This window comes from Trematomus bernacchii, unplaced genomic scaffold (genome assembly GCF_902827165.1).
Source record: "Trematomus bernacchii unplaced genomic scaffold, fTreBer1.1, whole genome shotgun sequence".
NCBI lineage: Eukaryota > Metazoa > Chordata > Actinopteri > Perciformes > Nototheniidae > Trematomus > Trematomus bernacchii.
In genome coordinates this window covers 6,076,995-6,321,016 of record NW_022988097.1, presented here as the reverse complement: position 1 = coordinate 6,321,016, position 244,022 = coordinate 6,076,995, and the positions used below count along the sequence as shown (strand labels likewise).

The 244,022-nt window shown below is 40.5% G+C and overlaps 7 protein-coding genes across 8 annotated transcripts; 4 read left to right on the top strand and 3 right to left on the bottom strand.

Annotated features, from left to right (window-relative positions):
- Nucleotides 1-7,032: 7,032 nt before the first annotated feature.
- gria1a (glutamate receptor, ionotropic, AMPA 1a) lies at nt 7,033-79,020 on the top strand. Its single transcript, XM_034121429.1, is given in 20 exon segments — nt 7,033-7,295; nt 7,405-7,539; nt 27,721-27,960; nt 31,615-31,799; nt 36,150-36,203; nt 38,977-39,135; nt 39,662-39,829; nt 40,783-40,887; nt 41,823-41,933; nt 46,646-46,852; nt 47,896-48,338; nt 62,802-63,000; nt 63,878-64,125; nt 67,235-67,349; nt 72,824-72,958; nt 75,328-75,384; nt 75,386-75,419; nt 75,422-75,489; nt 75,491-75,561; nt 75,563-79,020. Coding segments are annotated over 20 exon segments (3,072 nt in total). The 5' UTR covers nt 7,033-7,207; the 3' UTR covers nt 75,813-79,020.
- Nucleotides 79,021-106,103: 27,083 nt separating this feature from the next.
- On the bottom strand, nt 106,104-120,710 carry lonrf1 (LON peptidase N-terminal domain and ring finger 1). Its single transcript, XM_034121293.1, has 12 exons — nt 120,056-120,710; nt 118,404-118,522; nt 117,740-117,862; nt 116,255-116,437; nt 115,435-115,561; nt 115,148-115,223; nt 114,832-114,946; nt 113,801-113,922; nt 113,484-113,642; nt 110,786-110,948; nt 110,526-110,675; nt 106,104-108,530 (listed from the first exon to the last, which is right to left on the bottom strand). The coding sequence occupies exons 1-12, from the start codon at nt 120,351-120,353 to the stop codon at nt 108,381-108,383; spliced, it is 1,785 nt and encodes a 594-aa protein (XP_033977184.1). The 5' UTR covers nt 120,354-120,710; the 3' UTR covers nt 106,104-108,380.
- A 1,148-nt stretch (nt 120,711-121,858) lies between these two features.
- On the bottom strand, nt 121,859-124,252 carry med7 (mediator complex subunit 7). 2 transcript variants are annotated; one of them, XM_034121453.1, is made up of 2 exons: nt 124,125-124,252; nt 121,859-123,107 (listed from the first exon to the last, which is right to left on the bottom strand). In XM_034121453.1, exons 1-2 carry the CDS (start codon nt 124,191-124,193, stop codon nt 122,334-122,336), a joined length of 843 nt encoding a protein of 280 aa, XP_033977344.1. In that variant the 5' UTR covers nt 124,194-124,252; the 3' UTR covers nt 121,859-122,333. The 2 variants fall into 2 exon arrangements, with proteins under 2 accessions (XP_033977344.1, XP_033977345.1); XM_034121454.1 differs by having other exon boundaries at nt 124,031-124,178.
- Nucleotides 124,253-125,709: 1,457 nt separating this feature from the next.
- Nucleotides 125,710-132,434, top strand: itk (IL2 inducible T cell kinase). The gene is made up of 17 exons (XM_034121161.1): nt 125,710-125,974; nt 126,117-126,221; nt 126,343-126,424; nt 126,732-126,857; nt 127,033-127,070; nt 127,543-127,694; nt 127,815-127,880; nt 127,994-128,048; nt 128,498-128,577; nt 128,817-128,959; nt 129,104-129,178; nt 129,943-130,111; nt 130,610-130,826; nt 130,915-130,979; nt 131,099-131,217; nt 131,821-131,978; nt 132,085-132,434. Exons 1-17 carry the CDS (start codon nt 125,837-125,839, stop codon nt 132,139-132,141), a joined length of 1,845 nt encoding a protein of 614 aa, XP_033977052.1. The 5' UTR covers nt 125,710-125,836; the 3' UTR covers nt 132,142-132,434.
- Nucleotides 132,435-132,540: 106 nt separating this feature from the next.
- cyfip2 (cytoplasmic FMR1 interacting protein 2) lies at nt 132,541-159,267 on the top strand. The gene is made up of 30 exons (XM_034121160.1): nt 132,541-133,775; nt 141,927-142,079; nt 142,180-142,269; nt 143,229-143,306; nt 144,104-144,205; nt 144,406-144,587; nt 144,679-144,775; nt 145,472-145,600; nt 145,716-145,820; nt 145,913-146,001; nt 146,387-146,624; nt 146,975-147,127; nt 147,602-147,741; nt 147,842-147,989; nt 148,402-148,555; nt 149,110-149,266; nt 149,357-149,453; nt 149,536-149,612; nt 149,696-149,804; nt 149,891-150,010; nt 151,169-151,368; nt 151,448-151,535; nt 151,646-151,789; nt 151,914-152,004; nt 153,340-153,470; nt 155,639-155,711; nt 155,831-155,925; nt 156,063-156,301; nt 156,891-157,038; nt 157,415-159,267. Exons 2-30 carry the CDS (start codon nt 141,963-141,965, stop codon nt 157,580-157,582), a joined length of 3,759 nt encoding a protein of 1,252 aa, XP_033977051.1. The 5' UTR covers nt 132,541-133,775; nt 141,927-141,962; the 3' UTR covers nt 157,583-159,267.
- Nucleotides 159,268-169,223: 9,956 nt separating this feature from the next.
- Nucleotides 169,224-178,146, top strand: hmmr (hyaluronan-mediated motility receptor (RHAMM)). Its single transcript, XM_034121442.1, has 20 exons — nt 169,224-169,347; nt 169,623-169,721; nt 169,832-169,911; nt 170,036-170,113; nt 170,289-170,477; nt 170,619-170,705; nt 170,822-170,933; nt 171,029-171,094; nt 171,523-171,596; nt 171,683-171,747; nt 171,826-172,193; nt 172,273-172,421; nt 172,504-172,739; nt 175,193-175,300; nt 175,393-175,590; nt 175,674-176,378; nt 176,482-176,554; nt 177,160-177,336; nt 177,443-177,593; nt 177,720-178,146. Exons 1-20 carry the CDS (start codon nt 169,302-169,304, stop codon nt 177,734-177,736), a joined length of 3,078 nt encoding a protein of 1,025 aa, XP_033977333.1. The 5' UTR covers nt 169,224-169,301; the 3' UTR covers nt 177,737-178,146.
- A 306-nt stretch (nt 178,147-178,452) lies between these two features.
- insb (preproinsulin b) lies at nt 178,453-180,517 on the bottom strand. Its single transcript, XM_034121396.1, has 2 exons — nt 180,328-180,517; nt 178,453-178,589 (listed from the first exon to the last, which is right to left on the bottom strand). The coding sequence occupies exons 1-2, from the start codon at nt 180,515-180,517 to the stop codon at nt 178,453-178,455; spliced, it is 327 nt and encodes a 108-aa protein (XP_033977287.1).
- Nucleotides 180,518-244,022: the final 63,505 nt, after the last annotated feature.

The window sequence follows — 244,022 nt, the reverse complement described above, 5'->3', positions numbered from 1 at the left end:
GAATGCAGTTTCTAGTGAATGGGTTGTGAAGTGCAAGGCACATTGATGTTTCACAGGTTTCTAATGGGTCTTCCTCACAGAGGACATTGACATGTCACGGTAGCAAAAAGAACACGTGTTAATATAATACGTGAGCTGTTTTGGGGTCCTATTGTGCATGCATTTCCATGGTCATGGCTCACTGGGACATTTAAACAGAATGAAGACAGTATCCATGTTTTAAGTAATGCCTGGGCCTTTACTATATGACAAGTTAAAATGTATGTGGAAAATGTCATTGATGCAGTTTCATAAGGGCTTATTTAGTGTCTATTTATCAGTCTCAGTTTAATGTGTATGTCTCTGTATGTATGACATAAGCAAATTAGCTAACCAGTGAGAACAATAACTTACAGATTTTTATTTTACAACTGTAGTTAATGATATTATTTCTCAAATGAGCTAAAGAAAAATAGCTGTAATGCTTATTAAAAAAAAAAACAAGAACCATGAAAGCAGTTATTACATAAAAAATGCTTACAAGTATGAATTCATAATGTATCACTTTGGACCTGGCAGTCATTGCAGTGAAATATTAACTACAGAAATGTATATCGTGGCATTGTAACGTAAATTAGCGGCATTAACCTTGTATTAACAATAGCCAACACCAATAGCACATGATCTTGTGATCATATGTCTTCATATGATTCCTTACATTTATAAAATGGCCCGTTAACAAAAAGTCACACATCAGTAATCCTTAGAAAAAACTGTTTTATCCATACAAGTTTTCTATAGTTAGATTTATTTATTTATTTATTACAATATGTTATTTTTGTATGACTTCTTATAATGATAAACATCAGCGCAGTGAGCCTTAGTAACAGTAACGTATTAGGTTTGAACTGACAGGAGACAGATACTTTGGTTTTAACATTGAGACACTGAATTACCACTTCCTCAGTGGCTTCCTATGAATCAGGAAGTGAGCAGTTAAAACACTTTTAAGGATTCTACCACTGTTTGATGAATTCTCAATCCTGTCACACAAAACAATCTACTTTCGAAAGTTGGCTGATTTATCTTTTAATTCCCTTTCACGCATTGTTAGGCAGCCCTAGCTATGCATTTCCTCTCCGTCATCCTTCTCTTGTATGTGTGCAGCTAGACAATGGATACAAAAGCCCCCTGAATGTGGTCGTATTGTACAACTCCGTGTCCTCTATGAGTTCACAGGTATTCACAATATTTCCATTTCCCTAGAGGGAATTAATCAGGCCATTATAATTTGTTCCCAGAAATGTGTCATGTCTGTGTGCGCCGATGCTCGATGTTCTGGAACTGCACAAGTATCGACTCCATCAATCAGTATTACCACGGTAACGTTGTGAGAGCTCCACTTCCCCCGCGGCCAGTGGAGGGGAAAGGCAAGGTAGCATATGAGGGAGAGGGAGGTAGAGACAGAGACAGAAAAAGAGAGCGAGAGAGCACCTGAATGGCAACAAAAAGGATGAAGGAAGCATGTTAATTCACCACACCACACTAATGTTTTATGTTCGTACAATGCATGTTGGATAATTGGAATTATCTGATTGAGTAAGTTCACCCTGCGTTAACAGCCTGCTTGGGTGTACGCAGCTGAATGATAGAAATTTAAACGTGACCAGCTGCAATGCTTTAACAGAATCTGGTAACTGCCAATGGTTGTTTCCATGGTGTAGTTTACTGACAACCATACAATAGTGCTGTAGCTTTTTGAGGCTTTCCTCATACCAGGGGCGGTTCTAGGGGGGGGGGGGCTAACACTGACTTTGGCCTGTGTTAGGCCCCCTGAAAATGAAAGGTTTATGATTAAACGATTTCTTGGCTGACGGAATAGGCGGAACTAACGTTATTTGTCATTCTATCTGACCCATTAGAGCGTAAAACAGTAACTATAAGTATATGAAATAAATATGTGTACCAATAACTGTATTGCATTGTTTTCTTATGCGCAATTACTTCATACTGTCTTTTTCGTCCTGCATTTATTGTGCCCCTCTTAGAAAATAACTGGCCCCAGCCTGGCCCCCCCAGTCAAATTGGTCTAGAACCGCCACTGTCTCATACACATTTATTTCAATACAGTTTCAATATAAAAACTAGAAGGAAAATCAAACACACTCTCCATTTTCCTTTGATTTATTTACAATTATTTCTACCCTTTATTAAAGGTGTGTCTGATGATGATTGAGGAGATTCAAAGCAGGGCGAAGTGTTTCCTTATAGGACTAAGAATACCTTCTCTTCTTCTTCTAAATACAATGTAAAATCTAACAAATCGTTATCATCATTTTAAAATAATCAATTTTCAACTATTTTTAAAAGGCACGCCTCTTCTCTGGCAGACCTGCTAAACCAATTATTTGGGAAAATAATTAGGCCACATGTCAATACCTCATCCCAATTAAGGTAGAGCAGGAATCAGACATGCACCGAGTCCGGACTGCGGTGCTTCCTATTGATTCTCCACTAATGCCAGGCATTTGTCTGAGGCTGGTGTACTTCCACTGTCTGTCACTCCGTCAACAAGTGCTGTAATCAAGTGTGCAGATAGAGCCAGAAACAAGCCAAGAACATCACAAACAATTACTTTTTTCTGTGTGTGACATGAAGATTGATCACTTCTGCACAAGAAAGATTGCATGGAGGGAGATGGGAGGACCATTTTCATATCCAGCAATTTAGGAATTGTGTTCTTATTTTCTTTGTCGCTGAAGAATAGGACATAAGCATGCCCAATTGGTCTGGTGTGTTTTTTTCTTTTTATAGTTAAGTGTTTCACAAAGGCTAATGGACTGAAAAATCCCATTGGGGAAATGTTTAATACAAATCAGAGAGGGTCTTACTTTCCCTACATAGTTTTAAGAGGACAGACTAGCCAAACAGAAAATAGAATTCACTCCTGTTATATTGTCAATTACCCAAAAATATGATTACTCTTGTCTAACTTGTCTAGTTGAGCTGTAACTACTATTAACACACAGAGGCCATATCCTTTTATTTATTTTAAAGGCTAACACCAATATAAAACATATCTGCTTTTAGCTTTACTTCTTGATTTGTAACTATTAAACTAATATATAACTATTTTCAGGCAAAAAAAACACAAGAAATGCTTATGCTAAAATATTAAATCCGGCTGACTTGCCAAATTAATATAAACATAGTGTTACACTTTTTTTTTAAAGTAATTAACTATTGAAATACATTTTCTTTCTTATATACAATGAATTCAACTTTTTGTTATCATAATAAACTGACAATACAAAACAAACTCCACAAAGCTACCTTACATGTATGAGTTTGATGCAGCTAATTTCCCATCTAGCAGACATGAGCAACATTTGAAGTACCATTTGTATAAAAAACTATAAGCCTAATATGTATTGACCGTTTAGATATACAATTGTCATTGTTTGAAATATCTGGCTCTTTTTGTGGATTTGTGCACATATGTGGTCAAGGACTTGAACCATAGGGTTGCCGGTTCAAGTCCCCGAACAGACCTAATTATGGAGTACTGCTATTAGTAGTATTATACTGCTACTTGGAGAGGTCCCCCCACACACACACGCACGCACACGCACGCACACACACCACACACACACACACACACACACTTCTCCCTGGACGCTGTGCAATAGCTGCCCTGCTCCTAGTACTATGGGTTATTGCTGTGCTGTGTGCATCTACATGTGTATGATAAATAAAGAGGGTTTCTAATTCTATATCCAACAACATCCTCTAGTTACGTTTTTACTGTCAATCACGTTTTCCCTAGAGAGCTATCTAAGGCAGGTTGACAATACCCTGCTTTTCCACAGTTTGACATATTTTGTTTCTTTGTCACCTCGGAAACAACGTGGTTTTTGTAGTTTTGCCTCCAGCAGAATGAAGTACACAACAACACACTACTTGACAACCTAGTGACTCAAATATAGGAGTAACACACTGGGGAGCTTTACAGTTTCTTCTATCTCCTCACTCAAACTTGAGTGGAACCAACAGATATTGATGTTATAGCCTCATTATACTCTTAACATTGACTTCTATTAAAAACCCACAGACAGAAACATCACGTTATGACCTATGATTATTATGACATATTTAAGAACAGAAAGCAAGGAAAAAGCATATTTCCTTCTTTCTGTTATATGGCGTCCGTCTGATGATTAGGATATTTTAAAACTCAAACAACAAGCTTTGTGATTGTTATTCCTCTTCTAAGTAGCATAGACTACTTAGCCATTGTTACTAAAGCTATTCTGAGATCCATTTGCATTAATCAGGAGTTTAAAAAAGATTGCATGGCACTCATTACACATGGGGCACTGCAGGCAAACACTCACAAAGCACACACAAACACTGAATACTCTATAAGCTGGTAAAATATGCAAATATCTAACGCGGTCTTGCACACAGAGAATGCAAATCCAAAAAGATGGTTAAAAACTGAAGTGTAATGAAAGCCTGACCAACCATTTATTTTTTATCTAACCCTTATCATTTTCAACAAAGCTGAGGAACATTTACCATTCTGCATGCATTTAGACATCCATCATTCATGGGTTGTACTGCATAACCTTTTACTTCCTACAGTTCTATAGTGTGTTGAGTGCTTCAGCCAGAGTCGTCTTTTTGTCTCAGAAATGTTTCTGCTCAATTGGAATCACCGGAAATGTAATTTACCATAAACTCGTAATCTTCAAAAATTCATTTTAAGTCAGAAATGTGTTACAGGCTCCCTTCATGTGGTGGAATCAATAAGTAGGGAAAGAGATTTTCACTAAAGAAATAACCTTACCTTGGTAAATGAGCTTAACCCTAATCCTAATTGTGTCAATGGCAGGATTTACCACTTAGTTTCTAAACAAGCACTTGGACAACACTCCGTGTTTGGTTTGCAATGAATCTTCTGTAAATATCACCAGTGCTGATTAATTCCTCAGTGTGTACAAAAGCATAGGGGCTTGTACCTTTTCTTCAGGAAATAATTGGCTGTAGCTGTCTGTAAATACATGGTTTAAATCATAACCCTCCTTATCAGCTGCTTGCCAGTCCCGCACTGTGTGAGAGGAAGGGGGAGCATGCAAAGCTACTGTAAAGCCTTTTTTCACATTGAAAATTATACATTTCATAACAAACCTAGACACTTTAAAGAGTAAATCCTGGTAATAATTTCTTCGCCCATTATCTAGAGTGTACACCCGTTCTAAAACTCAAAAAATGTTGCTTGAGATACAAATGGCCATTAGCTTCCAGCTCCCAGGGATATCACAGCGCTGTAATCCTCGGTGTGAGATGTGTCCATCTGTTAATTGTTTTTATTTTACTATCCTGTGTTACTGAATAAGCAAAGGCAACCCGTAATCATCTAATCAGTCTTTAAACCAAGATAAAACAATAGGAATTGGAAGCAAAAAGCCGATTTTTCAACACAGGAAAAATTATATTTGTTTTTTTCTTTAGTACTCACTCATCTGATCTAATGTACTACAATAAATATGTATTAGTGCCTCTCAATCCCCACAAGCTTTTGGGCAAGTCCATTTGGATATAATAAGGATGTAAATAATTGTACAACAGTAAGCCTCCCTTGATGCTGGAATTGCCATAGACATGTTTTTCAAAATTAAGCAGACAGACATGTGGTTTTATTGAATTAAATCACCTCACTTCTGAGATTAGAGCTGGTTCTTTTTGCATATAGATAACATTGAGGTTTCACCGTTTGCTATTTGATTTTTCAGTCATATCAAACGGCTTCATCATCAGTTTGAGATGACCCCCTTGTCAGTCGTGGAATTGCCCATGTCAAATGTCCTTTTTGTCATGTTATATATGCTTATAAAGGTTTGAAAGTTAGTCTAAGGAGGCGTGTGGTGCAGTGGTTGATCGTTGTGTTCGGATCAAGTAGTCACAGGTTCCAAACCCCACTGCAGTCAGCATGTCGTTGTGTCCCTGGGCAAGACACTTCACCCCAAATTGCTCCTGGGGGATTGTCCACAGTATTGAGTATGTAAGTCCGCTTTGCATAAAAGCGGCTAACAGTGTCATGTCATGTAATGTCTATGACCTTCCTTGGGAAGTTTGGTATTTCGATTGGAAAATGAATTGGGTTTCAGATCATAAGGAAATGTTGGAATGGTGAGGGCTAACTTTGCACCGCTGCTGTGTCCAATGGTTGGTCATCATTTATTTTAGCCACATGGTTTAAACTGGTTTGATTTTCACTATACATGCAGACATTTAAAAAAAACGTTCATTTTCATGTTCCCTATAATGCTTAAAATCGCATCTGGGTATTAAGTCCCTTTAACAATAAATGCAAGATGAAGAATAGACCTATACGCAAAACGTTGACATTTTATTTTATCTTCCAGTGTTTGGAAAAATATTGTACAGAATAAAGAGAGATTATAAATGGTTGTTTTTAGTAATATGGACACTTTTGCAGTGCAGGAAAGTGAATGGATATCCATGAAATCCGTGCGTCTCTAGGGACCTGTGGGGTGCGCTCTGAGGGTGTACACTGCAAAAAAATGTTCACCCTTGCAAGGCAATTAATGCAGTATTGAGTGTGAAAAGTGTTGTATGTTGAATTATTAAGAAGTGAAGACATCCTTCATTAGGTTACACAACTGTCACTTCTCTTCTGTGCAAAAATACTAAGACGTTTGTCATTGTTGTCGATGTGTCATTTCCTTTCAAAGGAATCTGCTCAGGTGTAATGAATACATGTAGGTATAACCTGATTCTTAAAGACGTGTTTATTTAAGAACCAAATGTACCTGCAACAGTGAATAAGTGAAATATATTGCCGCATTGTGGAAGAAAAAATACGCTGTTTTGAGATAACAAAAAATAAATAGACTTTGAGACTCAACAGTTTTGAAACACGATCATATTTTTTGCAGTGTGGCTACTGCTGAAGTCATTCTCCGTCTGATACAACAGCAGCCAAGGACAAGGAGCATCAGCAGAGAGAGGAAACAGAGGAGAGAGAAAGGTGCCTCCTCTTGCCATTGCGATCACTGTCTCGGTGTTGAATCAATGTCGGTGTGCATGCTGCTCTAACAGGAGGCTTTAGGAGTGGCGGGGAAGCGTTGGATTTAACTTCACACACGGACAAATCTATGCTTGGATTTCGGCTCTTTTTCCCTTCGCCAATGCAAAAGGAAATATGCAGCGAAGCTTCACCATTCTCTACACCAGTTTACTGGGGCTGTGCTTTGCATCAAGCTCAAGTTTTCCAAGTAACATCAATATAGGTGAGAATGGCGCACACGTCTCAGCTCTGAAACCTCTGTTTCAAGTTTACCCCGTGTCTCTTGTTGTATTGTGTCCACAATTAACTCCTGCTTCTTTGCTGCTCAACAGGAGGATTGTTCCCAACCGAATCACACGAATATGAGGTTTTTCGGTTCGCCCTCTCTCACCACCAGGACATCCCCAAACTGGTGCCGCAGGTGGATATGGTCTTGTTGGGGAATAGCTTCTCCATGACATATGCCTGTAAGTATTAAGGCTCCCTCACGTGAAGAAGATTACATTTGTTGGCATTTTCAATATGCTGTGTGTTCAGCCTGTTGTTCCGTCCCCTCAATCTGTTTATCGAGTTCGTAAAGAGCGCTTGGAACTCCATGGTTTAAAACCATGCGCATAATATAAACGCATACATTATAGATCTGCACAGATTTGCGTGTGTTATGAGGTTATCATCTTAGTAACTGTTGCGTGGGACCGCTAAATGACTTATTTTCACTGCTTTCCTTTGCATGGTTATAGCGTGATTTTGAGCTCTTGAGAATCCAAGGGGATTTAAAACCAACCTCTGCAGCATCAGCATAGATCCTGTCATATAACATCAGGTTTTATATGAATAAAACAAAAAAGGTTGCAAGTGATCCCTGTGCGCATTTCCTTCTAACCCCCGAGGTAGAGAACACAGAGCCTGAGCGCAGATCAGGGCTCTCAGGCGATGTGAACAAAGAGGGAAAAAAAGACTTAAGTGCATTTTTAATTAGCCACGGATCACAATCTCTTTTTTCTGGCTAAACATGCAATATGAAACCCTGCCTCCCTTAACAAAGATATTCGCACAGGCTTGCACATATTTCAACTTTTAGAAAGGCTTTATCTGCCTTATCTTTCTGATCTTTTATAATGTATGAATCAGCTCATGACAGACAGATCTGAGTGACCTTAATAAATAATTATGAGGCATTTCAAATTAAATGTATGCCATTCTTGCAGTTGGATGCAATATTACGCTCAACAAGGAAGAAAAACAAAATCATTGCTCTGAGTCCTTGGTCAGAGAGTACACTGTTCTCCTGTGGTTGATAATGTGTGCCATTATGCCAGCCAAACAAAAAGCTTGACAAAAGAAATGCCAGTCGTAATTGTTTCTTCTTTGTTAACCCTGCACTTATCCTTCCTTTGTATTCTGACAAGATTTTGTCGCCCTTGAGGCTTTTCAGCTCATTTTTCTCAATCCATATACTCAACTCCTTTGAAATTGCCTGTGGCTCATTCACACTCACTAGTGAAGAAGCACACTTTCAAGAGATACCCTTTGACAACCGCGCTGTCCTGACTCTGCCAGGTGTGCGCCTCAGTTATTTGATTACTCTTTCAGACATTGATTTTTAGCAGTACTTCTTTCGAGTTTTCCTGGATTTAAAAACAGGTCTTTATTCCATTTCCACTGGCTTGAATGCAGCTGCAAATATGAATAGCTCAAAGAACACGCGCAGTTATCTAGACACAAAATGCAGATAAAAGGACATTCTGACTCTGAGGTAAGAAAAGTCTTAGAAATGGACTCTGTAACCTTTCTTATTTGTCTGGTTTGGTATCTTGAATAATCTAACGCATCTGGTTAGGGAACATAATTAAACATTCTTAAAGGTTATTGAATACAGTCACCACAGCAGTCAATGCACTCGACGAGTGCACCTTTTTCAAATATTTTAGCCTTAATAGTAAGCAAATACCTAATGTGTATCTACATAATGGCTAAATAAACACAATCATCAGCATATTCATAACATTTGGAACCTAAAGCCACAGGGTAGGTTGTATGGCTTGCTGATTATAGGCACTGCAGATGGCTCCCCGATAAATTTGGGTCTATTTGGCCACCAACTTGTAATTGACACCTCGACAAGTCTCCTCCCTTAGTGCTGTCATCCGCGGGGTTGATATTTGTATCTATGTGTTCCAAGTCCTCATGATTTGTCAGTTGCTGGATTTTGCCCACGTTGATGCCAACAAAACACCTTATTAGTCAGACTATGAAGCCAAGTAAAGATCAGAGCTGTCTTCATTACCTGAGCTAACTGGATGTGAGTAAAAGCAGCACATAGATATAGATGTGGGATTGACTGGTGCTTTTTTGTGCAACCCTGGGTCTTCCTGCAAGGACTTTAATCCGTCCATCATGGTGCTCTGTGACCAGATAAAACTGAGGAGTACAAACCCTCTGCTGCAATGTAAAAGACACTAAAGTCTATTGTTCTCGACGTGTCAATGTTTAGGTGAAACAGCATTGTGGCAGAAAACTCTGCTTCACGGTCTATTGTGCATGTAGTAGGTTTTCAGGAAGCCTTAGATCATCCCACAGGCATTGAATCAAGATCGTATCTTGGGTGGTAAAGGGGACAATGTACTCTCCAGGGTAAGAAGAACTAGTTAAAACATTGCAAATACTCTGTATGGGGATCACGGTGTAATCAGTGCGGCAGTGCTGTTTAAGATAACATATACCGGTATATAATATACATAATACAAGGTGAGTGAAAATGCATAGATATCTGTTTGCCAATGATTGATCTAAAGGTCAATCAAGCGCAGGTAGTTCTGGCATCTGCAGGAGGAAGGTTAGTTACAGATGGGTTATTGCTCAGCCACAGCTGTAGTTAGGAGATTGTGAAGCCTTAGCACAAGGGATTGGGCCTCCTCTTCTAAACCAAAGTTCTAGAGATAGTTCTCCACATAAAAGTCATTAACGTCTTCTCCTGATTGGCTGTGATCACAAATATGCTTCAGTTGCACATCATCGGCTGCAAGTGGTCCAAAATAGATCCTTTATTAGATTCATTGTAACTGTCTGCAATATACCTAGTACGGGTATTTGGTCTTGGACCGTGATCACATCTTCATACCCATCTCGATTATGCTGATTACTAGGAAAAACCTTACTGACTCTACAACTTCTGAATTTCCTGGTACCATATCTTCAAAACTCAATAGGACTTTCATTGAATCAAGTCAACCCAACAGCACCAGCATAACAGATAATCAAAGCCATTCGAATATTTAATCTAATGAACCATACGCACAACAGCAACAACTGAGAGTTCCAAAAATGCTCCAAAAACGGTACAAAACGAAAGGTTTTGCTCTTATCTCTTTGAGTAGACAGATATCCATATACTTTACACAAATTGCACCTCACTTAATATTACTCTCCTACCTGTTAATAAAAAACACATTCAAGAAGTTCAACCTGTCCATATCTGGCTTCATAGCGTGCGTCTTTTTTGCGGAGATGCATTTAAAAGCCACCAAGAGCTGCAGTAAAACATTTGGAAACCCTGACAGTCCCCCAGGCAACCCTACCACCAGCCCCCATCCCCTCCCTTCCCTTCCCATCCCTTCCCTTCCCTTCCCTTCCCTTCCCTTCCCCCCAGCCATTTAGGTGCGGGTAGCCAGGCAGAGCTGTGTAATGAAATGTAAACACACCCAAGATGCCCTCATTAATGAGATGGTCCTTTGCTCAGAAGGGAATGTGATGCGAATTTGAGGGTGAGGCTGCGGCTTACGTTTCCAGGGAGGTTGCCGGCGGAAAAAACATGGTGCAAATAAGCAGGAAGGGATGGGGGGGGAGGAAGGTGGTACATAATAATGTCACTGTCATGCACCTAATGGAGGGACAGAAGCATTCATACAACTGGAACAATATGGTGATGTTGACTCAATTGGCTTAAAAGCACCATCCGTTAACTGCTTTTTGTCTTTTATTCAGTATATTGGTATGGTTGCTTCTAAAACAACTATTTTAATTACCCACAAAGATATAATACCCATATTTCTGGAAACGTGAGATTGATTGTTTTATCAAGGGTCAATGCCGATATTCTTGTTTTACTAGAGCTTAACTGGATCTATCCGCTGTCAGCACTACAGAATACCAAAGGCTTTTCCCTACACCCAGTCACCCCTCTCAGTGTTCTGCACGATGCCATCAAATATGACATATTTTCATCAATGTGTCATGCATATCCCTGCCATCCATGGGTATGACGGTGGGCTGTTGGAACAAGCATGTCAGAAAGATTCACAGCTGAGGGAGACGGCAAAAATGAAAGTGACACCTCTTCCTGCTCTGTGTCACTCGATCTGAAAGACTATTTTGGATTTGTTTCTAAGGGAAAAAAGGGCTCCAGGGCATGCTTATAATGAATCAGATGAGAAAAACAGCCTATTCCTGAGTATCTATTTAGTATGCCTGTGCGGAGGAGTGTGTATGTGTGTGTGTGTTTGCATCTGGGTGCCTTTACTTGCAGTTGTGTAGGATGTCTTGAGTGAGTGACAGCTCACCCCCGTAAGCGTGCAGCAGTGTGGGAACGTGCCCGGGGCTCTCGGAGTCCACAAGTGTGAAAAGCAGCGGGTGAATGGGCCCTTGTGCACGGGGTGAATGGAGCTCCGGATGAGGGTGATACTCATCAGCTGGCTCTTATGACTAGCAACTTCCTCCAAAAGCAAGCCCTCCCACACACACACACACACACACACACACACACACACACACACACACACACACACACACACACACACACACACACACACACACACACACACACACACACACACACCACACCACACCACACCACACACACACACACACACACACACACACACACACACACACACACACACACACACACACATTTGCTGGCACCTGTCTAAAGAGCAGGATAAAAGGGGCAAGAGGTTGAGGGGGTTGATGGACTAGGGCAAAAGTGAAACAGAAAAACAGAGAGGCGAGAGAAAGGAAAACATAATGGAAAGAGACATTGAATGTTAATGATTCATTTTATTTCCCGCCTGCGGAGTCATTGGGGAAGTAATGACGATGGCAGCACTGTCGGCATAATGTGAGACAGGATACTGGAGCTAATTTGCATTTCTCTGTCTTCTTTCTTCCCTTCACATACACAAACCAAGCAATAAACACCTGTATTTTTAGCATTCATCAACATGGATCGTGGCATTTTTTCTATAAGTGTCTTTGTTTTCACATTATCACAGAAAGGCTTGCTGGACTGGCTCCTTTTAAGTGTTTCCAGTGGTTAAAAATAACTGCCAGTGTGGAGAATTGTATTCACTGTTCCCCTCAGTTAGATATCCCATTACCATAATCTGGTATTGACTTGGTTTGTAATAAGGACGTCACTGAATCGCTAGCTTCATGTCAAATCCCCCGCAGGCTCACGCCTATATTATCTACTTCTCTCTTTGATATTATACTTGTGTGTGGCAAGATTTAGGCTAAGCTTTAGCTATTTTGGGATAGAAATGTGTATTCAGGAAAGTGCACCCAGCAACGAAATATAACATTTCAAACTGGAATTTTAGTACAAGTCAGAATGTACAGTATATATACACAAGTACAAAACTGGCATTTGGCTTTGTATCCAGTTCAGCTATGGTGATAATAAACCTTTCATTATAAACAATTAGTGTAACAATTTTGAATGTCACTGCAGTGTAGGCACAAGTGTTTTCCCGCGTCATGGAGGGTCAGTTAAATAAGATTGGAAGACAATCTATGAGGCAGCCATGATCAATTAACTGAGCAGTGAAAATATGCCTGCTGAGCCAATCAATACAACACAGATGGGAGGAAGGGGGGGCGGCTGGCTTCCCTTTGGCAGACATACGGGACAGATATGAATCACTGTTAAGTGACGGAAAGAATGATCGGTGTCCGCAGCACAGAAAGTGTACAGGTGAAGGTGAAGTACAGGGGACTATTATATAATAAACTCACTGTCAATAATGAGTGTAAACATAACAGCTATAACTATATAAGTATGGCATTGTTGTTATATGATGTAGCCAGGAATATATGCTGATCAAAGTAGTGCTACAGTTCGGTCTGATAGTTTAATCATTTAAATAAATTATTGAGAGTCGTAGAATAAATCCCTGATCAAAACAACATTGGGACCAAAAGATGGGTGTTTGTAAAGGAAATAGGTGTTAAATATTTTTACTTAGTTTCATTTAGTATTGCAAATCTCAGGTGAAGGCTTCAAGGCATAGGACTGAGACAGACATTGAATATTCAAAGACTGGTGCAGTGGTTTCTCAACATAATTCCAGGGTATTACAATTGAATTTTTGTAGTTTGGTTTTTCAGCAAATTAATTGCTAGTGGAATCTTGGAACGCTTATTCATCCCTAAAGGCAGTCCAACAGATTTAAAAACATGATTAACGAAACCATTTTGATTGTGGGAATGAAGGAATATTGTAAAATGATTACTCAAACTGACTCAAATTTGCATAGCATATTTCAGTGTTTTACTTAAAACGTTTTTTTTAGATCAATAGCTCCACACCTCTTTGGCTAGTTACCCTTTAAAAATAAAGCAGTCCGTACTTGTGACCCAGTTTCAAAGATTCCATATTTTGTTGGGTTATGACCAGTGGAATATTTTTGCCTGCAATAATTTTGAAAGCCTCGTAATTCAAACCAAAGATTAAAGTATTATAGATGGAGTCCGTCTACTGCAAAACCACCTGACTTAAGTTTTCTCATCAGGGTAGATTCTTGCTCTGAATACTAAATAGAAATGTGTGTGAGCTAGCGAGACTGCTTTGTAAAGTTCTGCGGTCACACACTTGCACACATACAATAGCTAACAAGAAACAGAGCTCGAGCAGATGCATTTAATGTATTATTCAATGCAGCACATCTAATGCTATCACTTCACACAGTAATGAGCAGAAATATGCAATAAAGCTTCGCAGGGGAAAATAAGAAGACAATTGAACTGTCTGTGTTTAGCATCGCAATGCTTAAAAATACCCAGCCCTCTTTAGGATCTGCCAGAAGAAACCAACAAATAAATATCAGTCCCCTGGAGACTTTATTTTTTTATTACTTATAGTCACCTTTTTTCTTCAAATCATTTACCCCTTCAGGGGCAAACAACACCCGAGAAAGGTGACTCAGCTGGGATGGATGTGTTAAGAAGAAGGTGGTCGGGGGGGTGTAGGTTAAGCTGTAATTTCAGACCCGATGGCTGGTGTCACTGAGGCTCAGGGGTGTTGTATTTTATTGTGTAGCTACCGTGTCAGTTATTGAGGTACAGCAGTGGTGACTGGCTTCCTCAGTGCACGTGTGTTCAGAGGGATTACCGAGTGTCAATGTGTTATTGGAAAAGGCGGACAAATAGCAGATCAGCGCTCCCTCCTGAATCTTCTGGACATGACAGTTATTTGTCGAGGAGGAAACAAAGAGAATGGTGGCCGGAGAAACAAAAAAGACATGAAACTGACGGTTGTTCTCTAGAGCTACAGGCTGGCAGGTGCTAGTTTGATGAATGAGAAGGCTTGGATTCTTTTTTCTTCTCCGGAGCGCCAAGGCTAGAGAATGGCCCATAGCAATCAATGTAGATCAGCCAAAACTGCTCCCCAAGCAGCAGGGTGAAAGCGTGTGGGGCAGAAGGGGGATGGACATTGTTTCTGTTTTTTGTGTGCCTTTGTTGCTCTGCAAAAGAAAGGAAGAGGGAATGTGGCAAGGAGTGTAAAAGAAGGAATAGCTTATGAAGGAGAAAATATGCAACCTGTCATTTAATCTCCTCTACCTCTATAGCTATTCATTTGTTACCCCAATGGTGATTTAGTGCCTAGAGGTTTGAATTATTTAGTGTTGACAAGATACCAGTCTTTATCACACTTACACTTCTTGCCACATAAACACTACACTTTCCTGGTGACAGTGTCCACTCTGTTTCAGCTTGCTCTCCTCATTGTCTTTCTAAGCCTGCTCCAGATCCTTCTCTGTATTCATACAAGTTTACCAAGTATTTAAAACAAATCTGTCGTCGCTGGGTTTAATGGCAGCTGGGACGTGGAGGTCTGAGCTGAGACATGTGGGGCTGGCAATTAGAAAACAATGTGTTTGGGGATGAGGACCAGGATTTGTGCTGCGGGGTGGAGGGACGAGCGTCGGATGATGGCAGCTGTCATGTTTTTGCAGAAAAGACAGAAGCTAGTCTCGCTTTTTTTTTCAGAGTCTATCTCAGGAGCCTCTGTTTACTTTAATGAGGAACAAAGCCTACAAGCATATTTAACACAGAGACAAAGTGTAACTGCCATTACAGTGACAACACACAAACGCTGTTGTGCGTAAATGTTTGTTCTACTAAGTGACTGCCATGACATGAGGCCTGCAACAGTTGGCATCATTGGTAGACAATAAGAGATTGAAAACCATTGGACGTTTAAAGACATTTCGACCACTCATTTCATCATACAGTTCATACTATTGTATCCCTTTATATGTAAGATATTCTTGCTTAACTACGGTCCAAAGGTGGGCAGTAGTAGGCTTTTCATTTATAGATTGTGACTAACCTTTTTCCTTCCTGAGTGCAAGCATATTTTCTTGTCTAGCTGCTCTTTAGTTTAAATCTGTAATTGACTGGATTGTTTTTCAAGGAGAAACCATCTGAAATTCTACTTTGCTTAGAAAAGCCCACTACATTCGGTCACTTGCTAAATTGCGTTCGTGTTTTGTGTTTTGGAGAGGCTTAAAAGCGAGACACATAGATTTTGCTCCTAAACCCCATGGTTTTTATTTCAACATGAGACAAAATTAAGAATTAAGTTTAAGAATAAACGTTTATATCAATATGAGGAAATATAATTACATTAGTTAAATGTTTAAAGGTCCCATGTCATGCTTTTCCGGTTATTACCCGTCCCCTTGTGTGTTATGCAGCTTTTTATGCATGTACAGTAAATGGTCTGCAAAATCACAAACCCTCAAAGTACACCCTGTAGCGAGTACAACTCTAACACAGCGTAGTAATCAGCAGCGAACCGCTTCAACACGTGTATTTCGGTGTATTCAGGGCATTCATTTTGTTATTCTACTGTATTGTTGTTTTATAGCTATTTGTTAATGTAAATAACCCAATTTGTGTTCTTTGAAATTGAAAAGGATATTGCATTGTGTTTGTTACTTTCGTTGCAGTTGTATATATGTCTTAAGTGTAATTTGGCTTGGCTTCCTATTTTGTATGGACATGCTTTTATTTTGAAGGAGAGTTAGCGCTGTTGACAGGAAGTTGTTGTTGCTATGGAAACAACGTGACGGAGATTAACGGAGAAAAGTAATATCTACATATAAAGACGGAGAAAGTAAACAATAACGTTTATGGTTAAGTGTTAGCACCCCCCGAAGAGGCACAAGCTCTTACAGTACGTTGATATTGGAGATTTCAATAAATTCAATTTGAAAAAAAAATGAAAGATATTTGGTTACAGCCCTAGAGTGTTGCGGGTGTGTGTGTGTGCTCCGGCCGAGCTCGGGCCGGGCCTCGCCGTGTCCCGCCATCCCGCAGACCCCACGCAGCAACCAGGAAACAACACCAGCAAGCCAGCTCACACTGTCCGCTCCTCATAGCAGCGAGCCCCGCAACGTCCCGCCAACACGGCACCCAGACCCCACGCAGCATTCTCATCTGTTTGCCATTACTGGTGTCATTTTCTGGTTGCTAATGCCATTCGTAACACATAATCACTGATGTTCCGCTGTAACGGTGGTGGACTCATCAGAACAGAGTGGGCGAGCTGACCAATCAGAGCACAGTGGGCTCACAGGGAGGGGGGGGGGCAGGAGCTCCAACAAGCCGTTTAGGACAGAGAGTGAATACACATACTATACAGAGATGCTGTATGAGAAACCAATGTGAGTTTGGAAAATTGCACAATTTAAATCTATTCTAGTAGACCTCAACAATGGAATTATGATCAGTAGAAATGGCCATGACATGGGACCTTTAATGTTGAAATAGTAATCATTATTTTCATTTGTAACAAAAAGTGCCAAGTTAAGGATTTTCAAATGAACGGATGTGCTGCTTTTATTTAAAGATGTCACCATTGAGAATTTTCTGGAGAAGAATAAACATCTTATCAGCATTAACATTACTTGTCACTTGCAGCTGTAGTTAGTTGCTGTAAGATAAATAATGCAACATATCTGGTTGTACTCATAGATTCTGCTCAGGTATTGTTATGAACGCTTCATTTCCCACTGGCTCGGCAGCAATGTGTTAAAGCCAATTGTTAATTTATTCATCAGTATATCTAATGAATTAGCATGCAGGCTGTGTGTTTGCCTCTTCGTGCTCCTCTTATCCACCTCCATCACTTTTACTGTCAGAGAATAAATGTGTGAGAGCGACCGTCCCTCTGCACCTGTCGACACTGATACGCAGATGGGCAGGTAATTGCGAAGGGATGATTGTTAAGGAGATAATTGGAGTTTCCATACCCCCTGACAGGAGTTGGTCTGGGCTGGGTTTCTGACCCACTGCCCAGGTAAGCATTTATTCAGCAGGCGGCGGGGCAACGTATCAAACCAGATTGGAAATGTGGCGAGGAACAGCGAGGAGGAGAGACAATGGCCTAGTGTGAAAGGGTAAGAGAGTGAGAAGAGAGAAATGTGCTCGGCGCTGAGGGGAGTGCTCTCACACCCTCGATTACCCATTTAATGAGGCGATGCCGTGCCATTGTTTTATTACTTAGAGGAAATAGGAGGAATCTAGATTTCGCCGTGTGGTCTCACTGTTTCCCACTGATAGGCTGGCATCTGTTCCCTTTGTTCTCAGCAGTCCCCCTATCATCTCCTCTTACAGACACTAATGCTTCTGTTTCTTCTCCTCTCCAGAAACAAGCTTTGCCTTCTGTCTGCCCTCACCTACATGTTCAAGACACGCTTGCTTTTTGGCTCATCCTTATTAACCTCCCATTACCCCCGTTTCCACTAATGTAATCTCTCATGAGTATCCAATGCTTCCCGACATTAATCTAAAATCTGTTTGGCTGGTCAACTGCTCTGATCGCTGCTATTCCCAGCGGTGGGAGCTTAAGAGTTTAGAGCCTTCCTGTCTGCCATCTAACTCTTTTTGCTAGTTTTCTTCTTCTTCTTTTCTTCACCTCCCTGTCTGTCTTTTCCCTCCCTTTGCTGTGTTATTGTCTCTGTTTTTTGACACGCACACACAGTGACATAAACACAATTGTATTGCTCCTGCACAGGCAGTAAATCTCCCTTAAGCTTGAGGAGCTAAAGCTGTTTATACCAGGGAATAGCGAGTGCACCTCTCTGGAGAGCAACACTCCATGGAGCATACGGATACTCTAGAGAGGCAGTGAAGCAAGGCTCACCTCCTCCTACAAACCTCTCAAACCTGTTTTGCATTGCTTCACTCGGTAGACTACCCCAGAGGAAAGAATGTCTTTGCAGTAGATTGACACATTATCATGGAATGAATGCTTTTCAGATCAGATTTAGTTTGTAGGAGACCCCAGATAAACGTGTCCTCACACTAAAACCCTCCTACTCAATTTGGGGAACAGCTCAGTGTGTGGTCGAGCGCGAAATTAGCAGTAAAGTTGTCAAGTGGGAGTTAATGTACAGTGTAGGTTTCAGTTTGTCTATGAATAAATGCTGCAGCTCCTCAAGGCCCAGACGTAATCGTTTTAAATGTAACGATGACATATGACGTGACATATTAAATGTTGATATCATGTTGAAAATACACATATGATAATAGCTTACTAATATGTATACTATTACTGCTTCTTCTTCAAAAACGTCTCAATTGTAATATATAAACCATAAAAAATAACATTTGAGATTCACCTTTTTCTTTCAACTTGTGACGGGTGTATAACATGATGACCAGGCTTAAACTTGATTTATTTTAACTGCAAACTATTTTGCATTTGCAATACAGGTTTAAATAGTGTTTTCTCTTGTAAGGATGTTACTAGAATCAATACATTGTCACAAAGTGGATGCTAAAAGTCCCAAAACAAGAGATACTCGTATGTCAGTCTGGCCGATGCATGTATAAAATGTGTTTGTTTAAAGGAGATGGTTCCCTCAGCAATAGAAACTAGAAAAACAGAAATAATGACGACGTGTTTATCTTCATAACAATAATCCTGCATAAGTGGTTATATGGGAGTGCATGAGATGTATTGTTTTGTTTTTGTAGTTCGTAGAATTTCCCTGGTATTGTTAGCGACTTTTTCATTGTTGGTGTCCTGACATCCCTTATCTCCTGTCAGCCAGACAGTTTTTGTTTGTCTCAATGGATGCAAATGTGCCAGGGTGTGACTCGGATATCGACTTCTTTTGCTCAGCCTCTCATTAACGAAGCTGATTAGCTCTCTGGAAGATGGATGGGACCAGAGGGACCACAACATGCTCTCTGTTTTTATTACACACATCATCTGACAGTTATTAGCCATGGGTGGCTGGGTGGAGGATGGTTGTGTGCGTCTTCTAGTGTCTGGTGTCAGATGTGTTTATCTCCCCTCAAAGTGCTCTGTGGTTGATTGAGTGACCCTTCACCCTTGTGGAGGTGGTGTATATTACCGCCTGATGTGACAGCACCCTCCCTGCTCCTCTCAGCCCTCCCATCTTTCAACGGGAAACCTTATAACTAAATATTGAAAAGATATAGCCTCTGTTAAGCCTTTATTTGAAGGCTGACAGTACACAGATGACAGGAAATGAGGGTAGAGGGAGATGGGGGGGTGACTCACAACGAAGGTGCCAAACCAGACACATCGAGGGACTCTACAGTTTCACAGACAGCTCCATAACCATGAGACATGCTAACTGACCACAAGACAGGCAGTTAGTATAAAGTATTTATAGTATTTGTCATGTTGAGCTTTATTCTGAAATCCTCTACTGGTGTAATAACAAAACATCTTTAACATTAAATATTCATCAATAGAATATTCTATTTTCCTCAATAAAACATGGCTGAAACAACTGATTCATTTTTTAAGAATGTGTTCAATCGATTTTTTTTTCGGATTTATAATTAGTCAATTATAAAGCATCAAGATTAAATGTCCACAGCCATGCTAGGAGCTCTCTTAGGCTGTACTGCAAGAAAAATGCTAACATGTTGTTATTAACGGGTTCAGTTTATAGTCTTCTATTTACAAGTACATCACAAGTACAGCTAAGGCTGATGGGGAAGTCATTCGTTTTCACATATTTGACGAGGATGAGTGGACATTTTAAACTGCTGACGGTAGGAGTTGGCGATTTAGCCAAAATGTTCTATCATGGTATATGTAAATTGTGAAAGCGATGCCTCTCCCTGCTTCACTTCACTGTCTTCTCCTCCATGTCTGCCTACATCACATCACCTTTTGGGGCAGCCAGATTTGCAAAAGTGTGAAATCACACAAGATGATTTACTGTCTCGTGATGATGAGGTCTTTCTGCTTTGCAATGGTGTTTATTAAAGTACCTCTTTTTCATACATTTTTCATTTGATTTGATTGATTCAGTTTTTACTTGAGTTTAAAGAAAATGGATATACTGATGATTTAAAATAATTGATAGTTTCAGAACAGTTGTATTGTGTTCTTTTTTGCTACCAGTTTTGACTGAAAAGAAAAAACAAATTTGACCTCCTCAGGCATTCACGTCTGAAATCTGCGGTCTGGTGGTTTAGAGGTGACATTGGATGGACAACATAAACCCCGGTGTAGTAGAGGGATTGAGTCTCACCGAATGAAGGTGGTGTGTGACTTTGGGAGTCAATCCGGCAGGGTTATGCTTAGGTGGGAAAATATCAGAGCTGCATTCAGCTGCTTACCCTTTCTTTACCCAGCCTTGTTCTTCGCTGCCTGAGGGGAAAAAACTACATTTTTGCTTTGTAGTGTCACAGTAACTATACAGAATAGTAAATAGATGAGCTACTTAATTGAATGTTCTTTTTGTGTGGAATCCGTTGATTCCTCAGTAGTTATTCCCTTTAAAAAAAAGACTACATTGACTATATTAAAATGTATTATGTTTGTATCTGTTTGATCCTGTAAAGCAGGGGTTCTCAAACTTTTTGTTTATGCGGACCACTATTTATTATCAAGGATTTTTGCGGACCACCTCATATGCAAACCGTACAAATAAGTACATATATAAACGTAGTGTTAAAACGCCGATATCTTTTTATAGTTAATTATAGACAATCAAATGTAAATTGAAGCCTATCTCATACTTTTGTCGCACGTGTGACCGGTGTCTGTCTGCGTTGTGTATGTTTCTCAAAGAGGACGGCGGACAACTTCTTTCTTTCTTTTGGTCCTTGACCATATATTCAAATCTGTAGCATACAATCATAGAACACAACATCTGCATCAGCGAACATGAACTGCAGCTCCAGCTCCAGTATTGCAGGAAAGGGACGCATAACACAACGTTTACAATAAATAAAATAGTTTTTCGGGGTTCGGGTGTTTGGTTAGATTTTAAATAAACAAAGTCTTGGCTTTCAGAATATGAAACTTTTATTTCCAAAATTACACGATAAATACATTTTTGAAGCTTGTAAAGGGAAGATGACAGGCACCCCTCACTCGCACTCTGCTCTGCTCTTCCGCAGCGCCGCTCCCCCTCCCTCCCGCTGACATTATGAATGTAAGGCATATAGTAATCATAGGCAGGGGCGCCGCCAGGGATTTTGGGCCCCATGTGAAGACCCCCCCCCCCCCCGCGCGGTGGTTTTGAAATGCTCCCGATTTCTGAGGTCTCAAGGTTGGCAAGTATGGACCCGCATGTGGCATGGACCACACCCACCTTTTCTTTTGAAAAACTGGGTGACATACTGTCGCCCTTTTGTCCCTCTCTCTTGTCTTTCTCTCCTTTCTTTTCTCTTTTGAAAGCCTGACTTTGTTAGTCATTGAGACATCGTACACACGTAAGTACTAGCATCCCTGCTCCTCACATGCTCTCACTCTCTGCTAGAAAGTGCCGGTGCAGCACCGCGGTTGGAGGCAGGACCAAACCATTACATGTAAATAGAAGGGGGTGTACAGAGGCTTTGGATAATTAACTGTTGGAAGAAAATAAGTTAAATGAATCATACGTTTAGTGAGTACATTATCAATATAACGTTCTATTAATGTTAATTATTGATGAATGATGAAAGGTTACTTAAACATTTTTTTCTTAATGTTCTAAAATTGTTTTGGGCCCCTGTCAGTCACGGGCCCTTAGAATCGTCCTAACTTTTCACTCCCTTACGGCAACTCTGCATATTTTGCTTAAAGGTAGGGTTTGAGAAACCGGCTCGAGATCGCTAGAATTTGAAAATACACCACCGGAGAAAATCTGCCACTTCCTTACAGAGCCCCTCCTCCAACACACACGAACGCGCACATGACCAATGAGGGCACGAGATAAGTTTGTGCACAGATGGAAGGCTGACAGGCAGGTAGGCCATCCAATCATTTTAGCCGGCCCGGCTAAAATGATTGGTCGTGCTTTTTACAGTACTACGGCTTCCACAGATGACATTTTTTTATGGATTTCTTGTCAAAGCACTTAAGATATTCATTGCTATCGGGATGTTAAGAGCATTCCATGGAATATAACAAAAAGTGTATCTCGAGCCGGTTTCTCAAACTTACCTACCCCACCTTTAATATTTGGAGTACAAAAACAATCCTGATATCATTAGAAAGCTAGGAATCTCCTCTTTCCAACAGTGTATACAACTCAAAATGTGTCTCCGGGTCAATGCGACTGATTTCGATAGAGCAGGTCACATATGAGCGGGTCCCCGAAAATCCTTGATAATAAAAAGTGGATTATATTTAGCTTTTTTCCACGGACCACCTGCGCGGACCACAGTTTGAGAACCGCTGCTGTAAAGCACTTTGAATTGCATCACTGTATGAATTGTGCTATACAAATAGATTGCCTTGCCTTGTCTACATGGTTGAACATGAACCCTCCAATCAGTGCATTCTCTCCAGCTGAACCCATCTTCCTGCTGCTTTGAAATTCCTTCTGTACCACTGACCTTAATGTTGCACAGGATAATAGCATGCAATTCCCATGGGAAGAACATAGTAGAAGCCTTGTGTTGCTTCTGTGTGTGTTTGTGGAGGCGTATGATGTATATCACATCCTTATTGGAATTGGTGGTTTGCATGCGGTCACAGTAAACCCATGAGTCCGGGTCACATGTGCTTACTGAGCCAACATGCTTTCCTCATATTGATTCTGGTTGTTGCTTCCCCCAAAAATACATTTGAGAAATTGTTTTGCGTCCACCCGGTACATTTCAATTCGACAGTATTGATTTTTTGTGACATAGAAAGCAATGCAGAGCTATTTAAAAATAATCACACACATCCACCCAAAGGAGCTGCTCTAATACCACAGGCACAGGTTAGTGTGTGAAGCTCTGGTGGAGCAGCTGGGAGGCAGGTACCATGCACACAAGGGCACCTTGAAACATTTTACTGATTATTTTTCCATTAAAAATAAACCTGGTTTTACATAGTTAAGGTGCCCATTCCAATTTTAAATCAGGATAATTGCACTGTCAACAACTCAAGACATCTGTGTGTGCTTGTTTAAACGTTTTTAGATTCCATCATTGTTAAAAACAACAAATACATTTTTTACAGATTCATTATTAATGTTGTCATAAAATCAAAGTCCCTTAAAGAGTGAGCCAGTAATGGTTCAGTGGTATCAGGTGATCTTTTGCCCAGATAGAGAATGAAGGATGCAGTATTAGCTTCGCCCCCCTTCCCTCCATCCACAACTTCAGATGCAGGAACAACTGTCATTAACACGCCCTCTTTGTGCAGCCGGCACAGACACGTCTGTCATTCGATATTTGGCTCATGCTAAGCAGAGGAACAGCTGCGGGGCGCAGGAAACAGCGAACAGGGAAAACAGTAGCCGCGTGAGTTGTTTCTGACAGCTCCTCCTGTTGTGCGAGTAAGTGTCCCTTTAGGATTTGGGCTTTTTCCCTGCGGTCCAAAACTATTTGACTAGTCCAAATGCTCAAATCAACTCATAGGAAAAATTTAAACAGGGTGAAAATGTGACGTTTAAAGGTCCCCTATTATACTGTTTTGCATCAATATATAATAGGTCTCAGATATATACAAAACATGTCTCTGAAGGGTTTGGCTGAAACACCAAACAGATCATTGCAGCATCCCATAATCCCCTCTGTTTCAGCCCTGTTTCAAAAGTGCTGATTCTCTGTCTGTTACTTCAGATGAAAATAAGGAGCCCCTCCCCACGCCCCTCTGAGAGATATTTGGTTAAAAAGAACACAATGGTGCTCTAGGAGGAGATTCAGGTGATAAGGTGGGGGGGGGGGGGTACCTTGGTTGGTTATTGGCTAATGGTTACACAAGACAAAACATCGTTATGACATCATAAAGTGGCCAAAATCTGATCAGCTCATTTTCAGACAGGTTTTTATATAAATGGATCAGGACAAAAAAAGAGAATCTTTTTTCCTGAAACTTTCAGAATCTCTTTACACAGAGGGGACACATGTTTATGTATAAAAGACATGAAAAAGTGGATTTTGCATAATAGGTGACCTTTAAAAGACACTTCTTTCATCATCTGTATGCTAAAGAGTTTTGTTGACTGTTGGAAATAATGATGTTTGTTTTGAGTTCAAATTCAAATGTGACGGCGTGGAAATGTGCCCCAAATCTTCCATTATTTAAGAAATTATCTGAGGATTTTGCAAAGCAATGTCAGTTTTCAAATTTGCTAAATCCTCGAGGGGCAACCTAATTATGACAAAATGTCCAAACACTCACATTTCTCACTTCATCTTCCGAAAGTCCTTTAGCAGCTCTGAGCTACTGTTATCCCTGCCAGGGAAACAGACCGTTGCCCAGGCAACCTCAGTTCTGCCGCCATGGCAGCTGTAACTGTGGCGAAGGGGACGCGGAGTGCCAGGGTGGACAGGTGTTACCGGGGTCTTCGGGATCACCAAGGGTCTCCTAGGCCATCCTCCTACGTCGTTACACATGTGGAGCAGCGCTAACAAGCCCCTCGCACACCAACACACTCCTCCTCTGCACTGCCATCAGAACTAGACCCGAGACCGCTGAGTTACACTAATATTCTGTGTCATGCTCTTGTCGAATTAGACGTGCACATGGTTCTCTTGCCAGCTCGGAGCAGGAGGTCCGTGCCACATGGCTGCGTGTTTCTTTTTTTGCTTTTTTTGTCGGATACACATACTGTAGGTATGAGAAATGACTCATGTTCAGTGAGACATGGTAACCTGCTGCAAGGCAGAGTAATGGGACACTGCACAAAAAGTCAAACAAGCTCTCATTACCTTTCATCCAGGCAGAACATGGAGGCCAGCGCCCAGAACTGGTCCTAGAAAATTGTAAGGGGAAATAAAACGTGTGCTAGTGGAAAGCAATAGCTGAGAGTGTGTCGATTTAATAGCAACAGCGTGTGCAGACCATGAAGGAAAGATAGTTCTGTTACTGAGTCAGTGTGGCGAGGCTCGAAAATGTCTATTTTCAGGGCTTGCTTTAAGTAGGGTGAGTCACCAGGCTTTTGGAGCACTAGAGACTGCATGTGTGTGTGTGTGTGCGCATGCTTGTATGCACATGTATTTTTATGTGATACCGCTCCCTCTCCCTCTATCTCCGTCACACACACACAAACAGACACACACATGTGCCTGCCCGCCGGGTGCAGGTCTGTGACGGGTTAGGCGTTTTGGGTGAGGGCCATCCTTCTCTCTGTCTTTCCCTCGGCTCTTAGCAGTGAGCTGGCCCTCGCGCAGGGACAGGCAGCAGCTTCAATCTGTTCGGTAAATACTGAGATAAGTAAGGCCCACCCATTGCCGTGGCAGAAAATAACTCACGCCAGACCTGCAAGGGCAAAGATAGCCCGCTCTGTAGAAAGTGTGGAGAGGGCATACCTTCTGAAGAGAAAACTGTGTACATAAATTAGCTATTTTGAGATATTTGGGGGTGGGAAGGAAGGCAGAGTGACAAACAGACAATGAGAGAAAGGGAAATGGGAAGAAAAGCAAATGAGAGATGCAAACCTCCTCCTGCTGCCAGTGAAATGTCAATGGAACCCTGGGGATGCATTGATTAACCTCTCTACTCCTAATCTGCCTGCAGCCTCTGCTCCAATCACTGAAGGCAAACACACAGACTGGTGCTCAACAGATGGACAATAGGGCCAGATCGGCATAAACAGGCCTGGTTTAAAAGAGGCAAGGCTACCAGAGCTATTTTTGAACTGAAAATTCAAAAGCACTTTGGGATGACTAACCCTAACCCATGTTTTAATTGAAAGAGTTAACAAAGTCTGACCAATGACAGTTCCTCATTTTAGTCTCCCTTTTTTAGATGTATTTTCCCTTTTAACATCAGAGACAGCTTATTCTCTTAGATTTAGGATAGAAGACAATGAAACAAAAGCACGATGAAAACGATTGCAGAGTCGTTTGGTCTAAAAACGATTAAAAAAGTAAAATATTACTTACAAGAGGCGAAGGGGATGACTTCAAAAAGCTTTTATGTTTGATTAAAAGTCCCAAACTTAAAAATGTTTGCACTGACTGTAATTCAATACCATAAAAAGCAGAACATCTTCAACTCGGAAAACGCCGGAATCGACCATCTAACAGATTATTAGACGAATCAATACAGCCTTAAAGGTAGGGTAGGTAATTCACTTCAGAAACACTTTTTGTTATATTCCATGGAATGCTCTTAACATCCCGATAGCAATGAATATATTAAATGCTTTGACAATAAATATATACAAATATTTCATCTGTGGAAGCCGTAGCGCTGTAAAAAGCAAGTCCAATTATCTGCCTCGGCCCGCGCCAGATAACTGGATGGCCTACCTGCCTGTCAGCATTCCATCTCTTGCACAAACTTATCTCGTACCTTCATTGGTCATGTGCGCGTGCGTGTGTGTTGGAGGAGGAGCTCTGTAAGGAAGTCTGAAGGAAGGGGCAGATTTTTTTCGGTTGTGTACTTTAAAATTCTAGTTTACTTGAGCTGGTTTCTCCATTCTTACCTACCCTACCTTTAATCCAATGTGCTTTTGTCTCTCCCACAAGAGGCAATCTTTAGAGCATAATTAACTCCTTAAATGATCTTTTCAGATTGGTTTATGTGTCTGTTTGTTTGTCAGCAGCTTTCTGAAAAACAAAAAAAATAATGGCGAGAATTTCTTGAAACTTGGCTTCATGAAGCACCACCTCTTACATTTTGGAGCGTATGCAAAACATGGGTCAACTGCACTGATTATTCTTCACTTTCAACAATAGAGCATTGACTTGGCAGAGGTTAGCACCCTGAAAGTCCCCTTTTAGTTATAAGTATAATCATTAAAAGCCAACATAGAATATATATTACATGCATTTAAATCAGCTGTATGAAGCTCTGTATGAATACTTAGATTATTATAACATTTGTTGTGTACTAAAGTAGCAATAGTATTTATTCAATTGTGTTGAACAGGAGTTGATACTTATATTTCATAGTCCTCTCCAGAGACTAACTTCCCCCTGTATTTTCTTTTCTCCGGCAGTTTGCTCCCAGTTCTCCAAAGGTGTGTACGCCATCATCGGCCTGTATGACAGGAAGACGGTCAACATGCTCATGTCCTTCTGCGGAGCGCTGCACGTCTGCTTCGTCACGCCGTCCTTCCCCATCGAGACGGCCAACCAGTTTGTCATCCAGCTGAGACCCGAGCTCCAGGACGCTCTGGTGGGAGTGATCGACCACTACGGGTGGAACAAGTTTGTCTACATGTACAGTTCAGACTCAGGTAGGAAATCATTTTATTTTAATTTTAAACGAGACATTTTAATAGAAACCTTTATGTTTTTGGGATTTTCAGGTGAGACAATACAAAAAACATTAGGGACAACACAACAACACATAATAAAACCCACAAAACAATAACAACTATCAATGACAAAAACAGGCAAACAGCAACAGTAGCAACCTAGTACTCATGTGTGCGCACTTATCATGTTATATTTACTCCCACAATTATAACACTTGACCATTCTTCCTTCATGTACGGTGTAATTGGGGACCAGTTTCTAACTAACTCATCCAGAGTTCCTCGCAGCATGTGTGACAGCCGCTCCAAGGGCAGGATTGACATCAGTTTTTGAAACCATAACAAAAGAACAATATGAAAAGGAAATGACCCTGATGTGGGCAACTTGTACTGTCAAATATTTCATATGAAGGTTTTCAATTGTACGATGATCCTCAATCATGTCTGAATATCGACAGTTTTCCTTCCGGCATGTCGTCCTTTGAAAGTAATTCCAAGCACACGCACAAGAACACGGTCACAGGCGAAACCGGTCATTATACCATCCACCATTAGCCGTCTTCATATTGCCATGGCGACAGCAATGGGGTCAATCGTAGCCATTGTGCAGCAATGAGCGGCCATCAGAACATGTAATTCAGACCACCATCTCTGTGCAGGCGGAGAACACAGAAAAGAAACATTGACCCGCACTGACTGGCAGATAAATCACACAATGGAACAAAAGACTGAGCTCCTCGTGGAGAAGTCCTCGGCTCTGTTGCTACGGTCACAAAAAAGTGCTGTAGCGTACAATCCTTCTCAGAAATAAACCAGCACACATGTCAGCCTCCTCCTCGCCTTCCCCTCTCGAGCCAATCAGCCATACCCTTCCCATAATGCCTTGCCATCTGTCCCAGGTGTTGTGGGTTTCAGAGCATGACTGTGAAAGGTGTTTTGTGCACCCTAAAGCATTCTGCTGTCTGAACACTTTGCTCAACTTTTATCCACTCCCACGATTTTGACTTGGGAGACATAAGCAGGCTTTCGTCAGCTTTAAAAGACAGAATCCATCGTGTCACTCTGCAGAGATCAAGCAGTGACAGGGGAGATTTCACAGTGGTCTCGTCCTATTGATTCATGACGGCCGGAGCATAACACATGTCCCGCCGATTTCTTTTATCTTCTGTGATCCCTTCATTACCCACTCACTTACTGTTTGGTAGCATGTGTGTATGTGTGTGTGTGTGAAGGGTCACCCCTGTGTGATTGAGTGGTGGGATGGAGCCAATGGAATCCATATCAGTAGTCCTCTGTTGCCTGGATACTACGCTGTAGTCACCCTTCATACAGGGTTATTTTAAGCCGTTAAGAAAAATCATGTTTGTCTGTTATATACAGTATGTATGTTTCTGCTTCTTCCAAATATTTTCTAACTATTGTAGTATAAAATGTCCAGCCCTTTCTAGTATCTGGTCTAATACAGTTTTATTAGATATGTTCTATAAATATCCCATATGCAGGGTCACTTTCCTAATACTTGCCAATGTTTAATATTTCCTGCTATCTTACCGCTCAGCATCCGCTAATAAAAGTTCTCCTTATTTTTATTTTCAAAAGCCAAGAACAGGAAAACAAATTTGATATCCCATTAAACATACCATAAACAATATTCAGGAAATGGTTTCCTGAAAGTGTTATGTTATCTACTTTCATTTGCCTCGTGCCCAGGTCTCTGTGTATTGCCTCCGGCCAGAAAGGGTTCTTGTGACAGGCAGATTCCATTATATTATTTCCTTCCAGGATTCCTTCAGAGGACCCTTTCTACCTGGGCCAGTCTCACGAGCCACACTGTCAGGTTGCCTCTGATTCATAGGAGGGCATCTGCAGATAGATACATTGGAAAAGAGGATTATTCAATGCAAACACAGTGAGACTGAAACTGTGAAAATGCAAGCAAGGCATGGAGAATAGATGCAAGATAAGCAAAGATAAGAAATGTAATAGTCCAGCCACACTGATAACATTGTGCTGAACATTTTTAGCTGGAAGCATTAATGAGATTCAAGAATTAATTTGAGATTGTCTTGCTCACAGGCCGGAACATTATGTACATAATGCAGATTAACAAATAAATACCCACACAAAGACTTTAGGAAAGAAGCAAGATAATTACAAAAGTGAGAAGAGATAAGGAAGTGAATTGCTTTGTGGCAAATAGTTTTCTTTCCAAACTGTTGGCTCCGATTTTACAGCAAGGTGCTGTCCATGGTCCTGAAGCCTATACTCACGCTCCATTTGAAGACAGTTGTCTATTCTCCTCAGGACACACTGGCCTTATTCAGGGCCATGTTAAACTGCCCCCTGTCTTCCCATGCCTGTCATCAGTTGCACAGCTCCTACTGAATCAGTCAGCTCCAAGGTCTACAATTATTCACTCTTATGCAGCAGTGATTGGATAGACACCATGAAAGGGGCTATTCGTCTCTATTCCCATTTTTATACATCATTCTTTGCGGTTGTCTAATGTATTTACATGTACCGTATAGCTGTCATATGTGGAGGTGAAACAACTCCCATTTTTTATATCTCTTAATGACCTGGTGTCAAATAGGCAGCACGAATTGCCTGGAGAGCAGCTGGTGTGCATTTTAATAAGGCCAGGCAATCATCTTTCAGGAGCTGACTGCCTGTCTCATTCTTCTTTTGACAGGCTCTGTGTCACTGTGGATAAGCCATATTTACATTTACTCAATGTGCATCAAATGCCTGTATGAACTGCCTGTATGAACATGAACAAACAAGCATGGAGGATGTACAAAACACATTTTGTGTAGGCCCACGATGGCTTTTACAGCATTTGCCAGATTAGTGGTGGAAAAACAAATTCAGCTACATCATGTGTTAGTTTTTGTAATTGCTGTAATTCATTTGGGTAACGTGTGCCAGTCTGCTGCGGGTGGCATTACTTTATTTACTCTGTGGAAACACTTCCGCTGCCAGCTTGAGAGGAATCTGATTGGTCCACCGCCAGCAGCAAAGGAGTACAACACTGAGTCAGATTGTAAATCAGAGCTCAAGATCAATGTGTTCCCTAATCGCCTTTTATTTCCTGTCTTAACATAAGCCTATAGCTCATTGGCTGCTCTACATCAGCCTCTATGATGTTAGAGTGTCTCCGCAACGGCATTACTGAGTAACACCACCTGTAATTGGTGCTTGGAGGATGTGAAGATGGCTGTGAGTGTGTTTTCTGCAATGATGCACGGGCTGATTATTGGTTAGTGTGAAAAGGGTGATTATTAAGCCGGGCACTGTAAGAACTGGAAAATCACACCTGCACGTGTCAGCGTGCTTAATGGACTGTCCCGCTCGTTATACTTTATCACCGAGGCTACAGGGGAGGTTCTGATGGATACGCTTATTGGAAGCAGTTCTTCACAACTCCTGTTTTGTTCCAACATTTTTTTAATTCATCATTCAACTCATAATGCAATCTGCACACTGTATAAGATTAACCTGCACATAATTGATGATACTTATGGATCCCTCTCGGTAGAATACAAACTATTCATTCATCACTTTTCAGCCGTTATTTGCAGAACTTTTGCTAATAAAGCACTCACAATTCAGCTTTCTCTCCTCTTCTTATAGGACTGTCTGTGCTGCAGAAGGTTCTGGACACAGCAGCGGAGAGGAACTGGCTTGTGACCTCGGTCAATGTGGAGACCATGACAGAGGCCTCCTTTTTGAAAGTTTTCCAGGATTTGGACAAGAGGAAGGAGGGCCAGATTATCATCGATTGTGAAACCGAGAGGCTCACTGGCATCCTCAAAGAGGTAAAAAGCTTTTTTCTGTTTTGCAATCAGAGCGGATTATGTAATTGTATCCAATACGTAATGCAATTCTAGCTGAAATGCTGCAACCTCATAAAATAATAAAATCATACTGCATGCAAGCATTAGACACAACTAGACATTTTAAACTGTCCGTGAATTTTCGTTTTTGCACACATATCAAGCTTCTTATAAATTGAGTAATGACCTTGAATGTTGAATGGCAACAACTTTTTATGCACATTTAAAATATACACTTCAGAGGGTTGCATGTTTCAATCAGATGAACAAAGGAGGGAGGCAGAAAGGGAAAGAAGGGTATATAAATGGAAAGTGGGGTTCGGTTGGTGGTCTGCCGTGGTGTTTAGTCTCCTGGAGCTTCAAGGACAGGATACATAAATAACATAGCTTTGGCCTTTAGAGTCGGCAGTTCCTCTGTGATAGGATCATCACTTACTCAACTCTGAACTGAACTGAAAGGAAATGGATCTTGGCATCACAACTGACTATTCGCTAAACCTCGCCCTCAATCAGAGATTACCCAATCACAGTTTAGCAACCGTAACTGTGCATAGCAGGTGTGTCAGGCTTTAGATGATCCTACACATTGAAGCAATGTAGCTCTCATAACAATAATAATCAGCATGTAAATATTTGGGATGACATTGTATTTTTGTAGCCTTTCCAAAACCAAAAGTTATCATTTATGAATTGATTAAACAATGTCTGTCTGCTCTGATGTGTGCTGAAATCGTTAGCATGTCTGGCAACCAGCTTAGTTCCCACGATACTACCTTCGTAATCATGTTTTCTTAGAAGGCAAATCCATAACTCCATAGTCTAATAGTCTATACAAATCCACAATGTGTGGAAGCGGGCCTGGAAACTATTAAAGTTAAGAGCAAAGTTAGCAATCCCACCCAGACTTACATATACATATATAGTAGTTAGCATACAGTAACTGTACTGAAGTCGTCAACCTAAAATAATATTGTTCACGTGAAATTAGAACCTGTTGTTTGAAAATACAACAAATATGCTAGCTACAAAGCCAAATGGGGCACAACAAAATAACAGTTTTCATATGGTGAGGCTGACTGTTTTTGCCAGAGATAGGCTACGTAGCTTTAGCCTTAGTCTTTATACACAATATCTTGCATGTAGTCAACCAGCTAACCAACCTCTCTTAGGTGCAGTCGTTGGAACGAGTCAACTGAAGTATTAAAAGTCAACCTTACACCTTAATAAGCTAGCTAGCTCAAAAAATGTAAACTGCTGGGGACACTTGACTTTCCAGCTATATGGGAAACCTGTATTTACCCTCCTTCTATCTGAAATCAGTTGTTTCAGAAATATTCAGCGTAAATGTTCTATTGGGATTATAGATCTTTTCCTGGCATGCTATGGCTGGAAACTCACAGATGTAATTAATAAAGCATACATTTTGGTGCTTGTTTCAGGCCTCTTTTGCATGTTGGCTCACTGCCTTTGCTTACTAGGACAATCAATTATCAAGAAACAGGTCAAAATGTCTGCTGCTGTGTGCATACAGGCAATTGTATCCCCAGAAATATCTTCACATTTGTCATATTTGTATTGGTGTCACTTGTATAATATACGACTGATCAGTGAGATTTTTCTTCCGTTTCACTACATTGTTTTTCACAAGTAAAGAAACACAAACACATACTCTTTAATGATGCTCATAGCACACACACAAACACACACACAGTCCCCATCTGTACAGTATGTGTAGGCTGTGTGTGAATGTTATTGATGGCCCGGTGTCTACAGTTAAGGTTATTGCATCAGTTCTCACCAGTTTACAGGTGCTGAGCCTGAGAAGCTCTCCATTCAGACGTCCACCATCAATCACCCACATCTGCTCTCTGCCTCCACACTGCCCTGCCTGTGCATCCTTATATTGAGGAACACACACACAGCACCTCTGCCTCTTGTGCTGCCCTTTATACTCCCATCTGTGTTCATCTCATTCATCTCATACAGTACACAGATTCTCCTACGATAATGTCACTGACAGTTTCCCTCAGGGCGGCCCCTCACATAAACTGAATGTTGATGTAGCCTCCTTAGAGAACATTCATCGTGACAGAAGAGCTACCTCAAAAACGTTTAGAGTGTGTTTTCCAACACAGAGAAAAAGAAAATTGACCCATTCTCTTGGGGCTGAACTCTAAATGACTCTTCAAATCTGCATGGATAATTAAAAAGCTCCTTCCTTCCAAAACATTTCAGTTTGGCGGTCCACTGTGGCAGTAATGTGTGTTCTCCCCCAGGTGTCGAGTGTATTGGTGTCACCGCGGGTGTGTGTCTCTTCCCCTTCCCTTCAGTTTTATTTCCTTGCCCGGGGCTCGTCCGCAGGGCCCACCTTGTGCTGGGGTCACCATTAATAACAAATGCCACCTTCTGTCGTGACCTACAGCATCATTAGACACACACATAACACACAAACAAATCAGTACACTTCCCCCAAGTGTAGGCGAGGGGAAAATGCTCACAGAGAAGGAGAGGAGTGAAAAATGTGTGAGGTCAAGCATGATGCCTGAACAGAGACGGTGGAATGAGCTCCTTATCCACTGTCCCAAGGCTATTAGTTGGATGGTGCGTGGCTTTGAATAAGTGCTGCTCACTCTGCCTTGTTTCCTGTGGCTGCCCTGTATGCTGTGATGACACATACACACACACCGGCATGTGTCTCACAGTACAGCCAGCTCTTTATTTAGGCACAGGCCAGCTACACAGTTGCACCAGCAGATTTCTTTTCTTCAAATCTTACGCCACATGTTTGTACCCATTTTGTGTACTATAAATCCATAAGTCCATAGTCTAATAGTCTATACAAATCCACAATGTGTGGAAGCGGGCCTGGAAACTATTAAAGTTAAGAGCAAAGTTAGCAATCCCACCCAAATCTTACTAAAGTACACACCTATCACTGTGATCTTCAAAGTGCCCTGACCTCCAGAGCTGACCTGTGACGCCTGCAGTCAGAGAATGACAGCAGCATGGGCAGAGGAGAGACGTAGGCACAGTTCAGCAATGACAGACTTAAACATTTATAGGTATTATTGTATGGTGGAGTTCCAGGACACTTGCATATTGTACGTTATTTAGATATTAGATCCAAGATGAAATGAGAGCATTCAGGGGGAAATATTCAAAACAGATGGAGGAGGAGGGAAGCTAATATGGTACATAATAGAGCATTATACATCATACTACTATGTCACGTATAGCCCTAGAGGATGTGAAGTGTAATGTGCACTTTACATTCATTAACGGGTTGAATATTCATGAATTTATTCATTGCTTTAAACTCAGTCATTTGAACTGTATTTTCTTGCTTTTCAAATTGTCAGCGCAGTTTTGTTTTGCTGTGCAAATCGCCTTTATTTGTGATCACACATAATACTGTAATATTTTAAATGGCAAAATGGCTTCCTCTTCTTTGCCTCCCATTTGCCTGGTAATGTTTCCACCGTTAACATGTCTCAAGTTGTTCTGCTACCTGGGGATTTCTACAGTAAGCTATTTGTCGAGTAGCCTCTTAGCTGGATGCTTTTTGCTAAGGAACGATGGAGTGTATGTCTAGGGCTTTTATTGTGAAAGGTAAGAACAGAAGGAGTCTAATGCGCTGCTATAGTGGGAGCAATACAGAGTTTGTCCTTATGGATCAATCTACAAAGTGTTATTATTGTATTACCTTCATTTGTATAGTTACTGAAGAGAGGAACGAGGGGGGAATTAAGAGCAGAGAGGAGGAGACAAGGGACCATAAAAGAGAAGGGAATGGGGGGAGAGAAAGGAGTCAAACTAAAAAGGAGAAAAAGGAAATGAGGGGAGGGGAGGGGAGAGACGAGAAGAGGGGAGAGGGAAAGAGAAAAAAGCAGGAAATAAAAAAGAGTAGGGGAGAAGGAAAAGAGGAATGGAAGAATTAAGAGAAGAGTTGACAGGAAGGAGGAGAGGAAAGGGCATTACTTTTGTTTCATTGTTGTTTTATATAACAAACTTCAGAAGCTACCTCTATGACTTTTATTATATGGAGTATGTTGTGTGAACTTTTTGACTCATAGATTGAAGCTGATCTTTAATAAATTGCTCACCTTTTATTCTTTCCAAGGTGAAGCGCTTTAGTCTCTTTTCCATGATGTATTGTGAACTTATACTTTCTGTCCGTCCTTGACAAAGTTAAAGACTGCACTCAAACAGGTATTCTTTTGAGACACTGTCAAAGCCCCTCTCTCTTAGTTATACACACATACCAACAGTGGGTTTTTTTTTGTGTGTGACAGGCATTTTATTGTCTGTGTCTCCTCTGACCTTGCCTTTCAGATCGTCGAACAAGGCAAGAATGCAAAGAGCTACCACTACATCCTGGCTAACCTGGTAAGAAATCATCAGTACATCATCACATTTCTTTTTTAAATGTTTGAAAATGTTCCACTTACTTGTCTACCTTCTTTCATGCCTCAATGAATAAACTTGCATTGCTATTAAATGTGGCCTTTAAAAGTTCTTTATCACCGCTTTAATATACTTGCATATGCCCAATAACTTTGCCTAAAACGATGTGGTTTTATGTCGTTTTTCTTATCCCATTTTCCTCCTTCAGCTACTTCATATATTCTTTTCATTGGACCGTCAATCCTTGCAGACATAACTGCAGCAGAGTAGAAGACTAGCGTAAAGCACAAAGGTGTGACAGTCAGGAATCTATGCGTCCTCACACTGACAGACAAAGGTCAGGCAGTGAATGTATGCAAGCTTATATCCATTAGCTCTTTTTGTCTGCTGCCATTTTCTCAGGGCAAATGGTGCGTAGACCCAGTCGGCTCAGGCTCACTAAATGCAACCAAATGAAGCGAAAATTGACATCACCCGAAGCTGTAGAATGATCAGCATTAATATGCAGCTGCTGTCTTGAACAATTTCTCACTGCGGGAATTTTAGATTGGCTCAATCTCTCTTGTCTGGCCAGTTTGCCAGATTTAATTTTGAGCGATAAGGCTCTGACGGTGATAACAGCTGATACGCAAAGTGGCCACAGTCTTTTCTAATGGGCCCATTCAAATGTTTGTCCTTACACTTTTTCGGGAATTCTTCCTAATATACTTCCTTGTGTCTGCAGCTGCGTTTCTCTGAAAAAACAAGAATGATAGAGCAATACAGAAAGGAAAATGCTGATAAAATATTTGTCAGAAATACCCCTACGCAATATCCAGTGTTGGCAAAAGCTAGTTTCTATAGTAACCTCTTCAGCTCGCTACACTGCATTAGCTCATACATGGAGCAGAAAAAAGACACTAGTCTGTCTGCTCAGCTGAGAAAATATCGACGTGTGGCAACACACAGGTAGATTAGGTTTGGTGAGTAGATGGGGGGGGGATGGGACTGCCCCTCGTCATTGCTTGCGTTTGTCTCCTGTAGCCTGAGACCATGTCAAAAACCAAAAGGGCATGAAACACGATGATCTTTATGCTTCAGTCGACCACTTCTCTTAGACTTGATGTGTTTGTGTGGATGTGAAGATCAGAGAAAGTAAACAAGCTACAGTTTGAGAGAGACATATGGCCAAGAGAGCGGCGAAGCTCTAAGTGACATGAAAAGGAGAACAAAGTAGAAAAAGAAACAATGGTAAGCTATGTTTTGTCAGACAGAAGCCTGGTGAGCAGGAGGAACACCTGAGAGACACCTTCTCCTTTCATCAGTCAAAAACTTTGCTGTAAAATCACCGACAAATCTTCTCTCCCCCTCCGCTGCTCTGTTCTCTCCTCCCACCCGCTCCCTCTCGCCTGCCTCGTCTTCTCCCCACGCTGACAGGCAGCCTGCTGAGAGACCGATGCTGCCTTTCTCCCGCTCTGAAAAACAGCTTTCTCCACATAATAGTCAGGGGGGAAATACATGGAGGAGATACCATTACAGCAAATCGCTTCTTTCTCCTTCGTGCTCTGCCCCCGGCACTGCCCTACATTGTTCCCATAGCATATAAGGCTTTTTGATTGTGCCATTTCCATCAGCAGCATATGAAGACTCAGTCTTTCAAAGATTAGCTCCGGACTGAACACAGCCATGAAATTAGGTTCTCTATTTTCTGTCTCCTGCCCCTCAGGAAAGACAGGGTGGAGGTATACTCGATTGGATAACCTCTCTAAGTGGAAAAGAATAATTTGCCGTTTTCATTATGCCATTAACCATTGATGGTAGACTGAATATCACGAACTACGATGTTTATGCATTCTGCAGAGTTACCCACTTATGCCAGGTGCACCTAGACCACTGGTTCTCAACCTCTTCCTGCTCGTGAAATGAAGCATCACCATAGGATTGCACATTTTCTTTCAATTTGAAAATGATTGTGCGGTTAAAGTCAACCACAGTTTCACAAAACATAACATGTCAAAGTGAGGTCTGCAAAAAGAAAGCAGCATAAATATGTTTTTTTCCTAAGATCCCATCCGTTCTCCATTGGTTCATTAGGAAATGTCGGTAACGGTTTGCAAACACAATATTCAAACCTTGCCCCTCCTCCTCGACTCAATTCAATCCCAGACTCATTCTCCTCTTATGGACAAGCTTTGTCCGCTTGCCGTTTCTTCAGCACTGTGGCTGCCATTTTCAAACCTTTGTCTTAGAAACATGTTTACGCTGTGACACCTGATCAATATGTTTTTTAGAGAGGTTGATGCCCAGAATTGTTGCATACAGCATAATAATAAGGCTGTATTGGTTTCAGTGAATTCAGACCCACCACATACTTCTAGTTGAGCTTTACATTGGTTTTAAGGTACACTTAATGTGCCTTTGAATACATAGGAAGAAGATAAAACAGGTTTCTGACACACAAATGGTGAGGTATTTGTACACGGCGGCAAGAAGCTGCAATCATTTCATTTCAAACCTTTATTTAACCAGATTGGTCCCTTGAGGTCATAGATTACTTTTTCAAGGGAGACCTTAATTGACAGCTTAGGTCTAAAAAAGGTTTGGAACTACTGACTTAGTGACATATTTGGTAATGTTCAATGTCCACTGCTTTAGTTAGATCCTCTAAATATGTGTTTGCCAACTAAAAAGCTAATTTTCTTAACATATACCTTAATCTCTTTTACCACCTGTTTGTTCATATTCAACCTTCTATCCTGTGCACTTCCTGTCTCAGGGTTTCCTGGACATCGACCTGACTGACCTGAGGAAAGGCGGGGCGAACATCACGGGCTTCCAGCTGGTCAACAACTCCGAGCCCACCATCAGCCGTGTGGTCCAGCAGTGGCAGGAGTTTGACAACAAAGACTCCAAAATGCGCAAGAGTGGACTCAAAGTACTACTGCTCTCTTATCTGTCCTTGATTTATTTACCTTTGTTTGTCTTAGAAGCTTTTGTGTAAGAAGTGGTAATGCAGCACAAGATGTCAGGTTGAAGGAAAAATAAATCATGATGGTCTTTTATTAAGAGCTGAATGATTACGTTTTCTCTGTGAAGTTATGGTTACCTTGGACAATTACTTGTTATTTCCCCTGTCAGTTAGTTTGTTTGTGACTCTCAGCAGTATATTGCAAAAGCTGTGAAAGTGTTTCTATTACATTTGGTGGACAGATAATCCTGTCTGAGTAAGGCTGCTAAATGATTATTGATTTTCAACCATAACAACTGTCCAACGAGCTGAGATAGAGGATTGATTCCAACTGTCTGTGTGTGTTTTTTTTAAATATAAAAAGACAGGAAAAAATAGCAATTAAGTCCTTTGGTGTACAAGCATAGCTTGGGGAAACTCAATTTGTGAAATAATTTTCTTCAGCGAGTCTTTATAAATGCTTCCGTTTCATTCGCCTGCTCTCTCTTTACAGTACACGGGCGCTCTAACATATGACGGCGTGAAAGTCATGTCCACGGCCTTCCAGAACCTGCGGAGACAGAGGATAGACATCTCTCGCCGGGGCAACGCTGGAGAGTGTCTTGCCAACCCGCCAGCTCCCTGGGGACAGGGCATAGACATCCAGAGAGCCTTGCAGCAGGTCTGTGCGCATACATAGACATAAACTCACACACACTTGTGCAAATTCCTGAGTGGCACATTGGCTAACGGCTCCTGAGTTGGGGCTGGCTGAACAAATTAGGTCTCATTCTGTCGTGTAAAGTTCACATTAAGTCATAGCAGAGCTCTGCAGTATCAAATGTGACATCATGGCTAGTAAACAAAACCTGCAGGCAATAACACTCAGCCGTGATCATCATGGAATATGACACCAGAAATTGAGTTTAGAAATGTAATTTTTGGCGACGGAAATAGAAATGTTGGGCTGGCCTTGAGACTTTGTGTTGTCTCATTGAGACACTCATGCATGTAATTGTATGCATATCGAGGAACAAGGACCGTTATTATTTTATTATATTTTAAATAGCATTTTTTAAAAGCCTATGCAGGAATGAAGTTGCCAATTAAAAACACAATGGAGTATGTTGTTTACGTACTCCAGAAGACCATTTACGTTAAGTATGGATGTATAATAAATGCATGTTTGTGAGGGCATATGTGTTAGTGTGCTGTAAGCGTGTGTGCAGCCCGAGGCTCAGTCTGCAGAGTGGCTGCGCGGTGGCCTCCTCAGTGTCAATCTAGCCATCTGCCTGCGGACGGACTGGAGATTGAAGCCGTGTTCGCTCAATTAACTCCATCACACAGCCAAGACAAACACACTGCACTGTAAACATACACGCACACCGTCTGTCATTCACTTCCCCTGGGAGTGGGAGCTGTAGACTTTCACAAATGAATACTATACAAACACAGGAGAGCTATGCTTAACATGCATCGCGTGTACAGTAAGCGTGACATGCAAAGTCTTGCTGCCTGCGTGGACAAGGAGAAAATGAATGGAACGAATATCATGCTTCACGGCAGCCATTATTCACCCATCTGCCGGGAAAGCCTGTGTTTGTAACTTATTCAATATTTGTAATTGTATTGCAGGTGCGTATAGATGGATTGACCGGTCACATTCAGTTCAATGAGAAAGGCCGCAGAACCAACTACACTGTTAGCGTCATGGAACTGGCCCCCTCTGGACCAAAGAAGGTAAGTCTGTAGCAAAATGTCAATTAAGCATTATTATTGCTGCTCAAGGACTCTGTTAGAACCTGCAAGTGTATTAGTGGAATACTCTGTGGTTCATTTAAGGTCCTTACAGAAGTATTCAATAGCCTTTTTCTGAAAGACAATTTATGAGTAAAAAGTTCTTTAGTGGCAGATATTTAGGCATTTATTAGGGGACTTACTCCTATACACATTGAAGTGAAATTGTACCTTTTTTGTACTAAAAAAGTGCACGCAGTCACACTCAATTGTCCCTCCACAACTCCTTTACAGTCAAGATGGCGTCAAAGATAACAAAAAGCAGGGATTTTGTTCAATTCTATTGGTGTTACTCAAGGAGATCATTACATATAGGGTATGGAATTGATCTGCAGATGCTTCTGTTCAAAATGAGACCAACGTTTTCTGTGGTTGTCAGTTTTTTAGACATAACAAAGCCCAACATGTAATGGTTGTTTTTAGCCTTTTTGCTGTGAATGCCTTTTTCTACTGTAGCAGTTGGTTAACACTTACAGTCCGTACCGGCTGGTTAAAAGCAGTGAGGAGTCAGCAGTAAATGACTGTATCAAAATTCCGTTCGTTTTTTAATAGCTGTTAGACAGATCGACAGACAGATAACACACATAACAGAACAGATGATCCCCCTAGGCTTAAGTCTGGCGGTGATAATGATCATATCATTAATCCTATTTATGCTTTAAGCTGAAAACAGAGACATGAATTTATGCTACTTCCCTTCAAATATATTTAGATACACTTTCATGTCTTAGAAGGTTTGTTCTAAGTGTGTCAAATATCTTAAGAAATTATACTAAAAGCTTTTTTACGTACATTTTTGATTAGGAGCCATATTGAATAACTTTTATTTTCCTCCTATTGGTCAATCTCTGACATTTTGACATCATCCTTTGTCTCAGGTTGGCTACTGGAATGAAGATGAGAAGTATGTGACTACTGCCAGCTTTGTGAGAGGCAGCAACGAAACGTACGGCCTGCAGAACAGGACTTACATAGTCACCACGATCCTGGTAAGCAAAATAGAGACTTTGAGGGATTATGGGGAGGATGGGGGCTGGTAAAATGGCTCAGTCCCAGACGGAGAAAGGCATGGTAACATTTTTTCATTTTCTTTAATGATAGAGTTCCTAAAGGTTCATGCCCCTGAGAGAATTGGGCTGACATCCGTGATTGTATCTTCCTCCCTTCCTTCCCTTGCCAACTTGTGCCTGCACAGAATCACAATTACATCCATTTCCAAGTACAACACAATAATCTTATCTTGAGGACACTGGCTTACAGACTTGCAGCGTTTGCCTGTACATATTTAAGATGTGTTTAAATGTGCCATATCATGCTTATGTTGTGCATTTAGAGGCAAGGCAAGGCAAGTTTATTTATATAGCACTTTTCAACACAAGGCAATTCAAAGTGCTTAACAAAAATGAAAGACATTAAGAGCATAAAGCACACTAGAAACATTCAAAAGCAATGATAATAAAACATGATTTCTGGTTTGTTCCAGATATCTGACAATATCCCGAACCGAATTCTCACATTCCTCTTCCCCTAGTCTTCCTGTGAAATTATAGTTCTTTTGACAGTTTTCTAACTTTTATATATTCCTTTCATCCTTCTCTTTCATCCATGTTGCATCCCCAGACAACACATGTTCCCCTGTTTTACTGTTACATCTTTGACCTTTAAACCACTTTTCTTTTCAATTCCCAGAATTAGGATATTTAAACCTGTTTTAAGACTTCCCTCATGAGTCTTTGGACTTTAAACCACTTTTTAGAATAACAACATCTGATTATGACATCTGAAAATGAGCATAATAGAGCCCCCTTTAAATGTGTTCAGTGTCCACTCAACATTGTGATAGTACTTAAACAATACTAATTATCAACTAGGAACACTTATTTCTGAGGCGATGAAGTGTCAACATGCCCATCATCTTTTAGCCCCCCGTGTTATTATGTTATTTTAATTTAATTTGGCTCAGCTTTTCCCATTGGCAGGTTATGTTTACTGTCCTCACCTACATTGCAGACATAGAGCCTCAGGGGTCTGTGAATAAGGTAGGATTTGAGAATAGGGCAGCAACGATTCAATCAGACCAGCTCCTATAGCAGCTAGGTGAACATGACATTTTCTCAAAAGATAGGAACATACCTGGCAATACCTTCCTCGTATGCAATAGGGGATAATACAGATTGTATGCAGGTACAGGATGTTCATATTGTTGGAAATGTAATATCAGAGAATACTCCATGTGTGTGAAGCCTGGAGCTCAGCCCTACGCTTTTTTTGTGCTCCCGGTATTTTTTCAAGTGGAAATGTCTTTTATCTCTTCGGATCACTGCCACCATGTTATTTTGTGGGACTTGAGGCAGATGTGGAATGCATGAATGAAATGTGTAAAAAGAATTGGAATTCTGCAGCAGACTCCAGGTCTAGGAGGCTGATCTCCACTGTGGGGGTTAATGGGCTAAACCATTTCAACTATGTGCTTCCCTTTAAGAACAAAGCTCACAGCTCTCCGGATGAAGGTCTGTGGGAGGTGATGGAATGTGCATATCAACAATATATTGTGACAAAGAGAATCATCTGGCAACGCTGCGTTCATGTCATACCAAACACACTGTTAATACAAGCACCCAAGTGGATCAAAATATATAACCCTCATTTTATTTCAGACATAGGGGAAAAAGAATGCACAAGTGTGAACGAATTGGAGCTAAAATGGCTGCAGTAGTAATTAAGCACTATTATTTTTGAATTTGGGCTAATTAAAGATGAGCTACATAGTTTCCACTCGTTCGATAATACCTGATTTAACAACATTTTAAAAGTCTAAAAGTGCGTTTAGGAAATCATTTGTATAATAATACTCGCAAGACAAACCATTTTGCCAGGATGAATAAGTTCTTATGCAAATAGTACTTCAAAAGGCCACCACACCATAGGGGTATTTTTAGAAAGGTTAAGTTATTCATAAATAATCATAAATAATCCACATATACAGTATGTACTAGCTATTGCATAAAAAATGGTTTGCTGACCAGGAGAGAGGTTAAAACAAATAATAATAAGTAATTGAATTAAACGGTTCTAATGAAGACCAGTTTAACATGATTTTAAATACAGACTAACACCTGGGGAACAACAGCTGGTGTTGATGAAGGAGTACTCCAGGAATACAGATGTAAAGAGCAGATGTAGAGCATTGGGTGTACTTTGCAAAACTTGACATGTAGTCTTTTGGCATCTCATTAAAACAAATGTGAACATCCTCATTTACAACCCGAAGATTGCGGTCTTCATAAAGAACGGACCTAAAATAACTCTGACATAATCTCCTATCAGTGTCCCCTTCTCAAGGAAGATACATTGGTTCCCAGTCTTGGAAGCTAAGAGAAGAGATAAGGTGTGAACAGTTATTTGGCAGCAGGGTAGCAGAAGAGTTTTTACACCGTATAACTTTTGTGCTCGCTGATTCGTTGCTTCAGAGACCGTGTTGTTGTGCCAATTCGAAGGTCTCACTTTGTGCTTTCCCAGAATCCTTGCTGTCCCAGCCTGTGCACACAGTCCAGGCCGGTGTTACCAGGAGATCTGGAGGAGTGAAGCAGAGCATGTTTAATGGAGCACTGGAGCTTAGTGTCTCCACCATCATGGCTTTACACTAAAACCAGGCCATGGCTGGAATTTCAAGATTTAGTGTTAGCATGCAAGTAGTTGGTTATTATTGGCATACTCGCCGTGTGCAGATACTACAAATAAGTGCAGGTATTGTAAAATGCTTTCAGCAAGGAGTAGTAGCATTTATAAGCACATTACGTAATTTTTGCGTTCTCGTACTGTATGTTGTGTTTAAAATGGGTCTCAGAGGAATGATATAGGTTTACATTTTACATTTTTCCAACGGCAAAAAATCATAATTTGTTGGTCTGTTTGGCTATCAGCATGATCACGGAAAAACTACAAGCACGATATTCATGAATCTTGGCGGCATGGTGTTGCATGGGCCAGTGAAGGACCCATTACATGTTGATGTGTATCCAAACAACGGGACAGATATGTGTATCATGTTTCACTTTCGTTATTATTTAGAAACAGGATTTGTGCTGCGTTTATGTGGTGACGAAATAATTGGAAAAGGTTATCCTGAATATGAATATTCACCTGGACATCCCCATGTCAGAAAAACAACTTTAAACAGACATCCAACATTTGGTAAGCCTCTCTAACCAATACAATAATACTTAATGAATTTGTAACATCAAAGTTGTTGCCGCATTACCATTTAAAGCTCCTAAAAACGAAATAACAACCTTCCAACTCGGGAAATTGGACCATCCGAGGTGTAGGTGAATGCACCATTTGCTTTGGCAGTGGTCTGATTGTTTTATAATTTTGTGTATATTTAGATTTTGTAATGTGTGTCTGAAAGGTGTTCTTGTGTCTGTTTTATATCCACCATGGTCGAGTAACAGCAGATCTCAGCGGTTCTGTGCGGACCAATGAGAATGAGTCCTGGAGGACCTTCTATGCCATGTCAGGCATCTATGTGTGTGTGTTCAAGCGCGTGTTTTTGAGAGCGTGCATACGTGTGTATGTGTATCTGACTTAGTCTGTGGCTGCCAGTGCAAGTGCATACCCTGTCAAAAGCGCTGCACACCAGCCTTTCCCACCACCGTCTCCCTGGGGTGCCGTTTCCCTGCCAATGGGCCTCAGGTTTCCATGTGTAACAATGATTACCTTCCCCTCAACCATAAAGAGCAGGAGAACCCAGATAACTGTAACACACAGAGGAACCCCCGACCCACCCCCACATCTCTAGACCCTGATAAAATCTGACGGCAGGATTTGCTCGGCTCAGCACAGCCTTAGTTAAGAGCAGGCACACATAACAACTTGTTGGAATTGAGGCCTATCAGAGTGCTTGTAGATTGAGTTGACAGGTATTCTATATGAAATAGATCTTTCTTCAAATAAAGCGGGGCCCCAGGTGTTATGTCAGCAGGAAGACACCCAATCAGTGTGAGATGTACAGATGAAGGATGTGACAGGAAGAACAGCCTGGCCCTGGAGCAGAGGGCCAAAAAAATGTCTTCTTCACCATATACATTGCTCAAACACACACACACACACACACACTTCTTGTTCTCAGATGCTTTGTCTTTTCAGCTTTAATAACACCGTACAATTCCCCCGTATCCTCACAACCTGCTTCATATTATCAACCCTCCTTTCAATGAGGCAATGACGCCGTAATCATACTTACCACCTTTTGTATTTCAATTATACACCATACCTTTATGAACAAAGACACACATAATACCTTGTGATTCCATGTAATTATCTTTGAACCTTTCACAGAGAGATTTATTATCCAAAGCCTCCATTATGAGTAAGGGGTAAGAGATAAGTGATGCATTGAATTCATCCATAAACCTTCCCGCATTTTTAAATATTCATATAAAACTTAACTACATGCTGAAGCTTTATTATCAGCCATAAAACTGTCTCTGTTTTAATTAGCTTAACAAACTGCCCTGCTGTAAGTTATGATACAGGCTTATGTCAAGAAATGATGCATATCAGTGTTCATTTTGTTTTAACATCAGCGAAAATTGCAATTATTTCAGTAACCGTTCATTGATTTCATGTATGTTATTTCTGACACCTGGTGTAATTGAGTTACATTTAATGATTGCATGGTTGCCCTTTCATCCAACAGGAGTCTCCGTATGTGATGATGAAGAAGAACCATGAGCAGCTTGTGGGGAATGACAAATATGAGGGCTACATTGTGGAGCTGGCTGCAGAGATAGCCAAACATGTCGGCTACCAGTACAAACTGAAGGTGGTTTCAGATGGAAAATATGGAGCCAGAGACCCAGAGAATAAGATGTGGAACGGCATGGTGGGAGAACTGGTGTATGGGGTGAGTGGACTGTTTTGTGTTGGATATTATTCACGGTTTAAAGGTGAAAAAAATATATAAACTACTAAAAGTCAAATGTGAATGCTGTTTAGCCAATCAATTAACGTGCAGCTCAATTCTAACTTTATTTGAGCAGTCTGCCTTGATCGTTTTAAACCTTGTGCCTCACTCGGGACATTTTCCATTTTCCTGTCAATTTGGCTGTGTTAATGCATTTGTCGTACATTCTGGCAAGGGTATGAGGTTAGGAACGTTTGAACTCTTATGAAAAGTTAACAATTATCTATGAAGGCCACCAGACACTCCCTTAAGGACCAAAATGTTTCCATTTAAAACCGGTAAAACCACAGTTAAAAAAAAAAGCCACTACTACTACTACTACAGCCATTACAGCATGAACTCATGCTTTCTATTAGATCAAACGTTTAATAAAAAAATTTATAAAAATTGAACTTTTTTATACCAGATTAAGCCATGTTGTTATCTTCCATATTACGTGCTATTTGAAGGTTTACTTTCACACAAAAAAAAGCTTTTAAATATATGTTGTTGGTAATCTTTCACATATCCCAGACTGTGACTACGCCCCAGCATTTAATATGAAAATAACGTTATGTTTGTGTTGTTTTTCCTTAAATATGAAACAACAACTAAAAAAGTTAAGAGTTAAAAATAACAGATATCTGATACTGAAGATCAGGTTTGAATTTGGTTAGTAGACTTGACAGAGGAGAGAGGAAAACAATATTAAAAAAGGACATTGTGGCAGGTCTTTGACATTGGCAAAACAGTGCACAAACACACAATATAGATGATACCCCCTGATTAAATGACATTGGTGACATTTTTAGAGCATAGTTTGTAGAGATGCTTAAACATTTATCATCGTGGATATACTACTGTACAGTATTTGACGTGGGTCTTCTGATAAAGAAACTCTTGTGCTTTTCCCATTAACAAACACATATTTTAGAACATGAAAAGACATATTCTTGCCACTGTGTGCGTCTGGTCACATGCCTGTCTCTTTTCGACTCCCTCAGAAAGCAGATGTGGCTGTGGCCCCTCTGACCATCACCCTGGTGCGTGAAGAAGTGATCGACTTCTCTAAGCCCTTCATGTCCCTTGGCATCTCCATCATGATCAAGAAACCCACCAAATCCAAACCTGGCGTGTTTTCCTTCCTGGACCCGCTGGCTTACGAGATCTGGATGTGCATTGTGTTTGCCTACATCGGCGTGAGCGTGGTCCTGTTCCTTGTCAGTCGGTTCAGCCCGTACGAGTGGCACGCTGAGGACTACGAGGAGGGCGCTGAGCCGCAGTCGCCCACCCAAGCTTCAGCCAACGGGGTGCAGCAGGGCCAGGCCCCCCAGCAACAGAACAACAACCAGCAGAGTCTAGAGCAGACCAATGAGTTTGGCATTTTCAACTCCCTTTGGTTCTCACTGGGGGCCTTCATGCAGCAGGGCTGCGATATCTCACCACGGTAAGGCCTACATTTTTTTAGTGTTTTGAGTCCACTGTGCTTTGAGTCTCTGCTTTTGTTTGCTGGTACAAAAAGAGACACTCAGTGCCTCCTACGAACAAAATATTTCGGTCTTCCACACCGACTCTCCAACAGGCAGTGTGGCTTTCTAGTTTGAGAGATTTTGTTCTTTGTCACTTGTCATACGAAGCAAAGATCAAAGTTTGATCAAGAGCAGCAGAGGGAGTTTAAGCTGTGGTCATGTTGCAGAGTGTTGTGTTTCACAGAAACTTACTACTGTACACATGGCAGAAACTTCTTGGACTATACATTCTTGTGGAGCTCCTTCCAATGATATAACATATTTAATTGTATCTACAAGTGTGTTGGTCAAACCATAGGCAAAAGTAAATATTGGACCCTTCAGAGATTGTTAAGCAGGATCCTGGCGTGAGTGCTACGTGTTGGCTTCCCCTCGAGGGCTCTCATGAGCTTTGGTGTGAAACCATTCTCAAAAGGTCACCAATTAAAAATCTCATTAAGGGTCTGAAATTAGAGACACTGAGGTCGACTTTCTGAGCTTTCCAGAGGGACCAGCAGGAGGAGATGAGAAGATAACGTCAGTATTATCACCGATAGCTGTGAACCAGCAGAGACAGGGTAGGTCATGGATCGACACAGAGCTCCGTGTCTCTTTAAACATTAAAATACATACATTATGTATACATGTAGTGTGGTGCTGCACCTATACATAATACATCTATACTGCAGATTCTGGATGGAGAGGTCGATGCTGTTGCTTCAAATAAATATTGTAAGGGTTCGTGGTTGATGCTATTCTTGCCCAGGCTTTGAGGTATCCACCTCAAGGACTACGCCTTCAACCCACACAATGGAGGTGAATGCCATATGGTTTGTTGTTGACTGAAAATCATTTTTTATAAAGATGTATAAGCTAATGTTTCCAGAAACAATGCCCGACTGAGCACAACTTTTTCACAAGGTGCATAACTATTATAGAGGAATAGTCATTCCAATGGAAACTGCTAACAGTAAAATTCGACACATATCCTAATTGTTTTTGACATCATATGGCTGTTGAATTGAATTTTTTTTTTAAATCATTCAATGTAACGAGCACCACAAATGACATGTATTTCACCACCATTGTATGAGGGAATATATCAAAGCTGTTATCTTGAAGCTCGAGCAAATAAAAACAAAACGATCTGCATGGCTAGATACAATTCCAGGTAGGTAAGAACACATTGCTTGTGTTACTAAGAAACAGCAGCATTGCTCAGTCAGCTCAGTCAGCCTTCCATGATTGAGTGGCTGAAGGTTAAAGGAATTACAGCATGTGTAACGGTCCATTTTTATCTTGGCTTCCATCTTGTGACATTTAGAAAATGTATTTTCACTTTGCTCTTACCTTGCATTAATATCAGAAGGGAGAAATCTCTGCACCTTGCATGCTGCAGGTGCTCAGCTGTACATGATGTAGATACTGAATCCCTCCTCCCACGGGCCCCTAACCTGACATTTACCATGTTCTGCCTGGAGCCTCGGCTGCGCCTCTTGCAGGATGAAGCCTATTGTCCGAGCGTTCTTCTCTTACAGCCAGAAAATGCATCTTCAATAACTATTGATTTCCTCGTACGCCTCACAGAGAAAGAGAATGTCACCACGCATCCGCAAATTGTCCGTTCCCTGTGGTCTGTCTTTGTGTATGCACACACATTTATTTCTGTGTGTTTGTGTGCATTGGTGTGTATGTCTCTGTGTGTGTGCTTGACCCACACATGGGTTCAAACATATTTGCACAGTATTTGCATTTGTTTTGCTTTGGGAGATAGCGAGCTCTGCTGATGCAAGACGTTTCAAAGACTGTTTAAAAAAAGGACCAAACAGATTGTTTCTTCACTTGGAGCCATTTTGCTGATGACACCTCTGAATGCAAATTAACCAGATGTAAAATATGCGTAAACAAGACTGTTGGCCTCAAGTTTCATTTAAGTATTCAAAGATTCAAGGATTATGACATCATGCAACACAGGGTAGCACAACAAGAGGCAGTTATAACTTAGTCTTTTATACGACACAAGAAAAACAGGTCATAACAAAACAGTAGTGCATTCCTGTGATTCATTTTTTTAATTTGCATCAGAAGGTATGTAAAAGCAGCAAGAAAACAATGGTGTATCCTCTTGGGAGATCCATAATATACCAAATCGGACATCAGGGAAATATTGTCTATCAACTTTGAGCACCAAGCATCATTAACGTAGACATAGAGCATGCCCTTCCTGTCCTTCTGGAGTCCTGCTTTCTGTCCTGCAGTTCTCCCGTCAGTAGCATGATGCTGGATGCCTCTAAGGAGCATGGTGTCTGAAAATATCTGGCCACACCGCAGCATGCTCTGATCTCCCGTTGCTGGGTTAGCCTGAGTCTAATTTCATGTATGTTATTTTCCTGCAACATCGGCCAGGAGCAGGCTGGGTATAGTGGAATAGCCTTGGGTGCTAGATGTGTTAGCTTAGCTGCCATTTTGGCTCTACTCCTGGGGACGTCTTCCTGTGTTTAACGGTGTATCGCTCGCTGGCTTGTGGTTAGATAGATGCCATGGGTTCAAATGTCTCAAGGTCCACTGCTCTATAGCCACGTTTCTTTTACCGACATTGATGAGTATCTTTGACACATGCCACAAATGTTCCAGCAAAAAAAATGTTCTCATTTAAATAGGTTTCAGGTACAAGAGAAGATTTCCTTGGTGTGATCAGTGAGGGTGAGAGCTTTAGGGCTTGTATCCTCCAAGGACTTGAGTCAAATGTCTTTCTTACAATGTCCTTCCAAGGTGACCCACTGTCTTGTTTCAGAAAAAACTGTATGCAGCATTTAAAAATAAAAAAGAACACAAGTTGTTTAGCATATGCAGCAGTCCACGCTGTAGTAATCAGCATGGTGGAGTCTGATGGTATCTTAAAAACCAACACAGTGAATGTTTCACCCCGCTGAATACTGCCCTGAAGGAAACATCTTCTCCTTGAATATTTGGGTGACCTAGTTGCTCTAGCACAGCCCGTTCTCACACACGGAGGAGCGTGTGGAAGGATCTCCTGAAGCATTATGAGCTCCTGCTAAGGGACATGTTATGTTACTGCTCGTGTTTTGCCAGATAGAAGTAATAATACTTGTAACCTCACACATTCTGTTTCACATGAACACTGTGTACCAATGCATTTGGTCCATTGGGAATTGAGAGAATTATTTTTTCATACAGCAAGGCTTTTATGGGAACATTTTTGTTCCTGTATGCTTGGGAGAGTGTGCATTTTTCTTTAGATTTGTTTGCCTAAAGCCCATTTTCAACATGCATTTAAGCACTTTCTTTTAATCCATTTCCAAGTATGTAATTAGTCTTATATAATTATAGTATCAAGTGTGTTTTTGTAGAATCTAGTTCTATTTATTTTGTCTTACATTCATTCTTAATTAACTTATGTGATTTTATTTCATTTTACAGTGACAAAATAATCTGATAAAATCTTAGTATTTAGAATATTAAGTGAAACTAATGTCACTTGCCCTATTTTTGCTTTTGGGGGTTTTCCCATACCTGTAGTGTTATATCGTTTTTCATGCATGTAAATGCAAAGGCTTAAATTATTTGATTATTTCTTTAACATCACTCACAGTTGCGCTTCTATTGGATAGCGCTTCAACACATTGTACGTGATAGGCTTAGAGTTGGTACATCGATAAGAAGTTGACCAATCAAAACAGAGCCGGCCAGCTAACCAATCAGATCAGAAATGTACTACCCTCTGTCTGGTTTCAGACAGAGGGTGAAAAGAGGTGCTGCAGCACAGGCAGTATGAGAACAATAAAGACCTTTCTAAAATCGAGGATATCTCATTTTATATTTTCTTTTTGTATTGAAACCTTTGAGGCGTCATACTTTGAGCCACTTATATGCATTACTGTCTAATTATTATAAAAGAACAAAACATATAAAAAAACATTCTGTCTCTGATTTGTCTGACATTTCTGAGCAAGGTGCTTGTAAACCTCTCGTCACTGTGCCTTTGTCACTAATGGGTGAGAACAGAATGTTCTGGAGGTGCATTCAGCCTGGAGGTAGGCAGCTCAAAGCACCTCACTCTTTATGCTTCTCCATTTAATCAGAGACAAAAGGCCAAGGAACAACGCTGACGATCCACTCTGTCCTGGATTAATCAGTAGGCGTGTTTAATTTCCCTGTCTGCCTGTGGCTCTGTGTGTGTGTGTGTGTGTGTGTGTGTGTGTGTGTGTGTGTGTGTGTGTGTGTGTGTGTGTGTGTGTGTGTGTGTGTGTGTGTGTGTGCGTGTGCGTGTGCGTGTGCGTGTGCGTGTGCGTGTGTGTATAGTCCGGTTCTATTAAAAGCAAGCCCTTATTGCCATCCTCTTTGTCTGCTGCCTAACACTATCTGATTGGACCCGTCTGAAGGTATCTCAAGGTGTCTCTGTGTGAGTGCGTGCATGTGCTTTTTTTGTGTGTGTTTACATGCTCGTAGGCATGCATTCATACATCGATGTGATGCATTAATGTGTACAGTACTTAAGTGTGTGTGTGTATTAGTCCCCCTGTTCCCACTGCTATTTATTCAGTGTGAGACCTTGTTTACCGTGCTCTTTCCAAATGTCAGCACTGTCAGTCAGGGCCTCCATTAAGCCCCAGTCCGTGCTGTTGGGCCCTCCCTGTGTTTATCTCTGCAGACAGGTGGACTCTGAGAGTGATCCCCCCCCCCCCCCCGCCACAACACTCCATCTATCCGTCCGTCCACCCCATTTACTTCCTCTCCTATCGCCTCTTTTCAGTCTTCAGAATCAGAATCAGAAACAGGTTTATTGCCCTGTAGGTTCACACATACGAGGAATTTGACTTGATGTCATGGTGCATACTGTACATAAAATATAAAACAAAGAATCTCCATATAAAACAAAAAAATCTTGTATAATAAAATATAGTTAAATAGCAATAAAATAAAGCAGTAATTTACAGCGAAATGGAATGCAATGAGTTATAGAATATAACATATGAAATATGAAATAAGAATATGTGCAGTAAGCAGTATTTGAACATTGTGTGCATTAATGTAATGCATATAGTCTACCTCTCATCTGCTCTTTTCCCGTCCTTTAGTGCCTCTTCCAGTGATTGGTTAAGAGTTCATCTTGTGTGGCCTTTTCCCTCTCACATCATATTCTACAGCTGCTTCCTGTTTCACCCTCACACCTCCAATCTGATTTGAATTTTGAACAGTAATAACAGCATGTGTTTTCTATTTAACTTTGCTAAGTTGTCATTGTTTGATGTAGCTTCTGGGATCACATCCGTACAGATTTGAACATGCCTTATTGGAGGTTGGCTCAAAAGGTCATGAGCTCCTACGAAATAATGTATTTTTTCCCATGTGGCTGACATTGTAAATCGAAACAAAGCAGAATTTGTTTTCAACAAAACAACTTTAATGGGACACAAACAGTGGTCCTCTATGTAAGATAAGAAGCTTTGGTTTTTTTAGACTCCAAAATCTGGTAGGACCTCTGTTGGTGAAAGCACCAATGTTACACTTACACTGTGAAGCAGCAGCAGGACAGAAATGGTGTAATCCAGGTGTTTTAAACATTGCTAGTGAGGCATTTACTCCCACACAGCACCAACGAATAATGGCAAAGGGTAGAATATCAGAAAACTGACTTATTTACTGTACGTTAGCTGAAGGTGAGACAGAATAACGTTATAATAATAGAGGCAGCATATACGTTCAGCAGAACCTGTGTTTTCTAACCTTGTGGATTTAAACATGGCTTGGCTTTCTGTGTAAAGCTTGTCGACTGGGAGCTATTTAAGGAGAACTTGTACAGAAGGGCGCAGGTTCATGATGTTCCTCCGGCGAATATGTTTTGAAAAGTTTTTGTCTGTGTATGATTTCTGTTTGTGTGTGAGTGCTCCTAGGTGTGTATCTATGTTACCTACGGCCGTGTGGAGTTGTCTGCTCTCCTCAGCGCCTGTGTGCTCTCATTGCACGATTGTAGACTGAAATAAATCAGCTCTGTCACTCACAGCCCTGCCTGCCACAGCAGCAATTTCTCAGCCGGGCGGTCAGCATCATTCAATAGTGGATCGAGCCCGTGGTGCATTATGGTAACCCTGGGGGGTGTCAGTATTTCTCTAACTGAGTTGTTTTCCCCAGTGATGTTTGTTGCTTTTTAGTCAATATTTGCTTGTTGTAATCCTATTCTGAACATATGTTGTTTTAAAAATAATATTTTTCATAGTGTAAAATGGTCCCTGTGTTCAGCTAGCAAGCTATTAGCGTTAGTGATGTGTAAAAGTAGAGCTGACAAAATAAGAAAGACATCAAAATGCTCACTGTGGGGCAGTATCTGTCACAACATTTTTCCAATTCTCTTCAACTTGATATTCATTGTGCACTCAAGGGGAAGGAAAAACCATGAGCTGTCTGAATAGTGGCAAATGTACAAAATTGTCAGTCGAGCATGAAAGATTTTATTGGGATAAAATGAGCAAAATCATGCATGTTGTCCCATAATTTGGCACTACTGTTTCTATATTAATATATGTTTGCATATTTGTCTTATTGATCGTGTTCTTTACATACTGTATATCTGGAAAACGTTCTCATACATTGATAATTCAGCTTTGCAAAGCTGATGTAAAGTTATGCATTTGATGTTGTCTTGTATCTTGTATGGTCTAATGCAAGAGGCTAAAAAGTCCTAAGGGACGACCCAAGAGATTTTATTTTGTTTGTTGATGAAGGGAATAATTGATTCCATAGTATTATTTATCAATTTGCGTAATTGTTGATATTTTTATCATTAACAAAAAAGAAATTAGATGATGTTGCGAGCCACTGAGTTACATAATTGTGTTGTTAGTTAGTTGCTGTCAAAGCAGTTGGGGAAGACGTGGTAGGAGGAAATGATTTATTCATGAGGAGACGGTTCAGTTTAGTTCATGGCATCGCTTATGTTTTATTAATCTGGACTGGAGATTGCATGAAGGCAACTTTTGATCATACATGCATGCCTGCTCACTCGCAAAAAAAGTAGAGGACACTCACACGCGTTCACCCCTAGAGAATCTCACTGGGGTACCACACTTTGTACACTGACAGAGACACCATCTCCTCAGAGGCACACACACTTTCAAATCTGCATTTAAAAACAGTCCCCCACATATGTTTCCTACAGCAGAGAGGGGAAGGGGCGGGGGTTGCCGTTATCAAGCTGTGCAACAGTGTATGTCTTTCCTGCAGCCATAAATTATACACAAGGCTCGAGGCCACTTGGGAAATCTACCTGGACTAAAGTAAACATTGTGGATAGTTTGACAGGCCAGATGTGTGCGGTGATGCTTAGAGGCTTATCAGTCAAACCCTGTGTTTGCTACACTGTATATTGCATGGAGCCCTAATGAGAGCTTTAACAGCAGATCTATCCTACTATAGGGGTGGTTGCCCTTATGGAGAGAAATGCAGGGAGAGGGAGGGTATGCTCATATGGTATGAGCAGCGGGATGACTAAAGTCTGTTTGGAGTGCAGAGTGTGCTGCCATGGCAACCGTAAAGAGACACAGATTTTTCTGTCAGAGCGGCGCAGCTTCAAGTTCCGCTCCATGGAACTGCACATCAGTGCACATGCATGTCACCTCTTTGTGTTTTCACGCTTCACATTACAGCACCATAGGTCAGTTTGTTTACGGCATTGATTTTCAGCTGCGATGTATCCGTGTTTTGATTCCTGTTCTTTCTGGTCCGAGTGACTAAGAGGCTGTGCGTATGTGTGTGGGCGAGTATAGTAAGCGCTCTCACAGCTCGCCAGCACTGACTTATCTCAGGTTACACGCCGCTAAGACACAATCCATGATATCACTAAGCGACCCGTGAGCAGCCGCGGATACAATGATTACAGTCATATCTCAATCACATCGATCCCTCTGCACCATCGCCTGGGAAACGGCTCGGAGCTCAATTGTTTTGTTTCCATGCGCCATCACTCAAACGAGACATAGGCTACTGCATGTTGCCAAGTGGCATTTAACTCCGCTGCTTCTTAATGACACAAACATGCATTTAACACTTACACAGCATTCTGAATCATAATGCTGTTTGTCAAATATTCCATTGCATACAGAAATGAGTGTAATTATAGGCTAGGGTGAGGATGCTGCAGGCTTGTAACAAAATTAACATAATATTCAGGCATGGTAATATTGACCTTTAGTGGGAGAATGGGGGGGGGAGATAATTTGTTTAATACATCTTTTTTTTTGCCTCCTGGTTAAAGCTGGCATGTTAGTTTAGCCTTGAAGTTAAAAGCGCTCTGAAATATTTAACAATCATGCGGCTATGAAACCAAAAGCAAACAAAAATCTGATAAAAACGCACCACTCGGTTACAATATTCGCCATAGCACACCCCCCAGAGCCTCATCGAGCAAAAGCGAGACGGAGAGAGACAGAATAAGGACACTGAGTGTGAGTTACTGTAAGTGCATTTCAAAAAGTGTCTTAGGGTCCAGGTGACCACAAAAGCATTGTGTGTTGCACATCAAACCAATATGGCGTGTGTGCTCAGAGATACATTTTGAAGCCCCATAGCAGAGGAACACATTGTGGCTTTTACTTGTGTTTTCAGTAGGCACTGGGACCTATATGGTTGCAGAGTTTCATAAAAAGGTAATCACGTTTATAAATACTTTATTCCGGTTAATTATCCAGACATGCCCACATTACTATGCATGTTTTTAACAGTCTGTTTTTCATTGAGGAGGCTATGGGGAATCGAGAGCTTAATAAAACTTTTATCAACTCGTAACATTTACAAGCAGCTAAGGCTCAGTTAAGGAAACGCTAATTACCAAAAGCCCTGTGATATAAGTCAGCGGATTGAAAGGGCTGTTAGACCAGAAGAATGCAGCTAAGATGTATGGGCCATACAACGATTAATGTGTTGTTGCTATACACAAATGATCAGAGAGCAAAATGTATGTCTGCTGTATTTGTTTCCTTAATGATCATAGCCCTTAGATATAGGATAGAATATAGACACTGTGTAAACACAACTAAGGAAAACATAGCTTTGTATTATATATCCCTATCCGACATTTTCACTTTTCATCTCAGCAGCTCCATTTGCAACAACAACACAGACAAAATAAAAAGGTATTAAAATCCCAAAACAAGGATACATACATTTGTTAACTTTACAAAAGAGAATTTATTCAAGATCCTTCAACCTACATTTGATCTTCAATTAAATTGCATATTTAATTGTAGGGCTGACAGGTCCATGACTAGAATGTTTCATTCTTACCTTTTAAGATTGTTAAACCCACTAATCTACAATATGATGGTAACAATTTGTATTCACTGTTCAGGACATGTTTGGGGTCAGAAACAATGCTGTTGGGCCTGTATTTATTTATGTGAGAAGATCTTCATTGGTGAAACAGGTTTAACTCTAAAGTGGTGAATAGACATGTGTGCCTTGTAGTGTTATAGTACTTGTTGTGTTGGTTTGTGTGCATGTAAATGGTCTGTAAAGGCTAAAATCCCCCCCGGCCAGCTAACCAATCAGAGCAGACTGGGCTCTGGTTTCAGAGGGTGAACAGATGTGTTGCAGCACAGGCAGTATGAGAAAAATAAAGACATTTTTTAACAATAAAGCACGGAAACAATGTGTAGAGACACAAAATAGAAATACACCCAATTCCTATGGTGGAAAAATAAAATACAAATGTTGTCCTTTTGGAAACAAATTCAATGGGGTCTATCATTTCATGTCATTATATATGTATATGTAAATACCTGCAGTGTATTTAGCCGATGTAACTAAGCCCTTGACTTGAATGTATTTTTCTAATCATCTAGTTCATTTTCTCAGCTGTGATCTTGTTGTGTTCATTAGTGGAAGATGATCACTGATGTAGTTTTGATATAAACAATGTTCTTAAATTATGGGTCTTTTTTTCATCTAGTGTGGTTGATAAGACATGTCCTGCATCTCACCACAGCGTTGGCCAATTAGTCAGCACAAATGTACTAAATGTACTAATATAGACTCCGTGTCTATATATGTATGTTAACAGCTCTGTCTGCTGCATTTGGAGGTTTTTCTACAGCTTGCTTTTTATTTGTAGGCTCCACTTCACCAGTCTGACACTCTCATTCTGTCTCTTGCACAAGTCTCGTCCATCAATACACGATATCGGGAGTGGCCAGGCCTAGTAAAAAAAAAAAAAAACGTATAGCTGTCTCGCTAATTCTTTTAAGAAGCAAAAAAAGCAGTGTAGCAGTAAACTCCTTTTCCATCCTTGATTTGTCTTAGAATCACATCATAATTAGAGACCATTTTCTTTCTCATTTAAACCTCTGTAATTCCTAATCCATTGTAATGTGGCCATTAATGGCTCATTTTTTACACTTGCTAAAGTCATTAGTCATTGCTAATTACCATATCAAATAGAGGAGGCCAGCCGGGGGGAATTCTAATGAGAGTTTAGTACAGCAAATTCTCGGGGAGCTGTGGGTGGAGATCATATAGCGAAGGATGAAGATCAGGATCTGACATACTGTAAAGAGATGGTCCAATTTGTTCTGCTGTCCATCATAACAGACACACATGAAGAGTTGAGTCTCTCTTATGTGTGAACACATTAGCATTCACTTCTTATAATGGCTACAATTTGGAGAAACACGCACACACGCAGGAGGAAAACCTATCTGGATTCATATCTACTGTGTGACTATGTGTGTAGAAAGCAGTCACACTGTGTCAGAGCCCCATCATCTGGAATATGGTTTTTCTTTCGGCTCCCAACTTCAATGTTTATTTATTTAGTCTCACCAGTCAAGTTAACCCCAGTTCCAGACTTAACATGGGCTGTTTTCTTTTTACATTACACATTTTGATGTTTAACTATTGGTAAAAACCCTTATAGTGAAACGTCTCACTCTTGCAACTGTAAGCACTTGAGTTACATAAGTAACCTAAATGTTCGGCAGAAAAACAACCCCCCCCCCAATCATAAATTATCAGCTGACGGCACATTTTATAGCATTACATGTATATAAGAACATGTTTGCTACCACATAATGACACGATGATATGTATGTATTGCATGTTGCACTTGCTCAATATGGCCCAAACAATACTTAGCTTTGTTCCGAAGTCGTGATCTCTCATAGTCACTCCACATGTTAAATATGCGGTTATTTCTAACTGTACTGTATTTAAGTGTAAGGACATACTATCAGGTCTGAACTAGATTGAAAATCAACACAAATATTTTTGATTAATCATTATAGCATTTTTTTTTCTTAGAGCCTATAATGATGTTTTGAAATGTTATTCTGAACGAAATAAAAAACACAGGCCTATGTTCTAGTTAAAGTTCCTTATTAAATGACACTATCAATTATTAAATTCCAAAAACTTCAGCTCTATTGAGACTCAGTTGTACTGCATTCCTCCATCGCTATACTGCGAGTGCATTTGCTGCTCTCATTTCTATTCATTTTTATTCCTTTTGCAATAAAATGGGCAGACTGAATAATTAATTAATCATTGCCTTAACAAGACTATGAAATGAAAGTCCTACTTGGCAAGATTTCGCGTGCTGTAGTAAGGCGGCTTAGTTAACGTTTTACTGATGCACCAAAGTCTGCGGCTGTGCAATAATGTATGAGGAGCGGGAAGGAGGCTCAGAAGGAAGCGACAGTTCAAAAAGAGACAAACAGAGACAAACAGGTCTGTGTTTGCCAGTCGCTCTGCTCGACTAGGGAGGACTGCTGCAGGAGAATCAAGACACACACACGCTCACACACATGTACGCACACATTTCCCTTTCTCTCAGTCAGTAAATGGTGACCTGGTTGTTCTTTTGCTCAGACAAACTCTCACATTGCCTTCAGGAAGGAATAGTATGAGTGTGTATGTGTGTGTGCTTTTTTTGCTTGTGCTCGTGCATAGCTGAATGCGTCAGTGTCAGTGCCAAGGTGTAGGCCATTGTTGTCTGGCCCAAAACAAGCGCCTGTCAGCCCCCCCAGCATGAATAGACAGGCAGGGAGCACAGCCGAGACATAGGGCGGATGGAGGGGAAAGGAGAAAAGAAAGGAGAGGAAGAGAGAGCAATAGAAAGGGAAAAAAGGACGATTGAAGGAGAAGGATTAGACAGCTGTTTACTGCCATCTCCGGAGGCCAGCAGCAGTCAAAGCTAAGGAGTTTGTCAGCCTCTGGTGGTACTACCCAGTTTACTTTTCATCTACGCCATTCACCCCTCTCCCTCCATCTCACTTGAATTGCTGGATCAGCCTAACAAACTTTGTCTCCACCCTCCCTTATGTTAGAGCAGATCTTAGTTTGTTAAAGTTTCCCTCCTCATACTTTCTTGCAGTACCTGTGATTTTCTAGATAAATAACACTATAAGCCCAAAGGTCTCATTAGCACTTCTCATTCAGTGTGATGCTGTGATATTGTGTCAAACGATACGGATAATGTTTTTTTTAAATTTAAATTAATTTTATTTCCGGGGGAAAATGCACTTTCAGTGAAAAAGGTTTTGCAGATGTCACCCTGGACTTTTTTTGTTGTTATCTTTTTACAACTTGATCTTAAGATAATATTGACCTGTATTTATTCCATACTAATAGTGCGGATTTTCATGACCGTATAATACTTTTGCCACTTATGATCTTTATGAAATACTACGATGTTGAAATCCTTGATTAACCCTTTTACATTTAAAAGGGTTATTTCCACTTAATTTGGTCATCTTGTGACCCTGTATTTTCTTTGTGATTCCTCCCTCTTTATGGAAGTAGTTGATATTATTTGTACATGTAGACATTTGTTGATTCACAATTTGAAAGATAAATGATCATAACACGTTTTGATGCTGAGGGGAATTGTTTTGCAGCAGTTGCAGGTAAATGCAGGGAAGAGTGGCAACATACATGTGTGATGAAGAGCTCAGCATGGGGTTCTGTTTACAATTATCAGAGCTCATTGACCTTCATTTACTTGGATGCTGATACAGTAGGTGCTGCTGGCGCCTATGGATTGATGGGTTCTTCTTAAACTATGTTTACATGAATATGTATACATTTAATCTGTCAAAAAACGTCTGGGGACTGAGATGTTGTAAAGTGTTGAGTATAAGTATTTCACAGTGTGTGGAATGTTTCACTTCTATAACTATGCAGAGCTGAAACGGAGAGTTATGACGCAAGAAAATTGTGAATTATTTACTGCAACACTAAATATGCACAAAGGTATCTGAAAGAGCATGTTGCTTTTCTCACTGCGCAGCAAAGCTTAACCGTACCCACTCCCTTTTGAACAGTGATCAGTGAACAAGTCAGAAACCACACACACACACACACACACACACACACACACACACACACACACACACACACACACACCCACACACGCACACACACACACACACACACACACACACACACACACACACACACACACACACACACACACACACACACACACACACACACACTGCAGACAGCTCTGCATTCTCCCAACTGATTTTCAAAGGCTCTGCATCCATTCTGTGTTTGCTCTGCGCTCGCTCCCTGACTGCTCTTTCATCATCCACCCGTCATCTGAAAAGCATCTTAAATGATTATGTTTTAGCTTCTCCCTTCCCTTTTTTTTTTCATACTTAATCTCGCCTTCATGTTCACGCTCCATTTGGCTTGACGGCACAAAGGTGAATCATGAAAGCCTTTTTTGTTTCAGATTTGTGACATTTTCATTGCTTAAGCTCCCCTGCTCTGTGCCTCGGCTCTGTTGACGGGGACCCGGTGTGCTACGCAACATGATTTCTGCTGTCGCTGTTGTTCGAGCTGGCTCCTCCTGGGGTGAAGATACACGCACAAAGAGAGAGAGAGAGAGAGAGAGAGAGAGAGAGAAGACACCGCAATTTTACTCATGGGATTTTGCTCCTAAATCACCCAGTTGTTGTTTTTTCATTGTTTTTTTAAATAAATGCAATTAGAGAATTGGTTAAGTGTTCCCCTCGGCCTATTAATTTCCAACAATTAAAGTGCGTGGTTCAACAAAACATATTGGCAACTTTCTTAAAGTGAGATTAATTTGGCAGGCAGGAAGCTGAGTGGGCCTTTGTGGATCTGGTTATCTTTCCTTAGCACATGGGTCTAAGCTCTCCAAGCCTGGTGGAACGAAGATGTGTGAGTGCAGACCGAGTGTGAGGCTATGTAGGTCATTTGGATGGTGTCTACATCACAAGGTATTTAGATTGCTTTTCTTGATTGCCTGCAAAACTGACAGTGTTGCTATTTGTCTTCCATGGCACTGCTTTAACATGTAACTGACTCCTGATTGTCTTCTATCTATTTGTGACTAACCAAAGATCCTGTCCTTCTTATTTTAGCTCTCTGTCGGGCCGCATTGTTGGAGGCGTCTGGTGGTTCTTCACCCTCATCATCATCTCCTCCTATACTGCCAACTTGGCTGCCTTTCTGACAGTGGAGAGGATGGTGTCTCCTATAGAGAGCGCTGAGGATTTGGCCAAGCAGACGGAGATCGCCTATGGAACGCTGGATGCCGGCTCCACCAAAGAATTCTTCAGGGTGAGGAACCGAGATTCAAACATTCATTCAGACCATCAATGTCTACCTGTGTGACAGATACACAGCATTCCTGCTACTGCTTCACAATGAAATCAACCCTGTGGTTAGCAGCCAGTTGGACGCTTTCAATGTGAAGAAGCATCAGAAGTTATTTTAGGAGTTACAGCAAACAGTAAGGCTCACATCCACACGATAAAATTACACACGGTAATACTGGATATCATGCATCCTTCATTTCCCGTTGAATCCAGCATAGGAATGGCCTGCTATGCCGCTAAAATAAAAATTACTATATAGTTAGCTAACTACAAAATGTACATGCATTAAATTGCTATTGAAAACAAATGCCAACCATAGAAAGTATATCAAAATGATAACATGGAACATTTGAAGTATTATAACAATAACACTCGAGATGCCCGATGGCAATTTTCTTCTTCAAATTTCAAAATCTGATTGGCCAATTCAGATTTTTGCTAAATCCATTTATTTTCTCTCTGAGAACTAAAATTGACAGTGTTCAGTAACCTTTCAATTACAAATGTTTAAAGAATTGTTTAAATTGAGTTGAAAGTTCATAATAAAACATTGACTTATCCAAAATGGCAACAGGTTGGCCGGCATTCTTGTTGTCAAACCCTTGTTAGGTTTTACAATCTTGATTTCTTCTTCATTCTTCACGGAAATGTAAAACTGATAGGCCGGTCACCAGTCGAGGCAGGTTCAAATTAATATTATTCAAATCTAATTATTTGATGAAAATGTAAATAATTATAGCTTCAAAACAGCATCATGTATCCTTAACTTAGAGTATTCGCACTGACATTGTCTCTTTCTCTATCTTCCCATCTCTTTCTTCAACAATTCTGGCCTTCAGAGGTCGAAGATCGCCGTGTTTGAGAAGATGTGGTCGTACATGAAGTCGGCCGACCCGCCTGTGTTTGTCAAGACGACAGACGAGGGCGTGATGAGAGTCAGGAAGTCTAAGGGCAAGTATGCCTACCTGTTGGAGTCCACAATGAACGAGTACATAGAGCAGAGGAAACCGTGCGACACTATGAAGGTGGGAGGAAACCTTGACTCTAAAGGTTATGGCATCGCCACACCAAAGGGCTCCCCTCTCAGGTAAGCCCCTGCCACTGCAGCATGGCTAGATAAAAGAGCTCCATAAGAGCTTTTAGTGGAGCTTGTGCATGAGCCTCATCCGTAACCTGTTGATTTGTCCATTGACCTTAGTTATTGAAGCCTTCATGCATACTTTTCATCACAATACAACAACATGTCAGTATTAGTATCCTGTGTTGTGCTCAGAAATAGAACGCATGGCATCCATTTTTACAGCTTCATTTAACTTAGCTTTTGTTTTGCACACTGTCACATTTACATCTTCATTATTCCAATGTTCAACACTACCAGCCATCTTTAATTGTGCCTGCATATGAATGTATGCAGATAGCCTATTCATAGCTGACTTGTGAGCAGTAGCAGAAGTGTAAAGTAGGACTATGAGATGCACCATCCTGTTTAAGCAGCACTTGTTTTCCTGCTGCCATATAATTACATTCTAAACCTTGATGAGCATGTGTTGTGGCTAGTGACTGCTTTGAACCCGAAGTGTCCCCTTCAACACAAAGAAACTCGTACAAAATGTAAATGCACCTCTCACGAACCAACGAGGCCTTTAAAAGCAGGATAACCATTTATGGAGGGCTTCAATCCATATGGCTACTTTTCCACTTACGCCGAGGCTCACACTTCAAATGATGTCAGCGGAGATGAATTTATATTTGCCACATTCAATGTGATAATGAATGTAATGAACAATAATTCATACTCGATGTGCTACCTTTTCATATTACATTAACACCCTAAACCAAGTTCCCATTCATATGTTTCTTGGAACTACAGAGAGAGCGCAGGAGCTGGTGGCATCTGAAGCTTTAACCTCTCTTTATTAGGCCTCATTCAATGAAAACAGCCATATGGGGAGATTTTATTCAAACTTACTTAAGATACATTCAGGCTTTCCACCTTGTTTGACAGCCCCAAGAAAGAGCCCGCTGTCTAGAGATGTCGTTAACGTCTTATTCGAGGCTCCATTTCAATTTTCATTACAAATACAGTTCAAGCAGCAACTAAGTGTTGTATTAGTGACAATCTAACTGGTGAGAGTAATCTGCTCACAGGTCATTTCAGATTGCTCCAAACCTATAATGTAGCAATGTGCTGCTGTGTTGATCAGCTGAGGATGTCCCCATTATCTCTTTCTCTCTCTGTTAATGTGATATTTTATATTCTGTGGACATTCGCATATGTCTGATACTGAGTTTTGGCCACATATGACAAACATTCATGACTGAGTATGTTCCTAATAATTCATACATATTAATGGTTAAAGGAGAACTTGACTACTTGTCACCTGGGGTCAGACATCAGGGGATGTTCACTGAATTCAAAGAGTTGGGTTCAATGATACCTGCAATGCATTGTTAATGCAACGATTTGCAATTGATTTGACTTTTTCTCTCTTTAAAACCTTTAACTCAGAGTCTGGGTTATTATTTTAAATGCATACCGTACAGTAACATACACAGTTTACGATATTTGATTACTGGTGATGTGTATGAATAGAGGACTTACAAACAGCACAAATATTAGTCTGTCCATCCAACTTTTCAAGCTAATTTCCGGGACAAAGTGCAGAAAATATACTTTAAGAAAACTTCTGTGCATCCACTTTTGGTTATAAAGCTAAGTCATAATGATACTGTCAATATATTAAAAGCTTACGAATGTTTTCACAAGTGTAGAGTAACAGTAGTACCTTAACACATCAAAGTAAGCTCACTGCAGCACATAAACAAAGCAGAAAAGAAAATATTTAATATGATACTCAATCTGCTTATTAAGGTCAGTATTGGGGCTGTTCTGACCTGACAGATCTGAGCCACTGGATATATGACAATACATATGCATTCTAACATGCGTATTGCAGTGCAGGTCTAATTGAAAGTAGCACTTTGAAAATAAAGATACTAAAATGACCTAACTCTTCATTTTACAGGATGTACTGACGACCTGTCTTCAAACTACACGTCTGTGAAATGTTCTGTATATATTCCCCCTGCTTCATTTTTACACGTATGATTTCCAGCCACCACCATGCCTGCCTGACTGTTAAACTCATCCCACCTTACATGCAGTACAGTAGCCTGACTGACATATCTGCTCACTTCAAACGTAACAAGTGACCTGCAGGTCTCCATGTTCACTCACTTTGACTTCTTTTATCTTGCCTGCTTACTCTGGGCTGAGAAAGAATTCAGAGGTTTTACCAGCTCCGAGGACACCTGTGTTCCCTACAGCTGTGTTGTTTATTAGGGTTAGGTGGGAAAGACTCTTCTGCGTCTGTTGGGGAGAAAGGCACAATACCAAACTCAAATTTTACTCCACAGAAGAATTGACACTGATTTGAGAGAAAAAACAATCTGGCAAAGGCTGTAATCTTCACTTCTTTTATGCAAATTCTGATTGCAGAGTGTGCCTTTCTGTGATTTGTGGATGGAGAGAGTCTTTGTCCGTGGCCCGTCAGTCAGCTATAGGAAATACACACACACACACGCTCACCAGAGACAGAGAGCAAGCCTTGGGGAGATGCTTTGGATGAGCTGCTTCATATAGATTCACGATCAGGACTCCGTCTACAGTTGGCCACACAGTTTCCTTTCAGCCTGATTAGGAAACAGCTTGATGTGGAATTGAACCTGGCAGTTAAAACATTGAAAACCTCAGTCTGCATTTGTATCTTCTTACAGTTCAAAATGAATCAAGACAGGCTTCTATTCACTGAGAAGCACTTGTGGTTTGAATATTGATGGGTTAGTTACCATAGCAATCTGTATGCTGGTGCCACTGAAAGGAAATTACCATCTGTAGACCGACTTCCGCATCCAAGGCATCTCCATTCACAGTCTGTGCTCTGCCTCCTTCTGAGGCCCCTGATGGTAAAACCTGACTCTGCTACTGTATGGGCACTCAGCACTCTTCAGCCCATTGCAGATACACAACTAACATGCATCTAAAGACAACACTCCTGCTCCATATCAGTAGTCACATGCAGGAGTTTCTAATAATAAGTCAATGTTTTCATAATCACCACCACCATGCGACCAATCTCTTTATATCTGTCCCATAGAGTGTCTCCTAATGGTTATCGTTTTATCATATTTTCAAGAAACCCAGTAAACCTGGCAGTGTTAAAACTGAACGAGCAGGGCCTCTTGGACAAATTGAAAAACAAGTGGTGGTACGACAAGGGAGAGTGCGGCAGCGGGGGCGGGGACTCCAAGGTCAGAGCCAGTTTGATAAACCCTGCGGGTAACCCACCACCACTGGGAGTGGGAGGTTGTGGGGAGGGGGGCAACCGGCAGGCCCACACTGCACTGCCACTCTAGCAACACTTAATCTCTCTGTGGTGTAGCGAAAGGGCAAAGAAAACGTGCGAAGGGGGGTGATTATTTGGCCAGCGGTGGCTATATTTGCAAACCACAGAGAGGGATATTTTGTATCATGTCCCCTGCTTCAACTAAACCAGCATTGATTATTTAAAAGTGATCAGTGTTTATTAATTAAACCATCTGCATCCCTGGTGCTCAATCGTGTTTTAAGAGCCCATGCTTCTATTTAATTCAAATTAGATGTTAACTTTAGCAAATTACGCCTTTCACAAAAGATGCAATTGGGACCTCCGTGTTGCTTAAGTGACGTTCGCAGTGTGCCGGTTACCCCGAAGTGATATAGTAATACACATCTAGTGTCTCAGGGAGCCACCAACCAAGCTAGATGGAGTATTAATGCATATCACTTTAACTCTGATGTTTATAATGATGTTTCTGCTTTATATACATGTGTGTGTGGTGTGTGTGAAAAGGTGTTGTTTTTTACATTTTAAGCAAGCATTAACGTGTGTATGTAATTGCTGCTCTGTGTCTCTGAATCAATAACATAAAATAACATGGTATAATATGTTATTTATGTTATTTTCTTATGGTTGGAAGAATCCCAGTAAACCTAGCGGTGTTGAAATTCAATGAGCAGGCCGTCTTAGACAAACTGAAAAACAAATGGTGGTACGATAAAGGGGAGTGTGGCAGCAAGGACTCCGGAAGAAAGGTTAGTCTCCGACCCAAAACCTGTCCCCTCACACCACCTCCAAGCACTACCCCTGATCCTAGACCAGCCCCCAAGTCCAGCCCTCAGCCTCTATTACACTGAGCAGTACCCCCCATGTGGTTCTAGCAGTACTGCTGTATTGGCCCGAACATAAGCCAAACTCCCATGTACCAGTTTTAGGATAGACTTAAACATGGGCTGAACACTATACAGAACAATATACAGTAGGCAGATACACTGTGCTTAACATATATTTAATTTGTTTGAATTGCAATTATTTTTACGAAAGGTTTTATGTATATTTATGAAAATACAGTTTGGGATTATTGACTATTATAGAGAATCAATATTTAAATCTGCTAAAGGAAATTACTGAATTAAATCCTCTTGATTTAATTAAAAAAATTGTTTTAGTTTGAAAGTCCTACTGTTGAGAATAAATGATACATACGTGTAATGCCGTGATCAGCAAGCACTTTTAAACGTGGGAATTTGTTTAATTGGGTTTGACATTTTTCTAGAATGACAGTCCAGTCCATTTTTGCTGTAACATTCACATGTGGCAGCAGAACCGTTCCATAAGTTAAACAGAGTCTGCCTGATTTGTAACTGGCCAATGCCAATAAAAAGACCATAGTTAATGCCAAAGCAAAGTTTAACAGTAGTAGAAATAGAGCGGGTTCATAAAGTCAGCAGACTGACTCAGTTATGTCAGTTGAACCACAATATCTTTCTGGGGTAGGCACACATTAGCCATCAAAAGTTAAAATCATTGTCTTATATTCGGGCCATTACTCCGGTGTTTCTCTTGTGTCTTTTTTCCCTGCTGAGTTTGTTTTTTTCAGATATTTAATGTTCATTGACAGTGTGTAAATAGATATTGTGTGGTAGATTAGTTAGGATTGTAAGAAAATCCTTATTAATCCACCACAACATGTTTTACTAAAAAAATATTTGTTTTAAATATATAACCTCTGCAGTCACCTGCAAGTAAAAAGTGGTATGAGTAATTTGTATTCCACTTCCAGTCCCCTGAAAAAATTTCCAACCTCTCCAACATACAGATCAAGTGTGATGATAACCTTGAGTTTGTACTGTAGATTGAATATGAATCAGTTTAAACGCAATCTGCAATTCCTTCCCAAGGAAAAAGACTAAGAAAAGCAACAGAGAAGGACGTGAGGGGGACAGATGATGACATTAGGCATTTGACTTTGCTTAACCTTTCAAACATGTTGAGCTGTAACCTTTTGCGTTCTGGTCCTTATAATAATCCTGCCCCTAGCACTCTGCACTGTGTCCATGTGTGGATGCAAACCCTGGCAATCTGCTAGAACGACCCTGAGTCACACCAAGTCTGCCACTGTGCTCATACATTATCAGTTAAAGCTGTCTTTTGTTTCAAACAGTAGTTTTCCCTGACAGAAAAGCTTTTTCTCTTTAGCTTGGGTACATCTGAATGTGTTTGTCAGCTGGCCTTCTGAACCTGTCAACACAGTACTAGTGCCAACCTTTTTTTCATCCTTTTCCTTACATTTGGATACTCAAGGACAGGGGTGTGAAATGATGTGCCATGACGGGCTGAAGAAATTGAGATTATTTTATCCAAGGATGTATCATAGAGTTCCATTTAAGGAGAGATTTTGTAGGATAAACAAAATAGAGTTTTGCTAGTCTACAGTCACATCTATATTTAAATCTACTCCGCAATGACATTTGAAATCCCTTATAGTAAAGATTTATTAATTTTGCAACATACATTGACTTGTAAGTTATCATTTGACAGTTTGGGAAATGGTCTTGTTGCTTTGGAGCAGAAAGTTATATAATACGATTAATACCACTGAATACCGCTAACTACCTGAATGTAGCTAACAACAGCCAACAGCTAAAGTTAGCTTAGGCTAGCAGAAGGATAATCATGGGGAAAGCTATGCTATCTCTGTCCCAATGGGACCAATTCTGCCTACCAGCACCTCTAACACTAACTGATTAGCCAGTTAAACCTCATATATAAAAACAAACAAGTCCAAATGTCCCTAGCTGTTTACACATGTCGAAGTCTTAATGCTAACATAAGCTTTCTTAACTGCCAGTGCTGTTGATCTTTTTATCTATCACTCTGCAAGAAGGGAAAAAGCTATTCTTTAAATATTTGGTCAGCATTCACAACCTGAATATGTGATAGATTTGAAATTACGCAAATAGCTGTATGAAGGGCTTAGAGTCTTAATAAGTAGCTTTTTACTTTGGGTGGTATAATTTTTTTGTTTTTGTTTGGACACACATTGTATTTGAAAACATTTTTAAGGAATTGGTGCATAGCTAGGACCGACTCCAGGAAGATTAGCAATTATAGCTCCCAGTCCCAGGGATAAACAAAAATGTAGCAGAAGAGAATTAAATGGTCTTTCAAATGAACCAGTGTAGTCCATGTTTGATGCAAACAGCTGCAATCTCTCAGTCCTCCATAGCACATCGTTTGACACATATTCCCTGGTATAAAATGTATTTTCATCATTCTACTGACTCACAGGGTATCCACTTTATCGTTGGTCAAAATTCAGAATGAATGTAATTGAAATGCTAATTTTCCCATAGGCTTAAAAACATTTGGTATAAGTGAATAGAACAAATACAAGCCCAAATGTAGAGGTAGAGTTCAGAGGCATAATAAAATGTTTTCATGTTCTATTAATCTCCTCAAGTGACACAAATATATTCCAAAAATGGATTTACATAAAACAACATCCTCATTAGACCCCATTGTTTCACGAGAGCCCTTTAGGTTGACTCATTTAAGTCTTAATGGTTCCCTTTCATAACAGACTATAAATAGGCATAAATGTGAGTTAAGTGCCACTGCAATAGAGAATAATGACCTATAAAATGGAGCAATGTCAAACCAAGATTTGTTTGTGCTGTTGTTGCATGAATGCATGTGTTGTGGAGTGCATTTTACTTTACCCCTTAAAAAAATATATATTTTTGAAAAAAACCCATGTGTTTCAGTATTTGACTTTAAATGTTAATATAGGTTTTGTTTAAAAAGCTTAGTATTGTATAAATAAGTAATAGAAATTCTAGATCAGTATTTATTGTCATCTTCTGGGGCCTGTCTCACAAAGCGAGTGCATTACAGTCAGCTTTTAAGATATGCCTCAATAATATGGCTCCCACGTGAATATGCTAGGTAGCCTGAAACAGGGAATACATGTCTTCTTTATCAATTGAAAGGTTTCAATACATTTGCTTGTGATCAGGAGTTTGATTTCCCGAATTAAAACAAATACTAAATTTAATTTAATTTAATAAATGCCTTTGACTAAAATGTACATTGAATAAATCACTGGGAGATAATTTTGGGTGTCCTTTTTTAAATCAATAAAGTTGATGTCTACAATGCATACGATATGCAGAAGTGGATTTCACTATTTGCTTTTTTGAACAATGTTTTCACTGTTTCTTAAGAAGCCATTGAGAGCAGCATTGACTACACTACACAACTGAAATATATTTAACAATTACACTCATTGTACCAGTTGGTGTAGAGCAGGGCTATTCAATTAGTTTGGAATGGGGGCCGGTTGATGAAAATGATCCAAAGCAAGGGGCCGGGAAAAAGATGGCTTGAAATATGAGCAATCATATTTAAGAGCTTCAGATACAGTAAATACTACAACAGCATAGTGGAGTGCATATATTGTGTTTAATTCAATCAAACAACATAGCCCCAAGGCCTTTATAGATCTAAATGGCAAGTTCAGAACTCAGTAGGCCTACATGTTTCATTTGATTTCATTTAGGTGAAATTATCTAATCATTCACGCAGAGATGCAATCAATGACAGGAGTTGTCACTACAGTATAGTAGGTGGGTTCGAAACCCGAGCCCGTCGAAGTTTTCAGGCATTGTCTACCCCTCTATCTCTCAATGTAACACCCTCTCTGGAATAAAGGCACTATGGCACAAAAAAAAGAAAAAAAAAAATCTTAAAAAAAAAAAAGATTACTTTTTAACATTATACTCAAAGGGCCAGTAAATATCACCCCGGGGCCGGATTTGAATAGCCCTGGTGTAGAGTTATGTTGAGATGTTAAAACCTCTACTTTAAATGTTACTTTGTGAGACAAGCCTCCAAAATATGGTTCCGTTAAAGATGTTTTGTGTGTGGTGTGTTTGTGTGTGTGTGTGTGTGTGTGTGTGTGTGTGTGTGTGTGTGTGTGTGTGTGTGTGTGTGTGTGTGTGTGTGTGTGTGTGTGTGTGTGTGTGTGTGTGTGTGTGTGTGTGTGTGTGTGTGTGTGTGTGTGTGTGTGTGTGTGTGTGTGTGTGTGTGTGTGTGTGTTGTCCTCTGGTCTTTTACTATACGTGTTATTTGTATATTATATGTGCTGTATTTTGTCTCTATGTGGGCCTAGTTCGTCTTCAGGGTCATCTGTATAAAATGTGTGTACTCTTAAGTGTGTATGGGTTGGAGTTTGTGTATATGTATGTGTTCCTATGCTGTAATGTTTTTAAGTTAAACAAATGTTTGTCTATAATTAAGTGTGTGTGAATCAGTGTTTGAGTCCCGTGTGTTTAAAGCTGTTTTGTTGCCACTATCTTTCCTCACCCCTTGGCTCTGCCCTCTTCCCTCCTTCCCTCCCTCCAGGACAAGACGAGCGCTCTGAGCCTCAGCAATGTGGCGGGGGTCTTCTACATCCTGATCGGCGGCCTGGGCCTGGCCATGCTGGTGGCGCTGGTGGAGTTCTGCTACAAGTCCAGGACCGAGTCGCGCCGAATGAAGGTGTCCACCGCGCGAGCCGCTGCCGCCTCAGCCGCTCAGGCCTTTCACTGCTCAGCCTTAGACAGTGGTGCTAGCGCCCCCTACACAGAGCTGCAGAGCTACGGCCTGTACGCCAACAACACTGTTAAGATATAAGGGCAGAGCACAGCCATGGGGTAGGAAACGCTGTGATTCAAACCATGATGATGATGATGATGATGATGATGATGATGATGATGATGATGATGACATCCGCCTCCTCACCCTTCCGCCCATCTAACCGTGATCACAGTAGGGCCTCTGTTGGCTTCCACCGCAGTGCAAACGCTGTCCTGTACCTCTCTCTAACTCTGCCGCTACCTCGCTCAGTCTTTACGTCCCTGATCTACTGCAATGTTGTTGAATCACTTAATTCTAAAATTGCCATTATGCCTGTTTTTTTAATAAAGTTTACATTTGTAGCACTTTAGCTGATATTACAGAACTACAGAGCCAAGAGAGAAACATTACTGTAAAGATCATCGTTAAAAAAAATATATGGGGTAATCTTTCTGAAATTCACAATTATTTCTGTTCATCCACAACAGGAAGGGAAACGATATTTGCTAGGTTAAAACATGTCATTGTTGTTGTAATACAAATGTTTGCCACTACAGACTAAAAGTGCACCACTACATTACGTTTTCCCTTAAGATGTAATATTTCTGTGCACTTCAAACACATATACTGTACTTACATTGTGTTAAGTACTTTTTACTGCTAATTTGCCGTAAGGTAAAAGTCAAGTTCTTTAAGTCTTCTTATTTAAAGGGGTAGTGGTGCACTTCAGCCTCTTGTGGCAGACATGAGTATTACAACAAACTGAATAAAATTAATATATTTAAATCTAACTTAGAAAACGTTTTTTCTTTTTCTAACATGCCTCTCAGGGCAGTTAGTTTTGCAGGGTTGAACTCATCTTGAGAAAAGGTTGTCTTTAAATGTACCTTTTGCTCTCATCCCCTTTACACTATTATATTGACAATGTGTTGATATAAAGATTTGATTTATATGAGTTACTCACTGACTTTGATTATATGAAATCCAACTAATTACATGCACATAAAAAACGCAAATTCTAGTTAAATCCCATTACTCTACTCATTTATATAATCTCACAAATGAATATGTTTTACTACTTTTACAGCACAGGTATAAAGGCAATTTGAATTACAGTGGTACATCTACCTACCTCTGTCGCTCTGAGCAAATCTCTCCTTTGCTCCTTCTTCTCTTTTTGCTGACTGTCTCGCAAACGCAGGGCCCATTGTGGTGAACATCCTTTATATGTATACCATAAGGCAGGCCTGGTACATGTGTGTTATCACTGCTTTGACCTCGAACAGTCTAACTCAAATTGTTGTCTGTCCAGAAACTAAAAGGAAGGACTTGTTGCTTGTTATATTCTATCGGGAGATGTGAGATTCCACCTGACAGCAGTGATATTGTAGCTTTTAGTCATCTGCTTCATGGATCAATTTGCAACAAACAACCTTTGATTCGTTCTTTCAACATCAAAGGCCCTCGCTGATATACTCTCCGTGTAAACAGCGAAAAAGACAAGACGGGGCCAAGACAAGGACTGATTTTCAACATGAGTCTCTTACGTTTTAATCAGCCCACGAAGAGGCTCCTGATCAGTATGCTGATGAGATTTGCGAGCAGCCTATTAGTGCAGAAGTGCCTTTATGCTGTTTGGCTTGAAAGAAACAACAACGGCGTTCCAATTAGAGGCTGGTGTGAATCTCCAAACCCCATGCAGCACTCACCAGTTCCTCTAGATCTCACTCGCTTTGCCCAATTTAATCCGCTATAGAATAGGGGGTGCAGGCAAACACTAAAGACACACACACATTAGGTTGGCTTTCAGGCTCAGTGGCTTTTATGACGCTACAATGGGGAATGAAGCTATTAAACCAATGAGTGAAGCCTCAACCCCCTTCTTACTGCCCACACATTGCTCTGCTCCTCCTGTTGCAGAGTGGGACATTGATCGGCCGGCACCACGGTTTACCACCCGCGAATATCACTCAGACCCACATTAAGAGGGTGGAAACCGGCACCCGGTGACTCCTAACAGCTAAATCTGCTCCTGAATTTCTTGGCGGGCCAGCAACACATTTAGATAGAGACATAGAAAGCTGCTTAAATTCATCTTATAAAGAAAGAGAAACTGCATAACCTATCTTTATTGTCCTATATTTTAAAGTCCTTTTATAGTAATTGTCTGCGCTGCTACCTCTAACTGTTGCATTAACTCTGCTCTGATTAGGATATAATGCATGCATGTGTGTAAGAGTGAGATCTTGCATGTGGACTAACTATAATCCCTTTTATGTTTCTGTCTCCAGCAATCCATCAACGACGCCATGCGCTGCTCCACCCTGACCCGAATGAGTGGCAACGGAAGCGGCGGAGAGAACGGACGAATCCTCACCCACGACTTCCCCAAGACCGTTCAGACGCTGCCCTGTATGAGCCACACCGCCAGCATGGGACTGGGTGCCTCCGGCATGTGATCCTCACATGACTGTGCTGGCGGCGAGGAATAGGCAGGGTGAGGCAGAAAAAGAGCACAAGACTCTAAATCTCAAAAATCATGGCTGTTTGGTTTGACCCATCTTTCCTCCTGGCTGTCAACGTGCCCGACTTGAACAAGACTTTACCTACTGCCAAAATGCACTCTCGAACCGCTCATTACAAAACTGAGACTCGCAACATTTTTTTTAATAAGTGGATGTTTGAAAAAACAGATACTGAGAAAAAAAAAAGGGATTTGTGCTGCAATAAAGAAGCCGTCAACGGGGCGTGTTTTTGGAATTTTTTACAGTGTTAATTTTTGTGGGAAAAAAAGAACTTTATTGTTTAGTGTGACGCCTGCGCTGTGCCATTTCGATGGAGCTGTTGACGTAAGTCTGCGTGTGCAATATCTTCACTTCCACTGCTGACCTTGTACTACCTAGATGCTTTCTGATGGCTGATGGAACATGTCTTTGCACAGATGTGGCAGGGGTGGACAAACACTTGTGACTGCTACAATGATTTCATATTGTTTTGGGACACTCCTGCTCTCTTTCCCTCTCACATTTACACGCCATTTTGGGAGGACAAAGTGCTCTGCGGAGCAAAGACAGATTTTAAGATAAAGTATATGGTTTTACAAAACTGTAATAGCGCAAAGATATTTGTCACAAGGTTGATTTCGATTTATCCGCAACTGAAGGTGAACACTGTTTAGATCAGCAGTTGACCAGGCCACAACAAACATGCATTGCTGCTACACCTCATTTAACACAACATGCCTTGTCTTTGTGCCATATGACCATTCTCACACATACACACAGATAAACACAGATACACATTGATACCCACTTGTTTCTCCTGGGACAGAGTTCATATTTAGTCAGAGATTCAGAAATCACTTGACCTAAGAAAGGCTATAAAACAGGAAAAAAACAAAACACTGACACATTACTCCGTGGCTTTGTACAGTACTGAGTGACCTTACACTGTATTCTACTGTTGTGACATTCATAGCATATCCATTGATATACTGGGGAGTCTATTTGCAGCAAACATTGAAGAACAATGATTGACAGATTCAGATATAATCTGCAGAAAATGTTCTTCAAACTATTGTTGGAGCTGCATAATTCCCTCCCTCCTGTGATGTATTTTCAGCTGTATTCAGTTTTTATTGATATGGGCAGTGAAGCCACTCAATTCATCCCCTGCAGATCGTGCGCAACCTATAAAGGGGAAATTGGCCTCCTCTAGCTAGCTTAGAATTGAAACATGCGATGTGACTGGCAGACTCACCTTCACATTTGTCCGTGTTTATTAACAGTCAAGGTTTCCGTTTGTCCCATACTGCCTGGCTGTAGAGTTCTTCCTTTTTCAGATGTCATGTAAACAGAATTAGAGCGGCGGGTCCTGAACAGCAGAGGGCAGAGATGACAAAGGGCAGACTGCCTCGGTTTGGCATGTTAAACCAAAATTCCACCATTTCAATACTTCTAACACAAAATGACTATTGGTGATGTGCTTTGCATTTCTAGGGTCGTTATGTCCGTTAGTGGTACACACAGCCGAAAACGGACTTGGGGTCATAAAAGGCAATTTAAATGAAAGAAAACAATAAGGCTGGCATAATTATATATTTTCTTTTTGTCAACAAATATTGTGAAAAAACACAACAACAGGATGTCATCTATTTGGAGGATTTAGCAATATATGACAGAAGGCGTACATATTAAAAACATCTCACAAATGTAATGTGTTAAATTTAAAGAATGCTTGTTGGTATTTTTGCTAAAACAACTGACATGGTTATGTAGTTTTGTGAAAATGTTACTTAAACAGAAATACATAGAGCATTTGTTGGGAACTATAATTCAGCGACAGATTAATACACAATTGATGCACTGGTATATATACTATATGAAGTATATATAACAGCCGGGAAGTGTGGTACTAAACTACAGTGCCCTTATTTATAAGTTAATTAAAGAATATTTCAGCCAGAAGCTGTGGCTCATTCATATGTTTTTAAACAAAATACAATAGCAAATAATTAAGTACACAGGCGAAACTTGATTGTAAGATTACTTTATTGTCAGTTGTAGTCTTTTCATAGGAAATGTTGACAACAAGAAGAATATTGAATGTGGACAGCCTCATCCTTTAAACTTTAAATCTTGTAGGTGAAAACTGCCATAGCTGGAATAAAACGTGTAATAATGCTTCACAGCCCGAGGTTATATAAAGGGTACATTCTGTGCCTTCTTCCAAAACAAGCATCTGCTCCTCTTATCTTTCCACCTACACACATCTTCCACTCTCATTTCGGGTAGATGAAAGATGAGGAATAATGTATAAGAAATCATAAAACTGCAGTAATTCATCACAACATATAGGCCTGAAATGCACTGAACATCATCATCTCCACTCCCGGTCGACATCTGAGAGTCAGACAGTGTCCAAAGGTGCGGTTTTTACTTTAAGGTGACATGAAGGTTGTTGCTTGAAATGGGATTTTTGCTGCTGCTGGATGCCAGAGGTCAGCTGTAGATTATGTACGGCACAGTCTTGCTGACCTCTAACTTCACAGCAGAGGCCAAGCGCCTGTACAAAGGCGGCACCCCCTGCTCCCACTGCTGCCCGCATATTATTTTTCTTCTCCTCTGAGTTTCTGCTTTAAAAAATATAGTACCAAATCCAATGTATGACCTCTCTCTTTGTCTAGATTGTCATACAAGCAAGAAAATAGGCAGTCAGAGTTTACTGAAATCATACATATCTCCACCTATTATGTATATAAAAGGCTTTTCTCTCCCCCCAGTGAAATGTTTGTTCTGCTCCCATCATGCCTCAGCGTACCTGAATTAGTTACCTACCGCGTGAGTACTTTTCCTTTACTTCCCCCATCTATGCGTCTTCTTTTGCTGATGTTGTATTAATTAGAACACGGCACAGCTCTCTCCAACGGAGGCTTTACCTTCAGACAGATGTTTTATATGCCATAAAAGATTTGTAAAAAAAACAAATAATAATAAAAAAGACACTCAATGTTTGTATTATAAAGGAGAGTTGGGTGCCGGGAAAGTGTTATACACTTTAACGAGTGTAAAAAATAAACACACTGATGTTGAGTAATCTGTAGACGCTAATGTTGTTTTAAGCCAGTTTTGAGTTCATTTCATCTTATTTTGTTGCAATTTCAAAAAGAATTTCCTGTTGGTGTTTTGTGCTTGAAATTTAACACCATTTGAATATTCTTTGTCGTTTTCCTTTTTCACAGTATTTTACTACTGGAATCTAATCACCAGAAACATAGTTGTTTTTTTAACTTTGGAAAGGGTTGTAAGGTTTTAATATCAAAACGTTGATCAATAAATGGTTTCACAGTTTAAAAGAAAAAGAAAAGTAAAATAATTCAACTATTAGCAATCAGACTTTTGAGAAATAACTTTTTTTTTCTAGCCAAAGTGTCCTGGAAGGAAGTCATCATGCTTTTGTAACTGAATAAAGGAATAAACTATGAATATTTGTTCAGTTTTATTTCAACGGGATTTGTATAAATCACTCCTTGCCTCGGGCAAATGGCATGATATGACTTTAGATATTACACGCAGAGAAAAAGAAAGTGCTGCCTGGGTCAGGGAAGAGTGCAGTGATCCAAAAAAAGGATGTGTGAATAACAAAAGGAAATAGCCTCTGTTACATGATCTGCAAGGTAATTCGAAATAAACTATTTCTGTCGTCTTGATAGTCCTAATTTTTGATAGAGAATATAGACTATATTCACCTTAATATGCATTGCAATCCAACAACAACCAAACATATGTAAACATAATTTACATGTTAATTACTAAGTAAATAGAATCAATATGACAAAAAGAAGAAAACTGTATTTAGTATATTATTTCGGAATATTTGTTTTCCATTTTTCCATTATTGAATGGCAGAGTGAGACAGAGATAATACATGTGGGGGGACTGAGCGAGGGAGGGAGGCTTATGACATGCAACAAAGACTCATGGACGGGTTCAATTTGGGGGCATTGATGCTAAGGTAACAAAAGGCCATCACATAGACTGTATAAAAGCAGTGGATATATTCACACAACCCAGTCTCACGGCATTTCGTGTTATAGTCACGAAATTAATTTAACCTATTGATTCGTGTTCACCAACACAATTTTCACATTTTTTTCGTGTCACACAGAATGTAAGTATGTTTCGTGCCTGCACCACGTCTTTTTGTCCAGTCGGGTCTTGGAAGACCGGAAGCTGTGTGGTTCATAAAAACATTTTCTTACTCAATATCTTACCCTAAGCCTAACCCTAACCCTTTTATTTTAAATAGTATAATGTCTGAGTTTTTTTGCCGTCCGCGAGGAAAATAAATGGGGCAATGTTTTTCCTTCTAATTTGTTATTATTTACATTACTTTTAAAATCGTTCGTTGGGCATGTTTGGTGTGTGCACCAGTTACCAAATATGGTTCCTCGCCCGATAAAGGGATAAGGGATAATTCAATCCTGTCATTCATTTGAGATAGATTATTATGTAAATCTTGAATATTTACAGCATTCATTTTTGGGAACTAGACTCTGTCCTCATCACACCCAGCAAGGAACAGCAAGCTGAGCCCAGCAGGGAGTGGGGGGGGATGATGATAATCACTTCCCCCCTGGGTGTATGTAAAACTCAGAGCCTACAGCTAGATGCTGGTGGAGGTGAGGCGGAGACATTTTAGAATATAGATGTTAAAGACTTGAAGAACGATTACCTTGTCAAATGTAGCCAGTTATATCGACAGTCATTTGGAGTTTGACAACCCGCGTCTCTGCAAAGCTTTTTCCCAATCTTTATCCTGTTCATTATGAAACATCTGTGACATTACTTTTTTAAATGAATTCAACGGAACGTTATGAACATAAACATACTGTGACATGTCAATTACTATCTGGTGTTTGTTGACAGATTCTCAGCGTACCTATATGTGCAAGATGATACATCTCTGCATGATGAATATTTAATAAGTTTAGTTGTTGTTCTCACTTTGAGTGCATACATTTAGCTATGTTGTATGCTATAATTATGGCTATTATGATGGAGATACAAATATAGAATGTGTCATTGTTTGATGAAATGCTTTTTGTGTACATTTATATTTGTGTGCGTTACAAATACTGTAGATAGCAGGGTGGCATGCTGTGTCACAGCCTATGATTAGTGACATCAGCTCCTTCTCACTCTGACAGCCGAAGGCCTGCTGTATAATTAACATCTCTCTTTCTCTGTCCTCAGCTAGGTGTTTCAACCGGGGATTTGCATTTGTCTTTTCTCTCTCAACTACAGATATTCCTGTTTATAACTTTTTTTTTAAGTTGTTGGAAGAGACTTGTCATACACTGTGATTTCCAGCACCCACTTAGTTGAATGACAACAGACACTGTACTAACTTCCTGTCCTTGCTATAGGATTGGTATATGATTTTCCAGGGTCTACCCACTTCATCACAAAACATGGTAGCTCTGAGCTAACACCTCAGATTACATTTTATCTTGGGAGAATTAAATCATGTCCCCAGGTTTTAATGAATCAGTCCTTATCTCAAATTAAATCTGGATGTGTCACCTGCCCTGGATCATTTGAGGACCAGTAAATCATCTTTAATTACGATGTCCTTCAAAACTGTAATGTCTTCAGGAGTACAATAAAAAAAGTTGATATAATGAAAAGTCTCAAAAACACCCAGAGGTGTAGCTTGCACTGATGATGGTGAAGGCAGTACATGTAGGAGTGAAGAATACATCTTGTAAAAAACCTACAAGCATAAAAACAAAGAGGTGTGAAGTACAGGGCCAGTCATTGAAAGTGTATGCAGGTTCATTTGGTCCAGGTGCAGATGTCTCACACTTTCTGTCTCTCATTAGAGGATCTTTGATGATAAGTGGACACACACACATATACTAATAATCAGATCTGCTGAATGGGAGAGTTTATTAGCACCTGGGATAGTCTCCAAGAGACCTCGACATACACAGGTGTTGACTCACTCACCTGTTCACTTGTGGATCTGCTACAGTTTATTCACACAAAATAAAATATATACTTTACCCAAAATGTAACATTTATTAATTGCCTATTAGTTACTATGGCTACACTTGTCAAAATCTAATTATAAAAAAAAGACTTCAAACAGATAGATAAAAGGAAACTTCTTTCTTACACTCTCAAAAGATGTCAACCAGCAGATTCCAGTCGCTATCTAACCCTTTAATAAACTTCAAATACAAACTTAATGGCTACATGCAATAATGATTCAAATATAAGACATGAAAATAAAGAAATTATAATTCAGTGTAGACTACCTCTGATTCATCCAAGTCCCACCATTCTCTCAGTTTTGTTCCTCCTGTTAATATCAAATTATCTACTCATAATATGGAACATGTGCAGTATGTCATCTTAACTTTAAATAACTTTGTGTGGTGGGGTGGTGTGTATACATATTTATATTGAATCTTCAAAAGGGGATAAAGGACCGACAACGCCACCTGGGGGCTTGCACCCCAGGAAAAAGACACAAAAAGGAAATCCAAGTAATCAGGACACTAGGTTCGTAAACTGAGGCGCAGAGACGCGTTTCAAAATAATTTAATAATTTACATGTAATAAAAAACAGAAACTCAGGAAATGTTGCTGCAAGATACAATCATTGGTTAACAAACAATATTCAGTTACATGTATCTTTATTACACAAGTTTTTTTTAAATATGTACTTAACATTTTACATTAACTACTAATATATATGCTACTAAATCTAGACCTGACACAGGCTTCAGAACACGGACAAATATCCAGAGCTTGGCAGGTCTGCTGTGCCTACGCTATCTAAGCTATGCTCGGACCATTGCTGCTGCAGGGGACGATCAACACACCACTACCCTTGCATTTATTTTTTGCAAAAAGTATTTGCTTACTTCTTTATGATAAAAAAGCATAATATAGATTTTTGCTTTGGGTGTTTTGTTTTGTAAATTAGGTATTTTCCCAAACTCTCTTCTTTGTTTCCTTTGCATTTTAATTATGCAGTTATGAAGAGAGTTTGTCTAACTTGGTTTCAGTTTCTCCTCCTGGCACGTGAGCCATGTTTTTCCAAATAGAGGAGGAAAGGAAATCAATAGTGGTGAAGATGCTGCTGCCCGCTCGTGTTGGGGAGACAAGGTTAAGTCCTGCCGCCATCAGGGAGGAAATGCTTGCTCTGCTCTTGAACAGCTTGAGTAAATGGCCTCAGTCTATAGCAAAAGGGCAGAGTCACACATATCTTCATAGATGTTGACTCGTCTGCATTACCTTTATCTTGGCAGTCACTTGTAATCCAACGGTCTCTTTCTGTCCTCTGTTGTCCCTGCCCCATGTTCCCTCCATTTCTGCTGCATACACCCACAAGCAGCTGCAGGCAGTGGCTGCACATTTCTGTGTGGGAGTTTTTTTATCCCGCAAGTAAACACGAGCAACGACATAGACACAGTCATGGACATGGGTGCACATAAGCCCAAGCACACACTCTCCGCCCACGGAGATGCTGCAAGACTGAGTTCAATGGTATGCAGCACCCCTCTTCTCTCATCCATCCAGCCCCGAGGCCGTATCTCTACAGTACGTCTGACAGGCTGGCACTCACAGCAGGATGAGATCTGAAGACTATCTAACGGCACATTGGCAATACACAGAAATCGCCTCAGGACAGTCTTAGTTCTTGCTTGATTCACAAGAACACTGGTATATGCATGTGCATGCCTCTTTCATCGCACACACACACACACACACACACACACACACACACACACACACACACACACACACACACACACACACACACACACACACACACACACACACACACACACACACACACTTGACGTATCAATCGTAAACAAAAACAAAAATCTGAAATTTACATAATTCATAATCTTGAAATGTGAAATCCTTACCCTTATTACGGAAAAGATTAGTTCAAAGGTTAGCGCCAAAAGACAAAACGATCATATTTGAATTGTGCCATGAATGGTAAGGCAGTTTGTTGTTAAACTGTCGACCTAAACATTTGAAAGACTATAAACACCCAACAGTCTGGAAAGTGATTTCATAACTTTCTCTCTTTCTGAGTGTTTCATCCTTGGATGTACTCATGCGGGCAAGGGTCAACTCTTGCTAATTTTCTGCTTTATGTCAAATGTAAAGTCCACCAGATCTCGATAAAATGCGTCAGATAAGATAACACTATTGTACATGGAACGTAGCTAAGTTACCTAGCTAGCTAGTGTCGTTGACGTATATTGCGCGACACGACATTATGTAGTTCATTGAGTGGTTTACCATAAACTATGACCATCTGCAATTTGTTGACTTGCCAAATAAGGTCCCAATAGGCACTCTGAAATGGAGCGACTTTGCCTCTCTATGCTGGATTTAAGTTGTGTTAATAGACTAACTATTTTCTGTCTAGGGTATGAGTAAAACGAGCCACACTGTTAATCTGATGTGGATGTGAAAAGCTTAAAATTCAAGCTATAAATCAGAGTTATAAATTAATTTTAATTATTTCAATGAATATTCCTTGTGCTGTAGTACATAGCAAACACAATAAAAAAAATAGGAACTTTCTGACTAAAATAAAGAGGTGGGTGAACAAAGATACTACACTGGCCGAGGCAGGACACTGAATGTTAAATATTGCTTTAACACTTCAGTGGTCAGTACACACATCAAGGTTTGCAGTTTCAAGCTTCACGTATCCCATTAGCAGCTGATTTATAACTCATAATACGAGCAAGTTATATTGCTCTCTGTATTAAAACGTCTGAGGTTATGATGAGTTATTATCCAGTAGAAGCCTTATTGGTCCTCCCGCGTCTCTGTGGTGCTGAGGGTCACCCCGGGACCGCCTGAAAGGGACACCAAACAGAGCCTGTTAGTGCCATGCGCTCAAGATTAACTGTCCCTGTTTGAGATATGTGCTTCCTCGTTGTTGGGCGAACAGAAAAGTTGCTCTGCTGCCAGACCTCCTGAAGTTGAAGGAAAGCTGGCACACTGAACCCAACTTCTCTTCCTCCGTTTCCCATCTGTCTATCTCGGCCGACGGAGGCAGACGACGGCCTTGAGGGGAAGATGGATGGCGGTAGTAAACGGACGCTGGGTACAAAAAGAACAGGAAAGGGAGTGAGGGAGAGATGTATAGCAGCCCACATCGCCTCAGACAGAATGACAGATGAGGGGATTATGGAGCAGGGCTGCTTTCCACAGTGATCAAAGTTAGGGAGGCTCCCCGCACAACACAGGTAGACTCCGAGCCAATCACTCTGGTGGATAGGGTCGAAATCCAAGCAACAGGAAATACCCTCCATTGCAATGTAATATTTCACTGAATAGGCCAGAAATCCCTACTTAAATCTCCTCAACACAAAGCCATGTTTCAATTGTATTTTCCATTTGTTGAAAAGGAACAGTTTTTGGAAAATAGGAGACATTTCTCATTCTACCAGTCAGTGCATGGTGGTGTATGAGCTGTGAGTGGGATATCTGATTGAGTTTAAGCGGACATTTTTTCTGTTCTCAAAGCCAGAGTTCACTTGAAAGAAACTCACATCTCTATCGAAACATTCTCAACTCAAAAACTTAAAGGGGACCTATCATGCAAAATGCACTTTTGTACGTCTTTTATACATGAATATGTGTCCCCGGTGTTCCAGGGAACTCACCAAGTGTCAGAAAACACAACCCTCTCTATTTTCCTCCATACCCAAATCTCTAAAAAAGGGGCTTCAACGGATCTGATAAAAACTGATCCAGATTTGAACACTTCAATGACGTCACAGAAGTGGCGCTACGGCTATTGGGCCAACTCTCCACCTATCAGGGGAATGTGGGGTTGGGCCACGGCCGGCCATTGCCGCTCGAAAGCGCTGGAGACGCTATAGTACATATGCCAGGCCTGTAAGTGGCGCTGTAGTCTGCCACAAAAGCAGCAAAGAAGACTTCCCGCACATAGTTACCATGGTTACCCTTCTGTTTATTCTCCGCTGTGGCTTTTTTTCTCCCTCCCCGAGGCAAGCGTTTGCTCCCGCTGCTTTAATTCAATGCAATCCCTCCCCGTCGAGGCATTATCTATCTGTAATTCTCTCCGGTTAGTCCACCAGCAGATGACAAACACCCACCTCTCCGCCTCTTCCAAGGAACGAGGGGACCGTGCGGCAGAGTTTCAGTTTCAGTTTCTTTCGCCGGTCAAGATGTCCGTTAAAGTTTAAATCTTCCGGACAAAATTTGAAAAGTGCCGGTCAAAGGTCTTCTTTGTTATTTATTGAGCTTTAAAACAAATGAATAACGACTCTATAGGCCTATAATAATATTATAAAACACGGAGGACGGAGATCTTTTTTTCTCCCCCTCTTGACTTGATCAGAGCACGGCTACCCTCTCCTGCAGGGGGGCGTGGTCAGCTGCAGCTCACAGAATCAGCCCGTAGACAGCAAACAGCACATAGAGCGAAATGAGGCATGGCTAAAATGCATGATCTGTTTGGTATTTTGAAAACAGAAATGTATAAATATACCTTATATAGGTATGGCCCTACAATATATCATTTAAATATAGCATGATAGGTCCACTTTAACTTAAACTTAAATTCCAGCTTTCTCCTTCGATAACCAATGTATATTTAGTAGGTGCACAATTCAAATTGGCCAGGACAGTCACATTGCCTAAAATGCATTCCAAGTAATGCATTTACCTGTGTCTGTATTTGAGCGCCCGTCTGGAGGGAGCGTGCATATATGCATATGCGTAGTTGAATGCATGTGCATGTGTATATGCATCGGTTTGTGAAGCGTGCAGGTGTGATTGTTATTTTCGGTAAACAAACGGTGTGAAGTACATCCCATTTAATGGATTCAGCCTCAGTAAGAGTAATCAGTGAACCCTGAGCTCAGCCTATTGAAGTTTAATAACATTCTGAATGTCAGAACACATGACAGCAGATAAACATAATCCCCTCTCCCTGTAGAGACAGACCGCAAACTAACTCTACCCTTCTCTTTACATCCCTCTCTCTCTCGCTCTCTGTCACAAACTGTGCACACGCACATCAACACTGGTAAAGCCTTTCAGATTAACTGGTGTGATTTAAACAGAATTTAATGAGCGGTAAATAAGGGAGGGTTCCAGTTGAGCAGAGTTCACATATCCCTATCCCCTGCAGGGCATGGAGATATGTTTGTTAGGATAAAAGTAACAATGCTCTCTGCAGCATCTTTGTGTTTGGGCTCTGTGGCTTGTATCAATGTTAATCTGCAGAATCACGACTTGTTTATAACCAAAACCTCAAAGTAACTGTCATGTTTCTGCTCACATCTACAAGTCGATGCTAAGCTAATATGGGAGAATTATATTAATGACAGATCATAATTCCTACGAAGTGAGGTGAAATTAGTAAAAAGGACTCAGGCATGGTGATGGAGATGTTACTATATATACCAGCAGAAGCTCTCAGACACCTCTTGAACTTTCCCTCCCTCACACACACGGCAATCACATCATAATACTCACACACTTCATCCCACACAAGCTCTTCACATGAAGTGGTGAGGTGGGTTTTTTGAGGATCTAGAGAACGGGATTTTTGTTTATTTTTGATTTTGGACTGTCATTGGAGAACTTCGGCCAACCCTTTTTTCCAAGAGTACAACGAGATGATTGCTGGAAAACTCTGTGACTATATCAACATGAAATATGGATGCGAAAAAAAGGCAAAAATGTGGTTAAAAAAGGAGATAAATTATCAACCATTGTTTCTGCAATTGAAACTTAAGTTAAAAACAGTATGTCAGAAACAAGGTAATTTGTACTATATTGACTGAAATATTTGATATAATAAAGTGTGCAGCCAAGTGTATGAACAACGCTGTTGCATCACAGTCAGTTCTCTTTTTTTGTATCACAGGTCTTATAAATGTCACATTAGCATGTGACATTTATAGGTAACCTAAATAAAAAGCACTCTGATATTTATACCACTCACTCTGGTGATTTCCATAATGCAACGCCAGTAGCTGATTGTTGACATTAAATAGGGAACGTGTAAGTAAGTGTGCACGGAAAGTCAGGAATACTGAAATCAGGGTGGCTAATGATGCTGCTTGTATTTGAATGCCTCATTATCATGAGTTTGCATTAATTCAGTACTTGAATGCCTCTTTATCTCTCTCCATCTCTCCCTCTGTCTCTCTGTCCGTACCCCCTCTCTCATCTTCTCTCCACACTACCCCCCAACTTCACGTTTTCTCACTGCCCCCCCCCCCCCCCTCCCCCCCTCCTCTAATCTGTAAAACCGCACATTTGGCTCGGTACAGAGAGTGAGGTCACATTCCTACACAGGCAGCAGACCATCACACTGGAATGTCAATTGACTGACTGGTGTCAGGGTGGAGGGATGGAGAGACGAGGGGATGAATGGGCGGAGGAGTGGAGGATGACAGGAGTGGCCCTGTTCCATTGTGTGTTTTTTAAAGACATGGCGGTTTTTGATGATTATACTAATCCCACGAGGTCCTCTCAGCCTGAACGGGGTGCCTTATCTCCCCTCCGCAGTCATTCTCTCATTAAAACACAATCACAGGCCACCAACTCTAATAAACCTTCAACTTCCTCTTTGAAAAAAGGATGGAGGAGGGTTGTGGTGAAAATGCAGATTACAGTAGGTCCTTCTGCCCGTCCCTCTGTACGTGACCTCTGGAACAGGAATGCTGTTTCTAATCACTTCTGGTGCAAAAAGTCGATTTAAAAATCATTGGATTCTGTGACTTTTTTTGGTGTTAAATCCTCGTTGAGAAAGGTCAATCTTTAATAAAAGCTATGGGGATTATAAAACGCCCAGTGGGATTTAGTGATGGGTGTACCTTGTTTTTGGTTCCCTGGGAGAAGTGACTTGGAACACACTTCTGAAGTCATTGCATTTGATGGAAGTTGTCCAAAGTTAGCAATCAAGCCAAACACTGGAAGGCGTTGATGCTGCAGCATGCAATCCTTTATGACTACCGTGCCCAACCTTCTTGTCCTGACACACACACACACACACACACACACACACACACACACACACACACACACACACACACACACACACACACACACACACACACACACACACCACACACACACACACACACACACACACACACACACACACACACACACAGGATTTTAAACCGTCTTAAATCATGAGCTCAAATGAATATTTCACCCCCTGCAGCATGGCTTAAATTGCAAACTTGGTGCAGTGGAGTGGGACAGTTTTTCGCCTCCCTCCTAGCTTTTGTGTGTATTTATGTGTGTTTGTACATTTTTTTTATTTTCAAAAGACTCTCAAATAAACTTTCAATTAATAGTTAATGTATTTCTATATAATTAACCACACAATAGTTCAACTAATGATATATCCTCGGACATTGAGTCCCAAACCAGTCAGGTCAAGTAGTTTAGAATCTGTCTCTATTGAAATGAATCAAGATAAGCAAACATTAACCGGTATGCATATCCTTTGCTCAAATAAAGTTAATAAAACATATCTAATGTAATAAAAAGCACAATACTGTCCTCAGAAATGTATTGGTGTGGAAATGGATAGAAAAGTTTATTTTAAAGGTCAATATATTATAGGTCTCAGATATATACAAAACATGTCTCTGAAGTGTTTGGCTTGAAATACCAAACAGATCATAGCAGCATCCCATAATCCCCTCTGTTTCAGCCCTGTTTCAAAAGTGCTGATTCTCTGTCTGTTACTTTAGATGAAAATAAGGAGCCACTCCCCACGCCCCTCTGAGAGATATTTGGTTAAAAAGAACACTATAGCCGCGTTCACACCGGAGTACTTTCACCGTACTTTTCGCGTTTTAGTTCCGTGAGTCGCGTTCACACCAAAAATCGTACTTAATCTCGGGTACTTTTACCCCCATTTTTAGAGCCAACTCAGAGAGCGTACTTTTCTGTGGGTGAAAAGTTCTCCAAAAGTGCCCCAGTGCTGATTGGCTGGGCGAATTGCAAACCACGCCCGTACAACTCTGAAAATGTTGTGTAGAGCCGCCATTGTTTTTCCTCGCTACAAAAACACAACGCTCCGTGCGTTGTGTTTGTTTTTGAAAGCAGTTATGGCAAGCATCAAGAAATGATGAGGAGGTGTCGGCGCTTCTGGAGATCTACGCAGAGGACGCGACCCAGGGAATGCACTGAAGCCAGTTCAGTAGCTTTCACTCGACCTGGGAATGTGCACAGCCCCACGGCACACCGGCTAAAAATAAAGAAACTCGGGCAGGACTACAAACGGCGGATTCAGTGGCCAACGATGACGACGAAGGTAAAATCAACTACATGCACTGGGGTTTTAATCTGCACAATAATGGTCTCAGATGTACTTTTATTTGCTCAGTAGATCAAGCTAGCCATGCTAGCCATAATAGGCTAACACCGGCCCCGAGCACACAGTACACACACACTGTAACTTTGTCTTGAAAGAACGTTGCGCATCGAACTGATGTTCACAATCATGTTTATTTCATAATATTCATCATATTTTATGTTTAACTTGCCTCAACAACATTAAACAAAGTTCAAGCATACATGAAGCACTCTTCAAAAAGGAACAATCCTCCGTGTTTGAACCTCTTAAATCGCTGCATAGCCGATTTATTTGGACTGGATTATCCCAGAGGGTCTAAACATTCTTTATAACACAGTTTCAGATTTGTGAAACCTTAATTCTATTTGTGAAAATACAAAAAAACACATTCCTAGTATGTTGTAAAACTACATGGCGACTAAACTTGTATATTGTATATTGCTTATTTTCCCCTCTTAGGAAAGCGGACACGGGATGCGAATTTCTTTGACACCGCCCAGGCGTTGGAGGACCGGCGTGCCGTGGTGAATGAGTCGCTGCGTGGAGATCAGATGGTGCTGTTCACCAAGGCCCAGGAAACGGAGGACAAGATGCTCACCTCGATGGAGCGCCAGGCAGAAGTGTTCAAGCAGCAGATGAAGTGTGGGCGCTGCGCCATGAGGAAGCGTCGGCGCAGCGGCAGGATGAGCGACAAACTGCATTTAATAACAGTTTATTTGGTATAGTTTTTGTAAATACTGACACACGACACACAACGTTGCACTAAGGTGTGCATGCTGCTGAGAATATCCCTACACCTGGGACAGTTTATTTTATATTGTTATTACTGTTATGACTTTATTTTATATATAATGTTTACTGACATGTACAACTGACACTTTATTTACATTTAAAATTGTTCTATTTAATGTTATGTCTTGAGAGTGCAATAAAGAAAACCGACATGGCGATTAAGCTTATTTCTCCTGACACTTTATCTTTTGTGACCTGTGTAGCATCCTATACATCACATGTAAGTGATTATTCTGATACCATCATGTTTCATCGGTTATAAACTGGCAAAGCTTTATTTGTCATTTATTTATCATCAATGTTGCAACCTTGTGGGGGAATGGCAGGGGCACATACACAAATATGACAATTTATATCATTTTAAATATTATTTGACCTAAACTTTTAATTCCCCCCCATTTCACACAACACAACATGGAGTCCACTATGGGCCAAAACTAACATGTATGTTTGCATAGTGTTTATGGCAGACGGATGCAGTGGGTCTCAGGAAGATATATAATAAAGGTGGGTTTGCTGCTGAGACTCCCTACAGCTGGGAGTTTATTTTATATTGTTATTACTGTTATTATATAGTACAACTGACACTTTATTTTATATTGACAATGTTTACTGACATGTACAACTGACACTTTAGTTACATTTAAAATATTTCTATTTAATGTTATGTCTTGAGAGTGCAATAAAGAAAACCGACATGGCGATTAAACAGATCCTGTATCAGTTTTTCTTCTTCTCTTGTTTTGTAGCGGGTTGCAAACAACTTTAAGGTGCTTACCGCCACCTACTGTACTTGTAATCTTCCCTCAGGGAAAAGTACTCCGGTGTGAACGCGATCTGTACTAAGTACCCTGGGGTTAAAAGCGCCAGGGCTCTTAGTGCCGGAACTAAGTACAGGAAAGTACTTGGTGTGAACGCGGCTAATGGTGCTCTAGGAGGAGATTCAGGTGATAAGGTGGGGGGGGTGTTACCTTGGTTGGTGATTGGCTAATGGTTACACAAGACAAAACATCGTTATGACATCATAAAGTGGCCAAAATCTGATCAGCTCATTTTCAGACAGGTTTTTATATAAATGGATCAGGACAAAAAGTGAGCGAATCTTTTTTCCTGAAACTTTCAGAATCTCTTTACACAGAGGGGACGCATGTTTATGTATAAAATACATGAAAAAGTGGATTTTGCATATTAGGTGACATAATAGCGCCATTTAATCCAACTTAATCATTATCAATTAAAGTACAATTACTTCAAAAAACCGCATGGGTTGTAATTACAACTGAACCTGGAAGTGATCACAGGAAATATAAGGCACATTACCTTAGCTGGCCAAAAAATGCCGTGATGATCATACAAACATAAATAATGACTCGGCACAACTGTAGTAAAAGCTTTATTTTTAATCAGGTGACAATGATGGGGTAACAATGATAAGGCTTAATCAGTAAAACATCTGGAGTTCAGACAGCATCTGCTTCTTTAAAAGTTTAATTAAGCACAGCTCTGATTTATAGCTTGTTTTTGAAAAACACTGGACCTCTGCAGCAGCCGTTTTAAAGCACTTTCCTCCAGTTTTTTTTTCCTTCTCCCCTGTAGACATTTTCTCCTCCTCTTCTGAAATCAACAAGTCTACTAATCACCATCCCCCAATTATCTCTGACAGGACATTGCAAATCAATAAAGCATGTCTGCTACCATTTAAAAAAGGCTCATGATCTAACTCTGATCCTCTACAGTAACTTTGTGATGGTAATCATTTCCGGTCTAGGTCATCCACGAATCCTTTTTTGGCCATGGAGTTTAGCCACTTTGCGTTACCCTTCAGGTCATACCCCTTCCTCGTGTGTTAGACATCCTCAACTTTTCTCTTTGCGTCTGGACAGAGCTCAGACATGTAAGGAGAGGAATTTATGGAAATAATATGCATTAAAAAAAGATGAGAGAGGAGGCAAAGTCAGAGCAGGCAGCTGCCATTGGTAGTGATTCAGAGGTCTATGAGGCCTCTCACTTTGTTCCTAAATTATTCATGCAATCTGTCAATGCTGCTGTCTAGGCAGGCTCTTCTCCCCATGTGTTCAATGATGACAGAAATCCTGCGCTATGTTCACCGCTATCTCCTGCAAATCCCCCACAGGAGACACACACCGCACTGGCAAAGCTACAGCACATGTTTCTGTGTGTGAGAGTGCATGTGAAAGTGTATACTTCCATTCATATATGATATGATATATATATAAATATATATGGCTACATATATGCTCTAATGTGTCACCCTGTGTTTTTCAATAGCTTTAGAGTCATTATGCATCTTTGTCATGCGCTTTAAAGTCTCTGTAAGTGCTCCCTCATGCAGATACAAAACACTCAGCTGCATATGAATATTCAGACACTAATGTGCACACACACACAAACAAACACACACACGCACGCTTACAACCATACAGCGTTTGCTTCCTCTTTCTCTCACATCCCAGTGAGAAGTAGCTTTGCTGCAGTTCTACTTCTCTTTGTGGGGGACCATAAAAGACAAATATTCCTCAGATGTTGGAAAGCATGTATAATTGAAAATCTGGCTCAGAATAGCCTCATACAGTTCCCTCCACCACCTAATAAAACTCTCAATATCAAAGAAAAAAGAGAAATACTATGAGATAAACTTCCTCTAATGAACATTAGCGCTTAGTGCACTGTGGCGTCTTGTTGGGTCGTGTTGATCTAATGAAGTGTTTCTAGCCAGCTAACTTTGTGCCTGCTGTGTTTTTGAGTGCAACCACACTACTTACGTAAAATGGGACAGATGTGACTGTTCGTCATGGTGATGTCACTCAGCATTAGGGCGAATTGGGTCTCATTTAACAAGGATGACCACATTTAGCTTTTTACGGCCCTAGCACACAATTCTGCTATTTGGAATTGAGTGTGTTTTATGGCATATCTTTGGCAATTTTCAGGCTTCATACTTCAATAAACTCCTCCGATCGACTTCAAATTGACTATCATCTTTAGACCATAAGGATCAAAAGTCCTCAAAAGCTTTTTAGGTAAGGGGGGACCCTTATCTAAAAAGTTTCATGTTTATATAAGGGGGGATCCTCATCTAAAAAAAAAATTTTTCTATAAGGGGGACTTTTATCTGTAACGTTACATTTTTATATAAAAAAGTTGTCACGGCCATAACGTGGGACCCTTATCTAAAAAGTTACATTTTTATATAAGGGGGGGACCCTTATCTAAATGATTAGTTCCGGACATAAGAAGGGTCCCTTCTTTAAATAATTAGTTCCGGACATAATGGAGGACCCTTATTTAAAAAGTTACATTTCTATATAAGGGGGGGACCCTTATCTAAAATATAAAAAAATGTTGTTCCGGGCATAAAGGACCCTTTGTTCTTTTTGGCCAAGAGTGATAAACTTAGTATACTGATTTAGTTGTTTTGTTGTGGCAGCACTTAGTGCCGATTTAAGAAATGAGAGCACTGTTTGTTTTTCTCAAGATGCTGACGTCAAGTGTTTGTACAGCAGCCTCAGGCAGGCTCAGGGAGGATGTACGCTGAATACTCGCATGCACATCGCTGAGTGGAGATATGCAGATGTAATGATAGACCTTAATGTATTTGCATGCAAACACAGCTTTAAATATTTGTATCTGAGAACACATGGTATCTGCATCCAGAGCTAAATTAAGAAATGCCCAGTGAGCAGATTATCAATCCAACATTAACCAAGAATGACAACCAGAAATCCAAATCTGAGAAAGTCCCTGCGCTCATTGATGCCGAGAAGCTTCAAATCAAAGCAGTAAATCAGTGTGTTGGTGGTGTTATATTTCATGTTTCAGGGGGGGGAAAACATGCTTAATTTATTTTGGTCTTTATTTTATCCACATCACATCTGTCTCTTTACTTCTTTGTGTTGCTGTGGGCTATATTGTTCAATTGTTACAGGAATATAGTGATGAGAACCAAAGGCTGCACAGTAAATGATATCATCCACAGCTTTGGCTCCTGCTGTTTATATTCACATGGGGCCTTATCTTCCAGACACACCTTTGCTTTGCAACAAACTTAAATCCCAAACTCGCCCGAGGTGAGGCTTGGCACTCTCTCCTGTGAAAAAGCTGTGATGACTTGCCGCTGGGGAAATTATGACCCTAGGTGATGAGATGAAATAGACTGATATCACTGTATTTACTGATGTGTTCATATTTGTCAGATTGAGCTGGCTTCTAAATCGCTGTTTTCTCTTATCTTGTTTTTCTCCCTGAATGCCTTCATTGCACTTCTTCTGCATCCTCTCACTTTACCTCATACAACTTATTTCCTTCTTTCATAATTGTTATAGTGATCATTATCCTCTCTAATGGGGGGGGGGGGGGGGGTACGACACGTTCTAAGCACATGGTGTAGTCCCATAGCTGAGGATTCTGGGTAGTGTAGTGTCTTCTGCCATCCACACACTACGAACAAATATTTGTTTCTCCGAATCGAAAGGGGAAAATACAAAAGCATTGCACACAATTTAAACCAATCAATGTTGTGTAATTAACAAGGATAATCTGGTGTTTTTGAGTTGATGAGTAGTGCAGATATCACTGTAAATAAAATCAATCGACAGTAAGGAGAATATTTACTTCCGGGTGTAAAATCCTCCGTTATCCAATGGGAATGGACGCTCACATTGCTCTTTGCGTCCGTAATACAATAAAGGGGACTTGATCAAATAGGAATATAATTATCTTTTAAATAACGTTAACTAAAGGGAACAATCTATTTGACACAGCTGAAGCTCTGGCCTTCCTTAAAAACTAACTCATTTAATAAAAATCACAGTTGTATTACACACAATGCACTGTTTTTTGAGAACAAAAATTGGTGAATAATGCACCATAATACATTCTGACGAAAAATAAAAAATATTATGAATACAAATAAAATAAAAGAAGCCTCCCGTGAGTTACAAGCTATAAAGTAGATTTTAAAAACGTTTTATAGAATAAAAGCTCAATGTTGGACGTTGTAGAAATGCGTGTGTGCACCACGACAAAGGAGCCTCATTCACTTTACATTGGGGTTGTTTGCGTGGTGCAGACACGTAAATGTAGCAAAGTTCGTGACTCCACCACGCACTGGTGTTAAGGAGTCGTGGTGGAGTCACGCATTCTGGTGAGACCAGGTTGCATTTAAGACTACCCTTATAAAGGATTAATAAAGGGTTTATAATTAGGTTATTAATTAGGTTGTAAACACTTTATTAATCATTAAGAACCATTTATAAACCAGTTCTAACATAGTTTGCATACATCAACATTGGCTCACTATTTGGCAAGATGACTAGGCCTTATATTGGCACTAGCTTACTTCATCTTCTTCATCAGCCAGCATCCTTGGTATCTGTTGTTCACTGAGTTGATTCTCCCCCCATCCATCTTGATGTTTCTTGGCATCTCTTTATGACCATTAATTTATGAGTTACTAACATTTATAACTGCCAAAAGGGAGCCATGTAAAGTGTTAAACTTTTTAGAAAGTCTTCCTGCTTTCTTACAGTGCAGACGCTTTTCTGCTTGCTCTTGCCTCTGCTTAACTTCGAGCAGCGGCTCCTGGACATTAACTTATCACTGGGAAAGTTATTCTTCGTAAATAGATGGAGGGTTTCAGCCATATTTCAATATTTTTACGACGACCTCAGTCTTATAGTAGCGTGGCCTAGCAACAGCTAAAGCCTGGTACTGCATGCTATTTAGCTTAAGCTAGTTAGCAGCAAAATGCCTCCGTTCTCTACAGATGACTTCCACAAACTTCTACAGAAGATGGCCGTGTTGGAAATGAAAATGCAACGGTTGGAAGTTAACGTGGAAGTGAATGGACTAGGGTGGAATGACACCACTTTACCAGTGTTGCAAAACAATGGACAAAGGCATGCTAACTCACAGCTAGTTAGCAGCTACAAGGATTCCAAGGAACAGGAGGGCTGTGTACCGGGTAATAAATCTACAAGTGGTAGTCCTCCCTGGAACTCTCTGGGTGCAAAGCCTAAGAGTAAATCATTTCCATGGGATTTGGGAGGACGAATAACAGGCAGAGCCCAGCGCTCTGAAATCTGTTATGCGACCGGCTGGCCTGCATTGTTATCACCCAGGAAGAGCGCCTCTTCAACCCCTATTCATACTAGGAAACAGCCGTGGACAGCTGCTAAAGGGAGAACTACAAACAATCCTCCTAAACCACCAAGTGTGCCAATCCAGAACAGATACGCTCCGCTGACCCAGAACCGGAGATCTCTTTCTGATGACCTGGATAACCTGTCCTCTTCACACAGCAGGGTAAGGACCAATAGCTACTCCAAAATTAAAAGGCTAGAGGGAAAGCTAATGGCTGGGCCTGAAACTCTGATTGTGGGTGATTCTGCTGTAAGAGATGTAAAAAGTCTGTGTAGTAAGAACAACACCAAAGTGTTTTCCCAAGGATATGGTCTCTGACTTGGCTGAGAGGATCCTGCATATTGGGGCTGAACATCCGACTGTGAAAAATGTGGTACTGCACATTGGAACAAATGATGTTGTGAAACAACAGTCAGAAGCGCTGAAAGAATACTTTAAATGTCTGTTGGAAACTGTCAGCTCTATAAATGCGGAGGTGTTCATCAGTGGCCCTCTACCGCAAGTCAGAAGAGGAGTGGAGAGATTCAGCAGATTGTTTGCACTGAACACGTGGCTTTCAACTGCCTGTACTGACCATTCTGTCAATTTTATTGACAATTTTAACTTTTTCTGGGACCGCAGACATATTTTTAAGGCAGATGGAGTTTGCCTGAACAAGTCAGGAGTGAAATTGTTCATCTCTAACATATTCAACTGCCTGCGTCATCAATCTGTTCCCTCTGCCAAGGACAAGCAACAAGAGGAATCAAAACAAGAGAAAGACACAACACATCGTGCAGAAAACCTTGAAGAAGTATCACTGCACCCGCCTGAGGAATGTCTTGATTATGGGAGACCTATGACACAAATGGAGGAGTCTCCACCGCCCTTCACCCCCCCTATCACCTTTGAGGATACTCTTCCTTCACCCCCTAGCTCTCTCTACTCTCCGTTAACCCTTTCACCCTCGCCCACCCTCCAGGAGTTCGACCACATGAAGGAGATACAGAGTGTTGGCACCAAGTCCTTCCTGGAGATCAATGACCGCATGAAGGTGATACGCAGGGTTGGCAGCATGTCCTTTACCCCCGCCCCTCAACGACGCCCACCACAATCACCGAAAAATCTGAAAAAAAAAAAAATTATTTTTAAAACAACACCTTTCAGAGGTCGCAGGTAAAACTCAAAGCCCCCCTCTCTGTGCTCATAGGATCAGCAAGGGTGGGAGGGGGATGGGGGGGGGGGTGTGTGTGAGGGGTGTGTGTGTGAGGGTTAGGGCTCTGACGTAGGTGCAGTAGGGTGGGAAGGACATTATGGATGGAGGAAGAAAAAAAAGAAGGGGGAGAAGGGACATTTTTTTTTTTTTTAAATAAACTTGCAAAGATTACCCTTTTAACCCCATATTAACACCAAAGGGCCAAAGTATTATTACCTACCTATACAACTTCAAAAGACATACTTAAATGTCATATAACCTTATATTACCACAAAAGAGTCAATAAGTAATATTAACCCACTATTAAAGAACATTACCTTATAGAGGGCATTACACCCACAACAGGTGACCGAAACAAGTCATACTATCCTCATTGACTATAATAGCTTACTAGGGGGACACTCAGAGGTGGGAGTAAGTCCTACATGTGCAAATCATGAGCAAGTCTCAAGTCTTGACCTACAAGTATCAAGCAAGTCCCAAGTCACTGTGCTGAGAGTCAAGCAAGTCAAGTCAAGTCATTGCTCAGGTCAAGCAAGTCAAGTCAAGTCATGCGAAATTCTGATGAATAAGCCCAGTTTCCGCATTTAAATCAGTTAAAAGACAGTGGTTATGAAAATGGATTTAACCCACACTATGATCTTCATTACATACACAGTTAATCATTTTAAATCTAATTTAGACCGATGACAATCATATTAGATTAATATTAACCCTAGAACTGCAGACAATATAGCTAGGACTCAATCAAAAAGTCTGTTCAAAAAGGCAGAAATCCAGGTAAGAAAATCATATATGGCATTTGCCATTACACATATTTAATTTAAATGTCTGTTAACACTAGAACCGCCAACAGCGTCAGCACCTACATAGATATCATTTTCAAATCATTTAATTTGTTCCTCTTCATAATTTCCTTATAAACTAAGTAGGACGATTTAAAACTCAGTTAATTGGGTTAATTTAGAAATGGCTTCAGTTTATCATCATAACAGATCAAAAAGTTCAGATTCATTTTACAATAAATCAAGGAATGATGCACTTCTACAAACAAAAACAACATAATTAAAACATTTAAACAAACTACTAAAAGTAGATGAACCACATTATTCAACAGTTTACAGTAACTTCTGATAATAACACAGGGGAAATAAACGAGGCATCTCTTTTCCTCTCTCTCTCTCTCCCTCTCCTGACAGCCCGTCAGTATCAGGGTTAGTACAAATGAATCCCTTGGAGGTTCTAGTGTTAATTCACCGTTTTGTCTTCTCTTTGCAATGCTTAATCGATTTGAAACCAAGTCTAACGTAGCTTAAACTTAACGTTAGCTTTCTAGCTAACACAACACATCCACGCACCTTTCTCTGTGGGTTTTTTTGTAGTGACGAATGAAGTTGGATGTATTGGTGGTTGTGTCACTGATCTTTATGCTTCAGACCCTGCATACCGCTGTTCTCTTCTTATTAGCGTCATCGACAACATAATCCTTGAATCCAAACTTCACTATTTTTGGAGTAACGCTAGCCGCTGCCATGTTAACTGACGCTCCTACCGTCTAGTGGGTTGGGTTGCCAGGTTTGCGCGCACGGCGCTATAATCACCCAATCACGTTTTTCGAAAAAACTAAACGTAATATCTCACTACAAAAACAAACGCAAATATTTAATTTTAAACAGTCAAGTCCTTTCAAGTCATCTGTCTCAAGCTTAAGTCAAGTCTCAAGTCATGAATACCAAGTCAAAGTCAAGTCAAGTCTTTTATCAATGTTAGTCAAGCAAGTCTCAAGTCAAAAAATATGCGACTCGAGTCTGACTCGAGTCAAGTCATGTGACTCGAGTCCCCACCTCTGGGGACACTACAGCAGGTTTCACATCATACGGGCAATAAAGTCTTATCAGCCCACTATTGAGCAACATCCTTTATGAGGGGGCAATAAAACAATAAACAAACAAGTCATAAAAGATAAGAGGGTCAAAGGTCACATCAAAGGGATTTGGAGGCAGGACTAAGGTTTATGAGGGTCATAAATCACTTATGAGGGTCTTAAATCACTCTCTTATCAGGTACTTAATCTCATTTTGACACATAGTGGGGTCTTATAACTACTACAGTCATATCTGAAGAACGAACCCAAACCTTGATCTTTTTATTAATTGTATTACCAAATTGGTATCAAATAAATAGTAAGCATTGGTAATACCAATGCTGATAAAGTAAACTATTTTATTTGAGTATTTGTGTCTGGGAGAAGGTACTGTACTGTACCCAGTGCCTATGTTCGGCAGTTATAGACTGGGCTTTCTTGTACAAGAGAATACAAAAAGAAATCAATATGGACCATTACTGTATAATTATCCTTAAATTATGTTATACAATGCACCTAATAAACAAGTATGGCATTTTGAAACATGATGTGCAACAATTTTTACTGTAATTTGTGTGCATTTTGTTGTTAACTAAGATGATGTTATGATTCCGTAGACTGAGAGGAAACCGTACAGAGAGTTTGTTGGAGGAACACCTCAAGGTTCTTGAATGGTCATCTTGGCTTGGCTCTGGTCACCCTGATGGACTGCTTGGACGCTTGTTCAAGGATACAAAGCCTTTCCAGTCTGAGTACCATTATGTCTTACCAAGTCTTTCATTTATGTCTGAGAAAAGCTTTTATGTTTAAATATGTGTATCAGTCATACTAAATAGTAATTATTTTGAGTCCTGATTTTCTTCATGTGTGAATAAAATGTTTTGCTTGGTTCTGTTGCATCTTACTTTGCATTTCATGTGGAAAATGTGTATTAGGTAAGCGTGAATGTTATAACTCATTCATAATTTGACATGTGTATTAAACTTAAAAACAACGCACCCTTTCAGTAGTTATAAATGTTAGTGACTCATCAATAGATGGTGATGTGTTTCACACTTTAAAATAAGGCTCCCTTTTACCAGTTATAAATGGTAGTAACTCATTAATAAATGGGAATGTGTTTTACACTTTAAAATAAGGCTCCCTTTTATCAATTATAAATGGTAGTAACTCATTAATAAATGGTGATGTGTGTCACACTTTACAATAAGGCTCCCTTTTGGCAGTTATAAATGTTAGTAACTCATTAATAAATGGTGATTTGTTTTACACTTTACAATAAGGCTCCTTTTTGGCAGTTATAAATGTTAGTAACTCATTCATAAATGGTCATAAGAGATGCCAAGAAACATCAAGATGGAAGGGGGGGAATCAACTCAGTGAACAACAGATACCAAGGATGCTGGCTGATGAAGAAGTTGAAGTAAGCTAAGTAGCCAATATAAGGCTTAGCAGTACAGATAAATGTGGGCTCACTATTTGGCAAGCAACCGGTCACAGTTGCCCTGTTTATCTCATGTCTCATAAAAGTTTATTAATGATTTATAAAGTGTTCACAACCTAATTAATAAATGAATTACAAACTATTCGTAGACCCTTTATAAGGGTAGTCTTATTGTAAAGTGGTACCCAGAGCACTATCAGCAATCATTTGAAGTCGTTTTTCTTACTACTTGATAATTGTAAATCAATTATTAACTGGCTTAATTAACACTGGCTGTTCAGATGCTGCTACAATAAGCTAGTCGCTAACGTTTTGCCTCTGCCATTCGGTGCTGAGCAGGTAGCGTACAGACTGTTTGACATTACAAAAGGTTGTCAGCTAAATCAGGAAACATGGTTAAGGTTCATTTGGTTGGACTGAACTAAAACAGTAAAGTTTGTAAATTGTAAAACTAAAGCACTTCGGGAAAGTTCCTAAATGTGTTAGCTCGCTAGCTAAAGGGCAGGTAAAGTTGGCTGACAATTCTTTAGCTTCAATGTTATAGAATAATAATCTCATCATCTGACAGTCTCATATATATTCTGTAACATCTTGTTTTAGATATATTTTTGCATAATTGTATAGACATTTATGTTCCCAAAAGTCAGCCTGAAAGAATATTTGTCACCTATTGAAGAAATGTAAGGTTGAACAATATTTAGCTGGAGAACATTTATTTGCAATGACTCATCCATAAGTGGGTCAGTGAGGTTTCATTCTTAGGAAATAATCGAAATAGATACATCACAAATCAATAAAACAACAAAACAAAGACAAATCAGGTGACATGTTGTTTTTGTGACCACAAATAGCAACCAATTTGTCTTTGTGCACAACAGTGAGTGCAAGCCAAATTGGGTGCTATTTGTGGTCACAAAACTTTTGTCTTTGCAAACACATTGAATTTAGCTTGGAGTATGCAGCTGACATCCAACACACATAAACACAAAACCTTCAAACATATATCGTTTGAACAATACACCATCCCGACGGTGAGTCAAGAATGCAGACAAGCTCACATGACTTGTTTAAAACTGGCTCTCGGAAGGACTGCTGAATATTATATTTATGTCAGTCTTTCTGTGTCCTTGCACACACAGTCCGCTTTACACAACTGTGAAGAAAGCAGCTCACAGCCAGGTGTGTGTCTCAGCAGGCAGTAACTATATGTATCAGTGAGCAAGTTGTGTGTGACATCGTATCTCCTGCAGCGTCACCCCGCTTCCTGTTTCTCCTGTCCTTCATCTCCCAGCAGGCGATCCCTATCTGCTTCATTTGTTTTGAGTATTTTTTGTTATGCAATCACCAGAATATAAAAGGATTGCCAGGTTTTTTATTCCTCCTCAAACCCCATCTGTGCCAGTGCTGCCTTCTTTGTAGAGTGGCAAAGAGATTTCTCATCCATTTTTTTTGAGGTGGTAAACTGTCAATCATAAAATGTGGAAGGTCAAATTCTTTCATCCGCCTCACAAATCAAAAGTTTAAGGCTTGAACCAACAAGTTTCATCTTTGTAAGGAAAGACTTCCTGGGCTTTTATTTATTTGGATGACTGTGTGTTTTATAGCAAAGCATTTATATTTAAGTGTCCCATGGTGCTAACAGAAGTAGGTGGCCAATATGTTTACCTTGGCTCTCAGAGGCACTGTCACACAAGAGCGTATGGGTTTATCATCTTGTTGACAGTCAAGGGGATTATACAAAGACAGAAACAAGCAAGGTTTATCAGCCTCACATCCACAGGAGAACACACACACATGAAAAACTGCAACCCTCCAAAGAAGAGGGCCATGGAGCACTACAAAAAACACACACACGAATACACACGTATATTTGGCAACCTGAGCTCTTTCCCACTATCTCCCTCTCCCTTTCACTTCAATACTTCCTATTTTAATTCACCTTTCCTCATATCTGCGGGAATTAGCTCCCTGCATGTTGTCTTACAGGATTTGTAAGGTAAACAAAATGCTTTTCACTTCAAAGACAAAGTTTCTCCATTTCATAATTGATACTTCTGCTCTTCACATCAAGCTTTGACAGGCTGGGTTTTGTCCCTATGACAACAGAGCTGCATTCATCCTCTGATGTTCTCCATGGCTCTCCCACTGTTATACAAGTCTATTTTAGTGGAGAGACCCCAGTGAGTTCTTCCATTATTATGAGGGATCATTACAAAAGATTCCCATACACTTGTTTGTATTCAGATGCTTTTCAGGACTGAATCCATTGTCTTCTCTTGCATGACTCCTTGACCTTTACATAAACATACATTTCAACTTTAGTCCTAAACCTTAATTCGAAACCAGAAACATATATCCATCCTGCAGAAGATTTTCTATCCATGTGGGGGAATTTGGTCCTCTTAACAGTACAAGTACAAGTGCACGCACACACAGCCACAGCCGGTTCCCCCTTTGCGATAACTCCTACAAAACGCCTGTCATCCTTACTCAGTCATACACAAGCAGGGAGTCAGCGCAAGCCGATGGATCAATTTAGTACAGAAAAGCTGTGGCATTCTTCAAATGTAATGGGCTTTGATGTAGACGCTGAGCTGCATTACAGAGCCCTGCTGAAGCCACTGAAACCTCTTTTCATCTGCCTGCTTCCTATGCAGAGGACGCTGGCAGGAAACGTGCCTCACTTCTGCTATGCTGTGTTTTATTATTATTATTCTTCTTCTTGTGCTTAGAGCCATGCGGTTCACAGCGTGCACACCTACACTCACACATCCTCATTTTACTTGCATTAATTTATGTTTTTCTTTCAGATGCATGTGAAATAACTACTTTCCTCTATCTTGTTTCATACGATTGGTTCTGCCTGCCAGCCAAACTTGTGACCCTATTTGTGACACTCACATGATCATATTGAGCCTTTATGATTATAAAACAAGGCCTTACTCTTATGAGATGTCTCCTTGTTTATAAAGTATGATTCCATCTGTGTAGCACTCCTTCCACAGCTTCAGACTGCCCCCTGGTGGAAGCTAACTTTGTAGCATGTGTCTGCATTGTTTTTTATATGTGAGGAAGGTTTTTCAAATGTGTTATTTTGTTGGAGTGAGGATGACTCTCTGAATTGGCTCCCTTTAGAATATATTCATTGGTATAAATCTCAACAATTACACATCTAAAAGACTATATTTGAAATCTGTCGCAAATGAAGGAAAATACAAAACATTATGATCATATCCATAACCAACTTCTCGGTTGCAATACAGTCAAAGTGACATTGACTCTTCCAATTGGACATACACTGAAAATACTGAGTCTATCTTTTATAGCTTTCATTTCTGGCTGCAAGTGTAAACCCAAGGCTTCTTTGACCCGGCTGCAGCACTTCACAGTTCTCTGTAATGTTCTGTTTAAATTCAAGTGTCTTTCTATCAGTATGTGAGACACGTTTCACTGCCATCACCCCTCCTTTATACCGAATTCTGTCATGCTGGGAATTGCAATATATCTAACCCCTTCCACGTGGCTTGTAATGCCACCTTAATGACCACAGAATTGGCCGCCTAACATTCAAATCACTCTGTCAGGCACATTAAATAAAGATAATGCAGAATTTGCTTTGAAAAGCTTTATTTATAATAACACTTAAAAAGTCATCCAGGGGGCAAGCAAATAAACAGTAATACCATTAAGAATATTTACTGCTCTTGACTTGGAGGCAGAGGACTGAATACTGATGAATGAGACATAAATTGCTTTGTTTCAGTGGGTCGTTTGTTATCGGACTAATGGGGAGGTATTTGAGCACAGAGCGCACACATGTATCTCTAATTAATACTGCTCAGTGTCCATTGTGCAGTATTATGGCATATTAAACAATGTTTTTTTAAATTATATTTTTTAAATTATATGTTTTCATATATATATGTTTTTTACTGTGGGGTTTTCTCTGGAAGTTTTTCCTTGTACGAAGTGAGGGTCTAAGGACAGAGGGTGTCATATTGTCATACTGAATGATATTCTGTACAAACTGTGAAGTCCACTGAGACAAATGTAACATTTGTGATATTGGGCTATATAAATAAACATTGATTGATTGATTGATTGATTGATTGATTGATGGCAAAATATACCATTACATTTGTAATGTAATTTTATGCCATACTTTACTGTGACTTTGTTAACCTTTTTTTCACATTGATTTGTTAAATACATCTGTATTATATATTTTTTAAGAAATAACATATTATGACTGAATTTTTTTTTTTTTAATGCCCTCTTTGAGTGATTTACTATGACGTACTTTAAGTCATTCTATATTATACTATAAATTCATGATGTACTACATTACTATTGACTCTTTCATCAAATGTTGTACAGTATTTGTATTGTATTTCATTTTAGCCATTGACTTTCATAAGTCATTTGATCAATTTTCCACATTTTCTTTATAACTAATTTAGCTCCAAAACTATTTAGGCAGTACAGCCCATAATAAGAACACATCTCTGAAACTTTTCACAGCCTTTCCCAGATACGTTTGAACGTTTTAATAAAGAAGGAGTCGCTGTGGAGAAAGGGTCACTTGTTGTCCTAAGTTTACAGCATTAGAAGTTATTTATTTTCAAATGTAATTGCCATTTTATCATGAAGTAACATGCACACAGAGAGATAAAGTGCTCCTTTAAACAGAGGAAAACAAGACGGATTACTGTGATCACCATTTTATTCATTGAAAGTTGGCATCTACAAGTAATAAAAGAGACACGCAAAATATGAACGATTTGAAAAAGAGAGAAAAAGTGACAAACTGCAGCTGTGCACCAGAAAATAAAACAAAACAATAAATGTTCTGATAAGTGATAGGGCAGAGGAATTCGCCTCAATGTCTGTGGGCTTGTAGTCATGCAGTTACCACAAGGGTTTACAAGGCAATTCATTCAAATATTATATAAGAATCTCAATCCCTTTTTATCTGTGAGAGAACATTGAATGTTCTGGTAGCAGCAAGATGTATTTTTCAGTGAAATCAACAATTATAGCTTAAAAACGTGTTGTGATATCTGGCACCATAAAATCTTTCACTTCAATTTCATTCTTGGATGGCTTTAAAAACGTCAGCTTATTAACAAAGGTCGATTCATCCATCTTCAGAGACAGTGTTCCTTGATCTTAAGTAGTGTAAGTGTCCAGGAGTGCAATAGTCAGTCTGTGTATTGGGTGGGTAATGCTGCTCCACTATCCAACAGTCTTTCCATTGGCTGGCCCAAGTGGAATATTTCTGAGCATATCTCACGATTACCCATTTTATTCTACTATATATCTTTACCACACTAGCAGGGCTGATTTACCGTGTCACACAAACTGTATCTATGAGTGTGTTTTCAAATCAGACTGTTTAACGTGATATGTTGGCCATGAAGAGTATCCACCATACAGAAGGCATGAGGGTTGATGAAGACTAACCTCAGAGTTCATGGTGAAGAAAACATAAACACTTTTTAGTTAACTATTCCTTTAAAAACACATAACATGGATATATCTATGGCACATTTATCAAGGTAAAAAAAAGCTCAAGGCTTCACTCAGTTAAAGGAATACTTCACCCCCAAAATGACCATTTGTATGTCAATTACTTTCTCTGAATTCTTGAAGAAAACTGCCTACAAAGAATAAAAAACCGGAAAACATTCTTGATGAATTGTGGGAAAAACCATCTACTAACATTGCCCTTTAGTGGGGGAAGTATTCCTTAAAAGCTCTTATTTGTTTGTAAACTATACGCCACATTGCTGCTTCAACATTCCATGGAATGTATAGCACTATGTTAAATAAAAATCACCAAATAAAACACAAAAGCACAGTCTATCATAGAACGTGTGTAAGACTTGTAGCCTCCTGCTGAGTTAGCCCAGGCACTCAAAGGCACCATGTCTGGTGGTAGAGGGGCCACACAGATGGGGAGATGCAGCTGGGGCCAGGCACCTGGTCAAACACTCACTACATTATGTTACAGCTATCTCTGCACAAGACACTCTGTCCTGGCTTCACGCCAGACCACTGACAGTAGCCATGTTCAATGCTGACACCGCACCATATGACATTTAAAAAAACGGATAATGAAAATCAGGAAAATGGCTCCAGAGAAAAATTACTTATTACATACATACATACAGTGCTGCATCATCACACAGGTTTATACTGTAAAACAAAGCTGGTACAGCACGCCTACCATTCACTGATCTCCTCAATGTCATCATTTCACAGACTTTTCCCAGCACTTGATGACAAATCCTGAAAGTCACCCAGCAGCAGTTCTCATTATTAAAAAAAGATCCTCCAGTCATTGCCTTTTCATGTGAAATTACAAATTAGTATTGCAATGTCTAATACTAAATAGGGATCTCTTAAGGTTATTAAATCGTATAAAATGAGCCATAGTCAATGGTTGCCAAGGCCAATAGATGCAACTAAAGAATCAGAATTACAAGCAGTGCCCTATGGCTAATAACCAAATCACTTTGATAATGATGTGCATAGTCCTGAAATAATTGTCTATAAATCTCTACAAAGTGTGTGTGCTATTAATGTTAATTCCCAAACCACGCTATTTTAATGCAAGGAGTCTGATTTGAATAGGCAACACATAACAGCTCAGCATACTGTCCTAGCTTGGCTGACGCTGTATGTTCCTCATGTTTACAATTGAGAGAAAAAACAGTGACACATAGTGCTTAGTCTTTCAAACTGATTTAGTTGATCAAGAAATAATAATTCACCACCTTCGATCGACCTAAGTAAGAAGCATCTTTGGTCAGCCATGTACAACGTGTGTTCAGGAAATACTCTGAACCCATGGGGAAGAAGACGGTGTAAGAAATAGAACACATGCAAACTTCAAAACAGCCAAATGTACAACTGTAATCTCTGTGTGGATGGATTCATTGGTTTATCATTGTCACAATACCAGTGAGCTAAGGGGGGTCTAGCTCTGAGAAAAGTACTCCAGGACGAGGCGGAGGTGTCCCAAGCGGTCTTTGAGGGAGGCCAGGGACAGGACGGTGGTTTGATAGGCAGGGTCCAGCTGGAGGACGGACAGCAGCCACCAGCACCAGGCCGGCCCGTTGGAAGAGGCCTGGAGGAGAGTGACACAGGTTTAGCATAGATAAATGCATAAAGTATAATGCAAGTCAAAAACTCACAAAAAAAATACCTTTTAGAAAAATACTCAGAATTAAGGTCACACATTTAAAAAATTGGGAAAAAAGGAACCAATTTTGCTCAGTAAAGCAATGTGGTTCCTTGACAAAACGCTTGATAAAAAAAGAAAGAAATTCACACAAAATTGTGTAGTTTTTTCTTTTTTTATTCTGAGAGAGCATTCTTTTTTTTCTTTTCTTAAATGTGATGTTTTCTTCTCTAAATTATATAACTAATCCTTGAAATTGTATTTCTAAAAATTATTTTCAATCATGGTTTCACAACTGTGAAGGAATGTATGTTGTGTGCCTTGGCATTTTGAGAGGCCTTATGGCGCGTTTCCACTACAGCGCGGAGCCCCGTTTAAGAGAGCTGTGACGTCAGCGGCCCGTCTTTGGTTGCGTTTCCACTTGGCCTAGTACCGGCTAGTGGGTCCTAATTCACAGTTTTTCTGGCCCCATAAAATCGTGGTTCTAGGGCCAGGAACAACCAGGCTGAGTCGGGCTGAGTATGCTAAACTAGAGAGAGAATCGCTGGCAAGGGGGCTACAACTACAACAAGATGAACATATTTGACCGTGATTTAATTGTAATACACGTTTCAAAATGATGCCGAAGTAACAACATACTGATACCGGTTAGTAAAAACCATGAATTAATGCTTTGACAAGTCTGCAGACAGACGGCAGGCGAAAAACCTTTTAAAATGCGTGTTTTCTAAATGGAGATTGGCTAAGCTAACGCAGTATATGCTCCGACCGTCCACACTCACAACAACGGCCTATACAGACATAAATAAAGCAGCGACTGTATTCGCCATGACACAGACAGTCTGTGGTGTGTACTTGTTTAACTTTTTGTCTAGTTTCTGAACAGATATGAGGAGCTGTGAGCTTGAGTGCTAACAGCTAACGGCTGTGTTGTTTTTCTGGGGTTCTCATTGAAGATGACGTCACGGGTCCGCCTACACTGCGTTACTATAGATACTACCCCAGTTCCTAAACTGTAATGGAAATGCGCCATAAAGTGAGCCAGTCCTAACGAGGCCTAGCCATACCGAGCGAGGCCAAGCAAGGCCGTGTAGTGGAAATGCGCCATTAGAGTACCTTACACTTGGCATGCTTTATATGTGGAGGCTCTGAATATCACGGTGAATGGTCTCCACATTGTTTAGTCTCCTCCCTGGTGGGGGATTTATACGTGATAATATGTGATGTGATTGTTTAAGTTTTGGAAAGTCTGGGTCCAGTTAAACATGCTATGCTAAAGGGTTCTCTGATCAGATGTGTATTGTAATAAACATACTGTTGTCAGTTAAAGATAACTAGAGCTCATCAAGTTATTCTTCTTCCAGATCACAATCTTATCATGCATGCTGTAATGTTTTTTCATTCAACTGGAACTATATCCCGATGAACATAGAGTCTGTTTTATTGCGTTTTGTTACCACTGTCAGTAAGGGAGCTCTGAATGCAGGAAAGGTATGTACTGTATAAACATAAAACAATAACTAATAGCTTTGACAATAAAAGCAGTTATTATTTTCCCGGTGATCAATTTACTTATTAGAAGCGTGTTTGAAATATAATTTCATCACTAATTAATTCATGGACCATGGATAAAACATAATAACATTTTTAAAAGAAGGTAAGTAGACATGCTAGATAGCGACTGCATGTGTTTGATGAATTTGGAAAGTTATCGATGCATTAACCTTAGCTAAGTTAATAATGACTTACAAAGACATAAATAGGTAGAAAAGTCCTACAACAAAAATATTCTCCACATTGTAATGTTACTCTGGTCTGTAATGAAATGTAATTCTAGCCGTGGGCAACATGACAAAACAGAAGTAAATATTGCTCTGTGGTTCCTGGATGCTGCTAGAAAATAAGATGTTAATCTACAGTAAGAACCACATGTGTGCTGACCTGAATGTTCTCGTCCTTCTCTGGCATGGTGCCGTACTGCCTGCTGATCTGATCGCGGATGCGGACGGCCAGGCGCTGGTACCAGTCCTGAGCCTGCTGGTACACACTGTCATGGAGACCCTCCAGAACCTCCAACTCACTGCCTTCAACCTGCGAGAAGGAGGACACAGACAGGAGGAAAAGTGAGAAGAGGTTCAAGTTGTAATATTTTCAGAGGGAATATTCTTTACGTGTTGCTTTAAGTAATTCATCTCTGGGACCTTCAGGTCCTCCAGGTACTCGATATCAGCGGTGCTGTATCCATCTCGCTGACCTCTCCTCAGCACCTTGAACCTGCTGACTCCCACTGCGTCCACAAAGGAGCGTCCATCAGGCAGCACCTCCAGACTGAGGATCTCCAACATGCAGCCAAAGTCTGAAAACCTGAGGCACAGCAGGAACAACCACAAAGTCTCAAATTAATTCACTGGTATTTATTCCTTAATTTGAAGTATCAAAACAAAAATAGGTCAGAATAGGTAACACTTTCTTTGAAGACCACATCTGTAGTTCATTATGAAGACATTTATAGTGAATTATGATGCTGTCAAAATAATGCTTTCTGATTCATCATAAAAATGTCAAGTCAAAGCCATTGTTTACGATTGAAAATGTATTAAAACAATTAAAAGTGTTGTAAGTCCTATAAAAAGCTTTAGTAGTAATGGCATTTAAACTGTCAAAGTCATATCCTATTTTATAATTACAGTGTAGTATGTTGAAAAAAAGGTTAAGAAATGTAACATTAAAATCATAGGCTAGTACGTTGTAAAAAATCTTAAGCAATAAATTAAGTACTTAAAAAGTCATAGTACAGTATGTCATACAAATGTCATAGAAAATCAAGTATAGTGTGCCACCAGTAAGTGATTAATAATACATAGTATATTATGTCATAAAAATGTTCCTCTCCAGGCAGGGTCATGTACATAAAAAGGTTCAGAATTACTGAAGAAGAATTTCTATATATATATTTTTTGGTATAATCTCAGCAAAGTAGCTTGTCATTGACGTTTAGATTAAAATCTGAAAAATGTCATAAATGTAACTGCATTTTCTTTTTTAAAGGGGGGTCCACTAACATGTTATTAATGAGGCATACAGGAGTCAGTATTGGGTCCACTCCTGTTTATTATCTACCTACTCCCCCTTGGCACTATCCTCCATCATCATAATGTCCATTTCCACTGTTACGCCGATGATACCCAGGACTACATTTCCAGCAAACCAACACTGCCCTCCCCCCAACCTCTCTCACCAACTGCCTCCAGGACATCAGGAGCTGGATGAGCAGGAACTTCCTAAAACTCAACGGCAGCAAAACCGAAGCCCTGCTGGTTGGCACCAAAACCACCCTCTCCAAAACCTCACCCTCCCCTGCCTCCAACCTCATCATTGATGGCTACCCCATCCCCTTCTCTGGCCAAGTTAAGAGCCTTGGTGTCATCCTGGACAGCTCCCTCTCATTTTCACCTCACGTAAATAACATCACCCGGACTGCCTTCTTCCACATACGCAACATCTCCAGACTCCGCCCATCCCTTTCTCGATCAAACACTGAAGTCCTGGTCAATGCATTTGTCACGTCCCGCATCGACTACTGTAACGCCATCCTCTCAGGCATTCCCACCAAACTCATCAATGGGAGGCGTGTGGCGCAGTGGATAGAGCCTTGGTGTTGGGATCAGGGGGTCACAGGTTCAAACCCCACTGCAGTCAGCATGTCGTTGTGTCCCTGGGCAAGACACTTCACCCCAAATTGCTCCTGTGGGGATTGTCCACAGTGTTGAGTATGTAAGTCGCTTTGGATAAAAGCGTCTAACAAGTAACTTGTAATGTAATGTAATCAATAAACTTAAAATCATACAGAACTCTGCAGCCCGGATCATCACCGGCACCAAGGCCTCAGAACACATCACCCGCATCCTCATCCAACTCCACTGGCTCCCCGTTCAATCCCGCATCAACTTCAAAAACCTACTGCTCACTTACAAAGCCCTACATAACCTGCCCCCCCCCCCCTATCTGGCTGACCTTCTTCAGGAGTACGCTCCCTCCGCTCCTCCTCTGCTGGTCTGCTAACCGTCCCCACCCCACGCCTCGTCACCATGGGTGCTCGGGCTTTTAGCTGCACTGCTCCCAGACTCTGGAACTCCCTCCACCCGCACATCCGACAGTCAGACACAATCACCATATTCAAATCCCAATTAAAAACCCACCTGTTCAAATCTGCCTACTCACTGTGCTCCCCATTATATGTTTTCATTTGTGTCCACTTGACTGTCTCCTCCATGATTTCCTGTTTGTGTTTTTATCATGTTCTGTTGCCTATTAGCGTTTTCTTTCTTTTTAACAAATTGTACGGTGTCCTTGGGTGTCATGAAAGGCGCCTAAAAATCAAATGTATTATTATTACTTACACAAAAAAGTTTAATAAAGTTGCATAATCAATATAATGAGTTAAAGGAGTGTTTACAAACATTATTTTGCCCATTAGTTGCGATTGGATATTTATTCATAACAGCTGGGAAAATGCAATGGCATGATCAAATACAGTGACAGAACAAGCAAATGTCTGATGGAGGGCAAACATTTCCAGCACCAGATTGGTGACCATGCTGCTTTTTCCCACCCACTCAGGGTCACTTATGACTGATCTAAACTTTGCCCACTGTGCTTCCTGCACGGTGGACAATCCTATCAGGCTCCACCTCGCCTGCTGCGAGTTCCACAGTGAGGTACATTTCAAAAATAGTCTCCCCATACCCATACTCTAAATAACTGAACACACCTGTGGAAATGTAAATGCGTTTACCTCACTTGCGTCTAAACTGGCAATATTTCGATGCTGCTTAAGTTAACACACAAGTATTTACCCAAATCAACAACAAAAAGAATACACAAAAAAAACTTGCATACCCCTTGCCATGCTCATAGCTGCACATGCCAAACTTTTTGGTGCCAGTCTCCATGCAGCGACGCATCATCAGCCGGTATCGAGGCTCGAAGATGTGCAGGGGGCAGGGCACGCCGGGGTACGCCACCGTGCACACAAATATAGGGATGTCCTTAGTTAGACTACAGAGGAGGAGACAGAAGAGAAAAGAGAAGAGAAGTTGGAAGCAGGGAGAAAAAAATAAAGAATAAGGGAGAGATTTGTGTGACCAAGGCGAGATGGTTGCTAGCGAGTTGCTAGAATGAATCACGGGTGTAAATTGTGTGTGGTGGACGCCTACTTGGACAGTTCAGCCATCTCCGTTTCATGGACCTGTTTCCTCTCTGCCAGCTGCGAAGGGAAAAGACTGGTCATGATGTCCTGAAGCAGAACCGTGGGGTTGTACTTCCTGTTTTTAAAGTACTGGGAAGAGAAAAGTGAACATAATCAGCCATAATTACAATTTGATGACGCTCATAACCAATTATACATAATAGTATAGTAAAAAATGGTTATCTTTGTACTGCAACAAAGAACAAACCCAAGCATTTAAATATATAGTTTGGTGCAATGATGTCCTGCAAAGCAATTTAAAATATGGATATAAGATTTTGTTCTCAGCTTTGTATGCAAGTGGATACATGTATTCAAATGGTGATTAACACAGTGTTATTTATCATGTCTAAAAATAGATTTATTGAAGGCAACAACACAGATACATGTATCGCAGGGCGTTTTTTTTTAGTTTTTTTGTAGTCGGACAAGTACTGATTAATCCAGTTGAGCAGGAAATACAGGCATGCAGGTTCACAGTCTTAATGGAGAGCAGAAGAGGCATTGGACAAAGGTTTTTATTAGCTTGATCAGAATCAGAATCTTTACTTAAACCGGAGGCAAATTGTTTTTTTTAACAGTTGCTCAACAAAATTCAATTTAGTAAAATAAAATAAAAAACTGTATATACAAATAAGAAGGTAGATTCAAAATGTGTAGTAAAAGATAAAATAGAATGAAATGAAAATAGTTGTAAACAATCATTTCTAATGAAGTTGAATTACAAATGTGCACATTTTACAATATACAACAACCATAAATGTTGTGAAAAAAATGAAAAAATAAACTGTGGTGTATTAATGAAAGTATTAATGCTGATGCTGATTATTTTTTAGTATATCTATTTGTAGAGATTAGCAGTATAACTACAACTCAATTCCTGTGTTTCAAGTTGCTAATCGGACTTAAAACAATTGTGTGGACAAAGGAAGAGGAATTGCAAGGATGATGGCCAAGAAGGGTCTGAGATAGTCGTAGTTGTGATGAATTGATAGTCACCTCTTGTAGGGGCTGTTTGCAGAGGGGACAGCGCAGGTTGTGGTCCAGACTCCTCTCTATGCAGTTTTTGCAGAAGGTGTGGCCACAGGGAGTGGAGACCGGCTCATAAAACAACCTTCAGAGGAGAAAAACTGAATTTGAATCAACCAGGATGAGGATGGATGTTTGTGCTGCTGGTAAAGTGTCTAGTGAGTGATTGTGAGCATACTGTATGTGTGATTAACATTAACCAGAGAGAGAGGAGAATAGGATTAACCTGATTTATGACACTAAGACAGCAATGCATTATTGATTAGAGGGAATAGAGAACACCGACCTGATGCAGAGAGGGCACTCAAAGTCTGACACGGTGAGAACACTCAGAGTTTTCTCCCTGCTGTGACCACTTTCACCTGAAACACAAAGAGAGCTTTATGATGCCCAGCTGAGGAAGAACTAATGGTTATTATGCAATTTCAAAGCATCTGGTGGGTGTTACCGCAAAGCTGCTTGTAGCAACAGTGACAAAGAGGATTCATGATGAGGACAATGAAGATGAAGATGACAGACAATTTATCATAATGGTGTGTCTGTGTGTACACTGCTGTGTGTGTGTGCGTGTACCCTGGCCATGCCCATCTTCCCTCCTCATCATCATCTCCTCGTCCTCTTCAGCAGCAGGGAGGAAGGAGACAGCTTGGCACAGGCTGAGGCAGCACTCTGTACCCGTATCATACTTCACCTTGGAACCCTAAACACACATAGTTAGTAGTTAAAATATCAGAATCAAAAAGAAAATTCCTAGGTAATTGGGTTTTGTTGCACTTAAATAAAAGATACAAAAAGAAGTAAAAGAAGAAAATACAAATGTTTAAAAACAGAAGGATTTAAAGTAAGAATGTGCAATAAAATAATAAACACAGATAATAATTAGTTAGGATATGATAATCCTATGATATGGTGAGATATGATCAGAATACCTTTTTATTTTGAAAGAAATTAGGTTTTATGTGACTAAAATAAAAGGTGAAAAGAAGAATAAAAAATATATATTTAACTAAATTAATATATAAAAGAAAGTAAGAATGTGCATAAAAAAAAGATAAAATATAATAGAATTAAGACTTATATATATATATATATATATATATATATAATCATTAGCAGTTAACGTAGAAATGCCCAACAAATGATCAAATCAAATGAAGTACATTTTAATTTAAAATGTTATCTAAACATGTATATCACAAAATATACAGTGGTGTATTAGTATCAGGAAAAAATGAATGCTGAATTGCACAGTTTAAAAGGGTTTGCTGATGGCAAAGTAAGTCCTTGTGCCAATGTATTGACTCATTTTTATATGTATGTATTTGCATTCACACCTTCCATGCTTATAAGTTAAAGTGCACATAAGAGCTGTTAATATTCTCTCTTAGCTTACCTCGTGTGCCTCTCTCCTCCCTTTTCCCTCTCCATCGTCCCCACATGCCTGTTTGTCAGGGTGAGTTGGCCCCTGGGAGCCACTGAGGCTGGTAATGGGGCAGGTCCCTTTCAGGTACTCGGACAACACTTGCAAGATGCAGGACCCCTCCTCCGGCACTGCCTGTCCCTCTGCCTCCAGAATCTGCCATATGAAAGATGTCATGATAAAAAATGAGTCACAAAATAGGTATGAATATAAAAGTGTTATTTGTTTTACCCAGTGTTAAACACCAAATCAAATAAAACAAAAATGTAAAAAAACATATTTGCAAACATTTGATGCACCCTGCATGTAAAATGAATGTCAATTAAATAGTATTAAATGTATACTGTTTGAATTCAAAAGTTGTGAAAGTAATGTAACTTCTTACATTTGATTATTTCACTAACAGGTATTTTTGAACTGGGCTATAAAACTGAATAGTCCTAAAACACAAGTTTAAACCTTAAAGGAGCTCTATTAAGCAACAGCTAAAACCACCAGACTCAGAGACCGTTTTATCCCACAGGCCATAAGACTACTTAATGCCTGAGCTTGCACTATTTTTATTGTTGTTGTTGTTTTTTTAATGTGTTTTATGTCTTGAATTTCCATTGTTGAGGAACCTGTGACCCAAGTTTCTCATTCATTACATGCTACACCGTAGTTGTGTATACGATATGACAATAAACCTTTGAATTTAAAAAATTGAATTGAATATTATGCTTTATGGGTTTCCCTTTCTTGTAGTGTGTTATATAGACGTGTGTGCATGCAAACGCTCTGCAAAGGCTAAATTCCCTAAGCTCCCTCCAGAGGGAGTTTCTCTCCCACACACTCCCCCCCCCCCCTGCCTGAAACGGCTCGATTTGACTCCCTTGTTTACTTTCGTAACATAATTACACTATGTAACACAGGCAGTATGAGAAAACATTTTGAACATTAAAGCAACAACACATGTCACAGTAGAGGCACAAAATACAACTTTGAACCCGAACATTTGCATAATAGGGCCCCTTTAAAACGGTGAAGGATATATTTAGGATATACATATTTCTTCATCAGTAAGTGATGAAATGGCATGTGTTTCATTTTAAATGTGCCACTAGTTACTCCCAAACACTGATTAATAGTAATGATAATAATAGCAGCATATTGAACCATGATGTGGCCAAATAAAAACATTGAAACGCTAATCTCCTTTAGGTTTATCAATTCTTACAACAACAACTTATGGAAGGTAACTGATCACCTAATAGGCATGCATGAGGTGTGCATGTGTCAGTCTGAATCTGGCACTGCTGCTATTCTCACAGAAAGAACAAATAAAACAACACACTTTATCACTATATACAAATGCTACCTAAGCTCTTTGGAATATTAGATCCAATATATTCCAATTTAAGTCTTGGTGTTACTTTCCATTAAGGACCCTTTGATGAGCGGTTACTAAAATCAACACACCTTCTTGATCTGGCTCTTCGCAGGGGCAAAGTCAGCTTGGAGTTTTAGGCAACGGTGGAACTGGATGAGGGCGTCTGTCTGCTGACCCATTTCCAGCAGAACATTCCCTTTACGAAGAAAGCCCTGCACAAACAGAAAAGGGACATCAGCACACCACTTCCTGTATGAGTGAAAGAAGTCATCAATAACCCAATGTCATTTATAATCCCCTATTTTTGCTAGAGATAAATGTTTTGACATTTGAAATGGGATGAGAAATGTGTTGCACACTTCTCAAAAAAACAATATAAATGAATATCCTACAGAGATCATTGTTGCATATGCAGCGAGCCACCCAGTGGCTGAATGACATAATGACATAAGAATCTGTTTGCATAACTTTGTTAATGACATAACATCAATACAAGCAGAGAAAACCGCTTAGCACGCTTAGATTAAACTCTAAAAATACAAGGGCCCACACCTCTTTCTTTGTGGTTATGTGTGTGTTGTTACATGCATGTTACAAAACCAACAGTGCATTTCTGGTGAGATTCAGCATTGAGTTGCACAGGGGGCTGAACTGAAGTAAAGCCCTTAAATTGGTGTTGTTAATGGGTAACTTCAAAAACAGATTATACAAGTGGAACTAGTGTATCTGTTGAACACTGTCAAAGTCACTCACCTCAGTCCAGTTAGGACGAAGGCAGCAGAGGTAGTCGAGGTCTGTCAGAGCATCAGAGAAGCGCATCAGGCCCCAGTTAGCTTCAGCTCGGTACACTTTCAAACTCTGATCATGTGGGACTGAGGATGAAAAACAAACAAAAGAGAGAGTAAAATAAAGAGATTATATAGGCTCATTTGAACAGGGTTTTAAGAGCTGTGGCTTATAGACTATATTTACATGCCTTTCTACATACAAACATTCAACATTTGTATTCCTTTTACAGAATCAGGATCAGGTTTATTGCCAAGTAGGTTTGCACATAGTTATTATTTAGACTTTAAACAAAAAAAGAGACATATTTACACAGAATATAAATATACAAGAAATGTAAGATAAGTACAGTGAAAATATGACAAAAAATACAGTACAACATATTTTAAAGTGGCACATTTTGAATAAGGAGGAAGTGTTATACTGAAATGTGCAAAATTCAAAAGAATGAAAAGATTTGCTCACATGATTGTAATGCATATGTTTAGGACACTTTCAAATCTCAAATATGTTGTATATGCACAATCACTTAATGGTTATGTTTAATTGTGCTTGTGTCTTAAGGAAGAAAACATTTGTGCATGAGTGTGCATTCAAGGTTTATGGAGTTACTATTATATAAAGTTGTTGTGTCAAGCCTTTATGCATTGACTGTGCATAGGCCTTAATTACAGACAGCCTTTTAACAATGCCCACTTTATGCAATAATAAATCAGAAAGTGAAGGCACAACCTCAAAAATCCAATGGCGAGAGAATAACATGATGTCAACATCGAATCATCCCGGCGGGGATTATTACACAAGTTTAAAGAGGGATGGAGCGAGGGAAGCAGCAGCATTTAATTGGGTTTGCCAAGATGGCAAACAGGTAGGTCATCCAACAGAAGGCCGATTCACCGAAGCACAAACACTCCCATGATCCCGAGGACAAGATACACTCATATAGGGCAGAAGATGTCTTTTACCTTTTGCTGCTGCTGCATGGAGAAAATAGGGTCAAAACAGACGGAGGATAAGTAACTGTGAAGATAATGTCCTCTGTTTGCAGGGGTGTTTCTATAAATCTAATAACAATACTACATCACGTCCTCCTAATCGTTTCCTTATTTTCCAACCATGATATGACCACAGAAATGTGACAGCTGACACACACAGGCGACAAGTTAGACCAGACTGATGCTGACTAACTTTCTCCAGTGCATCCTTCTTATGCAGCACATCAAATTTGTGTATCTTCTGGAAAGGGGGGCATTTGGATACTTGTTTACTGACCCAGTTATATATTTAGGTCATCAATAGCTTTATATTGTGAATACAAGGCATCAGGATCTGTGTTTGACCCACCAAGTTTTCTGTTTTCTGTCATAACACCTCCTGTGTCTCACTGCTGTGCAAATTAAGACTGGAGTCACTGGACAGCAGAATGGGATGCATCTGTCACCAGCACTGGGCACAAGCCAAACCTGTGAGCAGTGCGTAAAAGTAAGACTCTGAACTGTCTGCCTCCTTACTTAATCCTGGGAAATTGTTAATACAAGCAGTGCCGCAGGCTTAGGTTGACACCAAAAAGCAACAAACGCACTGTATTGTTGCTATGGTGTTGTGCATGTGTCCCTTACCTAAGTTTAACCCCTCGTTGGCGATGCGTAAAGCTTCCGTGAAGTCGTTGGATTTTAGCTTCTCCTGTACTTGGCACTTGGTCTTTGTCTCGTCGGGGCAGCACTTCTCGATAACGCTGATGAGCATGATGTTGTTCTTCATGCTTTTCACGTCTCTTTGTTTTAACCTTTCTTTGCACACCGGGCATTTGGACGGCAGGTAGCCCCCCACGCACCTCCGGCAGAACGTGTGGCCGCACGCCATGGTCACCGGCTCGCACATCAGGAAAAGGCAGAGCGGACACTCCAATATATCCATGGTGGCTGGGTTATGTCACCGGAAAAAAAACGTCCCACGGGAAAATAGGTTGCTTTTTTGGCAAAGCGACGAGGGCTGGTAGTCTTGTCTGTGAAATAGTATTGCATGCACCACTTAAATAACAGACTGACAGCTAACGATCCAGTTAATGTGTCCCTTAATTCTTCGATCACATCTGCTCGAACCCGACTCAGCTTGCAGGTCAATGCGCCGCTTTCCTCGCCACTCCGAACTCCACAAACGCAACGCGAACCACATCAGAATATTTTCATATTAGTAGTCTTTCTTTTTAGTAGTCCGTGTGCACGTTTAACCCCTGTAGCGACGTATCCACGGCCACAAAACTGGGTTACTGTTACACCATTACTTACATAAATAAAGACCACGTGACGCAGCAGCGCGCCATCCGATTGGATGAAAGGAGGGCTCTCTGCCCTGTTGTGAAACCAAGGATGCCGAGTTTCATAACATAATACCTGCGACAAAAGTTATTGGATTTCTTTCGGTAGAATTAACACATCTGGGAGGTATGTTGTAAACTGATATTGTCGTGAATGTAATCACGGTAGTTTTTATAATTCAAGTCAAGAGTGCAGTAGGCCTATATGGAAAATACCCTGTCGCGGTGTAGGGAATCCCAGCAGAGGATAATCGCAGGGGGGGGGGGGGGGTTATGTCACTGGTTTCATGACATAAACCCAGTGGTGTTCATCCCCAGATTCTGCTTATATACCCGAAAAATTAGGCCACGTGGTGTAGAATGGCTAGAAAGAGCTGACAGAGCCTAGAGGTGCAAACAATATGCTCTGAGTTACTGTTTCTTGCAGTTTTACTCATGATATAGATAAACTTCTGCAAATCTGTTATGCAAGTCATTGCATGTCAGGTGGTGGGACCTTTATGTAGTATGTACATAGAGAAACACATAACATATTTACCTCACGTGGAACACAACATTGGAGCACATCTATCCAGTCAATGAATCATTTCTGTATGTAAAAGGATAGATTTTCATTTTTTTTTAAATCAGTTACTTGTCTTTGAAGTAGTAAATGGTCTTGGGCCTAAATACATGTCCTATTTACCTGTAAATAATGTAGCATCCATATCCCTCGGGTCATCTCAAAGGTCTAATGAATGTTTCCAGGATCAAAACCAAGTGAGGTGAAGCAACTTTTGTCTTCCATGCTCCCCACCTGTGGAAAAAGCACACTGAATACCATAGGTCTTGTCATATAATTCAGGGCTTAAACACTTATTACAGCGACTTACTAATAAATGATTTACTTAACTTTTGTTTAAATGTGTTACTATTATTGCTTTTGCATTTTTTTTAAATGTTTCTCTAACTACATATTTGCTTGCTCTTGTTATTATTTTATATTCAATGATGTCTTCTTATGATTCTTTATTAAATATTTCACTTTGCCACTTTAAGTTTGAATTAGCTTTAGTGTGCAAGCTTTTTTTTCCCATAAATCATTTCTTACAGGAGTCAAAGAAGGAGGTATTTTTTAATATTTTAATGTACCCGGGAAGGATTTGGCTTTGTGTTGAAATGAAAACAGTTCCATGAAGAAAGCAACATAACACTGTTCACATTATAAAAGTGCTTTAACAAAATGCAAAAAGGGGAGGGCTTTAGGAGGACTGACTATATAACCATCTTCTCTTAAAACATTGAGTTTAAATGAAAACAGCATGTCACTCCCACTGCAATTGTCTTTATTGATTTTATTACAAAAACTGAAAGTTCTCACCCAAGTTGGTCTGCTTTATATTTACAATGCTCAATATCCACACAGAAACTGTTAATAATATCTACATAATGGCTTTTAAATAAAACACCATTCACTTCCAGTTAGGATTGCAGTCCAAGTGAAAACACACCAAACGTTTTCATATACTTGCTCAAAGTACAGCATACAAAAAAAACACAGTTTTGGTGTCGAAAAAAAGCACGACTACTCGACGGAACACTTAAGCGATTTCATCAATAATACTGCACATGGCAGCATCCTTGTCCCACATTTTGTCCCTCTTTGCAGCAGGGACGCTCTTGTCCTGGTGACTTGCTGCCATACAGCTAGCCCCTGCTTCCTCTACATCCATCGGTTCTGTTTTCAGCCTGGGGGCCTGTCCAGAGGAACAAACCACACTAGGGGCTGCAGACACACTCCTTGTCCCATCACTAGCACCATCCAGGCCCTCTATCTGTGGTAAGTCGTCAGGCAGAGAGGCGAGGCACCCCTGGATCATCTCCACCACCCTCTCCAGATGTTTCTGGAACCTCTCAGCTGTCTCCAGTCTCTGTCTCTTCTGCACCTCCATCATCACCCTCAGCGTCTCCCTGGCTTGATGTGGCCTGTACTCATTTATCAGGTGGTGCATATGAACAAACAGAAGCTTCAAGTCCTCCAGCTTCTCCTCACGCTTTATACTGCCAGGGCTTTTAATGAGGATGTCCAGCAGGTCCAGAAAGTTCACAAGAATAGACATGTTGAGCTTTTTAAGCTCCCGTTTGTGGTCAAACTGCATAGGATGGAGCCTTTCAATTCCTTGGCTTTCAAGTGGCCGGATGATGAGGTCGTCACACTGGAACTGGTTGCCAAACATCATGTAGTTGTCTCTGATGGGTGGAGGTGGCTTAGGAGCCAGACCATTGCGAATGTTTTCATCCGTGTACTCTTTGATGTACTGCATAGGTGGAGGAGGCAGGGCACTAACCTGCTGTGGTTCACCCATGATGCTGGCCTGAAACGTCAACGAAAAGAATGTCAAAAAGGCTGTTTTCCAAGTTACATGCAAATAAATGTTCATAAGTGCATATATCCTGTGCAACAGTCGAGTGCTTATTGTCTACTACAACATTATGTGAGTAGCAAGAACACAACATAATTACAGACAATTGCGATATTCAATTCTCAGAGTATTGATATCAGTATTTTATTTGATAGTTATTGCTGTGGCCAGTCCAGTGGTTTATACAACGTTCATTTTGGGTCTTTTAATTAACAGTGATGCGATGCGTTTCATGGGCTTCTCCTGTTTTGTATGTGAATTATAATCATTTCTAAACCAACCGGTAATTGCAGCTGTAAAAAACAAAGAATAACCCAAACTACCCTACATGGTGTGGAGTAAAATAATGATATTGTTTAATTGTAACGTTACCAGTAAACGCATCTTAACAATATAGCCTTTTCATAATTATGTTCAACCACTAGTTTCCAACCCTCGATAAAGCTTCTCTGTACACGTTTTTGTCATCAATCAGTGCAACATATGGCTGCTTCCACTCGCAGCAGCGTCGAGATCTTCTTTCCATATAATGTAATGTGATAATGCTAAAAGCAAGTTGTTAGTGGTTGGTAACGTGACAAGCGAACAGCGCAAGTAACGTTCGCGACTAACTGTCTCAACAATTGGTGAGCAGATATTATCATTCACTAGCTAAACATGTGTTAACATTGTAAGTGTGTTGCTCATAAATTAGCAACCAGACGTAATCTTTAGCTGAACCATTTCTATCTAGAGAAAAATCGTAGCTAGCTAACTAGCTATGCAGGCTAGCAGTGGACAGTACTTGTGCTAACCTCTGCTCACTAGCTTAATGACTGCGGTATCACACTCTAACAAATGAAGGAAATGAAAACATCGATAACACTTGTACAAACCCTTTAAATGGCTGCTCAGTTGCTGGAAGTAGACTTTACGTATTAAATGTCACCAAGTTATCAAATTGAACATGTAGCTTTTAGCTAGCCTTACGTTCACTGACATGGAGGTTCTGTCATTGGCTGAACGTCTTCTTCTTCTTAGTTCTTCCCATGGTTTCATGGCGGGCGGCCACCTATCGTATGAGGCTCATTACCGCCACCTACTGAGCTGGAGTGTGGATAACCAAAAGCTTAATGTGTGATGTATCACATAAACTCTGATAGTAATAGTAACAGTTATAATAATAGTGACGTTTTTATATATTTTACACAAGAAAACATCATCAGACATATATAAAATAATATTTCTTCACAATAAGTGTAGAAAACAGTCAGGAGACCATTCATTTTTTATGTGATTTTGGTCGCACCACACTGTAATAGTAAGGTAATTAAACATTTTACAAAACATATATTTACCAAAATATACAAATATTTGTACCCCTTCTAATGACATATATCTCAATTTCATCAAAAAAAATGTGATTTAGGCTAGACTACTCTCCTGGCGCCGCCGTAAGCTTCAACCTGTTTTAGAAGATCTCGTTTTTTTCTACCTTTTCTTGTCTTTTCCCAATTTTTGTCACTACTCTTACCTTATATTGTACTTAGTTTTAATTGAAAGTGTTGGGACACTGATTTCCAACTTGTATATAATTGGTAGGATTTTTTTTATATATATAAGGCCATTTAATTCATTTCTTGTTTTAACAGTTACTTCCAATCTGTACTGTCCTGCTTTTCACTCTCAATCTCACTCTGTTGCTGCTTTAAACTCCTGAATTTCCCCAAAGGGATTAATAAACATCAATTTTATCTTATTTTAAATGCCCTTATGGTGGTGCTATTGCATCGATCAAATCTTCCATGATTTATGAGGATAAACTGTGAAGGTTTTGACGGAGGTGAGGGGACCGTAAAAGTGTCACTAAATAAAGCGGGACTTTCAAAAAGTTTTCTTCACAGCGTAAAAATCCATTGTTGTTTGAAGTGATAATCAACAATTTTCCTTACATAACCAAACAATCACCTATATTATGTCTCAATGTATGTCGCTTTACAAAAGCAGCGATAGACAGTGGGGGTTAATCAAATTATATTAAGGCAAAACAACAGGATTTACTACTAAACACCTATTCAAAATCCTTATTATTGATGCAGAAATGCAATAATTACCTTGTATTGCCTGGATTCTAATATTCAGTTTAAATGCCCAAGTCATTTTGTTTTCTAGTATATTTGAATTGATCAATAAATTATGTTTTTTTTAGGGAAATCTAGCGTAAATATTTTGTTGACTTAACACCCCTGTTAGATTTTCACATTTTGTTTAAACATTGTCCCAGCATCAGAATTCAAATGTTGGTGGAAAAGGTTCAAAAGTGCTGAGAACAAAAATGAATTCTTGTATTGCAAACACACTGACTTGTTGCAACATCTAAAGTGAAAGTTCATGTGAGCACTTGTATGGTTTGTGTGTGCGTGTAATGTGTGTGTGTAATGTGTGTGTGTGTGTGTGTGTGTGTGTGTGTGTGTGTGTGTGTGTGTGTGTGTGTGTGTGTGTGTGTGTGTGTGTGTGTGTATACAAAAGCACAACCCATTTCATGCCGTAAGGATGTGGTTCACCTAGTGCAACAACTTTATTCCGGAAACTCCACGGCAAGTGTTAATCCACACTTTTTTTTTTCACTGCTAGGCACTAAATCACTCTCCGCACGGCAAAAACCAGCACAGTTTCTCACAGTGTTTTTCATAGCTGTTACCATGTTCCCCAGGGTGATTTTGAATGGAACTATGATTAAAAAGTCTCAACAAAAGAAGAGAACTTCACCATGCAACTACAAGGAGAGGTATTTTGTTTTGGACACCCAAGAGCTGAAGTATTCTGAATGCCGCCATGGCGTAAGTATGCATTTAACCCATGAGTAATCTGGATTTAAATGTGGAATTTACAATCTGGAGGCTGAGTCTGTAAATTGTGCTTCAGGGAAATCAGCTATTATTTGCACACATAAAGTTAAGATGATGTTTTTATTCTTTTCAGAAAAAGCCCTTGCAGAAAGGTTGCATTGAGTTGTCCAGAATTAAGTGTGTGGAGATTGTGTGTAGTGATTCCCCAATACCTTGCAATTACAAGTACCCTTTTCAGGTGAGGTTATACAGAATATTTCAAGTGTTATATATAGCAAGTATGATGTATAACTAAGCATGTAGTAGTACAAAACACAAGAACAAAAATACTATTTTCTCAAATTCAAATGTTTCCTCAGGTTTTTCACAACAACCACTACTTATACGTTTTTGCCCCAGACAATGATTGCCGTCAGAGATGGGTCAAAGCTCTCAAAGAGGGTAAACAAAATCCTGTTTCAGACAACAACACTGAAGAAACTGAAAAATTGACTCCAATTAAGTGTATTATGTCAAGGCATTTCACATTAGGATAGTTGAAAGCAATAATATTAAGTTTAAAAAGCTTCAACTTAATATTATTGCTTTGAACTAACCTCATACAGTTATGTGAAATTTGTTGACATAATACAAAGTAAACGTTTCAGTTTTTTCAGTAAATGACGGTGCAACCCATTATGGTGAACACTTGATTAAAATTCATAAGATGTAAACTTAAACCGTATTTCTTTAATTGTCTCTGATATAGAGACAAAGCATAACAGTTTGGTTGAAAAATACCACCCAAACTTCTGGATGGAGGGAAAATGGAAATGTTGCCAACAAACAGAAAAACTGGCGACAGGTTGTCATGTGTATGACCCATGGGGTTTTGGTTTGTATTATATCTTCCCTTCTCTTGTTTTGCATATGCGTATTTGAAGCTCAACATGGCCCTTATATAGACCACCTTGATCTACATTTAGAAGTGTTACATACTTAGCATTCTACAATTTATTTGTGTTAGGATGTACTAAATACATTCAAATGTCCTTTTTCTAATTCAACAGCTTCTAAAAAGCCTCTTCCTCAACTCCCAGATCCAGAGGTACCATTTTGAATCATGAAGACCATGTGCTGCCAATGATTTATTCTTGTTTTAGTTTGTTCTCTTCAAATGACATGGGATAGGCAAAGTAATGTCTTTGATTTTCATTGGGTTTACTTTACCAATTGCATATTGGTTTGTTTTTCTGTATTTCTAAATTGCTTGACCTCCTGTATAATAAATGTGTGTTGTAAAACACAACATGGTAATTATTACATTCAACAAACCCAAGTAGCATTGTGAGGATTTTTGTTTCGTTTCTGAGAGTCTGTTTCTTTTGTCTGTTGACATGCATTTTTTTTTTAAGAAAAAGATAAACAGCTAAAGCATTTTGTGTTAATTTTAAATACTCATCCTCAAAATATATGTTGCTTAAACTAAATAATTGATTACTTTGAAATTCATTAAGCTCAGTCTTTCAATCAGTTTCTTTTGGACACTTGGATACATTTCCTTTTATTATTACTGCCAGATGGGACTGCATGACGCAGATCAGAGAATGGTCTTTGCCCTGCAAGACTACACTCCGGTCAGAAACGATGAGTTGTTCCTTCAGAAGGACCAGGCGTACACCCTGATTAACAGCTCCACCTCGAAGTGGTGGGCCGTGCAGGATGGAAGGGGGTAAGCCACATAAAAATGCCCCTCTTGAGCTTAGTTACAAATCAGAATAATTCCCCTTTTTATAGTTAGAATGATAATGAGTGTATGATTAACGAATCATTTTTCCTTACACCTTTTCAGCAACACTGGCTTTGTACCCAGTAATTACCTAGCTGAAAAAACTGGCAACAACTTCCAGAGATTTGAGTGAGTTTGATTTATTTCTCTGCTCGTTGCTTCAATTTAAAATGTGGGCATCTGCAAAGCCATTATGCCGTTTATAAGATCAATTTATTTCTGGTTCATTTGTTTTCTCGCAGATGGTACAATAAAAACATGACCAGAGGGGAAGCAGAGACTTTATTAGTGAAACAGGTAAAACAAATTGTCAGTGTTTAAGAATCAAATAATTATTCCATTTTCATTTGTTTATGCTTGCGGCCATGTTTTGACAGAAGAAACATGCTCCAAGTTATAATGGTAATTAGCACCATGTTGCATCCCGTGACGCAGTGCACTTTAGCTGTGACTGTGCCACCCACGGCATTATTGCATTTTGCAAAGAATAATGCAAACGCACCTGCACATCAAGAATGTGAGAAGACATGGGAAGTAAAAAGATGTCTCGCAACAACCACAGTCTTTCCTCCAATTTCCTGCCTTGTTGTGCTTTGCTCATTTTGCAAGCTGGAGTTAAAACAGCAATTCTTCATCTATTCATAAAAATGACTGCTGGTATTAGCTGCAGATTAAACAAACAACCAATTCATATGTCTAACAATTTACATTTGTTGTTTCATTTCTATTATTTTTCTACTTTTAAGGGAAAAGAAGGTGCATTTATGGTGCGTGACTCAAGTCATGTGGGAGTCTACACTGTTTCAGTCTTCACCAAAGCCCCTGGGTAATCCTCCTTAATGCATATTTAACTATAAATAATGTCATTTGATCTATTGATAATAATGATGCTCAATATACTGATATATTTGATGACATGAATCTTTGCATAAATAATTACATGTTCTAGCATATCTAATAATATCTCGCCACGCCTTGTGCTGTTTGTCGTAAGTTGTTGTGAACATTTCCCACTTTGGGAAATTGGGTGTGACAAAAAAAAAAACATCTCTTTATTTCCTCAAGGTCTAATGGTGAGAAGACTCCGAGAGTTATACATTACCATATTAGACAAACAGAAAGGGGAGAGGCTGCATTTTACCTGGCAGAGAAGTACCTGTTCACCACCATTCCTGAGCTCATCCACTACCACCAACACAATGCTGCTGGTAAGTTTGCTGGCTTTCTGCATTCAACAGTTATAAAAACAAGATACATTTCCAAAAGGAAGTTTCATACACATAATAACAACTGTCAAAATAATGTGTTTCCCTTAGTTGTTTTGTAAAAAGATTTTATAATCTGTGTGGCAGGCCTGATAACACGTTTGAGACACCCTGTCTCTCAGGATGGAAGCTGCTCTCCGGACATTGCTGATCCCTCCAAAGGTAGGAGGATGTTCTGTTGTGAAAACTGCTGGGTAAACTACAGCTCAAAACAATTATGACTTAAATGCTGAGGTTCTTGTTTTTGCCGACCTCTTGTGGTAATCACAGAAGAATACTCAGGGTGTGTTCAGTTCTCCCTTTGACTCTTTGGTGTTCTGCAACAACTCAGAATTATTTGATCATAACACAAAAAGCTAATCATTGTGTACTTTTTATTTCCTATAAGTGTATTGTTATTATTTTAACAACAAACTAGAAAAAAAGAAAAAAAAGAAACAGACACAGCACAGCCTGCTATAGTACCCATCCTAATTATTTCATTAAATACAAAGCAGGTTTTCTTTATTTTTCTTAATACTTATTACCAAAGATAATGAGCTTGTAGCTCCATTAATGGTTCAGGTTCCATACAATTCCTTAAAGCTTTAGAGAAACAGTGAAAACGTATTTGTAAAAACATGTCAAATTATTGCAATTAGCCATGAGAGGCCGTAGAATAATGATTTTACAACAGCTATTTTGACATGTGTTACAATATCAATCACACATAAGCTGTTAAATCGGCTCAATTTCCTTTTGACATTTAATATTTCAAAATAACAGTGTTGCACGCTAAAAGCCAGCAGCTAATGGATTAGCTCAGGAATGGTCATCGTAATGCAGCGTAACTTTTGTACTTTTTTAAGAATAAAAGTCTATCTAACCTGTTTGTTGATTTTAGGATTATAAGTGTTGTTGTTTTCCGCCTGTTTGCTTCTCAACAGACCAATGGGAAATCCACCCTGCAGAGCTGACCCTGGGTCAGGAGATAGGCAGCGGACAGTTTGGGCTTGTGCTGGAAGGGAGATGGAGGGAGAATAAGGTGGCAGTGAAGATGATAAGAGAAGAGTGCATGTCAGACGAGGATTTTAAAGAGGAGGCAAGGGTCATGATGTAAGTGCACTCCATAACGTTTATTAGCACAAAGTAAGTGATTTTACAGAAGTTTATAACAACAAACACAGCATGTATTGTGCAGAGAGGTAAGAACCCCTAAAGGGAGTAGAGTAACACTTTCCCGCTAGGATTTAAAATTGATCATAATACTATGGATATGTGTAAAATTAATACAATAAGATAAAAGGGAAATAAGGAGTAATAGTAATACAAATACAAAATGAAACACATGACATGTCAACACACGTACACAGCACATGAACTTTAACACAGTTATTTTTTTCATATGAAACTCCAACCCACATTTGTTTGGATCCACCCACAAACTTATTATGTTTTTGTATTGACTATTACACCTAAAGATGTTTCAGTATGACATGTAGATTTAGTTTGCATAGTTCCATTTGGATTACATTTTCTATTCCCCAAAAATTGCAACAAAAAAATAATAATTTACATTTTAGATTTCAGCTGCTGTTTCTGTGTTTTTCGCAGGAGATTGTCCCACAGTAAGCTGGTCCAGCTCTATGGTGTGCGCACACAGTGTTCCCCCATGTGTCTGGTGTTTGAGTTCATGGAGAACGGCTGTCTGTCAGACTACCTGCGAGCCAGGAAAGGACAACTGTCTAAGGAAACAATGCTGGGGATGAGTCTGGATGTCAGTGAGGGGATGGCATACCTGGAGAGCTCCAACTTTATCCACAGAGATCTGGTAACCTGACAGATAAACACTTCTTATGTTACACTTTTGTATTTACATAACATTAAAATAATCCTCCTGGCTTCTTTTTCATCTGCAGGCTGCCAGGAACTGTCTAGTTTCAAAGAACAATGAGGTGAAGGTATCTGACTTTGGCATGACCAGGTATGCTTTTCACTAAATCTGTCTTAAATGTCTAGATCACAGTATTAGTTTTACTATATTTTAATGTTGTCTTACATCCACTGCTGTATAAACGTGTTTGTCCCCGCTCCATTTTGTAGATTTGTGTTTGATGATCAGTACACAAGCTCACAGGGCTCCAAGTTCCCCATCAAGTGGTCGGCCCCCGAGGTGATAAAGTACTGCAAGTTCAGCAGCAAATCCGACGTCTGGTCATTCGGTGTGTTCATAACTACATATCTTTGCACAGACTTTCAAGTATAGTAAAATAACATCCTTCCTTTGTCCATTTTTAAACATTTATATTTTTTGAGATTGCATGAATAGCTTTTACCGGAGGTCTTGGTGAGGAGTTTAGGTGGCTGATGCCCTACACCTTGATTTCCCTGATAGCATGGTGTTGCATAGTGCACTAAAGCTAGACAAAACAAGTCTATGATTTGAAACCACAGTCAGAAGGAAACTGATTTTTTAGGACATAGATGTGATTGTGATATCTGATTTAATTTTAAAAACAGAAAACAGAGCTTACGGTGACACCTACCCCTAAATAGAATAAATACATAGATATAATACATTGGTGAGCGTGTCTGATGACAAAACAAATTGAAAAAGGTAAACTGTCAAATGTGGACGAGCAGTTATGATAAAATAAAGTTACATAAGTCCTTGGAAGCACGCAAAATAATGTATGCAAAACAGCTTGCATGGAGCAACCATGCAAATAACTGACCAGGCACACATGAACTGATTTTAGTTTTTACCGCATCACTTTAAACTGTTTACATCTGATCTAACAGTTTCTCTGTTGACCCCTGCTCAGGTGTGTTCATGTGGGAGGTGTACAACGAGGGCCGACTCCCTTATGACAACCGCAGCAATGTTGAAGTGGTGGAGTCGCTGAACATGGGCCTGAGGCTCCTCAAGCCCCGTCTGGCCCCAGACGCCGTCCACCTGCTCATGGAGTGGTGCTGGAAGGAGGTGGGCACACATTTTAACATTTTTCCTAGAAGAACTGCTGAGGTACACAACATTCATGCAACAAAAGTCTTTATAATTATGTTTTTTTTCATGTTCTCATTCTCAGAAACCAGAAGACCGCCCATCCTTTGCTCTCCTCGTGCATGAGCTGGCCTCAGTCTAAGACCAGTGAAGATAGGATCTGAGTTTGAAACCTATGAAAATAGCTATATTTATTTAATTTATTAATTAATCACCAATCACTTGTCAAATATCTGTGATTTTGTTTTCATTCAGATGATTATATAACACAAGCCATTTTCAAATTGCTGGATATTGCACTTTATCTCTTTCTTTGTATACAGTATTTTCCTAAGAAGGCTCACACACTCCATACACACTGCAGGTTTATATAAAAGTTTCACTTTTTAACACTGTTTAACGCACTGTCAATTAAACAGTTTCTTTTTTATTAAACATGTTTTTCTCCTCCCTCATTATAGTTTTCAGCATATTTAACGCAATAAACAGCTAAATACACCACAATTTCCATCAGAAGTCACTACAAAAATGCAGTTTGGATATGATCACACATTATTGGGATTGCTAAAAATGCTACTAACTAATAATCATTACTGGGACAAGAGTAGTGTGTATGTGGTACCACAATAACAGATTAATAATCAGCTTCAGTCTGTCCTTCCACTGAACCAGGCGTTCTGCTCATTTGGTGTAGAGGCCAAATATGGAACTACAGGCCTTGCAATGCTGAAAAAAGCCTAGAAACATACACACTCACAAAATCCCTACCAATTCAAATGTAGATCTGAATATTTATTACACGAGAACAAATGTTAAAGAATTAATCTAGCATCACACACAATTTACCTACTATTTCCTCCAAATTTTTTTTAATGTGGGCAAGGAAAGAGTCAACGAAAAAGACAACACCATGGATTATAGAAACATATAGTAGGATGCATTGCATGAGCACCTTCATATTGTACTACAGTGTAGTACAATAGGGCACCCATACACCCATACAGCCAACAAGGGAGTTGCCTAATAAAACAGCCAGACATCTTGCCAGCTACTGAATCAATAATTACATCATTTTCATTATTATAATACTCGAATATCTGTGTAGCCCAGAGTCTTACAGTGCAGTATCATCCTGCAATACTGGATAAAAGGACAAGTGGGTCAGTATTTTTGTTTATTTAAAACTTCATTGTACCTAACATATATCTTTGAAGGTCAGCTAACAAACACTTTCACCATCAGGCGTTAGTTACACCTTAATCCAAATGGCAGTATATATAAATAATGTGTTTAGATTTAACTTCCCTTAAGAGGAAAATACCCTCAGGCCTATTTCACAACATATCTCAAAGTTCCCTTGATCCCAGGCTACTTCCCCACACAAACATACATAGGCCCACAACTTTTAACATAAGTAAAACTGTTAAGGCAGGATACATTCTCTAAAAGTACAAACATCAAATCAACAATTAATCAAAATTGTAGGCTGCCAACACAAAGCTAAAAAATAATGTAATCAACATGTCGGGGGGCCTGGCCCCTCATCATCAGCCCTCACTCTGTGTGACTGTCTCTTTAAGAAAATGCACTTGCAGCCATTTTCTGCTCTTTGTGTGGGGTGGATTAGCAGCGCTGGGTAGGTACGGGGCGAAACTAGAGCATCAATCGGCACAGAAGACGAGCAAAAAAAATATCAGCAAACATTAGATCGCCGTCGCACACCGCGACACCGTCCGCCCGTCTCTGGATCTCGCCGGACGGACATGCAATTTACAGGTATGTGTGTAAAATGTAGCGATGGATGGAGCCGCTGCAGCGCTGAACGGGGGCTGGTGATGTGCGCTGGGTAGTGATGATGGCTGGAGACTGGAGGGCTGTTTTTTCTCCCTTCTTCTTCCTTATTGCACCGTGCATCAATCCCGTTCATTATATATCCCGGGCACAAATAAGATAATATGTTTGATCGTGGAGAAATCGCCCTCCGTGAGCCGGAATGAGCGTCCCGGTTTTTCGCGGATTATTCTGAATGGGATCCCCGTTAGCTTGCATTGGCATCGTAGCTCACACTGAGATGGGTGGGGTGAGGAGAGAGGGTTCCTGTGTAGCAAGTGCAGTGATGAAAGATGGATCACGGTAAAGCTAGACGATTTTCTGACCTGATAACAGCGTTTTCGTCGTACAGAGGAAGGAGATGTCCGCTATGATAAGGAGGGGAGTGAATTTGATGCTTCAGACGGCTCGATTTCGCCCCGCCGCTTTTCACTCTATTTCATCATTTTCTGCATTTTGTTCCTCTCCTCGATCGCCCCCCTGACCCACCCGGCTAGTAGGGCACACCATGTTAATGAATTACAGCCGTTTTCACAGCCATCATGGCAGGCAGGCCTGTTACTGATGCACAAATGACAGTCGGGTTTCACCTACTTCCGTTTCACACAAATGTCTAAGCACAGCTCTTTTGATCTAATGCCAAAACTCTCCACCATCGATCCTGTGATTATTATCTAACCATCCACCCAGTAACCTGGAGTAGGAACATGGTGGTGATACTGTTGCAGACTCACCGAGTTGTAAATCTGTATGCCAGCCCCTCACCAGCAAAGCAGTGATGTAATGACAGGCTGTTGATGCTCTGTGCTGCTGATCTGATCCATAGTAAATGAAAAATCATTATGCTATTGGGATAAATGCAGGTCAATATACTTTAAAATCATAGTAATATTCCACAATCTGTATAACATATGATGCCCTCATTCCTTAGAACCATGGTTTGGATTTTTAATGTAAGGGAAACATAATTTCCCCAAAGAACAGGACAGGCATGCAGTATGTAAGAAACTGTAGAAGTCTAGATTACTGATTTGATATGACACTTAATCTTGAGGTTCATTTCCTCAGTCATATTGCTGTAATGTCTGGCTGTTAAAGATACATGGATTCATTGATTATCAGAAGGTAATCATGAATCATAAATCAAGCATATTTGCAAAAGATTCCAGGTTCCCAAATGCATTTCATTTTTATTTTTGTATTTCTCTGATACCATTGTAAATAAAACGTCTTTGAATTTTAGACTGTCAGTTCGACACAACAAGCGTCATCAAAGCTCTGAGACATCATGACAGACATTTTGTGACAGTTTATAAAGATATTCAAAGACGTAATTGACAGTTAGCCATAACCCTACGAAGATAGCCATAACCCTACGAAGATAACCATTACCTATATCGAAAGAAATATCCCCATAGTATGGCTTATGGGATCAGTTGTGTTGTTATGTATAGTAATCTTAAATATGCTATCAAAATATGATACATACAGCACTGGAAGAAAATAAGAGACCACTCAACATTTCTCTTAAATCCCAATCTCTACATGTATGGCAGCCATTCCATTCCAGTGTCTGTTGAATTCCAACACAGAGAACTGTTGTCAGTAGTTTATAGAATGCAATTAAAACATGTTCATTTTACACAAACACATACCTATAAATAGTAGAACCAGAGAAACTGATAATCTTGCAGTGGTCTCTTAATTATTTTCAGAGCTACTGTATATATATTTATATATTTATTATTACAAGTATTATTATAGCTATCACCTGAAAACATGATCATGAGCAGTCATGGTACTTTTTCTGTTTTAAAGGTCCCATGTCATGGCCATTTCTACTGATCATATTTCCATTGTTGAGGTCTACTAGAATAGATTTAAATTGTGCAATTTTCCAAAATCACATTGGTTTCTCATACATCATCTCTGGATAGTATGTGTATTCACTCTCTGTCCTAAACGGCTTGTTGGAGCTCCTGCCCCCCCCCCTCCCTGTGAGCCCAGTGTGCTCTGATTGGTCGGGACGTTGCGAGGCTCGCTACTGCGAGGAGCGGACAGGTTTCCGGGTCGGCGATACAGAGAGAACAAGCAAAACTCATCCTGAGCACACACAAACACTCACAACCGAAGTAAAAACAATAAGTGTGGCTTGATATTGAGTAAGAAAAAGGTTTATAACGCTGTGAGAATGGGTCTGCGGAGAGTATTTCTCCGCGATCCCAACTCGTCTATTACCAGCGTTCAGGGAGCTCTATGCAAGTCAATGGGGACTCCCTGTTAGTTAGCCAAGGGATCCTGGTGTGTGAGGTGCTCCACGGATTGGTCCATTTGGGCCAATCCCGTCATTTGTTGTTGATTTGCGTATTCACACGTCACAGAACCCAGGAAGAAAACAATGGAAAATGAGAAATCTCCAACGAGGTGTTTTGGGGCAGCATAGACAGGTATTTTCTGTGTTAGAGTTGTACTCGCTACAGGGTGTACTTTGAGGGTTTTTGACTCTGCAGACCGTTTACAGGCATACAAACCTTCATAACACACAAGGGGACGGGTAATAACCAGAAAAGCATGACATGGGCCCTTTAATTTGAGTATATTTATGGCGCATTTCCACTACACAGCCTCGCTCGGCCTCGCTCGGTATGGCTAGGCCTCGTTAGGACTGGCTCACTTTATGGCGCATTTCCATTACAGTTTAGGAACTGGGGCAGTAACTATAGTAACGCAGTGTAAGCGGAGCCGTGACGTCATCTTCAATGAGAACCCCAGAAAAACAACACAGCCGTTAGCTGTTAGCACTCAAGCTCACAGCTCCTCATATCTGTTCAGAAACTAGACAAAAGTTAAACAAGTACAAACCACAGACTGTCTGTGTCATGGCGAATACAGTCGCTGGTTTATTTATGCCTGTATAGGCCGTTGTTGTGAGTGTGGACGGTCGGAGCATACACTGCGTTAGCTTAGCCGATCTCCATTTAGAAAACACGCATTTTAAAAGGTTTTTCGCCTGCCGTCTGTCTGCAGACTTGTCAAAGCATTAATTCATGGTTTTTACTAACCGGTATCAGTATGTTGTTACTTCGGCATCATTTTGAAACGTGTATTACAATTAAATCACGGTCAAATATGTTCATCTTGTTGTAGTTGTAGCCCCCTTGCCAGTGATTGTCTCTCTAGTTTAGCATACTCAGCCCGACTCAGCCCGACTCAGCCTGGTTGTTGGCCCGGAAAGAACCTCGATTTTATGGGGCCAGAAAACTGTGAAATAGTACCCGCTAGCCGGTACTACGCTAAGTGGAAACGCAACCAAAAAAGGGCCCTGCACGGCTCGGCACGCTTAAAGCGAGCTCCGCGCTGTAGTGGAAATGTGCCATTAGACACAGAGATAAAGGTCTGTAGACACAAATTACCAACCAACCAAGGAGCCAAGGAAAAGAGAAGTAGAGGTACACCATGCAGCCAACTATGTTGAACAGAAACCATTTTAATGTCACAAATCATCAGTTTTGTTCTTACATACAGTAAAGTCTGCACACTATCGTAAGCAGGATACTACAAATCTATAAAGAAACGTTGACCCAAAATAATATTCTGTGTTCTCATAGGCTGGGGTTGTCAGTTTAGGTCTTTGTTTACCATCCTCTCTTCCTGTCAAGATTGGTCATGTGTACCAGACCTATGTCCCCCCCCCCCCCACACACACATTGTATACTCATGTGATGGTTATTATTGTTGGTCTAAAAGGAGAGCGTGACATCATGGGGATCATGAGTTGACAGCAGTTTTGCCGTCGCTGAAATGACAATCCGCCTGTGAAATACCTCGGCCATACCAGTGTCCGGGACATGATGACTGCACAGATGCTGCTGGAACACACATGTGACCGGTGTATGTGTGTGTTTGTCCTGGAATGTGTTGTAAATGATCATGTGTGTGCTTGTATCTCAATTGCTCAAGATTGCTTCCACGCTGATCAGATCTCATCTTGTTGTGAGGGTGAAAATATATCTTACAAAGCTTGCCTTGGGGGGGAGATCCCATTGAATGGTGTGACCCTGTAGTTGACACACTTTCTCTCACTGTCTGTCTTTCTCTGAGGCTAAATGTATTACACACATGCCTTGCAGCACATACAAGTCATGCTTGACTTCTACAAATGCTGCTTTTTGCTATTTTGGTACTTTTCCTACTCTGCCTCATTTCCATTATTCTTTTTTTGTCGTAGTATTTTGAGCACTTCCTTGAATCCCTTGGATTATTGTTGTCACGGGGAGATCTGATCCAAGCTTGTCATGTTTGTAGCTTTAGTAATAATGCCAGATTGACCGGAGGGAATTCTGCTACGCATATTATGGATGTTCAAGTAAAACTACTGTACGAGATTATGTTGTTGTAGTGGGGGAAACAGGCCTATTGCTACGTTACTAATGGCGCATTTCCACTACAACGCGGAGCGCGGTTTAAGCGTGCCATGCCGTGCCCGGCCCGTTTTTGGTTGCGTTTCCACTAGGCGTAGTTCCGGCTAGCGGGTACTTTTTCACAGTTTTTTGGCTCTCCAAAATCAAGGTTCTTTCCGGGCCAACAACCGGGCTGAGTATGCTAAACTAGTGAGAGAATCGCTGGCAACTACAACAAAATGAACATATTTGACCGTGATTTAATTGTAATACACGTTTCAAAATGATGCCGAAGTAACAACATACTGATACCGGTTAGTAAAAACCATGAATTAATGCTTTGACAAGTCTGCAGACAAGACGGCAGGCGAAAAACCTTTTAAAATGCGTGTTTTCTGAATGGAGATCGGCTAAGCTAACGTTGTATATGCTCCGACCGTCCACACTCACAACAATGGCCTATACAGACATAAATAAACCAGCAACTGTATTCGCCATGACACAGACAGTCTGTGGTTTGTACTTGTTTAACTTTTGTCTAGTTTCTGAACAGATATAGCTGTGAGCTCTGAGGGCTAACAGCTCGTTAGCTGATGTTGGTTTTGTGTTTCGTATTGAAGATGACGTCACAGCTCCGCCTACACTGCGTTACTATAGTTACTACCCCAGTTCCTAAACTGTAATGGAAACGCAGCATAAAGTGAGCCTGGCCTACCAAGCCCTAACTATACCGTATTAAGCCGTGCGAGGCCCTGCAGTGGAAATGCGCCATAAGTGTCCAGAAGGGAATGAGGGGGCCCTTCCTTTGCTTTTGTAAAGATGCACACACACACACACACACACACACACACACACACACACACACACACACACACACACACACACACACACACACACACACACACACACACACACACACACCACACACACACACACACCAACTGATGAACAGAGTAGGGTACAGGGTGGGAAAGTTTACTCAGCCAACGGGCTTCAGTCTCCGTCTGTATTCCCAGGCACAGATGGGAGTTTAGTAGCACTGAGCATGTTTGTCTGCCTGACAGAACCCCTTGTAGCAAGCTGCATGTTTCGTTTTCTATAAGCTGAGCAGTTAAAAATAACTGAGTATTCATAGAATAAAAAGAAAAAATAACCTGTGAGAACAGGTTGTGAAGACACATCAGTAACAAGCATACCAGAAATCTGCAATCTAAATCTGCATGTATTCTTATTTATTTGTCATATACTTGTTGAAAAATTGAACACACCCTTATTGTGACTTAGCAGAAATAAAATGTTTCTGCCAATGTCTACAACTCCCAACATGTCAGTGTCTTCGGATGTTAGCCATGAAAATGCAGTATTTATATATGTATTAAAATAAATTATAGAATTTGACAATATAACTATACAACAACATTGATACTCAGAGATACTTACTCTGGATTGACTTAGTTTTGACTTAGTGTTTCTCACTGAGTTATTGATGACTCAGCCATCTCTCTGAATTGTGGTGGTTTACTTCATGTAAATATCACCTTGTATGTTTGTATAAATGTATGTGATAGTTGAGTCATTCTACAGGAAACTCCACCCAATTCCTCTATATGCTTTTTGTCATCATACAGTGTTAGTGTGCAGATACAATGTGTCTCGCTTTATGATAGGCGTTTGTCTAGATGTTTTGTAAGTAACAAACATCCATGATAGCTACAAGAAGACTTCATTGTCATGTGGTCAGTATGTGTAAGATATAAATTGGTTATTTGTTCCTCTGTCTGTTGTTGAAATCCAGGACAAAAAAAGCAGTTTGGCTATGTACAAGATCCCCAAACTTTATCCGTGTTGAATATGAAATGACTGTCTACGTTAGCAATTTCATATCTTAATGCTGCACTTTGCCTACCTATGGCACGGAGAAGGAGACCGTGACGTTTAGTTTTATCTGCCTCTTTTCTCTGTGCTGTTTGGCCCTCTCAGCTCTAGCTGTGCTCTCTCTGGCTGTGAATATTAAGCTGATTATCGGCCCTGTCAGCCTTGTCTGCCAGGTCAGACGTAAAACACACACTTCTGAGAGGCACATGATATAACGGAGGGCGCACACACACTGATTTGACACACTGCTTTGGCTGGGTTGGTGATTTGTAAGGAAGAAGAGGGCACTACAATGACTGTAATGTTTTAATGATGGATCAGATGGAGAACAATCATTATAGTAGCTGTTACATTTCAAGCCACATGTATTGTATGCACGTACTTTCTGTTTCCATATATATTCCCCCACATTCATTTTAGTTAATACAATTTGAAAATACAAGCTCTTCTAAATAATATATGAAAACGATATAATAATCTTCACAGGAAAGCTCCTTTTGTGTTTGTCAAATGTCCTTCAGTGCAACAACATTCTACACCTCTCTATAATCAATGAGATTTCCAGGTCTTGGCATTTCAAGAATTGTACGCTTCAAGTATGCCTCTAGTCTAGTCAAATGAAAAGGTGAAACGGAAACAGTGACGTGTCTCTGCCCTTTTACTTCCGCAGAGTAGAAAGTCTGATAATGACATACAGTATAGTGAAATGGGAGAGGATACAGGTGCATTGTGAACACAGATAGACTGCACCGCATAGCCAAGACGGAGTTTCACATGAGGAAGTGGAATACGTAAAGATAACTTTTTGCTGAACTTGTTTATGAGTGATAAGCACTAGCATCTGACGACAAGCAAACATTGACATTTTGATATTTCACATTACTGACGCATTTCATATATTGATTTTGCAACTTCTCCTCTGAAGCTGGATGTTTCAACCAGTTATCAAATAACATTTAAAAACAAAATAGAAATCTATTTCATCTGTTTATTCTATACTGTCGGCTATCTATTTCATTTTTCTTTCATTAATATTGGCTAATACAACCATTTTTCTATAACCTATAGCTAACTAATCAGACACCTATTTGTTCCACTTATCCTTAATGTTTAGCTAATTATTTAGTTGACTATTTTAAACTTAAAACTTTTCTCCATTAGGCCTACTTTTTGCTAAAGATTTTAATAGATGATCCATTTATTTCAGCTAACAATTAAGCTAACTATTTCAACAATTTATCCATTTATTTTATCTAAAGATTTAGCTTAATATTTGAACAGGTTATCTGTACTTTCATCTAATGTAGCTAACTATTTCAACAATTTATCCATTACTTTTAGCAATAGATTTAGATTAATATTTAAACGGGTTATCGGTACTTTTAGCTAACAATGTAGCTAACTATTTCAACCATGTACCCATTACGTTAAGCTTACTATTTCAACTATGTATCCATTACTTTTAGGTCACAATTTAGCTAACTATTTTAACAGATTATCTATTACTTTAAGTCATCTATTTCAACTGTTCATCCATACTTTAGCTTAATCATTCTTTGTATGCATCCTTGGCATACATAGGTTTCAGCTGTTCTGACTCAATATATGGATATATTCATTCATCCAAACATATTCTCTTTTATTAAATCTATAACAAAGTCTTTCCATGTACCACCCAGCAACTTCAGAATGAGCCCTATTGTACAAGTATCCCTGGTTTTATATTCAGTCTTATTTTTGCACGTTTTCGCTTCATGTAATGGAGCTTTTTATACAACTTTATCTCATATTCTCGCTCTTTCTTTTTCTTTATTTCTCTCAGACTGGGGTGTTGTGTGAGTGACGCCTTGTTGTTACCATGACGACCCACGTGACCCTGGAGGATGCCCTGTCCAATGTGGACCTGCTGGAGGAGCTGCCCCTCCCGGACCAGCAGCCATGCATTGAACCCCCCCCCTCCTCTATTATGTACCAGGTACACACTCCCACACGCTTTCACCTCCACCCACTATCACACAAAGTTGTTCAGCCATTTTCAATATACCCCTCTCACGCTTTTCTCTCTCCTTCTGCAGGCAAATTTTGACACCAACTTTGAAGACAGGAATGCATTTGTGACTGGCATCGCCCGTTATATAGAGCAAGCTACGGTCCACTCCAGCATGGTGAGAAAATTGCACCAGTTTAAGTAATTAAACATGCCATGTCTTGTTCTTTTATATCAGATTGGTTGAATCAATTTTTGTTGTCTATCTTGAATAGTTGGTGTTCCCCTTTCAGTAAACACAAAGACAACTGGGAAGCAGCCTCAGTCCCTTAAAGAGAGCCTTGTTTGTTTGTGAATTGATTATCATTTGGCTCTTTTGTAAGGATTTGGCTAGGCCTGTGGCCGGACACACACACACACACACACACACACACACACACACACACACACACACACACACACACACACACACACACACACACACACACACACACACACACACACACACACACACACACACACACACACACACACACACACACACACACACACACACACACACACACACACACACACACACACACACACACACACACAATGAGGCAGGCAATGAACCACTAAACCTCTATCCCCTGATGGTGAATGAGCAGAGAGTGTGATTTGACTGGCAAAGAGGGGAAGTAGCGCTTTACTTAACCTTATTTAATCAGGAATTCCCACTGAGGTTGAAGCCTATCTATTTGAGGACACTCCTCTCTTTAGCCATAGCCTGATTGAGAAATCGGTCTCACACTACTTCTGAATGGAAGCAAATGTTCCCTTGCTTAAATATTTATCATGCCCCATTCATCCTGGAATATGTGCCTGGTCTGAGACGTAGGAAAAATGTTGGCTGTCAAGTGCCTATGCAACATTTCCATTTTTACCAGACAAAGGAGTTAGACACATATCACGACTCCGCACTTACATAGATATTTATCTTTACCCGTATTGTCTGTTCCATCAAACATTGGTAATTACTGAACACATACATCATTTTTTTTTATAAAGGAATGAAGGTGCATATATATGTTGTTTGGTTCAAATGAGGCCATCTCGTAAAAATGTATAGTAACTTTATTTTATCCATTTGTGCAGAATGAAATGCTGGAGGAAGGACATGAGTACGCTGTGATGCTTTACACTTGGAGAAGCTGCTCCAGAGCCATTCCACAGGTAACGCACACACACATATATATATACACACACACACATATACACCCACATATTCACTACACACGCTTTTAACAAGATACCTTATCCTTTGCTTGTATTGCATCCATGTCAAATGTTCCCTTTCCTTCGCGCTCAGAGCTTGCTCAGCTGACTGAGACTGAAACATTTCTATGACATGAATTATAGTGTTCAACACTTTGATTTTCAACTTGGTTTTGTCAACCTGTAAGTTCCTGATAACGTGTCCCCTCGAACACAGACAAAGTATTTTTGAAATGTGTAGCTTCAGTATGGTAGAGGTTGCTTAACACGAAATGTGTTACCAAACCTGATGTCATTCAGCCACTGAGTACTTCATCCTCAAAATGACCATTGGTATATGTAACCCTATTTCACCTTGTTTTTTTCCCTTTCTTTTTCAAATTTCGTGTAAACATAATTGTTTTTGCTTGAGGAAGGTCTTGTTGTTGATATACAGTTTATATCAAATTGATATACAAAGGCTCATTTTGTAGATGTAGATTAAGTATTTCTCTGAATTATGTTCAAGATCCTTCTTCTTTACTGTGATGACCTAATCAGAAACAGTGGAGAAAATGAACACATTTTATTATTATTGCACATAATAGGATTTCCCAAATGTAACCATGGCACATAATAAAAACATATATATATGGAACAATTAAACCTTGGATGAGGGGAAAAAATAAAATAAGAGCATGAATTGTGCATGAACTAAACACACTGTCCTGCTGCAAAATCATGTTGTAAAATGACGCCCTCTTGTGTTTTGCTAGGTGAAATGCAACGAGCAGCCCAACAGAGTGGAGATCTATGAGAAAACAGTGGAGGTGCTAGAACCTGAAGTGACCAAGCTCATGAAGTTCATGTACTTCCAGGTGAGACTAGGCTACATCATGTTGTATTTTATACCTTATGATTTAAATGAACCAGATAAGGTTAAGAGTCATAGTCGGCTCAAATGATGATGCAAATGATCCTTTGCATATTGAATTTGCATGTCAGGTGTGTTTTTGTAGATAGTGTTCTTGTGGTTTATTCTAATGATTCCCTATATCCTGATTCCTTTGTCTTACAGCGGAAAGCCATAGAACGTTTCTGTAGCGAAGTGAAGCGTCTGTGTCACGCCGAGAGAAGGAAGGACTTTGTGTCTGAGGCCTACCTGCTCACTCTGGGAAAATTCATCAACATGTTTGCAGTGCTGGACGAACTGAAGAACATGAAGTGTAGCGTTAAGAACGATCACTCTGCCTACAAAAGGTAATGAACCAAAAATACAAAAGACTGCTAATTTAGAATACTTCATTACAGTCATTTTGTTGTTCAACATCACCTCCTCTCCCGCCTCCAGGGCAGCTCAATTCTTGAGGAAGATGGCCGACCCTCAGTCCATCCAGGAGTCCCAAAACCTCTCCATGTTTTTAGCCAACCACAACAGGATCACTCAGGTTGGTGTGCAGACTCTTTAGGGTATGGTACAAATATGGATTATGGCTGATTACTTTTTGAAATAACTAGAGTTTTTGTTCACTTAACTGTAGTTTCAAGGCTGCTTCCTTTTTTTAGCTCAAAACACTTTGTGCCTTCAGTAATACAGAGTTATAGCAACATTCTAACATAATACTCCAGGAAAGCCTTGCTCCACAAGCACATGAGATGAGATAAATGACTCATCACATTTTTACTCTCCGAAGGATAATATGAGGAATATTATGAAGCTCTTTAGATCAACAGGTGACCTGCTGAACAAGTGGTTTTACACTTTCACATTTGCTCTTTTATTGTCAGATAATGATGGGAAATACAAAAGAAGAACATTTGTTTTAGATGATTGTTTTGTGACTGTAACCTGGTAGTTCATTTCAAATGTAAACACAATTATAATCATTTAAAACATATTTTTGGTTTAATAAAAAGAATGCATGGTCCATTTAATAAAACAATCTGTTTTTTTCAGTGCCCATTTCAAAAATAAAAACGTATCATAATCAAACAAACATTTTTCTGTAATTGTATCAAAGGTGCTTTTCTTTAGTTTCATTGTAAATGCAGTATTATTTATCTTCGTACAGAATGATCCCTTTCTGTTATATATGTGTAAATGAATTGATGTGACCCATTTTCCACCTCTGTTCTGTGTGTAGTGCCTGCATCAACAGTTGGAGGTGATTCCTGGCTACGAGGAGCTTCTGGCAGACATTGTCAACATCTGTGTAGACTATTATGAGAACAAGATGTATTTGACACCCAGTGAGAAACACATGCTGCTAAAGGTACGTGCATCTTTTCTTTCTGCCAACATATAACAGTCAAAGTGTGATCTTCTGCCGGCTACATGTCCTTCAGCTGACGTAAAACAAACCACCTCTGTGTGTGTGTGTGTGTCAGGTGATGGGCTTTGGTCTGTACCTGATGGATGGGAACGTGAGTAATATCTATAAACTCGACGCCAAAAAGAGGATCAACCTGAGCAAGATTGACAAGTTCTTCAAAGTAAGGCTTTTTGCTTTTCCCGCATCTCTTTCATCCAGAGTTGAATTTGTGTGCATGAGATGAATGAGACATTTGTTTCCTCTGTTTTTCAGCTTCAAGTGGTGCCTCTTTTTGGAGACATGCAGATAGAGCTCTCCCGCTACATCGAGACGAGTGCCCATTATGAAGAGAACAAATCCAAGTAAGAGGATGTGTCCAGTGTACAGAAATGCTTGGATATAACATTCCCTTTAATTGTCAAAAAGATTGTGAACTGAACTTTTAGTCAGCTGTGCATCTGCCTTTAATTGTACTCCTTACTTCCTTACTTAACAATTTAGACATGCACTACTACTATTACACACTAAAGAAAAAAGCCCAAATATAATTAGTTGGAAACGGCGTTAACCCTAATTTATTTCCACTATTTGATTAATGGCAAGCCCCTTGTACCGGCATCACGTGGGTCCATGTGTGATTTGGTCAGAATGTAGACATTTATGGTAGACAAAACCAGCCATTCTTGACCACCACGCCATCTGCTCCCGCCCACCACTAACCCTCCACCCTCTCCATTTTGTGCCCAGGTGGACGTGCACCCAGAGCAGCGTCTCCCCGCAGTACAACCTGTGCGAGCAGATGGTGCAGATCAGGGAGGACCACATCCGCTTCATCTCGGAGCTGGCGCGCTACAGCAACAGCGAGGTGGTGACGGGCTCGGGCCTGGACAGCCAGAAGTCCGACGAGGAGTACAGAGAGCTGTTCGACCTCGCTCTGAGGGGTCTGCAGCTGCTGTCCAAGTGGAGCACGCACGTCATGGAAGTTGTGAGTGAAAAACTGAGTTTGTGTGGGACAGGCTTTAGCATTATGCGAGGGATTCGGTATGAAAAGTTTGTGGTTTTGCCATTGATCGTAGTATCTCTGATCTTAATACGGGGCGCGTGTGGTGCAGTGGGTTGTGAGTGTGGTGCAGTGGACTAGTGCGTTGGTGTTCGGATCAGGGGGGCACAGGTTCAAACCCCTCAGCATGTCGTTGTGTCCCTGGACAAGACACTTCACCCCAAATTGCTCCTGTGGGGATTGCCCACAGTATTGAGTATGTGAGTCGCTTTGGATAAAAGCGTCTAACATGTAATGTAATGTAATCTATTTATAACTCTCCTTGTCTCCTCCAGTACTCGTGGAAGCTGGTCCATCCCACAGATAAATTCTGTAACAAGGACTGTCCTGGCACGGCGGAGGAGTACGAACGAGCCACGCGATACAATTACACCAGTGAGGAGAAATTTGCCCTGGTGGAGGTCATTGCCATGATCAAAGGGCTACAGGTAAAACACTGGCAACCCTTAGTGGCTCCTTTGTTATGCTCCAAACAGCAAATGGTCATCTTTTAAATGTTAAGCAGGTATTTAAATGGAAATGCAGAAACTGTTAAACTGGCTCGGTTTGATCTTAGACTTTTCAATGAGGGAAATGGAGTAAATGTAATATAGACAGTACAGTACATGTAAGCATCTTCAGTGATTTGTAAACCATATATATTTTACTTAGCAACACCAAAAGTATTTAAACAATTCTAACTGTGACTTGAGATTGATTAACTGATTTAAAGTATTGCTTTAAAACATGTCTGGAAGTCATCTTTAGTGAACTAATCCTTTGACCGCTCATTTCATTTTCTGAATACATGTATTTCCCTTTATGTTAGTATGTCAATATATATTGTTCCTTGTGTACCAACTTGATGGTCAGTAGCCCAAATGAAAGGGAGGATGATAATGGTGTTGTTATGATCTGCCTAGGTTTTGATGGGCCGAATGGAGTCAGTGTTTAACCAGGCCATCAGGAACACCATCTACGCAGCGCTGCAGGACTTTGCCCAGATGACCCTCAGAGAGCCTCTGCGCCAGGCTGTACGCAAGAAGAAGAACGTCCTCATCAGGTACGCTGACTATCTGATCGCTTTAAATGTACCCTCATGGCTTTTGTGGGACTCCTAAAGACCCAAAGCACTTCTATAACACTGATTTCTTTGTCTATAGTGTTCTTCAGGCCATTCGAAAGACTGTCTGTGACTGGGATGGGGCGAGGGAACCTCCAAATGACCCCTGCCTGAGGGGGGAGAAGGACCCCAAAGGTGGATTTGACATCAAAGTGCCCCGCAGGGCTGTAGGACCCTCTAGCACACAGGTATGACATCATGACAAGAGATCAGGGTGCTCGGGGGAAATGTAGCCAAAACAGCATGATGTTGATTCTGAATGTAAACAAAATATTTCACTGAAGATAGTCACTTATGTGCAATGGCTCAAACAGGGGTGATGAAACACATTTGTTCTAATGTTCACATATCTTCTAACTTACTGAGTCACTTAATGTGTTACTGCACATATTAATATGATTTTGCAAAAAATATGTTTTTTAGTATTTAGTTTCTCTTTTGAGTAAGGCTTTTATTCTGAAGGTCAAAAATAGATGTTTCCCTTTTGATATCCTCCTAAAAAAGTGCACATTTTTATTTTGAATTAACCCCATGCTACATCAAAGTATGACCAGAAAATAACGAACGTTTTCCTATGTTTATCTTTTCTTCCCTCTTCAGCTGTACATGGTGCGCACCATGCTGGAGTCATTGATAGCAGATAAGAGTGGCTCCAAGAAGACTCTCCGCAGCAGCCTGGATGGACCTATAGTGACCGCCATAGAAGACTTCCACAAACACTCCTTCTTCTTCACACACCTGCTCAACTTCAGCGGTGAGTGGAGACAAAAAATGACAAAGACTTTGTAAAACATATAGCAAGAAATCCCACAATTCCCATGTGTTTAAAATGAGTTATGTTCGAAAAATCTCACTCGTCACCGGCTTGAGTTTCAATAATCAGGAACATGTATTTATTATCCTTGCAAGAATGGAAGTAGTCATCACATACAGAGCATATGGGACAACTAGTTCCCAGAACAGTGTCCTTCACATGCTTATATACAAGAGAGGGTGTTACACAGTAAAAAAAAATTGATATACCGGTTCAAAGCAGTATACAATGTTTTGTTCAGATTAGCTAAGGCCCACGTAAGAAATGATCATGCTTGTCATATGCCATATTACTCATCATGTTAATCGTTGTCACATAGCTATCATATGCCTAAAACTGATGCTCTTCTAGGTAATCATACATCCTGCCATATACACTGTTACACTTGGGCCTTCGTTATCATTTGCACCTCTGTCCTTGAAAGAGTACATTCAGTATTTTCCCAACAAGTTGTAATACCTCTAGATCTTAATAATTGTCTCTCCCTGGTGCAGAGGCCCTGCAGCAGTGCTGCGACCTGTCCCAGCTGTGGTTCAGAGAGTTCTTCCTGGAGCTGACCATGGGTCGCAGGATCCAGTTCCCCATTGAGATGTCCATGCCCTGGATCCTCACCGACCACATCCTGGAGACCAAGGAGCCCTCCATGATGGAGTAAGACTAACACTTCCAGCCCAAAACTCACGTTATGTTTTTAACTCACGTAAATGGACATTATTATAACCACCCTTCTTTCTCTTCCAGATATGTGCTGTATCCTCTAGACTTGTATAACGACAGCGGCTACTACGCTCTCACTAAGTTCAAGAAGCAGTTCCTTTATGATGAAATCGAGGCTGAGGTAAGCCACAAGATGAATACATTTCGAATAAAATGCATTGATCTTTTCCTCTGTGACCTCATTGTGTTTTCTTTGCTCTTAGGTAAACCTCTGCTTCGACCAGTTTGTCTACAAGTTAGCTGATCAGATATTTGCCTACTACAAAGCAATGGCTGGAAGGTAGGAGAAGTGACTTCCTCTGTATATGATTTTAGTTTTTTTTTGTTTTCTCTGTATTTTCTAAATCACATTTGTTTCCACAGCGTCCTCTTAGATAAGCGCTTCAGAGCAGAGTGTAAAAACTATGGCGTGATCATCCCGTACCCTCCCTCAAACCGCTACGAGACGCTGCTCAAACAGAGACACGTACAGGTATGGGAGACATGAAAACTGTCCTCTACACCTTCTTGGTTGTGTGTTTTACTGTTATTCTTAACCATCCATCCTGTGTCTTGCAGCTGTTAGGCCGCTCCATTGACCTGAACCGTCTGATCACCCAGAGGATCTCGGCAGCGATGTACAAGTCCCTGGACCACGCCATCAGCCGCTTTGAGAGCGAGGACCTCACTTCCATCGTGGTAAGATCACAACAGGGATATCACTGGGGGGGATTATTAGCAGGACTATAGTGTTGAAATACATTTTAAACAAGATATGCACGTGCACATGAGCACACCGTTTTTGGGCTACTCTGACCACCTGTGCCGGGGGTTTAAATTCCAAGCATGTTATTATTTTCTTTTCTTTATTCAACTTTTTCAATATTAAACACGTTATACATCCGACAAACAAACCAAATTAGTAGAAGCTGGAGGGCAGAAAGCATAGCTTATACAGAGGTAGCCCTCCCGGTATCCCCTTTATCCATTTGCAGGATAAAGAAAGAAAGATAAATCAGTTTAATTTGCACACAATTAAACAAAATTCTATATATACATACACATACATATGTACACGTATACATACACCCATTTCCAGGCTGAAACGAAAATAATAAAGTAAAAAATATTATTCCTACAAGTCCATGTTTAGATAACAAGACAGTTTCATTTCTCATCCTATTTTTATATAAACTATGATAATTAAGATAATTATGATAACAGTTATTATTATTATTATTATTGTTGTTGTTGTTGTTGTTGTTGTTGTTGTTGTTGTTGTTATTATTATATCCATATAATCCTTTCTTTTTTTTTAGTTAAACTTTTTTTTTTTTGCATAATGAATGCAACAGTACGTCATTTGTAAGGGTAGCTGCAGTACAGACTGAACGTTAAAAGTAAGTGGTATGACGGGTAAATACAAGGATAGAGGAAGAATAGTTCCTCTTCTCCAACTTCTGCTTTTTAGCATGCTACTCACTTACAGGCCCTACCTGGAGTTGAATACCGTGCGGTGTATTCCCAAATATCAATAGTTCTCTAAAGAACTCTGCATTCTAAAAAAAGATGTTGACCAGGATATAAGCATTGTCTGCATCTACAAAGAGATTGTTTTGTTACAGAATACACAAGTGTGTATAAAGTTAAAATAAGTTATCTTATTGATTTATCTTTTGTCTTTTCTTTATTTGGTATTAAGGTCATTTGAAAGTATCGGAAAGTAATAAAGGGACTCTACTTTGAATATTGCGATTAGGTTACTGACCACATTGTTAACAGGTTATACATTTATAATTTACATACCCTCCCATCTCAACTTTCCATTCTCTTACTCCCCGTATCTCTCCCCTACAGGAGCTGGAGTGGCTCCTGGAGATCAACAGACTAACCCACCGGCTCCTCTGCAAGCACCTGACTCTGGACAGCTTCGACGCCATGTTCCGCGAGGCCAACCACAACGTCTCCGCGCCCTACGGACGAATCACGCTCCACGTTTTCTGGGAGCTCAACTTCGACTTCCTCCCCAACTACTGCTACAACGGATCCACAAACCGGTAAGTTCAGTTGCAGAGATTTTTTCTTTGGTAGATTCTTTTCAATCTTTTGGTTATTAACGTTGCTTCCTCTCATCAGCTTTGTACGTACAGCCATTCCCTTCACCCAGGAGCCTCAAAGAGACAAGCCAGCCAACGTGCAGCCTTACTACCTGTATGGGTCCAAGGTATGGGGCCACTGATGTTTTGAAATTGGACAGACTTTCCTTAAGACCAGTCTTCCTTCTGTTCCACATTAACACATCTTCTCGTCTCTCGTTTCTTCCTCTCTTCTCAGCCTCTGAACATTGCCTACTCCCACATATACAGCTCTTACAGAAACTTTGTCGGCCCGCCCCACTTCAAGACCATCTGCCGTCTCCTTGGTTACCAAGGCATCGCTGTAGTGATGGAGGAGCTGCTCAAGATTGTCAAGAGCCTGGTATTTATCTCCATTTTCCACCGCACATGGTTCCTTCCTCAGTGTGCTTGATTCTAGCTGTGTTTTTGCCTTCCTTGTAGCCTATCTGTACCTTAACTATCTATATTGTTATGTCACTTTGCAGTTACAGGGCACCATCCTGCAGTATGTAAAAACACTGATCGAAGTCATGCCCAAGATCTGCCGCCTGCCGCGCCATGAGTACGGCTCCCCAGGTGAGTTCATAGGCCCTACTGTTCAGGCAAATACATATATGTAGGGACATATATGTATTTGCAACATAGACTCCCATGTATTTGGTGGACATATTGAAAAAGATATGAAAATTGGTTCAGTTAATTTAATTTGTGGCAACGTTCCGTACACTTCACCACTATCCCATTCCCAATGTAATACTAGCTCTTTCCTCCTCCTTGCTAAGCACTCTAGTGTTTAGTGCTACTTCTTTGAGAGCAGTCAGGGCTTGGAAACATTACTGGAAAAAGCTATCACTTGAAGCAGCAGTTAGGTATTTACAGCTCACAGCCAGCAGAAGAAAATGCTGACGACATGTAAACCGCTGCATCAACAATAATCTAACAGCCAGCAGTTAGGAGGAGTGTTAACAAGCCAATGTGGGAAAATAGCAATTCTGCTGCAATGTAATCAAGTTTGGGATAGGTGGTGTCATGTATGATGAAAAAAACAAACACATAAAAGATTTGTAAGTGATTTGTTTGTCAAAGTGCAATACAGAACCACAATAAAGGCCAGAAATGCTTTCAAATGTAGTAAATAGTGTCCTATTTAGCCATCGTGCTTCCCTTAAAAAAACAGTCTGTTGTCCTTAGAGGTCAGAAATGTTTGTTTAAAAAAGATATTTAACAATATATGTGGAATCTTATGACCAATTCAAACCTGAAACTTCTAAATATTCATTATTAATTTCTGGACATCTCAAGAGAAACACTGGAAACAGGAGTTTATGATTTTGGGAGTTGAAAAGAAACTGACTAAAAATTCTGTATGTTAAATTATATGGGAATTTTTTTTTAAGCCTAGATTGAAAGTGTGATATAATATAATGCATGATTTTATGCTGTAATGGCAATTAATCAAACATTTGTTTTGAATGTGTTTCAAAGGACATGCTTTCTTGTTCATAGGTCTGAGTGTTGGTATTTGCCTACACAGTTCATTGAGTACCTATTATAGGAGCTCAGGATGAACATCAGATCAAATCAAATGTGTTTTGAACTACTTACCTGTTGCTGCCTGTGTGTACAGATTAGAGGCCACTCAGATGGCATATACCTATTATGAGGAGGGCATAGTAATCTCCAGATTACTGATGTACTGTACCTGGATTACTGCGTGTCATCTAAATGTCAGCAGTTAATGATCCTCCATCTGCTGTGATGCTTAAAATGTGGGTCAATGATCAATGAGGTATTAGCAGCTGCCTACTGCTTGACTGCAAGAAATAAAAGGGTGATAGATTTAGCTTTAGCAAAAATGTGGGTTTTTTTGTGTGGTATCATGGCTTTCATTTTTCATTTCTGCCATTTCAGGTATCTTGGAGTTCTTCCACCATCAGCTCAAGGATATCATTGAGTATGCTGAGCTGAAGACAGATGTCTTCCAGAGCCTAAGGGAGGTGGGAAACGCCATCCTCTTCTGCCTTCTCATCGAGCAAGCTCTGGTACGACATTTCCTTTAGTTTTTCCCTTTAAACTATTACATTACTGTATGACGCTATTGACTCTAGCTTCCACTTTTTTCTTTGTTGTTTTGAAATGATGATTATAACTTGTGTTGCAGTATTTGTTGTCTGCTTATTTCACTGCTTTCCTAACCTCTACACTGTTCAAATCCCTCAGTGTAGCTTTCTGCACTGCCATGTTTTTGTGTGGGCGAATAACCTGGGTGCCCAAAACTGTCAGTCGCCCAGTCCAGGTGGCCCCAAAGTTTGTTTGATCTTTGATGTGTTTTTTAATCTCTGAATTGCAACTTTATTTTTCATTACACGCTGGCTACTCCCTCAGGTGGTAAGGATTTAGGCTTTCTCTTTGGTTCCAAAATAACCCAGACACTGAATGACTTTCTCCCTCTTTTTATCTCTTGTTGGTGTTGGCTGCTGTGTTTCTATATATTCTTTTTTTCTCCACTATGTTAGTTTTGCACACATGGTTTCACCCCCAGTCAGCCATGGAAGCAAAGGGACTAAGACAGTTTTACTCTTTGATTTTATTTGAAATTAAGTGAAATTTCCCTTTTCACACAAAAACCTGAAAAAGGTATCTGAATTTGAAGCAGGAAATTTGCTCAAAAGAGTAATAAATATATATAAAAAAAAACATATTTGGCTGCTATATAATATAATTCTAATGTCCTTTTCTTCCATGGATGAGGTGCTGGTATATTTCTGGTTGGTTGTTGGTACAGTTTTGTGCTTAACTCTTCTTCTTTGATACTCTATTGGCTCTCTTGCTGGTGCATGTCTACATACATCTACGCAACTGTCACTCTACTAACCATTTCTGTCAGGCAGCACTGATCTGTGTGTGTACAGTGTTTGTCTGTTAGTTTGGACTACTTGTAAGTGTGTGTGTGTTGCTTTTTCTACCATTTGCATGGCTCTTTTCTCATTCAGCGCCATCTAGGCTACCTGTCTGCATGTAGTTTGACTCACAGCATGTTGTCTTGACTAACAATCACCACGAAAAACACCTAGATGATTAATCTACCTAACATAGCACAAATAGCTTGAATGTTACTAACACACTGACATTTTACCCAGAAGGGTTAGTGTTTATTAAAGCTGGGGTAGGCAGTTCGTTTTCACAAGTCAATGAGCAATAATTTAGCATTTTGTACCTTTTTATAGTATAAATAATCAAGTGGTCTAAGGGAAAACTAAACTTCTGCACCACTTCCTGGTTCTGTTTTCAGGCTTTAAACAATCTAGCCCGTGCCAGGAGACTGACGGATAATTTTAGAGATAACTAGACATGCATGTCCTAATGTAGATGTTGAAAACCTCATTCAAGACAGAATATCCTACAGGAAAATATTGGTTCCAGCATTGGCAACATCTTCTTACACTGGAAAGCAACCAGACTTCAGAAACATATAGACAATATAGGCAAAGCGTTTCAGAGAAAAAGGTTTATAGTAAATTCTCCTGCTATCCGAAGCAAAAGGCCCAAGGCTCCAGTCTGCAATGGTAAGATAAGAAGGTATCTTACCAAAAGTATCTTACTAAAGGTATCTTGACAAAGGTTTGAAAAATAGCAACATTTTCTAAACATCTCTGAAACGCTTTGCCAAATTTGTAGCTAGCGATGCCTTAATTCAAAGTATGCTATCTAAAAGGGTTTTTACAGTACTTCAAATTTGCAAACAAATTATAGAATATTGCCCAATGTCCCCAAACATAAACTGCCAACCTCAACTTTAAGATGTATGGTAAATTGACGTTATGCTGCTTAACCAGATTAGATTTTGTATTTAGAGTGTGACACATTTATAATTCTGTCAGTAATTTGCCTGTCATTATAGCTTCATGATAAACACCCATTCATTCAGCCATTTTATCTTCTTCTCTGCATAAGCTAAAAATAGTGTCATACATCAGAATTCTCCTACAGCATGGAGCTCATGGCAGATTTCTTTATGCATCTAAAATATGCTTTATAAGCTATCCTGCTAACATTTTAGGTCTAAATGAATGCATTAAGCTAGGAGTGTTGGGGGATGGGTTCTTTACAAATCTATTTCATCCTTGTGGCTACCTGCATGGTAAAGCAAAGTGGGTGATGTTCTTTGATTTGAAATTACCCTTTTTGGTGTGTTTTTCTTAAACCTTAGTCCCAGGAAGAAGTGTGTGACCTGCTCCATGCCGCCCCCTTCCAGAACATTCTGCCCAGAGTCTACATCAAAGGTATACTAAAGGGTTAAATGCAAGGCAGATGGTGGAAAAAAAGTCCAGTTCGAACCCATTGATTTGTTTTTTTGTACAATATGTATATCTTCATACATTTTGTTTCCTGTGTTGTACAGAGGGAGAGCGTCTGGAGGTGAGGATGAAAAGGCTGGAAGCGAAGTACGCCCCTCTCCACCTTGTGCCTCTAATTGAGAGGTTGGGAACCCCACAGGTTAATATCGAGTCATTTTTTATAAGCAAACTTAAAGATGTATTTATTTCTCCTTCTTTTCATATCCAACACTTGATGATACAACTTTCCTTTGACATTTTTTATTAAGAAAGTATCATGGTTGTTCTTTTTACCAGCAAATTGCCATTGCCCGTGAGGGGGACCTGCTGACCAAAGAGCGTCTGTGCTGCGGCCTCTCCATGTTCGAGGTCATCCTGACGCGCATCCGCAGCTTCCTGCAGGACGGGGTGTGGCGCGGGCCCCCCCCCACCAACGGTGTGATGCATGTCGACGAGTGTATGGAGTTCCACCGCCTGTGGAGCGCCATGCAGTTCGTCTACTGCATCCCAGTGGGCACACACGAGTTCACCGCGGAGTAAGTGGCCCCTGATCAGTGTTCAGTGTAGCAGTGCCTCTCAAAGGTGTTACTTAAAACTCTTTTGGTTTGTCGATACTGTATACAAATGGGTTATATTTTACTTTGACTTCATTCCTTTGTCTTTTTTTATTTTGATTTAATGCGGAATTAGTTTACTGAGTGAAAAGATATAAACAAAATATTGCAGAATTCTTTACTTAAAGCTTAGAAAAGAGTTGGCATTTTTAGACAAAGACAAATGTATTAAAGTTAAAGGTAAAGTGATTTTTTTGGGGATAATTTAATGCTCTTCCTGCTCATACTCATGAAAGAAATGATAATACAAAGAAATAGGCCATCTTTGCTTCTTGCACACTCTTCGTTCACCATCAGCAGCTGATAGAAACACTATAGCCTACTCTTGAATCAGAAGAGGGGAGATAATGACACACAGTTATGCAGACCTGATACATCTTCTGCAATTTGTTGACACAAAATCTGTACTAAACTGCAATTCGTGTTGCTAATACTTCTTCAGCTTGTCCAAAACGAGTTCCTCACTTTAATGCAGACATAATTAATGAGTTATATTTTCCTTGGCTTTCAGGCAGTGCTTCGGGGACGGGCTGAACTGGGCCGGCTGTGCCATCATCGTGCTGTTGGGACAGCAGCGTCGCTTTGATCTCTTTGACTTCTGCTACCACCTGCTCAAAGTCCAAAGACAGGACGGCAAGGATGAGATCATCAAAAATGTGGTGGGTATACCTCAGCGTTACTTCTGATGTTATTCACTTTGTGCATCAGGAAGAAAAAAAAATCACACAAGACATGATGGATTTTTATGTTCTTCATTTGTTTGGAGGAAACAGAGTTGTTAGAGCGACACATAGCAGTTTTTTTTGGGAGGATTTCGCCTTTTTAAAAATCAATAACAAACCCTTTAACAATCTTTTTCTAAGCCATGTTTCTCTCTTTTTATTACTCATGCCCCCCTTCTCTACAGCTAAACACATATCGTTTAATTTATGTAACACCTCTTGCTTTCCAACTTTTCCTTCATTTTCTCCCTTAGCGTTTCATAAACACATCTCTAGATATGTTGGATTTATTCCTTTTTATTTTTCTTCACAGCCCCTGAAGAAGATGGCGGACCGCATTAGGAAGTACCAGATCCTTAACAATGAGATCTTCGCCATCCTCAACAAGTACATGAAGGCGGTGGAGACGGACAGTTCCACTGTGGAGCACGTTCGCTGTTTCCAGCCTCCTATACACCAATCCTTGGCTACCACCTGTTGAAATACACCCTTCACACATAGTGAACACACACATACTTAAAACAAACATAGCTGTGATACTAATTTCTGCCTCCTCCTGGTCTCCTAGGGGTATAGAATACAATCAAACAGTTCCTCTATCCAAAATGTGGCTGTCTATGAATCCTTGAAGCACTCAGAAGTGGACCAGGCCAGAGGCAGAAGTGTATACTCACACCTTTTATCTTTTTTCTTATTTTACTATCTGTGTGGCTCTCACTCAGACTCATGCATGCCTTGTCTCACTCCTTCCGCTGCACACATGTGGATTGGACACAAATGCCAAAAGAGAATCTCTATCTTAAAATCTGAAGCCACTTGTTTGAAGTCCGAGCTGTTGGGACTCCTAAACGCCTTTTCAGAATTGGCAATCAGGAGCAAATAAAATCGAACAAGGTTTAAGAAAAAAAAAGACTAAATAATGCAACAGAAGAGCTAATTTTTCTAAGTTATATAAAGATATTTTAACATGGTGCACTTAAGTGCTACTAAATTTACTAACCGTTCTAGCACCACTTAATAACCTGTGCGACCATAGTGTCTCCTCTATTATGGCCCAAACTTGTTTATTGTGATCAAACTCATTTGTATAATAATCTGATCTACCCTGTTTCATGGTGCACAGTGTCTATCATGATGCATTTACCTGCTTGCTTTCAAAGGTACATCGCATTCTTGATTTGCTTTTATTTATCACTCCCGCCTTCCCACCATCTGTTTTTTCTTGCTTCCTCCCGACACATTTTTATTCGGAACCAATTCCACTGTAAATTTCACTGTTGAACTAAGTGAAGTGTTGAGTGTTGTAATTGTTCTTGTTTTTAATTATTAATATTTTTAATTTACTCATCCTCGGTATACTTGCCTCTCTGCAAGAAAATCTCATCGACGTTTATTTTTTGTCTGTTGAAAAGATTTTTTATATTCTGTACATCAATACAGTGATATTATTTACAATTTTTGAAAAGACACATCTTCATCTGGGCAAATGCGTTTGCTTTTTCAAGAGTAAAAAAAAAAAATTCAAGGAAGAAGATTAGAAAATACCTCCAGGTTGTATAAAGACAGTTCTAGATTAACCTGTTCTGAGTGTGAATGGATGATGTTTATCTAGCAGACCTATGACATACTCTGCACATAAAGGAAAATCTTAACAAAAATGTCAGCTATCATTAAAGGGCAGTTTCCTAATATAGTCAGTATTTACTATTGTTGGCTTTAGATTTAGCAGTGTTATCAGAATATGCAAAATGTGTCCTTATTTTTTTTTCATATGAAGGAAAACAAATGAATTATTAAGAAGAAACTATCCCTAAGCTGCCCTGTGATCTTTTTCTGCTCCGTTTTGAATGAACAAACTTTCTTTTGTAACTCCGGTGTCTTTTTATCATATTTATTCAACTCGACGTATTGTTCATTTAAAGGTTAATCTAGTAAAAATGAAGGTACCAATGTATCATCTCAAAACCTTAGCATGGCAAGTGTAATTTATTGTCATCAATGGCTTCATTTGTGACATGAGGCTTTGTTTATGATATTGTTGTACAAGTGACCATGTTTTGAAGTACAAAAAAGTGGAGAAAAGAATATAAAATGTACAACAAGGGTCCTGCGACGGATTGAAGTTATGTTGTATTTCCATGAAATAAAAATGTTTAACTGAAAAAATGAATGGTTCTACCTTTTTAAGTGACTCTTAAACTCAGCATTCAAGTCAGCTGACATGTTGACAATTTAATACAAATGGTGTTTTTCTTTTAACCCTTAATGCACGAGTGACTGGACCCTACACTCTTCCATAAGTGGGTCTAAAAGGACCCGTATTAGAATAATATGTGTTTTTATGCAATTTTTGTCATTTTGGTTAAGAAAAATCTCTTGTATAATATTTAGTATTATAGATTATTATTAGTATTATTGAGGAATAGCTGGAATATGAAATGATACATTTTTTTAATTACAAAGATACTTCAAGAAAACCACCTTACCGGGTCCAAAAAGACCCACTTATGGAAGCTTGGGGTAGTAATATAAAACTACAATTTCTTAAAATGTACATTTAAAATTAGAATGGCATGATATCCAAAACATGTTTTTTGAGGAATAGCTAGAAGGGACTGGCTTCAGTAGAAGCTGCTGGGACTCCCAGCAGCGTCTACTGAAGCCTTCCGAGTAAATCGCCAGAACGCCGACACCTCCTCATCTCCACCGCTCCCATGTTTTATTTTGCAAAATAACGGGCCTCATTAAAAAAAAACGCACTGTTTCCGCACTTGCCATTGGCTCAGGCCCAGTGGCGAGCCGTCAGGGCCCTCTAGGCCCTCTGTGAGGGCCTAAGATATTCCAAAAAATAATATTTAAAAACATTAAAAAAAATAATATTTTTTTTAAATATATATTTTTTTAATATTATTTTTGTTATATTTTTCATTAGTTTTACCGAAAAAAAACTTGATTTAATTGTATTTAAAATAACATTTCCAAAGAAATAAATCCTTCGAATCTGCCTGTTCATTCTCTGTTTGAATGTAGGGGTTACATGAAAGAAGCTCACCTGGCCCTCTCTGCGATTCACAGAGGGCCCGCTATAGTAACTGAACGAGAGAGTAATGTCAAATGACAGTACAATTGACCAATCATATCTTCCCTCTAAATGGGTGGGTTTTATTATCGCGGACATTATGACAAGTTCCGCCCGCTGTGAAACTTTTCTTGTTTCCATAGCAACAACAACTTCCTGTCAACAGCGTGAACTCGCCTTCAAAATAAAAGCATGCCAAATTACACTTAAGACATACAACGGCAACGAAAGTAAGAAACACAATGCAATATCATTTTCAATGTCAAAGAACACAAATTGGGTTCACAGGTGTTGTTTTGTGGGGTAGAGGGTCGTTGTCATTGATGCGTTTTGCACCCTGGGCCGTTGTTTTGATATTCCGCTGAAGTATACGCTGTGACGTAATAACTATTTATTTTTTTTTTTTCGAGGGAAGGGGTGGGGGTCAGAGGGCCTAGGTATAAAGCTCACGGCTCGCCACTGCTCAGGCCCCAGCCCAAGCCCCCAGGAAGTGCGCCGGACTCTGAGGAAAATATTCGTTGTGGCCAAACGGCGGTACTACACTTCCGTATAGGTTGCTGGGCCCGGAAACACTTTTTCCGATTGACTTACATTGGGAAAGAGTGGTCTGTAAATCGTTGGATAATTTTTTTTAAACTAAATAAACTACCCAGTATGAACATTTGTATAGCCCTTATTAGAAACATTCGGTCCTCAAGTTGTAAAATGTGCTAATAACGTTATTCTGAGAGTTAATGCCCTCGGCATTATGAACGCGCATCTGAGAGCGCATCCATGGATCTAACCCACGGGACCGTGCCCGGCACGTTCATGTGACGTGTTCAGTACTACATGAGTTTTACCTTTACCCATGGATGCACAATAAGAACGGACCCATATCGCCTTACTGCCAGCCCACGGAGCTGTAATAATGGATATTGCACATATTTGCTGTAATTCATAATTTGTAAAATATTATACTACATGGGCTGTATGATGTAAATCTTGTACCGTAAATGTTGTATTAAATAAAGCACTTAGTTCCCCCTGCACTTAGTACCCCAGGGCACTAAGTACCAATCCCGTTCACACCGGAATAAGTTCCCTGAGCGAAGATTACGCAAATGAGCCGCTGACGTCACTTCGTCTTCTTCTGCTTTGGGTTTACTGGCAGGCCGCAAACAACTTCAGTTATTTCAGGACCGAAGTCCCCGGCCGGAAGTCCCCGGAGTTGGGGACTTCCGAGTAAATCGCCAGAACGCCGACACCTCCTCATCACTCCACCGCTCCCATGTTTTTTTTTGTGTTGCCATAATTTATTCTCTCTCCGTTGGTGCGCGGGGCTAATGCTAATGCTAATAATGCTCATTCCACAAATACAATGGCGGCTTCACAAAACTTTTCAGAGTTTTACGGGGCGTGGTTTGCAATTCGCCCAGCCAATAGAAATTGGTACTTTTTTGGTACTTTTTTGGTACCACCTCTCTAGCAGGCACTACAAATGGGGGTAAAAGTTGTGTATCTACAGAAGGTCCAGTTGTGATAGACACGGTTCGCCACTGATAAATAAAGATATATGTTTCAAAGCTCTAATCAAATTAACAGTTGTATTAATTGTATGAATTATAATTGTATATGTATATATATATATATATATATATATATATATATATATATATATATATATATATATATATATATATATATATATATATAGCCTGTGTGTTGTATATTTATACACACAAATGAACAACCTTTGTTGTCAAAAAACAAATAACAAGTTGTATTGTAGTGTTTATTTTAGTGTTGTTTTATGCTTATCCACATTTTGATTTCAGAGCACAGGACAGGAGAATGCTGGGCACAACATAAAGCTCAACAGTGAAGCTGGCAATGCTGAACAAAACCATCTAGAGTTATAATATTTATTCAGCTGAAAAAGTCAAAGCTCTACGAAAATGTAATAAAAAATATATTGCACATGGTTGGTATTTAACAACAAGGGGTGTTATAGTCTGTGTTGTAGTGTGTGATATTGGTATTTATGGAAACATTTTACACCTTTCCTTCAAGTACTATAGTTTTAGATACTTGTGGGGTACTTAACATGAATAATCACAGTTACTATCCTTTTACTCCATCACATTTCAAAAAGAAATAGGCTATTGTTATTATAACTCCACCACAGTAATCCATCATCAGCTTTACTTTTTAGATAAAGATTTAACTCACAATTGATCATAACTCAAAATACATATATTTTTATATACCAAGTGGTTTCATGTACAACCCACACAAGTATCATGCTAAATTAAGCTCTGTTGCTTGGATATCACTAGATCCTGTTACATCAGCGTAATATACAAGTACATTAGCATAATTACTAGCTAGCCGCTAGCTGCTAACTGCTGCGGCCGCCTAGTTAATATCAAAATCCATCATATAACAATCCAGTACCATGCTGTCATGAACGCGCAGTGCTGTTACGTGTACAAATTGACATGCTTGATGTGAACGAGCCTTTTGGGGGGCGTGGTTAAAGTTGCGCATGCTCTATGAGCGCAAATACGGGTACTTCTCAGGCATGACGGGTAATCTGTGACGTTTCGCTCTCTCAAAAGTTGGGCCATTTTATCTTCATGCGCCAATGTGCAACTCTCATAGGAATGAATGAGGCTCCGCCTCCCACGCTGTATCCAGTTCTTATTATACATCCATGCCCCAGCCACACGAGGACGATAACGGTCGTATCTGCTACAGTTCACTATCAGATAGACGGTTCGGCCACACGAGGCCGACATGGAAACGCAGAAAACGATAATGACGATAACTGGTCCCAAGGTGGGTAGATCTGCGAACGAAACGCTCTGGGGGGGCAAACGGCTCCGTGTTTACGCCTATACGATCATTTCCTGATAACGATGACGCAATAGCCCCAGTGTTTCGAGCCAGATCCCGGTATCTCGCAGGACAGTGCACCCAGCAGGAGCTTCCAGCTAGATTTGATCGATATGGACATAAACGCGAGTGAAGTCTAATCGGACAGGAGAGGAGACACGCAGCTCTGCATGATAACCTGCAGCTCCGCCCGCTGTGATGGAGCGATGAGCGGAACAAAACACACACTTCAAGTTAGATCATCACCCGTAGCTATTTTAATTACCTCTCTAACTACCTAAACTAGTTATAAATATGTTTATTTACGCAGAAATGGAGATGGCTATCCATGCCTTTATTTCATCCCGGCTTGATTATTGTAATGCTCTGTTCTCCTGCCTCAACAAAACATAAATAAACCGGTTACAACAGGTCCAAAATTCTGCAGCCAGATTACTCACTCGGTCCAAAAAAACATGCCACATCACTCCGATTCTTTCTGCCCTGCACTAGTTTACACATATAGAGCTGTCCATGGCCAAGCCCCAGCTTACATAAACGACCTGATCCACCCTCACAGCACAACCCGGGCCCTGAGGTCCTCTGAGCAACGCCTCCTAAGGGTGCCCCGAACCAGGCTAAAGACTAAGGGTTACCGTGCCTTTGAGGTGGTGGCCCCAAGGCTTTGGAACAAACTCCCCCAGATAATAAAAACCTCTGCCTCAATAGAGATTTTTAGGGGGCAGTTAAAGACCCACCTCTTCCGACAGGCCTTTGGGTCGTCGGAGGAGGTGAGTTAGTGGCTGTCAGTTAGTGGCTGTCAGTTAGTGGCTGTCTTTTATTGGTGTTTTATCGTATGTTTTATCCTATGTATTACCTGCTGTTGTTTTATGCCTTTTATTCTACATGTTATAGTTGTACTGTGAATTGTGTACTGTACTGTAAAGCACTTTGTACATCCGTGTTGAGAAGGGTGCTATATAAATAAAGTTTTACTTACTTACTTACTTATTTTTACTGTCGGGTCACTCATTACTGGATCAGCCAGCTGCATGAGACCACGGATACTTACGGGCTGTCAGGAGAGGGGGAGGAAAAGAGAGGCTCCGTCCTCTGTGTATTATTCTTATATTATTATATAGAGTCGTTATTCATTTGTTTTAAAGCTCAATAAATAACAAAGAAGACCTACCTCTGCTGCTAAATCCAGCGCGGAGAATAAACAGAAGGGCAACCATGGCAACCATGCATGCACGAGAAGTCTTCTTCGCTGCTTTTGGCGTATTTTGTGGTCGAAGTACAGCGCCACTTACAGGTCTGGCATATGTACTACAGCGTTTCCAGCGCTTTCGAACGGTCTCGTGCTGAAGTACAGCGCCACTTACAGGCCTGGAATATGTACTACAGCATCTCCAGTGCTTTCGAGCGGTCTCGTGTGTTCTGGTGCCTGTTGTGTGTGGACGGAAGACTTTTTTGATAACGATTGCGGTCCGTTTGCGTTATCGTCCTCGTGTGGCTCCAGCCTCAGTCAAACTCACGTTACACGTTACAACTCAAATCACGGCTCGTTTTCTGCCAGTTTTCCCGTGGGCTCAGAGGAACGGTCCACTTCCTGCCCGGCGCCTCTGCAACGCCTCGCGTTGACTAGAGTGGCCGCGATCTTTGCGAACGCCGCGGCACAGCCGTAACGCGGTCGTAGCGTGGCCGTAACGCGGCCGTAACGCGTTTACTCCAGTAAAGGAGGCAGCCAGTGGGCGCGCGCATGTGAGTGTGATTAACCGCAGGAAGTGCTGTCAGAGCGCTATGCAGGGACATTATGGCCGGCGTGTTGTTGTCAGAAAACACACCTCACCTAGTGTAATAGCTCCGATTGATGCACTTCACCGTCTGTGTGAAGAAGGCATTATGACGCGTGCCGCAGTGCGTTCAAGGACCTCAGTAGAAAATCGGCCCTTTCTGTGTCAGCCCCCCATGAGCCAATCTTCCTTTTATGGAAGGTTTGGCGGCGGAGGGGGCCACCAGAGAGTGCAACAGCTTATTAGCTGCGACTCCACAGTGCTTGGCTACTCCCTATCCCCACGCACGTTCAGCAAATGTGTGGCCACAGCGCTTCAGCCGCTTCACGACCATGGCATGAGGGTTTTGTAATACGACCTCATAGTCATGGCCAGGTCCAGGGAAGAGGCAAACACAGCCCAATTGATCCAAGTGGATTGCGGTCAATTGGAAGAAGAGCAGTCCCATACCTCACCAGCAGGCAGACTACGTGCCACCCTGTCAGAGAGCAGACAGGCATCCCTGCTTCAGGCAGTTTGCAGACTGCGACAGGGGGCAACGGTGACAGCTTTGACCATCATGCAGACTCTGGGTCTCATGGCGGCTGCTCATCTCGTGGTACCGCTGGGGTTACTTACTCGCCTGCAGAGGTGGTTTTCCGGCCTTCGTTTAGATCCCAAGAGGCACAAACGACGTCTGGTGACCATCCCCCCCCCTCAGTGGAGGGCAACCTCCGATACTGGGGGTCCCCAAAGCATCTGCGGAGGGGAACTCCGCTGGGGCGGGTGACCTCCTACGTCACGGTGTTCAAGATGCATCCGTGACAAGATGGGGGGGGGACCTGCCTAGAGAGAGCTATAGGTGGTGGCTGGCCTCTGACAGAAACTCGGCACATCAACCTTCTAGAGCTACGGGCAGTAGTACTGCTCCTACAGCACTGCAAACCCTTACTACAGGGTAAACATGTGCTGGTGAGGAGTGACAAACGCACCACAGTGGCTTACATCAACAGGCAGGACGGAGTCAGCACCGCTGCCTTGTTTAGCGCAGCGGAGAACCTGTGGTTGTGGGCCTCAGATAATGTTTTATCTCTGAAGGCCCCCCACATTCCGGAACTGGAGAACAGGGCGGCCGGCCTCAGGTCAAGAGGCGGGCCCCTGCCAGATGAATGGTGGTTCTCCCTGGCTCGGCAGGACAATCCACCCTTGGGGGTGGACACGTTTCCACACGAGCAGTGGCCAAGATAGCTGCTCTACGCCTTTCCACCGCTGCGTCTCATTCTCCCCCTCCCGGAGAGGGTGAGACGAGAACGTCTGTCAGTCATCCTAGTGGCCCCAGGTCGCCGCTTGGCGCCGTGGTACGCAGAGGTGACACAGATGATGGTGGGCCAGCCCTGGACGGTTCCTCAGGTCTCGGGGGCGTTGTCTCAGGAAGCAGGTGCAATAGGGGCGTTACCCCCTCTGGGCCAACCTCTCCAGGCTTGGCTCCTGAGAGGGACAGGCTGAGACGGAAGGGACTGTCTGACAAAGTTATTCAGACTATCCAGGCAGCAGGAGCAGGATCCACCACAGCCTGTTACAGGACGAAGTGGTTGGGATTCCAGCGGTGGTGTGAAGAAAGGAGTCTAGAGCCTCTATCATGTACATTGGGCTCTATTCTGTCCTATTTACAGATACTGGTGGACAGGGGGCTTGCTCATTCCACAATTAAAGTGTATGCAGCAGCCATTTCGTCCTGCCATGAGAGATTTGACGGCAGGTCAGCCGCTTATGACGCGGTTTTGGGGGAGACAGCACCCAGTGGTGCATGCCTCCTCCCCGCAATGGGATCTGCCGTTGGTGCTCGAGGCTCTGGTCACAGAACCATTTGAGCCTCTGGAGCTCTCCTCCCTGAAAGCACTGTCATTGAAAACAGCTTTGCTGCTTGCCCTGACTTCGGCCAGGGGAGTGTCCGAGCTGGCCGCTCTGTCGGTGCACCAGAGTTGCCTTTTGATCCGGGGTGACCATAGCGGGGCGACACTCAGACCGAACCCCTCCTTTGTTCCCAAGAACCTAAGGAGTTCGTTCAGGTCGAGGGCTAAACAGTTAAACGGCTTTTTTCTTCCACCCCATATTGGGGACAGGGAGGCTAAATTGCAGTAGGTATCTGACCCCCCCCCTGGACATAATGCACTTATGTTTTCCCATGCTCCTTAGGGACCCGGGAAACATGGTGCGCAGTAAGCCCCATACAGGGCTGGAGGACTCTGCCCGCCTGCCTGTGGGCGGGCGGGGTGAGCCTTCCCCACTATCGTCCATGCACACTCTACACGAGGTAAGCGTGTGTGAGTGTGCTCTATCCAAGCTGCGGCCCCAACTTCTCCACGGTCACAACTGGAGGAGAAGAAGTTGCGGTGCAGTGGCTGTTAACCAAAAGCCGGTCAGGGGCAGTGTGATGGGTCGATGTTGTTGGACGACAGGGCGTTTATCCATCAGGGCTCCACCCACTGTAGAGGGCGGAGCCTGTGTAAGATATAACGGGGGGTTACGTATTGTAACCCTAGTTATATAAGCACAGGCGGAGCCCTCTTCCTGGGGCCCTGTCTGTCCAATGCCGCTCGCTGAAGAGGGTGTAGGATGACAGTCAGGAGGCGTGGCCGCCTTATATACGGTGAGCTTGCGCGCGCATTCAGGTAGGCCCGCCGCGAGGGGCCGGCTACGTTTATAGATATCTCAGTAGGTGAATGCTCGCATAGTATGGTTGAGAGGTAGTACCCATAGAGTCCAGTAGAGGGCTCCGCCTGTACTTATATAACTAGGGTTACAATACGTAACCCCCCGTTTGGATCTACCTATACTTGTGAGTCTAGCTTTTCTCATATGAATGCCATTAAAACAAGGGCACGTTGCTCCATGACCAATGAGAAGTTGCACGAGTGTCTCAGGATTGCTCTTACCACTTATGAGCCAAACTATGCTGAAATAGCTAAATCAAGGCAGTGTAATTTCTCTCACTGACTCAAACAGGCTAAACATGACAGAAGTCTGATGTATGGTATGTATGCAGATCTGTTTTTATGGTCATTCATTTTATGGTCATTCAAACAAGCCTACTACTGTTTTGCAAATTGTAAAAAAAAATCAAAAATATGAATTTTATTGTGAGTCTGATGGCTATTGTTTTACTATGTTCTATTTGCATTTAATATTACATGTTATGGATTTGTGTTGTCTTCAAAGCACCTTATGTATGCTTGGAAGTGTTGAGGATATTATAAACAGGGCTACTTACTGTTAATGTGATGAATACTGTTTTATTATATTCATCTTGTTTTGTACATTAGTGGACATGGAACTGTTAGGGGAAAAAACCTCATGTCTCCTTAGTTTTAAAGATGCAACATTTTGCACTTTTGTGTCAAGCCTTGTAACCGAAGCTTTCCTACTTTGTTATGGACTGGTTGCTTTCTGCAATGATTTATGGTGATACAATTAAAGTGAAAAAAAGGGATGCACGTGACTAGTTTAATGTATTCGTATTAACACTACTGTAAGCAAGAGTTATTTGTAGTGATTCCTTGACAAAGTATTGTGTGGCCCACAAACCCCCAGTGATTTCCCTATTTGGCCCACTTGCTAATGAAGTTGAATAGCCTTGTCTTAAAGCATCCTTTTCCGATGTGCATTGTGACCTATGATTGTGACAGATAACTTTACGTTATACTTGCACTCCAACTGAAAACCTGACAAATGATAGGAGCATAGGATGTCATACTTTTTGTATCAGGATATCTAGGACCCGTTTATGTGTTACGTTTTCTTTGTCATTTATCTGAATATTTGTTTTTTCATTAGAAAGTCTAATTTTTTTCACAAGTAAGTCACCCTTCTTTTTATTGAATTGTTGTCCATTTTCAATTTTAGGTTATATGAATATTGTGGTGAAAATTAGGCAGTTGCTTTATTGAAAAGTCTCATTTAATGTTTAAGAGCCATGTCATGTGACCCAATGGCTTCGAACCAATTCAGCACTGTATTTCCACAATTTAAAAATAATAAATGAGACTTATGAGTTGATGAAGATGTCACTGGATATGGAAGTTAAGTCCATGGATGTATAATAGGTTAAGTCTGCCAACATAAAACGTACTTCACTCGGTTCCAAAAGTATGTTAGGAAGGTTCTAGCGAATCCAGCTTTGAATAAGCAGTCATGTTGCAATCATCTTTGATCGATGAATAGCGTAAAAAATATACAGAATTTATAATAATTCCACAAAATACTATAAAATCAGTTATTTATTAAGAATATGGGTTTGGGCGAAAATGTGTGCGAGACAACGATGGGCGGGACTGTGTAGTCCAAGCGAGGCTCTCTATTGGCCACACGGACGTAACGTACGCATGACGTTATTTTGAAATTTCAGCGGCGAACTTTCTGTTATTGTGTGTCACTCGGAGCTGCACTGCGGCCTTGTTTTTGTTTTTTTTTTACCTTAAAGTGGATTTAAAATGTCTTTTCCAAGAGCTCCTTTGAAAAGGTTCAACGAGAACGTAGGTAAGTGACGTTTACAAGCTAGTAGTCAGAAGCATGTTGGCAAATGATCCACTAAGTTATTCAACGGTAAGTAGCTTATGTTAGCTGACATGCTTAAGCAATTTAACGTTAACGGTGTTTATTGCTTAGCAAACATTAACCGGTTACACTTTGTCAGTGCGGGTTTCTGTCGTGTTTACTGACAAGTCATAATGCATGAAGTGCATGTTTAAACTAAGTAACGCTTAGTGAAGCTAACTAAGAAGAGGCGGCTAACGTTGTGATTCTGTCCGAAGGATGTGCCCCTGCACCCGGGTCATATGAGATCAAACCCGGGGAGCTTAAGGGAGTTGCTTCCTTCGACAGATCTGATCGGTTCAGACGTGTTAAGGCAGGTGGGTACATTTGATGAGAACAACACTAAAACAAAACATTACCAACAATAACGTTATGATCTAAAACCTAACTTTTTGTGTCTCCTATTTTCACCGTCCTGTGTCTCCAGCGGCTCTTCCTCCACCAACACCAACGACCAGGAGTGACTTCATGTCTCCTGTCCGTAGGACCATGTCAGTTGATGGTCTTGTAAGTTCTATTTTATTTAAGCTTGTTAATATGCCACTTAGATAGCTCCTGATTTACATATTTTCTAGTCCAACAACTGCTACTGTCATAAAACTAACCCGCTCCCATTCTTGTGAACACCTAGATGGAAGGTTCAGGTGTGAAGAAAGAGAAGCATGGCATGACCGTGGAAAGGAAGCAGCAGAAACTCCTGGAAAAAGAGGTACACTTCATCAAATCAACATTTGTGCTATAGATGTACTACTTTAGATTGTATAATTCCTGTTCCATGTCATTAAAGCATTACTGAGCAACTGGTGATACATACATGTTTTCTTTACCATTGTTCCTACTACTACAAATGTTGAAATCATAACCCTAGTTTTGTTTTCATCCAGATTCGGTCCCTGGTTCAGCAGCGAGGGGAGCAGGACCGTTGCATGCTGGCTCTGGAAGAAGACCTGAAGAAGGTGGAGGCCAAGCTGCTGGCTGCAGTCAGGGAAAAGACGGGCCTTTCTGCCAATGTTACCACCCTTGACAGACAGCTGCTTGAGCTCAAGAAAATCAATGAGTTCCTTAAAAACAAGGTGTGATTAGTTCTGATGTTTGTATTAAGTGTAATAATTAGAAATCCTGTCTTGATTAAGCCTTGATGGTAGCATCTTCAGTGCTAAAAGCATGTTTGAGTTCCTTGCTGTCTTGCATGACAAGTGTGACTGCTTTTTTAGGTTTCTGCTGACACTACAAAGAAGAGAATTATATTGCTCACAACAGAGTTGACAGAGGCCAGAAACAGTTTGGATGCTAAAAACAAGGTATCACTTACACATTCTTTAAATATTGAGTATTACAAAAATCCTCAATTGGTTTAATCACAACTGACTGCTATTCACATATACAATGCTAACGTAAAGTGTCTGTGTGGATCCAGGAGTTAAAGGTCCTGCAGATTAACACTGAAGGCCAAGTAAAGGCGCTTGAAACTGACCTGAAAGCTGCCAGGGCGACTGTCAAATCTCTGAAGGACAGGAATAAGGACTTGGGTAAGATGTAAAAGCAACAGAAAGTGTTAGTAATGAAACAAACATGGTTACATATGTAGAGGAACAAAAGTAAACAGGGGTTTTCTTCCTCACAGAGGACCTGCATCACGTGACCAAACGTCAGAACGAAGAGCTTGAGAATGAGAACGCGAGATTACATGGTGAGTTCTGTATGGCTGTTTTACTTGAAACACATGTAGTTTCTTACCCATAACTACCAGAATGTTTTTCAGCTTGCATCGAGCACATTAAAATTAGGGTTGCAAAATTCCGGGAATTTTCAAAGATGGAAACTTTCCATGGGAATTAACAGGAATTTATGGGAATAAACTGGGAATTTTCTAAATTGAAGGTTAGCTCTTCATAGGGAACTTAAATATAGTTGGGGAAAGTCCAATTTTTTAAAATTGTAACTCTTGTATAGCCTGTTCACATACTGCTGTGACAAAAAAATCCCAATTTAGGGTGAATAAAGTATATCCAATGTAATGATGCCCTTGTTGTACAACACAGGGTACAGGCAACTTCCTATTTCTGCATGTGTTTGTGGGTTTGCTTCCTAATCCTATTCTTCCCTGTTATTTTCCAGGTGTGATTCGGGAGCTAAGGGATGAGATCAGAGTTGTGGAGGGATACCTGGATACGGCCAATGACCAGATCCAGGTATCAATTGTCTTTACAAGAACAAATCTTACAAAAGTAGGCATCTTTTAGGCCTCTTTGTGATAGTCATGTTTGTGTGTTTGTAGGATCTTCGCTTGAAGCTCAGAGAGAAGACAGTGGAGAACTCTCAGTCTCAGATGGAGAAAGTAAAGTAAGCAGATGCTTCAATTGTTTATACAGTCGGATATTAACTGCAAGTCATGACACTCACTCGCCACTTCTCCCGCAGGCATCTGGAGACCGACCTAGAGCAGCGCACCATTGAGCTAGAAACCACCCAAATTGTGCTCAGAGAAAAAGAGGAGGCGGCAAATAAATTCAAGCAAGAGCTGCAGGCATCAAAGGAAGCCTTGTTGGAAGTGGAGACGAGGTTAAAGAACCAAGAGCTGGAGCTGAAGTCTTCCCATAGCTCAGTGAGTGACATGGAGGAGCAGATGCATTCTGCCGACCAAGAAGTCCAGGAGTCACACGCAACAGTTTGCCAGCAGGAGGCGGAGCTCGCCAGACTGAGAGGCGTGCTCAGGAGGACCGAGAAGGAGCTGGACGAGAGAGTGGCTCATCTGGAGCAGAGGTGTCTGTTCTCTGAGGAAGACAGAAGTATGTTCAGCCCGATCCTATTACGTTGGTAATTCAAATAAATTGAGAGGTGACATGATAAGATGTTTTAATTTTTTAGGCAAGACTCAGGAGGAGGGAATGAGGAGAGTCGAGGAATTGAAAGCAGAGCTCATCGTGCTAAAGGAAGCTAGAGAAGAGGATAAAAACAGACGGACTGCGCTCCAACAAGAACATGCTGCACTTACTGAGGAACTGACGCAAGAAAAGGTAACGCAGCGTTCTTGGAAGATTCTTATTTTTGATTCACATGATCGCCTAAGTGCAACTGACTCTTAACTCTTTTCTACAGGACCTTGTGGACTCCCTGACTGTGCTGTTGGAGCAGGAGAGGGAGGAGTCTGAGGAGCGGCTGAGGCAGCTGAAGGACGAGATGGAGGAGGTGCTGGGGGAGCTCACTCTCTTGGAGGAACAGGAGCTGAGGAGGCAGGAGATGGCGGAGAGCGGGCAGGAGGAAATCCAGAGGCTGCAGCAAGGAAACGATGAGCTGGAGAAACAGCTGAGTGACACCAGGGCACTGTTTGAGAGGTGAGCAACTATTGGCTAATATACCGATTAGATGTGTAGGCTGTGGTGGAAATTCCACAATAAATCACCTTCTGGTAAGAAATGAACAAATCTACAAGCTTCAAACCAAAGTTGTATTATTTGATAAAAAGCTTAAAGGTTTCCTATCATGCTATTTTTAGGCATATATTATGGGTCTCAGATATATAAAAATATATAAAAAACATGTCTATGACGTGTTTTGCTCAAAATACCAAACAGATCACCCATTCTAGCCATGCCTCATATCCCTCTATTTCAGCCCTGTCAGAGAAGTGCTGATTTGGGGTCCTTAGCTTAACAAATAATAGGAAGGGGAGCTAATACCTGCTCAGAATGCTACCGAGAGATTCTCAGCTAAATGCTGCCGTGATGAAATGCCATATTATGTTCAAAACCACATCAAGGATTATTTCTGAAACAGTATGGAGCTCAAATGCTTTTTCTCTTCCGGGTTTACTACAAGATGAGTTCCTTTCTTTGGTTTCTGCTCTTTTACACATGTACTCTCTCCAGTACAGGTTAGCTCTGAGTGTTAGCAATGCTTGCTAATGTAAACAAAGACCATATTATGTCCAAAACACGTCGCACATTATTTCTGATACAGCAACGTTTCTGATAGGTCCGTGGGCGTAAAGCCAGCCTACATTTCCGATATTACGTCATGTCGGCAGCAAATCTGGATCAGCTCCGTTGTACTCCTGTTTTTACAGATTTGGGTACAGAGGAAAAGAAAGAGGGTTTTGTTTTCTGACTCTTTGTGAGTTCCCTGACACACTGGGGAAACATATTTATGTATAAAAGACATCAAAAAGTGCATTTTGCATTATAGGACACCTTTTAAAGCATTTAACAGAATCAATCTTATTTCCAGCTGGAAGGGCAGGTGTTTGCAGCAGATTTTGCTACAAGATCTGACTAAGTTACCACAGAAAAACCAGCACTTCATACAGGAAAAAGGGGAAGGACTCAGCTAGGTAATTTACATTACAGGCTGTTGAAATGGTTGCCAGACGGGGGTTAAGTTTTGACATGTTAATTATAACCGGTGACATCTGTATGATAATTTGCCTGACAATGGTCACACACCCTTCTGTCTGTCGAATGCCAGAGAACAGAAGGTAACCAGTATTTTGTATTAAAGGTGTGATAAAAGACTAGGAGTGACAGCCGTAGAGAAAATCAACCCAAGGCAGAAAGTTACAGTTTACAAGTTACTTCCTCATTTGATGAGATATATATATATATATATATATATATATATATATATATATATATATATATATATATATATATATATATATATATATATATCATCAAATGAGGAAGTTTGAAATCATACTTGTACGGAGTTGGCCTTTTTTTGTTTTGCCACTGCCTGGGTATTACAATTCTGAGCCGCAAGCAGTTGGAAGTGTGTCCCAGTGCACTGAGTACAAAGTCAATTGAAACAAATAATTGACAGGTTGCCAGTCCATCACAGATCTGACCCAGCGGGTCACTTCCTATTTCTGCTGTGCCCAATTTCAAGTTTGCAAGTCCCCTTGGCACCTCATCTCTGGAAGCTGAGGGAAACCAGGGCATTGGAGGGAAAAAAGGTTTTTTGATTGTATTCGAAAGCTTAGAGCGGAGTCAGTAAAAAATACTAGGCCTGCCACTCAAAAAACATCTTTGACAACAATGACAGCATGTTCTGACAAGACATGAGAACAAATTGGGAAAAGAGAAAGGGGTATGACGTGCAAAAAGTGTCCGAAGGCCAGAAACTAACCTGGGCCGTTACATTTATACCGCATGCGCTGTAAGCACTTGGCTTTCAAGGCAATTAAAGGACGACAGTCTTTTGAGACACCCTTGCAACTATGTCTGCACCTTAAAACATATTTTCATTATCATTAATTTGTCTTTTAATTGCTGGGTTATTTAATAATTAGTAGAAATGCTAGAGCCCAGATGACTCCTTCTTGTTGTATCCATCCAGCAGTCCCAAATTCAAAGATATCGACTGTACTATCACATAACATGACAAACAAACAGAAAATTGCCCCATTTCAGAAGCTAGGAAGCAGATAATGTCTGTCATTTCTTTCTTGTAAAATTATATTGATTCTCCAAATTGTTGCATATTATTTTTCTCTCCATCGACTGTTTGATGAATGAGCCAACTGCTCCGCTTTCAAAAGCACTGTTGGACCAGTTCTCTTAAGTGTCATTATTGATCAACTTCTAGATTTTGCATTGACTTGACAGCAGGGCAAGTATTTTAGTTTTACATTGTTTTCACAAAATGTTTATCACCTTTAAACCAAGCATAAAAAGTCTGTCAATTTTAGAAAGGATCAAAATAAAAGATGTAAAATGCTAGGTTTACTATACTTGTATCAGTAAATGTACCTAATTTTAACACACAAAAACTGTTTTCTTGTCATTTTTAGTAAGGTGGTGGCTTTAAAAGAGGAACATTTAGCAGCCATCACAGAACTCCAAGAGGCGCACACAAACTCTCTGAGCAAGATGGCAGACATCGTCACAGAGCTTGAAAGGTGAGCACTCCAGTTGTCAGTATTCCTGGAATTTGTAGGTAAAATTCAGTCAATGTGTACGCTTCACAGAATGCTTCTCTACTGCTTTTCAGCGCCAGGGATGCTCTGCGGGGGGCAGAGGGAAGATGGGAAGAACTGGAAGCGGAGGTGGAGAGGGTGACGCAGCAGGTGGAGGAGATGGAGAAAGTGCTTCAACAGAAAGAGGAGGAGGTCAGCCGACTTAAGGAGGGGCTAGAGGAGCACCAGGAGCGACAGTTAGCCGAAGCAAAAGCCAGGCAGGATAATTCAAGGTATGCTTCCAATTCCCTTTGCGTAGAAATAACTGTCATTCTTTCAGTTTTGTCTATATTATCTTTTTTCCTTGACTCATTAGGAAGTTGCTGGAGGTCCAGACTTGCCTTGCACAAAAAGATGAGGAGATAAAAGCCATGGAGACGAGCCACGCCGCCCTGATCACTCAGCTACAGCAGGACATACAGCTGCAGACAAAAGAGAGAGGAGAGGCTCTGGGGCAACTAGAGGAACAGAGAGGTCAGGGTCTCCAAAATGAAAAGGAAAAAGCCCAGAAACTGGTAGAGGAGGTCCGCCAAGAGAAAGAGGAAATAATGGAACAGCTCACACAAGAAAGAGAAGAGAAGTTTGAAATTCAGATAGCTCTACAGGTGGAAAAGGAAGCATTGGAGGTTGAAAGGGAGGAGCACCAGCAGGTCAGGTCAGAGGGGCTCAGACTAAACACAGAGATTGAGAGAATAGACGAGGAAATGAAGAGTCTTCTGTCTCAAGTGGAAGTCAAAGAGCAGTCCAGGCTCGCTCTGGAAAATGAACTAAACGCGGCAGAGCAGGAGAGAACTCGCCTGGAGGAGGTCGTGCAAGGCGGCGTGAACTTCCAGGAGCAATTGGACATCATGGAGGAGAAGACCCTGACTCTGCAGCGCGAGTTGGAGGAACAGAGACAAGACAGGCGGGCTCTGCAGGAGCAGTTGGAAGTTCTGACTCAGGAGAAGGTGACGCTGCAGTGGGAGATGGAGGAGCAGCGACAGGAACTCAAGAGACAGATAACTGAAGCCCAGGAGAAAAGGTGAGGAAGTTTGGATTCTTTTTGTGTGCGCAGTTTTTAATTGTGTGGGTTTTTTGTTTTTTTACAAATGACACTTTTTAACCCTTCGTTCTCTTCTTCTCAGCTCCCAAAGTTCAGAGAATGAAAAGTGGAGGGAACAATATGAGGAGCTTTTTGCGAAAGTCAAGCCCTTCCAGGTCAGTTATAAAATAGAACATCGATTATCATCTTTTATTAAATCCGGATTAATCCATGTTTTTATACTAATTGGAATCGTCTATCTCTGCAATCCCAGCAACAGTTTAGTTAGGATGCAACCAAGAATTACACAATTGCATTTTTACTTGCTGGCTATTTTCCTAGAATAATGATTGATCAGTTAGTGTTTAAAGTTGAGAAACTGGGAAGAATTTTTTTTTCTCATCCATAGTGATTAGATTTCTGTTTTAACAGTCAAAAACCCAAAGATTTTCCCATCTAATACAATTTAAAACAGAATTGAGCCTGAAAAAGACACCATTTTCTTTCACTTTCGCGTGAGAAATTACTTAACAATTATCCAAATAGTTGCCGATTTATTTTTCTGTGTACCAACTCATTTTGGCAGCTCTACATTTGAGTGTCTTTCAGCTCATTATTTTGGTCTTACAGATTCCACTGTTTTGATTTGGTCTCACTGCTCTAATTAGCAGTGGCGTGTGCACAGCTTGTTTCATTTCCCCAAATTGGGGAGAACAACAGTTTTATTCCATGTTTTAGTTGAATTAATGTAGCGCATTAAAACCCTCTCATGTACCCACAGGAACAGCTGAACGCGTTTGCAGCCGAGCGAAACGCACTACTCAATGAAAATGGAGCGAACCAAGAGGAGTTGAACAAGTTGTCTGATGCTTACGTCTGTCTGCTGGGCCACCAGAACCAGAAGCAGAAGATCAAACATGTGATGAAGCTGAAAGACGAGAACATCGCCCTGAAGCAGGTGAGCTCTACCAGAGGAGCACTGACTGCACTCCATTCCTCATACACTTTGTCTCAATCAAAGTGCCTGTACTCTCTGAAATGTGTTTTTCTGTTTGTGCGTGTAGGAGGTCGCAAAGCTGCGGTCCCAGGTGAACCGGCAGAAGAGTGATCTGGAGCAGCTCAAGTCAAACCCCCCCGCTACTCCTCGCCGCAAGTTTGATCCCAGCAAAGCCTTCAAGCACGACAAGGAGAACATAAAAACTGAAACTCTTAAAGGTGAGTGCTAAACTGCTACACCCTGAACATATATGCGATCTTAGGAGATATGACGATATGTAATATAGTTGAATGTCACCTTAAAATATTTGTGTGAATGCCTAATTCTTTTTTTCTATTTGTCAGGAAACCATTATGCATAATGGAGCTCTTCTGCCAGACGAGAACTGACTACTATATCTAAAGTTATGGTTTAAATACTGATTTGTACGAATAATTTGTCCCATTTTGTTCTAACTGGTTTTCTTCTCAGCTGTTTTAATGCCAGACTTTTACATAGAGCCAGCAAGTTTGAAACATAATTGTAATGAGCAGATTGTACGTGTGCAGGAAAATAACGAGCAAACAGATGGCTGCAAGTAGACACATAATCCAGAGGACAATGACACAGTCAGCATTTAAATATGACATGTGAATTTCTTTTTTATTCTTTTAACTACCTTAGCATTTCTTTGGGTAGGGGTAGCAGAACAGTGAACATGTCATGCTGTATAGCTCTTGTTTTAATCTTTTCCTCTTTGTAAATAAAGAAAGAATCTAACACTCTTCTTAAACAAAAGTGTTACCGAGATTTATGAACTCCCCAAGTGTGAAAACAATATGTGTCATGTCTGTGTTGAGCCAATAGATGGCACTGTAGGACTACAGCCACAGATGGAGCCAAGCACAAGTCTATTGCACACATCCACACTATATATCTGCTACAAAGAACACAAACTCACTTCTCTGCAGAGAGGAGCCTCGGGTTATGGGTCATGAAGCTTTATTTCCTTTAGTTGATAAGACATAGCCAGCGAGTACCGTGTCCACAAATGGACTTTTTACAAGCTATGAGTCATGCTAGCTGTGGAGAGATGGGTCAGTTGCAGTAGCCCTCCAGGTGGTAAACGCTGCACGGCTTATGGCAGCACTGCTCCACGATGCCTCTCTTCACCTTCGTCTCCTTGTGGCCAGAATTAGCCCTCCGCGGCCGCTGCTCCCTTTTAGACAGGAACCCTTTTGAGAAAGATTCCATAGCCGTGTGTTAAATCCTGCTGTTCAAACCTCCAGTTCACTCAAAACCACCATTTAAACTGTTCACACTTTAATGGAGACTTAATGGCTAGGTAATCTAATCTCCCAAATCCATTCAGTCTTGTTAGCCTCCACTTCAAAACGAGAATATGACGGCGATCCCAACAGAGGCATATCATAGCTCGCACCTCTGAAGTTCACTTCGAAAACATCGATGGAATGTTTGATGCAGAACATCCAAATAATGCGTTTTGGGAATGATGTAATGATGTAATGAGGAAGCTGGGGGATCTTTGCAAGTAGCATGATTATTGGATTTGTCACATCATAGATATAACACCAAAAACCCTAGCCACAACACTGAGAATTCAAAAGAGGCCGGAGACGGGCTTTGCACACTAATGATCGGACAAATACATAGATTTAGTTTCAAGCGAGTTATTTTCTCCACTAGCTAGGATCCAAATTGGCATTCTCATTAGGCTGAGACTGAACTTTGAAAGTGGGCAGTGTCTGCTGGGACACAAAACTAGCCTTGTATGTCGGGGGCATTGTCGCACTGTTCCTCTCTGAACTCCTGCCATCAAGGGGGCCATTAGAACTTATTTTCCACAAGTTAAACAAAGCTGTTCCTGGAGTTGACTTACTGCCTTACCGAGCATCTCTTCCAGATCTCGCTTATGAGGTCGGTTTGGACTTTTAAAAAAGTGGGGCTGAACCTTCGCCATGGACAATAATCTCTTATTTTGTAATGCCATTTATAATTTGAACTCTCACACAGAATGTTGAGGTACTTGTTGTTTACTTGAGTATTTCCCTTTTTATGCTACTTGTACTTCTACTCCACTACATTCATTTTGTACCTTTAGTTACTATACAGATTTGGATTAATGAGGTTAAATATAATCAAGTCTTAAATCAGACTTTAGTTCCACCTGGAGTCAATTCACAAGCTACCCTGCAGTATACATAGTCATTCAAACTAGCTGCACCTTTACCAACACTTTCATGCATCAATAAATATGATCAAAACAAATCTAATATATTTTAATCTGAAATGGACCAATGAGTACTTTTACTTTTGGTATTTTAAGTATATTTTGATGCCAATACTTTTTTTCTACTTTTACTTGAGTAACATTTTGATTGCAGAACTTTCACTTGTAACAGAGTATTCCTACACCAGGGGTGTCCAAACTACGGCCCGGGGGCCAAATGCGGCCTGCGGACCATTTTGAATCGGTCCTCAGCAAATTAAAAAAGTATAATGAATATATGGCCCACAAATTAAAAATCTACTATTGTACTTCTTAAATATATATGTTCAAATATATAAAACAGTATTCATGTGTTAATAAACCCAATTTTCGAATAAATTCAGTCAATTAAAGTTGAAAACATTTTCTAGCAAATCTTAGTTGATAAGAAAAAAGCCCAATAACACATTTACATAACAACCTTGAAATATACCCTTCATATTTCCTCTTATGATAAGCAATTTGAGCTTCCTGTTTTAAGGGATGAGCTGCTAACTCAATAAATGAAACCCTACGGAGAGCTGTGTGTTTATTTCATCAATATCAACCATAATTTACCTCAATTTGATTGATTTTTCTATCTTATAACTTATGAGGCAATATACCTCATCTTTAGTGAGCGGCCCAGCCCTTCGTATATTTTTCTGTATGTGGCCCTCGGTGAAAAAAGTTCTTGGCCTTACCGAGCATGTCTTCCAGATCTCGCTTATGAGGTCGGTTTGGACTGTAGAAAAAGCCCAGCTCCCCACATACGAAGTAGAGGGCGTCCACCAGGTGGGAGCCGCACAGGTGGAGGGCTGGAGCACAGGACACCCCCCGAGAGTAGAGCGCCAGCAGTAGCAGCATGGACACTGCATATGGTACACTGGCCATAAGAGGCACTCCTATATAAGGGGGGAAAAAAGTACATTTGATAAAAATTGTATATGCTAGGTTCCTCCAACGGATTCAACCAATCCATCAATACTTAATACCTCGAGGACAGATGGTTGAAAGCTAAGAAGAAGAGATGTTTGATCAGACGTTTCTTAATGACACACGGGTATTATGAGCCCACTTTCTTTTAATAACTTTGGATATAGATATTTTTTTGCGATGTTCCTGTGAAATTCTGCCAGATAGCTCCAGGCTTTGAGTGTAATAATAACTCAGAGACAGCTCTGTAGGCACGCAGCAAACCAAAACTCAAAATAAGGGCTTTGAAGTGAGCAGAAAACTGAACAATTCATTATTTTATTGGAAATCAAAGGGCAGGGATGAAAGGCGGCCGAAAAGTCATTGGCTGATATTTGACTCAAATCTCTAAGTCTGACAAACTAGCTTGAGCCATAAGCGGGCAAAGTCAAATATTCAGAAAAGGGATGGGGGCGAGGATTCCATCTGGTTGACCGAGGTTGGCTTCAAGCTGTTATTCACTGTGGTGATGTCATAGTCGTAGATCTGAATCCTTACAAAAATTGGATATTTTTAAAGTTAAAATGACCCCAGGGCTGTTTGTTATCTTTTTGATCTTGCACATTTTAAAGTGTTTATGTACAAACAGTATTTTAGAGATGAGCCACCCAAGGTTTAATGTTATTTCTACACTGCTCCCTTAGAAGAAAATTGAAAACTGATTTATATTTGATACCTTTTGCTTTCCTTTTATCAAACCCAAATCTGTTACAAAATAGAAAGAATGCTTTGCCCTAAAAATGCATCACCGTGGTGAATACTGTCCTCAAGGTCACTCCACACCTGGCTCGCCGGTTTAGCGACCAAGTGCTAAAGAGTGGGAATGATCCATCTAAGATTTCAAAATTGCCATTAGTGTTATTAGTCAAATCCCATTTGTGATGGATACGCTCCAGAGTTTGAAGTGCAGCTCCTGTTTCAAGGTGAAAAACATATTTAGCAGTCATTTGGAAGCTATATAGACCTTTTGTGGACATGTTATAGTGTACAGCAGATTATTGCATTGAAAATGAATCATTTTAACTGTGTCTTTAACAATGCACCTGTGCCAGGCATTAAAGCATTGGCACAGCGCTCTATCTGGCCCGCCACTCCTTCTATCCCTCTTGGCTGTGTGCCAGGCTCCTTGGCACAGTAAATTGGTTGAATTATATATCCTGCCTGTGCTACTCTTTACTTTCTTCCCTGGTTATTATTCACATCAATATTAAAAGTTGAAATCTTGAGGGAATACAGAGAGCTGGCTTACCTGTGTGAGAGGCAGAGCAGCTGGTAGGTACAAATGAAAAGGGCCCAGGACTATGAAGGTTGCAGAGAACTCCACTCCGCTCTCTTTCACTTTCTAATTCTCCACGTCCATCTGGCCTTTATCAGCGTCAGTGGAGAACGCTACGGCCCTATCATTAACTCATTGACGCGTAAGCATGTTAATCTGCTTCCATGTGGCACTACAGTAAGTCTTTTTGCGGACAGACAGAAGAGTTAGGATACATTTGAGAGAGAGCAGTGACCCTTGGCGATACCAAATTAAACCTCTGCTCACATAACAAACACCACATGACGTAGTTCATAGTGCAGATTATAAGGACTTGTAGGTGCGTTAGTGAACATGGGTGATGGGTTTTAGGCTGGTGCTGATTGAATGTTTCATAAGAATAAGATAAGACTTTATTTATCCCGAAGGAAATTGTTGTGCCAGAGTAACAAAATACATTAAACACAATAAACACAGCAGCACAACAGCAAAACTGTACACTAAAAGTGCAGCAAAAAGAGCAATTAAACATCTACAGTTATGTTTGTCTATCTCTAGGTGTAAAAAATGAACTCTACCAAAATCAGGCAAACATTTAAATAAACCACACAAATGTTATGTTACAGGGGATTCACTACACACCAGTATTGAGGGTAACTGTGATATTTAAAAAATGAAATTGATATAATATTGGTAATATTGGATAACTTTATTGTTTTGTATCATGAGAATAAGGTTACTTTTGTAGCAAGAAAATGTCATAACAGTAAATTACTAATCTAAAATTACAATAATGTAAACCACAAAAATACTACATTAGAATATGGTTTTCACTAAACACCACTAATGATGGTATCAGTGACATTTGAAATATTAAGTTGATATGTCAGTTAGAAACATGTTAATATCGTGTAAATAATCCAGCGCCTCTTAAATAATTCCCGTTTCTTCCATTATCAATCTTTCTACCTCCCCCAACGCCTTTCACACATGTGCAATTATTTGCAAATAAATAAATATAATACCAGTTTTGGGATTTCTTTTGTTGGCATTTAACCTTTATTTCATAAAACTCTACAAGGAGAATACTCAGCGATATATAAAAAACAAGTTAAAGATGAATTGACAGATTTGATTGCATCATTATCATTTAAAAAAATATTTTTTTAGATATCATGAGGATGTTATCAATAATTATTTTAGACACTTCAACCGTTTAGTAAAAATCTGATATCGTGGGAGTCAAGGTTCAGAATTCTATGGCAATTTATTTTTTATTTTTCCTGGTTGTATTAAATGTGTTTTGCATGATGGGGCATTAGTGTATGTCATGATGTTACACACATGAGGCAATACATACAGATATTCTGTGTTGTCAAAATGGATTTGGTCTCCTTTTTAAACAACAATAAATGTATTTCTGGGCAGGTTGTTTTAGTTCTCTTCTCGTAAAGCTTTGTTTCACTGCGCAGGTTTTGACTTGTCTCCTGTCATGTGCAGCAGCTGTTCATTTTAATTGTAATGTGCTGATGGTATCTGAGGGTGGGCCAATTTTAGATGAGAGGTGACACGCTGTATAATTTTATGTCAAATGATAACTCAATTGTCAGGCCCCGAGGAAGCAGCACAGCTCTGTACTGCCGCCGCTTTGATACGAGGTACCACTCCATGGACACCGTGTTGTTCTGATGCAGCGCCCTGTAAAAGAACACAAGCTTTAACAAGTGACTAGAAAAGAGGACTTTACTTGAGTATTTCCCTTTTTATGCTGCTTGTACTTCTACTCCACTACAATTCAGAGGTACATCTACATTAAATCAGACTTTAGTTCCACCTGGAGTAAATTCACAAGCTACCCTGCAGTACAAAGTTATTAAAACTAGCTGCACCTTTACCAGCTTTAACAACACTTTCATGCATCAATAAATATAATCAAAACATATCTATATCATATCTAATATATTTGAATCTGAAATGGACCAATCTGCAGAATAAGTTTACTTTTGGTACTTTAAGTATATTTTGATGCCAATACTTTTTCTACATTTACTTGAGTAACATTTTGATTGCAGGACTTTCACTTGTAACAGAGTATTCCTACACAGTGGTACTTTCACTTTTACTCAAGTACAAGATCTGAGTACTTCTCCCACCTCTGCATTTTATAACATGTACAAACTCTTAAGTAGTTACTATTAATTGGGCAAAATCATAAAATGTTTTATAAAGACCAAACTCATTACCTATTCATTGCGTGTGCAGCAGGTATTCTGTCTTTCAGTGACCTTCAGGGGTCAGATATGCATTTTCTGGTTGCAGTAAATAGAGGAGCATGGTCATGAGAATCAGCTGAACTGTCCAAGGAGCAGAAATCATTTCCTCCCTAAAATGTGTTGCGTTCCCCTTTAAGCTGTCATTGCGGCATTGGATTTACAGACATCCAGGAGCAGCATGCTCACCTTGAAAATGATCCAGTGGCCAATAAATTCCAGCCCATTTTAATAAGTGAGACAGATTTCTGTAATTATATGTAACCCGAAGAACTCTAGATTGATAGAGCTATCACTTGTAATAGACCTCAACTCCTGCAGCTCCTGGACCCCGTTACATGATATAAGTTTAATTATGATATGTTATGAAAGGCAGATCTAGATTAGCATGCTTCCATGCCAGCAAGGATGTACATATATTATGTATGTATGTGAGAGATCTTAACAAAATCACATTTCTGTTATGTTTAGTACAGGGGTCAAGCTTTTATGATGCCTTTTTGTATGTGAAATTCTAGAACAACACCTCTGCCATTGACAACATTTCAAATCAGTATCCACCTCGCCTCTTGAACCCAATTTCTTATTTTTGCCGGACATTTCATTAAATGTTGTTCAAATTAATGGGTGTTCAAATAACAACAGCATATGTTGCTATGTGCGTATACAATGTTACTTTTAAGAAAAAAGCTGGGAACTCTCATCTGCATCTTTCACACTCAGCCGTCATACCTGAATTCCTCTCAATGCCTTTTTAGTCCTAACCTACTTTTTTAATCTTATGGTATTGGCATTTCAATTGTGGTCCCTCCTAAGCCACTTTGTGTACCCTTTTTATATTCTTTACGAACCATACAGCCTATGCTCTCAGCCTATATAGTACTTTAAAGGCAGATTCAAGACAGAAAACTCAAAAGGCAAAAGTTCTCCAAGTGGAAATTTCCCCCAGCACCGTTAGAGACTAATTACCCCAAGTTCAACTTGAGGAATCAAAGCTGTATCTAATGAGTGTACTGTAAAAATCTTGTGACCTTTTAGCATTTTTGATGTATAATAAAGCAGAAAGGATAAAATACTCCCACTATACATAAGAAAAAGCCCATAACATTAGGATTTAGGTGTGTTATAGCGACCTTTGGTCACAGAGAAAAGATCATCAGATGTAAATGTTCCTCCTATGACATGTCATAGCTAAGGAGGGTCAGGTCTTTCAAAACCTGAAAGTAAAAAGTAGTCCTTTGGAGGAATGATAAAAGAAAGAAGGAGGAAGAAAGCCATCCAGCCCCTTGGCAGTGTGATTTAAGACGGTGTTAAATGTAGAACCAGGAAAGGTCTAACTTTGCCATGCTTTGAAAGTCGTTCCTCCAGGGAACTGAGCACAGCGACAGGGTTGCAAACAAAAAGGCACATCCTACTCGCCCCGGTCACATGGCTGCATCAAACACCCACATCAAATAGCAGAAGCCTGGCAGACGCCCTCGACATGCAGAGACAGACAGAAGTTGGGTGGAAAGTCGGCTGGGTCCCTAAGGTGGGAGTTGCGTAACTCGTCTTCTCTTCGACTGCGTTTGAGGAGATAAAAGGGAGTGAGGAGTTCAGCCTAGTGAGATGCTGTTAATCTGCTCTGATAGCGAGAGTCTTTTTACTCCCATAATTATCCCAGACTTTGTGAGGATGGAGACTGACTTCAGTGAAACATCAGAGAAAAAAATCCTTTACGTACACAGCAGACAACAGAAAAACAGCTTGGATCATTATGTTTTTATGTGAGTTGGAGCCGTAAGAAGTAATGAGACAGATTTCCATAAGTCAACGTTGAGAACTGGATACCGATACAAAGGCTTCGTGAAGATTCGTCTGTGCTAAGACGGAGCAAACCTTTGAATGCCTAACGAGTGCCATTCAAAATGACTGAAGGTCGAAAAGAGAAATCATCAAAAAAGCGTCAAAAAGTTATTTTTCTGTCCGTTTTGTTATCTTTTGCAAGGGCAAACAGGCCTGTCATATGCAAACGTTATCTCATGCATGTCTGCGCGTACAGACTGGTGGAAGACAGACTGGACATGGCGACTTGTTCCAGACACTGCCCTCCATGTGTGTCAAGGCCTGCTGGCTCAGGACCATGACAGAACGCCACAGAAATTCAGAAATACTTGGTCTGTGTGTGTGTGGGACTGTGAGTGAGAGGGCTGCCCCGGTGTCTGCACCCTCCTGTCCGTCCAGTGACAGTCGCTAATTCAGTACTAACCTCTGTCATGACCTACTTAGCTACGCCTGGACCCTTACAGAATACACACACTAATAATGAATAAAAAGAAGGAAATCACCTTGTAATTCAAGACATTGTTTAAAAAACCTCTACTCAATTCATAGCACACAAAGAGAGACATTGGGGCAGATTAGAATTAGAAGTTGACAGGTTGGGTAAGGGAACAGAGCTTGGTAAGAGCCATAGTTTGACAGCTTAGAAAATGACTACATGTTATAAATCTGACAAGTTCCCAAGAGAGAGGTAAGGCAGGACAGAATGATGGCCAGTTTGATTTTCAGGCCAGAAAATAGATTTCTATTTAAAACCTCATGTGACCGACCAGCCTTTTCAAGTTGGGCTCAGCGCGAGACAAGAGAATTTAATTTGGAACTGGCATTTTTCTAGTTTGTGCGAAGCGATCTTTAGTTTGATGGATTGATATGAGAGCGCCTCGCCTCCTCTCTGAAGGGAATACTTTTTTTTTTCACATCACATCTGGGGGGAGAAGGATGTTGTGTCTCTTTGTATTGCAACCCTCCCAAATGGGTATTATAACCCTTCAATGCAACAATGAGAAGTCCCATTAGCTTGAAATGTGCTTGATCGCCTACATTCCTCATCGGAAGTGGGTGTTGATTCACTTCAGCTCGGGACTGACGGTGTACAGTGTTTGTCGTGGTTGATGTTGACTGTATCCATCAGTTTTATGGGTGCAGTCATTTAAAGGCTGTAAGACACTGCAGTGATGGCTGTGACTCGCTGACTCTGGAGCTGCTTAGGTTCAGCTGCATAGAGCTAAATGCTTATGTCAGCATGCTTACATGCTCACTGTGACAATGCTAACATACTGATGATATTAATGTTTACTATGCTCACAAACTTAGTTTAGTTTGTTTGCATACTGATATTTGCTCATTAGCACTAAACACAAAGAAATGCTGATGCTGATTGAAACTTGATGTGTGTTGCACTCAAATGGACTTGAGTCACATGACTCTTTTGACAAGTCAAAAATGTCTGGAGCAGATATTCTATACAACTTTAGAGTTAACTTGACAAAGTAAAGAAAGAATAGCTACTCTACTTGGACTCTAAAGGGGCCCTATTATGTTTTTGGGGGTTTTCACTTTCCTGTAGTGTGTTACATAGATTTGTATGCATGTAAATGGTCTACAAACACTAAAATCCCAAAGTTCCCTCAAGAGGGAGTTTCTCTCCCACACACCCCCCTCCCCCCCTGCATGAGACGCCTCAATTTTTTCTGAAACATTGTGACATCACTTTGTAACACTCACAATTTTATCGGCTAGTACTCGATTGACCAATCACAACAGAGCCATTCCAGCTAACCAATCAGAGCAGACTGGGCTCTGGTTTCAGACAGAGGGTGAAAAGAGGTGCTGCAGCACAGGCAGTATGAGAACAATATAGACCTTTTTGAACATTAAAGCACAGAAACATTTCACAGAGGCACAAAATACAAATATGAAAATGAGAATTATAGGGCCCCTTAAACACTTTCCTTGGTCTTGCAAGTGTTATGACTTCATAATAATGTATACTTCCCCAAGCCAAAATATTAAAAAATATGTTATTTATGGTAAACAAAAGGTGTACCATAAATCCATGCAATGTACACTTTTATTTAGATGCATCTTCCAAATTGCAGTAAGCAAAACATGCAGGTAACAGATGGAAATGCATTATGACTTTTTTAGCACTTGTGTTTGCAAAACAATGACATTATCCTACCCTCTGTTTGCAGGTATTTAAATTACATTACATTAAATTATTTAATTAGTGAAACCATAGAGAAACAAACTCAGAACAACAAGAAGAGTACATATTCAAAGTATATTTGCTTCAAATAAGACAAACCATGGTTTGTCTTATTTATATATAGCAAATATACTTTGAATATGGGCTGGTGCATTAGTTATAAAATGGCCTTAACTCATTAAGTGCTCAATTTCTTTTTCTTCTTCATTCGATGGCAAAGCTAAAGGGGAAACAGGTGGTTTTTAAATGCCATTTTATAATATGTTTCTTAATGCTCTTAATGTCTTTCATTTTTGTAAAGCACTTTGAATTGCCTTGTGTTGAAAGGTGCTATATAAATAAACTTGCCTTGCCTTGCCTTGCCTTGCCTTTTGAGTTTTAAAGATGTGAAGACTGCTCTCAGGATGTCAATGGGAAGCTCGTTCAACTATTTTTGAGCCATGATTGAAAACAGGCGTGTTTTAGTTGAGGGGTCCCTGGGTAAGCAACAACTAAAATTGAAAAGGCCACTCCTCCAATTTAGTCATAAATCAAGTATTGGAGCAAAGGTACTTTTTGATTTGATGGCGCCAGCGGAAAAGTTAAAAACAACAATTGAAATAGATAATTACGGGGAAAATGAAGGCATTAAATAGTTGTTGAGATATTTCAATCTGGACAATATGGTGGACGGTGTGACCTGCTGACATTGCCATAGCAGTATCTTTCCACCTGAGAGTATTATATGGTAGAATGTTCAGTTCTGGGTCAGTATGTGTATATATTGGTAATAAGAAAACGTTTTTTTTTTTTTATCACAAATCACCTTGTGGTTGCGGTGCAGGTTAGATAGAAGTAAATCATGGGGATTATAGCAAAGCTGTGTACAGCCACACACAGGGAATGCTTATGTGTGTGTGCCTGTGCATGTTTGCACAAATCGATACAGCTGGTATCACCCCCCTGAGTCTATCTCCCCCTTGCTCTTAGAGATAAAGTAGAGAAAGCAGACCTACAGCCAGACATATGAGTGGGATTAACAACAGGCGCTTATTTGGGAGAAAGAAAAGAGGCCAGGCCCAAAGATAGAGGGATTTCAACACTTCTCATTTTCTGGAGAATGTGTACAGCAGGTACTGTCAGGTAAAAGGTCAGAATCAATCAATCCAATGTTCTCTGCCAACCTTCCTCAAATTGCATATTGACTGGGTGTAACGGTCTCCAAACCGTTGGATTAGATGTATGCTGACAACTTTAATGCTACAGTGGAGCTTTTCTGGAGAGGTATCTATACGCTGTGAGCGGGTATCTCAGGGAGTTTGAGTTGATGTTACTAAGCCAGAGTTGTTCGTCTCACCCCCTCCCGCACTATCTCTTCCTCTGAAACTTTCTCTGGTAACGGTTGCTGATGCGATTGAGAGAGTCTCTGAGGGGTTATGGAGCAGAATGCCAAACAAGTTCATGTTTGCGTGTATGCACTTGTATACTTGACACCTGGGACTTATCTCGATCTGTAACTGTCTGCTATCTGCAGGAGCTGTCAGCGCGATATATATAAGTCTTGTGTAGCGTGCAGAGAGGGGCTGTACATTTGCCTTGTTGGCTTCCACTGGGTTTGCATATAGCATGTTGAACAGTAGGCACTGCAGCTTTGATATGTTGATGAGAACCTTTTATGTTGCGTGCCTCTCAGTGTGTGTTTCTACGCATGTGTTTTGCTCAAGAGGAGGAAGGCGATGCTTCAGATGTGTTGTCCTTTCATTCCAGAGTCCTCCTTTGAGGTAAGAGGATACCATGGAAACTTAACATTTCATTGTGGCTCGCCGCAGATAAAGATTGAATTATCTGTGTTCTCCTTAAATCCCCATTCAATTTTTTTTTAACAGGGATGAAAGATTTTGTCGGCGGTGCCTGAGGAGCTGTGTACCCCGCTGTTTGGTAATATCTGAAATTAATTCCTTCAACCGTCCCAGTTGTGCCTAAACAATTCAAGGGCAGTGTTAGATCCACAAATTGAGAATTTGCTGAAAGGCCTTTGTACCAGAGCCAGTGATAGCCTTTTTTGTTAGGCATAATTCCATTTATCATTACTGTGTCCTAGCACAAACTGGCTTGTGTTGCCCAAACAACAAACTATATGTGACGCACAATCACAGGGGTTGTTAACCATTAATGGAAGTAGATTTTTTTTCCCGGCGTTGGCATAAAAGAAAGGTGAAGATAATTCATGGAAGTGAAAGCAGAGGACTCTCCTTTGAGTTGCAGCAAAGACAGATTTGCAAGGAACAGAAAGCAGGGTGGGGGATGAAGAAAGGCGAAAACAGAGGACTTCTTGATACCGTGCATGAATACTTCATTCTTCCCAGATAGGGCCTGCTCCATAATTCAACAGTATCTGGTCCTGAACACCTCATCCACACAATATTTCCATGATACACACACGTGCACAATCACCTATACACTGGGTGATTGGCCTTTGCCCTGGCCTTGTCTCATGATGTGAATCCTTCTGAATGCTGATTCTGCATCATGGACTTTATTAAAGCTGCAAATATAACAACATGTAGACATGGCTATATATAATGTGGCAGTTATGGATGTCTTTGGATGAGGTTAAAAGAGCTTACTTTCTTACTCTATTATGGATCTCTGACAGATATTATTCTACACAAGTAAGAAACCTCAAAGCTGACCCCTCAGAGAAACATTTATCAGGTTATTCATTGCTGGTTCACTAGGGGATAAACAAAACTTTGAAATATTAAACACTTGTAAAAATCAGTATGGGGAACGTGTTAGCAAGCAGTGGCTTATTTACACAACCAGAAGACATGAGCAACATTAGCATTCATCTGAAGTGTTGTTTGTGTCCACCTGATGAATGTAATTCCAATGGTCTGCTCTCTCTCTCATACATCTTCTGAGAAACTTTCTATCTCTTCAGCTGCTAAATGCTCTTTTTACCTGAACATGTCTCAAATGTATATATATATATATATATATATATAGCACCTTTCAACACAAGGCAATTCAAAGTGCTCTACAAAAATGAAAAACACTAAGTGCAGCGGAATAACATTTCAAAATGCCTTTCAAAAAAGAGAATTCAATAAAAATACAACAAGCTAATACAAAATAACACATGTCGAAAATACAATAATTACTGGCTCTGTCACTACGCGCTAGAACGTCCGAATGAGACCTTTATATCTACATAGGGAGCAGGTCCACTTTCAGTCCACCATGTAACATCTCCAGGTCTCTAAAGTAGCCCGGAATGGACAAATCATACTCTGCAACCTACCCTCTTACACTATTTAGTCTTTAGTTACATTTGCTAGTTTTATCATGGCGTGGTTTGCTAAACTGACACATAAACCATGTTTGGACTCAGGGACGTGCACATACATTTTGGGGGGCGGGAGAAAAAGGGCACTTCCCATAATCATTTATCTAAAAAAAATGTAAAACAAAAAGTGAAATATAGTTGCACATCTCTACTGACCAATTTATTTTAATACCCTCACACTCACGCAATTGTACTATACTCAACAGAATTCTACAAAATAATCAGTTAACACAGAGACAATGATCTTCTTTAGTATTCAATACGCACAAGAGCAAACAACAAACTAGTACAATTAATAGTTATTAAATGAGCAGCCAACAATCAAAATTATGAAGTTACTGTTTATAAAAAGATCGTTTTTTCATGTAGCCTACTTGTACATTTTGTTATTTTGGTCTATTTTGCTTCCATGTTTTCTTTCACTCTAATGGAAAGAAAACTTCAAAAAAACATATAAATGGTGTTCGTTTTACTGTCTGAATTCATCTATAGATTTAAAGCTAATCTGCATATTTAAACATAACATTTCAGGGGAAAATACTGACTTAAAGGGGACCTATCATGCAAAATGCACTTTTGTACATCTTTTATACATGAATATGTGTCCCCGGTGTTCCAGGGAACTCACCAAGTGTCAGAAAACACAACCCTCTCTATTTTCCTCCATACCCAAATCTCTAAAAAAGGGGCTGCAACGGATCTGATAAAAACTGATCCAGATTTGAACACTGTCCTGACGTCAGGACGGTGGCGCTACGGCTATTGGGCCAACTCCACCAATCAGGAGGAGACAGCCACGGCCATTGCCGTTTGAAAGCGCTGGAGACGCTGTACATATGCCAGGCCTGTAGGTGGTGCTGTTCTCACAGAATCAGCCCTTGCTAAAACAGAGCTAGAAATTGTCAAATTGAGCAAAATGAGGCATGGCTAAAATGCATGATCTGTTTGGTATTTTGAAAAAAAAAAAGTATAAATATGCCTTATATAGGTATGGTCCTACACTATATTATTCAAATATAGCATGATAGGTCCACTTTAACGTAAGTAACTATCTGGGGAAGTTGTGAGGTGATATGTTTTTTTGTTTGTTTTTTGTTTTATCCTTTTCACCTGCAATGCCTTGGTAAATTCATGCAAATTAGCGCATTTTAATTAGGCCTAGTTAACGCCTAATTTGCATATCAATGTGGCGATTGTGATGACCAGGCGCGCCTGGGCATCCGGGGCTTTTTTCTTTAGCCCCGGACAATTCTCCCTCAATAATATAATACATTAACCGTGCTTTACCTGAACCTCATCATGACACTAGAGAGGACGGCAGGATTGTAATTTCCCGTGTTCAGTGAATGCATGTGAGGCAAGACACCAGACCAATCACCAGAGAGTTGCATGGAAATAAACGTGTCTTATTGGCTGACAGGTACCTATCCTGTGACAATGTTTAAACTGTCAGTCGGACTCTGAGTTTTTGAAGATGGACATAAGAAATTTTTTTCTTAAAAAAGACGACAATTCTCAAGCAGTGGCTCACACAACAACCCCAGAGCCACCACTTGAGCCAGGTAAACAAGGTGTGTAAATGTCAGTAAACTTCCAAGTTATGCGAACATATAATAAATTACAGCTACGTTGTTGACGTTATTTTGAATCGCGGGGGTAAGCTAAACCGGTAGCAAGTAGCTACAGCTAGCCAGAGATATTAAATAAACACTTTGTCATACAATCTAAATGTAATGTTTTTTTAGCGTTACCTGGTGATTTCAAAGAAAGCTCTCTGGAAAATGTTGACTTACTGTTCGACATGAAGCTAGAAGCTACCTTACAGTACACAGTTGATCCTGAGTCCTGTCAGTTAAAGTGTTTCATAGTTAGCTTAGCTAAGCATCAACCTAGCACTGAAATATATGGTTGTTATGTGACAGTATTTCTGAGAAAAAGTCAGCTGAAATGGTGGCATAGTTGCCACTGCTTTACGTGTCGTCCGACAGCATGTTTGAACGTATTTGCAGCAGTAAATAAATGTGGCTGTTTGGCCACTGACCTGAATTTAAATGTGCAATTTCTTTTTGTGGCAGATTTTTGCATGAAATTATAATTCTTCTGAATGATATTCCTATTGACAGCTAGTTTCTATGTGAACATTATGAGATGGACAGCCAGAGAGAATACATGAAAAACAGTTGTGTACAGTTTTGTTTCATATGGGTGTTGAGAGATGTATCTATAGATCTCTTCATTTTGCTCTCAAAGTGCACCAGATTGATGCTTTTAACTTCAATATTTAAAAAAAGATATTCCCGGGGGAGCATGCCCCCGGACCCACCTAGAGGAGGCGAAGTCCGCCCCCCACTTATAAAAAATAGCACTTTACCCCTGCTTACACCTATATGCCCTGAGTTGATTATCGAGCCTTCATTGTAACAGTCGCGGGTGTACTGTGTATGTGCGTGTGGGGAGTGTTGCAGTAGAAAATTCCATTGTAGCACCGCGGCCGCCGCCACTGTGGGCTAAGCCCCGAATGTTTCCAGGTCCAGGCGACGCCCCTGGTGATGACGTTATTAGATACACATTTGACTGTATTCACCTGTAGTGTCTCCCCTTAAGTACAGTACATTAGCCTGTATGCCCATAATAAATTGCCTAAGCTAAACCTTGAGCTAACTTCTCCATTAGCTAGTAGCCTACCTTAGTTACCCCTAGATTCCACCGGGTCCGTCTGCGCCGCGTCTGCGTCGCGTTACGGCCGCGTTAGCAAACTGTGACTTTTTTGACCTGGAAATTATTTTTTAAGATTGACAAACATCATATGTGTAATTCGTGGCACAATTCAAACAGGATCGAAAGATAATCTTTCTCTCCCCATTGACTTCAATACATAATTTTTCCGAAATAAGGTCCCATGGGGCGGAAGTAGAAGGGCGGAACTTCGCCTCTCTATAGAGTGGCGAAGTCCCTCCCCTTCCGGTGGACCTCCAAGTCAAAAAAATAAATATATGTCGTAAAACTGTTAAGTAACACATTTGTTTGTGTGAAACGCTCAATGAACTACATCTCCGGCCTCGCACAATAACACACGTCACCAAGATGGCCGTCACTGCTGTCTTGTCAAAAAAAGGATTGACTACCCTCACTATGAATGTCATGCAAAGCTGCCTGCCTGCCTGCCTTCCTTTGATTCTCTCTGAACTGCCTGGTCTTTTTAATGTTTAATGTCAACCATTTGTGCAGATAGATGAAGTGCAAAAGATCGCCGATGCTAATGTAGCGTTAGCGTTAGCCTTTCTCCCCTGGGCTTGAATTGTGTATTATAGAATGATCACACCGGTGTGACAGTACTCTTCAAAGGGTTCACGAAATATGACTACTACTCTTACTGTTTAACATTTTGGGTTACTTAATGTTACTTCATGTTAAGGCTAATATAAATGACAAGGCTGTAATGCTAACTAACGTGCTAGCTACTAGCTATGTAGCTAACTTGATCAAGCCACTCCTGGTCCTTTCATCAGACGGGAAGCGAAAGAACGAGCAAGACCCATTGCTGGTATGATAACAACCTGGTACTAAGCACACAGGCATCTTGTTAAAGTTATCTTATCTTAGCCAGCGCCATATAGATAGATTCTATCTATATGGCGCTGATCTTAGCTATCTTTTAGTGGAGGAAAACAATTGTGACATCACTTACGCGACTCTGGGATTTGTAGTCTTTCTAGTTGCGTATTTTTCATAGTCTTATATTTCAACAGTTTTACAACAAACTGTGACTTTTTTGACATGGAAATGATTTTTTAAGATTGACAAACATCATATGTGTAATTCATGGCACAATTCAAACGGGATCGAAAGATACGTTTTCTCTCCCCATTGACTTCAATGCATAATTTTTCCGAAATAAGGTCCCATGGACCAGAAGTAGATGGGCGTGACTTCGCCACTCTATAATCAACTCCAGCTCAACAAACCATATTGCAATATCTACGTTAACGTTATTTCTGGAACCAAAATGTGAGATTCATATTTTTCAGATACACAGATCTTATAGTGAGGTTAATCTCATATACAGTAGGCAAGGCAAGGCAAGGCAAGGCAAGGCAAGGCAAGGCAAGGCAAGGCAAGGCAAGGCAAGTTTATTTATATAGCACCTTTCAACACAAGGCAATTCAAAGTGCTTTACAAAAATGGAAGACATTATGAAAATGGCATTTAAAATCATTAAAAAGAAAAGATAATAAAATAAACATTAAAAGAAAAAATACATGGATAAAAGTTAAAAGTTACAGTGCAGTTTAAGATGTGAATAGTTCAATTAAAAGCAGCGGCAAAAAGAAAAGTCTTCAGCCTGGAGTACGCTGTTCTTCAACACTAATGTGACGTTAGCTGTCTGCATCGTCGAGCATAGCCAATTTAAATCAACAATATCAATGTATACAGTTACCTAACTAGCAAACAAACTAATGTACGAGGATGACCTTATTTGACCAACCTCACACAGAAGCCGTTAGTTCTACAGTATAATCCTTCTTAATGTTTTACACTTCTCTAATATGTTTTAACTTTAGCTATCCGTATGCTACGGATAGCATCGTTAGCACAGATGTAGCTTAGCTGAATAAAATGCCCAGTAAGAAATAAAGTGCTTGAATTTCACTTACCGAAGAAACTGCATTCAGGGACGGTCTGTTTTAACCGCAGAGCCATACGATAAGTCCGATATTTAAATGAAGAATACTCCACCAGGCACCAACACAGCAAACACATCAACGAGTTCAAGTTGTGTTCCCCGCATCAGCCTCACAGCCTCGCCCCTGTAGCATCCTGGAGCTTACTGAGCTAACGGAGCTACTAGCAGAGAGACAGAAAGCTAGAAGCAGCACTCACTGCCAGAGACCTGTCACTCAAGGTCACCACGCCCTAATTTATGCAAAACCTTTAAGACCTAATATACACAAAAGGGTTGTGTTATAAAACAATGCACCCCCCACACAGTTGTCATGAAGGGGGAATCTAACTATACAGAGAATATGTTTTTTTGAACCACGATGTAAACATGTTTATTTCTGCTGTAAAGTTGGTCATTTTAACATGGGGGTCTATGGAAATTGCTCCCTTCTGCAGACTGCTCCTACTGGCCACTAGATGAACTGCAGTTTGAGGCACTTCCTTATTGGCCTCGCCCAAGAGTTTGCCGCTTGGTTATGATGCTGGTGGAGGAGGTCGGACCAAAACCACTGCGCAGCCGTGACGGCGACGCGGCGCAGACGGACCCGGTGGAATCCCGGGGTTAGGCCTACTTGTTTTTGTCTTTTGGCTAATTAGCTGTAAACACGAGGCACTGGCAGCTTAGTCATTTGTTCATCACCACTCATCTTCAAACAAGCCAAGAAAAGCCGGCATAACATGGAACAGTAAAGTGGGAGGTGCTGCTACCTGTCTTTCAAGTGACTGCCGATGTCCGCACCGCTGTGCAGGAGACGTGGAGGGAGGGAGGGTAGAGAGAGCATCGGAATTTCACAGTCTAATCTCCCGACCTGATCTTTTTATTTTGTATTCAATCAATATATTTTTGGAAAGGGAAACTGTGCGCAAACAGCAGTAGATATATATTCATTTATTTAAAAAAAATAAAAGGGGAAAAAAAGGGCACTTTCTCTGGAGGAAGAAAAAGGGCAGGGTTCAGGCCCACTTTGATGTCTATTAGAGATGGCAAATCCGGATCCTTTTACGGACTCAGGGTCTTCTGAGTCAGTCATTGAAGAGATCCGGATCATACGAGTCATTTGAGTCATATGAGTCAGCATCACCAAGACCGTAGAAATCCTATCGGTGAAACCGAAAAGTTGATGCATTTCACGAGCATATTATTATTCCATATATTTTGAATATATATATATATATTTGTATATATATATATATAATATCTGCATGTATATTTTATATTTCGACATGTATATTTTATATTTTATATTTTATTTTATTTTTCTTTCTATTCTTGTATATTTTGTAGTTTTGTTTTATTGTAAAATGCCTTTTATGCTGCTGTAACAACAATTTCCCAATTTGGGATCAATAAAGTACTATCTATCTATCTATCTATTAAACTGACGTTATATTAACCTCCGCTACACAGTGTATTTTGCTTTAATAAAAAATGTTGATCACAAAAAAAAGGGTTATTTTGCGATTTGGCGAATCTGAGTCTGCTGTTGACTCGTGCATGAGGACGAGTCTGCTGGATCTCTGGATCTGCTGCTATATACGGCTCTGAGTCTGCACGAGTCTGCTGGATCTCTGGATCTGCTGCTATATGGTTACGGCTCCGAGTCCGCACGAGTCTGATCCGCTGTGTGTTGCAGCGAGTCAGGATTTGCGAATCTGAGTCTGCTGTTGACTTGTGCATGACGACGAGTCTGCTGGATCTCTGGATCTGCTGCTATATGGTTACGGCTCCGAGTCCGCACGAGTCTGATCCGCTGTGTGTTGCAGCGAGTCAGGATTTGCGAATCTGCGAATCTGCGAGTCTGCTGTTGACTCGTGCGGGAGCCGGGTGCTGGAGGAGGGGCTATGCTCGTGCACATGACGAGTATGGATCGCTGGATCTGCTATGCTATTACGGTTAGGAGCCGTCGGCTCCTCTGAGTCCCCACGAGTCTGCAGGAAGTTTCACTGATCCGCGTCCCCTCCCTTGAGCCAAACGATAACTTCTGGCAGGCAGCTATCCTGTATACTTGCTAAAGGGTAGGTAGATGGACTGGGGTACGTTGTAATGTGATTTTACATGTTATAAAGAGAGTAGCGAGTGACGCAATTTATAGTTTTAATTTGTACGTCACACCAAGTGTGGGACTCAAGGACTCGGGTTAATGGAGAGGGGAGACTCGTCACGACCAGCTCATTTCTAGGATCCGGGTTAATGATCCGGATGAATCAGGACTCGCCCATCTCTAATGTCTATGTGCACGTGCCTGTTTGGACTTCTCTGTGGGTGGGGACCCGTGTTAGCTGACAACACTAATAAACAGTTTTCAAGCCAGGGAAAATTACATAGGAAGTCACTTTTGTAGTTTCACCCGCAGTCAATCAACATTATAAAGCGACTAGAAAATAATACACTTTGGGTGCTTTCATGTATTTCATCATATGCAAAACAGCTACAGGATTTAACACATTCTGCTGCACAGGATGTGAACAAGAGGAAACATCTCTAAAGTGAGAGTGACAGAACTCACTCAAAGACGAGGGTAAATATGAGGTCAGGAGCTTTCACATTAACACCTGGCTAAGGGACAGAAGAGGATTGAAATATAACTCAAAGTTAAAGAGTCTAGCTTTAAGCATCACAACGGGCAAAAAAGAGATTTAATAAAGCAAACAGCAGCGATGATTTAGTGTGGCCAACCTGACTTGTCACAGAGGCAATCCTTCTAATAGAACCACTCTGATTTATCACCGAGACTCTCCACAATGGAGACCGTAATGGGCTTTATTCATATTTTTATTTTATGAAACACGATGAAAGGGGTCATGGTGGCCATTAAGTGAATTAATGGTATGTGTTGGGTAAAGAAGATGCAATAAAGTCTTAAAAGTTAATGCTGTCATCTGCAGTCTGCTGTCCTGATGGAGTGGGAGGGGCCACGCACAGCTAATAGACATAATTCAGCCAGGTAATGTCGGACAACTGAGGGACAAGATGGATATCCCTTGGCAATGTTATGGGGCGTGTCGTGGCGTGCCGGCACATTTACGCAGGTTATTTATGCTCCATAATGAAGAGCATAATGAAAATTGGACACACCTATAAATATGAGCAGGGAAAGCGTAATGTGGAGGGATAATCATCGAAGCAATTAAGGTGTCGTACACGTGCGGTGTGAGCCTGGCCTCCCCTGACTTTCTCCGCTCCCTTTCACCAAGGCTGTATTTTATCCTAAAACATCACATTTAATCAGCCGCCGGATGTCAGCGTAAATCCCCTGGTCTTGCACAAGGAGGCTGGCATTTTAAATATGTTAATGCCAAAGCAATAAAGACTTTGGTTAATCTATCTCTGAGGTTATTGACAACTACTGTTACATTGTTAACGGTGTTTCTCGCTCTTAATTGGTGCAGGGATGTGTCTCTGTGGACGCAGTTTCCCACTGTGTGTAAATGGGGAAGAATGAAAGAGGAGAAACATTGGCTGCACATTTTGGCGCTCTGTCAGAAGTGTCATTCTATGAGGGAGAAAGAGAAAGTCAGGTCAGGAGATCTGGTAGAGGGAGAGATGGAGACAGATGAGGTAGGGAGTCCGGGAGCTGGAGTGACCCCGCGGACCAGATGCTGATAAACTGCCATCGCTGAGCGCTCTGTCAGCTCCGGCTCTCATCTGTCACTGTCATCCTGCTGCATTTCACGCTTTTCTCCTCCTCCTACTCCTTCTTTACTTATATCTCTTCTTTCACCTCCTCTGCACAGTAATTTCCCCCACCTGCTTCCTGTGTGCATCTCTCTTCATTGTCATGTTACACATCTGTACGTCAATATCATTCGTGTTTTCAGTAATTTAACACATACTTGCTGTTTGGTCCTGTGTGTATGCAGCACAGTTTTGAATGAAATCATGAGGTGAATGCTCGAGCATAGCGCAGTCTAGCCCTACATCTCTCTTTGTAGCAATGATCTGATAGTGTGTGACAAAGATGAGAGAGAACTGAGGATCACAGGCATTTATGTTTTACCTTGACCGTGTAATGTATAGTGTGTGGGTGACAGGCAGTTTTAAGATATTTAATATAAAAGATTTGACGTATAATGTCTGACACATTTTAATTTTTTTCTTAAAGGTCCCCTATTATACTGTTTTTCATCTATATATTATAGGTCTCAGATATATACAAAACATGTCTCTGAAGTGTTTGGCTGAAATACCAAACAGATCACCCATTGCAGCATCCCATAATCCCCTCTGTTTCAGCCCTGTTTCGAAAGTGCTGATTCTCTGTCTTTTACTTTAGATGAAAATAAGGAGCCACTCCCCACGCCCCTCTGAGAGATATTTGGTTCAAAAGAACACACTGTGCTCTAGGAGGAGATTCAGGTGATAAGGTGTGTGTGTGGGGGGGGGGGGGGGGGGGGGTTACCTTGGTTGGTGATTGGCTAATGGTTACACAAGCCAAAACATCGTTATGGCATCATAAAGTGGCCAAAATCTGATCAGCTCATTTTCAGACAGGTTTTTATATAAATGGATCAGGACAAAAAGTGAGCGAATCTTTTTTCCTGAAACTTTCAGAATCTCTTTACACAGAGGGGACACATGTTTATGTATAAAAGACATGAAAAAGTGGATTTTGCATAATAGTTGACCTTTAAAACATACTTACTGTTTGGTCCTGTGTGTTTGCAGCACAGTTTTTAATGAAAGCATGAGGTGAATGCTCGGGCATAATGCAGTCTCTTTGTAGCAATGATCTGATAGTGTGTGACAAAGATGAGAGAGAACTGAGGATCACAGGCATTTATTTTTTACCTTGACCGTGTAATGTAGTGTGTGGGTGACAGGCAGTTTAAAGATATTTAATATAAAATATTTGACGTAATGTCTGACACATTTTTCGTTTTTTATTAAGAGTTTCTTCTTCTCTTTGTTCTGACAACACAAAGGCAAACATTCAAAGATTGTGTACTTTTAAATGAGTTAAATTTGCTCACATATTGTACCTCAGTTGAAATGCAAATGCTTGGCAATAAGAGTCGGGCTGATTTACCTCAGGTTAATCTGTCTAATATGGTTGGGAGGGTCACTTTCAACATGTATTGCGTTACAACCACTCAAAAAGTAATCAGTAACCTTATCTAAGTATCATTTAAATTAAAAACATCAACAAAATGGCTTTGGATAAAAAAAGAAATCAGGTGTTAAATAACGTAGAACCAAAAAGAAAATGCAGGTAGTACATCCACCAATTATATATACAATATATGTAAAATGCATTGTAACATTGTAATCCTATAGGGTACAATACAGTTCCCGTTTTATCGTGATTGCGTAATCCAGTGAAATGTCATTCGTAGCTCCCCAAGCCTGCTAATAGCAACTATCCTGGCTGTCACAACCACTTGCAGATTCAGATGGCTTTGTTTTGTCCCTGTTTGAGAAAGCACCAACTGATTGTGTGTGTGTGTGTGTGTGTGTGTGTGTGTGTGTGTGTGTGTGTGTGTGTGTGTGTGTGTGTGTGTGTGTGTGTGTGTGTGTGTGTGTGTGTGTGTGTGTGTGTGTGTGTGTGTACTTTTGTGTATTTATGCGTTTCTAGAAAATAGAGCCACATAGACATTGATTTGTGTTTGGTGGAACAGATCAAATTGTCCCTTCATGCTTGTACCCACTTTTCCATGGCGGAGTGGTGAATGCTTGTCTATGTCTGTGTGTTGCAATTGTGTGTGCGTACACGCGCACACAACATGGCATCCTGATTCCTGGGCCAAACCGTCATTTTGCGCCTGTCACTTTGTGTTAAGTGTAGCTCACACTTCCTTCCTTAATTCCCCACAATCCCTTGTTGCCTCCAACGTCAATCCAGATGCTCATAAACAGGATTTCTCAAAATGGCATCTGATTCATCACACCCCACCAAACACAAAGAAGGGAGAATACACCCACCCCGCCCCCACAACAACACACCAACAGTTTATGGTAGGGTGCCATTTCTTAAGGTTAATTTATTTCACAAGGTAGCACTTGATACTCAGTGAGCGGCACAGAGTAGAGTAATCAGAAACAGTGCTTACAAATGGAGAATCTTGTACTATTTTCACAAGTGGACACTTATATAGAGGGTTCTATATAGCCTTTTTATCCTGAATACTGTTTCAAATGAACATAAGTGAAGGTTTTAAACTGCACAAATAAGGCTGTGACTGTAAAAGGGCAGAAGGTATCGCTTGACTGTATTCAGTGACAAGCATGAAATTGAAATCTTATTCTAGCGTTTAAGCCATACACAAATCTTTTTTCGACTACTTCATTTCCAAAATCTAGTAGCTTCATCTGGTTCTGCGATGCAGGGGTTTGCACAGGCCCATTGGCCATTGGCCCATTGTACTGACATTTGCAGAAAAATAATACTTTTTGGAGTAGCACCAAGGTGAGTGATGTGTCATGAAAAGTAGACCAGGTTGACCTAAATGCAGGCAACAGGAACTTTAACACAACCTAAATCTCAAGTTTGGTGCAGGCAGGACTAAACTGAACTTTTTGGACTAAACACACGAAAAAAGGGACTAAGTGGAAAACCAGGACTAAAATACACACTGATCTGATGAGGTGATGAAGAGCAGGTGGACTGCAGGTCAGTTGTTGGCTGCATGGGCTAATGAGGCACAGGTGACTCTAATAAGGCAAACAGGCAGGAAAACACTAGGAAAAGGAAAGTGATGGCAGGAAAACAATCACGTCTGATGCAGAGGAGCTGTGTAGATTAGTAGAGGAAAAAATTGTGAAAATATTCACAAAATCCCCACAAAAAAGGAATCCAACTTAATACATTCCTAATACCAATGAAGAGTTTCTTTATTTAGGATCACACCATTTTTTTACCTTGGCATCTAAAGTAACAGTTAAAAAGAAGCAAAAGAGTCAACTTTAGTGTTCAAGTTTCCTAACACATCCAGCAAACACATCCTGGCCACCTGATATCTGAAAATGGTCTCTTAACATAGGTAGTCATGGCCACTCATGATAATTATATAGTTCTATTCCAACCAGCCCTTAACATCCATACCATCCATCCGTCAGAATTCTGAAAGCCTTGCATTGGCGGCTGTAAACACACATATAGGCAGTTCCTATTATATAGTTGAATGTGAACACCAACTGTGCCAGGTGCTGTGCTAACTGAACAATCAAGTCGAGTACATGTTTTATCCATCTTTCATCTATATGCACTTATTCTTTCAGCGTCCCAGGTGGCTGGAGCCTATCCCAGCTCAAATTGGGTGAGATGCAAGGTCAGTTTATATGTGTCGCCTGAAATCACAAATCAACGTTTGCCTCAGAGGGCTTTTCAATCTGTACAAAATACGAGACTCTCTATTCTTAGACGTGGCCAATTCTTTAACTAGGGCATGAGGATAAGGTTCCACATACTTTTGAAAAGTGCAAAGGTCAAGGGAATAGTTGATCAGCAGCCATGAAGGATTACTACTAAAGCAACATTGCCTTATTGAAATGTCACAAGTTAAGGAGGAACTAAAGTTGTTTTATCGTCTTTTTGAAGATGCAGGAGAAGTAGGATTAGTTTAAATAACAGCTGGTGGAAAAAGGGAAAAAATAAAAAGTTCAGTCCCACTTACCCTGTTAAAATGTCCTCAAGTGCTCGTGCCTGCCAGCCTGAGCTGCGTAGCACTCAGCAGCCCTAAAACAAGAAAGAATTTGATCAGGAATGACTCCCTCCTCAATCAGAGTTTATCAGGGCTGAGCCACCTCAACTAAAATCGCTCTATACCTTTTTAAATGCAAGTTGTTTGTTTCGGTCATTTGATCTCAGTGAATTTACTTTTTGCTAGTTTTAGCTGAGCAGTCTACAAGTTCACTCGTGTATATTATTAGAAATATAGAAAAAATACAGGTTGCAGAATTTCTATATTGTAACCCCTACTCCCTTTGTTTCCCTTTGACTTTTTAAGATAGCAAAACAAAAATTCAAGTTTACCGTTGCACCACCAGTTGAAAACAAATAACTAAAGCTTACGTGCATATGTTCCATTCATTTTGATCAGAAAGTGTCAGGCAGTGCTATCAACTACTGATGGTCCCTAAACATTCTGCTGTCGTGACCTTGTTTACATTTAAATAGGCACAACAGTCATTTTCTGCCGAGTGGTGGTTCATTTCTTGCTCCCCTAATCTCATCAATCTCTGTTTTAGAGAACTATTATATACAGAGAAATTAGAAGAACTCACTACTGCAAATCACTCTTATGCAGAGCCAGCAGGACAAAGATTACCCCTTGTTCACACATACATGCAGACACATGTGTGAGAGGCTATCTGATGGTCTATTGCCAGCCAAGTACTGTAAGGCAAGATACATCCATATGCCAATACACTTTCCAGACATTGGTGCAGAAGCAGAGGGAGTCAATGAAAACAAAATGAGTACTTTCGGAAAGAGGAGCTCCAGCTACCGCTGGGCAAAAATATGAAACAAAACATTCATACACCACAAACACATCAGTGCCCTGAGCCAGAGGAAATGGAAAGGGAGGACTGGCCACGGGAGATCAGACTGGAGTCATTCTTGAGGGTTTCTCTCTCAACCCCAATGGTACTCAGACAATGATTACTATAATGCCATGCGCTGTTGTACTACGAATACAATGTGCCAGTTCAGTTGTTTACACATCAGGCAGTGCTCAGCATTCAATGTAGTGATTCCTCAACTGGGACGTATCTGTTGCTGTGTCTCAAGTTGGTTATCTCCTTTAGTAAACTTCCATGTCGTACACTGCGAACACTTGTGTGAATTTTGACGGATTAGTCTCACAATTTAAACAACTGCTGTGCCTTCACCGGGAGTGATGATCGCTAGCTAGCTAGAAAGCTAGAAAGCTAGCTAAAAACGTTTTTGTTTCACCAAATGTAATTCACCCAATAAAATGAACGATGGCTTCCTTTGACACTAGTATAGAGGTAGGTTTATTAAATTGTGAAAAAACACACAATTTATTTACTAACCAACGCTGAAGGTATAGAAGTGTGTCCATATCTCCACACTTAGCTATTTGACCGTTACGATAACAATGATTCTCATAGTGCACTGCATTTTACCACACATTGAAAATCACTATGCTTGATCAGAGGGCCATTAGGGAAAAAGTGCCTGAGGAAAATAGAAGGACAAATATAGTAAAGGAAGAGTAATATGAGAGCATAATAGAAAGTTGCCCCAGGAGAAAGACGATGCTGTGACTTTAGAATAAACAAATGAGTTAGCATTCATTTTAAGTCATTTATAAGTAAACGAGCTGATAAGGCAAGTGTCCTTGATTAATTAACTGCGACTGACATTCCATTTAATCACTGCTACAGACGCTGTAGGGCATACACTCCTTCCAATGGCCTGTGTCTTATGATCACGATATATAAACGTATGCCAGAACTGAGGATAAAATAAACATGTTTTTGTGGTTTGTTAATATTATGATGACACACCGCTGCAAACGTCCATAAATGCTTTGAGGATTTTGGAGGTAATCATATTTAATTAATCATTGTTGTTGATAAAGATACATGACATTTGCTGAAGTGCCCTAGGGGCCTAGAGAGGAACACAAAGTACACATAAAGTTCCCACTGATCTTTAATCAATTTATACAGCAATGAGCTGCAGAAATAGGTGGTGGATGGCGCTGCATTTAAATTCTGTTTCATTTCTCTTCAAAAGAGGCTTCTAACGTCTGACATATTTACAAATAACAAAGTTAACTGTTTGAATGATTGATTTATTGGGATCACCTCCTGTATAGTCACTAGAAAAATGTATGGGCAAAATGCGTACCGTGACATACTGTGCTTGAATTTGACTAACTGTAATGTGTCGTTCGGATCCAGACCCCAGCACATTCCTAGCTTTGTATCCACTCTTTCACTGAAATTGCATTGCTAGGCAACAGCCTTTTTAAATGTTGCCATATGGCTTTTTCTAACTACTTTTCCTTGACCTTGATGGAAAACATCATGGGATCAAGAAAAGATGTGAAGGAAAAATTCACAATTGCTGTGCTAAAAAAAATACAACTGCACTTACAACAGCTACACTATTGTGCACATGACAATAAAGCCTTTGGATCTATGAATGGATGGATGGTGTTTTGTTAGGTGTTTTTTTTAGCACTATTCACAGAGAATGAGTAGGCTACAGTAAAAACCTCTTTGCTGTACAATGCCAGTAGGGAATCCTGTCCAAAACAGAATAACAACGCCTAAGAAGTTGTTTTTTTACCTTTACATAATGTACAAATAAACAGTGACGTGAATAGTATTTACTGACACATATTGTAAATGTTGCTGCCAAAAGGAATAATGGGATGGGTTTGTGGGTTACTTCATGGCTTATCTTAATTCAATCAGAACTGCTTTCACCATATAAAGGAATTGAACTGATGACATGTTTCAAAAATCTAAAGAAAATGACATATTTCATATCTTTTCTGAGGCTCCATCAGTGAAACATGGTTACAAACAATGCATTTACTGCACTTTCCCTCCCAAATCCCTTCCATCCCGAAGTGTGTTTGAACATATTGGAATATTATAAAAGTTGGTTCAAAGGAGGTCTAATAGGGAGTAGACCTATCTGACCCAAAACAGATGTAGGATAATCCTGTATTACATTGCCCGTGTATGTTCAAGCACAGCTGAAATACCAACATAAAACATGGCATGTTTCCTTTTTTGGTGATATAACAACGCTTTTTGTGAAGGTTTTACCACTTCAATACCTTTCTCCATATTGTGTTTCCATAAAGTCAGAAGAAAAAGCAAAAATAGAAACCTGAGCACGGCACCATGAGCAGCCCAGGAAAGAATGACTAAATGCAGTAACAACAGAGAAGGATAATATTGCAAAAATATTCATACGGATTAGTAGATCTCATTTCCAGTCTGAAATGTTTCCGTATGTTCAGCATCAGATTGGTTTTCTATATTTTTTTCATGGGAAACAGAATACGTCTAATACCACACTAACAGATTGCTGTAGAGGTTGCTGGCAATTGATGCAAGCAGTACCAACAACATCTAATCCATGTATCCCGCATAAATCAAAAACTAACCTTGAACGTTGCTCAAGCCAAACTCTCCATCTCTATTAAATATGTGGATTTTAATTAACATTGCCGGTCGAGTATCAGTTACCGTGGCCATATGCTCATCTCCCTCAGCTTCACAACAGCTGAATCAGTGTCCGTCTCTTTTAACCAGAAAACACAATATGACAGCTTTTGGCAGGGCTTGTTTTCTCATCCTAATGCCACTGTTGGAGCCAAAGCTTCCTTTACTTTGTGATGAATTGAAGCAGAGTGGCAGCAGGTGGCAGTGTTGCTCTTCTACAGTTCTCACGCAGCTTTCTTGGCCTCTGCTAAGGCCCAACATTGATTAATTGGTTTATGGATGTTGTGTAGACCTTGGTGTATTGGCTCTCGTCCGCTTTGGCTCTCCAAATTTGGTCGCAGACAAATTAACAGATAAATGGATCGCCATAGAGTATTCCAATGTGTGTAGTGCAATCAATATCTATTGTCCGGTAATGGCTTCAGAAATAGACAAGAATCTTCTCCTTAATTCCAACCCTGACCCCTCAAAACTAAACACCCTATTTAAACACCCTAAGAAATGTATCATTTTAAGAAAGACTGTTTTTCCTTTGACTTGAATATGTAGAATAATGCGTCACTATTCATCAAAACCGTTCAGACAAATCAAGGCTTATTCTCTGCTTATAATATTGCATGAATAAAAAAATAAAAAAAATAAAAAATATTCACTTGAGGTGATGGAAAACCTTTCAAGCTTTGCTAAATTGCCATTGGTTGTTAAGCATATTGTTCATTTCAATGAGAATTAATTTCCTTTCATTTAATTTTTGTAAGGTCAACTAACTTTGAATAGCTTAGTGAGAGTCCACCATTATCATTAAATGTGCGCTGATTGGACCTGGCCTCGACTGAGCAGTTTATAAGCTTGAAATAGAAACAGGAAATTGTGGGTGCAAACCTCCTGGGAAAATGATAAGAAGAATCCTCTCTTTTTAATGAATCAATTGTGTTTCCTGAAAAAAAAATTAATTACATACCTAAATATCGCTTATTGAAAAAGACAAAGAAGTTAAACACTCAGCAATCAGTCGACATAGAAAGGCACTTCATTTGTCATATAAATGAAATAGTGAATGAAACATCATTAATTAGCAAGAACAATAAGAGCAGTTGTTTGAAGGATACGGCGAAGGGTAAAGGCATGCGCTCTTGATCAAAGCTCTTGAGTTAAATGAAAGTTTCGGATCAAACGAAACACTTAAATGAATAGCTCCTTTTAATAATGGATATAGATTATATGCACATGCAGATATGCAGGAAGAAAACAGAAATGTATGCAGTAGTACAGTATAACTAATGGTGTTTGAATCATGTTGACTTGTAAAGACATACATCATGTCTTTATCATATCATTAGGAGTCCTGATCTATACCAAAGTCTGTTTCATAAATGTGTTTCTTTCCCTCCCTGTCAGAATTTGGAGTTATGAAGATGTTAGGATTCTGCCAGTCACATGGACTGCTGAGTGTATCCTTCCTTCTCTAAGGAGAAGAAAACATATTATGACAGAGGGCTGTGTTTTCCTTCCTCCCCGACAACGTGTCATGCATTTTATATACGAAACCCTCCTCGGGTGAAACAGCAGGACTGGAGATTCTACAAATCTGGTTCTCCGGCTGGATCGTTAAATAATTGCTGAAGCACCGTTTGTATTAGCGAGGCAGAGTGCCCTCTTAAACCAGGGCTCTGACTCTTAGAAAGCCTCTTTAAGAGAGTCACGCCATGAAGGTCATCACTAATTCAACACTCTGCACCCTGACCAAGCAACAAAAATGTCCCCCAGAAAGAAAGGAGAGCTTCTGTTTAACATATTTAATACCAACCGTGTGTGCGGATCTGATCATACCCATTCTCTTTGAAACCGTAGAAAATGGTAATTAATTTTTCATGGTGGGAATAAGAATCCTAATTTGGAAATGTGAGATCAAAAGAAACCATTTCAATAGCTGGCTAGTGGAAGTAATCCTTAGTGGCCAAGGACAAGAGGCTGTGGTGTTCAAGATATCCCCCGTGGCTGCTTCACAGCAAAATGTAAAGAGGGATTTACTAGTTTTTGCTGAATCACATTAATAAACCATGTACCTATTAAACCATAACAACATTCATAGGAGTAATGAGTCATGCTTGTTCTTTCAGTTATTTGTTTTTTTAAACCACCTGCCTTTAAAAAAATATATATCTTCAACAATGCTGCATTTCTAAATTGGTCAATGAATCAGGCTGTAGTACATGTTTGACAAGTGGCAAAATGATCAGTGCACACATTCAGTACATCGCAATAGGAGATATTGCATTAGGTCGGGATCAGTTCTGCATGCTGGATAGGAAGGTCGCCGAGGTTGTGAATCACGGAGGAATCCTAATCAAGCCTTGTTGCAACTCTAATTAATTACAGCCCAGAGGGCACAAGATCACACAGAGACCTACAAGATAGCAGCACACATTCTAGCAAATTCAGAAACACACACACAGAACAACTATATCCTTGGATTCTTATACACAAATCAGTCTGTGATGCTGAATTCTCTCCAAGAGTTAGTTGATGGAGTGTAGCTTGACCTTATAGTCTAGCACTTTCCTCAGCTTGCTGCCCCAGTTAGAAATGTGCTGTGTTTCCAGATAATGACTTTTGACAATCTTCAGAGCACTTGCCTGGACTTGTTGCATCCAGCTGTTTTATGTGTGGGCAGCAGCAAGACAGCGAAAGTTTACACTTGAGAAACCATGAGTCACAGTTGCTGGAAAGACAGGAATCAATTCAGAAATCAATACTAGTATCTTTCAGAGCGGTTTTCATTGGGCAAAAAAAAGTGAGAACAGAGAAGAAAAATTCTTATTAATGTTGAAAAATATGTTGATATATTTATTTGTATTAGGTTAAGTGCTGTAGTTTCAGCCATGAAAAAGCACAACATGATATCAACAATAGTGTTCTAAACAACAAAATGGATCCAGAAATGGACTGCTCTGGCAGCTGCATTTTGGTAATGTTTGTCCGCTTTCTCAGAGTTATTTGAGGAGGTCAATGCCAAACTCATGTCTGAACAATAAATATAAGCCCAGCAGACTGTTAAATTGCAGTAGTTTAGCAAAGAACAGGGTCTCAAATGTAATATAATCTAATATGACATATTAAGAAAAACCTTTTGAAAGAGATGAGTTTCTCCGTGTCAAATGTTGAAATCACGAACCTATTCAGTAGCTCATTGCCTTTTATATACATTGCCTTATAGTTCTTGAAGCCTACGCCATCAATTTCCTTCTGTCTTTAGACATTGATATCATGAGAGTGGCTAAACAGTTTATTTACCATTGAAATACGCCTATTTCTTCCAAAGTGTTTGTATTCTTATATTACATGACACAATAAAAACCTTCCCTTAAAGGTCCCCTATTATACTGTTTTTCATCAATATATTATAGGTCTCAGATATATACAAAACATGTCTCTGAAGGGTTTGGCTGAAATACCAAACAGATCATTGCAGCATCCCATAATCCCCTCTGTTTCAGCCCTGTTTCAAAAGTGCTGATTCTCTGTCTGTTACTTCAGATGAAAATAAGGAGCCACTCCCCACGCCCCTCTGAGAGATATCTGGTTAAAAAGAACACAATGGTGCTCTAGGAGGAGATTCAGGTGATAAGGTGGGGGGGGGGTTACCTTGGTTGGTAATTGGCTAATGGTTACACAAGCCAACAAATTGTTATGACATCATAAAGTGGCCAAAATCTGATCAGCTCATTTTCAGACAGGTTTTTATATAAATGGATCAGGACAAAAAGTGAGCGAATTTCTTTTCCTGAAACTTTCAGAATCTATTTACACAGAGGGGACACATGTTTATGTATAAAAGACATGAAAAAGTGGATTTTGCATAATAGGTGACCTTTAAATAAACACATGGTGAAGCACATAGACTAGAATTAGATAGAGACTTAGCTCCACATTGCATATGTATTGCTTTCAGGAAGCTTGTTGTCTGTGTTCATATTGGACACTGCACTTGTGTTTGTGGCAGCAGCATTAGAAAGGCCAGTGTGTGGGAGCTGTGATTAGCAGCAGAGAGGCCAGCCAGAGGCTTCCAGTGCAGCTCTGAGAGAAGAGCAAGGGCAGGCCAAAGCAGGATATCACAGGTGTGTGTGTGTGTGTGTGTGTGTGTGTGTGTGTGTGTGTGTGTGTGTGTGTGTGTGTGTGTGTGTGTGTGTGTGTGTGTGTGTGTGTGTGGGTGGGTGGGTGGGTGGGTGGGTGTGAATGCATAATGAACATTTTTTGTGAATTAGACAGCAATGAGTAAGACTTTGCTGACTCATATTCTGGAAGTCATGCCCTGATCATCATTTGCTATAAAAGTGTGATCTTTGACAGGCCTGAGATCAAAATATACTGATCCAAAAAGAGATGATGGTGATACATCATTGACTAGCAAAAAGGATGTCCACTGTGAATATGTTAACCTTGAGTTTAACATTTGTGCTAATGTGCTGAGTAGGATAGAAAACACTGACTTAACTTCAATAATGCCAAGTTCTCAAACTCATACTGATGCAGAGTACATATTTTCCTAATCGATTCGGGAGCAAATCCTCCACTGAAGGCAAACAGGACTTTAGTATTCATGGGGGCATGTTTGCCTCTCGCTATGTTAATAATGCTGTCTTCAGACAGGCTCAGGCTATAATGAGGATTTGCGAATTCAAATCACAGTCGGCTACATATGTCAATGCCATCAATATACCACAGCTCAAGCCTTACAGTTTCCTCTCCGTTTCTGACACGGGTCGACTTCTTGACCTTTCCCAGTCCAACAAGGAGGCGGTGAGGAAGTTATCACTGCTCCCATCAGATAATGACAAGATGGCGACAAGATGATGACTGGCCTCTAGCCCGGGCTTCATGGTTTACAGGAGAGCAAAGGGCAAAAAGGGATAAAAAATAGGTCTGAGCCTTACTATTACTAGTCTACAAGCAAGGGAATATCGTTCAGAGAATTCAATAACCTGCACCTTTGGATAAAGGCTTAAACTAGGCCATTGTCCTTTTGGCTATAAAAATGTTATACTTTAGGTTCATTCTCTGTTTTGCCTGATTTGTTTTCACAGTGCACAAATTAAAGAAGATACAATTCAAACAAATTATTTGCTGAGGGGCTTTTATAACCGAGCAGGATGGGGAATGTCCTCGTAGAAGTCTTTCTTAATGTTCAGAAATTTGGCATTGGAAAATGCAAACTTGGTAATCAATAATTATGGGTGAAACACTTCTCCTTTTCTGAAAGAACTTCATACATTTCACTTTTTGTGGTGTTTATTTAGCATATTCTTTATGTTCTCTTTTAATAAAATGTCAAGCAAACATTGGAGTACCACTCATGTTACCCTGTGTCAATTTGAACAAAAACACGCCCATACGTTTTTGCTACCTACTTAAATGGGTTGGATTATGTTTTCCCTGCAATAAAACCATACTATTCACTTTGAAAATGGCCAATGACCATCTTTCACAAGTGGTTTTGGACACGTTTTTTTGTTACACACCAACTGTGTTAACAAATGCCCAAACAGTCGTATCAGGGGTTGAACAAAACCAGGGGTTAAACCAAACCTGATTTCGATTACACAAACACATTTTGGCTTGTGAACATGACCTTCATTTCTATTCCAGTTACACTGTATTGCTTTTTTTTATACTGCTTTGTTTTTGTACAGTGAGACAGAATCCCTGCTCTAACTATGTTCAATAAATGTTTAATAGGATGGGTACATGAGAGTCAATCTACTTTAGCCTGCCCGCTCTCTGTGTACTGAACAGTAAGTGTTTATGTAAATTCCTGCTGGCTAGCAACTCTCCCTCTGGTCTGGTCTCAATGGATGCTATTTATTCACATGAAAAAGAGGGAGTTTAAAAAGCCATTGTTTAAACATCAAGTCGGATGCACACGCGTGAATTGTGATTTTGTTTCATGCTGCAGTGTTGGCATGTAATGTAGGAGGGCACCGGGCAGATTAACTACATTTCCTCTATTCATCAGTATACAAAGGACTGTCAAGTTGCAGTGTTTATTTACTACATTATCCTAAGGTCTCTCTTTAAGCTTCCCTTGCTACTTCTCTCTATTGCACTTTAACTTCTAAATAGTTACTTTGAAGAATGAAGTTCGGGTCATTATAGCCAAAGTACTTGATTAATTAAGTAGTTAAAAGAGAAAACACAGAGCAATGGTTTGTTGCCCGTTGGTCAACACTTGTTTGCTGCTATTTATTAAAAAGGATCCTTTGGGTAAGGAGACCTCTTAAATGGGGTTAGAGCTTGTTGAAAGCAGCATTTGCCAGTGAATAATTGGATTGTCGAGTTGAGAACGTGTGTGTTTAAATGTTGGGATCGAACAGTGCCTTGGGTGTGTTTACCTGAGAAGGCTCCATCGCCCCCCTCCTATCCTTCTTTTCTCCCTCCCACCGTCCATCGCTCCTCTCCTCCACTCTAATCAGTCTGATAAAGGATATCCTCTGCAGTCCCCCAGCCATAGCTCTGCAGCAACAGATTAGGCAGTCTGCACGTACCTACGCACACACACACATTGTCTGCTGCGGGGAGACAGTGAGCTGCTGGAAATGACCAGGCAGAGGCAGACAGAATTACAGACGGACAATAATACAAGGTCGGAAAAAGTGCAACTACACAGATTTAGGATTTGTCCTCTTTTTTATAACCAATGAAACACATGCATCACACACATACATTTATATACACACTAGAATTAACTAACTCTCAGGCTTGAAGTACTCTGCTAACAAGTAGGAGAGAGTGGCTCTGACAAATTGGTGTGTGCTGATGAATTGCTGCGTGCATACAACACTTGGAGTAATGAGCAGGTTGCCCCTAAAGTAACCTCTGCACGCTGAGTTACAGAGATGGATGCCGCCTTGGACGTCTGCGGCCAAAAGCACATGCGTACACATATGTGTGGGTGTGTGAACGTGCTTTTGTAACTTTGCAGAGGAGCAAGGAGGATGAAAGGACTTTATAACTGAATGCATGACGTGAATCCTCGGGGTCACAACAAATGTGCGGGACTATTTATGAGATGAGTCCAGCACCAGGCTATTTGTGTTCCTGTAAACACAGAGTACAGCAGAAGAGCTCGTTCAGTGGCGTTTGCTATTCTAGGGATGTTATACGGAGACTGTTTGCTCATCTACAAATGGTTTGCGAGATGCCAAGTCACCAACATTAGTAGATGGTGTCGCTGATTTCAGCATGAAATTGCACCACTCAAGCTGTTTGCGGCACTAGAGCTTCTGATTTTGTAACCTCCTGGTGGCACTCGGAGGTCTCCAAACCCATTGTCCCAGAAATACACATGCCAACACAGCTGCCTCTGTGACAAAGCTATCATGCTTTACTTGCAATGGCTTTTATAACTTCACAGAACAGGCCAGCGGAGAATACTTTACAGCGGCGTCTGTCTGGCTGTGCGTTCATTACCAGCCAGCTCGCCGTTTTATGCCATTCTTTATCAAAACAATGAATGCAGGCATATTCAGTGTGAGGTATTTATATTGGACAATGCTTGTTTACTCAATTTACGCCGTGTTAGCTCCCAAGTGAGACAAGTGAATCCGCTTGTGCCCTCATTTAGACCTTCCTGTTGTTGGATGGAAGCTTTTACAAGCCCCGGTTCTCACAAGCAATCGGTTTAAATCACAAACTTTTATGACTCAGCTTTCTACCCTGACACACACGACTGAGTAGGGTGACATGCATTATAATTGGAGAATTGCTGCGCCTGATTCACCTCTCAGTGAGGTGCTGCGTCTGTACGTGTCTTTAGATTTACAGTTGATGGAGTCATTAAAAGCCAGTCAGTGGTGCCTTCAATGCATATTGTCTCATGTGAGCTGCTATAACAACTTGACACAAAGGATTGAACACTGATTCACGGTGTTGGCAGTGATGGTCGGGGCTCTCCTTGACACGCTGGTTTATTTAAGCAATAAAAATGCACTGTTAAAAGTCAGAGGTTGTCAAATTAAGAAGTTACCTTGAAACAAAGAGCAGGCAGGTTATTTGAGCTAAGCAACATCCGGTAGTGAAACAAAGCTGAAAGGGAAACTTCTTTGTTGTCCTTGGAGGATACTGAACAAACTGTTGTCAATCATGGATAATCCCCCCCCCCACTCTCTCCACCAGCAGCTGGACAGACAGCGGCGCTCCTTCTCCAACAGACTGCTCAAGCTCCGCTGGACAGATACAGGAAAACATTCCTGCTTATTGCCATAAATCTGTACAACAACTAGTGATGTTATGTTCGCGAACGATACGATTCTTTTGAACGGCTCTTTGGTACGAACGAAGGGAACCGAGTCGTACTTGGTGAGAGTCGTTCTTTTTATCGTTGGTTCACTGCCTGCCATAAATCCACTCGCCTTTACGGGAACTTGCTTTCCTGAATGCAAATTTGCCGTAGACGATGGCATAACGCATGCTGCTTGAGTAGTTTGGCTGGCTGAGAGATGTAACAAGTTATACATTTTTCTGTGAGTAAAAGTAGATTTCTGGCAATACAGTCCATCATTATCCTGGTGATTATTTTGCAGATAAACCTAGTATGCCCGCCCCCTTAAAAAAAAAAACTGCTCTTTTGAACGACTCTCGGAAAGGAACGGAGCCATAAAATCTGGCTCACTTCAACTCAACTCTGGCTGGCAGAGAACTCATATAGCTACTCTTTGGTTAACTGGTAAACTTTAAAGGGGACCTATTATGCAAAATGCACTTTTGTATGTATTTTATACATAAATATGTGTCCAGTGTGTCAGAGAACTCACGCGGCGTCAGAAAATAAAACCCTCTCTCTTTTCCTCCGTACCCAAATCTCTAAAAACGGGGGAACAACGTAGCTGATCCAGATTTGCGTCCGATGTGACTTAATATCAGCAATGTGGACCCACGGCACTATCAGAAACGTTGCTATCAGAATCAATGCCCGACGTGTTTTGGAAGTAATATGGTCTTTTTTTACATCTTATCTTATCTTAAAATGGAAATGTACAAAAACAGAACCATGTGGAGAAAGGTTACACATTTTGAAGATCAGAGGTTCGCTTTTTTCCTGCGATCATGCCTGCTTTTACACGTACATGCAGATTCTCTTTATTAAGGTCCTGAACTTCATCAAGACACACAGCATGGTGGCATTATCTGCACCCAAGGAGCCACGCTGGGGCCCAGTGGCTGATGGGATTAGGGAACAAAGCAAATCCTGGGATTAGTCGGGTAAGGCGACCATTTTGTTTACCTTTGTCTCCATTCTTTTATTCCATTTCCTCTATGTTGTGTTGTGACTCCCTGTCGGGGGGCAGGCGAAGAGTGATATCTTGTTTGGCTCCTGACAGCACCACTTGGAGAGGAAAATGAAAAGAGATGGTGATAACACGCAGACACATGCATTCACACACACCTCCTGCAGGCCTGTCCACCCCACGCTGTTCATAGGGCAATTCAGGCCTGGTAAGTGTGTTAAAGTGGAGGGAAAAGCCTCAAATAGTGAGGCTAGGGGGAAGAGAGGGGGAGAGGAGGGTAAAAAGGAGACCTGGGGAGTGATTGGTGGAATGGTGAGGGACAGATGTAATTTTCAGACAACGGCAGGGAAGTGATGTAATTTTCTGGATGCAATTTGTGTGTGCTTGTGTTTGTGTGCATGTCTGTGAGGTGCGTAATGTGGAGCAATGCAGATGCCAAAGTAGCACTTGGATGGAGGAGTCATCAACAGAAAAACAAAACATCCCCTCTTGGCACTCAGACCTTTTGGGAGAAAAACATTAAATGCGGGTTTTTCGTGATATAATGGCCACCTTCAAAATAAAAAGGAAGGTTTTATTCTGTCTGTAGGCTTAACTAGTTTGATCACAAACACATTTGTCTGCAGACGATATTAAATGAGCTTCCACTGAAAGATTGATGATTGTCAAGTAACTATATTTTCCTGTTTTTCTTCTTGCTTTTCATTTTAACAACCCGTGATAAAACAACATGAACAGAAACTCTAATCTGCCACAAATTAGGTTTACATTTTGGGAAGGACACAATTGATATCGCAATCAATGTGAATTGTGACTTTTATTTGGCTTTCTCTGTTGGACTTGCCAAACTAATGTTGTGCCGGGATAACATTCTTTGATGCATTATGCTCCTGGCTGTCTTGGTAGACAATTAGTCTGACAGATGAATTAAAGAATACGAGGCCATTTTCTGCAGGAGATGAATCCCTCCTGCCTAAGCACATATCCATTTATGGGGGGGACTTATTTTCATATCATAGGAAGGAGAAACATTAACATTTTAGCGTTTGGTAATTGAATAGTTTAATGGCAGCACTTTCAAAGTGAATCAAGGACGTCTTTGTTTTTTATTTCAACTTTGAAAGCAAACTTTGAAGGCAATAACACTGGTCAAAAAGTAATTTTAAAGGATAGGGCCAGCTATAGTTTTATTATATCCCATTAAAAAAAGCAAGATAGATTTATTTTATAACAAGCAATGCCTGTAAAGTTCAGTGAGATGTTTACTAAAGGCAACTTTTATATTACCCCTCCTAATTTAAATTGATGTTTTTCAATTACAACAACTCCCGCTGTGGTGGAAAAAAGTAATACATAAACTGCAAGTTTAGTCTAAAGGAGGAGGTTCATTTTATGGCTTTGCATGTCGACAGGATTTCTGAAAAACTCCCTGCCTGATTTTCATGAATCTATTTCATTAACCAAGGAAGATCCCATACCATTTTAGAGCGGATTTGAATTATGGGTTGGATATACAAACTGTCTTTCACTGTTGTGCTTTGTTTGGTGCCGGAATAATCTGTAATAAGAGTTTCCAACTGTCAAAATCGGTGCAAACGCCCACTTATTTCGGAACAACCACTCTGAAACAGCTATCACCACGTTGTTTAAAAGCGCTGAGCAATAAAATACAACATATCTTCTTAGTAGCGTCGATGTTGTTCCCAACTTACGAATTAAAGTTCATGAACACACCGAAGTCGGAAGAACGACTTCCCAACTCTGGAAATGTGAACATGGGAGGAGCTTCTGAATGCACCATCGGCCTTGGTGGTAGTCTGCCTTCTACGAGAGTGATTTTAGTTGCTCCAAAAACTAATCATTGAATTTCTTTTTAGATGTATAACAATCATAAAACCTCCAAGTATTTACGATTCCCAAGAATGTATCCATTTAATCGCTCGATTCAGTCAAATATGTAATGTTCTTATTGGTTATAAATAAGACATCGTCCTGAATCTTTAGACTAGCTTTACTATCCACTTTATTAGCCAACATGGGCCGTTTCTCAATCGCGAGGAATCGCTTCCAAGCCAATATTGCAAGGATGCTACGTCATCGAGTGCCGCCGAAGGACTGTTCCAATCTCCAGCATACTTGGAATTCCACCGAGGCCGCGTCCTTGGTTTGGGGGAAATTTCGAGGCTGCACATGGGTAGACTTCGCGTCCTTAAAATCTCCACAATGCTTTGCGCATGGTCCAATTTCCCCAAATCTGTGGCGGAAGATGTAAGGCGGGGCCTCTCATATGAGGCACACCTGCACACTTGCTAGCCTGTTCCACTCTTTGTTTTCCGAATGCCAGGAAGTATTCTTGCCTTGCTTCTGAAGCAAGACGCTCGGCTCGGCTGTGCTACCAAGCCAGCATCCTCGCGATTGAGAAACGGCCATGCAGTGCCAACTCACATCTTGTTCTGCTAACATTTATGTCCATAGATGTTATACTGCCGCCTAATGGTAACATATATGCATTGTAACTAAGCATAAACACCTATCATTACATCCCCTTTCCAAACAGGTCAGTATAACACATTTCTTAATTATAAAGCTTCTGGAACGTACAGTCTTCAAATGTAAACATTTTAAACATTCAAAATGTCCAAACATACTGTCAAAAAATATAGCAGCTTTTAACTTGCTATTTACTCTAAATAAAAGATCTATCGTTAACAAAACGTATGACACAAATATCAAATAAATGCAAACCATTCTCTTTTCTTAAAGTCACTTATAACTGCATGTCAACAGTTTATTGTTCTATAAGTCACTCAGGTGGTTTTCTATGTCTTGCGGATTTTCTCAGATCTGGTGCTTCAGTTACTGGGGAAGGTGAAGGAGGCTCACTATGTTGCAAGTCTGGTGTCTCCTCAACTCCCTTTTCAGACTCAGTCTCCTGACCAACTTCCTCAATGTTCTCCTGAGTCTTCAACAGAATCTTCCTGTTTCTCCGAAGCACTTGTCCATTCTCAGTTTTCACAGTGAATGACCTGGGACCCACTTCACTGAGGACAGTTGCTTTCCTGGTCCAGGAATCAGGACCCTCAATTCTCACAACATCCCCTTCCCGAAGAGGTTCCAGTCTCCTCTGTCATAGTTCATTTTCTGTTTGAGCTTGAGCTTCATTCTCTTATTATCCAGCACCTTCTTGTCGTTGTTGTAGTTTGAAATGTGTGGTACCGTGGTGCGCAGCTTGCGACACATGAGGAGCTCAGCAGGGGAAGCACCACACTCCAGCGGTGCGGCCCTGTAACTCAACAAAGCCAGGGTCAGTTTTACCATCACTTGCCTTTTTCAGCAGCCTTTTAACAATTTGGACCCTTTTTTCAGCCTGCCCATTAGCCCGTGGATACAGTGGGCTAGAGGTAAGATGCTGAAATCCATACTGCTCCGCAAACTGTCTGAATTCCTCACTGCTGTATTGTGGACCATTGTCACTGACAACACATTGTGGGATGCCATGTCTGGCGAAGAAGCCCTTCATATGTGTGATGACAGAAAGTGCTGATGTACTGGAGAGCTGTGCTACCTCAGGGTAGTTTGAATAATAGTCTATTAACAAAAGATAGTCCTTGCCATTCAGATGGAATAGATCAGTGCCCACCTTTTGCCATGGTGCAGCTAGTAGGTCTGCAGTCAGCATTGGCTCTTTTGTTTGTTTGTTTGTAGTGGTGTCTGAGACATGTGTCACATTTTCCTATCATGCTCTCAATGTCCATGTTGATGCCTGGCCAATAAACTGCTTCTCTGGCCCTTCTTTTACATTTTTCCATGCCAAGATGTCCCTCGTGGATACGATGTAGCATGTCCCGGCGCATGGATTGAGGGATGACAATCCTGTTCTGTCGCAGCACAAGGCCATTTGCCACACTCAGGTCTGCCCGTACAGGATAGAACTGTGGACAACTTCCTTTAGTGTAGGGTATTTTTCTGTCTCCTGCACAATTTTCTGCAACATGACATCAGAAGCTGGGAGCGATGCCATCACCATGTCAACGTGTGCTTCAACATCATCACCAGCTGTGAATCTGAGACTCGTGTCAGTGCTAGGTACAGGTGCCCTAGATAAAGTATCTGCCAGTACAATGTATTTCCCTGGAGTTTATATTAACTCAAAATCATCTCACTGCAGTTTATCATCATGCGCTGGATTCTAGGTGACATGTCATTTCGGTTTTTCTTTATGATTTTCAGCGGTTTGTGATCAGTCTCAGCTGTAAAAGTTGGTAAACCATAAACGTAACTGTGAAACTTTCCACACCCATACACTAGACCCAGAGTCTCATTTTCAATTTGCGCATAGCCCATCTCAGTCTCTGTCATTGTTCGTGACGCGTATGCCACTGGCTGCCATTTTATTTGTCTCCATTTGCTTGAAGGAGTACAGCTTCCAATCCATCTTTAGATGCATCTGTAGAGATCTTTGTAGCTTTTGAGGTATCAAAGAATGTAAGAACTGGCTCAGTAGTTAGAGTTTCCTTTAGTTTTTTCCATTCTTTTTCATTTGAAGCATTCCACTCAAAAACTTTGTTGTGTTGAAGCAGCTCTCTGAGGCATGTTGTCTTGGAGGAGAGATTAGGTATGAATTTACCCAGGAAGTTTATCATTCCCATAACTCGTAGGACTCCTTTTTTTGTCAGTGGGAGGAGGCATGTCCAGTATTGCTTGCACTTTTGCCAGATCAGGCTCCACCCCCTCTCCTGAGATCTTGTCTCCCAAGAAGGTCATTTCTGTGACCCCAAACTGACATTTATTTCTGTTCAATTTCAGCCCATTCACTTGGACTCTCTGTAGGAGATCTTTTTGTCTTTTGTCATGTTCTTGACGTGTTTTTCCCCAGACAACCAAGTCATCTATGTACACTCTTGTGCCTTCCAGACCCTCTATTATGGACTCAATCGCCCTGTGGAAGATTTCTGGCGCTGAGATGATACCAAATGGCAACCTCAAAAAACAGTATCTCCCAAATGGTGTGTTGAAGGTGCAAAGCTTGCTGCTTTCTGGGTCCAACTTCAACTGCCAAAACCCCTGCGAAGCGTCCATTTTGCTGAAATATTTTGGACCAGCCATTTCGCAGGTTATCTCCTCACGTTTTGGGATTTGGTAGTGTTCTCTTTTGATATTCTCATTCAGATCCTTTGGATCAAGGCAGACTCTTAAGTCACCAGTTTTCTTTTTTACACATGTGATGGAGTTCACCCAGTCAGTAGGCTCCTCCACTTGCTCAATAACACCCAGTAGTGTCATCCTGTCAAGCTCTTTTTTTAAACCTGCTCATAGTGGTGCTGGCACTCTTCTTGGGGCGTGCACTACAGGCTTGGCATCATCCTTGAGCTGGATCTTGTAAGTGTACGACAAGGTCCCTTGTCCTTTAAAAACTGTGGGAAATTCCTTTACAGCAAACTGCGTGTAGTTTGTATTTTTGCATTGTTTGTCCATTACTATGCCCCCACTGTTTATTTGATAGATCCTCTTAACCAGTCCTAGGTCCTCTGAAGCTTTGTCTCCCAGGAGTTATTCATGCCCATTAGGCACAATGACAAACAACAGGCTGTACTGTTTGCCTTTCACTGTCAACTTGAGTCGGCATTGCCCTTTTGTCTCAATTGGCTGCCCGTTGTATGCCTTCAGTCGTTTGTTCATTTCTGAGATACTTCTAGGTTTCTCTCTAAGTGCCTTGAGATCATTCACATTAATTAAATTAGCTTTAGCCCCAGTGTCAATCTGAAATGGCACAATTGTCCCATTTACTAGGATTGGTGTAATCCATTTGTCATCTGATACAGCATTTACAGTACCTTTTGGACTCTGTGAGCCGTCATTTTCGTCATGTGACACCATTTTGATGAAAAATGTTTCACTTAAATCATCACTGTCATCTGAGTCTTCAACTGTGTGCACCTTATTCCATTAATTTTTTTCTTTGGAGAGGCACATCTTTGCATAATGATTTTGTCCTTTGCACACATTTTCCCATAAGCAGGACATTGTCTTGGTTTGTGTTTTTCCCCACATCTCTTGCAGCTGAACGACTGTCCGTCATCATTGTTTTTATCTCTGTATCTTTTCCACTGTTTTGCTTTATCTGACACAGCGTTCACTCCCTCGCCATGTTGGCTTGCTGCTCCATGTGCAGGTTCATTAAAAGTCAGTACATGTTGGCGCGCGTTTTTCTAGCATCTGACTTTGTATCCGCTCCGACAGCTGCAGCGTACAGCAGAAACTGTTGCTTGAATGTTCTCTATTTCGTATCCACATTTCCAGTCAGATTTAACGGACTTGGCGGTTTTAATGCATCCATTCTGTGTTGCTTCTTGCTCCCGACAAAGTTTTAGCCGTGTTCTGGTACCATAGCCTAATGTTCTTATTGGTTATAAATAAGACATCGTCTTGAATCTTTAGACTAACTTTACTAGCCACTTTATTAGCCAACATGGGGTGTTTCTCAATCGCGAGTATGCTTGCTTGGTAGCACATGTCTGCTGAGCATCTTGCTTCAGAAGCGAGTCAAGAATACTTCCTGACATTTGGAAAACAAAGAGTGGAACAGGCTAGCAAGTGTGCTGGTGTGCGTCATATGATAGGCCCCGCCTTACATTTTCCTCCACAGATTTTGGAAATTGGTCCGTGCGCAAAGCATTGTGGGGATTTTAACACCGCGGAGTCTACTCATGTGCAGCCTCGATATTTCTCCAAACGGAGTACGCCGGGCTCGGTAGATTTCCAAGTATGCTGGAGATTGGAACAGTACTTCGGCGGCACTCGATGACGTAGTATGCTTGAAATAGTGGCTCTGCAGCAGCTTTACTCGCGATTGAGAAACACCCATGCAGTACCAACTCACATCTTGTTCTGCTAACATCTATGTCCATAGATGTTATACTGCCGCCTAGTGGTAACATATATGCACTGTAACTAAGCATAAACACCTATCATTACAAAATATAAACCTCTATCACCGCTGAAGTCTGATTTCTCCATAGTCCACTACATTCACTCTCCAACCTTTAATTACAATCAGGATGTAACGCAGGTGTTTTGATCCTAACTCTGTGACTGATGGTGTCCAATTTATCCAAACCAAGCTGATGAGGTCATTTGGTCACCATAAACATGGCAGGACGGTCCCCTGCTGTTAAACTGTCCTCTTACTTTATCTGTCTCTCATTATGCAGACAGCAGGTCAGCCAGGAGGTCATAGAGTGTCTGAAGCGAAAGACAGATTCTGCTTGTTACACATCCTGCTCTCAGTGCATTAAACAGGCTTGATAATGCTTTATTAGGCTGTTCATCATAGGACTGAGTAGTTGATTTAATAAATCCTGTTGCCAGAGATTATAGTGAAAGTCAGATGCATCACAAAACTCCTCATAATCTGCTCGGATAATTCGGTGCTTTAAAATAAGACCCTATAACCAATAAGCGATATATGCAATTTTTAAAGGTGTAAACACACAAGTCATGACCTTGTGAAATCACAAAATCTTTGCAGCCGAGCAGATTTTATTTGAGCGCTCACCTGAAGATAAGACAGCGTTTATTGGCTCCTCCTGTGACCTCCTCGTCCTTGTGAATCTCAGCGGGACTGTAAGTGTCTTGATGGAAGGTTACCTCCTAATATAAAACACTCTGCCTCTGCAACAACAACTTTATAGAACACCTGTGGGAGCGGGATTTTATGAGCTCATCGGCTGCATGATTTTACATTTTCCAGTTGGCAAAGTGACATATGCTGCAGGAAGCAAACACTGAGTCCTCGAGACACCCGAGCTGCATGCAGATGGCTTGAGTCATGTGGTCCATACCAAAATGCTGTGACCTTTGCTGTCCTGCTTATTACAAGGAATATACATTAAAAAGTCATCTTAAACCATGGGGCTGATCCTTATGAAGGATATTTTAGGACCCTGTATCCACCCCCAATTGTGATATTACATTTTTCCATAATAAACAACACTAATAAAGTCAAAACGATGAGTCAACAACAGTAGTCTAAAGTGTTAACACTCAATTAAAACTATTTTTGAGAGGCCTCCAATAACTGCTCCCATTTGCATGCATTTTGCATAGCCAAGCTGGCAGAAGCCACCACAGAAATGCAGAAGTTATATATCTCTTGCGGCAGAGCACTCTGATTCTTTTGGGGGCAGTTGAAATTCTGCAGAAGCCTGATTTTTATTTTCATGGCTGCATTTACATGCTGTCCTCCTGTCTGCCCCTTTGAGTTATATCAGGGGGCTTTATCACCTGAAATAAAGCAGGGATAAATGTTGCTGAGAAAGTGTAAAACACACGCCCCTTCACAGTATAATGTGTATTTTGTGTGTGTGTGTATGCCAGCGGGCATGTGTGCGCAGGTGTGTGTGCGTGTTTGTGTGTCTGTGTTGTTTAATGCTCTAAATCTTGAGCCTGTGTGTGTGGGGGTAAACTATGAGCATTCTGCAGACTCGGCTTCTCGCAGCGTTCTCGCGGTTCTGCTGAGGATGCGCTTTCGGCTCGGGGCTGCAGGAGGTCACACACACACACACACACACACACACACACACACACACACACACACACACACACACACACACACACACACACACACACACACACACACACACACACACACACACACACACACACACACGTACGTGCCCACATTTGTACTTTTCCTGACATTTGACACAGAAATGGATCCAGCTGTCTGTAAAAGAAGACATTCCCCTGGTGACATTTATCTGGGGTTATCAGAAATCATTAGTTAAGGTCAGGTTTATACCTTCTGAATAAGAAGGGGACTTGACATACAGTATTCCTTTCCATGGATTGTATAGAAAGTGTGATCGCACTGAGCTACATATCCTCTCAAATAGATCTGTCACATTTTAATGAACACTGTGTCTCTAGAAATATAGCTCTTATCCACCAACAGACCGTGCTTATGCAGTTTGAAACTTTAAAACAGTTTCTGGCTGTAATACCTCTATTAGGGACCTATATTCTGTTTGCCTGGCTGCACATATGGTGCCTCTGTTTTCTTGTTTGTACCTAAACAGCCTTCAAAAACTTAAACTCTTTAATTTAGGGATGTTTTTATGAACTTTTGAATTCCTCCTGAGAGGCTGACTCCACTCCCTCTGAAAACCCAGCTCTAGAGAATAACAGGGGGAAATCAAAGCGCTTTGCTCTGAAATATATGGTAAATAAACACACAATTGTGTATGTGTTGTGTGTGTGTGTCTCTCTATATGTCTGCAGCTGAAAAGTAATGAGTACCAGTAGAGGGATTTAGAGGAGGCTGATGCACAGAGGCCTTTCTGAATAATTATTTTTCTGACTAACTCACTATTCCTGATAGAAAAAACATCAAATCATATGCCCCCCTTTTTCCTTCTAAATACACAAGCTTGATTTCTCAAAATATATCTATATACAGTAGAGCTTCCACTGGCTTGGTTTCAGTGCAGCTGTGGTGCATAGTAATAAGGAAGTGATTGCAGAAAAGAAACCCAAGCCTTTACATCTTACAGATGCAAATGCCATCATCAGAAGGGAATCTCATTGGCGCACTCAGTTCACAGGAAGGGACAGAAATATTCTGATCATGTAGCACTGGCGTAAGTTATTTCTTTCTCTCTCCCCCCTTTTGCCAATGATCCAACTGACTAGACTGGAGTGTCCGTGCAGTGGTTAACTGAAGACTGCAGAGGATCACTAGTCATTTACTGACACACCATAACGCATACTGCGTAATTAAATTGAATCGTAACTGCGGGGTTATTGATGAGGGAAAATTATAGACTACTATTATTCACAGCCTTGCCTGAAACATATTTGCATTACTGTGCTCGCTGACCACATAAGCAATGTCCGCAATCACACAAAGCTACAAACGCATGCAGCAGGAAAAAATAGGTTATTAAAGAGGACATATCATTCTCATGTTGAGGTTCATATTTGTATTTTGTGCCTCTACTGTTACATGTTTACATGCTTTATTGTTCAAAAAGGTCTTTATTTTTCTCATACTGCCATACTTTTCACCCTCTGTCTGAAACGATAGACCAGTCTGCTCTGATTGGTTAGGTATTTTGTGATTGGTCAACCGCTTAGAGACGTCCCGCCCCTTAGCCTATTACGTACAATGTATGGGCCCCCCAAAACCATAATATGGCCCCTTTAAGAAATACACACATTTTAATTATGTACACACAATTCTCCTTATTCTTATTTGTGGAAAACATACTTTTTTCCGTCACTAGTAAAAACAACAACTGATCATTTTGCCAAGCTGTTCAGGGCTGAGTAGACTGTGAATCATTTGCCAAGATACGTGAGACAGGATTGGACTAGAAATGACTGGGTTCCCTTGTCTTGTCGCTGGAAGTCCACTTGTATTGTTTTTGCGAAGGAGGAATGAATGCAGGAAGGTAGGAACTGTCCGTGAGCTTTAGGCTCTGAAGAGTGGCTTGTTCTTCCTCTGTGCTCAGCACTTCCTGAGGCCAGTGGAAACAAACTCTGTTTGGTCAGACACAAAAGAGATTTCCTTTCTGTCAGCACAATTCTCTGTTTTGTTGGGTCTGAAATAGCCTTTTAAAGGATACACACAATCACACCAACACAGAGACAGTGGAATTCTATATCTATCATGCGACCATATAGCTTACATTCAGGCTCATGTCATTGTTTGTGTAAACAGTGATGTGAAAATGTGTTCCAGAAAATGAAACTGCATTCTCAATAAAGAAACAACAAGCAGTAAGATTCAGGGAGTCCTGCTCTTTGGGCAGAGAAGAAACATTAGTGAGGTCTCAGGGAGCTGATGGAGAGGATGATTGAGGAATTTTTGCGGAATTCTCTGTGTTATGCCTGGGGTCCCCCTGTGACATGTTGAATAAAATACTTCAAAACAGTATTTTCAAATGACTTGATAATTATACGGTTAGAGTCCTTATTAAGGTTACAAATGCTTAATTTCAAAATTAACCTTCACATTGACTCAAACAATTAATGCTGTAATATAACCTCGATAATTACTAGCTATCAATATAAAGTGAGTTCCAGTAATGCTGCCTATTGTTATGCATCTAAATTATGCCAGGACGTGATGCTGTAACATTACATAGACTGTGAAGTTATTATTCTGAGATCTTTGTTAGTCATTAACTAATCTTGGTTGCAGGCTGTCTCATAATGTTCAACATGGTATTGATCGGGCTCGCTCATTTTCAGCTAGAAGCATTGCGAATGAGGATGTTCTTTTTAAACTTGTTGTTAAAGTTGGTGAGTGTGTGTGTGTGTGTGTGTGTGTGTGTGCTGTGTGGCCTTTTTGAGAAAACAGACACAAAACACTGCCTGTTGTAATGCCTATGCCATTAAGTTGCTACATTCGCTGTTCCTACCTTTACAAGCTTCAACGTTGTATTATATGAATTCAGTTATAGTATTTTAACATTCTGAAAACTAAGGCTTTTTTTAAATGTACAATCAGACTTAAACCCACTGTCCTGGACCTTCCAGTGTTCATTTTAGACTGTCATTTATTATTTCAGGAAGTTGTAGGGAGGGAGGGGGTACGGCGCTGATCACAGGAGACGGAGATAGCTGAATTGTCTTTTGAGCATCAAAAATATATTTATCATCTGAATATTGCAATAAAAGTTTAATTCTCTAAAGGCAAAAACTTTCTTTTTTTAAAAATCAAACAAACCCCAAAATGACCAAAATACAAGTTTTTGACGTATTTCTTACACTGATTGTGTGTGTGTGTGTTTTTTTTGTATAAGTTGGGTGTGTGTTCAGCTGAGCCTCTTACTTCCCCTTTCGTCTCTATAGGCTTAAGGAGAAGACTCTGAATCCCTGGGATAGGTTTCTGATCAAATTGAAACACTTTGAACTTGCGTGTGTTTTGCATCATCCTGAGCGAGTTGGTGTCCAAATGTGTCGCTGCTTTGAGGCTGTATGAACTGCATCGCCTCAAAAATCATCTTTCATTCTTTCTGAACCAACCCAGCCCAGTATTACGTTCCAACTGTTTCTGTTTCTGATACTGCTTAGAAAACCAAGGTGGTGCAGTGCAAGTGAAATGTTTTGTAATGCACGAGTCAACACGTTCCATGCTCTCTTGAGAAATCTAATGTACAAATTCATCTGTCGATTGAATGTTTCTCATAATTCTGTCATTATGCTGCTGTCAAATCCGTGTCTCAGTGCTGTACGATACCAGTCACCTCTGTGGAAACATTGGTATAACTGCCTTTTTTTATTTATATTTGAGTGTTTTATATATTTAAAAAATGGACCCAGAGTCTCTTCAAATAAAGCTGATGATGATCAGAACTACACAGTTCTTCAGGAGGAAGTCGGTGATTGGATGAGTCAAACAAACAGGACATTGCCCCATGACACCACTGTTTGTGTCCTCTTCGAAACCAAAAGTGAATGTTCCATCAATTTCAATTATTGCAGGCTATACAATTCAAGCCGAACCAAATAAACTAAATAAAGTAGAATGTATTTACAATGTACTGTTAATCTGTATAGTTGAGATATGTCAGTGGGGAACTCACAGATCCAGTCGATAGCAAGGCTAAAAATGCAAATATGCTAATACATCTTTAAATACATTTTGTTTGTTTTACCCTTCTGTCTTTCTATATATCCACTCTATTTATTCACAGGCCAACAATGATGTTCATCCGGCAGAACACTCTTTGAAAGCAAAGAACGATCTGCATCATAAGCACAAACAGTAGATACCCTATGGGCCATACACACCATGGATATGAACTTTAGGAAAACAAGTGAATTCCATCTAAAATGGATCCAAATAGAATGAAACAATTGAAAGGGTTACTGTGAGGACACTTGTGAATTCAGCTCCTTGGTTTGTTTAAGTGGTTTATGTCAACTGTTTTGTACAGCTATCCCTGCAAGTAGTTTGTCCAGGGGAGATCTCATATTTTATTCACATCAATACAACATCTGCTGTTTTTTGTTTTCACAGGAAGGAGTAAGACAAATGTATTTTGTAGAGCGTGTTTCACGTGAGAATTGAGAATTGAAGTCTCTGCATGCATTTATCAACTTTGTCAAACTTGCCACAGTACTCCACAAGGGAAGTTTCCTTGGTGTGTTCACTGAGCAACAATGTCTCCCTGATAAATTATTGGTCTGCTTTCTTCATGTAGAGACGGAGAGAAGGAATAGTAAACAGTAGGCAGACAGGAATAAAGTTATTGAAGCCAACAGTTATTGATTTAGCCCTCATGGCTACATCTGGAGCTCCCAATGCTGGAGTGAACTTATTTCCTTTCCAATGGCCAGCGGTTGGCGACTCCACTGGTTGCTAAATTAATTGAATAGAAATCTATAAGATAATGACCCTACTTCTCACTTGAATTATTACCTCAGGAAACAGTTTATGATGTTCAATTGGGAATGTATGGGCCCATTTACTGTTACAAAGCAGTGCTCTGGTTGCAAGAAAACAAGTTGGCGACAGCTAAAATCCAAGATGGCCAACAAAATGGATGCTTCCAAACCTAAGCCCACATACCTGCGAAGTCAGGGAGATACAATCCACTTCTCATAGACAGCCTTTGATTTGACCATATTATTATGGGTGACCTTTACTTTGAGAAGTTGTCTGCAAAACTTGAGTAGCATTTACTGATCTAATAGTAGGCTCACTGTATCATGTTTCTGTTTCTCTTTGCTTTTATTCCCTCTTTCCTTTTTTCTTCGTATGACTTAAATGGATCCTTTCATGTACAGTAAATACTCCTCTTCTCCTCCCTCCTTGTCTACCTCCCACCTCACGTTTTATCTTTGCCCTTTATCTTGCTGCCTTCAGCTGAAGCCAACACCCCACAGAACCTTTCTGGTCTCCCACCCTGTGTGTCTAATTCCCTCAGGACTACTGAGAGCATATATATATGCTTGCGAGTGTGCACACTTCCTCCAGCTGCAGTAAAGTCATGTTTCTCTCCCTGGGCCTGGAGCCAAAGGCCAGCGACGGTGTTTTACAACGAACCACCGTGGAGGAGCGGGTGGAACTGCAGCGACGGCACTTTCCCACCTCAGTCCCTGGCCTCCTCACCACTTCCCTCCAGCCCCGCAGCCCCCTGGGCATCCGTGGAGATAAGGATTGAACATCTCCGGATGCCACTTTGCATAAATGTTTAATAGCAGGGAAAACATTAGCATCAGTAATTAAAGCAGTAATTTAAGCCTAGGCGCCATCAACAGGCAAGCTACTTCCACGCTGGAATAACACCAGTGAAACACAGTAATTAGCTTTGAGCTGATTGGACTGGAGACTGGGTTCATAGAATGTGTGTGTGTGTGTGTGTGTGTGTGTGTGTGTGTGTGTGTGTGTGTGTAGTGTGTGTGTGTGTGTGTGTGTGTGTGTGTGTGTGTGTGTGTGTGTGTGTGTGTGTGTGTGTGTGTGTGTGTGTGTGTGTGTGTGTGTGTGTGTGTGTGTGTGTGTGTGTGTGTGGGTGCGTGTGTGTGTGTGTGTTCACTTGTGTACATCTGCATGCACATTACAAATGAGGACGTACTTTTTGTGTTTGCCTACCTTCCTTGCAGGAGAGTTTTGCAAATAGCTATTGCTTGCACTGGTTCCACGATTGATCTGCTACTCCCTGGCTGGCCGTGCTCCAGATTGATCGCGTGTGAATCTGTGCACATAAACCCAGTGCGTGAACGCATGTTGAAATGGCATTTGACATTGGTTTGGACAGTGTTTAACGTCGGCCCGAGGAGGTCAAATATTGTCTAGGACTTCCCTAAGGAAGCTGATGTTGTCCTATGTCATCATCCCTGTCCTGTGAGCCTCTGCCTGCCTCTAATTCCCCCTAAACTCTAGACTCTAACCTTTCTATCTGTCTAGGACCTCTGGGACAGTTCCCTGCATTCTTTTTCATTAAAGTGCTATGATAGCAATATGGCTGTGAGGGGCGGATGATATGTTTTTGCTTTTTTCGACTGGCATCAAAAATCATTAGGAGTGCAAGGAGGTCAGCCTCGCTCGTATCTGGCTTTTAATGGCTCCTTAAAGCTAGGCCCCAGGGATACACACACACACACACACACACACACACACACATACACACACACACACTCTCACACACACTCACACATACACAAACACAAACTGCATGGTGTCTGAAACCAAGCCAAGACCTTGTTCTCATCTCGCCTCTCTCTTTATTTCAGTGTTCTTCTTCTCATTCTCTCCCTTTCTCTTGTAAAATAGCCTCAGCCTTTGATGTATTGCAAAATACTATTGCAGGAGCATCAGCGCAATTGTATGATTCTTATTCATCCTTGGCGCGAGTTGAAGCTGCACTCATGGTTGTTTCTTTCTCAATTCCATTCAATCTTTTCAAAGCATGCCCCATTCATAGTGTATTTCCATCAGGCTGCTGTCAGAATTGATTGTATCTTTTATTATAGACACAATTAAATGTATGACCTTTGACCTGTCGGGAACTTTTTTACTTTTGGCGGAACCCTGCTGCTTCTTCTCAGTATGCTGATAGACTTTGTGTGCAGTTTAATTAAGCGTATTGAGTTTGCGTCAGCAGTGGGGTGTTATATGGCCAGCTGGATACGCACACACTCGCATCAACATGCGCGCAGGCTTGCCAAAGCTCCGTCCTGCGCTGCCGTGCACACTCCTATCCATCCCAGCTGACAGCTTGTTAATTGCCAGGGGGTTAACTGGAAGTGGTGGTGTAATTGCATCAGAGTTTTAATTTACCCAGGCCTCTTATTTATTTACCCAGTCGTAGATTTCAAAGCAGCATTAATCGTCTGTGTGCGTCAGGACAAAGTGGAGATCGACAGGCAGGAGGTGAAGTCCAGACCTCGGCCCAGACAATCCTTGGGTTAGACCTTACAAGGAGAAATGAACTTTAATGTGACTGTAATATAGTGCAGCATACTTTTGAGGCAGCTTATTTAAAGCTTATTGGAAAGAAGATAACACTTGAGTCACTGTGATGTTCTTTAAGGCTTCAGGGTCTTTTTTTCTTCAACAGCTACAGTGTTTTATAATCTATGGCAGTGATGAATGACTTGCCTCTGCATAGCTGTCTTATTATCAATGCTTTGTGCAGCTCGACTATTCTGGAAAATACTGAATATTGCTGCTTATGAGGCCTTGATGCTTGAATGCGTGGCATTTTATGACTGCATTGACTTGTTTTTTTTCCCTCAATGCTTATTTTCAAATCTGACCTCGGGGAAATAGCAAAGCGGCAAGGCCTTGGTAATCAAATGTATTTGACAGGGAAGAAACTTAAAAGCTCTGCTGCAGACTCGTCTTTAGTTCAAGGCTTTGAGATGTAAGAGGGGGAGACACTCGAATACCTATGAAACACACTTGAGAAGAATGTCGTCCCCTTGATCTATCTGACCACACTGGCTTTGAAAAATCACTAGATTAATTGAAAAATTATAAAAAGTGTTGGAGCTAGGGTTTCTTTTTTATGTTGAAGGGCTTTTTGTATCTGTGTGTGTGTGTGTGTGTGTGCGTGCGTGCGTGCGTGCGTGTATGTTCATGCTTTTGTGTGAGCTCTACTGTGTTTGCTCACATTGAACATCAGAATGGCGCTGGGTGAAGAATGTCAGGAAATAGGATAAATTCCAAGAAGCAATCCGAATCTACAGCTTGATGCCTTTATCTATCCGACCCCTACAAGACCCCAACACACACGTACACACACACACACACACACACACACACACACACACACACACACACACACACACACACACACACACACACACACACACACACACACACACACACACACACACACACACACACACACACATGCACACTCCCTCCTATGAGCCCATCCATCCATCTCCTTGACATGATTGTTCCTCTCTTGTTACTTTATGTTCTAATCCATCAGCTATGAGTAAAACGGCAATTACACCCGGCCATCGATGCAGCCGGCAGACAGAGTCAGAATTATGGCATGGTGCATTACTGCAAATTGCTATTAAAGTTCCTTTTTTTCTCCCTCTCTAGAGCATGGGGAGCAAGTGGAGAGTAATGGACACTCATAATAAGGCACATCATTAGGATATAATTAGTCATCCCACAGTTTTAATTGCAGCCTGCACATTTCCAAAACATGCAAGAGCATCCTGTAGAGTTTGAGTGGGTTTCTTCTTCCTGCCCAGTTTGCTCCCAAAGTCAGAGTTCTTAATTTGTCTTAAACGACTGTGCTGCTTCTGCCCACTTGTATCACTACTTTCTCTTTAAAAAAAATATATATTGCCCATGTATGTGCGATCAACCTACAGCAGCTGGAGAAGCATCGTTTACAAGCTGACTGTTCACAATCTCATCTGGACTAATGCATGCTAACATTTGAAACTGCAACATGAAATATGGCTTCAGCTCTTGATACATCCATGATACATGAAACTCAGTCCCGAATTTAATTACTTAATGAGCAACAGAATAACCTACTAGCATCATGCGTAGACGAGAATAGTCGGAAAGCAAGGCAGCGCGATGGAAGATAGATGGAGGGAAAGGTGAAGTGATGAGCGTTGTCCTATCAGCCTGTGCTCGAGGAGATGGATGGCGTGTGTGTGGGTGGAGTTGTCCTTGGTGTGGTGCTGATTGTGTATGAGGTGGTGCTCAGCAGGACAGATGGTGCTAGTGGGCAGATGAGTGAATAATGATGTTTCACCACAGAGCAGTAATTACCTGCTCCCAGGCCCGCACGGGCGCATGCATACGTGCATATGGATGCTTGTACACACACATGCATGCCCTCATGAATCTTTACATACATATACACATAAATACTAACATACACAGTACTGACAACGCCGTTTCCCCCACCCTCGAGGGATTGATCGAGAGACTTATCCGGTGCAACACTCCCAGTGATGTGCGTGGTGATGGGAGGTGTGCGAGAAGTATAAGCACATATTTTAAATCAGGCTAAATATATGCACCTGTATGTACATTTACGGCATTGAAATATGAGCAAATGGTGATTTTTATACCTACAACACTGTCAGTTTGGTGTTTGTGTTCGTTTTAACGTAATTCAAACAGACAGAAGGTAGCATAAGCGTAAGACATTTATTGAGTTGAGTTTTTTAAGGCTTTATTTGTGTTCACCTTAGTTTCAGTGTGATTGTGGCCATTTCAAATTCGATTTTTTATTCTGTTTTGCTAACCTGTAAACACTTTGATAATGTTTCCTGGTGGGAGGCCAGTGAGGGATCATGTCCTTAATGCTGGACTAGTCTGGAACATTTTAGAACAGTTCTAAGCTGAAAATAACAAAAGAAGGCGTACCCATTAGTGATCAACGAATCAGACTGTACTTCAATCAAGGTAAGACAGAAAATGCATAAAGTCTTTAATGGACTGAAATTATACATTTAATTATTCATTATAAGTAATTATTATTATTATTATTTGTATTACTATGTTTATAAAAAAATATGTTTTCCTTGTTTAAAGCAGCTATAGTTCATATTTGTATATGATTAATGATATGATGATAAAATGGAGTGTGAAAAGATATTCCTCATGGTGATGAATCCACATATAATAATTATCACCCCACTCTGCATTTCCCCTCAGCATATGGAGCATTTTTGGTTCTAATAAGTAACTTTTTTGGTTTTATGATCTGCAACTCTACTGGTTTGATTCCCTCTCACCACTCTCATCAGCTTCATTTCCGCTAGAAGCAGGCAGCTGTTTTCTGTGAAAAAGCTCTAATGAATCTAATAAACCTGCTCAGCACCAAAGGGCTGACAGACAAAGTCAGCGACTAGCCGGTGAACACAGTAAAGCATTTAGCGGCTAAAGAGCTGGATATTTCCCAAGTGCATATAGCACTTACCAGGTGGCCCAACACATGACTTCAAATGACTGCTAAAATTGCTCCATGCCTGTTTTATTAAGCCATGCCAACCTAAAGAATGATTTATGTCAGTGTTGTGTTTACAGAATATTAACCAACAGAAAAAGTAGTTCATGCTGCTTTTAAAAATAATCTGAAAAAGATATCCATATTGTGCCATTCATGAGCCAAGCACACAGTCAGGGGGTCATACCAAAGACCCTGGCCCAAGACCCAGATTATGATACATTGTGAACAAAAAGCATGTGTTTTAACAGGGGGAGAAATAGAACAAAGCTGAGGTGGCTCTATGAGTGATTGCCAGTACTATCCTGTTTTGTGTGCAGGGGAAGCAGGCTGCGAACGCCAAGAGATTCAACAAACTCAAAACATAACCTCACCAAAAATATATATTTTAGAGAGAGAATTATGACCTGTTTAACTTGATAACACTATACAGTAGCTCTAAGCATCTTAAAATACATAATTAAATAACCACCATAGATGACAACAACACATTTAAAGAATTATATTTTGAAGTTTTGACGGTTTACCCTAATTTTGTGGCAGTTTAAATTATTTGTCGGGATGTTTTCTTGATTGTGATGAAAAAGTTAATCTGGGCTGAGGGGCCCAATTTGGAAAATGTTGTTCCTCTGGTCATAATAACTCATGGCTGCCCTGCAACTTATTCTCAGCACTTCAATGGAAGCATATTTTAAGCCAACTTTTGTGCTTTCGGTGAAAGTTCAATTGAAAAATAGGTGAACTTTTGGGGCAGGTGTTTTGGAATGTTAATCATTTTTCACTCTGATGCCCACACAGTATTGAGAGACTACCAAACAGAATGTGTTTTGTCAGCTAGACTCATTGGAAAAACTCCCAGTGTTTCAGACAGCATTCCCTGCTCCTCAATAGTGCCGGGCCTCTCTACCCTGATCCCTGTCCTGGGTACAGATGAGTACAGATTTCTTTTTTAAAAAGCTTCACTTTTTCTTTATGTATTTACCTGTATACTTGCCTGCCTTCTATGGTATAACCAAATGTTGCTGTTGCCCTATTAAATGGGGTTCAACAGCAGCCTGGGATAAATGCTCCACCGTCAACATTTCACACATTTTTTTAAGAGGCACCAAATAATTTGACTGCCACACAGACTACCGACCAGCCTGACAAGTTGACATGCAACAGGCCATTCACCGTTTTAGCTGCAGATAATGAATGTCACTGAGCTGCAGATCTATTGTAACATTTTAAAACAAGCTTATATTATACCCTGTTATGTAGCTTGCTAAAACAGCTTCCTGTGGCTAATTAATATGTGACTTTGTTTGCATTTTATTTTTCTACATTTCAACTTCCTGTCAACTAATTTGCATAAAGTTGAAGTTGGTGTTGTATACACTGGGGATATGCCTGTTCATTAAATATTGCTTGCTTTGCTATTTTCTAATGCTGTGAAAACATGTTATGAAGTTTGGGTCTAAGAGTCCTGATCTACAATATTAAGTCAATTCTTAATGCTCCGTTTAAGCTGGCATACTTTACACAAATGCAAAAGTTCAATTTGCACTAATCATTATTTGTATGTTGACATTAGGTTCAATGTGTAATACAAAGAATGCTGTTAGTGACAATTCGACAATTATAGGCACACTCTGCTAATGCTATCATAGATATATTGTCTTTTAGCTAATGGTTTCGATTTTTTGAATGATAATTCAACTTCATTTCTAGAAGTGGGCTATTTCCAAGAAAAACTAAATAAAAAAAATCACATGTACAATACCTGCCTAGCAATAGGCAAACACACAAAGTTAGCATCTAGCTAAGGTACAGAGTGGAGTATTTAGCACAGGGGTGTCCAAACTGTTTTCACCGAGGGCCACATACAGAAAATATACGAAGGGCTGGGCCGCTCCCTAGAGACGAGGTATATTGCCTCATAAGTCAGCAAAATTAATCAAATGTAGGTCAATTATGCTTAATACTTGAATATGCTTTAAGAAAAACAACAGCCTACATCACAGCTCTCCATAGGGTTTCATGTATTCTGTTAGCAGCTCATTCCTTAAAACAGGTGCCTCAGATTGCTTATCATAAGAGGAAATAGGAAGAGTTTATTTCAAGCTTGCTATGTAAAGAAGTTATTGGGCTTTTTTTTTATCAACTAACATTTGTTTTCATCTTTAACTGACTGAATGTATTTGAAGTGGGCTTCGTAACACATGAATACTACTGTGTAATATGTGTTTTCATCTATATTTAAGAAGTACAATACAAGACAAGCACAAGTTTCATTTGTGGGCCATATTTCATTATACTTTTTGAATTTGCTGAGGGCCGATTGAAAATGGCTCGCGGGCCGCATTTGGCCCTCGGGCCGTAGTTTGGACACCCCTGATTTAGCAGCTTTTTTCCTTTGGTTGTTTGAGGAGACCAACACAGAGCTAAAAGGAGAGCAAATGTTGATAACTTTGCCAGAAACGTTAATACAAATGATTACTCATGTTGCCCAGTGTCAATAACTGTTCGCTTACAATATGGAGATAAATTATGTCAATAATAGGTTTACAGCTTGTTGCTGGAATCCAAAATGGCCCACAAAATCAATTCAGGCTTTAGCAAACAGCAATGGCCAATCCACTAGCATTTCACTATTGAATTATAGGTGATGGTGGTGATGAAATTGTATACCATCCATTCAACAGCAGATACAACCACTGGTTAGTCTTAAATACTCCAAGAATCAGAAGGAGCTGGTTTACAGGACTCTGCAGGCAGTACTGTATAACACGGTGCTATTCTACATTCTGCAGCTGTCGTCCCATGGTCCAGACAGAAAACCACTTCATCATAATCAGCTGCTGTAAAGTCACACAAAATTACCCACAGGAACCGACTACAGAGCTCGAAATAGCAATCAATTACACTGCTATCACAGCTGATGTCATATGCGGTAAACACTGCTGTGCATAGCTTATACTAATGACTGCGAGGGGGAGGAGGAGAGAGATGGTCCTTGGATGATAGCGTCCTTTATTGTGATCGGTTAAATGATGAGGGCTGGTGTGAGATGCCAAATACATTTGCCGTTGGGACACAATACACTCACATAAGTAGATCACTCGTAAAAGTGATCTATACAATCCTAGATCATAGGATTATGGCTCTGCATTGCAATGCATAGAAAAGACCTCAGGGTTATTTTCTTCAGAACATCTTCAAGACAACATCAGGGATCATGTTCACACTATAATTGCCATCATGTACCAGGAAAACTGTGTTTCTTTTTAATCTCTCATCATTATGATTAAATAGTACTGCAACCTCACCTCATTAACAAGCTCTCCTGCTATCATGGCTCTTTACAAGTTTGTTGGCTGGAGCGGTTCTAATAGGATTTTGAATCTTTTTCTAGTTCAGCCTCAGCATATGAAACGAGGGAAGCTACAAAGAAATTCAGGCTTTGTTTCTCTCACAAGACTTTTTGGAAAATGGAATCGGGCTGTCAGGATGTTTGTGATTAGGCTTAAATGGGGGATGAGACAATGTGAAACTCTGAGCCTGCAGAGGCAATGACCTGTCAACAAGCTAGGCTGCAGAGCACAGCTGTAGACTCCTCTGATCCTCCCCCACATCCCTCCCTGTCTCCTCTCACTCTCAGGGGGGATGTATCCACATCTCAAAGGCCACTGCGTCACTCACTCGACACATGCTATTTTTGGGAGGAAGAAAAAGTTGCCAGTTTGTTCTTCTTTTCATCTTCACTTCCCCATAGGCTATGTAGTGTCGGTGGACTTGTTGTAGATATACCATACTCACTCGTCAACACAACAGACTCAACTTATATCTTCTAGGAGATCACAGAAAGCTCCCAGGGAAAATAAATCAAGGCAGTGCACCTCTTAGCTGTTGTTAGCTGCTTGAGCAAGTAGTTTGTTGGATAAAAGTGAGCTGTGTGTAAGGCAAAAGCAGCAGGCTACAATTGATCTACTCATTCACAGTATTTTTATTCCTACTTGCTAAAAGTGCATAAAGTCAGATACCTTTTCTTATTACTTTTGCAGTAATGCTAAAGTACAGCTTTTCTGTATGTTAAAACATCTCCAGTTATTTCCCGAACATTTTCACGTTTTCTTACTTTTCTTTTCTCCAAAAAGACACCCTAAGACGTGAACATTGACAGATGGCACATGTATGTGAAAGTAGAGAATGGACTGATGCTGGTAGTGTGATGAAGGTGTGTGTGACTGGACTGATCTGTAACTGAAGTGGCAGGTCTGATCTTGTAAAGGTCATCCATGATATCAAACTCGGCTGCTTTGGGCTTGATGCGTATTGGTGCTGACAGCTGCACCACTGGTAAAAACTCAGTCCTTTCTTTCTCTCTCCCTTTCCCTTTCTTTCATTCTCCTACTCACACAAGACATGCACACACACAAACACACACGGTTCCATAAGCAAGCCTCAGGTATTTAGTGCATTTGAAAAGGTCAGTTCCCACTCATTCACTCTTTTTACTGCTGACCAGTGGGAGTGTGCAATAAAAGCTTTCATGATGTCCTGCCATGCTGGAGGACATGTGTGTTTGTACCATTCAGGCTCCTCTCAGTAAGGTGGGGGACAAGTCAGGACAAACTCTAAACAACAAGCAGTTACGCTAATTAAGATTCAATTCGTTCTTTTAAAGTAATTTCCTAAACAGTGGCCTTTAGTTACCTCAATCCCGGGAAGAATCTGGCCTTTGGTCCGAAAATATTTGTTATTTTATTTGAAAGGAAACCAAAACGTTATATCTATAAATCCTTGTCAGGAGGTTCAATGGAAAAAGAAAAAGAAAAGGAACTATAAAGATATATGCAGTATATATAAATATATAGATATAAAAAATTTACAGGAAGTGGTACATTTAATTGACGGCAGCTTTATCCCGACGGAAATTGATAAAATGTAAGTTTCTATTATAAATGTAAACTGAGAGCAGTTAAGTATGTCATAGCTTTGTTGTTGGACTAAAGGAATTCGGACAGTTGAAATAGACATTTTTCCTAATTTAAACTTACAGTAAGTTCATTTTATCTTCCATGTTTTAAAACCCAGCATTTATAGGTGACCCGCCTTTATTTGTTGATACTGGTCCCATCACAGTGCAAACCATCTGTGCCTTGAGTGTTAAGCTTAAGCTGGTAAGCATTTCGGTTAGTTTATAATAGCGACCAGCATGTACTGAGCTAGGCTAGCAGTTCCTTTATTAAGCTAACGGACTCCAGCGTCACATTAAATAGGGATTTCCCCAAATATCCCAAATATCTCTTTCTTTATATAATTAGAGATGTTATGTAAGGATAAGGTTAAGTGGGCAGTGGTACTCATGCTTGCTTAATCAGAGGAAATGGTGTGCTGACTCATTTCACTCTAATGGCTTAAGGACAGGAGGCTTTAAGAGGGGACATGCAAATGAAAGAAAATGGTTCCCATTGTCAACCCTCTTGCTCTGTCCCCCTGCCTGCCTTGTCAGTACACACTGTTTGTTCTGTTCTTCTCCATAAACAGAAGAATACTGCCCAGTCAAATTAAGGTGAAAAGCAGAGCGGCGCCGTTAATGTTAAGTGGCTTTTTTCCCAACGGGGAAACTCGAAGCTCCGAATGCTCTAATGTCAGACGTATGGGCAGAATGGACTTGGCTGGACTTCTCCATGGCAACCATACTCATCAAGAAATACCCAGGAGGCTTTTTGCTTTGGTGGGACTTCTCCCTTAAGCCTCAGAAGTTCCCGGCCGCTGAGAGGTTTATTTGTCTTTGTTTTGTCCTCTTGCACTTTTGCTGAGAATGATGAAATTTAGAGAAATTTTTGCTTAACCTTCATAAACCATGATGAAGGAACTGCAGCTGCCAAACCATTTTTAAGACAGCTGTGTTAACCCGGCCCTACACACACAAACACACACACACACACGCACACACACACACACACGCACACACGCACACACACACACACATACACACATAGCATATCTCGATTTCTCTCACTGTTGTGTCATGATGAAGGCTCTGTCAGTCCATTCTTATTACCAGGAGAGAGGTCAGTGCCAGTTCACCCTTACATCACTCAGACTGTGACAGCAGCAGCACTCACTGCTAAGAGAGAAAAAGGAACAGACGTATACAGAGAGAGGGAGAGATAGAAGGAAAGAAGTGATTCTAGTTTATGGGGGGCTATATCCATCGAAGCAGCCCTGTCTCCCACCGCCAGCCATTGTCGGTGCGAACTGAAGGAGTCAGTCAACCAGCTGAGTCTGTGTTCGCCTGCCATTTAGTAAGATGTGGAGACGCAGAGGTAAAGAGGAACGAGAACAGTACAGCACATATCACAGGAGGAAGCTTGGGCCTGAGTGCTTCTGTGTCTAGAATACCAAAAGGAGAAAAAGAAATAAAACACCCACGGTAAAGAAAAGCAGCACAGAACGGAGAAAAGGATCTCCCATATGCTTTTGTAGGAGACTGTTGTTACCCAAACTTCACAGAGCATTGATTTTCAAGGAAGTGGATATGGGGAGCCATATTTTTCCACTTTACCTTTTCAAGTGTTTGTTTGAAGAGTGGGTATTGAAATCCTTCCTCTACTGCACTATTTCCAGCACACCTGGAGGGCATGCAGCGCTGCTGTTGAACATATGTAAGCTGCTAACCATGCGCTGCTGTTTCTCCACTCTCTCCATTTGATCACTCCTTTCTTCATTCAACATGACCTCTATTTTGAGGATTGTATTTTACTACTCTCTCCAGGACCTGCCCTCCATTCCTCTTTACTCCTTTCCCCTTTAAGTTACTCTGCCTTGCTGACTCTTTTACACCCTGTAGGAGAAAGGTAGCTCCACTGAGTTACCTGCGCCTAGGTTTTTCTCTCCATTCTTTAAACTCCCCAGGTAACCACACCTTCTGCTCCTTTCCTTTCCTCTGTCCTCCCCCGCCTCCTTTTTCCGTATTTTGAAAGATATCCTATTGACAGAGGTCCTCTGTTCGCCTGAAGTGAAATGCAGGCTAGGGAAAGGCCAAACTTTGTTTTATTATTGACATAATCCTAAAAGCTTGCGCCTGTGAAGCCAGATCAATTCTTCGCACCTTATCCTATTATTAAAAGCTGTCCTGAGGGCTAAGGACATCCGATCTTGAAAGTAGAAAGAGAAGCAGAGGAAAAACACATAGCGAGGAGGATGGAGGCTCACAGCCTCCTCTCCTGCCAGCTTGAGCTGATAAAACATGGATCTAGTATGAATTTGATTTTCCTATACTGTCATTAATAGATGAGCTAGCTGGGGCTGGGGTTGCGGCCTATGGAGCGGGCAGGCCTGCTGTAATACTCACAGACAGGAGTGAAGATAGAGACAATCACGGCTGCTATGAACAACACTTCATCACTGTCACGTTTGGGCAGAATTCAATTTGCAGATGTCGAACTCGCCCCCCTCTGTCTCTGAGCCATGTCTGGATATTGAGAAAGGCACACACAGACTCACGTGTGCATGTGCAAAACCCCTACGCATACACAAATGGTGCAGGCCATTATGTGCTTCTTACAGTAGAGAGCTATATCAGGCAGAGATAAGTGTGTTGTTCAGAATAGACGGTGGGAAAGGGGGGGGGGGGATTGAAGAGCAGAGGATGTGCACTCCAAACATTTTCCGGTCTATACATAAGATCAATGTGCTCTTTTGTGTGCATCATGCTATAGCAATATGATTTGTGAGGATTGCATCTTACCTATAGTATAATGTGAGTATACTGTGTATAGTATATGTTATTAGAATGGAAAACACATTGCATTCCCTACCACAGTATAAAAGAAAAACTCAATACACACATTTAAACCCAGAGAAACTTGTATTTCGTTTTAAATTGCACGCTGCACAATGTGTAATCAGTAATCAGGCATCTTTCACTGCAGGCAGTTTTAGTGTGCATTTTCTTAACAACAATAAAATAAAGCGTTTATGATTTTCTTAATAGTTTGATTTAGTAGACTCCAGAAAATTGGAAACCAGAAAAGAGCCGAGTATAAAAAGAAATCACCCATCCTGCAATTATGGCAAGTGTAATCAGCCGACGGAAAATTACGATGTAACGCTGGATGAGCAGCAGCGTAAGTTGAAATCGTGCTGTAGTGTGTAGACATGTAGTCTGTGTTAACAATATCAGTCATCTGAATGATGTGAACCCTGGGTGAATTGATGTTTATTGATTATTTCATCAAACTGACAAGGTTTTTAGTGCTTCATTATCAGCGCTTGTTGTGAAGTCTGCTCTCTGCTGACAGTGGCTGAATTTAATATTGATATGCTCATATGCTAAGTGATTAACTGCAGACAAAATCATTTGAAAAGGAAAGACATGGCACATTATCAAGAGTTGATTTGCTTATTTTATTGGCATGGGATATAATAAAAATGTTTAAAATTGAA

Excerpts from the sequence above, each read along its gene's own strand:
- lonrf1 (XM_034121293.1), bottom strand. The coding sequence starts at position 120,353 with ATGGATATATTGGAGTGTCCGCTCTGCCTTTTCCTGATGTGCGAGCCG. Across the intron at positions 117,863-118,403 it reads TTCGTCCTAACTGGACTGAG|GGCTTTCTTCGTAAAGGGAA; the intron begins GTGAGTGACTTT and ends CTGTTTGTGCAG. Across the intron at positions 113,923-114,831 it reads GCAAACAGCCCCTACAAGAG|TACTTTAAAAACAGGAAGTA; the intron begins GTGACTATCAAT and ends TTCTCTTCCCAG.
- med7 (XM_034121453.1), bottom strand. The coding sequence starts at position 124,193 with ATGAAACCATGGGAAGAACTAAGAAGAAGAAGACGTTCAGCCAATGAC. Across the intron at positions 123,108-124,124 it reads GAACCTCCATGTCAGTGAAC|GCCAGCATCATGGGTGAACC; the intron begins GTAAGGCTAGCT and ends TTGACGTTTCAG.
- itk (XM_034121161.1), top strand. The coding sequence starts at position 125,837 with ATGTTCCCCAGGGTGATTTTGAATGGAACTATGATTAAAAAGTCTCAA. Across the intron at positions 127,071-127,542 it reads CTCAACTCCCAGATCCAGAG|ATGGGACTGCATGACGCAGA; the intron begins GTACCATTTTGA and ends TATTACTGCCAG. Across the intron at positions 130,980-131,098 it reads TCTGACTTTGGCATGACCAG|ATTTGTGTTTGATGATCAGT; the intron begins GTATGCTTTTCA and ends TCCATTTTGTAG.
- cyfip2 (XM_034121160.1), top strand. The coding sequence starts at position 141,963 with ATGACGACCCACGTGACCCTGGAGGATGCCCTGTCCAATGTGGACCTG. Across the intron at positions 144,776-145,471 it reads ACCACAACAGGATCACTCAG|TGCCTGCATCAACAGTTGGA; the intron begins GTTGGTGTGCAG and ends TTCTGTGTGTAG. Across the intron at positions 150,011-151,168 it reads AGGACCTCACTTCCATCGTG|GAGCTGGAGTGGCTCCTGGA; the intron begins GTAAGATCACAA and ends TCTCCCCTACAG.
- hmmr (XM_034121442.1), top strand. The coding sequence starts at position 169,302 with ATGTCTTTTCCAAGAGCTCCTTTGAAAAGGTTCAACGAGAACGTAG. Across the intron at positions 172,740-175,192 it reads ACCAGGGCACTGTTTGAGAG|TAAGGTGGTGGCTTTAAAAG; the intron begins GTGAGCAACTAT and ends TGTCATTTTTAG. Across the intron at positions 176,555-177,159 it reads CGAAAGTCAAGCCCTTCCAG|GAACAGCTGAACGCGTTTGC; the intron begins GTCAGTTATAAA and ends ATGTACCCACAG.
- insb (XM_034121396.1), bottom strand. The coding sequence starts at position 180,517 with ATGGCCAGTGTACCATATGCAGTGTCCATGCTGCTACTGCTGGCGCTC. Across the intron at positions 178,590-180,327 it reads AGATCTGGAAGACATGCTCG|GGTTCCTGTCTAAAAGGGAG; the intron begins GTAAGGCCAAGA and ends CTTTCTCAAAAG.